Source organism: Diprion similis, chromosome 4, assembly GCF_021155765.1.
Source record: "Diprion similis isolate iyDipSimi1 chromosome 4, iyDipSimi1.1, whole genome shotgun sequence".
Taxonomy (NCBI): Eukaryota; Metazoa; Arthropoda; class Insecta; order Hymenoptera; family Diprionidae; genus Diprion; species Diprion similis.
In genome coordinates, this window is record NC_060108.1 from 13648810 (window position 1) to 13925979 (window position 277170).

At 38.6% G+C, this 277170-nt stretch overlaps 21 protein-coding genes across 31 annotated transcripts; 11 read left to right on the top strand and 10 right to left on the bottom strand.

Moving 5' to 3' along the window:
* Positions 1-16069: 16069 nt before the first annotated feature.
* Positions 16070-29103, top strand: LOC124405333 (LIM and SH3 domain protein Lasp). Its single transcript, XM_046880144.1, has 6 exons — positions 16070-16736; positions 19637-19731; positions 25822-26093; positions 26685-26885; positions 27794-27936; positions 28250-29103. The coding sequence occupies exons 1-6, from the start codon at positions 16668-16670 to the stop codon at positions 28427-28429; spliced, it is 960 nt and encodes a 319-aa protein (XP_046736100.1). The 5' UTR covers positions 16070-16667; the 3' UTR covers positions 28430-29103.
* Positions 29104-47942: 18839 nt separating this feature from the next.
* On the bottom strand, positions 47943-145579 carry LOC124405408 (glutamate-gated chloride channel). 4 transcript variants are annotated; one of them, XM_046880279.1, is made up of 11 exons: positions 145421-145579; positions 105159-105226; positions 95013-95125; positions 61012-61079; positions 50673-50742; positions 50229-50382; positions 49682-49764; positions 49388-49522; positions 49124-49276; positions 48733-49001; positions 47943-48317 (listed from the first exon to the last, which is right to left on the bottom strand). In XM_046880279.1, the coding sequence occupies exons 2-11, from the start codon at positions 105215-105217 to the stop codon at positions 48084-48086; spliced, it is 1338 nt and encodes a 445-aa protein (XP_046736235.1). In that variant the 5' UTR covers positions 105218-105226; positions 145421-145579; the 3' UTR covers positions 47943-48083. The 4 variants fall into 4 exon arrangements, with proteins under 4 accessions (XP_046736235.1, XP_046736232.1, XP_046736234.1 ...); XM_046880276.1 differs by lacking the exon at positions 61012-61079 and adding an exon at positions 69073-69140; XM_046880278.1 differs by lacking the exon at positions 61012-61079 and adding an exon at positions 80541-80608.
* A 4376-nt stretch (positions 145580-149955) lies between these two features.
* Positions 149956-162154, top strand: LOC124405905. The gene is made up of 17 exons (XM_046881174.1): positions 149956-150006; positions 150176-150281; positions 150630-150639; positions 151534-151618; positions 152274-152406; positions 152798-152907; positions 159533-159654; positions 159846-159934; positions 159994-160069; positions 160150-160296; positions 160501-160680; positions 160856-160933; positions 161045-161120; positions 161239-161367; positions 161568-161694; positions 161908-162020; positions 162114-162154. The coding sequence occupies exons 1-14, from the start codon at positions 149956-149958 to the stop codon at positions 161344-161346; spliced, it is 1371 nt and encodes a 456-aa protein (XP_046737130.1). The 3' UTR covers positions 161347-161367; positions 161568-161694; positions 161908-162020; positions 162114-162154.
* LOC124405600 (riboflavin kinase-like) lies at positions 155513-158248 on the bottom strand. Its single transcript, XM_046880629.1, has 4 exons — positions 157955-158248; positions 157691-157842; positions 156225-156327; positions 155513-155835 (listed from the first exon to the last, which is right to left on the bottom strand). The coding sequence occupies exons 1-4, from the start codon at positions 158040-158042 to the stop codon at positions 155717-155719; spliced, it is 462 nt and encodes a 153-aa protein (XP_046736585.1). The 5' UTR covers positions 158043-158248; the 3' UTR covers positions 155513-155716.
* A 253-nt stretch (positions 162155-162407) lies between the features above and the next one.
* LOC124405562 (biogenesis of lysosome-related organelles complex 1 subunit 5) lies at positions 162408-163410 on the top strand. The gene is made up of 4 exons (XM_046880579.1): positions 162408-162488; positions 162618-162700; positions 162801-162989; positions 163147-163410. The coding sequence occupies exons 1-4, from the start codon at positions 162470-162472 to the stop codon at positions 163312-163314; spliced, it is 459 nt and encodes a 152-aa protein (XP_046736535.1). The 5' UTR covers positions 162408-162469; the 3' UTR covers positions 163315-163410.
* A 13-nt stretch (positions 163411-163423) lies between these two features.
* Positions 163424-164527, top strand: LOC124405561 (transmembrane protein 199). Of its 2 annotated transcripts, none has more exons than XM_046880577.1 (3): positions 163424-163913; positions 164017-164332; positions 164495-164527. In XM_046880577.1, exons 1-2 carry the CDS (start codon positions 163496-163498, stop codon positions 164268-164270), a joined length of 672 nt encoding a protein of 223 aa, XP_046736533.1. In that variant the 5' UTR covers positions 163424-163495; the 3' UTR covers positions 164271-164332; positions 164495-164527. The 2 variants fall into 2 exon arrangements, with proteins under 2 accessions (XP_046736533.1, XP_046736534.1); XM_046880578.1 differs by having other exon boundaries at positions 164017-164327; positions 164490-164520.
* Positions 164528-164980: 453 nt separating this feature from the next.
* LOC124405153 (chromatin accessibility complex protein 1-like) lies at positions 164981-166077 on the bottom strand. Its single transcript, XM_046879822.1, has 2 exons — positions 165731-166077; positions 164981-165561 (listed from the first exon to the last, which is right to left on the bottom strand). The coding sequence occupies exons 1-2, from the start codon at positions 165863-165865 to the stop codon at positions 165154-165156; spliced, it is 543 nt and encodes a 180-aa protein (XP_046735778.1). The 5' UTR covers positions 165866-166077; the 3' UTR covers positions 164981-165153.
* A 40-nt stretch (positions 166078-166117) lies between these two features.
* On the top strand, positions 166118-173273 carry LOC124405149 (steroidogenic acute regulatory protein-like). 2 transcript variants are annotated; one of them, XM_046879816.1, is made up of 11 exons: positions 166118-166789; positions 167089-167388; positions 167510-167590; positions 167735-167812; positions 168179-168232; positions 168429-168561; positions 168721-168935; positions 171258-171413; positions 171488-171592; positions 171704-171879; positions 171966-173273. In XM_046879816.1, the coding sequence occupies exons 2-11, from the start codon at positions 167146-167148 to the stop codon at positions 172159-172161; spliced, it is 1437 nt and encodes a 478-aa protein (XP_046735772.1). In that variant the 5' UTR covers positions 166118-166789; positions 167089-167145; the 3' UTR covers positions 172162-173273. The 2 variants fall into 2 exon arrangements, with proteins under 2 accessions (XP_046735772.1, XP_046735773.1); XM_046879817.1 differs by having other exon boundaries at positions 167133-167388.
* Positions 173274-175866: 2593 nt separating this feature from the next.
* On the top strand, positions 175867-195037 carry LOC124405147 (diacylglycerol kinase 1). Of its 2 annotated transcripts, none has more exons than XM_046879813.1 (20): positions 175867-176257; positions 182687-182988; positions 186243-186383; positions 187120-187244; positions 187429-187563; positions 187635-187887; positions 188020-188181; positions 188650-188772; positions 189148-189197; positions 189260-189334; positions 189418-189655; positions 189745-189950; positions 190399-190572; positions 190636-190927; positions 191132-191256; positions 191323-191610; positions 192143-192344; positions 192905-193086; positions 193198-193283; positions 193369-195037. In XM_046879813.1, the coding sequence occupies exons 3-20, from the start codon at positions 186320-186322 to the stop codon at positions 193397-193399; spliced, it is 2811 nt and encodes a 936-aa protein (XP_046735769.1). In that variant the 5' UTR covers positions 175867-176257; positions 182687-182988; positions 186243-186319; the 3' UTR covers positions 193400-195037. The 2 variants fall into 2 exon arrangements, with proteins under 2 accessions (XP_046735769.1, XP_046735770.1); XM_046879814.1 differs by having other exon boundaries at positions 187120-187208.
* On the bottom strand, positions 194682-198028 carry LOC124405150 (NAD kinase 2, mitochondrial). The gene is made up of 6 exons (XM_046879819.1): positions 197802-198028; positions 197163-197457; positions 196214-196594; positions 196006-196090; positions 195529-195790; positions 194682-195417 (listed from the first exon to the last, which is right to left on the bottom strand). The coding sequence occupies exons 1-6, from the start codon at positions 197836-197838 to the stop codon at positions 195185-195187; spliced, it is 1293 nt and encodes a 430-aa protein (XP_046735775.1). The 5' UTR covers positions 197839-198028; the 3' UTR covers positions 194682-195184.
* A 4770-nt stretch (positions 198029-202798) lies between these two features.
* Positions 202799-204447, bottom strand: LOC124405154 (protein quiver). The gene is made up of 4 exons (XM_046879823.1): positions 204178-204447; positions 203996-204043; positions 203549-203695; positions 202799-203273 (listed from the first exon to the last, which is right to left on the bottom strand). Exons 1-4 carry the CDS (start codon positions 204200-204202, stop codon positions 203032-203034), a joined length of 462 nt encoding a protein of 153 aa, XP_046735779.1. The 5' UTR covers positions 204203-204447; the 3' UTR covers positions 202799-203031.
* Positions 204448-206913: 2466 nt separating this feature from the next.
* Positions 206914-209423, top strand: LOC124405152. The gene is made up of 5 exons (XM_046879821.1): positions 206914-207034; positions 207837-208427; positions 208854-208961; positions 209112-209189; positions 209270-209423. The coding sequence occupies exons 1-4, from the start codon at positions 206929-206931 to the stop codon at positions 209171-209173; spliced, it is 867 nt and encodes a 288-aa protein (XP_046735777.1). The 5' UTR covers positions 206914-206928; the 3' UTR covers positions 209174-209189; positions 209270-209423.
* A 2862-nt stretch (positions 209424-212285) lies between these two features.
* LOC124405148 (4-coumarate--CoA ligase 1-like) lies at positions 212286-222081 on the top strand. The gene is made up of 10 exons (XM_046879815.1): positions 212286-212306; positions 214318-214617; positions 216839-217046; positions 218307-218476; positions 219551-219746; positions 220328-220482; positions 220563-220746; positions 220840-221171; positions 221685-221880; positions 221973-222081. The coding sequence occupies exons 2-10, from the start codon at positions 214381-214383 to the stop codon at positions 222056-222058; spliced, it is 1764 nt and encodes a 587-aa protein (XP_046735771.1). The 5' UTR covers positions 212286-212306; positions 214318-214380; the 3' UTR covers positions 222059-222081.
* A 664-nt stretch (positions 222082-222745) lies between these two features.
* LOC124405151 lies at positions 222746-224932 on the bottom strand. Its single transcript, XM_046879820.1, has 8 exons — positions 224858-224932; positions 224556-224685; positions 224385-224478; positions 224103-224218; positions 223779-224012; positions 223435-223640; positions 223279-223347; positions 222746-222974 (listed from the first exon to the last, which is right to left on the bottom strand). The coding sequence occupies exons 1-8, from the start codon at positions 224886-224888 to the stop codon at positions 222820-222822; spliced, it is 1035 nt and encodes a 344-aa protein (XP_046735776.1). The 5' UTR covers positions 224889-224932; the 3' UTR covers positions 222746-222819.
* Positions 224933-228992: 4060 nt separating this feature from the next.
* On the bottom strand, positions 228993-233372 carry LOC124405162. Of its 3 annotated transcripts, none has more exons than XM_046879834.1 (8): positions 233268-233372; positions 231306-231411; positions 231116-231209; positions 230495-230610; positions 230133-230366; positions 229797-230002; positions 229639-229707; positions 228993-229532 (listed from the first exon to the last, which is right to left on the bottom strand). In XM_046879834.1, the coding sequence occupies exons 3-8, from the start codon at positions 231182-231184 to the stop codon at positions 229384-229386; spliced, it is 843 nt and encodes a 280-aa protein (XP_046735790.1). In that variant the 5' UTR covers positions 231185-231209; positions 231306-231411; positions 233268-233372; the 3' UTR covers positions 228993-229383. The 3 variants fall into 3 exon arrangements, with proteins under 3 accessions (XP_046735790.1, XP_046735789.1, XP_046735788.1); XM_046879833.1 differs by having other exon boundaries at positions 231282-231411; positions 233268-233371; XM_046879832.1 differs by lacking the exon at positions 233268-233372 and adding an exon at positions 232021-232175 and having other exon boundaries at positions 231282-231411.
* A 3670-nt stretch (positions 233373-237042) lies between these two features.
* LOC124405156 (probable glutamate receptor) lies at positions 237043-240974 on the bottom strand. 2 transcript variants are annotated; one of them, XM_046879825.1, is made up of 12 exons: positions 240415-240974; positions 240179-240323; positions 239901-240083; positions 239682-239836; positions 238814-238910; positions 238684-238750; positions 238357-238600; positions 238054-238237; positions 237877-237967; positions 237641-237796; positions 237480-237563; positions 237043-237402 (listed from the first exon to the last, which is right to left on the bottom strand). In XM_046879825.1, exons 1-12 carry the CDS (start codon positions 240581-240583, stop codon positions 237058-237060), a joined length of 1920 nt encoding a protein of 639 aa, XP_046735781.1. In that variant the 5' UTR covers positions 240584-240974; the 3' UTR covers positions 237043-237057. The 2 variants fall into 2 exon arrangements, with proteins under 2 accessions (XP_046735781.1, XP_046735782.1); XM_046879826.1 differs by lacking the exon at positions 237641-237796.
* Positions 240975-242088: 1114 nt separating this feature from the next.
* On the top strand, positions 242089-244401 carry LOC124405163 (3-hydroxyisobutyrate dehydrogenase, mitochondrial). Of its 2 annotated transcripts, XM_046879836.1 has the most exons (8): positions 242089-242362; positions 242456-242581; positions 242679-242758; positions 242827-243005; positions 243278-243399; positions 243498-243708; positions 243790-243916; positions 244003-244401. In XM_046879836.1, exons 2-8 carry the CDS (start codon positions 242533-242535, stop codon positions 244183-244185), a joined length of 951 nt encoding a protein of 316 aa, XP_046735792.1. In that variant the 5' UTR covers positions 242089-242362; positions 242456-242532; the 3' UTR covers positions 244186-244401. The 2 variants fall into 2 exon arrangements, with proteins under 2 accessions (XP_046735792.1, XP_046735791.1); XM_046879835.1 differs by having other exon boundaries at positions 242089-242581.
* An 8170-nt stretch (positions 244402-252571) lies between these two features.
* On the top strand, positions 252572-255986 carry LOC124405161 (homeobox protein orthopedia B-like). Its single transcript, XM_046879831.1, has 3 exons — positions 252572-253050; positions 253922-254000; positions 254972-255986. Exons 1-3 carry the CDS (start codon positions 252642-252644, stop codon positions 255801-255803), a joined length of 1320 nt encoding a protein of 439 aa, XP_046735787.1. The 5' UTR covers positions 252572-252641; the 3' UTR covers positions 255804-255986.
* Positions 255987-258512: 2526 nt separating this feature from the next.
* Positions 258513-260931, bottom strand: LOC124405159. The gene is made up of 6 exons (XM_046879828.1): positions 260630-260931; positions 260419-260546; positions 259942-260272; positions 259444-259862; positions 259108-259332; positions 258513-259013 (listed from the first exon to the last, which is right to left on the bottom strand). The coding sequence occupies exons 1-6, from the start codon at positions 260885-260887 to the stop codon at positions 258764-258766; spliced, it is 1611 nt and encodes a 536-aa protein (XP_046735784.1). The 5' UTR covers positions 260888-260931; the 3' UTR covers positions 258513-258763.
* A 491-nt stretch (positions 260932-261422) lies between these two features.
* On the top strand, positions 261423-269680 carry LOC124405155 (condensin complex subunit 1). Its single transcript, XM_046879824.1, has 21 exons — positions 261423-261633; positions 261777-261911; positions 261986-262161; positions 262347-262492; positions 262602-262683; positions 262979-263041; positions 263128-263361; positions 263439-263771; positions 263874-264042; positions 264100-264446; positions 264531-264698; positions 264805-265029; positions 265109-265353; positions 265457-265577; positions 265779-266117; positions 266296-266423; positions 266639-266893; positions 267029-267301; positions 267373-267515; positions 267612-268083; positions 268734-269680. Exons 1-20 carry the CDS (start codon positions 261510-261512, stop codon positions 267983-267985), a joined length of 4080 nt encoding a protein of 1359 aa, XP_046735780.1. The 5' UTR covers positions 261423-261509; the 3' UTR covers positions 267986-268083; positions 268734-269680.
* LOC124405158 (regulator of nonsense transcripts 3A) lies at positions 268986-273527 on the bottom strand. Its single transcript, XM_046879827.1, has 6 exons — positions 273220-273527; positions 272564-272978; positions 272220-272371; positions 270361-271027; positions 269951-270258; positions 268986-269875 (listed from the first exon to the last, which is right to left on the bottom strand). The coding sequence occupies exons 1-6, from the start codon at positions 273334-273336 to the stop codon at positions 269663-269665; spliced, it is 1872 nt and encodes a 623-aa protein (XP_046735783.1). The 5' UTR covers positions 273337-273527; the 3' UTR covers positions 268986-269662.
* Positions 273528-277170: the final 3643 nt, after the last annotated feature.

Below are 277170 nucleotides of genomic sequence, written 5' to 3' on the forward strand. Positions count from 1 at the left end.
TGTCACGATTTTCCGGCTTCTAATTGTGTGTTGATTAAGAATTCAGCAGAAAAACATGCAATTTTAAAACCTCGTTTTTTATGACGCCATAATGCTTTTGGGCTGTCGGATTTATTCGCGTTATGTCTGACCATTCTGTAAATGGTACGTGGCATTTAAATAACTATAATATTTACCAAACTCGTGGGAAAAAACCAGTTTACGTGTTTTTAAATGTTTTTATTTTCGTTACAATTTTCAGCCACTCACCCGATACTGGCTCTCATGTAATTAAGAGGTTCCGTCATCGTTGGAAATATCATGTGATTATTTATTTCTACCTACTTCTACTCTATAAACTACCATATTGATCTGCGGATTAAGTGGAACATTTCACTGATCCGATAAACATCCGAGGCAAAATTTTGTTTCCCACAATACTTGCACGATAATTGAGCATCCATCATACCCTCGACTACGCCATAGAAATATTGACTATAATAGAATATCCAGATACCTAGGTGAAAATAGCGTGAATGTAGATAAATATCCTCACATCGACATCCATTCACGTGGTATGCGTAGGCACATATAATATATAATAGCTGCAGCGGGTGTTGCAAGAATTATGGATCAAATCGAGCCGACCCTCGACTACCGGGGTGGTAATAAATTACCATCATTCCAGGGGTTATCTCAGTCTGGATATGACGTATCATCCTACACTTTCCAAATCTATACTCAATCTGAATCCTCCGAATTATAATCGGTGACCCGGAATCCTTTTTTATCGGACATTCCCTGCACTCTCCTTTCTTGCAGGGTGTCTGCCTAGTCAGCCCCATCGGGATGTGAACAAGTTAATTTACCGTATCACAATGCCCGGATACCCATTTCTTGCTCTCTTAACCCCTTATAGTTCTATCGCTCGATGAAGCTATCCGCTTGAAAAGCTTAATTCGATTATTTATTTTATTCAATACTTTCGATAAAAATAGGATAATAATTCGATTAATTACGTTTGGCAAAGAGAGATCATCGCTCGGAAATTAATTTTGCTTCTCTTAAAAACCGAAAAAGCGAATTTCATGAATTACATTCAAAACGGATGTGTTTTTTTTTTTTAAACGGTCCGAGTTTCAGGTTATCGTCAAGGTGATCCGCAACCCTGTGTCAAAAGGTAGTTTTACAGCTGGAAAAAAGGAAAGGTAGAAAGAAGTGAGACGAGGTCTCATGAACCCACTTCCGGCGGTATCTCGCGCCTAAGTACTCCAGGACGAGGGTCAACGATTTTGCCAATTCGGACTAATCCCAAGGCAGTATACCGCCAACCAAGCCTGTAGGTCAGAGCGTTGAGGGCGAGAACACGAGGGACGAGGGTTAGCTGCTGCAGGGTTGAGCTTTTTTCTAAGGATTTGGAAAGTTGTAGAGAGAAGAAGCGAGGATATGAGTGCTTCGGGGAAAAGGGAAGAGTGAAGGGGCGAAGGGTTGAAAGCGATCGTTGGTCGGGCGGAAGGTTAAAGTCGCGATGCGTGCCGTTCTCTCCTTACGTGGTCTGATTCAGAATTATCAACGAATCCGTGTGTGGTGCAGACCCATACCAACGAGGTCCATACATGCAGTTTCCGTCCTGCAGGAATAAACGGCACGAGCCGAATTCCGGACTCGGTCTACTTTTCATAACTCGACACTTGAGTCGGCGATCGGATTTATGAACCGCGCAGTGCGAGCGGTATAGTAAGGGTGATATTTTAGGGCGCAAAGTCACGTGACGTACCTAAATAAAAACGGTTGTAAAGTCGACAAATAAAGGAAAAGTAAAGAAAAATCTTTCGTCATCTCGCGGTTTATGCGACCGCAGACTGAAATGTAAAAGAGGGAGGTAGAAGTGAAGACAAGAAGAAAAAAAAAAAGAGAGAGAGAGGGAAAAACTCACACTAGCGTCGCGCCAGCGTATCTACCTTACGCCTAGTACCTACCTACTGCATAAATCACAAGACCAGACGCGAGAAAGGTACATAAAGCTGGTAATTTAACGTTACTCAAAGGACGCGTGCAAGGCGCACCCTCGGCACACTTGCAAAAGCTTGGTATCACCACGCGGTTGCAGGGGATGAACGCTTCTGTCAAGCGGATCTTCTTAATTACTTCCTGCCTCGGGCTAGACGTCCTTTGCCAAGCTGTTAAGCCTTGACTGAGTGACACGTGTACTTGGGTGTTGGTTTAAGATACAGTAAAACACAGGAAAAGCTCAACGCGACTCAGACTTCGCGACGACTGCAAGAAAGAGAGCAGCCGCCTGCAAATATGCCTGCTAAGGAAATGCCGAATAAGGAAACGGTGGGTGAAAAACAAACCTTCGAAAGTTGGAATACTAAGTTCTTAACGAGTTTGGCAACAAATTGAAGGAAAAGTAGCACTGGGAAATGAATTCCGCAGCTGTGGTATACAGATGACGTACATCTATGTATGTATGTATGGAAGAAAGAAAGAAAAATCAGTGAGTCAGACCGATTGTACGGAAAAATCAACTCGCTAATATCCGAATGGAAGTAAAATTACATGATAATTGCTGCTGGATCGATTGCTGCATAATTTCTCGATAAAGTCAATAAGGAAAAATAATGCAAGTTTTTAACTTGTCACGGAAACACTATGTTTCCGTTAATCTAGATTTTGTAAGGTTTTATCTTGGCCTAAGCCTAAGAAAAAGTAAAGAAAACACGTAAAGACGAAATTAATCTTCTTACAATAATCTGTAGTGAAAATTTACGTGTTCAATTAATCGTTTCAAAACATTGACGTGAAAGGTAAAGCTCTGCAGAAAACGGTGTGAATATCAGTGAAAAATCCTAAAACTTAGGAGAAATGATTTCATGCAGTAACAAATGCAGAAATGGAAGCCACCGTGATAGCAGGGAGGAAAATGGCACAGCTGGAAAGAGAGTCCAAAGGGGGGTGAAACTAAGGGAATGTGGGTTATGTATATATGTATATATAGCAACGAGCGGGGAAAAGACGACGCGGTAAACCTCAAGCCAGGGTAGCCGAGGTAAATGTCAGGAATCGAACCGAAAAGGGCGTATATATTGCCTCAGCGAAGCCTATTACATTTGTATACGAAACTATCTTATTTCTTTGGCCGATGAGTGTGGGGTACAAGAATCGTGGACAAAAGATACCGATATACCGGAAACCGTGATCCTATCAATAATTTGAGCTTTTTCATAAGCTGGGATAGTGGGGCGCAATATGGAAACGATTTTCGATAAACATTTGAGAACGCGCAACTTCAGGGCTCGTTCACATGCAAACGAGTCCTTCGCGTCCCGCCGCTAGAATATCGACGTCCGTTATTCCCCGAGATACATTCAAACGTTTCCCCTCTGAAAATTATTCCTTTGGCTAGACGCGAGGCAAGCTGGGCTAAGAAGAAGAGGAGGAATTTTGTCGCCGGATTTTCCGAGGCCTCCAAGAACTGCCTTGCGAATCCCGGAATTTTCACAAAGATACCAAGTTGAACGTGCAACATGCGGTTGAAATAATATTGAAAAGCAGATACCACCTCGAGACCTGTTCCAAGCTACCAAACTCTTCGCCTGTAGTTTTCTCGAAGTAATTTTGACTTTTGTCATTAACTGGATACAGCGGCGACGGCAGATCCGAGTTACGTAATTTTTGGATCCAAGGATGGAGGAGGAAGGGAATGGCGGAAGTTAACAACTCTAAGAACTTTATAAGTACTCGCACGCGAGATAGCGTGCACCATCTGGCGGCGCCTTCCCCCATCATATGATGCATTGGAACCGTTGGATACGTGCTCTGAACCCGATCACGACCCCCGTATGATATACAGAGAAATTGATTTGGCCAAGGATTACATAAAAACGTGCTGCCAGTCTTGGCGGTAAAAGTTGCCGCCCTTTCATCCTACCACGCTAATTCATCGTTTTATCGACCTTCGTTACGAAGCGGAAAAATCAATTCTTGACTGACAATGAGAACAAGATTCGGAATAAATTTGTTTCTGTCGGAATGGGATTATAGAAGGGAAGAAAAAAATGATGAAAATTCAGGAATGCAAACCGTACCGATCAGACGTCAAGGTATATCTCGAATTGCACAGTACAACGGTCTCGATCGGTACAAATGTTCCGCGTTGCAGAGACGAAGAAGAGTCGATTTGTCCGAGAGTAACGACTGCACGGACAATCCATCAGCGCTTTGGATACGAGGCGAAGACGTCACGTCGACTAGAGTGTGAAATTCCGGGAGTCATCGTCGAGGGAAGAAGTTGGTGCATAGGTAAAGCTGGGCTACTTTCTGACTGGAATAAATGAGCAAACTGTCAAAGCCGTGGCCGACGGTGGCATGAAGGAGCATCAGAAACTGTCTTTCCATGTATTACGTATTCGAGATAAATATATGAACGCAAGAAGTAAGAAGAAGAATTGCGCATAGAAACCCGCGTCCAAATGAAAATTGATGCGAATAAACCGTTGACGAGTTAAGTAGGTCGAGCAAAACTCGGGGAGAAGTAGAGCAGCTGCAGGGACCGACTGGCGTACAACGCCACTTAGCGGCGGCCCCCATCACTATAAAAGTTCCGATTGTGGCCGCGAGGGCGCCTCCCGTGAGGGAATCCCCGTCTAAATGATCGTTATCATTTGATCGTCTCGCTGAAATAAAGAGGGGTAAGGTTATACGGGGGAAAAACAAAGGCCATAAAGAGGTGCCGGGAGTCGGGCTTTAGCGGCAATCGACGACGTTGGAACCGCGACACCGGCAGACATGGCGTCTGCAGTTAGCTGACTCGGTTACAAGGTGAAGTCGCACGTCCCTCAGACTCTTAAACTTTAGGAAATCTCGCCCGTGGCTCGAGAGCCGGAGTCTCAACTGCCGCGAATAGGGGAGCCGCCCAAGCTCAAACTTTTGTGGCCAATAAAATCCCAGGCCGATAGAACGAGGACTCATCCCTTACTTCTGCGATACTCCGACATCCCCTACACTCTCATTCCGTATGCCACCGATAAATCTTCCTCAAAGATCTGCAAATCGCTTTCGGCATTACCTACCCTGATGCCGAACCAGAGCCTCTTCGAATCGCGGACGCCGTCGAAGACTTCGAAGGCCTCGAAGACCTCGCGGATGGAGATGAAGAAAACAGAGATTTCAACTTCTTGCACTTGGTTTTAGGTAGGCTCTTCGGGTATTTTCGACGCATAAGCTTATACTAAGGTGAAGATTTTTTTTCGCCAAAAAAATTGTCCAAAATACAGTATGAGGATTCGATTTTAACTCACTAAACGTTTATGCAAACTTCAAAAATCTCTCCTTGGCAATATTCGAGAACAAAACGATTCATTAACATCGTTTTCGCGTGAATGGACCTTGGAAATCTCTTCTAACATACGAGAGTATGTAGCTCTGATACAGCCACTTGTCTGAGTACAGCAAACAAAGGGTCCAGCTTGTCATTTATAGGCGTGTTGAATAACCATCTTTATCACCATCAACTATGCTATATGTATGAAGAAGAACTCGCGTTGATCGATGATGAGAACCGCACGTTTAGATTAGGTCATATTCCCTAATGGTTCAAGCGTGGAGTTTCACATTATGAGAAACTGTCCTTGTCCACCGTCCGATCGTGTGACGGATTCGAGGATTAACAACGTTAATTAAATTCTGTCGTAAGGGAATGCCCAAAGTATTTACGGGGTGAATCAGAATAGATTATAGGAAATTAATCCTCAACGAGTATATTTCGAGTGACAATGTATTTTCGAGTTAAGTTCCTTGGCATAAAGTTCCAGAACATGTTAGTGGTCATTTCGTAATTTTTCATCAAATACCAAATAGCTTTCCACATATGTCGATTTTCCAAACGAAAATAAATCCGCCAAAGTTATACATCGCAAAATACGGATGAATCCAAGATACCGCGGTGCAGCGATTGATTTATACGAAGCGAATAGGTAAGTCAATTCAATACGTCAGAGCGTGATATCTTTTCATTGAACCAATCGCAAATATACATCTACATACCTATACCTATAAGAAATCCGAGTCTCAGATACCGTCCGTTCTATCCGATCCATTACTACATCATTTGGATCATGATCACCATGGAATACTATTTCACCGTAGCTTATAAATTATAAGATACAAATTTGCATAGGTGGAATGCACATTAAATCAAGTCAAAGTCTCTTCTTCCCAGAAAAGCATCTTTCCTTTTTTTATGACGGTTTGCAAATTCCATGTGCGCAATTTCATAATAAACAGAAAATTATTGATCTTAACGATTTTCCTTTTCCCTCGTGCGAATGCGAGTGTTTCTCTTGAACATTCTGAGTTGGCTGCAGCCGGATTAGGATTATTACTGATCCATCCCCTTCCTTGCCACGTACAACCACACAAGGCTTCTGTGTTATTATTATTATTATTATTATTGCCGTTGTTGTTGTTGTTATTATTATTAACCAGGTCCACTTAAAATAAGGTCTTTCAAATGACGACTGTCACATGGTGTTGAACTGTTCACATATATGTATATATTTCGATCACGTCCTGACAGGGGGTGAAAGGAAATATTAGATTGACGCGGGATCAGAATACTCGGAAAGGAGAGGGCGCAGGTGGAGAGGATTTTGAAACGTTTTGAAGGGAGGCAGGGAGATCAGCTGGAATTGACGTGTGTCCTAAAACTGTCCCACAGCCTCGGGAGTTTATTGTGTTATCTAGAGCGATTCGGGGTGGTGGAAGGTGGGAGGAATATTTCCGCGTTCAAACTCGTCGACGCATTTTATCCCCGATAATTTTACCCAACAGAGTATAACCGCGTTGTTTATTATTCATTGAGGGAGTATATAGGTATAATGATAGAGGATTTTGAAGTCAGAGGGCAGCGGATTCACGAAACTTTTTTCCGAAGTGTTAACCTAAACTTTCGGGGCCTCGATCGGAGTGTTGAAATTTTTTGCTCAAAAAATAAAAAGAGATTCCAACTTTTACCACGCCTACCTTATAGATGTATACAAGCCGTGCCAGAGCTTTTGCAACCCCTTGATTCGGCGAGGACATATTTCAAAGGAAGGCGAGACGCGTTCGAGTTGACAAAAATACCAAATCAGCGACGAGAGGAAAGAATTTTAACATGAAATTCTCGAAACTTCGTTCCTCCAATCATATTCAAGGGGGTGAGTTTCGGGACAATTCAAATTTCGAGTAAAAGAAGATTCTAGTCGGGAATTCGCGGAATGTGGAAGAAAACGAGAAACGATAGAGACTTCTATCTTATATATAGTCTCGTTCGCTTTTGCAATCAACCTGCATCCAGCTGAACAAAATACCTTCGGCGTGTCTTTGAATCGAAAGAACATCCAAAACTAATACGTATTTACAGAGATGGCAGTACGTTAATTAAACAGGTTACGTAACTTTCAAAGGGTGTTAGAAAGCTTGTTAACTGATATCGACGAAACCGGTGCAATAGTCCGAAACCCGCTACCACGGAATCCAGATAATTCCCCCGCGTTTCATTAATTAGTAAACTTACAGCCAAATGATTGTCGCGTCGGTGAGAATTCTGTAACTCAGTATCTTCGAGAACTGCCCTGTGAATTGGCATTATTGTTGTTGTTGTTGTTGTGGTTGTTAGCGTTATGCACTTACAGTGTGATTCCAGACTCTTGTTCCCACCCAACCCGTTGGGGGACAGCTACTAATTGAAGGGATGGATCCTGAAACGGGATGAAACTCGATCAATACCGCTTTCAATCACCGAAACGAACATACCATGATAATTCAGCGCTTTCGACATTTTCAAACCCGTTCAAATCTCCCAGGATACCTATTTCTCGGGGCGATATTCATCACTGATATATATACCATTCTCTAAAATGCCAATGAATAAATCAACACGAGAGAAATTCATTTATTTATTGTTATTTGCTTCATTTTCATCGTACAAAGACAAGTAAGAAAAATTTTAACCCGATCGTATCTTACACCCTGAAATTTTCAGTTTCTTGGCGTTCTTTCAAACTATTTTATATACTCAAGCAAGAAAGCTGCGGCCATGTTCTGTACTCGCAATGCAGCGAATTCGAGTCTCAATTTAAAAGGAGCTTTAATATTACCGAAAACGGGTCGATGGAGTTCCTCTTTTCGAATTCAGCTACTCTGCAACGACCGCTGGAAAGGCCTCATAACGCTTATTGAGAGAATTATTAATAAACATATATACAATATATATATATTGTATCATAAGACAACAGGAAACGAGAGTTTTTTCCGACCAATCTCCGGAAGCACGGTATAAGTTGATCGATGCCTTCGCTTTTTCATTCAGGTGCTTAATTACTTCTGAATAACAGCAACAACAAGAACAACAACAACAATAATAATATTAGCAATAAGGTAAAATATAGCGGAAAAAGTAAAAGCACAAATTCGAGGGATTCGTAATACCTACAGGCTTTGCATTTGCCCGAAGGCTTTTATACCTTCGACGTCTTACGCACGGTATATATTATTATAAAAACGAAGTATACAGGTACTTACATACCTACACAAGGTACCTATATCGAATATATATTATACGCTGACTTCAGCCTGGTGTTATTAATATTCTGCGAAATTTTCCAGCTCCAAAAGGATTTTTCGAGAAAAAATTCTTCGGCATTTTTATACGCTTCGTCAAGATCAGGCAGTCAGAGTTTTCGCCATTTTATTATCCACGTGCCTACGTACACATCATCGCACAATTTTTAAATCTTTAATTGACGAGCTGTGCTCAGCTTCCGATTCAATAATTCCCACCAATCGCCTGTCTGCGATTTAATCGATATGGAATTCAAGTCACCCTGAACTGTCGTAATAACTTTATTTCTCTCTTCGTCTCATAAGCAATCAGTTATATATGCAAATCCTTGCTACACAAACACTTCATCCTGTGATGGATCGCGACACATAATCATGGTTAATTTGTGTTGATATATTCAGGATTGAGCAAATTTAGCGCTGACCCTTGGATATTCTATTTTAAGGATTCGCTACTCAAGTAGGTAGCAAAATCCCGCTCTGTCCTTGTAGGTTCCCACAAATTGTTTGGAGGAACACAGGAAAAACCAAAACCATGCTGCAATTCACCCTAAACCGCAAAACTAGTCCTATTTATAGGTGAATTTATCTACACACGATAACGTAATTTGTGTGATAGTTACATGATTTGTTAAAGGGTGTATTCCGAGCATAATGCCGGATTTGCGGTATTTCGAGAGTGTCAGTATGTCAAAACTGTTCATTTGACAAAAAACATTCAATTTCTTAACTTTTATATTCAAACTTTTTGTTCTAGCATCAATATTCTTCGAGTTATTTCGTTCGAAATGCACAAACTTCCCAAATTTCCCCTTTTTTTCGGCATTGACTCCCTAACACCGTTCACTTTCATTGAATTTTACCAATTGTCAAGCTTATAGATCATTCAATTACCAACAACTTTTGTCTCGAACTTATTTCTCTTTCTCTACTAACAACACCCTCGTAGTTATGTATTTCCGTTTATAATTCCATAATAATCGAATGGAGCTTGCATCTGAACGCTGTGAGGATCACCCGCGAAACCACTTTCCTGCAGAACAATAATCAGAGTCCGCACATCCTGGGACGAGAGTAGAGGGCAAGAGCTAAAGGGCCCCGGGATTCGAGGTTCAGTTAATGCCAAGTAACCACTCGGGCGAACGATTAGTTCGGCATAGTTTGCGCACTCGGAACCGCAGCCATCAGGGCGTTAAACGCGCAATAAGAGGGTCGCTCAAGGGTTGGGCGAAGGTCACACTCCGTCTGTCGCAGTAAATAACAACAACCAAAACAACAACAACAATAACAACAAGAACAACAACAACGGTGACGGTTGCAGCGATAAAACGCCTTGATTGTATCGTTAAAGGAACGCTTCAGCGGCCAAGATCCAAGCCGGGAATTTGTCCATGTAAATTAGACCCATCAAAATGACGAATAATTATGTTTACGGACGAATATCAATCGCGTAGAGAATATTTAGCACCGAAAGTAAAACTTCTTTTCGAAAAAGCAAACGAATACAAAAATTAGTGTTCACCATTTTCGTTGTCTGAAATGAAATGTAACAATATTAAGGTGCGTATTTTTCGGACTTCTGCAGTAGTTAAGAGAGCTAAATGAACGAAATTCTATTATCTTCGTCGAGTGTGTATAAAGTTGTAAAAGTGAAATTAAGAGGGCTGCTCGTCTACGACTAGTCACCCAGCCGGCTCTCGGTGTAAGAGAAAAGCTGTAGGGAAACGGGGGGGAGGAGGGATGGCAGAAAGACATTGTCCGGCTTCCCGAACGTTAAAAGTTTAGGGCTGAAGTTACAACTGTTTGTTACCGTTTTAACGCTTTCGAGGCGTCAAGTTTCAACGAGTTATGGCACGCGCAGTACCTCTTCCTCTCAAGCAAAGAGAGAGAGAGAGAGAGGGAGAGAGCAAGGCCAGCAGCCGCCGCGCATGGTACAGGACCTGGAAATTGCACGCCTGCTAAGTCTGGCGTAAGATGAATCCTCGCAATACGTAATACGGTTGCTGCATCCTTTCTACCGTAACAACGCGAACACAGCTCCTCTCTTACGCTTGAGAGTTCATTAATTATTACAATTACAAATGCATCCGGTTAGCGTAATAGGTATGTACGAATGCATGTTATATGGACGAACAACTTAGAGTCAGAGAAAGTGCGATTGAGAGGTGCTTTTATTCGAGATCAAAGTCATCGTTGGTTGTAACAAACCCTACTTAATATCGTTCTCTTCATTATCACCGCGATTTTCCTTGAATGATCAACAGACTGATAACAAGTCATGAACAAGTCTTGATTTCAGACAGCATTATACCAGTGTGTAAAGTTGGCCTCCAACTTTCGGCAAATTAATTACGTTTTCAACATTGTTTGCATTTCTTCTAAGTTGTTCTGCATTGTTCCAAAAGAAAATTACTGTTCAATTATGGAAGATAATTGAAAAGTGGAAAAAAAAACGTTTGCCGACCGAGTCTCCCATTTTTAAAAATCGAACTTTTTTGATCTACCTGTTGTTCTAGTTGTTCTTAACAATGTTTCGAAACAGTTTCGAGGCCGCCAATACGAAGAAATTACTTCTGACTAGCCCCTTACTTTCTGAAGATTTAACATTTTCCGGTTAATTAGTCTGGATTGTCTACTCGTACTGAACAATCGTTCCAAAACGAAACCGAAATGAAATACCCAATTTCGGACTCTTCGAATTCGAAATTTTGGAAGAAGCCACTTTAATTTCCAGGATATAAAACCTCTTGTCACAAATCCTAATCTATATCCAATTAACTTGAGAAAATGAAAGCTTTTAGACAACTTGTGCAATAACTGCAATATCTTCAGTCTCGCCTAATTCGCTCAAGTCTATATGAGCTGTTAGCCACCAGCCAGCTACGGCAGCACATTGTCCTTTGAATCCCAATTGTCAATGCCTAATAAAAATAAAGATACTGGCAGTATTCCAGGGTGCGGTGCATCGATTTTGTTTCAAAAACGCAGCAGCAAGGAACAGCGTGTCGCTTTAAGTAGTCGACCGCGCGACGTAATACCGTTGACACAACTGGGTCACTCGTTAACGGAACAACTATCCACCCACCCTGCACTCTGTCGTCAAGGAAAAATTAGACCGCTTTTTATTCCTCAGGCAGCTGCTTTTTCCTTCTCATGTTCAGAAATTAAGGGTTCATTGTTTATCAGAATCCTCGAAATACACGCGGAGATTTCGATGCGCTCGCGACCATAAATTTTTTTTTCAAAACCATTCTACATGTTTGTTCTGTTTACCCTGTTTTTTACATTAATCGTGGGCATGAAATGTCAGTATTTAAAAAAAAACCCCGGGTTTTGCAACCCTACACTCGTCCTTACAATGGGGTTGGGAAAAACTAGGAAGTAAGATCTGAAGAATGCGTTTATTGCGCGCCTTCAGTACGCCTTATTTTCAGGACACCCAACGGTTAGGATAGTTATATATATATAAGACAGTGTGTGTGTTTGTGGTTTGCATACATCATGCCTGAAACTTTTATTAAGGGGCTACGGTTTTATAGCCGAGGTTGCGGAGCTTCGATGTGTGATCAAATTTGTCTGAGGGTTGATAATGTTTTCGTCATAAAACCGCAACCCTACACCCAGCGCTATAGAGTGGATATAAAAAGGAAGGGGGAAAAAATGTTTCGCCAGCTTTCCTACTGCTTAAGAAATCTCGAACAAATGCACGAGTCGTAAGTGCGTCGAAGTGGATTTATCTTCATATGCAAATAAATACTCGATATGAACGTACTGTGTATGGGCAATTCTTGCCGATCGAAAATCTCACGGGTTTGTAGAGCAGCAGGATATATTAGACAGCAACTTGTGCAGATTTTCGATTCAGGTCTCCTCATCCAATACTCGAAGTTTGGGATTTCTAAGCTGTCGAAAATTCGAGATTTTCCTGGCATTATTCTCATTGACACAAATTTCAAAATTCTTTCACTTTGGTGAAACTTTGAATTTTTGTTTAAACGACAAACATTCCTTTGGAAGATCCACACGACCTGGAAACATCGTTCAGCGAGCACTTAAAACCGAAGTAAATGTAATCCGTTCCGTAAAATCCACACCAAAAAACTCAAGTTCGATGGTAATTTCTATTAGAGATTGTAAGCACACATCGCTTGGATGATACATGAATAAAATAATCAGCTAAGTACAGGCAAGAGACGAGAGATAATTCGTGAATCAGTTACACAGCTCATACCCCTACTCGAGTATAAATTCTTGGGAGCACATGACGCGAGTTTAGCGTGTAGGTCACGCATAGAATTGCAACATCCTTAGGCGTTAATCGCATCAGAATATAATCAGGGAAAGCTTGACAGGGTAGATATACATAAAGTCATTTTACGCGGATTACGATGAGCTGTTTTGGCGGAGTAATTCCTCACCCTGCGCCCTCCTGGGGGATGAACGGGGGTGTTTTATACGGATTAATGATCACACGTGCGGGCGGATAGCCTTAACGCTCTCCTTACATCTGATGACATCAACGTATAACGAGAGGATGAAGGACCCTCGATTCCGATCGAGAAATCCCAGGGAGAACGCGGGAATTCGCAAGGCCCTCGCCAAATTTCCAGACGGAAAGTGGGAATTGGCGTGGAAATTTATTTTCGCGAGCGGTTTTGCTGCGGCAAGGTGCGGTTTTATAATTCACAACCTGAGCATGCTATAGTCGGTGCTTCTTGTTTCCAATATAAGCTAAGCGAAACGCCAGCGCTGCTGCTGCTGCTGCTGCTAGTGAACTTTATACTCGCGGAGAACTTTCCAACTTAATTTATGTACTCGATTCCCGTGGGGGAGGCAAAAAAATTTCGTTCCAATATAGCCTCCCTTATCCACCAGTGAAGTACATCCTTTGTGTAGGTGGGACACACACGTGACTGAGATGAGAAAAAAAAGTGTGTAGAATCAAAAATAAAGAAAATGTAACATCCGGAGTTTCGTTCGACCGACTGTGACGCGATCCTAATTGCACGATTCTAGTTTTAGAATACTCCTTTTTCCATCGAGGAAAAACAAAACTGAAGAATTAACGACCCGGAGAATTCCCGAAGCAAATCTTCCCAGATTCGACGTTTCTGAATCTAAATCGACCCGGCATAAGTGGAAACAAAGACGGAATTAGAAAACTATTTCTCTGTATTATCACCGCGTTAAACGAGTTTTCAACTGGGAAAATCAACCGTAAGGCAGCGCAGGTTGCCGGTTTCCACTATCTCGTGTTGTTCTATTCTCTCCCCGCGTCGAGTAGGTATCCGGATTCTCTGGCTTTGGTGTTATACCGTAGATCACGATAATTACCCGCGAATTAGAGCCAACGCTATACTCGTACATATTACACGACTACGGAATAGCAGTGCGGGTATTAATATCTCTTCCTAAGGAACGGGAAAATCTACTAATTACAGCAATAAGTCCCGATAAGGGGTTCCTTAAAACAAGTTTGACTAACTGTGCATTGGAAGGAGTTCAGTACCGCAACTTGGAACTCATGCACACCCACTTTGAAGACGCAGGTAAAAACTACGCCGGGTGTTTACTTTGGCAAATACACCGAAGGGGGAAACCACACGACAGATTAGCGACGACGACACGAATCAAAGACGGTACTAATTAGGGTAACCACAAACCTTCATTTCTAACGTTTCCGAGATGTTCAGATTTTGCAGACCAACCATCTAAGGTATGTTAGAAGTAAGAACGTTGAAAAGAGACTGCCTGCGCTAAAAATTTCAAATTGTCTTATCGATTTCCCTGATTTTTTTTTCACGGCGCTTTTCTAACGAGAGGAATCCTTAAATTGTGACGATTTTTTCCGATTCCCTAGTACGTAGCAGACCCTGTATTACCATATCGACACATGACTTTATAATGATATGCACACACGGATGTCCTTACAAATATTATTCCACGAAACGATAAATTGTATGTAAGTAAGATACGAGGAAATCATGTAACGCTGCAGTGGGAAGAGGGGAGAAAAAGCATACCTGCGTGCTGTTTAATTTTCTTTGAAATGTATTCGTAAACTTTTTACGCAACCTCCAATTTATAGAAGCTTTTTATATCTCAAAATGAAATCATTGCGCAAACTGATTCTACAAATAGTATCAGTCGATTTATTCAGCCACGTTTTTCAATGATAATCTATGTGATTACATTATTAACGAATTATGTATATAGACATAATCAGAGACGTAACTGATGAAGTATCACAAATTCTATTGTCAATCAAGCCAGAAGCCAGAGTTTATTGTCAAAATGAGTGCTTCTGTTAATATTTACAGGCATGAGTAAGGGGGGCCGAAGCTGTCTGTCACACTTTTTACGCTGTGACTTTCAGAATTTCTTTAAATAAAATTCGTTGAAATTTAGACACGATCTTTTACGCACATAAAGGAAATTCGTGGTTTTGTTCCAAAGTAAGTCTGAATAGTTTTTTCGAACCTTAAAAAAACTTACAGAATGAGACAACTTACCCTAAGACAGGTTTTAAATGACGAAAACCTTTGCACCTTTGTTTTCTTCTTTTTGTTTTCACGCATAAAAAACTCAGATTTTCAATATACACTTTTAAGCAATAATTCTTTTGTTAGTTGTATTTCTTTCTAGAAACCACGAAACGATTTATCTAAACTCCGAAAACGATAAAAAATTCGACTGAGATTCCGAACATTTAAAAAAATTGACACGCGAGAACTTACCGCAACACGTGATTTTGTTGAAACAATTGCATATCTAGCCAACCCGCTATTGAAATATCAAAAACATGTATGCATGTCGAATGAAAGCGTCAGGAATCGCCTTTCCGATTATCTTATTGCGAAATATCCCAATGCGGAAAAGAATATGAGAAAAAACATATTTAGAAGACGGAAAATAATCACTTGCCAGGTCCAATTTCAGTTTTTCAATTACTGCGAGACCGCGCGTATGATTCAACGACAACTTCAATACGTAGCGCTGCTCGTTTCGCCATCTAGCGGCGAAGATACGAACCATGTGACAACCAACCCGGTCTCCCCTAACATTGAAATTCAACACCACAGTGAAAATTGTTTCTAGGATGCCTACAATATTATTGACAATCATTAGAAGGATCATACTACCTAAGAGTTCATCGATATAGATTTAAACCAACTTCTGCCTCAAAATAGTTTTATAGACTTTTCACAGAATAATTATCATCTACGCCATCGACGCTCCGTATAACCGATTGTTCGGACTGAAGAATCTCTTATCCGCAAAAAGACCGAAATGATATGTGCCGTGAGGTAATCTTACCGACTGCAAGATGCCCAGGAAACTACATGACCATGAGCGCGGTCGGTAAATCAAAAAGGAATTCTAGTACCAACTTTCACCGATAACAGCGCCACCGGCAAACTTTTTGCCGACAAAATGTTGCGTGTGCGATCTACGAGTGCGGCGAGTCGATGGCAGTAGTTAATACGAGTTCGTCGATTCCCGAGCCGAACCGTAAGAAGACAGGAGGTTGTTTGTGTAATTTTAATCCGAAGTAGCGGTAAAGCGTCCGATCGAAAAGTGGATAAGCCTCGCATAGGTATTCGCGCGAAGTAAAATAGAATCCAGGCAATAACTGGGGGAATAATCGGTCGATCTGAGTCGGGAAAGTGTCAAATCTGAGCGAACGACTGCCGCGCAGTCGTCGTCCATTTCTGTCAGAGTGCAAGAGCCAACCAGGGACTGAGTTTTTGTCGTTTCGGATCGCAAAAGTGCGCTGCAGGGTGGCGCTCCCGTGGTTTTTCCATCCGATCTGTCTGACAGAGCAGAGAGACGAGACAAGACGAGACGAGAGACGATATAGTAATTATATTAATTACATAATATAGGAGGAATATATCGTCGGTGAAAAAATCGACGCGTGCTTTGACCATCGAATACACACCCTGTTTATCGTCGACGGCATTCCCATTGTGTTTAACAGTTATTAAATGTGTTGAGTTTGTGATTGTTTGTGACCGCCTCTCGTGCTGCTGCTGCTGCTGCAACCTAATACTAGACGATAACCAAGATAGACTATAAAGATGAGCAAGACCTGCGCTCGGTGTGACAAAACTGTCTATCCCATCGAGGAGCTGAAATGCCTCGACAAGGTGCGTTCTTTCGTTACTATAATACCTAAAATTTATTACAAATGCGTATAAACGATGTCGATAGTATTTTGTTTTCTCTACGTTCACTCGATCCCTATTTCTCTTTTCAATCTGGGCAAAGAGCTAGGCAGGCATATTGAACCTCTCCTTAGCCGGTGTATGTATAAGCCTCATTCATAGGCACGATAATTCGTAATCGCGTTCGTGATTGCATTTTCTTTTCTAACGTTGGCTTCCCTGCAGCAGACAACCGCTGCAGTTCTCTTTGATGCTTTAATTGAAACTTGACACTTGAGGATATTACGAGGATGAAAAGACTGAAGAGGAGACGGCGAATGAATATCTCGACGTTTACTTCATCTAGGTTACATATACCCTGTGTGCACTTCTTCGACTTTGCCGCCTTCTCTCTCTCTCTTTCTCTCTTTCGCTCGACTCGTTGTCTCATTTTCATATTATCTTCTTTTTAGCATCACCGGCTTTTTTTTCTCTATTTCCTTTTTTCATTCTCAAACGGGACACGAAATCTGAACCAACTAACGTATGGATTATAGGTGGATTGTTGTTTCTTGCACAACCAGGTATGTTGTTGCGGAGACCACGGATAGGATCGCGTAATTCGATACGGCATAAAGTCAGGAACAACCGACGATGAAATATATCCGCTGTTCGTTCACCGGCACGCGCGAGTCGCAACATTTTTTCCAAATTTCAATTTCAAAACTCTAGTAGTTGATCGCTGAGACAATTCTCAAAATCTCAACTTTGATCTAACTCGTATTTTGCAATATAACATATTCATTTGCCGAAAAAAATAAAGAAATTAGATGTAAAGTGAGGCTGAAATTAGTAACCTTATTCTATTAATAATTACGTTGCGAAAAAATCGTTCGTACTTTCACGTTTCGTTCTTCAGGAATGTCTGAAATTCAGTAAATTGTAATAAGGTAAAACGCATCCATATATTGAAAATTTTACTATTTCGAAGTCACTTTTAACTTTCATATATAGTAAACCCCCCCCCCCCTCCCTCCTCCCTGTGTGTTGTCACGTTACCGTTACTAACTTCAGTCTCACGATGTAAAAGCTTCCGAGCTTTAAGTGGGTGTCCTGATCGATTTTGACGTTGACGTATATATCTACAAATATCGAAGCTCGTATATCACATACGCGACAAAAGGCTTAAACAGCCTCATTCTATACGCAATTCGGAAGAAAAACACCCCAATATATCTTCATTTGACGCAAAAGTAGAGAAATGGCATGAATTTTACGAATTCAGTATTACGATATCGTAGAATCCGTGTCATTTCCTTATTTCTGCGTTAAATGAAAATCCATTGGAGTGTTTCTCGCGTTTGAGATGCGTGGACGTCAATATTTGGGCGTTATATGTCATGAAACCCGAAATCATGACACAACATTCGCGAAACGGTGAAAGATTCACTTTGTTGGCATCTTTATTCCCGGAAATTTTCTAACGTTCGTCTAATCGTCGGCGTGATAACACCTGGGTGTCGCGTTGTTCATGTTCTCACAAGTCGTAGATAATTCCCTACACACATCTTAAAATCGTTATGCAATACAGCTTGTATTACTAGAACAAGCCAGTAAAGCGAAACAATTGAAGAGAATAAAATTGTATTTTTTATATCAAGAATTCTTGGGAACAAATGACACGCAAAGAAGCTAATTCTATTTATAAAATTCTTATCATTTCAACGATGAGGAGCGGCGCTTTGTACGCTTTCTGACAAACGCGTACGTACAACATATCAACCAAGATTTGCAATCATCAACAGCTTCTTGATAATAGCGCACAACGATACCAAGCAAGTCAATTCCTCGATCATTACGTCCAGTAACAGCGTTATTCTCTACGAATAACAATAAGCCAAAGAGAAAAAACCATAAATCTACACTTGGCACTGGCCTTGTTATTGGCCGAGATACGATAAGCGGAAAAATGTTGGTGGACCGTTCGCTTTGTCGCTATCAGTCACCGTTATTCCCTCTTTCTCCTCTCGCGGTGCCAACATCCTGTATTCGTTCGATTAATTTCTACTCTATTCTCTCGTATCTAAATTTTATTTTCCTCAATCGCCTGTAAAAACCTTTTCCTTTCTCACTTCAACAAACCTTATGAAACATCGAGGAAACCCCGGTTGCACCAATCAATTGTTTTGTCTAACAGACATACGATAAAAGGAAGTCTGACACAATCCTGACGGAAGTTGAGGAAAATCCAAGAAAGAAATTAAGCTGAAACTAGCGGCCACTATGACTGCTCTAGAAAATTGTTGCATTCGAATTTCAAACTTCTAGATTTGAAAACGAATTTAGAAATGACCACCGAACTTGACTATAATTCACTCGCTCAGGGGATGGCCGTTGCAAAATAGTTAAAAATTGTTTACCGCTAATTCACGTACCGAGATCTACCTGATGATCGAAAAAATTGTACACGAGTTTTTACGCTGGCTGAAGGAAAATCGCAAATTATTTTCTCACACTTAAACGTTTCTTTCTTTCTCGTTTCTTGTTAATTCTAAGTTTTTTTTTTTGCTTTATCTATGCCCAACGCCTACATCATGGAAAACGTTTGTTTATTTATTATTCCCTATTCTCCTGGGTTGCAAACATTCGTTAACACGATGGATCGAACTTATAGTCAAAAATACTATCAAATTCCATCGTTAATTTAAATTCTTTCAAATTGTTGTACAGTTTTCTCAAATACTGTGTAGAAAATATTTTTGTTACCTTGTTTGGTTATTATAGGATTGTATTTAGTTAACTGTAATATATTATCTTTATTTTATTTTATGTGTTTAATTTAACTCGATTAACCCTTTTTCTTTTTCGTTATTTACGTATTTTCTTTTGTTTTTTCTTTTCAGACATGGCACAAACAGTGTTTTAAATGTCAGGGTTGCGGTATGACCCTGAACATGCGAACATACAAGGGCTTCAACAAGCAGCCATATTGCGAGGCGTAAGTTCTTAATAATTAAAAAGAAAAATTAACGAAATAACATAAAATATTACATATAACAAACTGCTCTCAGTATAAAAAAGAAATAACCAAAACCCTAATATTCATTTTACACTGGAACCATTAACAGCCAAAAACCACCCTTCACAGAACCATTAATTACTCATTCTTTCAACTTAATTCACATTTTATACTCTCAGCCGCATATAATTACGTATGCATGCATTAAATCGTCTACGAATTCTTTATCAATATTATCTAAGACAAATAACACTCGTGCTTCAAGTAAAGCAAGTCTTTAACAAAGATGAAAAAAATCTATAAACTACCGTAATAATTGTTTCTTGTTTTTCATCGTTGAGTCGTTATATATAGATCTATAGTATAGTAATTAATAATAAGGCGATGTCCTGTATCATAGGAAAATTAACTGCACGTGAATGTTAATTTTGCGTTACACGGACGAACATCAATGCGAAATACTTATGAATACTGTGAAAAAAAGCACAGTAGTCAAATTATTTCAACGGGGAGTGCCGAGGGGGGAGCGTGACAGAGGTTTGGCGCTTCTCTGTGAAAAACTCCCGACACTCGCACGCGTTCTTATCATCTTTACAACAGAGATAGTGATAAATGCCAATGTATTCTCTGCACAAATTGCTTCTATTATCTCCGAGCGCCGGAGTAATATTTTCTTTTTTTTTTTTTTTATATATATAAAAAATTACACGTAAATATACTGTTTATATCACGCTGTGATAATAAAATCACTTGTCAATTAAAGAATTTTCATCTCTAATCCAAATTCAATTCACACGTATTTATATTCAGCTGAAAAACGAATGAGATAAAAATGTTTTGGGATATATAGCAGAACCGAAAGTTTAATTGATATGATCTGACTGGCCAGCAGCTTCACTGTGACGAGTGAATTTCTTCCTTTTTCAGTCTCTTGAGATTCATTCTTACCTTACATAATTCGCATGTTCAAATAACGCTAAATTGCGATTTTGAAGCTTAAAAAATTAAAGAAAAAAACCTAGATTCGAGTATATAGGTGCAAATCTGGTTCGTATATTCAACAGTGTGATGGCAAATGTTCATACACACACATACACACACTTATACATATACAAACGATACCTTTTTTCGAGCTCTTACCATACAAGAGAGACTAGGTCACGGCGAGAGGCTTGCGCAATGCATTGTATGTACATTATGTACATTTACATACATACACATGTGCGGCAAAACTAGGCCCCGTTATAGTTCACCTACCCGATTAAATTTGCGATTTCGATATATATATTATATATGTATCTACGATATGAATGAATATGTATGAATGTATGATATAACATGCAATATATATATATACATATTATGTACACATTTTCAATGTTCATGCATAATAATTTATTCGCACACTAAAGGCTTATAAACGCGGCGGTAAACTTACAAGTAGCTATTATACTGTGTATTGTAATGCCTATTTGTACGATTCACATTTGACCTTATAACACTCTGGCCTATACATATATACATATATACATATATATCTATATACCTATATATATATATATATCATATAATGTGTACGATATGCCTATTTTATAATCTGTATTATAAGACAAAAGTCGAAGCACAATCGATACAATTACGTCAGGATCTTTCGAAAGAGGAAAGAAAGAAAAAAAAAATTGTCCTCAAATACACTCCGATGAATCATGCAGAGTCCGTATCCTGACGTATAACCATGTCTATATATATATATAGTTAATAACGTTATACATACATGTCACACAATAAGTTGATCAGATTTGCGACGATTAATTGTTTACGAGGAATGTTGTTTGCGCAGTATTTGAAACGAATAATACCCGTTTATACACGTAGCAATATTTATGATATATATATATATGATGACTGCGAGGAGAAGCGAAATCCGCCGAGACTGATTTATTATCAGAATATCTTTTTGATCGGACATCGAATTTTCGAATATTATTTGAAACCGTTTTATCATGTACACACATACTTTTATTGATCATCTCATTAAATACTTTTTATAACAAAACTAAATCTGCTGAATTTCTCTGCAGTCGCCATTATAATTCAATCGTTCGTTTATCGACAATTTATAGTAAAACAACGAATTACTGCGTTGAAATATCTGCGGAGGAATTTAACCGAAAAGAACTAGTCGAAAGAAAGGAAATATAACCGCGCGTCGTGAGATTGTAGGAGAAAGTGATTTCTCTATAGTTTAAAATACATAGATGATTGCATATACCTGTAATACAGTATACCCTGAACAATGGTTATACGTGCAAATTTATTGCAGGCTAACTATTACATTATACATCACCCAAAATTATATATATATACATTTATTGAGAATTTAAACTTGATTGATTAACAGTTGAGAAAAAAATAATCAACATGGAATATTTTCTCTATTCGTACGATAAAAATACTACAGTTTATAAAAAAAGGCAATAACACCGAACGACCGAAAAACGTTATACGGAAATAATAAAGATAAAGAGAGCGACAGAGGAATCCACTCATATACTGTAACAGACGAATCTATGACATAATGAAAAAAAAAAATTGATAAAAAGAAAAACATGTCATGCACATTTAACTTGCTGCAGTAATCCATATTGCCAATAAAATTTATATTATTTAAAATATGAACGAGCTATACATATAATATCGTCATTATGATTTGTGAATAGGATATTATTAATGTCTGAAGCATCTGTTACATTTTTAAACGTTAAACACACACATTACTCTATGTAACTACTTATCCTTCTTGGCTTCTCTTCTCCGTTTCTTTCGCAATTGCGTATAATGTAAACCCAACTTAGTTATCCGTATGCTTGTAGAATATACGTGTAATTTATACTCTGTATGTACCATGTATAGTTCTAACATATTGTGGTTCTAACAGCATCATGACTAGTCTTTACTTAAATTGTTAACTTCCGGCTTACGTTCGGTTATATATATATATGTTCGGGTAAAACTGTGCTACAGATGATGACGTAGCGTGTAATACGTACGAAAGTTCTTCTTATCTCTCGATTACGTTGACACATGTGCATAAAATAGTACGTAACCGGATTTGTGTACCGGGGTTAACCGTCAGACTAAAGTTAGTAACGTTAGCGTAACGAAACTTTGGCAAAACAATTACTATTTTGCAATTTTCCATATTTTTTTTATTTTCCCAAGCGTAAATCATTGCAATAACGTTACTAACGTCAGTCTCGTCGGAAACCAAAGACGTCCCCCTCCCCCTTTGTAATTATAAATACTTTCCAGTTCCAGTCATTCATAAAATGCGAGCTTGTATATCACATTCCAAACGTATAATCGCATGTAGATGCGAGAAAGTCTCCTGCAAGCCACATTTGCGTACAACAAAAATTGTTAGCTTCAAGTTGAGTATACAAGTATGTATACATATACGTATTAAAAGTTGCGCGGGGTGACGTCATACCGCGGTGTTACGATGATTCATCAATTGTCACGATGAATGACGAGGATTTCCAGACACACCCACAAAATGAAAGTTCTCCAACTGCTGATGAAAAAATAAAATAGGTGTATAAATAGGAGAGATACATAGATAAAGATAAGATTTTATTACAAGCTGCACGACCTATTTTAAAACTTCGTTTTTATAAATGGATGATAATTGATAGGCGATTATAATAATCAGATTTATATTTTTCTTGAATAGTTAGTTTCAAAGATTAATTTTTGTACGTAAGATTTCGATTGATTCGCGGCCTAAATTTGCGCCAATGATCATCGCGGATCTCGTTGAACCAAACACAGATGTTTATCTTGAATTCGAAAGCGGAAAGAAATTCCTGGAACTTGTTGATACCATTGTGATGAAATTAGAATTACTAACAAATTCAAGCATAAGTATTGCTGGTACTCGAATCGCAGGTGTAGGTATATAGAAAAGCACTTGAATTTCCCGTAATTAACGTTCGTTCGTTCAATCCTAAAATTTCCGCCTTTATCGTATCGCCTCTCTCTTTTCGCCAACTAAACGATCGGAAATTTTTATTTCAGATTTTAACGGCGTGAACTAATCACTCTGATACATGTACTTATACACATGCCGTTCCATGCATAGAGTATACACCAATTTCTTGAAAATATTCACGGTATAATAATCCGTGGTTATCATATTTAAGCTATATTATAGTAAAAATCGTTCGTAATAAATGCGCTTTAATTATCAGTTTATCCATAGAAATATTTCGATTACGGTTAATAAATATTTCTCAAAACGTTAAACGCGGATTTTACTTGAGAGCCTGCGTATCGCTTTGTTTTATAAATGTAAATCCAATGAAGTTGAAGCTGGCAGCCAACCAAGGTTAGCAGCCAAACGTGTTAAACTTTTTTGGAAATGGGAAAATGCAGTTCAGTTTTATCCTCGTAATTCTATAAAACTATTGGGGATTCAAAGTGTTTGAAAAAAAAATTTGATTTTTGGACTTTACTTATTCTCTTATTCGATTGAACATTTGAACCTTTGGTTGTTAATTTCGACTGCTAGCTTCAGCCATATTTAACGAAAAAATAACGCACCTATATTTATAATGAATTTGTGCAATCATGCATCGAAATTCGATGATTATAGCGAATAACGTACGTTGTAAATGAAACTTCCGCGTGTAGATTTTTCACTAAAACAATAAACAGCAGCTGTTCAAGCTAGTTTATCTTTACACGGTATACAAAGTTTCATAAATCGCGATACGACCGCTGATTGTCACGCGGTTTATAAAAGTATACCTAATCCTAAATTAGGTTAAATGTAAACGTATTTAGATAGTATAAAACATACTGCAAGATGATTACGACGACATCGTTCGTACGTCATCGAGCAAGTGGCATATAAGGTAGAAATAAAACTTCTGCCCAAATATATATTGTTCAATATAATTTAAAGTACTAATACAGATAGGCGCGTGACGTAAATACGCAAGGTATAATGTCTCCGTTGAACATTCAATCTAACGCCTTAACCTGCTCCCGATAAGGAAGCAGAGCGACGATAAAACGCCTCGTGACGTAATATATGATGCACGTAATACTACGTTATACGTAATTGCAATTATACGTACACTTATATTAGATTCAAGCCCCGTATAAATTGACTGCGGAGAAAATAATAAATTTAATAAAATTCAACATAAATTACTTATATTTAATAATACATTACTTTACGCAGACTAGAAACCAAGAAATAATTTTTACTCGATGCAATTCTACAAAAATTATCACGATAATATCGAATTATGATCATCCTTTGTACAGAAATATTCCAAGTTAATTTATCGGAGAACTGGTTCAATTTCAACTGTTAACGCACCTCTTACTTCTCAGATTATTATTTATAAAAATCAACCTTATCATTTTCTCTCAAACTTCTTTTTGAGTTTAATCTATTTGCTTAACCACAAATCACGTTTATTTTTTTTTTGGAAGGTAGAATTTGAGACAAATTCTCAATGACGTTGAATTTTTCTTAACGTATACATAATGCATTATATTCTATGAGTGAAATTCATTTTCTCACCTCTCGTTTTCTCCCTTCTTTGGGTCACGGAATAATCGTGCATACACAAATTACGCCGAACAACCTGCCAATTTGCATTAGAATTGTCATGGAATTTCATGGTTACGGTGGATCGAGCAGACATTGTTGAAAATAATTTCCCACGAGGGGGCAATTGCCGTGCAGAGAACGGTGGAGAATGATCATTGCCCGTGAACAAACGAAAGTGAATTATACGAACACTCGAGCCGGCGTGTCGCGTAACTATATACGGGGTGTCCGATTGTATTCGATCTCGATATTCTCCAGCGAGGAGAGAAACTTGAAAAAGAAAGCTGTATAACGGTAGAACATGTGGTGGAAAAGAAAAGTAGCGAAGATAATTGAAACGACCCGTGAAAAGTTGTCTCACTTTCTACACCGATTGAAAAAGTATCATCCAACTATAAAATTTTTTACTATTCTCTTACTTTTTGTCGGGTTTTGTTCTGCAGTCACATACCAAAAGCAAAGGCGACGACGATGGCTGAGACGCCGGAGCTGAAACGCATAGCTGAAAACACGAAGATCCAAAGCAACGTAAAGTATCACGCCGAATTTGAAAAGGCTAAGGGAAAATTCACCCAAGTTGCCGACGATCCGGAAACACTGAGAATTAAACAGAACAGCAAAATCATATCGAACGTTGCCTATCACGGAGAACTTCAGAAGAAGGCGATAATGGAACAGAAGAGAACAACAACCGGGGAAAACGGAGAACAAATCGGTGAGTTTTTCGATTTTTGAGATATGATAATAAAGAGAAAAAACAAAACGCAGAGGAAATGCGAAGAAAGCGATGAAATCCAGATGAAAAATAAGATAATTGCAAAGATTTTTCTTACTTTCAGAACATGTGCCTGGTTTATTTATTTTTTTTTTTTCATCATTTCATATAATCATGTGATTTCTATATCTGATTTCATCTATCAACCCGTTTACGAGTTGTCATCTTTGTACAGAAGATAAAAATTAATGGGATGGGACGAGAGTGACATCGTATAAAATCGTTTCTTAAAAATGATAGAAAAAAATATTACTCTTCTATTTTTTTGTTTTTTTATCATCTCCATACGTCTTAGCCGATGTATTCTGCAACAAATGCGAATTTAGTATGAGAAATTGTAAAATTCGCACATCGAAGCATCGAAATCCTTACAAAATCTTAAGATGACAGCAAAATTATAGTCGGTTATTAGCCTGCGGGACGAGGGTTCGGAATTTCTAATCCAATTTTTCACCGTCACCCCGTGTACCGGAATCAGCGAGTGAAGAAGGCAGGCGATGACTGCGACCCTGACCCTTTTTTCATCTCCAGAGTACGTCGTCGAATACGAAGAGATGCCGCCACCCGCACCGCTGAACTCGAACACTCTACCTCCGCCATCCGCAATCTCTCCGGTCCAGCGAGCCCCGGGAAGGATCGCCGACTACGATCCGCTCAACGAGGCAACCCCGAGTCCCTACTCGGCTCGACAAGCAGCGACGACGGTCATTTACACGAGTGACAAAGGCGCAGGTAATTTCATCTTTTTGCTGCATTGCTCACAATTTTTATGTCAAAGTTTGAAACGTAGATGAAATGTGGTTCGTATCTTAACATCAAATATTCGAGGATATTGGAAATGGATATTTGCGTATTTCCAGGTGCAAATAACGATTGTGAAATTAAAAATTTTTTACTTCACCTCAGTGGCTGAAGTTTTAATTATTCTATTATTTTTCTAATATCTGCAGATGAAACGATTACTTTAAAAGTATAAGAATTTCGTACCAAAGGAATTAACAAAATCGACCAGTTTTGCGATTGTATAATAGGAAAGGTATTTTAATAGCGCGCGATATACTATTTTTTAGTTTTTATTCTTTGGTCTTTTCTTAGGAGTAAAAAATTTTCAAGGCACATATTGCCTGTGGCGAACTACCATTCTTTGAAAACAACCTTTTTTCGGGATCGTTATAGCTGAAGCCAAAACTGTCTTCAATGATTAATTTTCTACTTCGGCAATGTTTGAGCGACAATTATAGGTTCGTTTCCTTTTTTTCTGTGAACAAAAATGGAATCAATCTTCTCTATCACGTGTTTGAAAATTATTAACTTACCACTGATATATTTATAACAGAACTGTCGATTTTATTGCACATTATTCTTCTACTATTCTTTTTCCACAACTTCGAAATCTTCAAGTGCAAAAAATGTAGCATTTACTTGAATAATCGACAACAATTCAAAACGAATGTTATACAAGAAGCATAACAGTTAGCTTCCAGCTGTCACTATCTCAGCTTCAGGAAGTTTCATTGAAACCGCAATACTGCGGTAAAAGTCTAATACGTCTGACTTGATTGTACCTACGACGTTTATTCTCAGCATACTTTATTTCCCCCCTGCAATTATTGAGGTGTGTAAATTTTCTGTTTTCACAGTGACGAATCCGCCGACTCGTAAAATCGGATCGGTAGCTGATATAGACCCGGTCAACGAATACTATGGATCGTTGACACCCGGGTCGAACAATAATCACGTACAACCGCCAATGCAGCCACCGTCGACGACGGCCAACAGTGGGGTGAGCCACGAGTTTCAACATTATTACAATTTGTGATGTTCAGGATTTTAACAACACGAGATTCTCGACTGCTCCTCGTCCGAAAATGAAATCCATAAAAAATGCAGTCAAGAATGAATAAAAAATTTAATTCTGGCTTTAAAAGAAATATTTCATTCGACAGGACAGTCTCTTGAATTTGCGAAAACGTTTTTATCATATATTTTTTACATACGTTTAATCAAGTTATCAATTCGGCTAACATAACATAGGAAACAAACGAATCAGATAACACACTGTACGGTGTAATAATGTACCAATTTGCTATTTTTAGCGCGTCTATAAGGCCATGTACGATTACGAGGCGCAAGACGAGGATGAAGTCAGTTTCTTGGACGGTGACCTGATCGTAAATTGCACAGCGATTGACGAAGGTTGGATGACTGGATTCGTACAGCGTACGGGTCGCCAGGGAATGCTTCCAGCGAACTACGTCGAGCCTGCACAGATCTAGTGTTTAAATGTGAACGTTCCCTTCCGTTTTATGCTGTGAAATACGAAACTTCGGCTCCTAGGTTCAATATCGTGTCTTAGATTTTTTTTCAGCTTATTTTCCACATTTACTCTCTTAGGAAAAAAATCCCGGAAATAAGAGAAATCCAATGATAAATTTCCTTCCAAACTTGAGGTGAGAAAAAAAGAAATCTCCCACACGATCGTCTTTCAATTGTTTGATGCGCGTTAAATTAATGAAAAAATTATTGCGCCTACCTTTAATCTGATTATATTACATTCCGTACGCAACCATGTACACAACTAGCATTGCTTGTCTTGACTTTTTGTACAATTGAATCGAGAAAGAAAGAAAACAGAAAAACGATTCAACACAATTCTATCCGAGTAGTAAATTTTTAATCATTCAGGATACAATCGTAGGGATTGTATGATATTTCTGCACGAAAAAAATTATGTACTTGTTGCGCATTCTGTTTAATTCTGTATTCCTTACTTTTTTCTTCTTTTTAATATTACTTGTAAAAAAAGCGATGCAAATGATAACTCGCTAAAACCTATCTTGGGACCAAAACGAGCTTTTATACTACGATATTCCTAAAAACGGACACTTATGCATTTGCATATTACTAAACTAGGTAGAGGTACTACATACGTAAATGCAGTAAACAAATACAAAAAAATTATGCAACTGGCATTGGTGAAGGGAAATTTTTTGACCCATTTTTTATTCCGCTGATATTCAAACTCGAGAAGGTTATACACTTGACAGGAACTTCCGTATCTTGCCTGGGCCACTCCCTTCACGGGCTCTTTAAAACGTCTATTTCATTCCATAGGTAGATACACAATATAGTGTGTATATATATATATATCTAAACAAATATGGATGTATGTATATACTTATACATATTACACACATATAGATAATTCTATCGTCGTATAAAACTGAGAGTTTTTTTTATTGAGTTTTTTTTTCTTCTTTCGAGTGTATGTATTTACATTGGCGTCAAATATGAAACCGTTAAACTGTTTTGCGGTATCATTTCGAAAATCGTATATTTCATAATGAAAAGAGCATTGAATTTTAGATATCACCAATTGAATTGACGGTCACGACAAATTGTACCACTTGATTTCAATTTTTTTTTTTTCTAACCGTTTGAAACAAGCTTGTTGATATTAATCTTATTATCATTATTGTTGTTATTATTATTATTACTATTGTTACTGTACGCAACGAGTATCCATCATGAACGGGCCTATATAAGCCGTACTTAATTCGTCTCACAATGTCTCACATCAATTTTGCGTTATTATAAGGCAAAAAAGTGAATTCGGCAACCTGCGGTGACCGAATTGGAGATTATAAGCTGTAGAATATTTATTCAAAGTGGTAATGGGTACCGAATGGCACGCTTACACGAAAGAACACGTAAATACGTCCATCGCGGAGATTCACCTGCACGTTATTGTTAATCGTTACTTATTATTACTATGGAACTGACGAAATTTAAACACGAGATTTTTAGCCTCGTGCTCGATTGTTAAATGTATAACAATACGAAGCTTGCTTGTTTAAAATTTGAAAATAGAACAAATTCGACGAATGTATTAGAAGACTCGAATAAAGAGTGAATATCAGGATTTTAATAGTTATCTAGAAATAACTACACTAGAATTTTTTCCAGAACAAATGACAAACTTACGAACAAAAATGTTTGGAAACGCACGAAATTTTAAACAACTTACCTTTACCAAATTATTAGGGTTGCCTTTGCACAGGTAAAATAATTAAACAATAAAGGTGAAGTAAAAAAATAATTATATACATAATAGTAGTTAGGATAAAAGAAATGGAATGAAAAAAAATGTGTAGGTATTTTACAGGGTGACCCAGGACCCTGTGTATTGTTTAAAGTGAACCAAAAGTACATTTTTTTTAAGAGAGATCGTATTGTGTATTCCTTGTCTCACGATTAATTTCACAATACCTTAATTATGACTGTAGCAAGCGCGTGAAGGTATCACCAAAATACCGCCCGAAATTAAGAAAAAATACCAAATTCGAAAAATATGAACATATAAAACAATTTACGGGACTTTATGTCATGGTAAGAAGAACAAAATTTAATGAGACGTAGAAGAAAATAACACGAAGGACTTGAAATAAATCTTATGCATTTAAAATCAACGATATGTGAACGATCGCAGAGCAGAAAGTCCTTAAGTTTAGTTAGTTCACGCCAATAAATAGGTTACTAACATTTACCGTACATAGGATTGACAAAGCGGTCTAAATGAGTAAGTCAGCGTATCTTAATTTTCACTTTATACTATAGTATATATAATAGATGATAGATGTCAGACACCGCACAGATGTTGAATAGCAAATTTTCAGAGGTGAGATTAGTGACAACAACATAATAATAATATTGTATCTTTGCCTTATAAAAAAACACAGTCATGTATTTTTTTACTACAATTTTTTTTTTGTAACAGTAATATTGAATATTTGTAATTATGTAATGAAAAAGTTTTAAGATTAACAATATTAAATCATAAAGAAATATATGATAATGTTGTGTTTAGACAGATAATATTATTTTAATGATAATATGAAAAGAGTATGAAATTAAATAAAACGTTATGCATTATCGTATCATTGTTCATTCATTTCCTAATGTATTAATCTTGCCAGTTTTTCTTATTCCCTTTCGGATGTTACTCTATATCTCTGATGTTTATAAACCTTTCTACAACTTTGCAAAAGAAGATATTTTCATTTCTTGAGCATTGGTGGAGGAAATCAGCCGCCTTTTATGGATAGCAATCCTGTCGCGTTATAATTCAACATGCTAATTACTTTGTCACACACCATAGTCATCCTTATCCTGTGAAAATATCTTTTTTGGAATATTTAGAGTTCCTGAGGGTCCAATTAGTCAAGAAAGACCCATACAAATCAATTCCAAGCCATGAAATTTTTTGCTCCGAAAATCACAAAAAAAGGAACCCCTTTGGATTTTTGGCGAAAATTTCGACGGCTTTGAAAAGTGCTGTAATAAATTCTTTCAGGCACTATTGCGACGTAATTTTGCGAGAGAAATCGATTAAGCGCAGTCCGAATGCGCTGCGAGCAACGGATCAAAAGTGACAGCCAAAAAACGAAAGACATATTTTCTCAATTTTTCTGCTGCTGGTCTTTGCGTCGTAATTTCTCTGCTGTTGGTCCTACGCTTTTTTTAATGTGTTTTTTGAGTTCCTAGGGTTCCAATTAGCCAAGAAACGGTCATAAAAATCAATTCGGAGACCAGAAATTTTCGGCTCCAAAAATCGCAAAAAAAGTAAGGCTAACCCCTTTGGATTTTTGGCAAAAATTTCGACGGCTTTGAAAAGTGCTGCAATAAATTCTTTCAGGCACTATTCCGACGTAATTTTGCGAGAGAAATCGATTGAGCGCAGTCCCAATACGCTGCGAGCAACGGATCAAAAGTTACAGCCAAAAAACTGCAGATTTCCATCGTCATTTCTCTGCTGTTGGTCCTACGCTGTTTTCAATGTGTTTTTTGAGTTCCTGGGGTTCCAATTAGCCGAGAAACGGTCATACAAATCAATTCGAAGACCAGAAATTTTCGGCTCCAAAAATCGCAAAAAAAGTAAGGCTAACCCCTTTGGATTTTTGGCGAAAATTTCGACGACTTTGAAAAGTGCTGCAATTAATTCTTTGGAGCACTATTCCGACGTAATTTTGCGAGAGAAATCGATTGAGCGCAGTCCGAATGCGCTGCGAGCAACGGATCAAAAGTTACAGCCAAAAAACGGAAGTCATGTTTTTTCCATTTTTCAGCTGATGGTCTGTGCACCGTAATTCCTCTGCTGTTTGTCTTCGCTACGTAATTTTTCTGCTGTTGGTCATACCCTGTCATTGCTGTATGTTTTGAGTTTCAGGGGTATCAATTCTTCTGGAAAGGCTCGTACAAACCGATTACGAGACAGAAGATTCTTCACTCAAAGAAAAGAAAGGCTAACCCCTTTGGATTATTAGTGAATATTTGGAGGAATTCAAGAGATGCTGCAACCAATTCTCTGATGCACTATTCCGACGTTTTTTGTGGAGGAATCGATTGCCTTCAGTTTTCACTCGCAGCTAACAACGAATTGGAGAGAACCGCAGCAAAACACGGAATTCGTAACAGGTTGTCAAAAAGATGCGTCAGGCAAATAACAACCACTACAACGTTAGGTTCTGTTTATTGTAAGTTTGAGTTTGCTCAATACGTCCTTATCCTAATACAAGCGTTCAGATAAAAGTGTATAGTACGTCATAAAATTACCGAATATTGTGGAATCGAATAGAGAGAATGTACACAAATATAATTTATTATTTCATAACAATGCTGACGACGACAATACGGTTTAAGAGTAAAATACGCTAAGCTGAATGTAGAAAGTAGTATATGGAATGGTTATCATTGTGGTTCCTAAGTTTATATTGAGAACCGCAGTGCGCACAGGTGCACTGCACCTCCATATGATATGATATGTATATCACTGTAATCTTTTATGTAACCTGAATTAAAATAAATGTCAAAATGAACTTCTGTGTGTTTTCTTCATATTTCCTCAACTGTCGGTCCCATGTTTTCTTTGCTGTCTTTTTCTGGTTGCTCAACGTCCAATACTTCCAGTGAGGATCATACAAATCAGTTCTCAGACGAAACTATGCTTACTTCAAAGAAAGTAAGGCTGACTGACGTCTTCGGAGTTTGGGTCTATATTTTGTCGAATTTGAATTATGCTGCCTGAATGCTGATTTCACGTAAAATTAGGCAAATCGGAGAAATTTCAGCAAAAAATTACTCCTGATATCAGGAGAACATCTTAGCCGAGGAGGTCGACCGAAAACAGGAACCCATTGATTGACTGCTTGCGACGTTGATACTGTGTGGTTTGATGCATGCCTGCTTGCTTGAGAAGGCATGTGATCGCTTGCTTACGTGCTACATCCGCTTAGAATAAGTCAAATCGGAGAAATTTCAGCGAAAAATTACTCCTGGTATCAGGAGAACATCTGAGCCGAGGAGCTCTTCCAAAAACAGGGACTGATTGATTGACTGCTTGCGACGTTGATACTGTGTGCTTTGATGCATGCCTGCTTGCTTGAGAAGGCATGTGATCGCTTGCTTACGTGCTACATCCGCTTAGAATTAGTCAAATCGGAGAAATTTCAGCGAAAAATTACTCCTGGTATCAGGAGAACATCTGAGCCGAGGAGCTCTTCCAAAAACAGGGACTGATTGATTGACTGCTTGCGACGTTGATACTCTGTGCTTTGATGTATGCCTGCTTGCTTGAGAAGGCATGTGATCGCTTGCTTACGTGCTACATCCGCTTAGAATTAGTCAAATCGGAGAGATTTCAGCGAAAAATCACTCCTGGTATCAGGAGAACATCTGAGCCGAGGAGGTCTTCCAAAAACAGGGACTGCTTGATTGACTGCTTGCGACGTTGATACTGTGTGCTTTGATGCATGCCTGCTTGCTTGAGAAGGCATGTGATCGCTTGCTTACGTGCTACATCCGCTTAGAATAAGTCAAATCGGAGAAATTTCAGCGAAAAATTACTCCTGGTATCAGGAGAACATCTGAGCCGAGGAGCTCTTCCAAAAACAGGGACTGATTGATTGACTGCTTGCGACGTTGATACTGTGTGCTTTGATGCATGCCTGCTTGCTTGAGAAGGCATGTGATCGCTTGCTTACGTGCTACATCCGCTTAGAATTAGTCAAATCGGAGAGATTTCAGCGAAAAATTACTCCTGGTATCAGGAGAACATCTGAGCCGAGGAGGTCTTCCAAAAACAGGGACTGCTTGATTGACTGCTTGCGACGTTGATACTGTGTGCTTTGATGCATGCTTGCTTGCTTGAGAAGGCATGTGATCGCTTGCTTACGTGCTACATCCGCTTAGAATAAGTCAAATCGGAGAAATTTCAGCGAAAAATTACTCCTGGTATCAGGAGAACATCTGAGCCGAGGAGCTCTTCCAAAAACAGGGACTGCTTGATTGACTGCTTGCGACGTTGATACTGTGTGCTTTGATGTATGCCTGCTTGCTTGAGAAGGCATGTGATCGCTTGCTTACGTGCTACATCCGCTTAGAATAAGTCAAATCGGAGAAATTTCAGCGAAAAATTACTCCTGGTATCAGGAGAACATCTGAGCCGAGGAGCTCTTCCAAAAACAGGGACTGCTTGATTGACTGCTTGCGACGTTGATACTGTGTGCTTTGATGCATGCCTGCTTGCTTGAGAAGGCATGTGATCGCTTGCTTACGTGCTACATCCGCTTAGAATAAGTCAAATCGGAGAAATTTCAGCGAAAAATTACTCCTGGTATCAGGAGAACATCTGAGCCGAGGAGCTCTTCCAAAAACAGGGACTGATTGATTGACTGCTTGCGACGTTGATACTGTGTGCTTTGATGCATGCCTGCTTGCTTGAGAAGGCATGTGATCGCTTGCTTACGTGCTACATCCGCTTAGAATAAGTCAAATCGAAGAAATTTCAGCGAAAAATTACTCCTGGTATCAGGAGAACATCTGAGCCGAGGAGGTCTTCCAAAAACAGGGACTGCTTGATTGACTGCTTGCGACGTTGATACTGTGTGCTTTGATGCATGCTTGCTTGCTTGAGAAGGCATGTGATCGCTTGCTTACGTGCTACATCCGCTTAGAATAAGTCAAATCGGAGAAATTTCAGCGAAAAATTACTCCTGGTATCAGGAGAACATCTGAGCCGAGGAGCTCTTCCAAAAACAGGGACTGCTTGATTGACTGCTTGCGACGTTGATACTGTGTGCTTTGATGTATGCCTGCTTGCTTGAGAAGGCATGTGATCGCTTGCTTACGTGCTACATCCGCTTAGAATTAGTCAAATCGGAGAGATTTCAGCGAAAAATTACTCCTGGTATCAGGAGAACATCTGAGCCGAGGAGGTCTTCCAAAAACAGGGACTGCTTGATTGACTGCTTGCGACGTTGATACTGTGTGCTTTGATGCATGCCTGCTTGCTTGAGAAGGCATGTGATCGCTTGCTTACGTGCTACATCCGCTTAGAATAAGTCAAATCGGAGAAATTTCAGCGAAAAATTACTCCTGGTATCAGGAGAACATCTGAGCCGAGGAGCTCTTCCAAAAACAGGGACTGATTGATTGACTGCTTGCGACGTTGATACTGTGTGCTTTGATGCATGCCTGCTTGCTTGAGAAGGCATGTGATCGCTTGCTTAAGTGCTACATCCGCTTAGAATTAGTCAAATCGGAGAAATTTCAGCGAAAAATTACTCCTGGTATCAGGAGAACATCTGAGCCGAGGAGCTCTTCCAAAAACAGGGACTGCTTGATTGACTGCTTGCGACGTTGATACTGTGTGCTTTGATGTATGCCTGCTTGCTTGAGAAGGCATGTGATCGCTTGCTTACGTGCTACATCCGCTTAGAATTAGTCAAATCGGAGAGATTTCAGCGAAAAATTACTCCTGGTATCAGGAGAACATCTGAGCCGAGGAGGTCTTCCAAAAACAGGGACTGCTTGATTGACTGCTTGCGACGTTGATACTGTGTGCTTTGATGCATGCCTGCTTGCTTGAGAAGGCATGTGATCGCTTGCTTACGTGCTACATCCGCTTAGAATAAGTCAAATCGGAGAAATTTCAGCGAAAAATTACTCCTGGTATCAGGAGAACATCTGAGCCGAGGAGCTCTTCCAAAAACAGGGACTGATTGATTGACTGCTTGCGACGTTGATACTGTGTGCTTTGATGCATGCCTGCTTGCTTGAGAAGGCATGTGATCGCTTGCTTAAGTGCTACATCCGCTTAGAATTAGTCAAATCGGAGAAATTTCAGCGAAAAATTACTCCTGGTATCAGGAGAACATCTGAGCCGAGGAGCTCTTCCAAAAACAGGGACTGCTTGATTGACTGCTTGCGACGTTGATACTGTGTGCTTTGATGTATGCCTGCTTGCTTGAGAAGGCATGTGATCGCTTGCTTACGTGCTACATCCGCTTAGAATTAGTCAAATCGGAGAGATTTCAGCGAAAAATTACTCCTGGTATCAGGAGAACATCTGAGCCGAGGAGGTCTTCCAAAAACAGGGACTGCTTGATTGACTGCTTGCGACGTTGATACTGTGTGCTTTGATGCATGCCTGCTTGCTTGAGAAGGCATGTGATCGCTTGCTTACGTGCTACATCCGCTTAGAATAAGTCAAATCGGAGAAATTTCAGCGAAAAATTACTCCTGGTATCAGGAGAACATCTGAGCCGAGGAGCTCTTCCAAAAACAGGGACTGATTGATTGACTGCTTGCGACGTTGATACTGTGTGCTTTGATGCATGCCTGCTTGCTTGAGAAGGCATGTGATCGCTTGCTTACGTGCTACATCCGCTTAGAATTAGTCAAATCGGAGAAATTTCAGCGAAAAATTACTCCTGGTATCAGGAGAACATCTGAGCCGAGGAGCTCTTCCAAAAACAGGGACTGATTGATTGACTGCTTGCGACGTTGATACTGTGTGCTTTGATGCATGCCTGCTTGCTTGAGAAGGCATGTGATCGCTTGCTTACGTGCTACATCCGCTTAGAATAAGTCAAATCGAAGAAATTTCAGCGAAAAATTACTCCTGGTATCAGGAGAACATCTGAGCCGAGGAGGTCTTCCAAAAACAGGGACTGCTTGATTGACTGCTTGCGACGTTGATACTGTGTGCTTTGATGCATGCTTGCTTGCTTGAGAAGGCATGTGATCGCTTGCTTACGTGCTACATCCGCTTAGAATAAGTCAAATCGGAGAAATTTCAGCGAAAAATTACTCCTGGTATCAGGAGAACATCTGAGCCGAGGAGCTCTTCCAAAAACAGGGACTGCTTGATTGACTGCTTGCGACGTTGATACTGTGTGCTTTGATGTATGCCTGCTTGCTTGAGAAGGCATGTGATCGCTTGCTTACGTGCTACATCCGCTTAGAATTAGTCAAATCGGAGAGATTTCAGCGAAAAATTACTCCTGGTATCAGGAGAACATCTGAGCCGAGGAGGTCTTCCAAAAACAGGGACTGCTTGATTGACTGCTTGCGACGTTGATACTGTGTGCTTTGATGCATGCCTGCTTGCTTGAGAAGGCATGTGATCGCTTGCTTACGTGCTACATCCGCTTAGAATAAGTCAAATCGGAGAAATTTCAGCGAAAAATTACTCCTGGTATCAGGAGAACATCTGAGCCGAGGAGCTCTTCCAAAAACAGGGACTGATTGATTGACTGCTTGCGACGTTGATACTGTGTGCTTTGATGCATGCCTGCTTGCTTGAGAAGGCATGTGATCGCTTGCTTAAGTGCTACATCCGCTTAGAATTAGTCAAATCGGAGAAATTTCAGCGAAAAATTACTCCTGGTATCAGGAGAACATCTGAGCCGAGGAGCTCTTCCAAAAACAGGGACTGCTTGATTGACTGCTTGCGACGTTGATACTGTGTGCTTTGATGTATGCCTGCTTGCTTGAGAAGGCATGTGATCGCTTGCTTACGTGCTACATCCGCTTAGAATTAGTCAAATCGGAGAGATTTCAGCGAAAAATTACTCCTGGTATCAGGAGAACATCTGAGTCGAGGAGGTCTTCCAAAAACAGGGACTGCTTGATTGACTGCTTGCGACGTTGATACTGTGTGCTTTGATGCATGCCTGCTTGCTTGAGAAGGCATGTGATCGCTTGCTTACGTGCTACATCCGCTTAGAATAAGTCAAATCGGAGAAATTTCAGCGAAAAATTACTCCTGGTATCAGGAGAACATCTGAGCCGAGGAGCTCTTCCAAAAACAGGGACTGATTGATTGACTGCTTGCGACGTTGATACTGTGTGCTTTGATGCATGCCTGCTTGCTTGAGAAGGCATGTGATCGCTTGCTTAAGTGCTACATCCGCTTAGAATTAGTCAAATCGGAGAAATTTCAGCGAAAAATTACTCCTGGTATCAGGAGAACATCTGAGCCGAGGAGCTCTTCCAAAAACAGGGACTGCTTGATTGACTGCTTGCGACGTTGATACTGTGTGCTTTGATGTATGCCTGCTTGCTTGAGAAGGCATGTGATCGCTTGCTTACGTGCTACATCCGCTTAGAATTAGTCAAATCGGAGAGATTTCAGCGAAAAATTACTCCTGGTATCAGGAGAACATCTGAGCCGAGGAGGTCTTCCAAAAACAGGGACTGCTTGATTGACTGCTTGCGACGTTGATACTGTGTGCTTTGATGCATGCCTGCTTGCTTGAGAAGGCATGTGATCGCTTGCTTACGTGCTACATCCGCTTAGAATAAGTCAAATCGGAGAAATTTCAGCGAAAAATTACTCCTGGTATCAGGAGAACATCTGAGCCGAGGAGCTCTTCCAAAAACAGGGACTGATTGATTGACTGCTTGCGACGTTGATACTGTGTGCTTTGATGCATGCCTGCTTGCTTGAGAAGGCATGTGATCGCTTGCTTACGTGCTACATCCGCTTAGAATTAGTCAAATCGGAGAAATTTCAGCGAAAAATTACTCCTGGTATCAGGAGAACATCTGAGCCGAGGAGCTCTTCCAAAAACAGGGACTGATTGATTGACTGCTTGCGACGTTGATACTGTGTGCTTTGATGCATGCCTGCTTGCTTGAGAAGGCATGTGATAGCTTGCTTACGTGCTACATCCGCTTAGAATAAGTCAAATCGGAGAAATTTCAGCGAAAAATTACTCCTGGTATCAGGAGAACATCTGAGCCGAGGAGCTCTTCCAAAAACAGGGACTGATTGATTGACTGCTTGCGACGTTGATACTGTGTGCTTTGATGTATGCCTGCTTGCTTAAGAAGGCATGTGATCGCTTGCTTACGTGCTACATCCGCTTAGAATTAGTCAAATCGGTGAAATTTCAGCGAAAAATTACTCCTGGTATCAGGAGAACATCTGAGCCGAGGAGCTCTTCCAAAAACAGGGACTGATTGATTGACTGCTTGCGACGTTGATACTGTGTGCTTTGATGCATGCCTGCTTGCCTGAGAAGGCATGTGATCGCTTGCTCATATGCTACAGCCACTTAGAATTAGCGAATAGGAGAAAGTTCAGCCGAAAATTGCTCCTGGTATCAGGAGAACAGCTGAGCCGAGGAGGTCTTCTATGTACCGGGAATGGTTGCCTATAATAAGGTACTTTTACGGGACCTAAGATTGGTTGCCTATAATTAGGCACTCCAATTTTAAACAAGATTAGTTGCCTGTAATTAGGCACTCCAATATAACACAAGATTGGTTGCCTATAATTAGGCACTTCAATGATACACAAGACTAGTTGCCTAAAATTAGGCACTCCAATAAAACACAAGATTGGATGCCTATAATTAGGCACTCTGACGGTACGTAAGATGGGATGCCTATAATTAGGCACTCATACTTCACGTAAGATTGGTTGCCTATGACAAGGCGCTGAAAAACGAAGAAATATCAGCTGAAAATCGCTCCTGGTATCAGGAGAACATCAGGGCCGAGAAGGACTTTGAAGAACGGTCAGGTTTGCCTTCAATTGGGCACTTTTACGAGACGTAGGATTGGTTGCCTATAATTAGGCACACTTACCGTTCGAAGATCAGTTGCCTCTAATTAGGCGGCTTGAAAATGAACCAAAACGGCCCTCGTTGATTACGCTATCATCACTGTGTTACTTAGACATAATTTTGTGGAAATATCTGATAACATGCAGTGGGGACAGGTAAGTCATAAGTCATAAATTCTTTATTCATATTTTTATTGAGGCTTCACAGACATGTTATCAACAATTAGTTCTATGGGCGTAGGATTCTTATTTTCTATTCAAATTCATATGAAAATAATAAGAAGAAGATTTATTACAAAAATAAAAAAACAAAATATCTGCAACTATATCTCTGGCGAATATAGAGTTAAGTTTGATACATCCAATGAAATTGTTAATACTAAGTTGAAACGCTCCAGCATTACAGGTAAGGAATTGAGTGAGGCAATAGCTCAGCCTCCTATCTCTAAAATCAAATTCCTACCCCTTTAAATTCTCGTCGAAAATTTTGCCGACCTTGAAACATGCTAGAAGCAATTCTTTGATACACTATATCGACGTAATTTTGAGCGATAAATTGATTGCACGCAGTACAAATACGCTGCGAGCAATGTATCGAGAGTTACAGCCAGAAAACGTGATATTTCCTACATACGTTCTCTGCTGTTGATCCAAGGCAGTTTGCTATGTCTTTTCTAAGTTCCTATGGGTCTAATCAGTCTGAAATAGATGAAACAAATCAACTCTGAGACAAAAGATTTATAACCCAAAAAAAAGTGAGACAACTCGTATGGATTTTTGGTGAAAATTTTGACGACTTTGATAAATGCTGTAAATAATTCTTTGATGTACTTTTCCGAAGTAATTTTGCGTGAGAAATCGATTAAGCGCAGTCCCGATACGCTGCGAGCGAAACCTTAAAAGTTACAGCCGAAAAACTTATGATTTTCATCGTTATTTCTCTGCTGCTGGTCCTACGCTTTTTTTTATGTGTTTTCTGAGTTCCTGGGGGTCTAATTACTCCAGAAATACTCATACAAATCGATTCCAAGACGAAAAATTCTCGGCTCCAAAAATGACCAAAAAAGTAAGGCTTACCCCTTTAGATTTTTTGCGAAAATTTCGACGATTCTGAAAAGTGCTGCAATAAATTCTTTCAGGAACTATTCTGACGTAATTTTGCGAGAGTAATCATTTGAGCGCAATCCGAATGCGCTGCGAGCAACGGATAAAAAGTTACAGCCAAAAAACGAAGGACACATTTTGTAAATTTTTCTGTCGCTGGTCTTTGCGTCGTAATTTCTCTGCAGTTGGTCCTACGCTTTTTTTGTGTGTTTTCTGACTTCCTAGGCGTCCAATTAATCTAGAAAGGGTCATACAAACTGATTCCGAGACGAAAAATTCTCGGCTCCAAAAATGACCACAAAAGTAAAGCTAACCCCTTTGGATTTTTTGCGAAAATTTCGACGATCCTAAAAAGTGCTGCAATAAATTCTTTCAGGCACTATTCCGACGTAATTTTGCGAGAGAAATCGATTGAGCGCAGTCCCAATACGCTGCGAGCAACGGATCAAAAGTTACAGCCAAAAATCTGCAGAATTTCATCGTCATTTCTCTGCTGTTGGTCCTGCACTTTTTTTAATGTGTTTTTTGAGTTCCTGGGGTTCCAATTAGCCAAGAAACGGTCATACCAATCAATTCGGAGACCAAAAATTTTCGGCTCCAAAAATCGCAAAAAAAGTAAGGCTAACCCCTTTTGATTTTTGGCAAAAATTTCGACGATTTCGAAAAGTGACGCAATTAGTTCTTTAGAGCACTATCCCGACGTAATTTTGCGAGAGAAATCGATTGAGGGCAGTCCCAATACGCTGCGAGCAGCGAATCAAAAGTTACAGCCAAGAAACTGCAGATTTTCATCGTCATTTCTCTGCTGTTGGTCCTACGCTTTTTTTAATGTGTTTTTTGAGTTCCTGGGGTTCCAATTAGCCAAGAAACGGTCATACAAATCAATTCGGCGACCAGAAATTTTCGGCTCCAAAAATCGCAAAAAAAGTAAGGCTAACCCCTTTGGATTTCTGGTGAAAATTATGACGTTTTCGAAAATTGCTATGATTGATTTGTTAATGTGCTATTTCGACGTAATTTTGAGAGAGAAAACGATTCAGCCTAGTCCCAATAAGCTGCGAGCGACGGATCAAAAGTTACAGCCGAAAAACCACAAATATCACTCGTTATTTTTTCCTCCTACCTGTTGTTGCGGCAAAATTCATAACTTCGGCGTCGTGATCGTTACAATTTTTGAGACGCAGTTCCCATCCATGCTTTACGTGTATTCAAATAACATTATTCGTTTCGACTGGACGTGCCTGACGTAAAGAGCGCCGCTCAACGATGAATTTATTTCGTCCGTTTCTACTTCCGAAAAACCCTATTAGGCTATCTACGTAGGAATTAGGCTAGCAGTTTTTCTATACTTTCAGTCAACTGCGTGTATGTATTGTACGCTTGCGGACGTGAATCCAGAAAGAGCCAGATTACGTTGGTAACGCAAATTCGGCCTTTAGAGGCCGGCCGACAATGGCATTGCAGGCTGCATCCGCGTTACGAATGCAATCGACTCGACTGATAAGCTAGCGGTCTCTAAATCATCTCCACATGCGAATGTTGGTTGAATTCTAAGAATGCAACTACTTGAATCGGTGTATAAGTATAAAAAAACTTTGAAACATCGCTAACTCCAGGAGGTTTCCCATAGAAATGACTGCTTTTAGGCCTCAGGGACTGAAAAAATAGAAACCAGCACTTCGCGTGATCAACAACGGATAAGATACTACGGACTTTTCAGAGTATTTTTCCGATCTTCGGTATTAACTATACCCATTACTCGTATCAACTTCATACTATGCCCAACCGTTTTGTATAATGTATAGTAGTACTGATTTATTTTATCTGCACCGTACGTAGGATCAGCTCGATACGTTGTGGAATAGAATTTCATATTATTTGTCTACTTCTCATATTGATATACGTAATTTATTGAATAATATACCCAACACTCAATATTCATACACTATTAGTACATAACGTTCCGTGCATTTATTTATACATTCATACGTGGGAACCAAATATCATTGAAACATTTATAAAACTTGTTCTTATAAGAGTCAAATCCATTTCGAAAGTGATGCACACATCTATAGTGCAATTAATTATTTATGTATTTACTTTACTTTAATTTATACGTTACTTTACTTTTTTCATGGCAGACTCATTTTTTATTTAATCATTATCATTAGTAATATTAACATTATTATTAATATTATTGTTGTTTTTGTTGTTATTGTTACTACCATTAATATTAGTGTTATTATTGTTGTTATTATTATTGTTACTTAATCGTATAATCGCTCATACGTGCAGCGCCAAGTGCTTATAGTTCCAGCTACTGTAGTGCGCCTTTTCTTTTTCCTTCGTCGCTATTACATAGATTAAACGTTGTTAGTTTTTATTGTTATGGTTTTTTTTTTATTTACTTTTTTGTCATTTTTTCCTCGTGTATTTGTAATGTTTTTTTTTTACTGTCGACTTCTTCTAATTATCCTCCTTTTTTCATGTAGTGCAACTTCACCTGATGCGCGGCATTGAATTGTTATCGTTATTACATCGTAACTAGGTTTATAACTGTATGAAATAGACAAACGGACTAGTTATCTAAACCCTGTGAGAGAGTCATTTAAAAATTGTTTTCTTAATTCTTATTTATAAATAATTTATGTATAATATTTATATTTATATATTTATTATAATATTAATTTATACTACCTATTATATTTATATGTGTGTGTGTGTGTGTGGGGGGGGGGGTGTATCGTATAATACTTTGTTTTTTTTTCTTTCTTTCTTTTTCTTTTCAATAATAATAATAATAATAATAATAATAATAATAATAATAATACTAATAATAATACAATTATACAATAATAAGGATGATGACGATAATAGTAATCATAATGATAATAATCAGAATAATAATAATAATAATATTAACAACAACAACAACACCAATAATAACACCAATAATAAAAATAAAAATAACAAAAAAAAAAGTTTTGTTCTAGTATATACATGTGTTGATGATAATACATAATTCGATAGGCTAATTTCCCTTTACATGGTAGTATAATTATAATTTAATGTAATTTATAATAACTTGATTTAATTTAATGTATTAAATTACGTGCGTCCTTAATACTGGCGGGAATGCATATCGCGATAGGTTTTCACCTATAATATTCTTGGTGTTGTTCGTAAAGTTCTAGAAACCCCAGGTCCGTACAATATGTAAATGCATAGCATGTATGTACGCGAGCACCAAACGACAAAAAATTGACCTATCAGCCAATTCGCGCTGCAATAAGTCACAGCTGCTCCGCAGGTAGTTAGATTAAAGTGCGTACACATTACATATACAGATATGCGTACATACATCATACTTACGGTACGTATTTAATCCACTCAAACTTACCCTAGATACACATGAACCTATTACATGTATAAATCGTACAAACACTTGTCTTTCGTCTTTTAATCATATTTTCAGTTACTCTTCGTGTATTTTTAGTATAATTTTGTTTTCACCCTCTTTATCTAAAAATCGATTTCTTGTTTTATTTTCATTTTCCTACTTTCTTGGTTTTTCGCCATCGTCGCTGTCTGCGTACAGTAGCAGTTGTTGTAACTAATAATAACAGCATCCTGTGATATTGTTGCACGTACAATATTTCGTCGAGTTTCGTAGATGCAAAAACAAAGGCCCGTTGTACCTGATACACAATAGTCGCGTTTCTCATATTTCGTGAGTGCCACTGGCGGGAAAGAGCTGGTCCAAAGCCGCTTACGTCGTATTTGAATTGCATCGATTCGTATCTGGCAATGAGCCCTTTCCTCTGCACAACTGTCACACCTGTAGCTACCACCTGTTGTTTCCGTCAACCTGTCCGTCTATGAAGCTCGAGTACTTTTGAGGAGAGAAAAAAAATGTAACTACAGATTTTCACCTGTAAGTTCCGCCCTCCTCCCCCCCGAGCTTTTTTCCCCGCAACGAAATTAACGTTATCGTATACGTAAACAAGTTTATTGTTAGTAAATGATATTTGTTTCATTACAGTTTACGTTCAATAATATAATTATCTATCAATTATATCCCTCTTATCAAATATCAATATCGGTATAATACTTAGTACATATGCTGCCGTTTGATGCTGATTCGGAATTGTACTGCAGAGTGAATTCCTAGCGACTGCACGGTCCGTTGTCTGCTAAAATTTAACGCGCACGCGCCACGATCTAAAAATGGGTATTTGCCAGGACGACGAAGCATCGCGATTTTAGACCATGCGGTCGATAGGAATTCATTTTGTACATTGATTCGACGAAGACGACGACGATGATGATGATGATGATGATGACAATAATTGAGGATTTACGCGATAATGCAGTACATAGTTGAAAATCGTTATGTTGAAACACGCGACACAGGAACGTATGTAATACATATGTATGTACCTATGGTAAGTATATAATTTACAATTATAATAACAGACACGGCGGTAGGAGGTTCGGGCGTGTAATAGCAATAATGATAATAGTAATGATAATGAAAATAAGAATCTTACACCCGATTCTGTGTTTTATACCCGTCTTCAATACAGGCCATGCATTGCGTTTCCATTAGCGGAGGTTTCTGCTTCATCCCCACAGCCGACGTAGTGTACTTATTTATAGGGAAGAAATGGTTGCGGGTTTTCATGCCAAGTCGGTAGACGGGGATGTTGCAGCTGGTGAATCGTATGATGGCGGAAACTGCATGGTTACAGGGTAAATACGTCAGGTCAGGTCTTCCTCGGTTGTCAGATACCGCTGGCTCTGTTATTACCACAACTCGCGTTAACAATAATAATGATATAATAATGTGAATAACAATCATAATAATATGATAATGGTAACATAATACGTAAAACTTTACATGTGAAATTACGCCTTATTCGTGAACATGTACGTACATACACACTTACGTTTGTGTATATGTATGGGGCATTCCACGTTCAGTCGACGTGCCTCTGGCCCACCTTTCTTGCATCTCTGATTTCTTATTGAAATAATCGTTCACACCGTAGATCATTCAAATGTGTGAAAATTTTTCACGTTTCATAATTCGAAATTCTGTTTTTCTTCCCGATTTTAAGTTGTTTGGTCGAAGATCCGGGAATCGGATTAAACGAGAAAATTCTCATAAGACGGGAAAAGTAATTGCAAAAAAAGTAACACTGAATATTGATTCGACTGCCGTACGAAAGAGATTCTTTTTTTTTTTTACCTAGATGAATTATTATCAAACCAGGGTTCCAGGATACTATTGAAAGTTGTTTGCTGTTTTTGAATTTGTTCTGCGAATTTTCCTGTGAATAAAAATTAGGTTTTATCGACTGTTCTCAAAGTCACCACTACAGTTCTCTTGCAAACTTAAAAGGCGAATGAATATCGTGTACGCATTTCTGTGCGTTATGAACCTGAATAAATCTGCGAATGTTACGGCTCTGTTTTTTCAAGGTGGCCTGCAATAACATGAGTGGGAGAAAATAATCGAAAATATTAAAGGTTGAGGGAGGGATCGAAATGATGTGAAATTCCCCATACAGTCAATATCTAACCACCATGCGGGTGGCATTGTAATCAATTATACTTTATATAACGTGTACGTGTGTGTTTGTGTGTGTCTTCTTACGTACGTATATAATAATACTAATGCGTGAGTATTAATTTACATAATACGTCGATGTACGGCATATAATGAAAAAACGCATACTAAAACGCTCCTTGTACCGACAATCACCATGTATGTATGTATGTTAGTCTGTGTTGGGTACTGTGTGTTTACGCGTGTGTAAAGGTGTGCCTATATAATTCTTAAATTAATTAATTTCACTTATTTTTTACTTTTCAATTTTTATTTACTCATTAATTTTTTTCTTAATTTTCTTTCTTTCCTTCTCATATACTCCTAAGTGTTTCTTTCCTATATAATATCATTTTTCCCTCGATGATAGTAATAATAATTATCAATATATTTCTATATAGTCGTTTAACAGGCCGTGGCTATACAGGGCCCACTACACTAACGTCAATCGGTGGCGTGCGGTCACCCAAAATTTACCCCGAATATGTATAATATATCATATTAATCTATCGCCTCCCTGTAAATATTACTAATCACCACTATCGCTCCTCGAGAATCTCCTCATCCTCATCCTCATCCTCATCCTCATCCTCCTCCTCCTTCTCCTACTCCACTCGCTTTTGTCTTCGGCGTTCAGGTATTGCCATTTTCTTTTTCTCCACCTCTCCGCGGTCGTTTATACATCAGTTGCGATTACTTGCCGAGTCCTCGCCTCGGAACAAGTATATCGACCAGTACGCCAGGTTGAAGAGTACGAATACGAGGGGGAATGCGACCCGGGCGAAGACGTCGATCCTCGCGCTACCCTTGGCCCGGCACTTGAACCAACGCAGCGGTATCAGGCCCCAACAGCATTTCTCCGTCTGGCCCAGCGATACCTGGGAAAAACGGTGGAACCGCTGATGTTGCTGCTGCTGCTGCTGCTGCTGCTGGTGGTGGTGGTGCTGCGAGAGGGAGGACGTCGCCGTCGGCGAGGGGGTCGGGCTCGGGGAACCCGAGATAGAGGATGAACCCAGGTGGGAAGAAGACGCCCGTGATCTAATGTGCGCCGCGCGTGGTGCGAGCGGCGAGTAGGAGTCCTGCTGGTGGTGCTGAATCGTCGAATGCGAGAGACGATGATCGTGATGGCGGTGGTGGTGGTGCTGCTGCGGATGATGGTGATGCTCGTGGTGGTGGTGATGATGCTGGTGATGCTGATGGTGGGGGTGATGCTGAGGCGAGTGCTGATGGTTGTGATGGGCAACATGGGCGTGGGGGTGGCCGCGTGCCACGTCCCGCGATCCGATAATCTCCTCATCGAGGTTCACTCGCCCTCCGCTTCTTCCCGGAACAGGTACGTTGACCAGTACGCGAGGTTGAACAGAGCGAACACGAGAGGAAATGTGATCCGGGATATGACGTCGATGCGCTTGGACCTCGTTGGGAACTTGGACAGCCACGACCTGCAGCAGTTTTTTGGCCGCGGTTTCATGTGTATTTCGCACTGTAACATTTTATCCATCGATATCGCGTCCCCTTCGTGACGTACCAACGGCTTCTGAAAATTCAAACATCATAATCTTCAGGTATATCTGGTAGGTAGACCGAGGAATCAACGATCGATAGATTCCACCAGTTAACGAACAACCGTGTAAGCGCCACTATGCGTGGCTTTACTTTTATCCACTTTTTTTGTTTACTGGTCAAGTCACCCGAGCCAGTTTCCCTTTGAGCTTACGCGGTTATTCGATTGCATGGAGAATTATAAGATCGACGATTCATGCGTGAGGAAAATTGTACAGAGAAATTCGAATTTCCCAGACTGATGAAGAAAATTGGCAACACAAACGAGGGTCGAGACTCGAAGAGACTCATTACCATTACCATGGAATGCAGAACTTCAAATCGAAACCTTCGAGTTCGAGTAATACTCGTGGCTGTTGCCTTACAAGGGACAGTCCGAATATACGAACCATTGCGAAATTGGTTGCCCCGTCGGGTTCAGGCTCAGCCCCTGGATCGATAGAAGCTGATTCCATCTCCCGAAATTTCTTCTTCATATTCTCACGGTGCATATCGCTCCGAGAGGCGTAATTAACGAGAGCAAACTCTAGCAGAGCACCGAAGACGAACGTGAGACAAACACCCGTCCAAACATCGATCGCCTTTGTGTAAGAAACGGGTGGGAGCGAAGCGTTTATTCCAGAAGTCTGCGTGGCCATGGTCAGCAGCGTCGTTACACCTGCAGGGATTACGGAAACGTCAAGTTCGGCTCATTTTAAAGCCGTAGGCTAATCCGCAGGCTCTCCTCTCTTGGCTTTGTTTTTGCGAGGCATGGCATGTACACATCTACTCGGAGCTTACCCAGGGACACCCGGGCCGGTACGGCACTCTGGTCCAGCCAAAAGGACACCCACGAAACGATGACCAGCATGCAGCACGGGATGTAGATCTGTATCAAGTAGTAGCTGAACTCTCGTTTGAACAACAAATCCACCTTCAAGCAGCTGTATTCACCTGTCACGTGGAAGCAAGTGTTTCAAGTTGCAGGTAGCTTTCCAAATTCGAACAGTCTCGTTCCTACATATCTTTGGCTTCTGACGATGAGCCGTGTAAGCAAAAACTTACCGGTGTTCGTTTTGCTGTTGCAGTAATCGGTCAAAAACTTCTCTAACGTGAACCTGGGTAGGTGAAGATTTTTAACGACTTGGACAGGGTCGCCATCCTTCCAAAGAAATACGAGATCGTCCGTCGTCCATCCGTCTGTAAGGAGTAAATAAGAAGAAAAATAAACTCAACTCCGGCAAACTCGTGAGCCTCTGCTTTTTCTATTGATCGCGACGAATGTTTCTCGGGTTTCGTCGCCGCATTAAAAGGGGGTTGTTCGGAGTGAAAGTAGCAAAACAACGTGAATATACTCACAGCTCGCCATTCGTAGGGAACATATTTGCCGATCAAGAGGGTAGAGTTTCAGGTCCATCGGGCAAGACAGCGTCAGAGATATCCTGGTGGGAACAACGCATTTGGTTACTTTCTACGAATTTCGACCATGTCATGGAAAAACAAGAAACCCTTCTTAATCAGGTTACAGTTTGCAAGTCAGTTGAATTACTCATGAGACTAAGTATCAGTTTTGAGAAATTTGTCCAGCGAAAAATCGATACTTTTGATAGATTTTATTACGTAATAAGCGGATAGACGTTAATCACTCATTACGCAGAGATTTTTTAAAGATGAAGATATATAGAATCCTATAATTATGAACAAAAGCTTAGAAATCGATGCTTTAAAGAGATCTTCGTAGCTTAGGAATATAATAGATCAATAAATACTGAATGTACGACTGTCTCGTAATAAAATCAATGAAACCTGTATATTTTCGAACCATCAATCTCTTTTCCGTTGATCAAGATTGAAAATGATTACTGTTCGTGTTGGCCAATGATTATGGATCGGAACCGTTTATTACCTTATACTGTAGAGAACTGAGCCATAGGGAAAAATTCGTATGTACACATTAGGCATAATGATGTTGTGGAAATGTCCATCCTTTTCGTTGGAGAAAAACAAATCCGGCATCCATACTCGATTGGCCTCCGTGAGCGTGAGATATTTCAGTCGACCTGAAAAGCATAATATAGTGAGTCTGTGGTCGCGACATCGGAACTCGACGTTGCATATTGCGCGAAAATTGTTGTTTACTCCCAGTAGCGAGCAGGTCTTTAATTTAATTTTGATATTTGAGGATTTTTTTCCTCGCTCAACCTCCTTTTATTTTTCGAAAAGTTACTCGGCACCGACGCCGCTCGGCTGTTATTGAAAGCAGCAAAGTTAAGTTCGGTATAATTTAATCTGCGCGACACGAACCTGGCAAAAGTTAATTATCAAACTAATTAAACGGCATAATACGTACCTCCGAAGTCATTAAACTTGAGCCGCTCGTCCAGCCACTGTTCTCGAAAAGTCAGCTGCACGGAGTATTCCTACGGACAAACGGAAACCCATTTATTCCTATTCCTAACCACGGGAAGCAGGGATGATCGATTCGGGGATGCTGATTTCAACCCAAGACCTCGAGTAGCCAAGAGTTCAGAGGATCACAACCACTCTAACTCCTTAATCTCCCTCTCGCGTTACACGAGAAAAAGGAATGAAGTTTCCGCGAAAATTGATTACCTTTTTTGAAATAGTCAATACTTTATTTCTCACGTCCATTATAATACTTGACTACCTCAGGCTGCTCAAGATCTTTGTATGGGTAATATACTTACGTCGTCATTTCGATGAAATTAAAAAAAAATAAAACTACAAGAAACAGAAAAGTGATGATATAACGTCGTATTGGATCTATATAGGCATGTTTAAATTGGAATGATAAAATTTCAAGCAAACCAAATAACGGAGGAAAAAGTCTGCAGTGCGTCCCAGCTAAAATTACGAATTATGCGAAATGTCATTTGAAGTGGAATAACAATTTTCAATCGACAGAATATTTGAGCTATAAATTATACACTTCGCGATACAAACAGCTGTTATAATTTTTTTTCAATCATGTAATCACTACGTATATATTGTCAAAATCTAAACAATCTAATTGTTAAACCAACGAAAGCACTGCAATTTCCAAGGATTTTATGTATAGACTTTTGAATTATACGGTGCTGGATACTGACTAAAGATAAGATAAAATGAAAATAAGAGACCATCATATCTGGGACACGTTCTGCAAGCGTTTAATTTGCTTTTACTTAATTCAAGATCAACGAGAGTTTTTACTCTGCCCGTTTAAAAATAATTCTCAATTCGCAAGCGACGTTGTAGCGATAAACAACGCTGTCTATAGAGAAGAGGAAGATGGAAAAAAAAACGGAAGTAAAAATAAAAAAGAAGCAAAGAAAAGAGGGAAGGCAAGGGGAGGCAATTCTTCCGACAAGATAGCGCGAAGCGCTTTCATGGCTAAAAGGTTGTATAGATATACCGCCTACTGAATCAATGAAAAAAAGTTTTGGTTTATAAAGGTTAAATCATGAGAGAACAAAAGATGGCGTGTTCAATCTACGTGGAAGGTTGGATATAAAATATGTAACCGTAGGTAACTCTCTGGGTTGAAATAGTCCAAGTTTCGGTAAAGTGCACAATCGTTGGCGGGTCGGCACACTGTGGTTAACACCATAGAAAAAGCCGTAAGATATACAAACAACGATTACGACGTGATACGTTATAGGTAAGTGAAGTTGTGCTCGCCAACGATTATACGTTGTACCCAAAGGGTGCAGGGATGTTGGCCACCCGACGCTTTGCCCAGGACCTAAATTTTAACTTTGGCCATGGTTGGCAGGTCGAGAGCAAACCCTTTCACCGGCTCGAGTACATTAATGACATGTTATAACCGGGCAGCTGGGAATGATTGAAGGATAAAAAATGGCTTGGAAAAAAAATGAAATAAAATAACTCCAGGTAAAAGCCAGTGAAAGGGTTTCGGGGAAATTTTTCACACTTGGGGATTATTTTGACCCCCGAAAAATGTTTCATCCAAAAAGAAATTGAAATAGTTCCAATCGCGAGCAGGCTGTACCAACGTGTAAGTGTGTTAAGTGAATAATAATCTCTACCGATTGGCAGGGAGATCCAGTGAAAAAAATTTCGAAACCCGAAACTGAAAACTCGACGATCGTTTGAAACATGTTTCAATTTCCTCTGGTGTTTTTACCTGTTTCAATATATAAATATACCATGTATTTGATGGTTGAAATAAAAATAGGTATACGATAAGTTTTTAAAATTTGATCGATGCATGCTATGAAAGTGCGGTGATCTGGCGATTCGCATACGTTAAACAAACAATCTGGCTGACGGAAATATGCAGCTCGTACAATGCAGACAACGAAATAGCACTAAACACTAGCGTTAAGCGTGAGCATGCAAAAGCACATTGAACACCGCGTATATAGTATAATATATTGATAATAAATATAATTAATGACTCCTAAAACTATGATGAGGCATCCATCGGTGCACGTTACCAACGTTATACAGTTGCTATACGCGTGTACGTACTCGTAAAAGTATAACATGTATAACGATAATAACTTTTCCAATATAAATATATGTTATATATAGTGAAAAGTGAGGTTCACATGCTTTTTTAGCTCACGATTCTTATCTGTGTGCTGTTGACTGCGATGGCGGCGTCTCTGGAGGAGCTGTGCATGTACAACTTTCTATTTGTTGTAAATTTTTTAATCTTTGTTTCTTTCCTTGTTATTTGTTTTCTATTTGGGTCTGGGGGGGAGGGTGGTAGGGGTAGGAATGATATTTTTATCCGGATCACCTATTTCACTGTCAATGTTCATTCTCTCGTTGAACACTGCACCTGTGCTATACCAGTAATGGCGGGCACATTTACTATCATGAATATAGTTGAGTATAACACTATCGGTAATATGATGTCATCATATGCGCATCGCTGTACGGTCAATGTATGCATGTATGTACACATCTTCACCTGACGCCATGTTGCCGCGTGGTAGATACAGGGTATCCAATATCTCGGATCACATCATGATAATTACTGTGAAGCTGATAGGATTATGCCGATTATATTATTAAAGCACAGCATTTTTGTTATCGCTACTGCATTCGTGATTTATGAACGACGGGAACGGTTTCTAATGACTGCAGTACATAATCGTGGATCATTCCTGTTTATTTTTTATTTCTCTCGATCTCTCCTTCGACGAGACAACAGTTTTCTTGTTTTCTTACATTTCTTTGTCCTACTACTTGTGATTGTTATTACTATCCACCGTCTTTGCTCGTTTTATTGGCCGATCGTTAACAGGCAATAATTAGTGAGCCTGAAATCACCTGCTAATAAACCTGAGGTGAACGTTCGGTTCTATACCCTGACGGAAAAATTTTTCATCGTTGTTAAAAGAAGACGAACACCAAGTATATATGGAATGTTTAAATTCGTCCTGAGCAAATCCTAAGGAGCAGCGACAATTCTTGAAAAAACTTCCCAGCATATATATATAGTATATACATGCATATACGTACAACGAAAGGCCGAAACTTTCTGAGAGACTTTCAAGATTCTAGGCCATTTATTTTTACTACAAGGAGTTATTATGTCAAATAGCGATCGTTTATCATTCAGAAACGTCCGCGAAACTTTTCGCCAAGTTAAAAAATATTTCGCGCGATCTTTCACGGTAGGTAGAACTTCCCCGTAATTCGTCGTAAAAAAAAAAAAAAAAAAAAAAAAAAAAAACCCAAAAAAACACAAAAAAGGATCTGAGAATTTTTTTTTAGAACACACACCATGAAATGACCGTGAAATTTCCTCTCAGGGGAAAATTTCGAGAAATTGTTCGCCCACAATTTCTAATAAAAACTTCCGGATGTACATATACACGAATCGCTGAATATTAGCGAGTAAACTTTTCCGCCAGGGTAATTCTCGACTATGATTACGCACCCCGCCATATCGGTGCTCACTGTTCACCCGTGAAATGATTACACTTAAACGAAGTGACGAACGGAGTTAAAAAAGTGGGCGAACCATCGTCTTGAAAGAAAGTTAGGGCCGTCGAGTGAGGTACATTATTACAGTTTCACGGAATTGACAAGCGTAAGGTGGGTATAAAGTACAAGAAAACAGCCGCTCCGTGACAGCTGACAGAAAAACGTTGGGCGTTCTGCAGGGTGAGTCAAGTTGGCAATAAATACGAGTTAGACATAAATCCCCCCGAATCTCTGTACCCCTGGGTCATCCATCGACAGTAAGCACCGGACTGAAGTCTGCCGTTTATAACTAGGTACGTTATAAACAACGTGGGTACAACACACATATATATATATATATATATATATATATGTATGTATACCGTATGTGTTGGTATAGGTGTTACAGCTGTGTACGTACGGTTGACAGACGACGTGTATAAAATGCGAGTCGCGATGTGAATTATGATAGTTTATCACGGAGTCTGTCGTACACGCTGCACTGTATCAGATGATACCCACCTGATTGCATATGCTGGATGGATGATATTTTCTCGGTACAGAGCGAACTCGGATATTGTGCAGTGACAGACGTCTCTGCATGATTCAATAGGGAGTGAGTCAGTGAGATATAAGAGAATTAGATACACGTACTGCACTATTGTGTTATAGATACGTCGCGACTGCAGTTAAGAGAGACGCTGTCAGACATGGCACTGGGACGGCGATCGATGTATAATTATAAAGTGTAGTTAATAAATTAATGGAAATTTACTTGCTGCTAGTGTAGTATTCAAGCGTCGTCGAACGGCGGATTATGGAATATGCAACACGACGATTCGCGGGTCGCATGTCGTCGAGGGGCGGGGTTGAAGTTCCGAATTTGAAAAGGTCTGAAAGCGCCTAATTCCGAAGTATTTGGTGGCGAAAGGTGGAGCAAAGAAATCAAACTTTCAGGAAACAATATAGTTTTGAATGGCCAGAATGGCTCGATGGTTCAAAGTTTCGAAGTGCAAGATTCCAAAAATTCAAGTTACGGTAGAGCTAAGTTCCGAAAAATAAAAGATACTCACACAGCGTAGTTTACTCAACGAGTGGGTGTGAAAAATCACAAGAACCAAAAATCGGAATGATCATGATTTGAAAAGTGAAAGTTTTGAAAATCCGAAGCAAAGAATGATCAAAGTGGTGAAATTTGACCAAGCCAAAAATCCAAAGAACTGAAAAACTTCGATCATTCGGAATTTCGATGTTCCAGATTTTTCAATTGTCTCATTTTCAAACTTTCGGAAATTTGAACCGTCGGTTGTCCTACCATCCGAAGCTTCGATGTTTCGTTAAAGTTTGATGTCTTCACTTCAAGTTTCACCACCAAAAAATTCGTACTTCGGCGCTTTCAGAACCTTTCAAATTCGCAATTTCAACTCCACCCCGTCATCAAAAGTTTTCGCACACACACAGGTACAATATATACTTATAAGAACAATATTCATCCATTGCATAAGTAGTGTACATTCAAATATTAAATACGATACAAATTCAAGTATATATATATATGTAATAATATATAATAATAGATATAGATCAGGCACAGCGCATTCCCGACACATACGTACATATATAGCCCAGTCCTGCAAGCCATGTTTCGTGTTGATATGGTGTGGGTATTCGGAATATAACCGTGTAATTATGTAGAGGTGTGAATGGCGTGTCGTTGTGATTCCCGGTATGTTCTCAATCGCCCTCGTCCTCATCCTCATTTTCATCCTCATCCTCATCCTCATCCTCATCCTCTTAATAAGCTTCCTTTCATTCACTCTCACTCTCCGATCCCCCCTAACAATATTAAATCCGTCTTCATTCTTCCACGACAAACTGCTGATCGTAGGTATAATTTAACGAACAAGACGGCGCACTATTATTATCGGCCCTGACACACGTTTCGAATTGAAGAGCTTTTCGCCGGCAAGGGGACGATACAAACGACGCAGAAATAAGGGACGAAAGAGACCTTCGGCGTCCGTGAAAACATTTTTTATGGCGTGGTACACGTGCGATATCGATAACTGAACTCGACCTGATTGCCTCCGAGTCTATACACCCTATCTATAAATTATGTATTTCCTGAACATCGTCGAGCGGTTGGAAGAAGAGTTGTTCGGCTTGCGTTAAAGTTGAATAAGTAGGTGTAGGTGTAGGTGTAGGTATACGACATGCCGGCAACTGCGCCCCTGACCCCTGACCCTCGTGCCGCTTCACGTTCGACATCGAGTGGTCGGTCGAATCGGGGTATAAAACAGTGCGTCAAAGGCGAGGTTTCAATTACGTGACGGCTGCGAAGAAAGGAAATAACGAAAGAAACAACAAAGAAGTAAAAATAAAAAACAATGAAAACAAAAATGTACGTACGTCGCGTCGTCCGACGACCATCCGTAACCCCGATGACGAAGAAAAGCTCCGCGCTGACCCTTGAACGATGTATAAAGGTCGCGCCGTTCGCAGGGGAAGCTCAACCCTCGAAACTTCCAAGCTGGATTTAATTGAGACGTCGTTTTTTTCACCCCCTTTTTCGTTCTTTACGCGATACGATTTCGCGGCCTGAGAAGATTCCGGTGCCAGAATCGTTTTCTTGGGGATTCGGAAGTCGAGGATCGGATGCGTTTGGAGCTTTGTGTTTTGTTTTTAGTTTTTGGGACACTTGAACTGAGCATTTTTTATCGTTAGTTGCAAAATTGTCGTTTAAAATATAGTTGAACGTCACAAAATATCAGAAGCACGATCCCGTAAGCATTATACGTCGACAAATTTGTTCGTTTACTTTTGGATTATTTTTCCTCCTCGTAATCATGTCGTGACGAGAATAACGAGAATTAAACATCAGGTAACTTCGTTTTCAAACTAACCACCGCATATTTGCCAAGAATTATAACGAGAAAAGTATGTAGGTACCTACCTACTCTGATAATTGAAATCCACGTAAGGTTGAGACGAAAGAAAGAAGTTAAGCTTCCAATGTTCTCGAGATAGAGAAAAACACTTTGAAACTTGAAGAAGTTCCAAACGCAGGAAACCTCAATTAGGCAGGCACAAACGACCCTGGGGAATGTTCTTCTCCGGCGGTATATGATAAATAAAATTTCAAGACTTATATATCCCAGAGAAATTCAGATCGAGAGGTCGCTAAAGGCTTCCCCGTTAGTCACACCACTTAATTTTTCACTCGATCAGTACATAACAGAGTTTCGCCGGCGACAGCGATTGAATCATTAAACGAAGCTGGATCTGATCGTTAGGAAGTCGTGCGATATCATAGCGAGAGTTGGGTACACCGTTTAATCCCCGGGACAAGGAGGGAGAAGAACTGGAAAGAGGAAAGAAGAGGTAGAAGAATGAGAACCGGAGGAGGGGAGGAGGGGAGGAGGAGGAGGAGAACCACTAAAACGCAGGGGACTCGATCCGGTCCCGGAGTTGCGGCTTTCTTCCTCAGGGGTGTGTTTTCATCCCCCGACGCTGGTAGTTGGGTAGTACATTACTGGGTTTATGGGTGAAAAGGCGACACCGCAGAAAAGGCCGGGGTCTGTTTCGGCTTTGTTTAGTCGACGTTGGTCAACGGGGTTTTGTCCCGAGCCTGTTGAATATTTATATCCAGGTACTGGGTGGGGGTGGAAATAAACTTCCGGCTTCGCACTGCGCGCAGGCATAATGCGAACGTACGACAAGTTAGCGAAGGTGGGCATGCATCGCGGAGGGTTTTATCGCCGGTGATTCAGCCTCTTTATCGCCCGCGGTCTGTTTAGCCGTATGCATATATGTATGTATATGTATACGAGTAGGTACGTAGGTATGCCCTACCAACCAAGGTGCGGAACGCTCAATCGACTATCTACGGGTTCAAAGGTCAGAGATTGCAGGGCGACGGGGAGGACAAGGATGCTCAACTTTCGTCCTCCAACGTACCTCTTCTATACCTTCGTACCATCTACGCGCGATAACAACTTCCCAAGTAATTATACCTTCAAATCTCCTTTGTTTGGCTTTCCCTGCGCAGACGACGACGACGACGACGCCGACGGCTTCCTTAATCGGGGCATAAGCTTGACGAGTTTTGTACCTCCGGTGACGCAGCACGGCAACTTTCTTCGCTGTTCCTGACTTATGTATTCCGCTCAGGGATCAACACCGCCTCCCGAGCCACAGAGACTAATCAAGTACCACCGACTGGGCTGAGTGCACACCTCGTTTTAAGAAAAAGGCCCCTGATCATTCCGTAACCATGCACTCGTCTTCGGAGAGCTCGAATGAGTCTCTTGGATTTATTTACGACTTTTCACACCTATAACAATGCGCTTGGTTTGATTTCTTGGAGTGCGGTAGATTCGCTATCGGTCGAAAGAGTCGTTTTTTACCCTCGGAAATCTATAACCGGAAGTTTCTCCGAGCCACGTGTGACAGCCCATTTGACACGGTCACCGATAAACCTGCGTGAACGTCCTGGTAATTGGTAGAAGCCATATACATATACAACTTAATACATATACATATAGGTAGTGTTGTTTGCAGACGGTTGCGTGATAATGTGATATTATGCTGTTTGTGAGATTACAGTTCAGCGGGCCGATTAAGTGGAGAAATACCATAGATGTTTCCCGTAGTAACCATCGCGGTATAATCTGCCCGGTTGTCTATCATCGTGTTTTACCGGGCTCGGAAATTACCCGCAATACCTATTCCGGACGCAATCATTGCTCCGTGCATCCGTTCATCCAGCTTTAATGCTAAATCGTCCCGAGATCCACGCATCGCACTGTCCGAAATCATCGTTCAGCAACAAGTGAGTCTTGAAAATGATATTTTCTTATCTTTTCTTTTCTTTTCTTTTAATTTTTATTCGTTGAATTGAACAAAATTAATTCGAATTAGTAACAAGTACTTCTTGCACGATTGAAACGTCGTGGAGATTTCCCATTTTTGCCAAGGGTTCACGGTCGGGGATGCGATACGATTTAACGATAAGGCAAGATGAGTGAATTCGTGCCGCGATGATTACTCGCGAAACATATGAGGTATGTATTACCGAAGGGTGATTAATCAGTTTGTAAGTTGACGATTTACAATTTTTGAGCGAGCAATTGAGTGAGTGATTGAGTGAATGAGCGAGTGAGTGAAGTAAAGTGAAGTGAGATGAGGTGAGGTGAGGTGAATCGGCGATTGAGCGAGTCGCATGCAGATTATATATCATATCATACAAGGTGTAAATATAAATACACGATACGTTTATAGTGACGTTACAAGGCACCGATTGTGGCAACAACAATGAAATAATCAGTCGAGAAAGAAAAAACCTGATCGGAAAATCGAGATAAGAGTAAAATAAAAATTCAGAATAAAAAAAACAAAAATCCGTGATTTGATATAGTTAATAAAGTTGAAAAAAAATCAAAGAAATGACGAGTAGAAGAAATCAAACTTAAAAAGAAATCAAAAAGGAAAATGATAATCGAATCTTTGAAAAAACACAGCGTTGAGTTTTTCGTGAATTTGTGTGAGTGTAAAAAATGTTCATGAGGATGTTCTATTTTTTCTTTGAGAGAAAAAAAAATTGGTACAATTTCATTTCGACTTCTGATCTCTTGAACTTGATTTTTCAGAATAATCTTAAGATTAACTAGACCCAATCGGAAATGTTACAGGCTTTAACAACAAAAAATTTCAGAGATATTTCGATGAAGTTATTCGCTTCTGATTCGAAAGACGTTTGAAAAGATACGCGCTCTTAGATTTCCCCATTTCGTATTATCTGACATAAGACTTTGAGAGGAATATTGCATTTCCACAAATATACTCGAGTGAAAAACCGTGTGACAAGCAACTTTTCAGGATATTCACTTTGACATGGAAATTTTTCTGGTCTTCTAAAACAACTCAACAGAAAAGTGTCACGCTGCTATATCTATCAACATAGAAATGTGCGACAAATAAATCGCACATGGATCGTGCGAAATAAATCTTCAATGACATGTTTGAAATCTGTTTTTCAAAAGGTTTTTCATCATATTTTTCATCACCTCTTCTTGGCCCTCGAAAATTGGATTAAGAATTGTTTAAAGTTTTGTGAAAAACTTTCAAACAACGACTAACGCCACTTTAGTTAAAAAAAATTTCCAAGACCTTGAAAAAAGCCAAAAATTAATACCAATTTTCTTTTTGTAAGGTATGCAGTGTATTGAATGTAAAGAATAATGGAAAATAAAAAATCCGACGACCGCGATGAAGGCGTGTAGGTACGCTTATTGATTAAAATTTCAAGATACGTATTATGATATTCCAGGTAGGTACATGACAACACCGACATAAAATCACCGACTAGCTATATATATATAGTATATAGATATATGCGTATATAGTTATAAAATGTGTAGCAGCAGGCATACACTGCACGGCGTACATAATATATAACAACAGACGTACAGACCGTTATATACCGCAGCTGAGGTACAGAAGTACAGAGATACAATGGGTGCAGATAAATATATGTAAATATATATGTATACATATACCTGTATATTGATATATGTCAATATACAGGTACGACGTGATACGTAGACATTGCATCGTTACTTAAATTCTTGCGTGTCTTCGTTTTCAATCATCTATCAAGTGCTTAGCTTTCTGATTTTGAATTTGATTTGATTTTTCATTTTTTTCATTTTTTCTTGGTAGCAAAAACTAAGCTTTGGTTCACTCACCATGTTCAAATCGTCTATTTTGCTGATTGATCGAAGAAACATGTTGACGCACGCGATTGTCGGGCCATCTAGTTTGTCGTCGGAACAGAAGAAAACAGAACATATTAAATTGATTATTGTGTAAATGCTGATTTTCTACATTCTTCTGTATATCCATTCTGATTTCAATGCATTTCTCTTAATTCTTTTTCAGTCATTTCGAGCACCGAGAAGACGGTGGTGGACCCGTCTCAATGCATGTAGATATTCGCATTGCAGATTGGCCGCGAATAATTATCTCTTTAAACGGCGATCATCTTGCGAGACTGAAAACATTATAAAGAGGATTGATCCAATATTATTGATTATCGACTGCGCTGAAGTAAATGCCAATTTTGAAGCTTCAGTTTTTTTAAAACTTTTTTTTATTTTTTGACATTTCAATCCTGTGTTTCAATCGCTTTTTCATGAAATATTGAAAGATTGTTAAATTTATTTTTGTCCTCACTTTTCCTCCAATCTTACTCGTCGTCTATTTGGAAGGGGAGAGAGGGAGGGAGGGGGCAGTGAGAAAACACAATAGATGTGCGAGCTTAATATAGACCAGAGGTAATTGAAGAGCTTTTGAAAATCCCCAGGGTAGAAGGAGAGGATGAGGCATTGAGAAACACGCTCCATACTGGTGGAAATCGTCTTTATTGATGTTTTTATAGAAAACAGTTAGAGTCGAGTAGGTGAGGAGGGCGAAATAGCGTCGTGAGGATGAGTTGGGGGTGAAAAGGAATAAAAAAGGAAAAACCAAAGGGTAAGAAAAAAATCCGCGAAAGTCTTTTTATTACTTCTAACCCTAGAACAGGCCGCCTATATTCCTGGATAATCGTGAGGGACCTTCAAGAATTACCCGCTGTGTCCAAACGAAAGTTTGAATTCATCGGAGCTGAAAGTTTGAAAGGAATAAAGAGAAAGGAAGAGGGAAAATCGGAAAGCCGGATAGACAGAGGGAGAAAAACAACCGAGCTGCTTTTGTGTTTTAGAATGTAGGTAGACGATGAATTTAAGACTGTAAATGGGGGGCGCCGGGTTTCAGGAACTGTAACATAAAACCTCGGAGTAAGTTCGTGCTCTTTCGTTCTCAACTTGACTCAACGCGCCGATACGCTCGGCTCGATTCGAGAGGAGCTTAAAAGACAAAACGAACTTTCCAAGTCTCGAATGGCGCTGGGGCTGCTTCTGGAACTGCGTCGCCTCGGGTTCCTCCGAGGAGTCACCGCCCCTCGTGTCCTGGGATTGCATCCACCAGGACCTCTGTCTAGGCTACTCCAATACTCGAAACGCGATCCGTTTCCGACCAGTAAGTAAAAATACGGGATACCTACCATCCTGCAACTCCATCATCCCTTCGGGCGATAGGAAAACAAAGGCTTAATCTCACGAGGAGATCGTCAAGGACACTTTTCGGAAACGAAATCAGATATTTACATTTTTCAAGTTGGTCGGTTGAAAAAAAATTTGAAATTACGAGAACGGAGTAATTTCTTTCATTTTTTACTGTGTTAACGCGAGAAGGTTCAAAGACAAGGTTTTGAAGATCGAAATTCTACATGATTACAAATTTTTGTGACTTTAATTCTCACTCAGAGACAGTAACGCAGCGTTCGATTCGACGATAATACCTGCCTGTGTCCTCGCCTATTGGGAACTTGATTTTTTCTCGGCAAATAGATTAATCCAGACATTTCGATCCCGCTGTCCAATCGGATTCAAACATTTCTCGAGGGTCCGTCGCGCTCTGCGTCATCATACGCAAGGACCGCAATATTGACTTGGGATTACACGATCCCTCTCACCTGGCTCATCCATCCTCTAGATTACTGTCACTGACAATTTCCCCAGCATTTGAGGGTTGGCCAGAGTGACAAATGGCTGACACAAATAGAAGCCGAGGCAGGCGTCTCGGGACTCCCGGACTCCGATCGTCTCTCTTCTGCGTTCACAAAGATACGAGAAAACCGGACGCGGAATTGCGACGGACGAAAAGTCCCGCGAGATAAGGGCAGAATTTTTAGTTGACGCGGCGACAATTGAAGCGGGAATAAAAATTTGAAAAACTAAATCGTTAATTGCAGGCCGTTTCTAAAAATTCAGCCTCACTTGTAAAGAGTATGAAATAAAATATTTTATGTCGGATATGTTTTCAGCCGTGGTAAACGAAGTTAGGTAGGCACTTAAGATCGGGATGTGCAGATATAGAACTGCAAACTCTCCCCGTTTTGGCGGGTGCTGCTAATACGGGTTGTGGTATCCTCACTTGGTTATAATGCCCGGCTGCTGCATAATTCCAGAACGATAACGGGGAAGCCTTTGTTCTCTCCTGGGTAATATATTTTCGTTTATTGTCCGGCAGTTTTGCGGTTGGGGGTTCATCATGGCGCCGCCAACCGTCGACGATAAATAAAGCAATACGTCCAGCGGTCTGACCGAGTAGCGATCCTGTTCATTTCGAAAATGAATAGGCGTGCTTTCACTCCCGTTAGGTAGGGATGAAAATCGGGATCAGCGTTAGGGTGCATCGCCTCATCCCCGTTTGGTGAGCGGATGAAAAGAAAACAAAAAGAAAAGAACGCTTTTGAAAACGAAATTCGACATTTTTCAATCCCGTTTCAGCCCCCCTTTTTTTTTTTTTTTTTTTTGCTACCGGAAAACAATGATAAGGATATTGAGTATATCCTGATGAAAGGAGATGAATATCTTTCTCCTGAAAAATCTCCTTATATCGTCATGTATCCTCCCCTTATTTTCCTCCCTCTCGCTTATTCTTAACGGTTTTTTTTCTTCTTCTCACCGAGCTATTCTTGAACCGTTTGTATAGAATCCATCAGCCAACTTGAGCCTCCAAGAGTTTGAGCGTATAATAGGGTTGTGAAATGATTATAGGAGGAATTTATTTTTCGATATTAGACGGCTCAATTAACATGGAAATTTTATGGCGATAAGCTCTGGATGATTGGAACAATAATCGCGTAAAATTTATACTGAGTCACCGAACGATCGAAGGACCTCGCGGGGCGATTTGCGTCACGCAAGTCGATTGAATTATCAGGGGACACGACGGTGTCACTCGGTCAATAATCTATTTTCACTCTAATCAATTTACACGGAAGTCTCAATCCAACTAATGACTGTCGATAACACATCGCAGAATAACACGTAAATTAAAAGTGTTAAAAATCGAAGAAACTTGTCGCCAAAGAGCAGCTGTCAAATATAAGAAAAGAAAGGATTTCATTTTCGCATGGAAAGAATATAAGAAGGAAAAAAAAAAAAAAGAAACAAGCTGCCTCTCATTTTATCATTCGAGCAAAACGGCAATCGTGTAATAAATATGTACATGAAACATAAGAGGCAGAGGTGACTTCCGTTATGCCTGATATTAAGTGACTGTAAGTTTCGAGACTGAATTGATGAACGGAAGGCCGGATATCGGTGTAGAAATCGTCGATTAAACTTTACAGAACGTTGCAACGTTATCGCAGTTTCGATAACGCGGTGGTTGGCATGTGAAAGGTTTACCGTGACGCGAACGTCGAGGATAAACAATCGATTAGAACACCGTTCAGTCGGGTCAGGAAGGTGGAAAAGAGAAAAAAAATAGATAAAAATTGAAGAAAAAAAAACACAAAATAAAAAAAAATAAAATAAAAGCAAACAAACAATGAGAACAAATTGATGTAGTCACTGTTTCACGGGGCTACATGACAAATGAACGTTATCTCGCCCGTCCATTTGCATACACAAATCAAGTCTGCGGTTTACCTCAATTACACAACTCGCCCCCGGGAAAGCCTGATTTCCCAAATCGGTTGTACGTGCAGAGGTGGGTAGACGTATCACCGCATGGGAGAAGCAATGTTGAATTCGAAAATTCGCGGATTGGTCGCGATTTGAGCAAACACTTATTTTCAATCGGTACATTTGTTGTTATACGGTGCTTGATCGTTTCACTCATATCGAAAGTTATGTGTGCCTGTGTATCTGCGAATGCTTGCTCAAAACACTGGCTGCATTTCTGTTTACACACCCATACGTACCCACGCAATCATTCTCGCGGTATGTTCCTCAGCCGCTGATGTATGTGCCAGTAGACACTGAGCATTCCGATTCCTGATATAGACAAACCGGTAAAATAGGTCGATATATAAGGTATTCTCGACGCGACTTAGTTTTACGCCCTGTGTCACATCTTTGATGCCCAATGTTCCTGAATATTAGCCTCATTTTACACCACCCATTCAATTCCATGGAGTGATATATTCTTTTCACATACTTTATAACCTTCATAATTTCGTTTCAAATCATTCTTATATTTGACTTTAAATTTCTTTTATCTTCTAACCGTTTTGAAAAACATTTATTCTTTTTTATGTTAACCATAATATAGTCCAATAATAATAACGGCAGTCGGAACCCAAACGGACTTACGTGCGTGACAGAAGGACCACACCAGAGAACGAGTGGAATCCTTTCGATGTTGCAAGCTAACGGTCGAAGACTTTTTTCTCTTACAGTGCCTTGTCTGCCTTTGGCTATTCATCTCATCAGCACTTGAGCAAAAACTGTTTATCGTCAAAAAACATTTCGTGAAGACAAACCAGATCCCCGAAAATCACCTCGTGATATTTTCGGACATACAGGAACTGGCGTGATTGTACAGCGTAACAAAACCTTTTTCAAGTGGTGTCTGTTTGGGAAGTGACGACCGAAGGCCAGAAACGGTTATCTTAGCATATATGATGCAAGTACGGAAATTCTTACCCGCACCCGTGGAAAAGGCTGGAGTGGGCCTAACTGACCCACTAGGTACACTGGACCCAGAGGGCAAGGGTAGTTCAAGGCGAATAAGAAGGCCCAAAATATCATCTCAACGTACGGAAGTCTTCCGTATTGGTCCTCTTCCCATAAAAATGGAGAGAACCAATTAGGAAGTGAGTGAGAAAACTGCACGCCAAAGAATGAACTCGGAATAGCGTTGCAATATACAGAAACAGGTTAGTCAAAACCGTCGTTACAACGGAGTAGTTCATAAAAAATCATCCAACTATAACAGTTCTTCGTAAAGCTTCGATCGGAGTAGTTCACAAAATCTTTCTAAATCCCGACTAATTGAATAACTTTGAAGAAATTCGGTACTTCTCTTTTTACTTGAATATCATCATTTCAGTAATAATATTCAATCGTTATACGTAGTTTCGACTCAACTAACTCTGAACAAACTAAATCGTAGTGTTTAATCTGCATTGTGTGTTAACAAAATAAATTACATTCAACGGGAGTAAATCAAACCGGCGAATCTACTAAACCATCTCCATACCCACTTTACTGTGTCCACCGGCGCCCTATCTGGTTTTGGTGAATTCTTTTCTCTACTCTACCATTTTCGCAATAGCACTTGTATCATTCATTGGTCCACCAGCGCTCTATTTAGCATTAGTGAATTATCCTTCTTTCTCTTGAAACCCGTTCCACAAAACCCCATTGTAGCCGAAGTGCTAGTACATAATTGTTAGTAGACATTTCATTCATTCAGCCAGAGACAATAATTCAGTTGCCGTAACCAGAGCAATCGCACGTAAATGGTGTTAATTCATATTATAAAAAGTCACCGTCGAGAACGCAGAGCCGCCCACAACCCGAATCATCAAAATCGACTAAAGCTAAGTGACGACTATATTTCAAAAGCTCAACCGAGAGAGGAAAACTCCGCGTTCATCACAGGTAAATCGGGTTTAGAAATTTTGTCTTTGTACAAGCGTTAAATTATTATGGCGAATATCGATTCCCCGTAAATAAACAATAGCCAACCAAAATCCAGCCCATAAAACCTGCAATATTTTGAGCATCGATACGCAAACACACTGTGTCACGTTTGTTTCATCAAATACAATCACAAATTGAGATTTCCTAATTCAAAGTGTTTAGAATAATGATTATATCATGCTTTAATAATCACTCAAGGATAAAACACTTACGGAGAATGATTCAGAAAATAACGTTAGATAAAGTATTCTTGTAATTCCTACAGAATGAGTTCGGTACAAATTCGCATACATGTCATGATAAATTTACTGTAGCCTATAATCGTGTGTTAAAAATCATAACCGTTTTAATAATACATGAGAGAGTAATTTTTTTCACACATGCCGCTGATCCGTTTCGAAAATCGTTCTATTTCACTGGTGATCTAAATTCAGTATTCCCCTACAAAACAATGACAGGAATGATCTCGACCCAATAGATTGCGAATTGATCTACAGTATCAGGATTGAATGATGTGTGACTGTGCGGCAACATGGTTAAGCTCCGATCGATCATCCGTAGAATGTGATCGAGGAGGCATAGATCGTCGTCCAACAATATATTCTGAACGCCTGTTCCTATTCCTATCCCCTGTTGCAATTGCAATTGTGAACGACACGTTTCTTCTTACCAACAAAAATGTTAATGCGACAGAACCGGTGTCAGTGTGACTGAGTTTTATACGACATAACATGTTGGTGGTGGTTACAATAAGTGTGCGATTTATACAGTAATATTTAATGGATATAATATGTATAATAGTTATGGTAAATGTAGATCTCTACTATACACAACAGCGGATGCGCGACACTAATTTAACGAGCATAATCTACGCACAGCATGACGCGGCTGGTTCGTCTCGAGCAAAAATTTGAAACAGCGTCTTCGTTGCATCGCTCTTTCATTCGCACTTTTTCGTCCGCGAATTTTCTGCAGGGAGTTTGAAGTGAGTGATTAAAATATGAAATAGTCTAGGAGCGGGGTTCTCGCGATTTTACATGGACGATTAGCCGGGGGGCTTTTTAATTTTTGTAACAAGTATACTACGTCATGCTGTTCGTAGATGTACGATTAATGTTAATTTTGAGACACAAAAAACTTGAAGAGAAAACCTCGTATATACAGGTATTATATTTATAGATGCGTTATACATATTTACATGTATATACTGCCTAAATGCAAAGAAATCAAGTGAGACAGAAAGAAAGAAACAACTGTAGGTATGTATGTGTCCATGTATATGTATAATGGAAAAAGGAAAAACAATGAGAAAAACTGTTTCGGGAATGAAGAAAGAAAAGAATGACGGTGAAAATAGAAATAATAGTTAGGAAGTACATTGAAAAGTTTTCACGTTTGTTGGTATATATGTATACATACATACAGTGTGACATTCTGTTGTGTGACAACTCGACCGATGTGACCGTCACAAATTTCATCCATAATTTGATGCAGTTTGGTCTGATTTGTAAAATGCATTCAAATTTTCTTCCAATTTTTTTTTTCAAATTCAATGTCGAGTTCGAAATTATAATTTTTTTGTGCTCAAGAATATTGTAAATAGATAATATCTAGGTGGAAATAATTTGAAAAAGTGAGCATGAATTTTGAAATTGGAAAAATGATTTACAAGAAAGACGAGGATCAGATCCAAAATAGTTTAGACTCAAGTCACTCGAATTGGCACGGAACGCCCTGTACACAAGGCATATATGGTTTCCGTGTTTGTGTGTGTATATATAATTATATACATACGATACAGAGCCCTCGATAAATCGTATACATGGCATATATACGAATATATATATATATACAATACGTACGAGAAATTTATATCATAATGACATTACACGAATATTATAACGTGGATAAAAAAGGTGTAACAATGAAAAATTGATAGGTACGAGAAGAAGAATAAGAAGAAGAAGAAGAAGAAGAAGAAGAAGAAGAAGAAGAAGAAACAGAAACCAACAAACAATTCAAGTATGATATTCATATATACCTAATATATGTATATATGTATATATATATTAAAACATGTGCTGATGATAATAACGAACGCCCAAAACGCTTACGAATTAATATATAATACAATGATGAATGATGAGATTTTGTTTCCTTACTTGAAATGAAAGTAAAAGTAAAGGAAAAAACGTCCAGAAAAGATAAATATAATATAAGAAAAGTAATTTTTATTTTTTACTTTTTCTTCAGGGCATTAACACTTACCATGGTAACGTCATCTATTTTTGAGATACTTCGAACAAATATGTTGACGTGGACAACCGCGGGCCCATCTAACATAGCAAACAGAACACATCCATTAACAAAACACTTAACGGAATATTTCATTACGAAATACGATCATTGAGGATAAAATTGCATTCTGCAGCCCGTTTGTTATACAATATCTGCAGCTGCAGCCTCTCATATGGTACCTGTTATACAAATGTGTACCTCGAGGCTGTTTTCTCTCTCGCTTTCCTGCCCATCATGCGTTATATCGCACATATGTAATCTATCATACATATGCATTTACGTATAATAAGTATGTACTACGATTGAGTTATAGACGGACAGGATGTCGTCTTGGAGGCAACCGGAAACGGCAGGCTATCGGCTTACGCTGCAGTTCCGACGAAGCGCTGCAACGTCGGCGAAACGTAAATCGTCGGACCTTTTCTCGTACGATATGTATACCTGTGTAGTATATATATCTATATATATATATATATATATACTTCTATTCGTCATATGCTTCAAACGTTAGGTATACGCGCACGATCAACCCCCGTGCGTTTATTATTTTATAACATGTATGTACAGGGTGGTAATACAATTCGCATGAAATTCACATCAACGCGAATATTTCGATATCTTTACCCAGAGATCAGCGAAATACCGAGTCAGCATTTTTACGGCTAATAATATAATGCGTTAAATAATTGTGGAGTAAGAAAATAATCCATTTATATAATGATTTAGATAAAGCAATCGACGGAGCTTCGGTTTAGCCAGAAACGGCGAATATCCGCCAAGTCGGTTATAGGAAAATTATTCTCTTAAACTATCAGTTTACCGGCGAAATCACTGTTGAAAAAATATATAATCAGAACCAAAAAGCGAGAAGTGAATGAAAAATGAGGGCTTAAGCAGGCCCCAAAAACGCATCTCTGCGCGACCATATGAAATTTGGTAAACGGTTATTTATCACTTTTTCAACCCTCCCAAGAACATAAGAAACCTCATCACCATCATCAGTCACCAGCAATCGTCTTCTGTCAGGCGTCATTTCATATTATTTATTTCACTCAGCTCTTCTCCCTCGGTCGCTTTTTATCATCGCGGCACGATCAGCGCATCATTGTTACGGAGATGTTGGAACACTTCGGTTTAGGGGTGTGCGGTAAAAATGATGAAAAACGCAACTTTTTTTCTCTACCTTCTCTCTCTCTCTCTCTCTCTCTCTCTCTCTCTTTCTCGCTCTCTCTCTTTCACTCTCTCGCCGTAACTTTCTTGAACAATATTCCTGCGTACTTTTCGACAAGCCACCGCGATCAAGACTTTCAGGAAACGCTTTTATTCCCATTTATTAACAATCCTGTAAATAGCCTTAAAAGTTTATTATCGATTCGCGCGTAGAGCCGGCCTTTGTACCACTGGACGGATGGATGGATCGATTAGCTCATCTTTGGCGGCAGTGATGGGTTCGCGTGAACCATTTTAACCCTTTCAATCACGCAATAACCAAAATTCAGGATTTTGCATTATATATATAAAAAAAAAAAAATTACAAAAACTAAAAAAAAAAAAATGCCACTGTGGTAGCTTGTGTGATTTTAAATGATACTTTGTTTGTAACTAAAATGTCGCTATCGCCTTCTGCTTGATCCCGTGCATCCCATTTATCCGACTATCTATGTATTTATCTTTTATTCTATCTTTATACCTCATCTATTTTATTTAAATTACCTTCTATCTCATTTGTTTCATCATCCTCTGTTTCTAGTCTAACTCTATTTCCGTTCATTTTATTTTATCTATTTTTATTCAAATTATTTATTTTTATTTATGTATATGGTATACAAAATTTCGAAACTTCTGTATGAACACTACATTACTATTCTGCTACTATTGTATAAGCTTGGCGACGCTTTATGGGAACTTGTACCAGGGCGCAAAATAAATGTTTACCTCTCTCACTCTCTCTCTCTCTCTCTCTCTCTCGTTTCACTTCCATTCACACCGACGATCGCATTTCTGCAAACTATCGTAACGGTGTTCATGTAACAATGCAGTGCGAAAAGAATGAGAGAATATAGGAATAGGAATAAGAATATAAAGAAGGAAAAAGCGCCGACCAAACGATTCGAAAGAGGAATAGATAGGGCAGCAGCAAGTAGTCGAGTCGGTGGTTGGGGCGACGCCTTCTTCTTCCCAGCAGCGGTGATACTCATTGCCGGGGCAGACGAAGCCCGCACGGAAGTGCGAGTGAACGCACAAGTGGCTTCTATTTCTCACCGAGACTTCCGGGGCCCCCCCGAACTTCCGTCCGACTCCCAGCCCCATCCCTGACCAAGCATCAGCGATTCATCAACTTGAATGGCCCAAGATACGTGCTGTGCTTTTGTATGGGACGCCCGGACGGGGCGGGTTTCGGGCTACTTTACGTTAGTGCCGAGAGCGAAGTGTGCCTTCGCTTATTTTTCCACCTTCCTTCTCTCTTCTCCCTTTCCGTTTTCACATTTTTTACTACGTCAAGTTATTCAAATCCACCCGGTGCGGTGTCACTTGTTGCGGTGACATTTCATTTTTTATTATCTTCCTTTCCCTCCCTCCCACCCCCCCAATTTTACGCTATAATAAGATCAAAGACGGTGAACGCTGTACTAATATAGGTACGTACGAAGCTAAGGGTTTGATAGTTTGCGCTTTGAGTCGTCGTTATTCTTTCACAGTTATCGGGTAGCGAGACTGAGACGAGAGTGGCGACAACTTTGTTGTAATAAAATACCCTGACTTTTTTCATCAAATTATTCAGGATTCCCTGAAGTTTTCTCACTTTATCACGAAACTTAGGTAATTTTTAGGGCACCTTATAAATGGACCAGAAAAGCTGTCCACCTTTAAAATGAAAAATTGTGTGGAATTTTTATCGGTGTCGATAGGTCAGTAACAAGAAGTCAATATTAAATTGACGTTTCAGCCCTTGCGGGGTGAGGGGGGGGGGGGGGGGGGAGGCCTCCGCAGAAATTTGAATACGTTGAGAAAGGCTTAAAAGCCGATGTGAAAATTTACACCGATGAAGAATAGGGAAAGTTCATTTTGAGAACGCCTGGTTCTCATAGTTAATAGAATCTATCTAACGACTTAGCTTAGCTGAATTGACGATGCATAGCTGAAGTTTTAAAACGTCTTATAAAAAAAGTACGTTTTGCTTATGGTCCATCGTAATTCCCTGACTATCGCCACCCTGTGGGAGTATAATATGTGTCCAGAAATCAACTTTCAACCAGTTTTTTAGACTCGCAATGTCGATGTGATTACAATTTAAAATATGATAATCCATCGATTTGTAGACCTTTTTAGCTTCATCGTATTCGAATTGAACCTTTGACTCGAATTTTGTGACTTTTTGTCGGCGGGTAAAATGTGACCCAATATATTTTTCGTGTGAAAAATCTGAACAAATATTGTGGAAAAGAGTAGTTTTTAGAATATTTAGTGGAATTTTTAGAGTCGAATGGCAACGGGATTATAATTAAATCGATGCGTAGATATGTTCAATATGTTTCAAAAATCTCGAGTTTTCCAAATATAAGTATCGATACGGATTCAATTACAATCCCATTTTCATTTCCGGACTTTAACAAGTTCAGGATATCTCAGTGTGCCCTTCGGCACAACCAAATTTAATCCTGAGCGATATATTTTTACTCTAAAAAACCTTAAATTGAATGAAATAAATGTCTGATTGTTAGCTTCGTTAACAATCGTAAAGAGAAAGAGAAAATTAGCGGCAATGACTCGCGGAGTGGTAAAAAGTGTCGCGTGCCGAGCTGAACGGTGTTTTAAAGCAATCGCGGACCCTCGACTTTGTCGTTTGTTTACAACAAAATCGCTCGAGTATTTTCTTCCGAAAGAATGCAGCATTGAAACTCGAGTGATCAGAATCAGGAGCTCACAGGTCGAATCGTTTCGAATTTGTGAAAGCGGGAGTTATCTGATATCCACCGGCGCGCAACTTGGACTAATTTCGCAGAGGGTGAAATTGCGTGTCGAGAACGGCGATCGGGTGTCAGATAAATTACGGTCAAAGCGGACAGTTTCTCTCCTCGTTTTTTTCCTTCCTCTTCCTTTTTTCGTATTCAACTGCGACGACTGTACACATTTGAGATCGCTAAATGCTGATTAAAAAGCACAAACATGCACAGGCGGTTGATTAAATTTATCTGCTTGTCTGCTAGGACTGTATAAGGCATGCACAGAGCTGACGGGATCACGGATAGATTACGGGGCACGGTGTGCGTTTTCAACGATAAAACGTTTGTTCCATTTAGTTGAGCGCGTACGGCGATTCCGCGCCGCTTTTGCCGCAGCCGCAGCCACACGCTCGTTAAATTCTAAATCACATAGCAGCGCGATTGAGGCGCGCAGCATCGAAATGTCTACAATATTGTTTGTTTTCTTTTCGATGTCACCATGGCAGCCTCGCAGCCGTATATTAAGGATGTGTAATAGGTATCAAACGTACAGTACAGACTGTCAAAGAGCTGTCAAGACAGAAATACGATACAACGAAGGTTTCGAAGAATAACTGAGTCGAATTTAGTTGACGTAGAAAAAATTGGAGTCGTACGTTTGAGCCACAATAATAGAATTATTGATTTTGTTTGATTATTGATTAGATTTGAATTATTGAATCTTCAGAGATCACGTCATGGAATTATTTTTACAACGACAAAATCGTGTCGTTTGACTCGATCTTATTGGATTAGAGCTGATTTTGTTAATAGATAAATTTTGTTAGTGAAATTATTATAAGCAACGAATAGTGAACCTATGCCTTGATAAAAAATAATCCATCGTTATCCAAAATCTGATTTTGTAAATTTGCCGAGAATTCATTAACGAACAAATGAGCCAGCTAGCTCATTAAAATCGGACAAACGATGAGATTTTTTCGTTGCAGAAATGAATTCGCAATAATGGAATCTCCTCAGTCATCAATAATTGTGTTACTGTGGCTGAAATCTAAAGTTTTTGAGTTTTCCCTGTATGAAGGGAATATTGTTTCGACTAACAATAAATTTGACTCAATTAACTTCAGTTGCAATTTTGTTCAAATCTTCGTTACATCATATTTCTACGTTGACAGCTCTTCGCCTAAACTGTACGTTTGGTAAGTTGTTAAACAATTTTATTTCTGCTTTCTATGACAATAAGACGAAGATCTTGAGAGGTTAAAAGTTCCTGATCAATTACTCTGTGCAATCTCGCGTAACCGAGGTATTGTGACATAGTTGAACCATCCACATGCGAAATTTGCAAACTCGTCGGTTTCCGGAATAGCAATCAATCTCCTCGCTCTCTCGTTCCGTGTAATACCGGAATCCGCAAACTCGAGGCATAGCTGCTCCGCGAATCTCACATTGCGTGTTTATCCTTTACGCAGGCGAGTTGTTTGCGAATGTAACATGAAACGTAGGATCTAACGTGTATCGGCATTTCCCAGGCAACGTCTGCAAGGTAGGCGGCCGTATTGTTAACTTACGTTGTACCGTGACATAAATATTTGACGGTTTCCTCAACTCCGGGAAATTCATAATTGACTGTAATTAAATGCGTCGCAAAAGGACTCGGAACCTTCTCCAGGCTCTGCGGCTTTCCCGGGCACTCGAGACGAACAAAAGCAAATTCTTAGACGAGCTTGCGACAGCCGCGGCATGCACGGAACTCGCGGATTAAGCTGTGTCACGGAATTGCGTGTATAAAAATAAAACGCCATTATTATATAGTGGAAAATAACTGTCGTAGACATTTCTAACTGCATGATGTGTATAATCTTTTGCACAAGTGGTAAAACCCAGCCGAATCCACCCCCCTCCGATTATATGATGCAAAACCCCTCGCGACACACCGAATTGCGAATATATCATCGTTCAATCATTCCTCTCTATCAGTGCATACAGAGTGGAAAAAAAACTGTGTTGGCATCACCAATGCCAAACAGGACGCCGGTGAACCAATGGATGATACAAGTGCTATTGCGAAAATGGAAGAATAGGAAAACGAATTCACCAAGGCCAGGTAGGGCGCCGGTGGACACAGTAAAGTGGGTACGGAGATGGTTTAGTAGATTCGCCGGTTTGATTTACTCCCGTTGAATGTAATTTATTTTGTTAACACACAATGCAGATTAAACACTACGATTTAGTTTGTTCAGAGTTAGTTGAGTCGAAACTACGTATAACGATTGAATATTATTATTGAAATGATGATATTCAAGTAAAAAGAGAAGTACCGAATTTCTTCAAAGTTATTCAATTAGTCGGGATTTAGAAAGATTTTGTGAACTACTCCGATCGAAGCTTAACGAAGAACTGTTATAGTTGGATGATTTTTTATGAACTACTCCGTTGTAACGACGGTTTTGACTAACCTGTTTCTGTATATTGCAACGCTATTCCGAGTTCATTCTTTGGCGTGCAGTTTTCTCACTCACTTCCTAATTGGTTCTCTCCATTTTTATGGGAAGAGGACCAATACGGAAGACTTCCGTACGTTGAGATGATATTTTGGGCCTTCTTATTCGCCCTGAACTACCCCTGCCCTCTGGGTCCAGTGTACCTAGTGGGTCAGTTAGGCCCACTCCAGCTTTTTCTACGGGTGCGGGTAAGAATTTCCGTACTTGCATCATACATGCTAAGATAACCTTTTCTGGCCTTCGGTCGTCATTTCCCAAACAGACACCACTTGAAAAAGGTTTTGTTACGCTGTACAATCACGCCAGTTCCTGTATGTCCGAAAATATCACGAGGTGATTTTCGGGGATCTGGTTTGTCTTCACGAAATGTTTTTTGACGATAAACAGTGTTTGCTCAAGTGCTGATAAGATGAATAGCCAAAGGCAGACAAGGCACTGTAAGAGAGAAAAGTCTTCAACCGTTAGCTTGCAATATCGAAAGGATCACACTCGTTCTTTGGTGTGGTCCTTTTGGTACGCACGTAAGTCTGTTTGGGTTTCGACTGCCGTTAATATTATTGGACTATATTATGGTTAGCATAAACAAGAATAAATGTCTTTCAAAACGGTTAGAAGATAAAAGAAATTTAAAGCAAAATATAAGAACGAATTGAAACGAAATTATAAAGATTATAAGTACGTGAAGAGAATATATCAATCCATAAAATTGATTCGGTGGTGCAGAATGAAACCAATATTCAGGGGTGTTGGACATCGCGGATGCAACAGAAGTATTAATAAGTAAAAGATTAGAAAGTTCAGAACATAGAATGCCAAACTATAGGATCGTCAGAATTCCTCTCAATAATAAAGCAACCTACACAGATCCGCGATTTTACTGTTCTAGGTTTTGACCTTTTTATACTCAGTCTTTCTGTATTTCGGTCTACCATACGGTATGCAATTGTCTCTGCTCCAACTCCCACACTTCTTAATTCTCCGAATAAATTTTTCACGTCAATGAAATCTCGATATTCTGGTCCTCCAATCAATCAGCAATTCTAGTTTTTCCCCCTGCTGGTCAGGAACTACGATCGGAATAGGTGAGCACCTCCAAGGCGGATCAACACTTGGCTGAATTGAACAGATCTAAAGTGTTCCGTTTAGTTCTCAAACACTGTCCATCCGCAATTTCTCTCAGCGATACCTCTCGAAGTTCGTCGAAAGTGGAAGTTATGCACTGCTCGCAGGTTTTCTCTTCCTTCTCACCCCCGTCGCAGTAACGAGACAAACGTATCGTCCTGAGCCATACAGAGTGTTTGGGTGGAATGCCGCCCTACATGAACCAGGACAAGACGCTGGTCGCGCCAAAACGGATGTTTCCACGTGTACCGATGCGTGTTCCGATATCCTCCTCCTCCACCTCCTGCTCCTCATCCTCCTCCTCCTCCTCTTCTTACTCTTCCTTCATTTGTGACCTTTCGGTTCAACCCCTCGGCGCTCCAATCTGCGCTGCGTTGCGCGTTCGATCGAGCTTCCAATTTCCACCTGAGAGGATAGGCGTGTATTTGAAGCGTAAAGGGAAACACGTACCTACCTACAGCTGCGAACGGAAATTGGGGATTTTCGTTTTTCGTCTGCCTTACTCTCGGCTGTTATTCGAACTCTCCATCGTATGTTTCTTAATTGGCAGGCTAGTTACTCCACCTCGTCGTTACCTTCGTTTCGTTTCTCTGTGTCATTGCAGATTCTAACTCTCGTTTTCGTTTCGTTTTTTTCTTTTTCCCCCTTTTCGGTGGTTGTTTTCCGACATTTTCTTCAAGCTAATATCACAGAACCTTCCACTGAACCAAAAGCAGTCTTCGCAAAAGCCTTTGATGTATAAATAATGAAGTGCTGTATATATATATACTCGTATATTGTACATGTATATGTATATAAAAATACGAATACATATGTACGAGTAGAATTGTGTGTACGGAAAACTTTTACAGTATACGGCAATATGCTGGCAAAGTTGGAGAGAAAAATATAAAAGTTTCAGGGGAAAATGTTTCTCAAAATAAGAAGGTAAGCTCACTGTTTCTTTTTTTGGTTATTTTTTTTTTTTTTGTTTGTTTTTGTTTTTGTTCTTATTTATTTTTCTTTTTCTACTTCTTCGTCCTTACGATTTCAATAAAAAATCATTTCCGTAGTAAACAACTCTCCCGATATATGTATAACGTGAATTTATATTTTTGCTGTATACATGTTTTTGATAGAAATTTTCAATACGTGGAGTAGAGAAGTTTTTTTTTTCTTCTCTCTTTTCTTTTTTTTTTCTCGAGATCGTTAACGTGCGAATGAATATTGAAAAAAATTTATCGTTACCCGCAATTAACGTTTCACGGCAATTAAAACTGTAGGTACATACCGCAACATGAATATAGAAAATTGATGGACATTTTTTGCACCACTGTTAGCACTTTTTTGCTTTGAATCTTGTTTACAGTATTTTAGATGATAAAACGAAGTCGTAACCGTCAGTTGGAGGGGTGCTTGAGTAATTGATGCACGGACACCGTCCACCCCATACATTATATCTTCACGCGTATGCGAGTGAGTGTGTGAGCGTGTCTGTGGGGGGAGGGGGGTGTTTGTGCGTAGGTATAGATATGGGCAAGGCGATCCTTGCTGTTTGCCGAAAGGTTAATCCTCTCTCTAGCCTCTAGCCCCTGTGACACTTTGCGCAGCACGCATTTATCGCCCTGCAGGTCGACCTACAGATCCGTGTATTACATACCTATATACATAGGTACAACCATTCTCGTAGGTGGTAACCAGTAGGTACGTGTATACGTACGAATGTATATTATATATATAGATATAGATATATAACCTTTCGAGGCGAATTAATTCGCGCGTCAATGAGGGTCGGCGTCGATCGACGACCCCCTCCTCGATTTTCACTCCTCTAATTATACATTTTCCCTCTTTCACCTTTGCTGTCCAAATGAAATATATATATATATATATAGCTATACCTATATGTATGTAAAATACATAAGCCTAGGTATGTATTTGGAACAGCATGTATGTTTTATACAATGTATATTGCGAACGATTTAATTGATTTATAATTATTCGTTAGAATCGCGATCGTTCCTAGATCGATATACAGGTATCTATACTATAATACGCCTACGTATTGTATGGATGATGAACGGGCAACGTGTGACGCATCGAAAATGTAAAGAGAGGCACACGCTGATGTGGGAGATAATAAAAAGAGACAGGAAGAAGTAAAAAAAAAAAAAAAGAAAACGTTGAACCGTGACTTTTTCATGTCATTTCACCCCCGTCCGCAACGCGATCGCCTGAGAACACGAATTATGTTCGGACACGTATAACGCATATAAAATAAAATATGTATAACGTGCATACACACGTATAGAGGGTATAAAAGTGGGGTAAAAAAATGCTGGCCTTTCACATTTTTTCCCGTGTACTATCTAAATATCGTGTCAGGGTTTGTTGTCTTTGGTTGTCTTCTCGATAGATATATGAAACGGGAAATAAAAATTTAGGAATAATTACCAGGTTTTTTTATACACACATGTATATGTATACCTATACTTATATATTCGTACGTAGCGATGGCGCTGAAAAGTGCAAGGTATAAAATAATGAGATTGACTTCTGCCGCATGCCGCGCTATCTAAACTTCTATTGGTGTTGGGATTCGGGGTATATTATTATATAATTGTGTGGTGACAACATTATATGTATGTAGTGAATAAGTATCACATGGGTATTGCATATGTAATTTATTTATACACCGGGTGATTATTCCGATTTTTTATCGTTTTCTTTTAGTTTTTTTTTTTTTTTTAGTTTTTTTTTCAACATTTGTCAAGAGAACAAAAAAAGCAATGCATAGTATACATCTATACACTATTATCGAATTGAGATTTGCAAACGGTGAAAATAGTTTTATTTTATTTTTTTTTTGTCAATTTTCAAAGTACATTAAATATATCCTCGATTTTCTTCAGCCATCCCCAAAAAATAAATACAAGATTTATTCAAATCCGGAATCACCATCTGGTATATATATATATATACATGTATATGTATATACCTATGTACATATCGAACGATGCGGTGTCGTTGTTTGTGAACCAAGTTAAAAATACCACCCCCGGATGCCCGCCCTCGAATCGACGATGTAAAAAGTGAAATATCGGATTCGGTGAGTGCCTCAACTTTTCCTAAAGCTTTGAAAGAACGAAAAACGAGTTTCTTGAAAATTTCTGTCCAAATTTTATCACTCCCTTCCATTAAGTTATTACCCTATATATGTCTATCTATATATACTATTTACTTCTTACATCAAACCTGTGTCTAAAAGAAAATTGCCCAATTTTGGCGAAAAGTATTTCAAAAGAAGAAGCATAAATGTATCGAGGTAAAAAAAAAAATTTCATCTTTTTTCTACAAAGTGGAAAGTTTTAATCCGGGCAATTAACCCTGAAAGGGTTTTAGCCCTAATGCCGCATATATTGAAAATGATCAGGTGAGGGGAAGGGTCGGGCAAGGCAAGGCGAGGCGAGGCGAGGCGGGGCGGAAATCCGGATGGTGGTTGAAATAAATTGGCCACCCCGTGATAAGTGGCGACTAATCCTATGATGCTTGGTTATACGCTTATAAAAACGTTTATATAACCGATGATAAATAAGTGTGTATAATGCCATTTGTCTCGTTACATCGTCTTTAACAATAATAATAATAATAATAATATAAATAATAACAATATGCAATATGGGAATGATGTGAATATGCTTGCGGGATGTACATAGTATATTTATATTCGGGTATGAAATAATAATAATAATAATAATAATAATAATGTGGCTTTGCTGCCGCTTGCAACAGCTACGTCATAAACTTTAATTCTACCTACTTGCACCTCTATACAGGCGGAAGCGATCAATCTCGCATACCGTTTCCGCTGATAATTCTGCGTACTTACCATCTTGATGTCACTAATTGTTGCAATGCTTCGTACAAACAGGTTAACCCGGACAATGGCTGGCCCATCTAAGGGCAAAAACAACACAGCCCCTTAATGAGTTAAGCTACGGCATAGTGTGGATTCTGGATAATTCAGAGGGCGCGTGGAAGGGGGGGGGAGGAGTGGGAGGGGGGTGGGGGTGGGGGTAGAGGGGCAACATTTTTATTTTCACAGATATCAACCATCATATGTATGTATATAGGTGGCGACACAGGTGAACGATGACAACTTCATACGGATCACATGACGTATCATGTATGTGTAATAGGGTTTTACGTCAATGATGCATGTCGAAGATTTTTCTCTCTTCGTTTTATTTCTCATTCTTTGCCTCATGATCGTTAGATTTTCGTCCCGGATGATCGTTTTCGATAATTCGCTCGTGCTCGCTCGGATATAAATTTAAACAGGATAAAAATAACTGGCGTAAAGTAATTAATTACAGGTTAATCGAATTACTGTTGGTTGAAAAAAAATAATCTGATCGATACCGATTGAATTCACTGTTTTATTATTAGTATTTTTGTTTGTTTTTTTTTTTTTTAAATTTTTTAATTGTTTTTTCGACACGTGCCTGATTAGGTCGGATTGGCATTAGAGAGGAAAAAAATAAAAATTATTCCGTGAGACGTAATTAGAATTTACCGAATTGCAGGGAATACACGGTGGGCGAAGTTTTTACAGGGTGCAGAACCTTCTGAAAAACTCATTTCGGTACAAATATTGAAAACAAATATTTACTATCGACAACCCCGGAGATGAAACTCGCTGTATCCGTTGAATGTTTAAAGAAAATACTCTTGACTCGATTTCTCGAGCATCGACTGACTTCAAACATTATTTAAAATTCCGGATAACTGGAATGACCAAGTCTTGCATATCTTATCGTTGGAAAAAAAAGTAACGGAGAAATAACTTGCTCGTTATTTTTTATTTACCGAGATACGCATCGCGACTTTTTCAAAAATTCACACCCGAAACATGGAGACGAACAAATTGCTTCAAATATTTCGACATTTTTATCGACAAGAATCGGTTTGTTTTTTTTTCGGAATTATTTACCCTAATTTATTGCTACGATAACTTGATAGATTTTGATGAAAACCAATTCAGTGTTTCCTTAGCTTGGGAATAGATTTATGAAAAAACAAGTTCCAATTAAGTGAATTAACGGCTCTTTGAACTGCGGTAATTGCGTCTATTCTCATTTCAAATTTTTCTTCATCTCAACTTCGATAATCATATCTCAGATCGATCAAGTTTTGCGGTGAACAAAGAAAAGAAATAAATCATCGAGTTAATGAAATTCTGAAAATGTTTTTAAAAAAATGGACACTTTGATCGCGTTGGTTACTTTTCAGTTTTTTTTTGTTTTTTTTTTTTCTCTTTTTGTGTTTTTCACTCATATTTTTGTTTCACACAACATGTAAACACATTTTCCAGTTTCTTACACGCATATACGCACACACCACCTGGCACATGGCCTTCCACTTCAATTAATAAAGTAGCAAAAAGTCGCAAAGTTACGTAATTCCGTAGCCCGATTGTTGTTTTTTTTTTCCCTCTTTCTCTCTCTCTCTCTCTCTCTCTTTCTCTCTCTCTCTTTCTCTCTCTCGCTATCTCTTTCTTATTCTTGGAATAAAAATAATTATGACGACTGTGACAGTGACGATGCTGATGTCAAATATACATGAACAAGTTATCGTTAAAAATTTATATTTATATGCCCGAATGAATTATCGAGCCTATTATAAACAATAAGGCATAATTTCACACATCGGTGTTACTTTGGTGGTTACGTTTTATAACCATAACGATAATCGTTCGTTTTAATTTCCGATCAATTATACAGGAACACGTATGTTTCTGTTATTACCCCATTTAATAACGAATTAAAAATGAAAAAAAAAAAAAACATTCAATCCAGTAATCTACGATCCATATGTAATATATATATATATATATATATCGACGGACATATGACCCCGTATAAAATAGTAGCGTATTATAGGTATACCAAGTTGTAAAACTTTACCAATAAATATGAACATGTGTGTATATTATACAACAGATACGGAGAGTATGCGTATAATAAATTACATACGCGGTTATATACGTTTTGGAATGATTAACGGGTGAAGGAGGAGGAAAATGTAGGAAAAAAAAAATAAATAAAAAAATTGACAAAAAAAATGCGGAAAGAAAAAAAAAAAAAAAAAAAATCGTTTCCGCATCGCTGCGCAGCAAGGGCTTAGTGTAATTTAGGAAGTAACACACTTTCATCGCTTCTTTCTTCATTTATTTATTCATATATATTTTTTTTTCTCTTCCATTCCTTTACTTATCTTTGCCGCCTTATTATTGTTATTATTTTACTCATTTTTTTTTTTCTCTTTCTTTCTTTCTTTCTTCTCCCTCAAGGTTCCAACGAGAAGGGCTAAAATGTCTGAATGAATTATTCAGAAAAGTTTGCCATCTCCGTTGACAAGGCTTGAGCCTGTTTCTCCCCCAGTTTGTATCTCGGGCCAAATATCACGCATAATATTGTATTCGAAGAAATAATTTACACCCAGGAGCCGGAATTTCGAACGATGGAATTATTTCACGCTGGTATAGGGTATATAGATAACGACACTTTGTATACACGTATTTCGAAAGATATAAGGGGTAGTGCTCATTTAAGGCGTTGACGAATTTTTTCGGGTTACCCCAGAAATCAAATGCAAATAATTTAAAAAAAAAAATAATTATAATAATAATAATAATTACTGCCTGCAACCACCAGACCCGACAGGGTCATGTGCCCAGAAGCCAATTTCTGGCTTGTGGGGAGGCAAAGGAGGAGATAAATCAGGAACCATCAATATGACAAGGAAAACTGCAGAAAACCATAATTTGACCAAATGATTGTGAAATTTTTTTAGATTCATATCTCAGTTCTAACCCCTCTTGCCAGTCGGGTGGATTTTCCCCATTTAAAATGCACTTCTTTCGAACACATTTTCGGTGTATATTTTATTTTGAGAGTAAAAATGTTGAAAAAAATCTGCAACTGCGAGATTTCAGCGGATATTAGAGTGCTACTAACTGAGAAAAAAAATTGACATTATCATACCAGGTAATCTAGACGAATTGCACTTTCTCTGAATGAAAAAACGTCAGATTTCAAGGGTGTGCAATTCGTCGAGATTGCTTGGTATGGTGATGTGAATTTTTTCTCAAATAGTAGGACTAATGCCCATTAAAACCTTGGAGTTACAGATTTTTTTTAACGTAGTTACTCCTACAATAAAATATATACTTAGAATGTGTCCGAAACAGGTGCATTTTAAATGGGGAAAGCCACCCTTTTGACGGGAAGGGTTAGAGTTGAGACATGAATCTTCGAGTCATTTGAAGTTGATTTGGGGGGTGGCACGGAAAAAATTCGTCAACACCCTGAACAAGGTCCACCATATTTAGATTTCGTGCAGAGGTACAACCGATTAACCGATTCGAGACAAGTCTACGGATCCAAGGGCTCCGAAATCGACTCCTTTTCAATCCATCGTTTGAGCAATTAAATTTATCATGAATTTCTGTCCGTAGGATCGCAGAAGGAGAAAGACGAGCCTAGGATATCGTGGATAAAAATATATGCCGCATATCGCGAGAAGCCGACTTATCGTCTTGGCCTGCAAACCGGATTCCCACCCTCCGATTATCGACGACATATTCAATCTGGACTGTTTTTCCCCGGACGAGAAACGATAAAAATTTGAATAAGTAGATAGATCGTAATACCCCCAGCACGCGTGTTTCGCTAAAATTGAAATTCAATAACGTGGAAAGCGTGATTTTTCGCGCGCATTATGTACCTACAATATAACGTTATATACTCGTAAATAAAGAGGCTCAACGGCTTCAAGTATACGTAACGTCTTAATAACGGTACAAAAGATAACAGTATATAAATATAAGGGTAGATTGTGCGCGGTAAAACCGCGCCTCCGTATAAAACGGAGCCGTGAGCGGAGCACAATTATAATCACCGTGCGTACGTGCTGCACACACGGGAAATAAATTTTGCATCATTTACCGCGGGATGAAAAAAATAGGCGGCCGCGTCGGCGGTGGCCGGGGTTGAACAATGCAATTATGGGGGGTGAAAGATGAAAGGAGAGAGAGGGAGAAAGGGAGAGGGAAAATGCCGGGGTCGCGTATCGAGCGCTTCTTTGGCGAGGGCTGGTGTTGGAAAGTGGGTGGAAAAGAGGTGAGGAGGGGAGGGAATTGTCGCCATTTAAATCACGGCACGGCTCCCGGCCTCTCGCCACCTTCCCTTTCCCTCCCTCTTCTTTCCTCTATTACACAACTCCACCTTGAGCAAAAACCCAGGGATCTCGACGAAACGTGGTGTGTAAAACCGTAAGATTTTAATCGGTTTATCGGTACGATGAGACCCGGCTGCTCCACGCAGCGTCGACGTGTCCTTAAGCTCGTTTAAAGCCAGGACACGCCGCAAGGGATGAAGGGCGGGTCGCGCCTCACACGTCCTGTGCATGCATCGAACTAGTATCACGGATCTCAATCACGCCGCTTCGTCAGGCTGCAGTGAAAGCCTCCGAAACAAGGGAAAGATTAGCCCGCCGTGAAGGGTGGCGGGCAAAAGGGGGATGGAAGGAGATAAGTCTAGGCGAGGCGAGGCCAGGCAAGGCTCGAGGTGGCCAACGATAAGTGGCGCTAACGATGTGCCAGGAAAGAGAGTGCCGTGAAAAGGCAAAAGGCGAAGAAGCCGAAGAAGGCCGCCCTTCGGACGGACGCCCGGACGCCCGCACGGCCAAGTCTCTTCAGGAAGAGAGTATAAGGCGCGTCTGATGTTCGAAAGATAAGCCATTTTTATCTCATAGTCGGCCCCCACCCCCTCCCCCTCCCCTTCCTTCGTTCCCAACCCCCCTTATCCTTTCAGAGCGCGCGCGTTATATTCTCCGCAAAAAGTTTCGAGCCCATCCCCCTTCCCCCGCCACGACCCGTTCGAACCCTCGGCTTCTCGACGTGTTACAGATGATGAAACTGGACAGGCCACGCCACGCTGAGTCAACTTTGTGAATAAATTTTGAACCCCAATTAAAAATTTCATCTCAACTCACGTTAACTCCGGTATTATACCTACCTACCGTGAACTCGAGGTGAATGATCCGTGCGTAATTTTTTATATTTTTAGCCTTATTCATTTTTCCGCAACCCCTGCTCTTCGCACGTTACGTAGGGTCTACTCAGTATCCGAATCCATTACCTTATACCCGTTGAAAGTTGTGTTTTTAAATTTCGGCGGGATAACTCTCTGCACTCGGTTGTTCAGAGATTTTGGCACGGGTACTACTTGAAAAGTTGAGTTTATGAGGTTGAAGTTAGTAACGTTACTGTGCCACAGTTCATGTTTAGGATAAATCGTTACTTCGGACTTTTAGTATTGTCTGATATTTAACAAATCCTGATAAACAATATTCACTGATATTTGGAAAAGTCAACTTCTTGAAACTCGTTCGAAAATTGCAGAATAATTACTTATTTTTTACCTGATGTTCGTTGCGTTAACGATACTAACTTCAGCCTGTTTCGAGCTTCCGTTAATTCATCGTCGCGATACAAAGTTTGAATTACGACCGGCACAAAGGACTCTACGGTCACCCTTGATCGCACTTAACGCTCGGCATTCCTCCGACAAAAGGATTTCAGAACTGCGATAATCTCCGGAGTCGGATCCTCAAAGTAACCGAGGACTTCATCCGGCACCTGTTTGGCATTCGGTACAACAGCTACCTGCTGATTCGCTGTCCTATTTTCACCGACAGATCAGTATCAAACGAATTTTGGCGGTTGGACGTTCCACGTGTATGTACGTATACCGTCCATTGCTCTCTTTGACATGCTTACGGTCGAATAGCCACTAAATTTCACTCGTTCCAGTCTCGTTTTTGATCCTTCCTTTGCCCGATGTTTCACCTCGACATCCGCCAAGTGTTCCGACGTCTGTCCGTAGCATTGATGGCGGTATTTTTGAGTTGAGACGGCGAAGTGTCCTCTTCGTGAAGAAAGCTCGAAGCTGACTTTTAGGGAAATCGAATAGATGCCTGATAAGAGGGAAACTGATCGGGCATTGATATGGAAGCAGGTTATCGCGGAAGCCGTAACCAATCCCGATCGGAACCTTAGCATTCCGCGGGTCTTCCGTAACGAATATTTGCCGGGAAAACTGGCTTGAGAAAATCATTTGGCCCGGTGTCTCGCAGACGACGACGACGTGTGCTGGAAACGACCTGAACTCGGGCAAAAGCTTCCCGGAATGCTGGTGTAATTCGTGTGTGTATCCACTTGCCGGTACGCTATCTTCTCGCCGGCTCTTTGAGACAGGAAAAGGAGATCGGTTTTCCCGTAGCGTACCTTACACACAGCGTGTCGTTGAAAAAGATCAAAGGTACTTTCCGTACGGGAAACCTATTTATCGGACTAACCTACGGCTTAACGGTGTTATCGACATGACGTCGAAGGCTCGACGACCCGGCATATTTCCTCCGGACGCCGTACGTCCTGATCCTTGATCCCTGTCCTCATTCTTCCGAGTTTAAAGTCACCTCGAGTCACGTTACGCGGCGCGTGTCACTCGAGACTGGCGGATGGCTTATTTACATCCCAGCATCGAGGGGGACAACTTTTAAGGAATGGCGTGTCTCTGGAAATGTCTCTTCTCGTATAACCAGCCCGTTAAACCGGTTAGCTGCAATCAGGGCGAAAGTGGTTGTCGTAAGTCGCAGACCTCACTCGCTCACTCACTCACTCACTCAGCGTTCATCGGAGAGACCTGCATTTGCAATTTAGGTGTAAGACGCCATTCTGAAACGACCTCGCATCTGCCGCCTCAACAAATTTCAACTGATTATACTTGAAAATACTAATAAACTCCTCCGCGCGGTTATAATCTGAATATTTAATAAAGAAGAACAATTTATCTTACTCGAATTATCATACTTTCTTCAAAATTTTCCGACTCGCTCATGGCGTGCATGAGTTGGTTACCATTATATTACCTTCCAAGAAGTACCTAATCGGCAATTTCTTACCAACCGGTATCAATTCCTCGCCTTTTGCACGCAGTGCGAATCAGTCTCTGCCGAAAATAGAACGCGAATGGTCGAAATATATTTCAAAATCAGCGGTCAAAAGAAAACTTCTAATGTAATCAAACACCGCCAAGGCCTGGAATTACCTCGAGTCCTTTCTTCGACAGGAATGGACGATATTTCTCGTTGAAATTAGTTGGAGTATGAATGGTACGGTAGGTATTCTTGAAAACAAGCGAGAGAATTCGAGCCTGCAGGAGGCCGCGGCGGAATCGACGGGGCAGTTAAACGGAGGGTGGGGGTGGGGGTGGGGGTGAAAGGGCTCGTATAATCATCGCCGGCGATAATCAAACCGGCAATCTTCCATGCGGGTGTCATCCCGATCCTCGTAGAGAGCTCCTTCCCGCCCTTCAGGGTCCTCTTCTTTTTCCTCCCACCAGCGTCAAGCAAATTAGACTTTCCATTCCTTTCGCGACCCAGCCTGACCCGCGCACCCCTCAAGGACGTATCCTCCGTACACATGGGGCACATTCAATCTTTCCGGACGACATACCCTGGGATTGGAGTTACTTCCAAGTTCCAACGCGTCATCGTGCGAGCCGTCCCAGAAAGGTTAGCGAGCGCATGGGTCCCTTCTTTAATTCAGAACCCGTTGTCGCCATGTATTCAATTTCCTTTTTGCAGCCTCGTATTCTTCCACTCTCTCTCTCCCTCTCTTACTTTTTGCCGTTTTTTCTTCCCTTCCTCACTTCGCCTCTTCTTACTACACCCCTCATCGACGGACGAAGAAAACTGTGCTGACTAACTGCCGCCTCGTCGAACGAATCCTTCCTCCGACGGAAGAAAACTTGCGGAGACGTTACAACCCGGGAGTTATATAAACATGCAGGAGCTAACTCGCCGCGTTTTATGCATGTATACATATATACATATACATCGATGTATATATATCTATAAATGCATACGTACGTATATACGTATATACCACATCGGAATGCGGAGCAAAGAGGGAGAGAATTTTATTGCGAGATAAAATTGAATGCGAGGTTTTCATCTCAACCCTCACAAAAGGGGAAGAGGATGCTTTCTTTTTTTATTTCCACAAAAAAAAAAAAAGGAAGAAAAAAAGAAGGAAAGAAAAAAAAAGACACAGCCTCCAGGTTTGTAAGTGAATTATTACCCACATATATATGTATATATGTACACCTATAGGTATGTACGCACATACCAGAGTCGAAATGGCAAGCAGTCGAATTTCAGCGAGTAGCCCGAAGCGTAGGAAAGGAAATTACAGAATACCAAGGCTCAGATATACGGGGTGCTCTTCTGGCAATCGATGCCACTTGTTACGTTATTCGAAAGCTCAAACCCTGTAACGAAAATTCCCTCTCCCTGCAGGGCGTATCGAATGCTGTGGTAACGAAAATTACGGACCCACTGCCTGGTGACGAGGTATCGAGAGATGCGCGGCTCGGCTCGGCTCACACACAGAGAGAGAGAGAGTCGTAGACGCGTACGAGGACCCCTACGTGTGCCTTTATGTATGGGGAGTGAATATATTCGTTAATTATACGTCAGCACGTACCGATGCTCGCCCGAGACATGCGCAACAAAACGAATTAAGCCCCATCCATATTGAATTATCGGTTGGGGCGTCCCGGAATATGACGTCGAGCTATACCTACCTACAGAGCATAGTTCGCTTCGCAACGCTCTGGTCCGCGTGTATGGATTACTCGCGATCTGTTGCAGATACCAGAACCTGCTGACACACACGGGGTTCTAGTCGCGAAATTTTCGCCCGACACACTCCTCCGCGCACGCGCGAATCTCCATTCCTAGCGAATTAATCGAAGTAGGCCAAACCTTTGGAGAGGATGACTCGAAGGTGAGCCTGTTTCGACAAGGTTAAAATAGATTTTGAAAAATCTGTGAAACAACACCGTGACTTTTGGAAATTTTGAACGAAAAACCAAACTGATCGAGAGGATATGGGGGTTGGTATTATACCGTAGGTACTCGATGAATCCCCGTGGATAAGCAATTAGCATCGTTTTATATATAGCTTTTCCCCGTTTTCTCGGTCTGTTGCCTAACCGGATTGCATAAACGCGAGGAATTATCCGCTTCGAGAGATTCGGTTCCCTTCTCCTTTCCCCCGAAAAGAATTTTATCACACTCGGTATAAGGTAGGCAGATACTGCAGGTGAAATACAGACATAGGCCTAAATGAAATGGGTTCTGGAGCTGGGTTTGGGCATCTTCGCGGGTTCTGAAATTTAGTGTTTGGCGTATGGTCCAGGGCACGGGGGAAGACCGCTGCAAGCTTTCACCGTGAAAAAGAACACACAAACACACACAGAGGCGATATACCTGTAATATATCCAAAGGCTTGCGGTGTGTGTGTATGTGTGAGTGTGAGTGAGTACACAACTGGCTTAGAGTAGCTGTTGGGAGTCTCAAACCACGTGATCTATTGCTCAATTTTACCTACGCAACCCCTAGGCGCTAGTTTATTTACTGTGGCTCGTAAGGATCCGAACCCTTCGCAGGCGTGCTGCTTCTCCTCCCGCTCGGCTATGGTGCAGAGTCGCGTGTTCGTTTAACTTTATTTATACCCCATACCTCTCCGGTGAACCTGCCCTCACCAGATATGGACTCTCCTCCGAGTACCATTAAGGAAATCCCGTTTATTATATACCCTTTCCAAATACCCAATGGCGATGCGATTGCTGTTACTTGGTTTTTCCCCACTTCACACGGTCTCTATCACTCTTTCCCTCTCTGTCTCTCTTTTTTTTTTATACCTCCGTCAGTCCGTCAGTGCCAGGAATGAATTCGTTTCACCCCGCCTGAGTCTTCAGTCGCAGGCATTTTTTTTTATTCCTCAAATTAACGTCCCTCAAAATTGAATTTTGCATGTTTCGCGTCTGTTTACTCGCGCCGAGTGTCATGCGCACGATTTCGCATATTTTAATATCGTCTACTGCAATCAAAACCTCTAAATATATTTACTCGTTGGATAATTTTGAATTTCTGTCATTCGATTGAAACAGCACGAAATATAAACTGCGTGTATTACACGACGAGCAGCAGGAAGGGATAAAAATGTAATTAATCTCCCCTGACTGGGCGATTCGCGAAATTACTTCTTTGCCATACTTTCAGTATCATGATACTATCAATCCAATTTCAGCCTCACGACAAGCGCTAATTTTGTCTTGAATACGGAATAACGTTTCGACAAACTGTAAATTGTCGGAGCAATAATCACGTGGGCTCTTTGACATAAATTTAATTTACAATTAGTTTCATAACCACTGTATTCTTTACTCAAATATAGTTCATTTAAACTTGATAATTGACTGTATTATCAATAAACCGTATAGAAATGTCGAAACAACTCGTACATATGGTATACTCGTTATAAAAATTGAGTTTAAAATTTACTTTACCCAATAAACAAAGCGTAAGTTAATTCAATTTATATGAATTTCTCAGTAAATTTTCAAATAACGAGATATTCAAAAAGGATATGTATATTTTCTCCGACAGTGCCATACCTATATACGTATTTCTCTACATCAAGATGTCTGATCATTATTTACAAATGCGCTAGTTTAACCCGCATATTAGAATATGTGAAACCTAATCGCGTGCGTATATCAATCATATTATTACCTACAATTACAAACGAGTTTAATTCCCGGGATGATCTGAATGATAATTCGAAGAGCATGAGTATATACGTACGTATGCACGTATGTATCCCATGAGCATATAATACTCAAGGCTTAAGATAGTTTCAACGCTTGATAGAGGATCGGTATAATTAACGTGCGTCTCTCTCTTCTCTCTTTCTCTCTCTCTCTCTCTCTCTCGAAATATCTCCCCGGTGTTAAATCTTCGTTATCAGGATCGCCTGGCTCTCGTCGAGGGGTGTGTAAGAGGTATAATTAGCAAGGTGTGCGCATCCGTTGAATTCCGTGAAGTTCGTTGCGGACGGTGGGATTCCTTGGTCCGCAAATCTGTTTAGCTTGCACATCTCAGTCCTGCCTAATGTACACGTCTATGTATATGCCCATATTTTATACATGCTGTATATAATACATATATACATATAAATATATATGTAAGTAAATTAATACATGTATACGTATTTAGGTGTATATAGTTAAAAGGCATTACAAGGTGTAGAAGCGGAAGGCGTCTTTTACCCTCACCCTAAGGGTTAGCGAATGTGTAAGTCGAAATTTAAATTCTAAACTTCGGGTTATGGCACGGGGTGTAGAAGCTAAGCGTGGCTGCAGACTCGGAGCGCGTCGCCTCGTTATCTTCGCTCAACAAATTACAAGTTTGTATAATTTCCGCAAACCTCGCCGAAGATCAGCCAATTTTCCCGACCTCCCCTTGCAACCGTCCCTCATCCCTCCTTCATCGCCTACAAACGCGGCCAAGTATCCTCATCCGCAACGCAGCGCACCAGAGCTCGTACTTCCTCGTAGATGCTGAACGACATCACGTATGTACGTGTAACACATGTATCAGCTCGATCCTGCATGTACACGGATAAACGTACTCGTACGTGTATCCTATAACTTTCTACGTACGTATGTATGTACAACCTATAGACCGGCATGCACTGCACAACCCTCGCACATCTACTGATGTACGATGTCACGTCACTTCGGTCAATAATTCAACTCCACTGGAACGCTGAGGTAGGTGTATAAAAGGTGCACGTAAACTATATCGAATCTTATATGTATATATGTACACACGAATATTTTCACGACGTATTTCCCTGAGAAATCGAACGACAAGACGTTGCTATTTCAAGCCCTGTTCATTTTTCTTTTTTACAAAATCATTTTCGTTTTCACTTTACGTTAGCTACGTAACTCTGTGCTATCTTGAAATTTTTTTCGAAACTGGATACACGAGCGCTGAGAATCGATTGTTAGTATAATTTCTAAATTTTAAAAATTTCTGCAGTAATTGTATTTCAGCTGCATAAGAATTACAATAATTATGCAGTAACCGAGGGTTGTGAACCAATTTACGGAAACGAAAATAAATTTCAAAGAATCAGGCACACAATTACGTAAAAAATTATGAATAATAATAAGGTACAAGTACTAACAAGGAGTAATATAAGTTGACTCCGAACTCATTGCAAACGATCACATTCCACGAACAATAAAATTTAATCAATAGATCCACCACAACTTATAAGCCGTTGTAACGTTGGCAGGGATATAAACTCTTGAATAAAGAATTGCGAAACGATAACGACTGATCGTGGCATCGTAGATTTGACTTTGAACCCCTTCAAAAGGGGCAGGGGGGGGGGGGGGGGCGGGATAGAGACAGAGATAGAGAGAGCGCTATTGGCGGTTGATAGATTGCTTCGAAATTCGTAAGAAACAGGGTTATTGGTCGGATGGGAAACTACGAGCCATAAATGTTGGGCCAGTTTATGGAAAGGATGCAGGGTAAAGTCCCGTTTCGAATACGTAAACATCAAGATGTGAAATTGAAGTAACATCCGCAGGAGCAAAACGACGCAGTGAAAATTGTATATAACGTAGTAAATATAGACTACGTAACGCGCCGATCTTTTTCGCGGCTAGGCTGCAAGTACTTGTAAATACAAAATTCACAGCGATACACCTCGAGAGGTGGTACATCCGCACTGTGTGCGATAAAATTTCAACAGGCTAGACAAACTTCACTATGCGGATGAGCGCTGCAAGAGGTAGCATAGGTACTTGTAAATATGCAGAGGCTCAAAGTGTTCTCGCGCGCACCTGTCAGATACACGTATGTATGTACACGTATATGTACGTAAACCTTATTTATCCCGTAGAAATTTTACATCCCTTGGGTTAAATTCCTGGAAAATATCTGACCTATCGATGCATCGAGAGAAGTTGTGCAAGTTTCGGCGATAATTTTCGACGATATTACAAGAATTCGATTATTGTACATATCGCGAATTTGTTTTTTTTTTTTTTTTTTTTTTGTTTTTTTACTATTACTATTATTATTTTCGATTATGGTCCCAAGTATTTTTTGCTTCATTTTATACGACGTTTAAATCGTGCTCATTAAAATGAGAGAAGAAGAAAACGACGGAGATAAAAAGAAACAACTCGAGAGGAAGAAGAGGGTAAAAAGGCAAATCACAATTCGTACGTATGCACAGTATAACGCGTACATAATAACGCATCCTGTCTGCAGCGCGCGTTGTTTAATTTTTTAATTTCACCAGCCTCGCATTTTTCAGGTAATTTCATTTTTAATGCTCATCGTCAGGCTTAATGCGCACCCCTCTTCAAATGTATTATGTTGCAAGGAATTTTAGACGTTTTTAACTCTAGGTGTGCACGAAACGACAAGGGAGTTGAAGAGCTGGCTTCCTGGGAGTGTTGAGGCGAAAAAATTGAAGTGAAAAATATGCTCCGTCTGTATAGCATTTTTTCAGCGTCAAGATTCTGTCTTCGGTTTTTGTTAATAGATTACTACCCTCCCTCCCCTTCGACTTACGTCTTTGGCTTTGCCAAAGTGAAACTAAATGGTCTAAGATAATATATTAGGCACATTTAATCTGCAACGGATTTCGATGAGCTCGAATCTTGTACTGTTCAAGAATAAATAAGGTGAAATATTTTCCAATTTAAATTAATAGTCGCGATGACCTGTAGGTATATTATAAGAATGCCTTAATTTATACACAGTCAGGTACATTCCCGTAATAAGAATATCTTGAGGAGTTTCTATACAGCTGAATTTTTTCAAGAGTAAAATAAAAATTTTAAAATAAAGGTGAGACAGAATAAAGAATAAAAATAAAAACTGCTCAAGTCTTCCCCTCCGCGTGATTATCAACGCGACGATTTAGCATCACAGATTAAATTTTAACTTATGCGCTGATCAATATGCGGTGGGTATCAACTCTTGTTTGCAATGTAAGCAGCCGGGATATATTTAAATTTTATAAATCCAAGGGTTGTATTGAATTTTACGTACGAATAGGTTTTACGTCGTAATATTGCACATATATCTTTTGCTGTATCATCTAAGATACAAAATTCATTTCGCATGTCGAATCAGTATTACTTTCTTGTAATTCTTTGTCTTTCTCCCTTGCTTCGCGTAATAATTTTTTCCAACGCGCAAACGCAACACGTAATTAAAATATACAACGTTAAATATAAAATAACTCCTCGGAAGTAATAATAATAATAACGATAGTAATAAAAATAGTAGTGATATAACAATACGTTACGTGTTACTTGATAGATTTGTTACGCAAACACGGATTACTTACCCGTCCCATTCTCCCCGCTCGGACGTATGCGAGCGTCGTAACGCCCCGGGCCAAGGATGGTGTCCAGGACCTGCTTCTCCTTCTCCCTGAAGTTCACCTTTCCCGACGTACATCTGTAATCAATCGTTAAACAAGACTGATCAAATATCGCCTCGAAAGACGGTGGAAATATTATTATCCCAAGAAAAGAGTTTAGCTCGCTATAGAACAACCCTTATCTTTTATTTTGCACTATTTATTCAAGCACCGAAATTTCATCACACTTGAAATTTATCAGCTGCGATAAAGTAACTCAACAATAAGTTGATTCGGCAACTCGTTCGCACTAATTCATCCGTATAAAGGTTGCCAGGAACAGGGTGGTATTGGCCCAACAATGTCAAGAGGCTGAGTGTCTGTACTTTGGCTAAGAAATTAATACTCTTGCCAAGTTAAGGGAGGCAAAAGCCACCGGAATTGCGACAAACAGGTTCGCAACTATGTTGAGCAGCGTGGCAAAGAGATACGGAATGGAAATGAAGGTGGAAAGACAGAGGGACGCTGCTGCAGCGAAGACGTTATTGCTACAAAAGACAGACTCGAAATATTTCTCGTCGCGCTTCGGTGGCTAGACGAAAATTTTAATGGTTAACGCGTAAGGCAAAAGCGTGGAGCGTTGTAGGTATACGCCGGTGTGTTGTATCGTATACATATATTATACGAGTGTACATGTATATACCAACATGTCCTGTAGTCGTGCTCTTTGAAGTCGGTGAGCTTCTCTGTTCTTTGAAGAGATTCACGCAGTTAATTGTCAGTTTGAAACCAGCGGAAGAGGAGGGAATGAAAAAATTAGGACGAAAATAAAAAGAGGGTGAAAAATAAGGAGGAAAAAAAAAGAAGAAGAAGAAGAAGAAGAAGAAGAGACGCGAAGAAAGAAGAAGAAAAAAATATAAAAAAACAAACAACCAAACAGCAACCCTGTGGAAACCGACGACGACGGTCTAATTCTCTTTTGGAAAATGAAAAATACCGCGCTCAACTAAATGACACAATTGAATACGAACGAAGGTTGGCAAAGCGGAGCTAAACGGATGCTAAGCGGTTTCAATTATGGAATACACATACCTATACGTGTTATACAACATTTACGGAACGTCGTTTGCCTTTTCTGGGTTAATTGCAAACTTGGCCATTCACAATCTGCGCGTCGCGGGGTGAGCTGAACACGACAGCGCATAACCCCCGTGTCTGGCCTGACGCCTGGATACACATAAAACGTGTAATAAACGAGCGTTCGTTAATATTTCGAGGTGTTCGCTCATCTAGGTGCATGCGTGTATGTATGTGCGTATGTATGCGGAACGTATGCTGAGAGGAGCCGTCGCAAAAAGCACCTCCGAACCTCTCGAATTGAACAATTGTCGATCCCAGTTGGTGGAGCCTGCAGCATACTCGAGATGGTGGAATATCATGGGAAGCTATAAAAAAATTTACGGCTCCTGGCTGCATTTTGCGGTGAGTTCATCGAAACGGATTCTCATGTTCGTGCGTTTTATAGTTTTGAAATGAGCTTGACACCGAACCAAATGAATTTGAGTTCATGTTTTAGTATACACTGTAGGTATATTACAAAGCTAATCAATCTGCAATTTCTTATCAACATCTGGCCCTTAGAATCAACATTAATTTCATCGAGATGCGTGTATGTGAGTTATAAACGGTGAGGCGGAGCAGTCGCGGAAAGATTTGAGGGGTTGATGGATAGACAAACACTTCCGAGGACGACATTAATCACAATAAGCCGATGTTATGTTTTTACGAAATCCGTCAGGCACCCGTGGAGAATGTACGAGGGGCATATTAAGGAAGTGGAGAGCCTGCCCCTTCCATTTCACCGAGCCGCCCGCCACACCCTCGACTCGGCTGATTCCTCTTCCTCCGCATCGTCGCTTCGTCATCGTGACGACCCGACCAAAACCGACATCAGCTCGCTACCCGATGAACAGATCAGAACGTTTCATCAATATCCAAGCAGCCTAGTGTTATTAATCAGAGTGACTATAGACGCACCTATCCAAGGATCCTGCAAATGTGTTTGGTGTACCTGTTTTTCTCACCACCTCATCGATTCATCCTCCGATTACTTCACGATTTCAATGGTTCATTTCTACTCAAGAGAAATCACATGAAACTGCAGCCCCCGGCTGCTGTTCAGTCATGTCATGGAAGTTATTGACATTCTACGCAGAAACTAGTCCCAATATATCAGCAAGGTATTATAGTTAAGATACAGGTCTTGTCGAAACACTGGTTGATGTGACATGGGGATTGGAGAATGAATCATGGACGTGGACTAACGTCTGCTGGCTTGAATTTTCAACGTTGGCGAATTGGACTGCGGTTTTTCTGGAAGGCAAGACTCGAATAAAGCTCAACAATCAGTGATTGTTGTACATGTACAATGTACATGTATGCCTGTGTGGCTGAGAAGGTTAATCTGTAATGCATATACCTACACGAAGATTGGCCGCGGTGTACGATGTACGGTTCCTTTGCAGCGACTTGTATTATGACCCGTGAGAACGATCCGAGGGCGGTACAAAGCCAACCTTGCTAAATTCTTTCGCCCCCGACCCTCCGTAGAGCCAATTATCAAAGCTCAGAGCAATGCTTTGTGACGATCAAAGCGAGCTTTTTGGGCGAGTGGTGCCACGCAGGGTCTATATTCTGTATCAGCAGAGTGCAAGGGGCGACGAGAGAGAAAGGGGAATAAAGAGTGAGGGTGGGACTATATCCAAGATAATAATCAATTACCTATACCATGCATGCGTCTACCTACCCATACGTATAACTCGCCTTTGTAGGCGGGTCCTCGAGGCAGATATGGGTGAATATGTTACGCGTATACCTCAGAAAGGCGCGGCGTCAGTCATTATACAGGTTCTGTCGCTCCATCGAGAAAACAAGGTTAGCACCTATATCCCAGAATACCCGGATTTTTTAGGGTGGCCGGGCGAATTCCCGTCTCTTCAATCTCGCGGTTCAGTTTCATTCTCGGGCAACAGCGTGTGAAGTACCGGTTTTATCAGTTAAAAGGATGTCAAGCTCGTTCAGGTGTGGTGCCTTCATCTCGTTCAACAATTTGCTGAAAATTTTATCAAGCATGAAATCTCCGAGTGTAACCCATCACGTTGTATACATTCTTGATGAGGAACGATTCCTTGTTTCGTTCGTTTCATGGCACGGTGTTCACGTCAGTCTGGCTATATAAGTGCATATCGAACTACTATCGTCTCGAAGGATGAGCTGCGGAGTTTCAAGTGACTTAAAGGGTACGTACCTTATAAAAAGGGCTACGCCTCGCGATATGACACAGCATTTCTCGTAACACAGTTTTGTTAACTCAGCTGTAAAGTCTTTGGAAGTTTCTTTTCGTAACACTGCTTCGCACGATCGGAAAAAGTTTTTTGATCAAATCGGTGGATACATCTTTGGAAAAGACCTTTCCATTGTATCGAATATCAACCTGGTTATGAAATTCTAAACTATGTAATGTTTAATTGGCAAGAGATTTCACTTTGAAAGATCGATATTTTCCAAGTTGTAAAAGAGACGTGCCTCTTCCTCAGAGAGACAAATTCTCTGACGTCTCCGTTAATCCTTACGATCAGTTTTGAAGTCTCGTGACATTTTGCGAGACGAAACGAGATTTCACCTTACTATAGCAATTGCGTTTGTCAACAGCTCTAAGACCATTAAGGCTTGGAAGTTATGTGACGGTTATCCATCTGATTCCTGATAGCAAACCACGTTTCTCATTTTGATTCAATCTAACAACTGTTATCGAGTGACATCTCAGAAATCCTGTTTGTTACACAACAATGGCTCGGGAGGATGTAATATGAGCTCTCGTACTGCTTCAGAAAGTTCCAGTGACCAAACATGGACCAGACTTATAAACTTCTGTTTCATCCATTTTATTACGTAAAGACCAGTCTATCGGTTTTGCGAAAAAGAAGCGTACCAGCCTCTGCGTTAGAAATGTACATCTTCATTAAAGTATTTGAGGTTCCAAGGGATCCGGAAAGTTCAAAGGCGACCCTAAAACCTTTACTACAAGTGCTCGGGCGCTAGGATTAGGATGTCCGCAGTCACCTGGATGCCAAAACATCATCCTGTAGTCAGGAACCTGCATAGACGTGGAACTGTAATGTACTCCTACTGATATGAGCAGAGCATATGTGCACGTCAGGTGCGGTCGAGTGTTTATCCGGGCGTCGAGCGGCGAAGCAGACACGGCGGCGGGGGCGAAAGGCAGAGGCTCCAGCTTCCGGGGTATGAAAAAGGAGAACGTCGACGTCTGTCGAAGAACAGGACCAGCGGCGGCGTGCAGAGACCATGCAACAATGGCACCCACGTAGCGAAGTACCTAGAGGCATTGTAACCGCTACAAGTTCGACCGAGGCCTTCACCCTCTTAGGATTATCTCTGGCAATAAAAAAGTTTCCCCCGCAGAAAGCGGGTGGAGTTTGTTTTCGTATAATCCCGACCACAGCCTATTTCCGGGAAAAATTTTCGACAATACCCCAACGGACCGATACGCGCGAAGACGTCTACCGTCTACCACATACCAGGCAAGATAGCGGGGCAGGGACAAGGCTTTACACTCAACCCCTTAAATTTTTTATCGATGTTCCAACCGCGAGGCGGAAACCTTGATCGTCGAGAAACAAGATTTGACAAAGACTCGTGAAATACAGAGCCATCAGTCAGCAAGCGACAAGTACGGTCTCCGTTGATGTTTTTCCGTTATTCTACTCTTCCTTCTCCCACCTCATTCTGCGTCGTAGAAGACACACTAGGGCGATAAAGTGCACGAGCGAAAATAAGGATGGAATGAAGAATGAACCCTTCATTCCAGTTAGGAAGGCAGCATGCTCCTCCTCCAAGAATCGAGATATGAGCTCGTGTTGAACCCGGGCTCAGCTGGTGGTAACCGGTACTGAAGGGATTACGGTGTACATTCATAAATAACCAAACGTGCGAATTCAGGCATCTGCCGCAGTCGCTGCTTGCTTCACGATATACGAACCGAAACGGCTATAGCATAGACAGTGGCGTATGTTAAAATAAGCAGTGGGTAACGGCTATACGCCCAGACCGCGGACAGGTACGTTAAGGTATTCCTCCAAGCGGAGGAGGGACAAGGAAGCAAGTTCGTAGGATGGTGAGTAGCCGACTAATTGGCAGTGAGGCTCGTTTTCGACGAAGCGAAATGTAGGTACTCGTTATCGATAATACGTCGCATCACTGGAATGAAACTTGATACAAGCAATTAATTGGTCAAAATGTGATGATATGAACTTCATCGAGGAATACGTTTGACGGATTATACCTACTCGATTCTGTTCAGTGAAAGCCATACCAAATGGCAGTCATCGTCGCTAATTCACTTGACTCCGTAGATTCGACCGAGCCGATTAATCGTACATCAAGGACCGTGCAGTTGTCGCATGAGTTTCGAAAACACTGTACGAAGCTGGGATATGTGCGCTGAACGTAATGATCGATGTCATAGCAAATGTCTGCCTGAGTTTGCGAATTATTCTCGTTTTCATTTGAGGTTGCATTACGTGGATTGGGGCGGATTCTTAGCTGACTTGCATCTGGCTGCTGCTCTTCGCGTGCTTCTTTGCACCCTTTCGAGAAAAGAGAAGATCAAGTTGACCATAACGCATGTACGGACAAATTGATGAATCAATAAGCGAAGGGGTAGGAAAACCTCTTCGATCCCAACATATCTGGGATTTGAAGCGACTGATTTATTCCCCGAAAAAGACCCATACTCCTAGTTCGATCGTTATGCCGGGAGGACGGGCATTATTGAATTCCAGATTGACTCCCTCCTTCCCGCTCCCTGTTCCTCTCGTTTTCTCCTTCCTCTCTCCATCTCGCTTTTCCTCTTTTAAGGGAGATCACGAACCACTACACAACTGCCTGTCTATAACCTGGGCTGGCAGCCTGGTACCCCACTTACACATTGTGCTAATAATAAGGCATGATGGGTAAACAATTAGCGCGCGCACGAGATCCATCAAGTATAGGGGTGAGTGAGGGAGAGCGACAAGGGGTGATTCTGAACGGGCGGCCGCGAGGGCGAAAGAGGAGTTATACGAGGGATGGAGAAGTCTCGAAAAGCAGTTAATGAGGGCGGCGCCGTGTTAATGAGAGGACCCTGAGCTGTACGTCCGGGTCCAGACCCGCGCCTACCTCCACACAGCACACGCGTATAATTTAGGTACAACATATGGTGCATGGAATTCCCATAACTGGACGTAAATACGCACAGTCGACACTAATTGTATCGCGCGCCAGGAATATTAGCCCCATTAAAGAAAGCTCTTTGCGATTCGTGTAATTCCAGTTGAAGTGCAGCAACACGCAGCCATTCGCAGACCCGACGAAGATGTCGTAATGGAAAGCAGAGAAGGGGCTGCAGTACGTGCCAAGGGTGAATCTGGAGAAACTATCGTACCGTTCGTCAGAACTTGAGCATCTCTGTGGGGTTCGGCAAGCCGTCAACTCTGAACTGCACACCGCAAATGACTAGGAAATTTATCTCCCGTCACATTGGCGACAGCTGTTGCTGCCCGGGGCTCGGCCTGCCTCTTGGATGTAATTTACATAGAAACGGGATTACCGCTGGGATATGTGCGAGACTAGGTCCCCGTGCTGTATACATATGCCGTATACGTGTGTACAGGGTTGGTTGTTCGCCACCTCGACGATCCGGATTTCAGAAAACATTTCTGCTCTCGAATCCACGCCCGGCAGCATCAGCAGCAGCATCGCAACAACACCGCGCACTGTCTAAACTAATCGATGATGCACTGTGCATCGTACAACCTGCAGTGTGCAGACATCATGTAGTAATCATAGTTGCGAGAATATCGTCGAACTCCGACAGCTCGAATGAATCGATCTCCAATGCCCCGTGATTATTTCCTCCCGGAAGAGATACGGGGGTTGGAGGGGATTCCGTAAAACAGGATGAAACACACACACACACGGTTCAGCTTAGCAGGCGCCATTGCAGTGTGTGGAACAAAAACTGGTCACCGTCCTACCGGATACCCAGTTTGACCATGAGGTGACCTGAATTCCGACATGGTGCAGGTGGTCACGAAGTAATGCTAGGAATTCAACTCGCTCTGCGTCAATACATGTCGCATCCCGAATGGAGATATCTTGTTTGGTACGTGACGCATTGGTGAATTTGCAAAAAGAGAGGTCAGGTATTGCTAAACGTCGATGCGTTGCCACAACGGTTAAAGGGTCGATGTATAAGCAACAAAGATTAGTCAAGTCTGTATCCACCCCGAGTAAATGTGTATAAAGCGTAGCTGCGTGTGGGGGTCAGAGTGCAGAGATGTATATGGTGCCTATAGGAGGACATTGATTTGGCTTTGCTATCGTGACTCCGGCGAATGCAATTTCCGGCATTGGACTTTTAAATTACGATACGTCGGGGTCCCGGCCTGGCTTCACCTCAAGACCCCCTCGGACGCTGTCCTTCCGGAGATACAAGATTCCGGTAGGTATACCTAACGGGTCGTGGAAAATTTTGCTACTCGCTCTCTCCCTCTCTGGCTCTCTCTACGTTCCAGATTGTATCGCAAAACTTTGCCGAACCCATACAGCAGGTGGTCTCGAGGGATTATTCACTTCTCTGGTTGTTGGCGAAACGACCGAATTCATGACTACAAATGACCACGTGCGGTCTGAAGTGATTTTACGTAGCGTCAATTCAATTTTAATCAGATTTCCTGCTGTCGCATTTGAATCCGACAAAACGATTTCCCGGGTAACGGTTTTCTTAGTTGCTGATTTTATCCTCTATCGCTATACCTCCGTCAGATTCTCTGCCGAACCGGTGATTCCGAGGCCAACAGACTGTTGCTACAAGTGCAGACCTTTCATTCAAGCTGGAAATAGATCGTATCGTAAATCTGGAGCTCCTTCTTTGTTCTTCGTGACGAGCTCACCGGAGAGGTTTCAAGCCTTGGAAATCGTCAAGGGTAATAGCTGTCAGGAATTGAAACGTTCTCGAGAGAATTGTGCCCCCATTTAAAAGTCATGTTCGTCTCGTTTCTACAACTGCTTTCAACTGCGATCTGAAGAGATCCCCTTATTTCACCGTACGATTTCATCGGGGAATCCAGAGTACCTGTGAAGTAATGTTCCCGGAGCAGCGTTTCGAAACCCTGGGACGTTACTTGTGCGTAGGAACCTCACCGTACTCGTACATCATCCGGTACCTACAAGAGATATGATAACTGTGTCCGAGAAGCCAGGTTAGAATTAAGCCACGACTTACTCATCTCGGTGCTCGGGAAGATGGATTGTTTTCCGGGCACACAACGAGTTGATCCTTTAAAGCGTCACAACCACTAATTCCAGGGTCGTCGGAACAACGCGATGGTAGGTGGAGGAGAAGCGTGCCACCGCATACATTAACCCAACTTCTTCTGCTTAGCTAGTCCGACGTTTTTATCCATTCTCCTAGTGAAATCCTTGGATGTTACGGTGCTAATTTCACGGCGAAACTGGTCGTCGTCCTCGCAGACATTCTCGTCGTTCGTTTTATTCCCATAATAACACCGAGTCGTTTGCGGCTGAAGGAGACGTCGACTAAAGGAACCTAATATTTTCAGCTATAAACGTATTACTCAATGCTCCAGAGACTTGGCGTCTCTTATACGTATATTTCCGGTGTTTTGACGATAAAAACTTTTCGAGAATGGTACAATACCGAATTAACGATATTGATGCAAAGTCTCGACAGAGCTTTCGACGACTTCGTGACTCGAAATTCGACTTTAATTACAGGGTTCATGGTATCCTGCATTTTCCGGAAACGTTTTGTGTTCAAAAATTGCAAAAGAAAAAAATCGCTGAACTTGCGCATCTACTGATGGTTTTAATTGTAAGAGAAGAATCATTCGCGTATCAAACAAAAAAAAAAAAACTGCGTTCCTCTGATACCCTTCTATCAACCTATACCAAGCGCCTTTGGAACAACGTGGTTCTTTTTGCTAGCGTCACCCCTGCACCACGTGCACCAACCGTCCGAAATTAAACCTAAAGAATAGGATGACTTGTGATGCGACCGACGCGACGCAATAATACCGCCCAGCCGAAACGCCCGGAGGTTGAATGCAGGAGGATCGAGGATCGAGGATCGAGGATCGAGAATCAAGGGTCGAAGATGGGGGTGGATATTGTCACGCCGAGCCTACCGCGACAGGTTCGAGCGAGTGTCAACATTTATGAGCCAAATATTTACCCACTCGCTTTGTGCCCATCATGTCTCATCACTCATTCTCACCACCGCTACGGTACTTCCGCGGCGAAAGAAAGAGCCGCACAAAGAGTTATTAAAATACAACATATGTAGGCACACACACACATGAACACGACGTATAGATCGCGTCCTGTGTACCCGGGCGCTGATTGAAACCTCCTCGGTGGTGTTTCACCCCGGCCCTTATATACATACATACACACACATATACGTGTAGGTATGTGTCGCGTTGTTTCGGTCCCCGGGTTCTCTTTCAGATTATAAAACACCAACGCCTAACCGATTGCGCCGGAAGCTCGCTCCGCAGATGATCCGCAGGCAGCGCTGCAACCCCTTACACCTGAAGGGGTGGTAAGGTAAACTTGAAATATTTCTGCGGCGCTAAACGCGCTCAGTGTCGAGACGAGCCTCGGGGCCGAGTGAAATATTTAAGCTGGTCTGGTAGCCGCGGGCTGATTTCTGATGAAAACCCCTACGAGACTCCAATAGCCGGATGTGGGCCCAGTTCCGGGAGGGGGCGAGCCATTCACGGCAGGCGTGCGCGACCCTCTACTCCCGCGATTCCGAGGTCGGTGTATAATTCACAAATATTCGACCGTCTAAGTCGATTTTACTCCCAACTGGCCGATCGTTCGATGCAGGATTGCCGGTACAGGAATGGGGAAAACCCTTCTCGGGGGAAAGATTCGCGGCACGTTGAGGGCGGCTCGTAAACCGGAATCGTCTACCGCCCTCCTCCGCGTCTGCAGGGTGGTTATTGGATATTGATTAACGTTGAAAATGATCAATCATCGACTCACCTTGACGGATGTAGCAGGGTCGTTAACAACACCACCAGCGGCAGCGTCCCAGGCCACATTGCGGCGGCCTGAAAACAAAAAAGTAAAAATAAACGAATAACGTTATGTCATCGAAAATCCGGTCGGAGGGTCTCTGCAGTTACCAACGTTTCGCCTAACCCCATCCCCAAACAACCCCCTTAACACCGTCAGAGTAATTGTTCCACCTGCCACAGATCACCCTTTTTTCACCATGGAAGGGACGACTTCCCAACGAGGTGTTGACATTTGCTCTTGAGTAACGAACGATCGTTACGAGTGACAACGTTGCAGTTTATTGCAAGTTTTTACCTCAAACCTTAATAATTCGAAAGCTCGATCAAAAAATTAAACATTTTCTGAAGTGAACTTGATTGTATGAATTGGCGTATGGTGTAAAGTATCCGAGAATGAAAGTCAAGTACAAATATAAGGTGAAGCTTTCGTTGCTTCTCCAAGTTACAGTGGTTAAGAAAATTTCAAGTTTTCTTAAATTTCTTTTATTTTTCTTTGTTTTTCTGTTGTTCTTCGCCGTTCACTCTGGATAAGCGGGAGACTTTTCGCCCATCCCATCCACAACTCATTTTCCCCTCCGGGGATCCGCCTTCGATCGAATCGCGACTCGTGATTGGCGTTTGTAATGGATCCCAGCTTCCTTCACCAGGAGAAATTAACTTTCGTTTTGTACCGGCAATTTACGAAATAAATTACCTCGTCGACGGATATCGGATGTAGTGGATATACACGTATCGTATATCGACCTGCGTTAATACCTCTAGTCAGTCGCCTAGGCGGCATTCTTCGAGTAGTTGGTAAACCTGTGCGACGTTATTTTTATTTCTTTACTTTTATTTTTCCCCTTTTTCCAGTCAACATTAAAGCTCTTCTCACATAGCTGGATCAAATATCCGGGGAGATGAAATTTTTCGAGGAATAGAAACTAATCCGGCAGAGTGCCAATACGGTCGTTATAGGATCGAAAGTTCGTCCGAGGTTCGGTTTGTTCGATTATCCTAAACAAGCAATCTGCAAAATCGTCGCTTCGGTCTTATTTCGGTTATTCTCTGGAGCTTTTCTCACGCTCGCACGCTCCACTCTGCTCGAATTTACACTCACCGGTTTACTTTTTCGGCAATAAATCCGTTTATTCTTTCCATTTACTTCGTCTCACGCGTGTTTACGCTATCACTTCAACTTCTTCGAGGCTAAACAGGCTTTAACTGCCTCCTACGTTTCCAGCATACAGCAGCCAATCAACCCTATTTAACACCGAACTAACTATTCGACACCTTCGGCGATCTCGCTAACGGTCGGTAATTCGAACATCGTAAATAAAGATCCGTTTTACGTCCCGCATCACTCAATCTTAACCAAAAAAAAAAGAACAAGTCCTGAACACCGAATCGTTCAAGTTGTGTAACAAACGAAAATATTCAAAATTATTGTTAAAAAAAAATCACAATTGGTGTCGCAAAGCGAGTTTATTACGAACTGGAAAGACAGTTAAACGACGGTTTTCGTTAACGAATTGGTAAAAGATCATAGCAAGCCTATCTATGGTGGAATTAGAACTAATCTCAATCGAAAAATTATATTTCGAATGAAAGGGTGAGGTTTAAGTAAGTAACCTCGTCGTAACTATACATGTTTAGAAAACAATCGTTACTTCGCAACTCTTGGATTATTTGAAATTTAGTAATCGGTAATCATGCAATACTCGCTCATATTTTGAAAAGCTAAATCTAATTTGAAGTATGTAATTTAAAGATTGTAAAATAATCATTATCTCCGCAATGTTTTGTTACGTTAACGTCACTAACCGGAACCTCGTATGATAGCATCAGTCGTTACTGTCGATTAATGCTTTCGACAGTTTTGACGTATTGATTTCGTCAGATTTTAGCAGCGTTCTATACGAAGCGTTGATAGTTCCGGTGTTTGTTTTACCGACCATTTCCCAAATCGATATAACGGAACGATTGACGTGATACCATATGCGAAACGCGTCGAAAACTAAACAAGTTAATCATCTTTACTGAGCGAAAATATCCTGAAGGATTTCTGAGCTTTTTACTGGTTGAAAAAGTCACGGAGATGGATCAAAGGGTTGCTACACTGTACTTCGAGAATAAAGACTATCAGTGATAATGCGAATAATGAAAACTGTAATCCGTGAATGATTAATGAAGATAATAAATGTCAGGATGTTGTCCAGATACTGTGAACAAAAAAAAAAAAAAAAAAAAAAAAATTTCCCATCTCTCGGTGTTAAATCAGGTCACACAACAAGTTCATCCCCGTCGAGTGATTGCCGAGGTCTTTGATTACACCGTCTGTGATTTGAAAAGCGACGTTGGCCGGACTTTGATTTCCCTCTGTAACGAGGACGAAATGAAAGAAAGGAAAAAAGGTAAAAGAAGAAATAAAGAAAAAAAAAAAGGAAAAGGTGAACTTGAGTCCGCCGTCGTCGAGAACCGGGGCATTGAATATGCACATTACCTCCAGGTGGGTGCGTATTACATACGTATAAACGTAATGCGATGTGTAAACGGGTGTTGCCTCAGCAGAGGAACGACGTCGAGGAAACCAGGGGCAACCGGGGTGAGGAAGGGGTTGAGGGTGGGTGCGGATTGCCGGTTGCCTGGTAACCATCGCTGCGAGGACAGACGGACGGATGGACAGGGTGCACGGAGGTCGGACAGATGCGGAAACCCATACGAAGAGAGATCTACGCTTCACTATATAGGCGCATCTACCCACCTACCTACCTACCTACATTGAAGATGTGTCAGGTGTAGACGTACAGTCCGGTCGAGAGTGTCAATAACGAAAAGATTGAGGAACAGGTTGTACGAGAGATAGCTGGACTGTAAGTTTTATGAGGAAGCTCTGTAGGTACCTTTAGGTATAAGTATTATGGGTGATTACTTGATAAAGCTGGAGTCACGTCACGTCCTATCAATTTTTAATTTCTGGACTTTTTGATGTAAATATAGGTTTTAGATGTATTAAAAATATGTTTCTTCTTCGTAGAATTGACTTTTTTTTTAATAGAAAATTAATTCGCGTAGCCTAAATTCAATTTCCTTCGGCGAGTATCCTTTCACAGTTTTGCAAGAGAAGATTGAAGAACCGTAAAAATTATTCATCACTCTTTAATTAAATATATTATCGTGATATAAGCTTGTAGGATAGTTGCGGAATAAAATGGTATATTTAGAAATCGGAAGAGTTAATTAATCACATCCTCGATAATCACTAGTTCATGGCGTGTCTTCGAGAGTTTCAGTAACTAGTGATTATCTTGTCGATACTGCAGATTTCTCAGCTATTGTGGAGAAATATCTGACCAAGGATTCACCCCGCATTATTCAGTTTCAATCTATTTCAATTCGACGATTACTTAAATGAACGAAACTAGCTTATTTCGAATTTTCCTCCATTCACTATAGTCATAATTCCTACCCGCCAAATGGCAGCGTGCATTTCTCACGTCCCATAATTTCTGTGTTACATCAAGCCGCGATTTCGAATTTTTATTTTGTGCGTTAGTGATGTGTGTGCCATGTTACCCGTATTCCACTCATTGTCAGAGATCTACCAGTCAGCCATTCCCCCTCAAATTTAGTTGATGTTTGCATTTTACAAAAAATTATTACCCCAGCTCTAAGCTAATTTCCATGTACTTGCGCTATTCACCTCGTATGGTATTCCCCCTGGACGTCAACAAAAACGAAAAAAACAAATACAAACATACACAAATGTACCGAACATTTTCACTGTCACATTTCAAAAAATATGCCGAATGAATTATCCTTTTTTACGAGTACCTATGTTAGTTTCTACTTGACATACTGAATGTCAAACCACACTTTATCGTGTGGTCATTTTCAATTTAAAAAATAAAACTGCGAATCGCGTGATCGAAACGGTAAATTCATTAGTCATTTGGCAAGTGTTGTAATGAAAATTAAATTATACGTTTAGACGAATTTTACGAACAAATCTAGCCGTGATTTACCGAAACTGGATATATTGAGAAAAATTTGATTTTATTGTAGATACTATGAAATGATATTAAGATAAGTATCGTCACAGTATGAACGGCTAAATATTATTGCAACTATAAGAAAACGTGGCACCAGTAACGATTCAGTGTGATTACAGTCGTCAATACAAAATCGTCTGCTAGTATTACCATTGTATTCCGTTTGTTTTGTGCACTAAATTCTATCAACTGAATACTGCATCAACTAGCATAACGTAAATTTATAGTTTCCCAGACATCAAATTATCTCAACAGTCACAAAATAAAATATGGTATCAGTGACCAAAAGAAATATCTCTCTTCTGGTTACAATCAGAAAACTCAATTTCAATTTGCAAGCAGAACAATGTTCATCGGTTATATGATACGAAAAGAAAAAAAAAAAACAAAACGAAAAGAGTCAAGTAACTCTACAGCAATGAAAACTAGACAATATTTCTCGACATTTACGTCACAGTTTCTTCATCCACATGAAAATTGTAAAGTCTATTATTTGGTAATACGTATAATACTTTCGTTTGGACCTCGATTCAACTCTACTGTACACCAGATGCGCCATTAGAAGCACGAATTACACGGAGAGAATGGAACGGCTGAAGATTCGGGAAGCAGATCGTCGTTCGTCACTTTTGAGTATCGCGCGCGTTTTCGTCCGGCAGGATATCAACGGGCAGAGGCTAGATCCTAGATCCTGGATGCAAAGGTGCGCCGGCATCGCCCGAGTTCATCGCGACGTTTCATTTCCAGGTTTTTCACTGTGTGCCCCGGTCTCCAGCCGCAGCTTGATCTCTCGCTCCCGCGGACGTGAAAAGGATCCTGAAAGGGAGCCGGCCGCACTCGCCGAGATGAGAGGGTCACGCTGAGTGATGAATCGACGACAGGGGGACATTATTTGCCCTCAAGGATGATAGCGAAAATATTACAACCAATTTACACCTGCGGGCCTTCTTCCATTCGCCGCTTCCCCGAGCCTGCAGGAGGCAAGGATCGAAAAATAATGAGCTTCGAGTGCTTTTGAGATATACGTGCAAGGATCGATCGATCAAACTCGACCGAAAAAAGTGTGCATAATAAAGAAACTAGTCGATTCAAATCTACTACAAAACAGCTGTAATATCCGGATTTGACTGATTCCTCGAAAAAATTATTCGCTTCTTTTGTTTTTTTTTATCAAACTTAATCGATTGAAAGTTTAGATACGTAAGGAAATTTCGATCAGTATTATAATTTTCGTTATAAAGTAATGAAAATGTGATGTGATAGCGTAGAAAGTGAAGAAATTGAAACAAAAATATTCACTTTGCGCCGGCTGTCGGTGATCGATAACAGCGTACAAGAATATCCGAGATAAATCTCTCGCTGTTAGTGAATTCTCAATTACACAGGGGTGTTTCGAGATTAAAAAAGTAACCCTCAACGGATTAACTAATCACGGTGGAGGGGGATGATTTTTATTTTCGGTTTCAATTTCTGTCTACCGACGACGACGAGCTCCGCGCGTGCTCTTCACTCGCTGATAATCCGCCAACTTCGCGTTCTGACGTAAAACGGATATAAAAGAAGAAAAACAGAAAATCTGGGAGTATCCGGTGTCGAGCATCATCGTGCGATATCCAGTTACACGGAATTACTGCGAACAGCGGGTATTTGAACCAGTAAAATAACGCCGGGGTTAAAAAATAAGACCATATAGCGGGGCTAAAAAGGCGAGACTCAAAACGTATAAATTAGCAAAGGCAACGAAGAAGGGGTTGTTGAAACACCCTCGCCTTTCAGCCCTCGCCACGTTAAGACGGACTTTCGAGGCAATTCTGCGAACTGCCACGTTTCTGAGAAATCCGTTTTACTGCCCCCAACCACCCCTAGTCTGTGTCTAGTCGAGTCGCGTCCCCCGCCAACTTCAATCGCAATTATAACTAATCTAGGGTTGCCTGCAGCCGCTGCATGGATGATAAGCGGCGAAATTAGCCGAAAGTCTGCTTAATATGTGCCGCTAATAAGGGATGGAGGGCGTTATGATAGTTCTGCAAAATATTTAAAAATTTCCGCAACTGACCTGTGGAATCCAATATCGAAAATTATTTCAACCCCGAGTATAGATGTCCGATAATTTATTGTGTATTCGTTGTTGAATATTAATAAAAAAAAATTTCATCAAATTGACGAGCAATTACTGATCTGAGTAATTATCGATCAGCTTTCAGCCTGATATAAGGTTGAGGCATGGATGAATGCAGCAGCTGTGCGTATTTGAAGCACGATGTTTGATGTCGAACGAGCGAGTGGCTCCAGTTTCCCTTTGTCGACGGTAATTGTTGTTTCCAAATTAACAACCAGAGCGTGAACAAGGCGGCGAATATTCTAGTATCAATTCCAGCGAGTTTACTCGACCATCGAAGTTAGTTTAAGTGCCGGCTTAATAAGGTTCCGGAAGTTAGAGGGACGCGGCGCCGCGACGCCTGGCGAATCGTGGCTGCTTTGTAGATTACAGATCCCGACTGTATGGCAAATATGTATGCATGTGATAGACGCACGCCCAGCTATGCATCTACGCCCATATTTCCAGCCTGCGTTGCATACTTGAGCATCTGGCATGCAGAGCCGTTGCAAATAAGCTTTTCACTTCAGGCATCCGAGGGATCTGCGTGGTTTGATTTCACCCGCGGTGCGGGAGGTTCAAACAATTCTGCAAAATTGTCCTCAGATCTTACGCCGAATTTTCAGAAACTCCCACACTCAATTCACACATTAGAGTTGTTAGATAAACGATCTATTATACTTTTTTGCCATTCCGAAATCCACGCGCAGATCGTAATCCCCCATTTTTTATCGCAGTTTTTAAATCTCCGAAATCAATCTCGTGTTTTCGCTAAATATTTATCGTATAAAAAAGGAGTAGAAAAACCAAAAAATAAGAGAAGAAAATTCACAAGTGACTCACTTCACTCTGATCAAATCTCCGGCGAAAAAAGATGGTGTCCAATGAAGAGAAAATAATGTTACATATCTAATATTGGTATAAAGCAGCGATAAAAAAACGAAAAAAAATATAAAAATGAATATGTCAGTGAAACGAAGCGTGAATAAAAAATTCGACACGCTGAGGACCGGCCGCAGTCTAGAGGAATAATATTTTTTATCCATACAAACGGTTGCTCTGTTATTACAAAATACTTCAGGCTGGGATTACTTTTATAAAATTCTCTGACTTTTTCCGCAGGATTGTAACAATCTTGTACACTTACAAGTCGAGTTTCCTCTCAACTGAAATTTGATATGTTTTTTTCTTATTTTTATTTTTTTTTTTTTACAATGCAAAAATGTATAAATAAATTTATACCGAAAATATGTTTTTGAGAACGGGCAAAATTACGAAGGGCAAAATATTGAATTGCGAAAATACCGACCAGTCAAAGGTCGACTTTTCGAACGTCAGACTCGGGTCTTTTTCGAAAATTTACAAATCCGAAATTATCAATAACGACTGAACAAAGACTAAAAAAAAATACCAAAAGATTGGTCGACCTCAGAAATACATTTATTTTTTCCAATGTCACCAGTTGCAGCTAATACATGGTACGCTTGCGATTTGAGATAATAATGTCTTGAATAAATTGACAGTAAGGGAAAAAAGATGTAAGGGAGGGTGGGGCAAAGTGGGCACCTTAAAATTTTTAATATCTCAAAAAATTTGGGGGCAAAGTGGGCACCCTGAAATATTTTAAATAACAAGGGATAAGATAAGATCACCTCAACTTTTTATTAAATATGAATTATGCGGAAATCATTTACTCGAGTAATTGCACAGCTCGTAACGCGAAACGTTTCAAGTTGTGCTTTACTGTCGACTCGTCAAAGTTAAATAATTTTCTGAACTTGAATTTATGATTACTTTTTCTCCAGAAAGCTAGATAGTAAATTAGCATAATTGTTCATATGAAAACTAAACATTTTATTCTGATTTTAGGCATTATTTTCTTAAGGGGCCCCACCCGCCGCTACCGTTTAAATGTTGTTAAAAATATTTTTCCTATTTCTTTGCGTTTTGTTTTTCTTTGACGACACAGACGTTTGACTAACACAATGAGATAATCTTGATAAAATAAGCATCGAAATTGACGAATTTTTCATCTCATCTTTCTGCATTTTGCGGATTGAGCTTTTGCTCCTTCTGAACTCTGATTTTCGACAGATAATTACTATCCGCTTTAAATTTTCTAATTTCGGAATTCTCATTTATCTTCACATTCTGTGCTTTGTTCATTCGGAATGCCGTCTGTTCCGAAAACACTTTTCCGAATAAAATATAGAGAAAACGGTTATTCTACCGGGTGATTGATCAAAACTCCCAATTTCGGTACACTGATCATCTCACAACTCGTGTCTCAAAAACCTGAAAGTCAACTTTTCGGTCTCTCGAGATTTCAACCCCTACCCGTGAATACGTGCTGCGCCTATCCCGAAGAGATAGAGAGATAGAGATAGATAGATATAGATAGAGATAGAGAGTGAGAGCGGCAGAGCAGTCACGGTCCGTCATCACTTGCTCGATGCAACGTCGGGTATTCCCGACTGATTTGATTCCCTGAGTAAAATAGGCGTCGGGCGGTTTCCACGTTCAGATTACGGGTCAGATATTGGTACCGATATCGGTTGTGGATAGAATTTTCGATTTCCCCAAGCGATCAGATTTATATTCGGCATTATTGAAGAAGACCGAGAAAGGAACGAGGATAAGGAGAACGAGAAGGAGGACGAGGATTCTGCAGGATAAATATCGGAGGCGCGAGGCGAGATGCAAGCAAGGACACGCGGTATTTCCCCGGGACGGAATAAACGCAATTACGTCCAGCAGATCCGAGGAATCGCATATCGCCATCCGCTCAATTCTTACAGGTATATTGTCGTAAGGACGCCGATTTCGACGCGCATTGTTCGCCGCTCGTTACTCGGGTTCCCCGGCTCCGGTAATCGAATGCGTTTATCTGCGGTTTCGATGCCCGATGCAGGACGCTCGGCTTTCAAATCGGCCGCGGAATCAGATGGAATGAAATGGCACGGAATCGCCGTTCCGTTCCGCCTTCGGATATACGGATTAATCGATCGATCGTTTTACCCCCCCACTCACGGAATCGATAACCACCTCTGACGTCTCTGCGATGCAGCCTTCCCTTATTATTATTATTATTATTATTATTATTATTATTATTATTATTATTATTGTTATATATATACGTGTATGCTCCACGGAAAATCTGAGATCTCGGAAAAACTCTGCACGTATACTGCATATTACAATCCTCATGTCGCCTCTTTTCCCTTCGATTTCCTGCTTTTTGTCACCGCGAGCTGATCGTAAAGCCTCTCGCTTGCTCTCCGTTATAAAATAGGTATAAACGGAGAGACGTTCTGCGAGGATCGAGAATTTCACTTCTTGGAATAAAAAATATTTTCATTCCTTACGGTTATCGGCGGTGGGGGGGAGGGGGGGGTAAGAAAAAAAAGAAAAAAAAAGTTGCGTAGTGAAATGAGGGTCGTTTATACGGTATAACGGTTGAAAATATTTTTGAGATTACAAATAAATGTCGCGTGTGGTAATTATTCGGTTTAATATAATCACACTCGTCGATACTCGATTTATTTTACATAATTAATAAGAAAATTGACGGAATATAAAAACACTGTATTATCTTGTCTACTTCAGTTCTATTGTTAAGAACATTATATAATAAGATTGAAAAAATAAACCTGAGTAAAATGCCCCGAAAGAAGAAAAAGAAATTGAATCCCGAAATTCGAGGTAAGAATAGACGAGAGTTTCCATCAACTTGACTCCATCGATCAGAGAATATAATAATATGCAGATGTCTTTCTAATCGGGGATGTTGTATTCGAACTTGGTAATGGTTTCTTGAGTGAAAGCTTAGAGCTTCTTGAGACGGACGATCTTTGAGCCCTCGATCGGCAAAAACACTGCTGATATATTTGACCTTGAAGACCCTTTCACGGGAGGGAGTTTCTTTGATACTCGAAAAGCTTCGGTACATTGTACAACCCATCTGGAGTCTCTACCTTAGGAGGTACTGTTGTGTAGGTCGTGAGTACGGCGATAAAATGGTGTAGAAATTTCTCTACTTCTCACTAAAGAGGCCGTTAGAAATGTACCGAATAATTAAACGAGTCGAATAACACGTCGCGACTGAAGAGAATAAACTTGCTAGGTACTGTGAAATATTGTGAAACCGTTTTTGTCGATCACAATAAATGTTCCGTTGAGACAAAAAAAAAAAAAAGAAAACTTATTATTCAGGACACAAGGTGTAAACGATAAAGAAAATTGAAATCAGTGAATTTTATTTTGTTATCAATTTTGAGTGAATTTTTTTCTTTCTAGGTAAACTGCATTATACATATATATCTTCTTTTTGTTTTATAAATGAATAAATTAGAAGTGAATAAACTTGTGTAAATCAAAATTGTAAATATTCAATAAATGTTATTTATATAAGCTATTTAAACTGTTACAACCGTGCGAAAAATAAAATTTAAGTTTGTTCTATTTTAATTTCAAATTTTCTTTTAGGATTATAAACGCAAGTGTGAAAAGTGAGAAATTCAAATTACGCTGTTATATTCACAGAAGACGAATAATAATCGACGAATCACCCAATTTCCTCAAGTAAGTAGGTATTCAAAATAACTTTCGTTGATGAAAACATGTCAAATTCTTCTGCACAATTATATCGAGAGTGATTCGCAACTTCCGGTTGTTACACCGTTACAGTACAAGGACTGCAAAGCCGCAGCGGAGGACGACAATCGCCTGACTAGTGGCCGGATCGCTGTTTAAATACTCATTTATATGCACCACTGCATTTCCATGCCAAGTGCCTAATCTACTTCGATGGTATTTGCACTCGTGATTCGACGGTCGCGGCTCCACTGCTGCAGCAACTTTGCACGTCTCGTGCATACCTACTCAATTCCATGTGACTGTGTATGAGTCCTGCAAGATAACGAGTGCTATTACCAACGTAAAGTTAACCCTTTCAGTCTCAGTGGGATGCAAAAAATCTTCATCTCCTACCGTTATCCCAGTTTATTTGAAACTTCACACGATTTTTGTTACTCCGTGTAACCCCGAAAGCCCTCGAGTAACGATATTCGGTTAGAATCATCGAATTTTGATACTTTTTTCGATTTTACATCCGCCATTTTGGATTTAGTAATTATCAAATCCTGATTTCAGATCCAGAGTAACAATATTCGGGCCATAAAATTAAGTTGAATTAAGTTTCACTGAAAGGTAGTCCCTCGTGCACTTGTCTCTATATCGAAGATAACTTTCGTCTAGATAATAAAAAAAGATGATGAAAGATTTCATGAGATTGAGTGAAACGTAGATCAAGCAGCGTGACATTTTTTCCGATGTATCAGGAAAGAAATGTTTTCTCGGACCAAACGATTCTTTTCCTATTCCTCTTCCAAAAAAATAATGAAGATAGATTATAAAAAAGATGAACTTGAGTCGCGTATCTCCGTGAGATGTAATCCTGATTTGAATTTATCTGAGATGATTGTCTTGGATGAAATTAGGCGGATGAAACGACGTAGAAAATGCGCAAGTCACATCCATTTTTGATCCAGCAAGTATCGCTTTATTCGGAAAGAGTTCCATTCGCACTCGTCGAGTTCGTTTTCAAGTAAGAAACCTTTCTCGAAGAGTATATACATATATATATATATATATATATATAGTATGCGTGTGTATGTACATACGGATCTTCTTTCAAGCGAAAAGTGTGTATAAACCGACAAACTTCGCAGGGAAAGAATATCAATGTCAAAAGTAGAGGGCAAGATTTATTACCTGTTCTGTTTCGCACCGAGCTTTCGTTACTTTCACAGCCATGAAAAGTGGGCAACTTTTTCGTATTATTAAACACGAATTGAAATTGCGCAAGAAAGAAACCTCTTGAAAGGTTCGCGGGTTCCTTTTCCACCCTGACTGAGTGCTGATCAGGGAATTCAAGGATGTATCGATGTTCGAGATACTGAACTAAGAAAGGTCGAGCAAGGCTCAAAAGCTTCGAGTGAAGTCAATAAAGTTGAACTTAACTGAAACAATATATCCTCGACATAGAAAAACATTTTACAATAACGGGTTTCGACCGAGGTAACACAATTGTAAATAATTTTTTAGCAATTGCGTTTGTTTAATTGTTTTTGTTATGCCAAGATTGAATCGTTCAAATTATACGATTTTCATAAACTTTACTTCATTTCGTTCGCAAATTAATTCTATAGAAATCGCCTGAAGTAAATTTTACCGCTTTAAAGCCTGTCAGTTTTAGCCACAAAAACATTAAATGCTAAATAATCATAAAATATAATCAGTAAACTTTATTCTTGCTCAAAAATATATTAACAATAAATTGATAAAATTTAATTACTAAAAGTTTCTGTAATATCCATTCATAAACGAAAATAAACTCTGGTCCGTAAGAATTATACAAACAAATTATAAGATTTTATTGAAGATAAGATTGAAAAAGAAGAAAAGAAAAAAAAACGGAACAATAATATAACCTTCCTAAAGTTATTAAAAATGAAACTTTCTTTTTTTGAATTTACAATTTTAAATTTAGGTCAATGTTATAATACGAGATACAATACTTTCAATGAAATTAAATTCATCGAGCCTCACCTTCACGTTCCGAGCCTTAATTTTATAATTTTTTTAAGGGATACTTATATACGCTCAATGAATCCTCTCACAGTTCCAAGTTTTAAATAAGTATACATACGTAAAACGAGGCTTAATAAACGGCTAAATAAATTGTCAACCCGTTATTACGTGTAAGTGTAAAATCCAAAAATGGTTCCTCCCTCTCGATCCTCCCCCCACAACGCTAAGGGTTGTTTATTCACGGCAGCGCAGTGAAAATAATATTATCACAGTTTATTTGAATATATTTTGTTGTTTGTTTGCCTTTGTTTCAGTAATTTTTATCTGCACAGTATTCGGGGGAATGTAAATTCTTCGCGAACGGGGGGTGCGGCGATCAATTGTTTTATCGAGCTGTTTATTATTCAAACGAAGTTTGAGGCGGCGAGGCTGCGGGAATAACCTGAATACCATCAATTCGCGGTCGCCGGAAGGCTAATATAAATTATTATCGAAGCCTTGGAGCGTGATTGCCGGCAGTGACGTCATGCACGAATGCGCCACCACACACACCCTGCATCCCCAATTCCGAAACTTGACGGCTGCAGTTAATACTTGTATAAGATATGTAAAATGCAACGGAAACTTTCGCTAAACATAGACTGATACAAATTGCGCGATTGTACCACGAGCATGGCGAGGAGACTCCCCCGAGATGTGTTGCATTAATAATTCAAAGGGTTGAAAAATGGAGGTAGAACCCCGCATTCCCGCCCTCGCGAAATAAGAATTGTAACAATTTCTCAGACCGTACATCCCCGCAATTTAGAGCTGATCGTCGCTCGCTCGACGACAAGCAAGGACGAAAAATACGTGGATATCTGTGGTGTGTACATCAAGTGTGGTCCTTGTTTTTGACCTTTTCAAATCCGACCGAAACGTCCTTGAAATTGGTTCCAAATAAATAAATAAATAGAAATCTCCTCAAAAGCCCGGATCTCGGTCTCAACCTTAAGTCCTTTCGCAAGTTTTATCTGAAGTTTGACGTTTAAAACGTAACACGTTTCACTCGACTTTAAGTACATATGTGTGTAGATGATCGTGGCTAAATAACTAATGACAAAAATTTAGAATTTTAAGAAATCGATCAGCATTCATGCCGCCGTTTAATAATATGTCACCGGAGTCAATGGAGCATTTTATGTCAATTGTCTACCGACATGAAACTCACAAAAACGTCAAATTCTAGTTGGGTACAGCTGACACTTTTATTGAATAATATTAGAATCAATGTTGTATTTTTTTTTTTTTTTTAATCTACAGCTACTAAAACTGTGGATATTTTTATTTATTTATTTATTTGGAACCAATCTAGGGGCGGTGAATTCAAAATTCGAAAACCGTCCTAAGTGAAAACTACCCTAATACTTAGATACTAAGAAAAAAAAGTTGAAGATGAAAATGAAGGAGAAAATAAAAAGAAGAAAAAGAAAGAGCGACAAAAAATTATACACAACAACGAGGAGAGGCTCGAGAACGTCTGCAGTATCAAGGCAAAGCGATCATTAACCACTAGACAGCGGCGCCGCGGACAAACCCTAATCGGATTTCATTGTAAGTTTTGGAATCCCTGCAGACGACGACAATCACGTTATAAACTCAACAAGGGTGAGAATCAGAACTAAGTATATTTATACAGATGATAAACACATACCGAGAGAGAAATTTATAATTCTCGTCTGCAGTACGGTACAGTCTCGTATTGATATTTTCACGTTTTACCCTAATCGAAATGAATGTTCAAATGATTATTTGAAATTTCTGGTCACTGTAGGAAATTAAAAATTTCTTAGATCCGCCAATTTCCCGAAATTTCCTCAATCACCATACGAATGCAATATTGCAAACGCTATATAATTTCTTCAAAGTTCAAAGATAGGCTTCACGCTTTTAAGGGTGGGCAAAAACGTGTCTCAGTTTTCTAATGTACCAAAGATACTCGTGTCAAAAATCCAAACAAGAGATTGTTCCGATTTTCTTTTTTCACAGTTTCGTATAATACATATGTGATATAAAAATATTAAGTTCGAAACATCAACAATTGTAAGAGAAATGTATTATTCTGAAGCATTGATTTGATTTTGAAGGAATGGCACCATCTATACACAATTTATTCACAGCATTTTGAAACGGGGCGTGAAGCCCCACTTTATACAACGATTTCATTACTCAGAGGAGGAAAAAAAGTGTAAAAAACGATTTGATTACTCGGTCGATACTCCGACACCCCCGTAAATTTCAGGGTGTATCAATCTTACAGTCCGACCAAAACCATATGGTGAAGAAAAAAAAAAGTAAAAATCGGAATTTTAAAAAGAGCAACTGATTGTGTGAAGTTCATGTGTAACGTCACTCTTGAGGCCTGAATAAAAATTCAAACAAGCAGGAAATTAAAGTTTAGAAACTTCAAATCACATTAAGAAGTTCGATATTCAAAGTAACGCAATACTAACGGTAAAAAATCAAATTGCTTCTTTCACAATGTCGTCAAAAGAGCCCTGTTCGAACGAAACGACAAGCCTTGAAGGTTTCATCGTTAGGTTCAAGAAGTTTCCGGAATAAATAATACCAGTTGCGATTAGCCCTTGCGCCTTTTCGCCTTTTCGCCTTTTCACACGGGCGGAAGGGATTGTAATCTACTTTTGCTAGAGCGCTTTATAAAATTCGCATAAACCGGTTTCTGGTTACACCTGCCGCGGTTATTACGATCCCGCACGTAGCGTGAGCCGAGACTTAAAGTTCGTGTCAAAAAAACGGGACTCTGAGAAGAGGGAAAAAAATAAGGAGAGACGAGGGAAAATAAAGCAAAGGAGGAGGTGGAGGTGGAGGAGGAAAGAAGTGTAACGGTTGGAAAAATGGGTTTTGCAATTTACGTGCGGGTGAAACGGGCCGGGACGAGATTTGAGGGAAAAAGAAAAACGGGGGTGAAAAATAAAAAGTGTAACCAGCTTTTACAGAATTAATTACAGCGCCCGGAATACGCTCCGTACCTACCTACCTTCGGTATTCTGCTCTCTCTCTCTCTCTCTCTCTCTCTCTCTCTCCCTCTCTCTTTCGCTCTCTCTTCCTCTCTTCCTCTCTTGGTTTCTCCTCGATATTGATTAATACGGGGCAACACCGGACCAAAGTTTATTGGGTGAAATTTTCATCTAGGCAAAACGGCTCCGACAAACCGACGGTCGTGGTGTTGTTTTTGTTTATTTTTCTACTCCTTTCGATTTATTTTCATTATTTTTCCTCTCTCCCTCTCTCTCTCTGTCTTTCATATCTCTCATAGTAATAGCTAATTTTTTAACCAATCCTAATAATTGCAACGGTAGCCAGTTTTCAGTTTCATTTTTCATTTTTCACTTTTCATATTTCTCTTAATTTTACTCTACCTGTCATCTCTAGCTTTAATTTTATTTTTTCCTACCCTTCTCTTAACTTACCATTGTACTATACACTGTAATCTACTTCAGTTTCTTCGCTTTATTTTTTTGTTTTTTATCTATTTTAAGTTATTTTTTTTGTCTAATTACTTGCCTTTTCTGTTTCGGTTTTTGCTTTATCCTGTATTTATTTTCTGTCATTGTGTACTTGTCCAACATCGCTATGGACATAACAAACCTTTATCTATCTATCTATTTATCTATCTATCTATCTATCTCTCTCTATTTCTACAGAGGCGTAAACGGGAGAAAGTTTCCGAGCAGCCGTGATCAATCGTCGGCTGCTCGTAGCGTCAAGTGCAGTTGGTTGTACCTGTGGCTTCGAAACACTCCGCAGGATCAGTGCCGCCATGTTGCGGTGATATTATTGCCCTACAAAAGCATCCCTCATCCGGAGAGAAGGTCCAAGAATATTCGACAACATTCTCGACAATTTTTTTTCCAGCACCCCGAACAGGGCGTGGCTGCTAGGAGCATTTTCGTTACCCTTCCGAGGGTGCGAAATTCGCAGATGATTATTGTAACTGCAATTATTATTATTATATAGGCACATTTGTTGACGAAATTTTGATTTCATTATTAGACCGAAATAATTTTTTTAAGCTTTAGAAATTATTTTTTCACATTCAAGCTTTGAAAGCTTAGATATTTTTTGAAATCTGATTTATTTTGGATTTTAAAATTACATTACTTATTGAAAAACAACTTTTGTGACTGTTGAATTTAGGATATTAGAGGAAAAACGTTTTATTAATCTTTAAGAAATTCGTTTTATCAATTTTAAACCCATTGTACTTCACTTTATACATCCAACTTCTTCGATTGTTGCAATGCTATACGGTATTTTACTAAATCTATAATATTCGTATCTTGGCAAGATTTAGAGCTTGACATTTAAATTTTTCTAGATATATCTCAAGTTAAAAAATAATTCCCTGACGATTTCAGATTTCGTCAGGATTTCAGTCACTGCGGCAATGCTGATTGTGTATAAATTTTGCCATTTCACTCAAAGTATTCCATAGCATCACATTTAGTTGCATCGACCAAAATTTAATCTGCTTCAAGGGGCTAATTGACCCGCGTACACGAACAAGCTCTTGACACAAATTCTCCCTTTTTCGTAGTTTGTCTAATGTAATTTGATTAAAAATGCTACGAGCTTGGCAAGGTTTGAATTTTCATCGCGAGATTTAATCTTGATATACGTATATTACACTGGGCGAAAAAATATAATCTCGAGTTATATTGTACTTGACGACGAGAGAAAGAAGGGAAAAAATCAACGGTTGAGAAATCAAAGCATTGCAGAAAATAAAAGTTCATAGATATTTTCTAACGATTTTGTTTATCCCAACTTTACGGGACTACAAAATCAGAAACTAATTTAAAGAAAATAAATTACAATTAAAAGTTGTTTTACGTTGCAGAAATCCCCTCAACGTGTACAGATATGAAAAGTAGTTTCAAATAAACGACCGCAAGATCGTAAAATTCGTTAAATACGCACGTACCTACCTCGTTTGAGAATTGATGTGAAAATTAAAAAATTTCAACCGCATACTCGAATTTCCAGCTTCCCCCTGCTAATTAGTGGTGTAATTCTTCATTCAGAGATATGTAACATTGGGGGGGGGGGGGGGGGGGGTAAAAAATGGGTGACATCGAGAGAAAAAGAAAAACGGGTAGATAGAGAAGGGAAAAAAATCGTCATCATTCCAGAATTGTTATTTCAAAGGTTTTACCGTGTTTGGAGATACGGTATCGAATTTCATCCGCCCGACGCAACAGAAGGGGGATGGAAAATGATATTTCGTTGTGAAATAAAAAAAAAAGAAGCAAAATTAATAAAAAAAAAAAAAAAAAAAAGAAGAAGCAAAAAAATCAAAAAATTCCGCTCCTTGATTCCGTTGAAATTCCGAATAAATTGATACAGAGAAAAGGTGAAAGAAAAAAAAGAAAAGAAAAAAACGAGAGGAAAAGAAAAATGATTGGCGCACGACTACGGTTGAAGTTTGCTCTCGGATGGATATCTGGGTTAACGGGATGTAAAAGAAAGAAAGAAAAAAAAATGGCGGGGTGGGGGAGGGGGGGCGGGGAAGTAAAAATAAAAACGAAAATGCAAAGAGCGCGAGAGAGGGAAAAACCTTCGGGTCATTTCCGATCTCGGCATCAGTTTCACTGATACTACAGACACCTTGTAGTTTCGATCGTGTGTCTGTCTCTGTGAGTCTAGCGCGAATTCGTATCAAATTCGATGGAAAGGGACGAGCGAGCGCCGCTATTGCTATTTTCAAGCCTAACCCAGATTCGTTCAATCATTCATAACACTCTCCGGCCCCCAGTGTTTTGAACCCGGGAGGGATTGGCTGGGAGCCAGAGATCAAGGGGAAAGGGAAAAATGCGGGGGGGGGAGGGGGAGGGGGAGGAGTGGGAACCCAGAGACGAAGAGGGAACGGAACGAGGGTGGTGGACCTCCTTCGTCCTGCGGCCACGTCTACGCCGTTTCTGAAACTTATCAACTGCAGTCTCAGGTGAATTATTCAACCTCTGTGCCGCAACCCTCAAAGTCCCCAACGGCTCGCTAAATGGCGACACGAGTTGCTGCCAGGGTTCCTTATTTCGACAGAATAAAGTGCGATGTATAAGTGTTACGCTGGGTTATAAATAATGCCCGCAAAACACTTTTCACGATTAATTTCAAAGTTTGAGAATTTTTGTGTGCTTAGCAAAGTCGAGGTCGGGAAGAAAGTGTGGAAACAGGATTTTGCTCTCTGACCAATTCGGTTACTGTAGTTATTACATTTCTTCGTAATCGATTTACTTTCACTTTTTCATAAATTTTGTTTTTCACGGCTACGGTGTTTTATTTGGTTTTATGTAACAGTATTATTTTGATGAAATTTTTATTCTAAACGTCGTTGGTTGATGAACTGTTTTGTTCGTTATAATATGTAGGAGATATATATGTACTCTTTTGAAAATTTTGACGTGTTATCGATGTTTGAAATTTCGACTTATTTGAGCGTGAACTTGAGACAGTTCGCTGAGATTGTCGCTCGATATCGTAACGTCGGTATGCTGAACGAGGCTTCAGGGAAAACAGGATAAAGCGATTTTTCATGCCCATTATTTACATGTACAGTCCTGTGGATTCCAGATTTTTTCATCGAGCCATTTTCGAGATGATCGCTGACCAGATAGACTGACCGATGTTTTCATAAAAACCTGTTTTTCAAATTTGATAGGCCAAAAAGAGTCGAGAAAACTTGTTGAAAATACAGAAAGTCTTTTTCAAACGAGACCAACGCGTTTCTTATATCAAAGTATCGACGATGAAAAGTGAGAAAACTTTTTGTAGACGATTTTCTCGTAGGAAGACAATATTTTGTTTTAAATATGAAAATTAATGAAATAAAATTAATGAAACAAAATGGAATTGAATAAAATGTACTTATAAATACGAAATCTTGATTTATGTTAATTTAGTCGATTTGATGAAATAATACTTTTTCATATTTTTATCAAAATATTCTATTCGGTGGATAAAGATTAGTCAAATTTACAAAACCATGAGAGCTTCTAATTGATCGCCGCTATCAAATAATACGTTACATCGTAAATCTACGAAAAAAATTTTCAAAGTGATAAAATACTCGTTGTAACGCGTTAAAAATCATAATTCTCGCAAGAGAAGTAAAAAATGAGCAGTTATTGGGAGGAGATCGAGAGGCATCTGTCCAATATAATCATCAAAAGTAAGTAAATCATTTGTGATCTAATACCGTTGAATCAGCCTGTCACTTCACATTGGCATATCTCTTTGTCACTTGTTGATGTGGCGATTGATTCCTGTAGCGATAATTTCTTCAGTTACAAAAGTTAAACAACATTATTATTAAATCTTCGCAAAATGATCTCACTGTGTAGATCTGATTTCGCAATCGCAGCCAAATCAATTCGGCATTTTCGGAAAACATTTCGTTTTCTGTGCACCATAAAATGAAGTAAAAGAAGTAAAAGCTTTTCGGTTGTGTGAAAATAATGTTTGGTCAGGCGCGTATCGATCCGCTTTTCCGAAATTTGAACAATTTGACTGGATATGTGTGGATCTTATTGTTAGTCGTGGATTTTCCGACGCAAGGTTACAGCTGAATATGGAATAAAAGTTTTACGACCAGCCTGTAGCACGGAAAACGTTATCAGTTTACGGGCAGAACTGAGTTGCTCGCAATTGTTCGACCTGGTTCGGTTCGATCAATCTTCCAAGACATTTTTCGACAGGAAAGAAGGGAGAAAGAATCTTAGATTCAAAGACAAATCGCACGAGACGGAGAATTTCAGTTGGCGAAAATCGACGTTTCACAACCCCATGGAATCCCTCGGCAAGAGTCCAACCCTCACGTCCCGTTTCCGGATCGTCAAATTGACGCAGAATTTTTATCCTACTTTGAGAATGCGAACACCGTCCTGGAGCACGAAGTATCGCTTGTCAGCTGTCGGATTATACCGCGCGCATTATACTTACGGTGGTTGGTTGGTCGAAACTCTTATCATTTTTATGTGTTTTATAAGGACCCATAGTTGTAAGTTGAGTATTTATCTAATTATTATATTCCTCCTTAGCTACGAACATTTTTGCAAATAGAAAGACGAGAAATACTGAAATGAAAAACAGAGGCTTAGATGTCGATGCTTCGTTTCAAAACGCTTGAAAAATGTTAAAAATTTATTAGATTCGTTCGATTTTGCTCTACGATGATTTTATTTGGCGATACTATATTCCACGAATTCGTTGGAATAATTTTTTTCATCACGTTGGCGTGGTTAAGTATTTAATTTTACAATACAGCACCGAATATCGATTATCGTAAAAAAATTAAAATATTCATGCCAGCCACTAAAACTAGTCGAAAAAATTCTCTTACTATTCCCGAATTTTTTCTCAATGAAATTCGAACTAATAGTGCGATTTTAAGTATCTAATAAACAAAGTAATCAGACGGTTTTCAAATGATGTGGAAAAAAATCGTTCCTCAAATTCCTTCTCATGAAAAAAGGTCATTTCATTCTCTTTCCATTGCACAGCTATAAAACTTCCTGACATTTCCCTGACCAGTGACCACCATGAATTATCAAATTGACAACTGAAGAAAAATCGGTTCCAGTGACTTTGCAGAAAATCATGATTAACATAAAATAAGCCATCGTACAGAGTGAAATAAATCCGATATATTAGAACTTTTAATGATTTCGAAACGATTTAAAACGAGCTTCCGGATGTCGAAGTTTTCGTTTATAATTCCTCTATTTCCTCTTGCAGTATTTTCACGTAATCAAGATCAAAATTCATATCTCACTCAGGAATAAAACGATTTAATAAATAAATACTCAAGGTCCAAGTACCTCGAAATAAAAATGACAAAAAAGCGTCAATATTTGGCGAAACAATTTCTATCGTAAAGTGACAAGCAGTCGAGCTTAGCCAGAAATTGCAGCAGCTGGAGAATCGCGAAGGGTAACAAGATCGGCGATGCACAGCCTGTTCAGCTCAACGTGCAGGGCGCCAGCATATGTCGTCTTCGTCGTCTTCTCAGGCTGCATAAATATGCAAGTGCATGATCGTACCCCGGGGCACACGTACCGTTTTCCATAAGGTAGGCGAGGCACACGCGCCCCATAGACGACCCATTTCGCAATTTCCCGACGTTGACCTCGGGAGAAAAATTTGCAAACGTCATAGCGACGCGACGTGAGGTTTCATAAGCCCAGCACGACTCCTATAGTTTGACCTTTGCACTGCACATTTACTCTGTGTAACACTGGTGACATCCGGGACGTTGGAGACCCCATATAAAGAATCATTGCGTAGAAAGGAAGTTTATTGATTGAAATGAGTTGAAAAAATTCTGAGATACTCTTTAACTGTTATATTTCAAGACAAATTAGTTATCTTGAGCAAAACGAAATTTGTAATATGCGAAAAAAAAACAATTCATAAAACGATAAATTTAGTGAAATAATCATAAATCGCTGAATTGTCAATATTTTCTACTGAAAACTGACCGAGCAGCTATCAAGACACAAATATTTGAGAAAGAAATATGGAGATACTGTGCGATGGCAAAAAAGTATTTATTTGAGTGATTGAAGTTGAATTAAAAAAAAAAAAAAAAAGCAATGAATTATCGATTTTTACGATATTTTATTATTCATCTTGGAAGAATTGAGGTTGTTCTGGATGTTTTTCATACGGAATTTACGATGAACGTGCCGTGAGGACATTTTAACCCCGGTGTGCAGCCTAAGGGTTAACGACGTCGAGTTTGTGGTGTTTGGATTTCTGCCGCCAGATGCCGTTCGGCGCTCGTTATCCTCGTAAGAAAAAAAAACTCAAAACGAAACTCCGAATTGCCGACCTATAATTACCCAATTAATTAGGTAACTAAAATTTTTGAACCAATTTTTCTCCACCGTTTAATCACTTATACCCTCTAATTTCTTAAGGATATCTCTCAAGGCATTTGGAAAGTAAATCGATTCCTCAAAACAGTACCGAGATAAAACAGCTAGCCGACGAGACAAAGACGATAATAATTTCAAGTGACCCGCGCGACCACGTAGTAATGATAATAATAATAATAATGATAATAATTTCGAAAACTTATTTCGCCTGGAGTTTGGAGAATGGGATCTAGTTTTTTGGGTAGAAAGGCGAGACGTGGTACACGAATTCCATTAATCAACGTCCTTTCCAAATGTCTTCTGAGAGCCAAACTTCCACACAGCGTACATAGGTATACGTACATACATAGATATAAGTGTATATACAGGTAAATATACATATATATATATATATATATATATATATACACACACACACACATATATGTATAGATACGTGTACGTGTGTGTTATATAATTCCTGACGTTTAAATTAGAATAACAACTGAATTTCCATTCGGTCTGGTCGTTTATACCTTGACGTGAGTTGACGGGATTTATACATGATAAACATTTCGGGTAAACGGGTTTAATTAAATTTTGAAAATTCAGTAACCCGTCGAGAGGTCGTTGCGAAGACGGAGCGCAGAGAGAGATTTCGTCGTTATGTCAGAGAATCGCTAGAATCCACTATCGCACGGGGATGATTAAACGGTGTAGAAAGTCGCGAAGCGGTGCGTGTGCAGGTTGAGAGCAGGTTGAGAGCAGGTTGAGCAGGTTCTTTGGTAATAATTGTTCCCAAGTTGCCGGATCAAATTATTAATTAATGCAAACTAATTAACCCCCCCTCCATCCCGCAGAGCGAGTCGAAGGCTCCGAGGCCTTTCATCAACGTTGCCTATTTACGTCACCCACGATTACCGTTTATGTCGCTGCGGAGTATCAAAGAGCAGCAGTGGTTCCCAGCCCTCCTGGAACCTGGACACCACCGACCGCCTCTCGTTTCACCTGCCCGATTATTTCTTCCATCCCTTCTCGCGAACCGCTGGCATCCCCTAACGGCGGGCTGTAACTTTAACAACTGCCTACATAACTGGGCATACCTCGAGTTCCTCGCGCCTCTGAACGCGCCTAATCAACTCAGCCAATAGTCTCCAGCCTCTTATTCTCACGATATAGGTAATGCGTAGAGGAGGAGAGACACCGAGATACGGGGGGGGGAGGTACGAACAGTTACTGCCTACGTACGGTTACATATTTTAGACAATTACTTCCAACACTAATTTCTTGGGAATAGTAGTGCCCAGAACTTTTCCATGGTTTAAGATGTACAATTAATTGATATTTGGGACATAGCCTGAGGGCAGATACCTGATGGTTTAAAAAGAAAAAAAAAAAAAAATTAATTGATATAGATTAAGTGGAAGTGCGAACGTTTAATTTCGCCGCTCGAAACAGTTAAGGAGGTTGGTTCGCCAAAAGTCGATACTTTTAATTTTTTTTTTTTATCACAAGATAGTCGAACATTAAGTACTAATAAAATTGTTGCATTTGCAAATTATATCGTTTCTATCGGGTAAAAGAAAAACACAAGACGATACATTCAAAAACGTTTCAATTTAACTATCAGTTATGCACTTTTATCGCGAACTTTATGAAAAATAATCGGGTTCACTGATGGCGTACCGTATACTGTTACGTTTGATAGTATTTTTTGAGAAAGTAAAATATTTTAAACATTCTTCCAGAAATCGACGAGTCTTTAAGTTTCAACAGTTTTTAAAGTGTTTGCGAGAAAAAAAATTGACGGGTACGAACTTGTATTTGCACTAACATGAAATTTTTTGAATTCTTTATAACGATACAAACATGATAGAAAAAAAAGTTTTGCAATGAATTCGTGGAAATAATTCCATGAGTATTTACTGTTTTTTCGATTTTCAAAGAGATCTTCATAGCTTGCAAATCTAATGATTACATAAAATAATTAAAAGTATCGATTTTTGACCAACCAACCCCTTAAATCTCGATTCCTAAATCGTTGGAACGTTAAGAACGAAAATGATCAACAAACGTTTGACGTGTAATTTTTTCGCGGTGTAAATCAATCGATACGACAAGTCTGCTTGGAGAAATTGATATAACTCCAACGAATTTTTTTCACCCGGGTACCGAGACAATTCAACGATATCAACGTACGGATTCGAACCTTCCAACAGTCAATGAAACCTGCTGTTACAGTAAGCAGCGATTCTTCAGCGTCGCGGGAGAGTTAACAAATCACCATTCCGAGTATAATCCAAAACAAAGCATCTGAGTAATTTGCAGGGACCTAAAGTACCGTCGACAAGCGCAAAAAATTCAGCTAATCCACTTTGCCACGCCTGGGCCATTTCGCCCTGGTATTCACCTGCGCAGACTAGCTGTAACGGACCCCAAGTATGCACGCGTCGTTATTTATGCCGGCTTCAACGTCAATTATAACGTCAGAGATGAATGGAGTGGAAAATTGCTTGGGAAGAAAATTTCTAATCAGCATAAGATGTGTACCTGACTACAGAGCTTCAAATCCTTGAACCAAACAATTTCCTGCCGAAATATCTTTCCTCGCATTTCTCTACCTACCATAAACTTCTACGGCATGACGGGTAAATTAAAATCAAGTAAATGTTGAATCGATTCTCGACGAATATGTAAATATAACGAATCGTCACTGTGTCGAATGCTTCAAAATTATTTATTAATATAATTATTATATTCAAAGCGAAGCGAAGCGACGTCATCGATTTTTACCGTTTTCAGTTCCATCGCAAGTGATTTTGCGCTTTTTTACGTACCAACGTTTATGTATAGGTACATGTACTTTGTTCGTAATCTCAAGTGTTTACCGAGTGTAGGCGTTTGTACCCCTGAGTACGTATAAGGTAGAGCGAATTTTCAAGTGTGAATTATTACAGCCCCTCGACAAGGCGGCATTGATTGTATGTACGTGTGAATTTAAGAACAGAGTGAAGTAAATATCGGAAGAAGGAAAGAAAAGGAAGTGAAACAAAAAAGAAGTAGGAACGAACTCACGCGCCCGTAGAGCCGTTTTACAACCCCGCGAGAGTTATTTCACCTCGGAACTTACTTACCCTCAGGTGGGCAATCAATTGCTCGTTAAGGGTGCTGCAGAGCATAGACGTGCGCTGCTCAGCGCAATCAGAATCTTGAGTAAACTTTTCAAATCAATTTAAAAGCAATTTATCCTCACCCTGGCAGACAGTTGACACCTGCACCATTTATCCTATCGAACGTTTGAAATTCTTCCCACATGACACACGTCCATAACAACGCGACAGGCACCGTACATTCGGATAAGTCACTACGCCATCACGCGAACTTCTGCTCACTTTCTTCCGATGTACTCGTACATAAACCATTTCATCTCGTTTCGTCAGCACGAGACGCGAGGCTGTCGCCCTCTGGCGAGCGCGTCACCGTAGCTCGGTAGAGATCGACGTGTCCTTCCTTCGCTTCTGGTGCTGACAGACGGGATTAAAAGTGGGGAAGGGGGTCGATGAAAGGTTGTTTAGAAAAAATAAAGAAAATAAAGCGATTTTGATGGTGACACGGTTGTAGAGATAATATGAAAGATGAAAAGCTGGTTGGAAGGACTTTTTTCACCTCGTTTCCTTTATTCTACTTCTTGTTGGTGTTATAATTCTTGTGCGAGGAACGCGACTCTCGCTTGTGACTGGATGGTTCCTGTTTATTTTGCTAGCTATATTTAAGGTCTGCAATCACGAGATGTCGCTGTCGCATTGCTCGAAGCAGTACATACAACCGAGGCTGCACCAATGCGCGGGTCTGGCGTACTGTGTACACACTGCAAAGTCACACGGACGAAAGCTCAACCAGCCCCCTTCCGAAGGGAGGAGGAATAGGTCCTCGTTTTCTCTCCGGTATACGTTCGTTTGCTCACCTAGAGATCGTTTGGAGGGTAAGCAACGAACGTTTGAGGGAAAAATTCAAAGGAAATCACGCAGCTTTATGTGTGCGGTACATTTATAAGAAAGGCAAAGGCAGGAAAGAGTAGCGAAAGGGAAGGGAAGGAAAGGAAAAGCGCGAACGACGAACGAGTTCGAGACGTCCGTTTGAGCGGCCACCGTTGACGAAAACAAACGTAACTTTTATCTTGGAGAAAAAAACAAAAAACAAACAAGTGGAACAAGAAAGAGAACCGAAATATGAAGAAAAACGCGTGGATCTTGCCAAGAATTACTTTCAAAACGACGAAAAACTTCCCCGAACGAAATACGAAACGAGGACGGAAATCGGTTTCTTCTTCTTTTTTTTTTTTTTCAACTATCGGAATAAAACCTGTCATCAAATCACGAAGAATAACACACGACGACGAAATTTAAGTATTGAGATATAATTATAGTCACTTTCCGAACTGTGATTACGGATGCAATTTATAACACCATCAATCGTGGATAAACGGCATGGTGAATCAATTTCGTAGAAGTTTGTTCACGATGCGCTTGCGAGAAAATGTATCCAATTTAAATATAAAAACTTCGTTTCTGAAACTTTTTGTCCAAGTAAATACACAGTTTGTTTTGTAGTTTGTTGTTCTTTGTTTACAATCAACATTGAAATATTGTTTGCGAGTTCATCCGGCATTCCAAATACGAGAGAAACTTAATTTTCCGAGCAGTGGAGTGAAAAAAATGTTTAATTCAATTTTCGTGCACTTTCGATGTTCTGCGATGAACTAATTGCAAAATTCTCGCCCGAACAAAGCACTAGAAGCTGAATATATCGAATGGAATGCAATATAAATTATCGATATCCGTTCGTTCTTTATTTTTATTATCTTGTTGCAATATCGATAGCTCAATTTTTTTCATACGAGAATAAAATCGGGTGAAAATCAGCGGTGGTCATAAAAATGAAAAAGCTCTCTAAAAATGTAAAATTTTGTAATTTACATACGCTTTGAACCTAACGAATAGCAGCCATTCACCAATAGCGGAGAGAAAATTGATTAGAACTTTAATGCTAGGTACTTTCCAATTATGAAAAATATCTGACGATCAGCCGAACGATGAGGTATAAATTTTGCTTCACCTCGATGTAACTTTTGTCGAAACAAAACGGCTGACGATCAGTAAATAGGTACATACATACATACATGAAAAAACCTGGGCACCAAGTTACCTCTCTATACTCTCTACGGCGATTAATAATGCAAGCCAACGACGAGGTGAGTGGAAATCGCCGTAACTATCGGGCGTTAGAGTCGCAGTGATACAATACGCGTTGCCATCCAGCCGTGATCTGAGAACTGGAGGGCGGTGGCTGCTGAACGATGAGGCGAGTGAAGGGGACAGGGAGGAATACGGGGGTTGGGGCTGTATTCGTAGCTCGTTGCACGCAGGTTAGAATTAGTGAAATTATGTACATATACATAAATGAATAAATTTCAGTCGAGCGCGCAGGATGCGATGAACACGCCAACTCGCATAATTATCTCACCGAATTGATTGCAATTTTGAGAATTACTGGAAGGCAGAGAACGTCGAATGCAATGAAAGGTTTTTACCTGTTCTTCAATGAGTACTATTAACGGCTTAAAGCGACGAAAATGTGGGCGACAAACATGAACTTAACCCGCTTTGACGGCCAGCGCGGATTACACACGAGCCGTAGATCGCACGGTGCACACACGTGAGAGATCAAGAATTCAACGTTTTTACGCGAAACGCAGGTGTTTGACTTTCGGCTCGTCGAAGCGAGTGCGCCGACACTCGGCATGCAGGGTGATGGAGATGGGCTCACTTCGTTGAACACGCTTTGGGAACCCGAGGAAATTTCGTTCCCGGGGATAACTCAACCCCGAAAAGCCCTTCAATTGACCTTTCCGAATATCGCCAATTATGAAAGTTTCAAATAACTTTTCGGGTCGAAGGTTCGAACAGCTCGTCTCGCCCTATAGATTTTCTGTTTAAATTCTTTCCGTCATATCGGGAATTTATTTATTTGCACGAACGCAAATTCTGTCTTCTTACTTTTACTCTAGTCTCAATACTGACGTTTTTTTCATCGATGGGCAGAACCTTCACGAAGAGCCTGACCTCAAGACGAATCCAACAAGCCCTCGCACGCCCAATTTGGAAGAACCGATTCGGAGATACGACGGTTTAAAGCGCGCGAGCAGCTTTCAGCTTGCGCGAGTAGCTTGCAGCAAACGCGAGTGGAGCTGCTCTTAGATTTTAAAGTCCAATATCTGCCGATCGACTGGACCGAAATCAACGAAAAAGGGCTTGTCGGATTCGTCGTAATATCAGCCGCCCGACGGATGATGAAAAAAGAAAGTATTCTGCTCGGGGAATAACTCTGTTCGTTGTATCTCGATAGCCTAAAACCAATTCCGTTTCCGTCGATAAGGGTTCCTCGAGAAGTCAAAGTACTTGAAAATACCTCACACAGCCAAACATCGGCCCCCTGTGAATAAGGGAGATACAGCCTTGTGAGAGCCGCAGCTTTGTGGAGTGCTGGGCGGTGACCGCAACCGTATTATGCGCGTAAATACATCTGGTGTTTCGTATCTCTCGAGGTGTGTGTGTATGTGTGTATGTGTGTGTAACATGGGAAAGGCGTATTATATGATACGAATAACCAGACATTATACGAATAGTTTGAATACTCATTTGAATTTTAGGATATTACAGTTTGCCTACAAACTTGGTCGTAGTCTATTTATACATATATACGACTGCGGTTGGCGTTAGTTAAACTTCGTTGCCACAACCGACCCCTTACTTTTCCCTCCCATCAGTTTCTGCGTGCGCTCATTTCGAAGAGGCACGGATGTGTGTACATTAATTGTACGACACGGCGCCTGAAACCTTAGCCACCTAGTCATGGGGGTTGAGACACCGCGTTTTGTATCACGCACGCATTTGTCGAGTGTATCTATCGAATCGACACGGGCGCCACGGCTGGTCTATAGTATACGTAGGTGGGTGTCGTGTGACCGTGGTTGGATCAGTCCGCCCCGTTTACAGGAGGTGACGAAGGGTTGCACTTACCCGGTACCATAAACCGCAAGCTGGTCTACAAGAAGAGCTATTCCGAGGAGCGAATTTCGCGAATTTTCTTCTCTCAAATGGAAAAAGTAGGTAGACGGGAAAACGTGCGGATGATCGAAGGAGACGTCGTCCGGGAATCGGAACAACATCTAGAGCAGCGGAACCGATGGAATAGATTATTCCACGGCGCACATACTCGGTATTTATATTCCAGTGATAAAAGCTCCTCGGCGGATCTAAAAGCGCGCGACCTGGACGATGGTTACAATTTATCGTTCTTCGACCCTTATAATTCGTTGCTCGGGATTGCGTCCGAGACCAAATAACGCGGTCCTACTTCTTTATCGTCTTCTTCTTCTTCTTCTTCTTCTTCTTCTTCTTCTCGTCCTCACAGTTCCATGCTATTCCCCTTTTCCTACCAGCCGTTAAATGGTGAAAAATAAATGAACTTGCGGAGTCTCCGCTGGGCGTCGTTCCGGTTTGATCGCGTGTCCCATTTTCAACCTGTATACAACCCGCTACTCGGAAACGGTGAATAAACAACGGATGAATAACAAATTCAGGAAATTAGAGGCGGTTGAGGTGGCGTGCGTGCCGAGGATCGGGTAACTCCTATAAGGGATTCCGAACTACGAGAAGGTTACAGAGCTGTCACGCAACTGATTGTACCTTTATTTCACTTCCGTTTCCACCCACTCAGTTGTCTCCCAATGGAACAGCCGATTTTTACCCAGGACGAAACGAGGTGAGCAAGGTGAGCAAGTACGCAAAGGGGTTGCGGCAGGTCTTGTCGTTGGCCGTCGGCCTCAAGCGGAACCGAGAGAAAGAAATAAGAAAGAAGAGCAGAAAAAAATCAAGCCTTTCCGATCCCCGGAAGAAAAATAACGTTATGTTTGAATACCCGCGAAAGGAGCAACCGAAATATACATCTGTACATATATACATACAGGTATATACACATTATACATATATATCATGAGCATCCCGGGGTTTTTGTGTGTTAACCAATTTTTACAGCACTTTTCAATCGTCGCTATACACTCCGTCTCCCTGACGCCATGCGTTATATACGGGTACATGTATCTATATATACGACACTGTTTGTTTCAGCGTGAAAATCAATGCGTCTTGAAAGTGTGTGTTTGTGTTTGTATGTATGTGTGGGTGGGTGGGTGGGTGTACCGTTCCATCTCTTGCTCCTTTTCTTTATCGTCTTTTTTCACATCTCACGACATCCACACAAACACACACGCGCACACGGGCACGAACGGGATATATCTACAAGCAGGGAAAAATTTCCACGGAAACATTTTTTTCTTTTTTCTTCCTCCTTTTTTTTTATTTCACCCGCGCACTTCCAATTACGGTTTGCCTGGATGTGCAGACGAACACGAATGAACGGAATTTCATATTCGTTTCCTTCTTGCGATCAAATACCGAACTCGTTGCGGTGTCTTCGGAATATACATATATGTATACGCATGAAAAGAAAAAACACGGAGAGTGAAAAGGAGGCGAAAATCACACGCCCGTTTAAAATTCTCCAACGAAAGGGCGAATTCCTTCTCAATGTTTGTTCTTTTTCTTTCACCCCTTGTTTCACCCCCCCCGCCCCACTCCGTCGCTTACGTCGTTCTATATACAGTGAATATTTTCCATGCCCTCGAGCAATTAGCTGATTGTATCCGTTTATACGAAACACGTATACCTAATGGAATCAAAAACTATCAACTCAACTTCACAAATCGGATTTATGGCCCTTCGGTCTGCGTAACCGAGAGGAACTTTCCAAAAGTTGGTGAAAAAAAAATCCAAATTATAACTTATACGACTGTCTCTGCAACGCGGTCGGACACTCGTAGTTACAGTTTATGGAAAATCGTTAGTGGAAGACAAAGTTTAACTGCAAGGTAAAAAGTGACGTATAACGTATAACCGGTGAGAAAATTTCGAATAAATCGATCTTACGATCGAGTAGAAATCGCCCGGTTCTCCAATTTCCAGCATCGGTTTCTATTTCGTTGTCATTTTTTCGTTTTCATTCTTTTCAAACAGACCCGCTTTTTACAGGGTAAATAGATTTTCACTCAATTTTGCTACTCGACTTGGGATAAATTCTACCAAACGATAAAAATCCCCAGTCATTCTCCTGCAATAATCAGCGATCAATTCCATCGCACTTGATTTCGAAACCCTTTTCAATTTTCCAACTATCATATAGGTCGACGGCCCCTACGATTATTCCATGAATATATAATAGCGCTTGGAAACCTTACTTTCAGTCTACTATAATTTACAAACATCACAGAGCTACCTACAAGTTTTCTCGCAATGCATTTTTCATATCGATAACCTTGTGACGTGAGCGCTCGAATGTCCACGATTATAAAGATTTCAGCAACGTCAGAAGTATAAGAAGATGAAGAAGGAAAAAATAGGAAGAAGGAAAGAAAAAAATGAAAGCAAATAAAGAATAAGAAGAAAAAAAAAAAAAAAATAGAGACAAGGGTCGATGCTGACGAGCAGAAAGAAGAAAGCAGAAGGAGCAAAACGAAACAAAAATTCGTTCATATTTGTATACGTGGCAAGTTTTAGCCCCTTCTCGTTTCGTTAAGTGCTACTATCGCCTCACTTCCGAGTTGTATCCTGTAAATATACGTACAACGTGTGTGTGTGTGCATATATATATATATATACATATATATAAATAAATATATACACACACACACATGCACACAAGCCAGCTTCCTGTTTCCGTCACCGCAGCTGACATCGTTTGTCCACGAAGAAATGGTGAAAAACCTTGTCCGTCTCCTGTCGACGGACGCAGATTGATAATCGCAAGGTTGAATAATTTACACGCGATTTGGGATGCAAAAATTCTGATATCACTTTGGTAAATTGTTTCGTTTAACAAGAAGGTATAAAAAGTCGAAAATCAAGGATCGCCAAACTTCATGGCATTAGGCGTTCAGGAACGTTAACATAGAATCTACAGGAATCGAATTTGCGCGGAGATAATTCGAACAGGGGTTATAATTGCGAGGGAATACGCTATTCACTGACACATATGTATAATTCAATGGAAAAGAAAGGGCATTATTCCATCCATATATATGTATATATGTATATTGCCATTTGTGCCGAAAATTTGGACAATGCAAGCGTTGCGAATAGAAATGGAGATAGAGATAGAGATAGAGATAGAGAGAGAGAAATTCGTCGATGACAAACCGAGGTGGAATTAGATATAATTATATAAACGGCAAGTTTTAACCGTCGACTTGAATATATACCTACACACTACAGTTGTGAGAAAAGTAAGCAATTCGATCGGATTCCACTATCTGTAGAGAGAAATAATTAATCTCTCTGTGCCTCGATTTTCCGCATGAGGTGATTATCGGGTTCGCGGTGTATTTCCTAATCTACACTCAAAGGGACGCTGAAGAAGTTCTTCTTGATGAGAATCGATGAAGAATTTCACCAAAGGCCGTCGTCTCCGTCGCGTCGTCCCATTTCGGATCGCGCAAAATAGGGGAGTAAAAATCGGACGACCAATTTGACGCTATTCGGGTTTTACACGCGGCAGGATTGGCAGGTTGGATGCCCTCCTGGCATCATAGATATATTGAACTAAATGGAGTTAAGTATCGTATTGGATTTGACTCCCCGGCAGGCCCTATTCCCCGTCACGTAAGCCGGGCCGGGGGTGCAGCACTTGAATCCCAACTATTCTTGGCTCGTCGAAAACACTGTTGGCAGCCCGATATCGATCTGATCCGATATCAATAATGGGATCTCAGTCTAACAGTCGGTAAGAGGCAAACGTTTCTCCCAGAAATGATCCCGCACTCTTCGGCAGACACGGCTAACCATTCTAGCGTGCCAATTATGTGACTCCGACGGTTAACCGTCGCCGATGAGGTGAAACGTTTATTGCATTTAAATAAATAAATAAACTTATTTCACATCTTTTACAGTTTACGAAATTTAATCTACGCTTGATGCAATTGTAAGCTTGTTATTTGAATTTCAATATCAATTGTTTCGTTTAAAACAGAAACATTTTCTTTCATCCCTATTATTATACGTAGAAATAAATTAACGGCAATATAATAGTCGCAAATTACACCGGAGGAGAAATAAAAACTTTTTTCTTTTTCTTTTTGAGAAGGTCCAATTACGAAAAAAGGTACCGATTTTATGCTAATATGGAAAAGTAATTGAGTCTATGTAATCGTGAGACGAGAAATAGAAGCTGTAGTCATTTAAATATCAACTTAAGATTACCGATTTTCAGTAAATATATTAAAAAAATAAGCCCGTCTTACAGTTGATAAGTTTGGTCTTACTTTTATTGAAAGAATTACTGGCAAGCGATTTGATTAAGTTTTCTTTTATCAAATAAAAATGAAAATATTTACTCTTCGAGTCACAAAAAAAGCTTAAGTTTTCGAAGAATAATAACGATTTTCTTTACTTTTCACAGCATGCATTACTTAGGCAGAAAAATCTTGTTGATCGGTGTTATAATATTGATAAAACAATTTGAAAGTGAAAATTATCTCGGAGTAATGAAAATTTATCGTAACCAAGTGAATATTCATTGAGTTTAACTAAACGTTTTAATAACAATCCAGGTAACGAGTTCGTTTCGTTATATCAACAAGAAATCTAAATCGATATGAAAGTTGAAGGTAAACATTTTATCGTTTGAAAGAAAATTTTGTTTTGTTTTCATTTAATGAAACAAATTCTTATCCCAGCGTACATTTGTTAAATGACGAAGGAAAATTCCGCGGCACAAAATGAAGTCCGAATGCGTCACACGTTCGGTTGCGTTGCGATTTCACCGCACCGTTTTCACCCTCGGATGACACTTTCGAAATTATTTCGGCACGGGTCTTGCGTACAGCGGAACTGCGATAGGTACCGCGAAAATTGCCAATTCTCTCTGCGACTCTACAAACTCCGTGAGAATTTCAAGTGAGTTCTACGGGCTTTTACAGTAAAACGTCAGAGACTGGTTCCAGCGCTCGTTACGCCCAAGGGTTGTTATGATTAGAATAACTGCTTTCAAAAATTCACTCATAGTCTTAATTAAAGTCTTACCTCTGCAGGAGGCTGCAGGTGCGAGAAGGAACGGATTTTATTCGGTAAAGGGTTGAAGCTCTTCGAAAACATTCCATTTTCAACAATGTCACGCGCTGCTTTCAGAACCGTTATTACACACCACACATATATTATGCTTCGTTACAGACGATGGGGTGAATAGAAAAAAGAGAATGAACCGAAAGATAAAAAAAAAAAAAAATTAAGAAAAAAATTTTACCTCGCTAGCTAAATTTCAATCTCTTCGTTTCTTCTTCTTTCTATTTTTTTTTTTTTTTTTGTTTTTTTTTTTTTTGTGCTACTCTCTTCAGACACATGATATTCCCGGATGAATAAGAAGCGGGGGGAAGGGTGGAGGGGGGTGAGATACATGAGGGGTAGAAAAAAAATGAAAAAAAAAAGTAAATAAGGAACGCGTCGTTACGGAGGAAAGTTGTATAAATAACCCGAGATAAGTTTCACTCTGACGAATGTCCACGTATTATACATATATATATATATATATATATATATATATATATATATATATATATATATATATATATATATGTATATATATATATTTATATCCAAGCCTCTACGGTTTCTAATTTATACGTGCACATAATATACGCGGACCACGTGCCTATATATATATATATATATATATATATATATATATATATATATATATATATATATATATATATATATATATATATATATATATAACAAAACGGATGTACACAATTGACCAAAGTTCTCGCCCGTAGTTGTATAACGATGCGATATACCCGTCCCGGTAACTGATAATAATCCAGGTTCTAATTAAGCTATTGACGCCTGTCCACAAAGCTTCAAGAGTATCTCGTCACGTCGGGTAGTTAGATGCAAGCACTACACCGTGGGATGATGATCGCATCGCGATGTGTACGGTATAATAACACAGAAGGTGAGGTCGACACTAACGCCTGTCCGTATAGGTGAGAATAAATAAGAGTCGTTTCCGGGGGCGCGAGAAGGTGGGAAAATTTTTTGCGGGGATCGGAGGGTGGTTTTGGGGGAATTCCCGCGAAATAACTGCCGACATGCTTTCGAAATCAGCAATCCGTTCCGTCGAATTCCGAGACGGAGGGATCTCCTCGCCTCGAATTGAATTATTCCGTTTCAGAATATCTTTGTATTATATGTACGGATGTATGGATGCTGGGTGCGAAGGTATGTACAACCAAATACCGTTCACTCTCGTTACGAAGTATTTAATAGCCGACGAATTCCACGATCGCGATGTCTGCAGATCTGCGTTTCGGAATCAGGTGAACGAATTTTTTTCAACAATCGTGAAAGCGCGTTCAATTTCTATTTCTTGTTTGTTGTGCCGGGGTTTAAATGGGATTGTTAACATTCGGAGAGTGAAATATATTGCACATTTTTGTGCCAGCGGGTGAACCAAGTCGTCACTTTTTACGCTCGGCTTTGACCATCCGATTGGAAGCTCGAAATTAAAGCCCAATTGGAAATGCGTGTGCGTGATGAAATAATCGGTATTCAGCTCTGACGATGATTTTTCATTCGTTAATCGAATCGTCCAACAGGGTTTTAGGGATGTACCGGACAGTTCGTTGGGAAAAAAGAAAAATCCGTTTTAAATATCTGCAGCAATTTCATTTGTCAGAAATTAAACCAAGCATATTCGAACAGCGCAAACTGTAAGATGAAATAACAATTTGTAAAAAAGTTCCATTGTCGTAACGTGCAGATTTAATTGTTGACAAACATCTGTTGTAGGTACTCTTCTGATAAAAAATTTTCCATAAAGTCTGGATGTAACTACTTATAATATTTTTTCTCTAGTCGAACTCGATCTATGCTGAACAAAATTAGCCCAAAGACATTGGAATCGAATCAAAAACATCAAAGTTTAATCATTTTGAACATTCGAATCACGAAAGCTTTCCCAAAATTCCTGATACTTCATGTAGCCTTGTATTGGTAGAATTCGCTCACTCAGATTCGTTTCGCCAAGGTTATTAGTAGCAAAAACTTATCTAAGTAAAATTTCAAACTTGATCAAAAATACCCCGCAATAGGTATTTCAAGTTTCTTAATTTATCATAGATTATACGTAAAAATTGAACGTCGATTAAATAATCCTAGGCCAAAAATTGTCGAAAACTGAGTTTTCCGAACAACCATCGATCGCCGGTTCAGCGATAATTTTTCCAACAAAGAACGAGGGACGGGGAAAAGTAGCGACGTTAACGGGCGGCAAAAAAGCACATAGAAAAAGTGGCTCATCAGCTAATCCTGCAAGGTTCCTTGGAACGAACGGGACGAAAAATTTTCCTGCTTCGCTCTGCGCACAAGCAAGCAAGCAAGCAAGCAAGCAAGCAAGCCGAGGTTGAGAGATCGGATGGTAAACTGGTCATGGTGTAGTGGTGGTAAACGTCGGGCGTGAACACGATTCCGCAGATTGATCGAAACCTGAGCTGCTAAGGGTGGCAGAGGCGGCATGGGCTCAACTAGCTGGAGCCTGACTCACGCCATCCAATTATTAACGGTGCATGGAGTTTAATCAATCGAAACCGGTGTGTCGATGTTGGTACATACCTACGTGCCTGGGGCCCTCGATTATCTCGGAAACGCGCCTACGTATGCATGGCCGTTAATGTAACGACGCGGGGCAAAAACCGGGCAGAGCTTTTTCACTTTCCCCGCGATCCTCACCTCCTTCCGCTCTATTTTATCAGTTCCGAGTGTCGGAGGGTCTGCAGGTGCGATGCAGGGACTGCTGCAGGGTAATCAAACCCAGAATAAATCCTCCCTACAGGGTGACCACAATGTTTTTGACAAAAAATTCCATCACTTTTCCCAGTTCTGTTAAGTTATTAAAATCCAAATCAGACTCTACACATTGGATTAAAATTCAATTCGAATCGAAGAAAAATACATATAATGTAGAAAAAAGTTAGTTCGAGTCAACTTGTTACCTCAAAAAATCATTCTAATTCCCGTGATGGAAAACCCCCTGATATTTCCAGGTTTTCCAGATTTTCCAGGTTTGTGACCACCCTGTCACGTGAAGGGTTGATCTTTACGAGGAAAGAGGGAGTCTCGAGGCGACCTCAACCGGCCGACCTTGTTCCTCAAAATTTAATGCTCTACTCAATTTTTTAACGCCGGCACAACTTGAGCCTGATACTCTATTACTGTATAGCCGGGAAACGTCTCCGGGCGATAACGGCTCTGCAAGCTGCCGCTGCTGCACCGCGCGCTTACTTTCAGAGTGGGAATTATTAAAAGCGAAGCTTTCGGATTCTCGACATGTCTGCCACGGGATTCCTCGTGACGCTTCGAATCCCGCCCTGCAGTTTTTGCAACTTTCTTTTTTCTTCTTTCTTCTCCCGCTCTCTTCTAGAGTTCTGAGTCACAAGCTACTCTCATTTTCACAGTTTTTATATCACAGCGTTTCACTTCCCCGTAACATTCCCCGTAACATTCCCCGTATAATTGGCACTTGAATAATCCTGAAGACAATGAAATCGCGATCAAATAAATCGTAAATACGGTTTGACAGCTCTGTTTATTTACGGAAAAATTCACAGGGAAAAGAATTTACATTTCCATAACAGGGGTGAAAAAGTAACAACAAATAAAACTTGTGACAAAATTTATCCTTGTCCTACAATGTTGCCAATCGAAACGAATAAAAAATTCCATTCAAATAATATACCGTATTGAACGACGTCGTTATAATCAGGACGAAATAAGATATCGAGGACTGCAGTTAAATATGGATAAAACGGTCACGTGACGACACGTCCAGGCTGACTCGGGTATCCGGTGAAATCAGCTTGGCAAGTTGACAGAAATTTTTCAATCGCGAAACCAATTCTAAAAATGCGCGCTGAATGTACCGAATTTAATTCTCGTTTACGTACATATACGTGCCTGTGTGTGCATCAAATACGTGTTTAAGAATCGATCAATTGAACATAAAAAGCGAGGAAATAAACGCGGCCGGGTAAGGGTGACTGTGAGGGTACAGGGGAGGGGGAAGGGAAAAAAAATCGCTCTTTCTCGCCCATCTGGTAAATAATTTCGAGGTCGTCGAGGCCTGTCGGTTTTAACGACATCTTTAAACGCAGGCAACAGTCCGTGGGTTGTGTGCCGAAGAGGTCCTTCACACTCACATACGAAAATGTTAATTCACACACATTGTAGGCGGGGTACGTAGGTGTGGGTCTATCATCGTAACCCGGGGCCGGGAGCCATTCGAAAGGCGTAGGCGTGTATAGAAACGACATGTGAGCGGGGTGGCAGTAAATCAAAGAGGAAGTATGATTGACGGTAGTTGATACGACAAATTGATGTTCGTAATGGTATTGGATCGGAGGCATGGCCTATCTCGTTGCTTATCGGTTCGATCGCGTCGTCGTCGGGAGTATCAGTGGTGCACAAGGTGGCGATGAGCTGCTTACACTTGTGTCTTTTGCCCTTTAATCCGTTGCCAACGTCTCCTCGAATGTTGAACGAACGTTTTTCATTTTCACCAAATTAGCGTAACAAGAAGCACCCCCCCCCCCCCTCCACCCCCTTCGGCGGTCATCTCTCACCGAAAGATTAAAAATTCAATCACTTTATACCGAGACACGGATTCGTTATCAGGTTTGATCAAACCTCTATTGAGGAACACCGTTTAATCCTGGACGGATGGTGTAGCTTGTAATGAGCTTGCAGCCTGCGCGGGACGTCGATCCATCAAAGCTTCTTAAATGTTTAAAAAGTACAGACTATATAACACGAACAACGATCCGCCCGTGATGAATTGTTATCGACGAATTATAATGTCAGTAGAAGAAGAAGTAGAAGAAAAGGAGGAAACAAAAAAGAAGGTGGAGTGTGCAAGGATAGATCGCAAGAATCGTCGGGGATGAAAAAGCGAGCTTTTAATTCCACTTTCGTCGTCTTGTTGTTGGTGCGCGACGGAAGAGGTGATAAACGAAAATAGAGGACACAACGGTGACGCAGAATAATAACGAGGTGCTCCACAAGTACGACAACTCGGTGTTTACGCGCTGACTAACCTAGATATGTACTCTCCAACCATCGCGAGTAACTATAAATTTAACACTTGGTTGGTTTTACGGGAATTTTGTAACGCGGTGCGAACGGTTTTGAGAACTGCACGAGCTTTCCGTATCCCGCGCAAACGGGGTGCAGGTACTTTCACCAAGGAGAAGTCGTCCCGTGTGAGAGAGTGCGGGTGCAGGAAGGCGGGTCGCGGCTGGATATCAGGGCGACTCGATATCCGTCGTCGACGGTGGCAGAGAGGACCAGCAGGACGAGGAGGGAAAGGAAAGGAAATAAAAACAGAGGAAAGAAAACTAAGGATGCAGGGAAAAGCGCGACTAGCTTACCTGGTGAGGCTGTGGCGGTTCTAGGCGATGACGTGCGTCCGGTGTGGCGGGGCTGGCATGGCCTCTCCACGGTCAGCGATGCGCTCAGACGACGGAGTCTTGTCCTACCTCCTAGGGGTCGGCTCCAGGACTGCTGCTGATCCGAGTTCCACAGCCACTCACACCGACTACCTGGCTCCTGGCACACTATTGATTTCGTCCCAGACGGCCGCCCGACCCACGCAGACGCCCAGCGTCGGCGCGTCGCTTTAGCAACGTGACGTCATGCCGAAGAGGGATGAAATCTCCGTCCTCTCCCTCGAGTTCCTCCTTCTCCCCGCCTACCCGCCTCCCCTAAACTCCGAACGCCGCGTTCTTCACTCGACGAAGGTTCTGCTCGTCTGGTCCGCCTCCTGCAGGTTCGTTCGCGTCTCTTCTTCGTCCTTACACGCCATCCACCTACGAGGATGCTGAGAGTGCGGGGGCTTCTCCGCCTGTCGTCACCCCGAGGCCTGCTTAACCTCGCCTTCTCAATTACCCGTCCTTCGCCCAGAAATTGTGGATATACACAAGCCGACGAGCGCAGTCCATTCTCTACAAAAATCGGTCTCGCTTTATCCAGAGTTTGAGAAATTTTATTTACAGAATCATCGAAGTGTCGATGCGTGACACGCACCTTTGTCTTATCGAATGTAATCTCGTTTTTTCGTCAATGATCAGCTTATCGACATCTTTCTTATTAGGGGGATAAATAATCTCTTAATTCTCGGTTTAGGACGAACATATCAATCATCATCACTCCTCGATTATGCTCAAATAATTAGCTGATTACTATTTTTTACAAAACAAAATCATCATCAATTTTCCGAACTATCAAAGATCGTTTTTCGATCTAGAATGAAAAAAAGCTTTATACCACGCTTTTGAAAGTTTTGAATTATTCAACTGAAACGGTACGTCTGTTTCGATTAACTTTTTTCTTTATCCGCATTTTCTCCACCTGTAATACGGACCTCGAAATCAGACCAGTGGAAAGAAAAAACCTTGAAGCTTACGAAGTATTGCAGTTTTATTATTTCAATATTTTTTACTATTATCAATCGGCGACGATCTTTAGGTCATAAAAATGACGAGGGAAGCATCGGTGCTTATCTATAATCAAGGCGGAGCATCAACTTTTTTTTTATCTCCCTAAGAGATCGACTGCTTCGAAGTAAGATTGCAACCCTCATTCGTCAAATTTAACGCGTCTCTGTCACGTTGGATTAATTTGTTCAATCTTCCATTGCACGGAGTACGAAAAATTGGGAAAAATGTCTAAATATCGATCCCATTTTTAAATGAAAAACAAACCACGAAGAAAACGTGAAACTCGATAGAGAGAAAAATTGTCATTTCCCGTTCAATTCGAAGCAAAAGTCTTAAATTATCTAAAATTACTATCCAAATTGCAAAGCGAAAGAAATCATGCTCGTCGAACGGTCGGAATCGCACCGCGTTTTACCGATAAATGCAAAAATAATTGGGGCTTGATCGCTGAGGCTTTTTTCCACAACTTATAATCCCTAAACGATTTCACTGGCTATGTTGAAAAAACAGTGAGAAATATTACTGGGGTAAAGTGCCTTGTGAAATGGATTTACGATCGTTTCTTACAGTCGCGTAGCCCGCGCTTTCAAAATCAGATACTTCTTATAATTCTTCTGAAATACTGCAGCAGCACAATCCCTGATGAAACATTGGATGAGTATAATATAATAAATTTCAGGTTCATTTGATCGAAGCAAATCTTTGTTCGTCTGAAATTAGCTCCGACCCCACTTAGCCGCCGTCGGCGATGAAATTGCATATCTATACGGAGTTCGCCACGACTGACTGAGAGAACAGCGAGAGATATTCAAAAGGATCTTTGTTCGTCGAATTTATTTGCGTCAGGTAAACTCCCGGCTGTGTGTCACAGGCGAAACTTGGTTACATCGATAATGAGAAGGCCTGATCCTCGCGCTCAGCTTATTTCATGATATTTCACGAATCGCACGGTGCCGCCGAGGTGAACTGACTCGATTATACGAAGAAGGTGCTTCGATAAATAAGGGGTAAAAATCGCCACCGGCGAATCCTACCCGGCAGTTCTCCTCGGCCTCGCCTTTCCATTTCGAATTTGAATAATAGACTAGATCCGAAACCGTATTTTGGGACAGCGGACGAACAGCCTTCGAGTAGCATTCGCTGTTTACGAGGTGTGCCGAAGCCTCGGGAAAGACATTCTTCAAATGGCAGGGTACACCCGACACATACCCACGTGTATCGATGGATCCAAGGGTCTCAGGTCTTGAGGTGCAAGGTTTGAACAGGCCCGAAGGTTCGGCGCACTGACAGATGTCAACAAACGTGTTTAAATCGAGGGCGGATGGAGATTTTATGTTGATACTTTCCTTTCTTCCCTTTCACCCCATCCTCGCTCACACATTCTCTCTCTCTCTCTCTCTATCTTATACACGCACACGTAGAGTATTCTGTCGATAAGCGATGGCCATTTTTTCGTCTCCCCCCTTCAGATCATCTGCAAAACTTCGAAACGTGGTCAAGTTATAGAAAATTGGCCAATCCCAAATCATTCGAGGGATGAATCAAATTCGCCGGCCAGAGATCAGAGGAGAACGTTCTCCTGATAAAATGGAACGAAATAATGTTTGGATTTCAAAGTTTGAAGAACAGAAGAGATAGAAGAATATGCAGTTTTACCTCGCGACGCGGTGCCGGCAAACGTGATACGCGAGAATAGAACTTGTATCTATGTCTATTAGGGTGGTACTTAAAAAAATCGTTTCTGAATTTTGACCGACTCAACCCCCAAATCGGCCCTAAGTAATTCAAAAATAATTTACTCATTTTTCCAGACTTTTATCTCGACTCTAAACCGTGCCCGAAAGAGGGTGGATATCCCCATTTAACCACTCTAGGGGCACGTTAAATCTACCGAACGGATTTCGATAAAGTTTTGTACTGGGAAGGCTTCTTGGGTCGCTGACTTTGCCTCTGAATTTAGAATTTGAAAATTCAAAATGAATGATCCAAATCCCAAAAGTCACTTGATGTTGGCTCTTTTTCTTTCCCTTGCTCCTTGCTCTCTCTTTAACTTGTACTTAGTTTTATACTTAGCTTTAGTTTTAGCCCTGCAATCATAATTAGTCTCAAGTTCTTTCTGTACCTTGCTCTAACCATTTACCAACATTCATATGGATATTATTAAATCCCATTCTATTCTATTCGATTCCCTCTCTAACTTCACGTATTCGAATGAAACCAACTCTGAAATATTTTCTTAATGAATAGAAAAACTTCAGCGTTATAATTTCATTCAAATCCATCAATCGCATCAAGAAATCACCTCGATGGGTGCCTATCTTTGGGGGTCGTTTTTACCCCTCTAAACCGTTTTCCCGCAGATAAAAAAATACGTGTCTCTTAGTTTTCAATGTTCTACAACATACGTGAGTCCCAACGAAATCAGAGAGGGACACCAAACCGATGTTCCCTGTATAAAAGCCTATTGAACTGAAAAATTTTAGTCAGTTATAACTAAACGAGGATATTTTTTACGTTCCGATAACCAATGAATATAATATCAACAGCTAAAATCAGACTGAATATGAAATATTGCCACGTTTTCTTGCGCTATTTCAACAATATTGAAATCGTTATTGCGTACCGATACCTATTCCGCTAGAACTTTCTACCAACATGTATAATTACAAGAAATGGCATTTTTCGCATTGTGCGAATTACTCGGTCGTGGGTTGTACCGTTATTCACGTTTATCCTCTTTTCTCCTTAATTCTTCCGCGGCTACTGCCATTTCTTATATTCCTCGAGTTTTATTCTCCACGGTTTTGTTTCATTCAAGACGAGTTCTCCGGCCACGTGCATGTGGATTTACCCTGCATCCTTTGAAAGCTGGCGTGCTGCGCTACTCCGTGGGTGATAAAACTGAATAGGCGAAGAGGTAGACGTGGGTACGTAAAACGTGCGGGATAAGCGAGCAGCGAGCAGCGAGCAGCTGCTGCAGTCCGGAGATTTCTACACGCGATCTGAATTTTTTTCATTTTCATTTACTCTTTTTCTTGTACTCGCGATTTCTGCTTCTTATATATATATATAGATATATATATACGTACACAACGTTTTTCGTTTCCGTTTCTTCATTTTACTGCCCACGTTTTTTCATTCTTCGCGTTTTCTTTGCGGTTTCTCTTTCTCTCTGTGTAATTAATTAATAATACCATACCTACGCAAGCTTTTACGTAGAAATTCGAATGTAGGGAAATCTGCGAAGCACGTGTTCGGCAAATTAGTTCATAGACATGATGCGAACTTTCCATGTTGTACATATGTAAATGCAACGTAGGTATAATACACCACCACACCTCATACCTAACGCCTAAAACTTTTCTCGTTCAAGTTTCAGAATTCATTTAAATAAACGTATAATTATACGTACTCAAGGTGAGAATACATAGACCTGATGCAATAGCCGACAATTTCACTGCTGCAAAATGAGTCCTATCGACACAGTTCCAATACAGATATCGCCATGGAAACCTGTTGTACCTTGAACCTATTTTAGGTTTCGATTTATTTAGAACTGGCAGGGTGTAAATGACATTGCTGACTGAATTCAATGTTATTTCACGTTTCAATTGCGCTCGATTAATTAACGGTTCCAGTCTCGATGTTCTTTTTTATATTGTTTACTTTTTTTTTTTTGGGCGTTAGAAAATAGCGGATTTGGGTCCGAGGTACGAGAGGATGGATGTTATTCGTACCTCAAACATGTGGAGGTTGTTCCTTGGACACACGTTTAATTATCGTTCATGGCAAGGTATTTATTTATACGTTTGATTGACGCAATTATTTTCTTTTTTTCAACTTATTTATTGCAACGCTCGGAACAAGTTGCGTGATGAAAGAACGAAATTTATTTTCTAACCATTTGATATGAATTGTTGAAAGGATATTTATGCCTGTTGATCTTTATAAATGAATAAATAAATAAATAAATAAAATATTGAAGTTTGACGATTTTTCATTATTTCATTAATAAATTACTTATTATCTGTTTCACCGATAGGCGAACACGTTATGTAAGCATTCTGCAGGCAGATTCCCGTTTTTCATTTTCTTACTTTTATTTCGTTTCTCTTTTTCTCTTCTCTTTTACATTCCACAGGAGATTCGCTGTACTTCGGATCAGAACCGAGCCAGTGTTTCACGGTAACAGTTTTAGGAAAAATCCGAGAAAAAAGAGGATTATGAAAATGAGATGGAAGGCTGCGATAACAGTATCGAGACTTGATACGTGATGTAGGTAAACAGATCGCTCGACGTCAAAACAGTTGTCTAGACTCGAGACGCTCGTGTGCCACGCGAAATAGAAAAAAAAGTCAATTTTTAACGGGAAATAAAAATAGACCAAAGAAAATAAAAATTTGAACCAACAAAAGAGAAAGGAGAATAAAAGAAAGGTAATCACATTTCGACGTTGAATTTTACACGATCATCTGTATCATGTAAATAATGCAAGCCAGGTTTTTTTTAAAATTTGCAATAAAAATCAGCTTGCTTTTGCAAAAGCAATTTGAATTGAGGTGACTTTCCAGATTGAAGAAACAGTAAATCGGACATTAACGAAAGTGGGACTTCTTTTACCTCTTGTAAAAAAAAAAGTGGCGGATTGAAGCCGATCTTCAAGAGTCCACTCGACGATTCATTATTTTGGAAAATTCCGTGAAGAAATTGAATCGCGTAAACTTTTTGACACGTTATTGAAATTGAAAAAAATTGAAGTTGCTTTCTAGAATTGAGCTTAAAGATTATTACTCCGGGAAAAAGAACGTTTCTGCCTTATCCCAGAAGAAAAAACAATATTGCTACGAAATGAAAAGTCCGAGGAAAATGGAATTTAAGGAATTCTAAAATTAAGGATGTAATTTAACGATAAGGATAAGGGAGACGACTTTTCGAACTTCATTTAAAGACCCAAACATCCCTGATATCCGTATATACCGCTCGCATACTTAAATGGAACAACATTTTTCACGAAAAGGCATTACGCAGGCATGAATTTTTATCAGGTTCGTCCCTGTCAGGCTAAGGCGGATCGAAAATCTCTTGACATTGCTGGGTGAGGATATACTGGACCCCACCCCAGCACCTGAGGTATAAGACGCGAGGCAAAACGCCGAGAGGATCGACGTATAATCGTCGGGATCAAAGAATCTGTACGGAACTACGCGTGGGCCGAATTCAATGCGAACACGACTATCGTTTGAAAATTTTCCAAATTTTCTCCGGACTGTGTATTCCTCTAACCACTGTACGAGTTTCTGATCTTATCGATCTTAAAAAATGCGTCACTTTCTCGAAACCTTGTAACAGAAAAAAAAAATAACTGTTTCAATTTTAAAAATCAATTTCGGTAAATCCTAATTAGCGAATTTGCAAAGTAAAACTTTAATACAGGGTAGAATTAGTGTGGCTTCTTTTTTGCTTCGTAGTTACCCACAACGGAGTAAAAACTATGACTAGTGTGGGTACTTCGAATCGTTTGAAAAACGTTACAAAAGGAAAAGTTCACATGCAAAATGGGTGCCAATTTATATACGAGGTTGCAGGCGTCTGCCGTAATTGCAAAATCATTATTCCACACATGCCCACGTAAACGTAGGTGCAAAAAATAAATCCGTATACTAAAAATATTTTACATATATCTGTGCAGATTATATTTCCAGGCCATTTGAATCTTCGAACCACTTTAAATGTTTCTCGTCTAAACTATTGTCGAACAACGACTGAAGTGTATACTTTGAGTTAGGTCGTAACTCATTTCGCCAAAACGTTTACGAGTTCCGTCGAAAATTTAACATTGAACGCTACTTTTCTGCTAATGCACATTTGCCTAACGAGTTTGTATAATACAATGCTAAGAACCTGCGGTAAACATGACTGTTTGTTTTTCTTTGTTTTTGGTTTGTTTGTTTTTTTAACCCAGAATGTCTACAGTTTTCTCTTTCTACCTTTTTTTTTTGTGATAAAATCTGTAGCAAATTATTCCCAGGAATATATAGACTTTTATTCAATTTATTTCTTCACCGAAAAATGTTGAAAGCGGGCTTGAAAATAGAAACGAAACGATGTTTAGAAATCGACAGATTACTCGTCGCAATTTTTCAGAATTAAACAGAACAATCTGTGTGTACAGTAAAAGAAAACTTTTTTACCACACATTGCTAAAATATGTTAAATTACAATTGCATATAACTGAGTATATGGGCGACGATGTGACAAAACATATAAATTCGCGAATACATTGCACAATCGTCGGAAATTGCTGAGCAGGTGTTCCGAGTAATCGAATCGCAAGTTCAATACTTTTTGCGCGCAAAACTCGGCCTAGACTTCGCTGCGATACTTTGAAGTTCTTTCAGTACTCACCGAGGGCGAGGAATGTTCGAAAAACTTCCCCATATGTATGCGAAAGTGTCTCCTGGGTAAAGTGCATGCCCGCAAGTCTCAGATTTGTCTAGACTTTATAAAACGCAAGATTACACGCGGTTGACATGAGAGTAGAAACGTTGAAGTATATAATTTTGCGTACGCATTTCTAATTCTCAAATCAAGGCAGATGTGTTTTGCGAAGGCATAATAATACAAAATTTCATTCATATTTTAGACTTCATTATACCGCTAATCCTAGATATTATCACTTTTGATTACTCGTAGAATTTTTAATTATATTTCTAATTTGAAACTTTTCGATATAATTTTAGATTTGCACATTTATACATGAATTTCAAACTACAAAGAAAAGTTTTCTTTCGAATCGTTCGTAAAAATCTTTGCGTAAGGTTTCACTCTGTATTAATTGTGAATCGAACAAATTTTAACTGCGATATAAAAATTTTTAAAATCTAGCTTTCAACTTCACGATCAACAAAATTAAAGCGTCGGAATTTCGTGTACGAAAAGGTACATTTTCATCGTGATTGTCAGTATTACGAAATGATATACTCATCAGAAAATGAGATATCTAATTCGCTGAAGCTTATCAGTTTCCTCAAATATAATGGAGTGTCTAGACACCGTTTCGCGTATATTGATGTTACAGCAGACATTTACTTGCCTTTTTTACGAGCCAAACATGCGCGCGTGTAGTTATTACACGCACGAGCATGGATATAACACCGAATCGAAACCTCATCGCCCATATTCGAAAACCTGATAATATTGCAAATAGACGAAAAAGAAAAAGAAATTAGTATCGTGAACGACGATTTAAAATTCAGGATTATAGGATACACAGGATACACAGATTACGCATTTTTCAAAACGATACCACAGACGATGTCGATACGATGCAACGCTCTGTAACGTATTTTTAACATTCATACTATTTATTCTCCAGAGAAGGGAGCAAAAAGACAAAAAAACCTGCTTTCTTCAATATATATGTATATATGTATATGTATATGTGAGGGTGGCCGTTTAAAAAAAAATGTCATGCTCAGACTTGAAAAATCTTGAGTTCACCTTGAAAAAAAAAAGTTCCAATACTCTATCTCGTTACTAAGGGATGCCGACAGAATTCAAAATAATTTTTTTTCATTCCTGTTCCTTATAAAATGAGATTTCATTTTCTCTTGGAGTCCGATTTCTTTGAATATTACAAGGACTCAAAAGAAAAAAAACAAAAAATCAAACGGTGAACAAATAAATCTGGAATCAAAAGTACTTTTTATTCAAACATTTTCAATTTTTCAATATGGAATAAACAACGTGGCGTATAAAAAAAACATAGCCTAGGAATTAGTAAGTGAATTTTTTTTACGGAAGACGGGAATTAAAAATTTAACCAATCAAATTAGTAACAAAAATATAAATCGAATAAAAATGAAAAAAAATTATGTTTTTTTTTATTATTATTTCAAAAAATCTGCCTGCACCCCTTACGATCTTTTTTTTTCAAGGTGAACTCAAAGTTTTTCAAGTTGGAGCATGAACTTTTTTTTAACGGCCACCCTAGTATATATATATACTAGGTGTACTGTTTCAAGGATACCTGCAGATTACTCGAATATTGAGTACAAGGTCTAAAATGCTTACCACGTACTTCCATGGTGGAAATACAAAAGAATCATTCATTCGCTTTGTTTAGCATAAGATATATTCTCGTTTAGTTACACGCGCCATGCGATAATATTATACAAATACACGCAGGCGTATCAATCGGTGTATAACGTCCATCAGGTAATGAATTTCGTTCTTTTATGTTTACCGGTGTAAAATTGCGGATCATTGTACGTGTATAATATTACACACAATTTGCCCACGTCAACTGATCAATGGTGTGGAACGATGATTGTTTGCTTTTCATTCTACGAACGTGAATCGGGACCGTATGGAACGCTGCAGAGCAGAGCAGAGCAGCATCCCTCAACGAAATGTGATGTACGTTGTACGGCGAGCAAACATATCGGAAATTACAGAGTATTCGCGGATTTTGCAAATCTATAAAGTATCGCTTGAATTAAACAACATTCACATATTCAAGGGGTAAATATTTCACAGTACTTTTTTCTCTACTCCGCGTGTGATTCATTCAATACACTCACAATCAATCAAGTATTATCAGGCGTTTGTTCCACTTCCACTTCCACTTCCACTCCAGAAATGAAAATGCAAATATTTATGGTTTAAAAATATTATAATTTTTATTAAATATTCTTTTAATAATAATGTCTCGAGTAGAGAATCTGTCACCCTGTAAAGAGCCCATAATACCACTCACCGCAATTCATTTTGAAAACCAATTGTACGAAGAAATTGCTACTACGCAATTTTATCTAAGAAAATCCTATTCTTACGTAATTAATATCTGAGCAAGTTCATACAGATATTATTCAGATCCATTTACCCTAAAGCCTAAGCAGTATTTGTCTGGTCAGAAAATATACAATTGATATAATATACACACCCCAGAAACGTACGAATATTGTCAAATTAAGTTAGTGAAAAATACTGCCTGCATCCGTTGATGACGCAATTGTATCTTCAAAAAAGGCAGCTTGAATATCCAAATGATTAATTTACAAAAATATTGAACTCAATATGTTCCTATCGAGTGATGACAACTGTGAAAAGTATTAAGCCACCAGACCATGTGCAAATTCGAACGATCGAGCGGATCACACTTCACATTGTTGACTATATTTCGTTACGCACACAAGTGTCTACAGCGAATAACAGTCACATCTCAACCTAAGTGTTTGAAGCCGGATTTGTAAAAAAACTATGCATTTTGTAGGCTGCCAGCTCTGGTTCCTCGAGACACTTTTTGGCATTTTCAATGTCTCCTTTTATTTCAGCTATAAGATCCTCTGAAACATACGAATGAGGTAGTGTCGTTACGCGTAGAATCCTTCCAAACTTTATAGGCAAGGTTGAGCGAGGACAAACCATTCGAGGAATTCAAGGAAAGCGAGGAATGTGAGGAAGGCGATTAGTTAACTAAGAAATCGAATTTAGGATGGAAACTAATAATCCTGCAGTGATGACTTCGAACATATTCAACAACAATGAAAGGATCGTCAGATTTTTCACTCTGATTGGTGTAATGTAACAATGAACTTAGCCTGAAGGTGAAATAATAATACAGATTTTGCGATTCAAGGTACAACTTCAACACAATTTCGTAAAGCAAAATAGTCTTCGGAAATTATGGCTCTTATTATTAGGATTGGGACTGTAGAATAAAAACGATCCTCACCGATGGAGGTAAAGTCTGCTTCCGGTCTCAAAAACCGGAGTATTACGACCCTCAACTCCAATCCATACAAATCCCCAGGATATTCATGGATTATGTGCGTTTCCTGGCAAAAAACATCTGTTAAAATAGTCACAATTAGAATAATCAAGCTACAAGTTTTCTGAGAATTGTAGATTTTGAACACGATATATCTTCCAGTGGTAATAACGTGCCGATTACGCTGATTATATCGGACCAAACCGTCTATTTTGTAATTAAAACTGGGTTAAGATTATTATAAAATTAACCAAAAGTTTTCCACCAATGGAATGTAGAGGACTTTTTTTATCTATTATAATATTTTTTCAACTGACTAATGTTTACGATTCGTGGTTAGTGTCTGTACGTAACGCAAATGTAAAGAACCAAGGAAACAAAAGCAGAGCTCGCTTGAATAAAGAGCAACTCATTTTTTTTTTCTAAACACCCAGATAAACAATATCAACCAAGTATCTGTGAATAAAGAATCTAGTCAACTATGACTAAAAAAATCGAGTTTCCAAAAACTATTGATTATATCAATCTTGAGATTTTTACAAGGAGAGAGAAATGGTTGAATATTCTTACATGGGTTCAAAAATTTTCAGAGGATTTCTGGAGCTCTGTTGAAATTTGCAAAGAAAATATAGTATTTCGCTGAGTGAAAAAGAAATTTATAGTAATCCAGCAGTTTCATAGGCACAGTGTTACTACAGTTATAAAAAAATTAGTTTAATTACAGATAAGTTTAGACGTAGAGATATTATCGAACTGGCCATAAATCATGAGATTTAAACCAGCTGTTCTTTTCAGATTTTCTAGAACTGAAATTCAATTTGTTGCTCAACTCATTTCGTAATAACATGTATAACTCAACATAATTTTATACTTTCGCGTACTATGTACTTTAAATAGCAAACCATACAACTTTATTATGGCCAAGCTATCGCAGAATAATCTGATCTATTTTCTCTTAAAATCTTTCTCAACCTTAAACAAAATTCTTCAATATTTCCTCAACTCATTCATTAGCTCGAAACGATTTCCTTCGTGTCTCTCAATTTTGCAAAATTCCAGCCTGGGTAGGAAGCATTAATTACTTGGCACGTTCTTTTCGAACAACAAAGAGAAACGTCGCTCGCTTACATAACTTCATAGTAAAGATGTTGTTGAAATATTTTGATTGATAATCCAACGAAACAAGTGTCAAACGGTTACATTTTTTAGTTTTTTGGACCTTAGGAAAAAGCCTGAGTTTGCCGACGAACCTTAAAAATGACCAAAGCACCTAGCAGTGAATTTTGTTAAAAACTCATATCAATCTCGTACGAGCTACATGAAGAACATTGTATTACAGATAAATAAGGAAAACAGGTAAGGCGCGACTCAAGGCGATACGATATTCATAAACTGGAATCATGTATAAAATATATGAGTAAATTACATACCATCGACTTCTGAGTATTTTGGAAAAAGGGGTTCCACCCTATGCTCATTACCATCTTATGTACATCCCCTCTGTCGACGGATGCCCATCCATAATAAATACCAGTGCCGATCTCAGGTGGTAGATTCTGTACGACTTCGGTTGGAAAGTTTGCTGTGAAATAAGATAGATAAATGAGAAAAAGTACGTTGTGTACAAAAATGCTAATTAACGGAATGTGTATGTATACGCGTAATAAATGCCTAGGGAATGCGCAAACACGAACCAGTTGGAATGCCTAGTTCCTTAGATCCGCGTCCAAAACCCTTGACTATATTTCCCACGGAGAAATGTGGCAAGCCGGTGCGAGACATCTTTGTCTGACTGATGCGACTGCTTTCATCGTACAGCGAGAACGCTAGTTTTATGACTGTTTCCTCCAATGCCTTACTTTTATTATCATTATACAGGCCAGCGATTGCGTGTCATTTCGTCACTCGCACGAGCACTTCGCACGCCTTAGCAGTCTTACAGCACGCCTAGCATAAATAAACGACGATCGTAATACAAGATGACGACTGCATGCGCGTACATACATGCGCACGAAATCGATTGTCACGTGGTTCGTCACGTGAGCGAAATGGCAAACAATGGAATAAATGCGATCGTGGTATTCAATCAAGTTGTAACGTGATCGAATACCTTAGAAATGATCTTGGAAATGAGAATGCAGATACATGCGCAGTATTGAACAAAGAACTGATCTATAAGCGATTAAGAAAATACACAACAGCATTATCAAACAGTACCTACTTATTGTGCTTAGATACGTTTTTAGGTTGCGCAAATATCTGATTTCACCTCGGCGAACGGAGCGGAAAGTCGCGGCAAACCATTTTTAAAAAAACCCAAGGCTAGCTAGTATAGAGATCAGTTGCTGGTGGACTACTTTAGTCAACCGTTGAAAAGGGAGTTTAAAGATGATGAACCCTAGGAAAATTTTCGTGACCAGTGCTCGGCAGGTAAATGGGACTGAGACTATAGGAAGCCATATTAGTTATCCGACACCTTCTTTATCGGCGGGAGTTGTTTGAAATGCAATCTCCGAAGGCAACGAAACACGCGGGAACAGAAATGACGACATTAAGAGTGAAAAATTGGACTGAAGAATCAAAAATTTGAATTGGATCCAAACATTCTATCCGATAAATATTTATTTTGTCAATGCCTTTGACTGGCAGCTGCAGGATTTTCGAAATGTTTTCATTGGTTTTACACACTAGCAGTTATAAAAAGCTAAATTCACAGCGTTGGAGCTATTCAACAGCTGAAGCGATATAATTCATATGAACAGTAACGGCAAGCTCAATTCTGTCCTTGTGTTACGATCAATTGATGTTTACAAATAGAGATTAATTACTTTGGATAGCTGACAGTAAACTTTTTGAACAGTATTATGACTACTGAAAGAAAATCCAACCGAGCGTTTTCGAGGCAGAGTTCAATTAAATGTGAGCTGGGCGACATTTAAATTTCAATGATTTTGATTGCTCAATTTCAACAGAATTTCTGCCGACTGTAACACGTAAATGTATGTTTGACGTATAGCCTACAGCAATCTCCCGCAACCTCATCGCACTTCGTTGACGAATGAACCAAACTTCGTTACAAATTTTCTGCAGTCATGCTCAGACCTGGGCGTTTCCCCCCTTCCACACTTCTATGTAATTCCCTATTAAATTATCTCATTGATTGAATACTTCGTTTAAATCATGATAATCATCTCTAATATAACGGCCTGAGATCAAAATGCCAAAATTGCTTTGCGCTGAGTAAAACAATAACGAATAATCATTTTCGACAGATTACAGGAGGAAAACAGACTTTAGAAATCACTTTGGCAGAACTCATGGATGATGGTATCGAGATAGAAGATAAGGTAAACGAAAATTCTGGAAAAGTTTCGTTGGAGCTGACAACAGTAAGGTACAATACGTGACTTTGTACAATATGATGATTATTAAGGCATAGCTATAATTCACAATCCTCGCGTTTCGAACATTTTTCTTCCGTATCTCGAAAAATTGCGTATCTAGACACAGATTTTTTCTACGTCTCTAAGAAGGCGTCATCGGAATCACGAAAACAGAGATTTAAAAAAAATGTTTTCTTCACAGGCAAAAACCTAAAATGGATGCAACCATATTCAATTTATTATTCGATCATCAAATACACTTGGACAAACCGGCAGATTTGCGCTGCAAAGGTGATTTTCTGTTGAAATTCATGCTGAAATTTTATAAATTCAGTAATTTTTTTTCACAGGTTGTCATGTTGACGTATTCATGTTGGAAGCGCTAAACAACAGTATGAAGAAATTTTCCACCTTGACAACTTTGAAGTAATTTTCAAAACGACAATCAGTTGACATCATAATCACACAGTATTCATTGATACGTTCATTGTGTTTAAACGTTACAGATTACAACGATGCTTCATAGATGCATTTGGAATTGTGAAAATAGCAGAAATGCTAGCCGAACCCAGTTCCACAATAAAAGATTTGAATTTGGACATGAACCCGAACACGAAACAAAACCATCACTTTCTTTGTGCCGCAAGGACTAAGTGAGTCACGATTTTGTTTATCACGAATTAGTTGAAACAGCTAACTGATACACTTTGATTAGTGTTGTCACTGCGGTAAATTTGATGAATGACGGTATTGCACTATAATTCTGACCTGAACTTTGAATAAAAATATTTGGAACGAAACGTATACGTTAAGTTGAAAAAACAAGGTGAAAAAGTTAAACAAAACTTGATTTTCAGGCTTCTTTATCTGTCACTCAAAATATGTGAAATTAACGACGATGGAGTGGCAAAAATAGCTTCAAATCTGTCTCACCACGACGAATCATGTACCTCCTCGTTAATCGTACTCAATCTAGCAAATAATACTATTTCTCAAATAGGGGCGGAAAAGATCGGTAATATGTTACGGACAAACAGGTAAAAATACCTGAATTTTTTTATTTTTTAGGAAAGCTGTAGTGCCGATGTAATTTTTATTCAGTTCACTGTCAATGTCGCTTCTGGTTATAGCCAATAGCCTTTCTTATTTGATGGATTTTATGCATTTCTGCAGAACACATTAATGTTGAGATGTAATTTCTATCTTTAACAGATCCTTACAAAGCCTGACATTAACTGGAAATAAAATAAACGACGCAGGTGTGAAATGTATTCTCGACCAGTTGAGCCCGTACGACGCATAGTATAATCTCTGAAGATAATTATGATTCATCGTACAATTCTAACAAAGACACCTAATCTGTAATTCAATTAAACTGTATCAAGTGACCCGGTTCTGTAGGTTTACTCTGACGCACGCCGAGGTAGTGGAAAAGCGATGGAGAAAGATTAACCGATTGAAACTCCGCAAGGAAAAAGTAATTCTGCGCATAATTTGGTTATGCAAATGTATTAATTGTGGTTCAATGATTCATCAAAATTGATGCGACTTATGCGATTTTATTTCAGCATAAACTTCATTATGTTTTGTAACAGATGGACAATCTCTCCAGCCTAGCCTTAAGAAGTGGATCTACAGTCTCTGAAAGCAAAGAGCGGGGTCGCGATAGTCGTATTTCGAAAAAACGAAGAGGTTCGGATTGATTTGATATTACATAGTATCAGGTGAATCGTTTTGGCCTAATTGCGGACATTCGTGATTCCTCTACTATTATTTTATGTTTTAGCATCATCAGGTCAAGTAATTACTAATTCAAGCGAATCTAGTGCGAGCCGATCGACTCCAATCATCGTTCAAGTAACAATATCACGCATAATTTTGTAATAAGTCGAGAAAATTTTTATTGACTTCTTTCAATTTTCAGTCATTCGAGGAACGAGCAGAAGCCATGATTCCGGTTGATACCCATCCTTTGGTGAAAGACCTTATCCAAGTTAACGGAACTCTTATATGCCCGGGAAATTTTAGGCTGCAGCACTTGAACTTGAGCTGTAATTACACCTATATATTGTAATATTGCATCCAAGTAATCTAATCTTTCAAAGATTCGAAATTGAATTGATTTCGAAAGAAGAATAACATATTTTCTACAAAAACGTTTTATGTGTATCGGAACCCTTTAAGCATCGTATTTTATCTATTAGTCAATTCACTCTGTCAATCTCACTACGTTAATTATAACTTCCCATGGCGAATTTCCATAGTCAACCAACTCACTGAGACGACATTACGGCGTATAATTGATTGCATTCAGAAGCAGCAATCTAAGTCGAACGGCGCCGATATTACAAAAGGGTTATGGCATGTAAACGTAGAAGTAAGTTATCATCAATTGGCGCGTGGCAATGTCTGCATATACTTCTGAAGCATGATCAACTTGACCCTAATTACAAAAAATAAATTCTTCCAGCATAATAATTTTGATATATCTTGCGATCTTGCAAGGCAGTTGATAGATCAACTCCGAAAAAATTGAAATCCATAATTGCACCCATATCACAGCAGTTCGTTTTGCCGCAATAATAGTTGAATCATAGTGAGAGTTTATAGCATTATAGCAACATAGTATATGCTGTACTAAAGTCTGTGAATAAAATGTTTGTTAAACTTACGATCGCGTTCATGTCAGCCGATTAAATTCCACGTAAAACTCAATCTCATCGATGTGCCTCGTTTTTAATTTTGAAGGCTGTCGAAATTCCCAAGATGCACCGCGAGCCGTTCGATTCATTCGCGTGACAACAATTGACATACGAAAGAATAAATATGGCGTCGGTAGCAAAAGGTGTGATGATCATGTGACAAGTAATACGATTAATTACAAATTGAAAAAAGTTTGTCAGGGTTGTCCGGCACTAATTCATATTTCATATTTCATATACTTGCTCTCCTTATCACTCCGTGTCTGCCTCAGACGCTGGCGAAATTTGGAGCCGACTATTTGACCACCGACCGTTCGTTCAGGGCGAGATTAACTTCTTCGTTCGTGAGTTTGAGGTGTGTACTGTGTACTTCGTTGTTTTACTTGGGGGTTTTACTTGATGGGATTTGATTTACGGGACGAGTCGTGTTTTAACTGACTTATCGATTTTTTAAGGAGAAACGAGGTGACAGAGAAGTGGAGCGGCTCTTCAAAATTTTAGAGTACTCGACTGAGCTTGGACAGAGTCAATTTGGACGTACGGAACAGCTCGGCGATTGCCATTTGCCCAGTCTCAAAGCCAACTTGGACGTTGCGCTTAGCATGTGCCAGCGAGTGCTTGAAAAAGAGGACAAAGCGGACCACGTAAGAATCAATTTTTTCTCAAGGATCTTCACAGAATCCCAAAAAAGCATCGTATTACTAGTCATCGTTATAGACAAACAAGACTTTTATCAACTGCTAAATGATTGTTAGCTTAAGAAAATGCTTATTTCTTTAAATTTCGATATACTGTTTGTAGGAAAATAAACTTCGAGCGAACCGAGAGGCTCGAAAAGGCCAGTGGCTGAAGTTCATCAATGACATGAGCGACAAGTGCGAGAAAGTGGACAAAACTTTTGAAGAAAAGGAAGAAGAGCTCAGAGAATTTTACGCAGACTTGGAAGAAAAGTTGCACATTTCTCCTTAGTGTGTTTTTAATCAATCCTTCGTTCGTTTCTATCCTCTTTTATTCCTGCCTCCTGTAACACTCAGCTATTAAACTGTGATACAAAAAAGATAAACTCCATTCCAACCCAGATAAATATTTGAAAATCCTCTTATTGTTCTACATATATCTATCTATATTTATAAAGTAACAAGAAGTGACAATGCCTGTAGGACCGATCAAGAATCCTTTGATAACAATCAAACCTGGAGCAGCTTTGATAGAGTTTGTAGTAAAAAAAGTAACTGATGTAGAAAAAGCTCCGGATGGTATAACTACGCTAAAAAATTCAACTAAAAAACAGCGGTCAAATGTTGTGCTGAAACTAGACGATGTAAGATGGCTGAACAATTATTTGATAGAGTGGAGAAAAACATCAGACGAAAAATTCTACATCCATGAATTTTTGGAGACATCTGAAATCATTCTCCCAACGCCAGAAGTGACCCCGAGAAATCCCGAGCTCGAGGCCAGAATTCAGAAGTTGATACTTCAACAAAATAGTCGGGATTATCGAGCCATGACTAAAAACATTGACTCAGTGCGGAAAAAGTTTCCTGAAGATACAATCGCCTACCAAAGTGAGGAAAACGTCTTAACTTAGCTTTCTATTTTATCTGAATATCTCTCATTTCAGTATGGCCTATTCTTGTAATGCTAATCCACTTATACATTCTGTTTCAGTGAAAGAAATGAATAGGCATCTCATCGCTGTTGCCCAGTTCATCTTCTCCGTACTTGCTGGATTTATGTTTGGCTTTATTGGCATAGAATTAATTATTGGTAATTTGGACTTTGGATTTAGATTGTTACTAGGTATAATTTTTGCTCTGATCATAGCACTAGCTGAGATATACTTTTTGGCTAAAAAACTTAACGAAGAAGACTACATCATCACAATGGATGCTCTACCAACAAAAAAATTTCATCAAGAATAATATTAGAGATTGTAGAAATTTTGTTTCTTTCGTCAATTTACAGTGTTGACCATCTGGTATATCATGCATCTCAACTATCAATTGTCCAAATTTTTTCCAAACATCATTGCAATCACCTTGGATTTAAAACCTTAAATTCTTACATATATTTATGTTGTAAAGTTTTCGTACATACTGCGATTTGAAATTAAAGTAAACTGTTCTTAGTACATAGTATTTTTTGGACACCTTAATTCTTTTATTTTTTTACCGTTCACATTCATTTACCTAGGTTGATGGATAATAATTGAAAATACAAGGTAGGATGATAAAAGTGACGTAATTTATTACTTTTCCCTTCATTGACGTTCAAACTAATGTGTTCTTATTTTTCCTTACGATTAGATGTTCGTAATGTGGTTCTGCCATAACAGTGCAGTAGCAACTTAATAATAAATTCCAAATAGTCCAACGATACAATTTGTTGTGTAATTATTTAGGTATTATCGAGAAATAGCTACAGTTTTGTAAAAATTTTGTAACACCAAGCTAACATGTCAGGAGAAAAATAATTTTCGGTATTGTACACATAACTATTTACTAATTAAAAATAAGTTATAAAATAATTTTTATTCGAGCAAACGATACAGTAGATACAATCGGTTTCAAAAATTACTTGAACTATTTTTGCAGAGGAATGTTTGATTTGAAGAAAATTCAATATGCTGTGTAATGATCCTAGTTATAAACCTTATCCTTTTCTTTGGGCATAATATCTAGTCAGAAAAAAATTAATTTTTTGACCTTGATATAGTTGAATTTCAACTGTTTCAGATTCTGCTCCAGATTTTAGTGCCTAAACCTAACTTAATGATTACTCAATATCAAAACTAACTTTAAAATTCTACCCCTCATTTGAATCTTCTTCACTGTCGCTGGATTGATTTTGTCCATTTTCCTTGTTGCTAGCATCTTTGTTAACAGACTCGTCACTAGAACTACTGGAAACGTTGGCATCCCCGTTTCCGTTTCTTTTCTTAGCTCCGTCGTCGTGTGAAGAAGTACTATCAGATTCACTGTCACTATCAGAGTCGGATGAACTTTCTGATGAGCTGCTATCAGATGAAACTGGATTTTTCTTAGCCATCATTTCCTTGAATTCCCTCACTGTAATCTTCCGCGGTACTATCTCTCGAAGGAATTCTAGTGTTTCGCTTGTTTGCACAACCTCAGCCAAGTTCTTATAGTCCAAACTGCCACTCTTGTTTCCTTGACGGTGAGCCTCAACCGTCAAATGGTGAATAAATAATTCCTGTAAACGAAAATAAAAATAATAATTTCATATAAGTATTTCGGAGTTTTCAGTCATTTGAAATTCCCGCGTTATTAAAGAAAAGAAGGCATCTGCCGGTTGCCTAGCCACTTGGCGCGGTACTTGAGAGTTGTTGGCTTCGTTAATCGAATACAGCATATTGTCGTACCGTTGCTTTGGCAACAAGGAATAAACAGTCCTGTCCGACGGTCTCAACGTATGGAGAACTTTTCATTATTGTTTTCACTCGGGATAACGGTAAATGCAGATCTTTCGGCTTGTGCGGTGAGGCTTGGGACGCCATTGCTTCAAATTCACTTAAAATCACTTCGGCAGTCAGCTGCTAGTGACGTAACGCCTGACTAAAGTCTGTGCATGTACAGATGTGCGCGGTTATTATTCTAGATCCCACAGTTGATTGGAGAATGTCGACGAATCGCAAATTTCGAGGAAAATTCTCTAGAAAAACTATCGAAAATCAAAGATACTATCACCTCACAGAACATCAGCGAAGTATAAAATAAACGAATTTCATTCAAAATTAAAACAAACTCTGTAGCCTACTTCAAATCTCTGCCAGGAATGACGCCACAATCAAATCGACTTTGTCACCATCTGGCGTATAGAAAAACTACTTTCTCAATGGTAGATCAAATTGTTTGATAATTAATACCAGTTATTACTATCGGAAAGTGGCGTTATTTGGCAGGTAATATTCCTTACAACTCGATGCAAGATTTTCAATCAATCAGCAGCTCATATCCGAAGGCTAAAATTCTTGTCTGATTCGGTTTCAGGCCAATTGCCTTCAGGCTTAACGTGGGCCTCGCGTGCATGTATTACCAACATAGCGACAGTCAACTGTCAATGACCGTCAATAAAATCAGCTGTTCGAGAGTCTATCGTTAACGCGTTCGTTAAATAATTCAATGAATCGTATAGGAATCATCTTAACAAAAGAAAAAACGAAGGGCAGATGCTAAATTCAATATGGCGACACGCCGTCGCTCTGATAGAAGAAAATTTGCACCCCACGCATGCATACAAGGCGCTTTGTTGGTTGGAGTTTAAAAATGAACCAGTGCAAAGGATAATGTGAATTAGTATCACACGTCTCGAGCATTTCTCCTCTCGACTAAGTAAACGACAACGTTACGGAGGATCCAACGTTCGATATACTGTTAACCTATTCCGCCGTTGTTGTCCTTCACCGTAGACGTCAAACAAGGTGAGACATTCATAGTTGAGAATGGGAAAACAAAGGCTAGTTTTTGTTAGCTTGCGATTTGTTTCCCGACACAACGATAAAATGAAACCACTCGTCCATCGCTTCCTGAAGCTCCTCCCAATTCCATTAATTCGTGCCCGGCGTGGCTCTTTCCACGCAAATTGCGAATCTAGGAATTTTAAATTAGAGGTTATGTTTTTTTCAAACGTCACTTAAATATTACGCGTTATTTAAAATCTTTGGTTACAAAATTATCCCTTTATAAAATGCTTAATCTTACTGGAAACACATCATCTCAGCTTCCTCGCTAAACTGCGGACACCGTTTCTCTCTTATGGGTAAGAACAAAGCCTACGATGATCGATGACGAACGGAGAATTAGAGCAGCTGCCGAGGCGCTGCTTAACAGATCGCTACAATCCCAAAGAAGCTCTTTCACTCAGCACAGCATCAACCGAGCATCCGATGTAGTGCTTAGTGAAGATCTCATCGCGGGGACCAGACACCAGGGCAGAATGTCCAATGTCAGACGGTTCTTTTGCCTATTCATCACGTTTGATGTACTATTCACTTGCCTTATGTGGCTCATTTGCACAATGGTAAGTTTCAAAAAACTTTGATTAAATGATCCAGCAAGCAGGCTGGCAAAATATCTTATCTGTTCTAATCAATTTTCAGAATTTTATCTACTAATATTCTAATATTTCCCCCCTGTTCCAGTTCAGTGGAGACCACATAAAAAACGCATTTGTGAATCAAGTTATTCACTACAACATCAAGACTTCTCTATTCGATCTAGTGGTGGGTATTTGACATGATTTTGCTATACTATGTTTAGAGAATATACCTACAAGTAGGTGTAATTCTGTATATTCATTTATTTTTTAAAATGATAGAGCTACATATGTGATAATTTGTTCTCTTTCTTTGTTTTTTCTTTTACAGATGGCTGCTGTCTGTAGGTTCACTGTCTTGCTTCTATTTTATGGACTTTTGTACATTAACCATTGGATAATTATAGCTGTAAGTGATTTGGTTCATTATGATATACAGTATGCCAAAGATTAGTGGTATATAGGTTTAAATAAAAATTGAAATAAAAAAGTCATTGAAGAACTCATGTATCTCGATTAAGTTTTTCAATGCTGGATCGTTACAGCAGTTTGCTCGGTTTCTTCTTTCTTGTTTGGTGCAATCCAGCAGAAGTCACTATGTTAAAGTCGTTTACCTTGAACCACGAATTAGTAAAATAAAAAGTATGGAAGTCGTCATAGAATTTCACAATTAGAGAATCATCACTTCCTCAATCATATTCTTTTTCACAATATAAGTATTTATATGAACTTAAAATTGAACGTAAGAAATGCTATACTACTTATTTTCCCATAGGTATCAACTGCAACAACGTGCGCTTTTCTCATCGCCAAAGTATTTTTTTTTGACGTAAGTAGAATGCAAGATAAATGTTTCAATTTAGAAATAATAAAGAGTATCGTGTATGCTGCTGGCAAGTCTAAAGCCTATTTTGTTCAATCTGACAACTTGCTCGTAGCTAAATCAAACTGTGGAATAATTCCCTTAAGAATTTGTTCACACTTTATTTATTCTTGATGATATTTAGTGTGGGCAATTATTTTAGTGGTCTGCAAGTAACCTGTCTGTATTCGAAGTGCTGCTTATCCTCTCATCATTTGTGCTAGCATGGAGCGAAGCTTGGTTCTTCGATTTTCGGGTAATCCCTCAAGAAACGCAGGCTAGAGATTGGCTTATAGGTGAGTTACAAATTTCCTAATTCTTTTACCCTCCAACGACAAAATTGGCTGTACAATCAGTTGACGAGCTCTTGGTTCATGCGATATAATTCTTTCAAATGCTCTTTTGAACCTAATACTAGAAAGAAACGGAATTTACAAAAAAAAAATTTCCACCAGGTTCTTCAGGATCAGAACGAGCACCGCTTTTGCAACAATTTTTGTCTGGCCCTCTTTCTCACTACACAGAAAGCGTTGGTAATTTCTATTCCCCAATGGAGACGCCGGAGCATTCGGATGACGATGAAGATGGGAGAGGCACATTAGCTGCAGGGCGGACGATATCGTCAGACCATTTCGTCCCACCAATACTACCCAAGTTAACCCCAGAAAAGGTTGGTACCAAGCTGAGTATATCGGTGTTATTCTATTTTATAAACTGGTCATTGTTCTGGTGCTGAGGCAACTCCCATCGAAAAATTTGTGCTAAGCAAGCTAATAAAAAATATTAGTAATCGTAATAATAAATCTTACACAACACCAGAATTTCTTAATCTGGATCTACCCCAGCCAGGACAACTTATATTCAAAGAAGGCATTGTCGTCATATTCCTCCCCACTTCCTGAATTGCGTATTGCTCTATGACGCGTCTTATGGTTCTGACTAATCCCATAGTGGTAGCAGGCCTTGCGAGTATTCGGATTAGCTTAGAAGTTTCACTTGCGTTATTGCTGTGCACGGTGAACAAGTTAAAGCATATAGCCTACCAAACTTACTTAGTTTTCGTGATAAGAACTCGTTTTCCGATTTAAGATATTTTTGAAACTTAATGCAAACATTCTAGAAAATACTTGTGTGGGTACGAACAATCTGTGCAAAAAAATCCAAAGTACAGATTAGTTAATGACTACTTACGGTACAAAAAAAGGAGCCATTTACATAGGTTTTTTTTTTATGACATTGAAGTGTAATGCAGGTAAAAAAAAAAAAGTTTTTCAATTTTTTGGAGTGCATTTGAATAAATAAATTTTGATTCTATACATCAAATAATAACCAAAATCTTCATGTATTAGTTATAAAGTCTGCTTTTGTCTTTTTTACATTGATTATAATATGGGTGTTAATTCAGAAGAATAAGGAGAATGTTTTCATCAAGATATGTTGGACTCTGAAGTTTAATGGTCATCAAAGATAGTAAAATGAGAGAATGATGGAAAATTACGTTTGGGGTTTAATATGAGAAAGTCCAGACAAACATAGAAGAAGTACAAAAAATATTCATTTTTGAACTTTGTTTATCAATTCTTTTATGTTTGTAGTTTGTTATTAATTATTATTTTTTAACAAAAGTAATTTAAATGCGAAATTGAAGTTTGTTTAATTGTTATTTACAATAAATGTTTGAGAGTATACGTGATTTTTCTTAAAATCCGAAATATCGTTCTGTTTTCGACAAAAGCAAACTTTATCGTATAAAACCATTTTTTCGCTTATTAGTTGAATAGAAGTTTGGAAAATGAATCTCTAAGCTTAGCTGTATTCCAGTAATCATAACGTATTTGTATTCATAATCTTTCATGTAAGTTCGTTTCGACGCTAGCCCAATGTCGCGGATTTCGAAAATATGATTTTCTCCTTTTAGTTACAACTTCACAACATCTCATTAACGATCTTGAAGTGACCTTGATTCAGTGCAATTGATGACACTATATGTGTATGTGAAACAGGTGCTACAAAGAAACGCGAAACAGTAGTAAAGTGTAATTGACAGTGTATTATATTCAAAGTCTGACAGTTACAAGTTTTCATCTACAGTTTTGATTATCTTCAAACTGTTACCAACAGTTGTGCTTGCTACATACAGCATGAAGTGTCTGAAAGGCTTCTTCTTTGGTGATCGAAACCATAAAATGTTGGAACACAGCGATCACAAAAAAGAAAAGTACAAAGATAAGGATGAGGTGGATAATGCTAGCTGTAATAAAGTAAGTTCGGAAAGATCAATGATGGCAATATTTATGGTTGATATCAATCGGTCAACATTTTTCTTTATTGTGTCTTGAACGTGAAAGGCAGGTCGAAAAAACTGATCACGTTGTTTTTATTTACGGTTTTGCACTTCTTCCGATACTACAGAGGACAAATGCCTTGCAGGTATTTCTTGAAATTCTTTACGAACTGTTTAATTGTCAAGGCTTGAACAATGGAGCAAAGACTGATTCATAGACAGCTGTGACCTCTATTCCATTAATTCGTTTTTGTTGTGCACCTTATGTATCCATTGCATTACTCCTTTTAGGGGCATCACATTTCGTTAGTCATCATCTGTTAGTAAAGTGTAGAAATTGGTATTTATGTATCATGTATTACAATTACGAGCAAGGCACAAAAACACTTTGTTCGATCCCTCAATTACTCTGCTATGTCAGCGTTGTTTATTCTTGTCAACTGCATCATAAATAACTGTCAAAATGATGCCCGACCAATAGTGTGAAAGGGCATTCAAAAACATTGAAATTTATCTTTCTCTCAAAATTGGTATTTAGTTATACCAAATTTCGAAATAGAAATCTTGCATGGGAGTTGCATCGCAGTTGCAGAGACGAACAATGCAAAATAAAAATTATGTTGCAGTCAGTCTAAAGAAGATTTAGTACATTCTTCCAATCTGAAATTACTTACGTTTTTTTCGTACTGTTTATTTTCTTCCCTTAAGATTGAAGAATACCAAAAAATTGGAGCCGAAATAATAGATCGTTCATGGGAACTACTTACCAGTCCTGATTGGGTCATAGAACAAGAAACTGCTGAAGGAGACACAATATCGTCGATGCATCTTCCAAAACCTGATGGAAAAATAATGAAGATCACCGTAAGTTCTTCTTCGAACATTTAAGAACATTGGAATTTTATAATTCATACTAAAGTTCTTTTTCCAACTTGTAGGGAATAATTGACATCTCGGCGCATGAGTTACTGCAAGAATTATTCGAAAATATTGAAAACACTCCAACATGGAACAAGCACTTGGCAGAGTCAAAAAAGATCCAAGTGAGTTGATTATTTTTTTCCCTCAGCCCTCACGTACATCAATTTTCATTATATTGTGGCTCTCTTGTTCAAATGAATTCGAAAAGCTTTGAATCCTTATTTGTCAAACAGGTGATAGACGAGCAAACCGACATAATATATCAGGTGACACTGCCACAGGGTGGCGGAATCGTGGGAGCAAGAGATTTTGTAGTTTTAAGGTGTTACGGCGAACGAAATTCCTGTCTCATTAGTGCCGGGGTTTCTATACCATTTCCTCACATTCCACCCCGCAAGAATTTCACGCGGTGAGTATTTTTATCACATTGAGTGGAGCAAAAAACTTGACATCATGTGATTTTCATTTCGAATATAACTCAAATTGCTCAATCAGGGGCGAGAATGGTGTTGGATGCTGGGCAATGGAGCCGTTGGAGGGTGAGGAAAACCTGCGTTGCAGATTCACATGGTTGTTGAACACAAACTTGAAGGGGTGGTTGCCAAAACGAGTAATTGATGCCTCTCTTACCACTGTTACCGTAGATTTTATGCAGTTTTTACGTGAGCACGTACGCCAGATGAAAGACTGATGATTATCATATGGGTTATAAAGCTAATGATAAATCGATTCGTTTGAATAGCCAAGAATTCATCGCAATCCATTTATCGACCTCATCTTGATTCGTTGCTTATGCACCAACCCTGTATGTTTTACACGTCTATACGGTACATATCATATCAAAGAAAAAAGGAAAAATCAGCAAACAGAGAATCAGCTTGACACCATGACATGGTTGTTTGACATTTCATCAATATTAATTTTTGTTCAATTTTTTCTATTCATTTTCCTCACTGCAAATTACTGATTTTATATTCGAAATGTGAAGCATACCTATACCTATACTTTACTATTATGATAATACGAAGTGCTAAAGAGTTCTTAGGCAGGTAAAGTATTTTTACTTATATAGTCTTGAAATGGTTTCAATGCAGTAAAAAAAGATTATGGATTATATTTTTGTAGTACTTTATGTGTACCCATGTATGGTTATCATTTACCTTTCAAATTGCAATGCAAGGTAGGTATTTACGAACGTAATCTTCAAGGTTTATTTATTTTTGGCCAGGTTCTGATACATATATATTGATCAGAACATCTTTCACACTGATCAATTTTTAATATTATATGAATATGCAATTTCATACTGGTCAAACGAACGCCTATAATTCAGAAGTGATTCACCGTTATAATGGTGAAAAAAAAAAAATTGTTATAACTTTACTTGTCTAACACTCCGTCACACTTTGCGACGCGATTTTTCGCAAAAATACTGCAACATCTGTCGATTGGCGAAAAATCTCAAGGAAATTGTGTAATCAGGTACAGAATAATTTAGAAACTTAATCGGTTTTGGAAGAAATTGATGCACAGCCATAATAACGATGAAAAATTTCAGAGGTTGTGAAAATTTGCTACATTAACATTTTAAAAGTAAGATTAAGACGTGGTTGAACAGTGATTACGTATTAATTCAGCACTCAAAGGGTTAAAAGAGCCTGATATACGTATAATAGTTGTTGATGAATTCATACCACGGGCACATTGCTGTACAATAACTGCATTCCAAGTCAACCGCTTGATCTGTGCCTTCGTAATATCTGACTGAGAAAAAGATAAGATGAATAAACTTGGAAAAAAATTGACGAAACAAATGTTACCAAGATTGAACGTGGATATGACATGTTGTACCAATAATGTATGATTATGTATATATTTTCCTTTTCTAACACGACATATTTTATTTCATTATTTTCCTTTGAGTATACCTGAAACACAGTCATACATTGGCTAGCTGCGTACCAATCGATCTCATTATTTACTTTCACAACAACAGCTGATGAGCCAGCTTCCGTTAACGTATCAGGTCCCCTGATTTCAGAACTAGCTAAATATATAATCAAATGGATAAATAAATGATCACCGATGTATAATATTTGCAGCATCTTAAATGATCAGAATATTTTCTTTAGTCACCTTTGCATCCACCTGTATTTTCGTGTTCAACCAAGCGTTTTTATGTCTCATTCTCACTTCTCTTTGATCTATGAATCTTTGCAACGCTGTCAACAAACAAACGGACTTCGGAATTTTTTAGTTCTTCACTTGGACATTCGTCAGATATTGGCTAGCTTCAGTACCCGTTTTAACACTAAACCATACTGCTGCAAGCATGGAGCGTAATTTACTTTTCGCACTACCTTATTATAATTATTATTGTGATTATTATTGTAAAATCACAATTGCATTTACGCAGAGTCAAGTCAATCAAGAATCTAGTGATACATAAAATGTAAACAAAAACTCAAACATTGTGAATTGATGGAAGAAGTGAATACAAGATACATGTATATGTAATTGAGAGTAACGATTGTTAACGTACAAAAGTCATTACGATTTATTATTATTTGTATTTCTTGTAAGCATGTGTATATGTATATATAAATATTTTCACACGGTTACTTTTAGATATAAGTGTAATTATAACAAGTGCAACATCTATATGCAATTGTACATTCACTAGAAATGAATCGAAGAGACTACCCAATAAGCCAAAGCGAGTTAAGCATGTCAAAACCGGAATTAAAACAACTTGAATGGAAATAAAAAGACACACAACTCATTTTAATCCTATTCAATTTGTTTTAATTCGTGATTATTCGACTTTTGACTAGCTCAATTCGTTTTGATTTACTGGGTACTAGAAGTACGTCGCCGAATTCTTTGAGTTAAAAAACAATAATGTTCTACAAGGCTGAGATAATTTTTTTTGTCATTATAGAAGTTCGTGCTTGAATAAAAAAAAAAAAAAAATTATAATAGAAAAAAAAACCGCTTGTAAGTGTAATACAATCGTAATATTACCTATTAGTTATCACATGCTATAGTTATAGATGTATAATAAAACGATATATACACATCTGTTTGAATAATATAAAAGAGTTTAAAGAAGAAAGAAAAATACACGCTGAAAAGAAAAATAGGATAATGTCGAGGCGGTGATTTAAGTCGAATTGGAAATTAGACTGAAAACCATCAAGAACAGGGTGTTGTTCATTCTGTTTTTAGTGTAATCAAAATCGAGATTAAAATATACTTGCGTACCCGCGTATAACTATATATATCGTGTATACGGTAAGCAGGAGCAGCTGTTATTTTGGCGCGCTCGTTAAAGTTTGTTTTAATCGTTGACGACGGGTAGCTTTTGAAATGGGTCAAAAACCGTTGAAAATAGAAGTTATCGGTACGAAATTGAAAAGATTCGGGCTATTGTTAGCTCGGCGTGTATAACGGTTACGTGTAGTTGGCGCGCGTTTCAAACGATTCATCTATCTGACACGGTCACGGGGTCGAATGATCCTGGAAATCGGGCGAAAGTCTGCGAATCTACGTAGGTGAATAAGAAAAATGTGGAAAAGTTAAGCTACGTTGACGAATTTTGGCTAAAATTAGAGAAATTTATTATTATTTTTCGTTTTTTTTTTTTTTAGTTGAAAAAAGAATGCAATATTTCATTTTCCTGGACGGTTGTGATAATTTTCGTTAAATTTGTAAAGCTTAAGATCCGTGTTTATATATTTGATCTGTGATTTAGACTAATAATATTATTCCCCGAGACAAATGGAACGAAAACAAGAATTTTAAGCGCTGATGTAAACGTGAAAGATTGCGCGGATGGGAAATTCAGCTGTTCGTTCGTAACTGAAATTCGAAATACATGTCCGCGAATTAAACAAACATTTGATTTTACCGCGCGACGCGTTTCGACGTACGTTCAACTTTTGATTGACAGGGTCAAAATACTCAAACTTCTCTTCCGTATGATTAAAAATAGACTTTCCTTCGCACGCTTCGCCTACGCGCTATCCATGAACGTATTATCCCCGAGAGCTTTCTCTCGCAACGCGTCGTTATTCAATTCGTAAAATGAAAATCGAACGATCAATCCGTTATTCGAATAATTCAGCTTTTAAACGAATTTCAAACAACGTTTTCTACCTATATATACCTACCTACTCTGGTACTCTCAGGTTCGTCCAATGGCAATCTATGGAATACGCCTATTTGAAAAGGGAAGAACAAATGAATTTGAAAATAGATTGCGGACTGCAACGGTACTAACGAGTCCTGAATTTCGGGGATTGAAACAGCTGATAAACCGAAGCAGGTAGATGGCGCCGCAGTTTGTATGTATGTATGTACTACACTACGGACTATCGGATCGAGATTCCCGAATCCCGATCGTGTCAGTCGTGCCCGATCCGCGTGGGAATCAAGATAGTGTCGAAGATCCGGAGTTTCCGTGCACAGCCACCCCGCGAGATGACTATAATCGAGGAATTTGCCGTGGTAGAAGCACCGTCGTAGCAATATTGAAAAGAGCAGTAAAAATCCGTCCGACAATTAAACAATTAGTGAACTAATACCGTTCCTGAAATTTCCGGCGCACGAGAAAAGGACCCCAGCATCCTTGGTTACCCGTCGAAGGCACAACCCCTAAAACCGTGACTTAAAATGTAGCATCATACCCATATGCGACTGACCGACTCGATATAATTGAACGCAGAACCGAAGTGCAGGCGAGACCGAGGACCAGGAAAGAAGAGAAGAGAATCGTCTCTAATATGGTAATTAATTGTAAGAGAATACCTACATATAGAGATTGATGTTTTCGTGTATCCGTTCCACGACGCCCCGTTTACGGTGCGTATATAGGTACGAAGTAATCAACCAAACACACCGGAACTATTCAACTATCGCAACGTATTTACAACTGCACTGCAACGAATATAGTCGATGATTATAATCACCTGCTTATAGACGGTTGAATTGAGCGATCAATCGTCAATTGCGTACGAAAGGTTCTCCCCGAATGATTGAAAGCAATTAACTCACGTCAACAATAACCTCACAATTTCAAAAGGATTGAACGACATCGAGTAGATATATATATATATATATATGAAGATTGTCGATACGCTTGAATTTCTCTCCCTCTGTCTCTCTCTCTCTCTCTTCTTTCACCCTGCAGCGAGAAAGAAAGAAAGAGAGCGAGCTAAGCGCGGAAGGGAGGAAAAGAAGGATGAATCGAGCGAATGTAGATCAATGACGCGAATATTTCCGTGCGGCGTTTGGGGTTGCAAGGACCCGAAGGGTGGGGGAGTTCCGAGTGCCTTTCCGCCCGACCCTTACCTAGGTCAACGAAGTCAGGTCCACAGGTTTCTAAAGGATCGAGAGCCGTCCACCAGCTTCGTCAAAGCCACCTCTGAACGGCGATTCATATCTGATTTCACCTGTAGCCGCCGCAATAAATCCCCTCGAAAGGGCAAAGACGTCTGCGGATCATTGAATCGACGACTACCCCCTCCTTCTATTTTTACTCACATTTTAACCCTCGAGCCTTACACGTGCCGTCATACCCGCACACCTATGCCTTGGCAAAATTTATCAAGACCATCGTTGTTACACTCTCTCCCCCCTCCTCCCCGTCGGCGATCCTCAACCCCCACACAACTCGCGGGGCGTGACGGCCCCGTCCATCCTTTTCCCTCATTTCAAGGTCAAACCACGCAGGAACAAGCCGACCCAGAGGGAGCTTTCGGGGTGCGATTGAGTACGCGAAAAAGCTCAGGAAGAACGCGAATGATGATTACTGTCACTGAAAAAGATCTTGTATTTGTAAAGGAAGAAAGAAAGATGAAAAAAAAAAAAAAAAAAATAGACGTTGGCCTGATGTGATCAAGAACGTCGCAGTCACTGTTTTTTTTTTCTCCCCTATTTTTGGTGTAAAATCGAATATTTTTGGTGAAATTTTTGTTAGTTACCTTTCTTTTTCCTTCTTTCCAGCTTCTTCACGAATTTGCACACTTTTAGAAAATATTTTTATAGATCAAATACGTGTCATAGAGTGTATATCGCGATACTGCAGTCGTAATCTGAGGAAAATATTTGGACTACTTTGGAAATGTTCAATCGTTGTCAGTACAGTATTTTTTCTTGATTGTTTTTTTAAACAACAAGATGTCGGTATTAAAATTTTATACTTAGAAAATTGATAAAGTTTTCTTACTAATTGCAGAAGAAATGATTTAGAAATATATGTAACTTTTTCTCGTATAAAAAAAAAACACTAGAAAAGTGCCGGAAGATAATCTCGAGATGAAACTTTCGAATACAGACGTCGTTATCATCTTAATAAAAAGAAAATTGTATTCGCCAGCATTTTTATTCTTGTCGATTCAAAACGTCTTATTTTTTTTTCGTATCCATGATCGAATACATACACATCAGTTCCGAAATTTGGAATTTTGTTTTCTCCGTTTACATTTCACTCTTTACTTATACTCCGTACTTTTCGTTCAGATATTTTACTTTGCAGTTTCTAATTACAAAAGCAGCACAACGCGCTTATGCTATATATATATATATAGGAAGTGCAGTTTTCGTGACCATGTGGTTTCGTAGATATCAGAAATTTTTCGTCGAATAATGGTCATCGTAGAAAATATTTTTTATTTAAAAAACATGTGATGCAACGTTTCGAGAGGCCGTGGCCAATCATCTTGATTGGAACAATGACCATTATTCGACGAAAAATTTCTGATATCTATATATATATATATATATATATATTATAAATTTTGTGCATTTGTACAAGTAGATCGTTCTCATGATACTTGCGGATTTTATTAATTTAAAAATAAAACACCGCGAGTGGGCGAAATTCTGATGCGCGAATCTACGTTATTCGTGTGCACACATGCTGCCTTATACAGGTAAAACGCGTGAACGATTGCGAGCGATTTGCACGGTAAGGAGCCGCCGACAGGGGGAGGGGCGGGCGGGGGGGGGGGGGGGGGGGGGTAAATCGAAAGAGAGAAACTATGGTGTGGGAGAGTGAGAATGAGAATGCGGGAGGGTTGATCGGGAGGGAGAGAAATGATGCGTTACCATGGATACGTGCGAGCCCGGAATAGCGACGATTTGCGTTGCGTTACGTTACCATATACCTATGTATATTCACTTGCAGGTACCTACGTATGCATAGAGGTATGCGTGTGTGTACAGCGTAACTACGTTTCAATTACTACGACTACATTGTATACCTATATATACGCATCGTATCCGCGTACATACGACTCTTCCAGGGTGCCAATAATAATTGCATCGTTTATTCGGAGTGACGAGCGATGGCTACTGAGCTAAAAATAGTCGATGCATCGATTAATCGGGTGCAAAAAAATAACCGAACACGACTCCTATTTTTTTGAAACGGTGCTGTTAGAACCAAAATTTCGTAAATTTCAGCATACAGTCGAATAGTTAAAAAGTTTCTTGATCATTTTTATTGTTTGATTCAAAATATTGTTTAACGTTGGTGAAAATATTCGTTTATCTTTTAATTGTTTTATGAAATGGGTACTACTCGGCAAGTAAGATGCGAGTAAAAAACATAAATCGATTGTGAGGAAAAATAATTGATTATATTTGATTGATTTATTTTTGGTCATTCTTAATTCGAACGCGTATTATCCTACACGTTACTCCTTCTGGATCAGACGTCATTTCACCCTCACACTACTATAAGTATGGCGATTATTTACACGGGAGACGGTTTCATACAATATTTGAAAAATATTATAAAATTTTACCAGAGGGGGAGAAATAATGTTTGCGGTTATAATATATAATTATATAGCACTAAAATATTTAAATTACACGCGATTGATTGAGTTCAAAATTGTATTTAGCAGCCAGAGTTAGCAGCCAAAAATGTCAAACTTTTTGGAAATAGAAAAATGCAGTCTAGTTTTTTTCTCATAATTCTATAAAACTATTAGGGGTTCAAGGTATACAAAAAAATCTCGTTTTTCGGACATCATTACCTTATTCGAATGAACATTAGAACGTTTGGCTGTTAAGTCTGGCAGCTAGCTTTAGCCTCGTATTTTTACACACCTTTAGGTAACTATATATATCATACAATTAAATTGAAAACAAGTTTTTAGCACACGTCGCGATTTATTGGCTTTCGTGAAAAAAATTACGGGTTGAAACTCGGTACTGATAAAGTTTTTTTTTTACCAGTTACGAAGTGTACTATTCGTGTAAAATTCTTGTTCGCAACTCTAACAAACCTCATCATGCACCGATCTAAATTGGTATGTGTATTTTTTTTTAGCTTAATATCTTATTTAAAAATAGATTTTCGAGTGTAAAATTGATATAATTCCCGTAAATACAATTACCGAGTGTAATTAAAATAGAAGCTACGTACTTATGTGTAATTATAATGTAACTGTTGACAGAGAAAAATGAATAATACAAAGAAAAATATTATCGCCTTACGAAAATTTAGAATTACGCTTGCGGGCAGTGATCAATGCCTATCTAAATTATGAATCAACGACTCATATAGCTATTGCATTTGTTACGGAAAAATTTAACAATGTTCAGTCGGTACATCGAAATCATCATCAGGGAATTCTATTATCGTTTGCAAAATCTAATAAATCTGATAAATCTGAATATTTCAAAGAGAATAGTTAATTTTCAGAGAGATCAGTCGAATCATGTCGAAGTTAGTAACATTATTGCAATGATTCATGCTAAGGAAAAGCCGTTATTCCGCGATTTTGGAATTGGTTGAAATTTAGTTAACAAAAACCTTAGTTCCTTCGAAGTAATTATAAAAATAAGAAACGAATTATTATTTATGGCCTACTTCAACCTCGTTAAGTCGATTCTGTGCTGCCTTGAAGCAAAAAAAAAAAAAAAAAAAAAAAAAAAAAAAAAAAAAAAAAAAAACGGATCCGAAAAAGTGATTTGTGTCTGACGTACGTGATTTCATTGGTGATTTTCCAATTTCGGCAATCGCTGTTCAATCGACGCGAAACTATAATTGATCTCTGCTGATCTGCGTATTCTTGCAAGTAATTTTAGCGCAAGGCGCCGCCTCTGATTGTACAACGTGTCTGGTTTCCGATCGAAACTTTGATTTTTGACGAGCTAAACAATGATCCTCATATCAGAAGTAAATTATTTCGCATATCCGTGACAAACGTTTTTTCGTCTGATTCTTTTCCCTTACCAAAAATCGATAGAATCCTACATTTTTTCTATACCTAAACCCCAGCTGCGAATCGATTCAAGTTCGCTTTACAGTAGTTTGTACGTGTTGCGCCATTTTGCGATTATTTTGGTAAAGACCTTGCTTGTTTCTTATCTTGGTTTCACATTTGTCGATATTCCTTTTCTCTCACACGCAGGCGTAAATTTTAATCCGCAAAAATTGCTCAAATTTAGGTTGGTTCGTATGCAACTTTTTGCACATAAATACTACTTGAAAATATTGTCGCCTCGCTTCGCGCACGGAAGTGAAGAGTTTTTCTGCCCGCACAAACTGCACACTTACAGCCTGTGTATAAGATACCCCTTCATCACCGCCGCACTCCTCATTTCAATTTAGTACTTGGCAAGAATATTCAAAACAGATGGCATCGCGCGGATTGCCCTCATTAACTCGTTTCAATATCCACACGTTCACGGACTGCCGCGTTTCCCGTTGAAAATATTTACCTAAAACGATCAACAAGTCCTTAATCAAACCTTAAAAATTTTCCAAGATTCTCTGTAATAATTATCAGGAAACTTTGGAACAATCGCGCGTGAGAAGAACACATCGGGGAAGAGGAAAAAGGTAGAAATAAAAACGATCAAACGAGAAAGGAGAAAAGCTGGTATATATAAGATAGGAAAAGGGTTTCGAGTAAACATTGAAGTTGGGTGGAAAATTGGGGGATGGACCTTTGTTAAATTACGTGTCGTGTAAACGCCCACCACTGTCACACGTGTAGCGCTGCTCGAATATACGATGCTGGATATACTATTAAACGATCAATTACACCCTGGTCCTGTTCGGAATTACGTATCACAGCGACGACTCGTGTAGGGGAGGCACGAAAGGACGTTGAAGCGTACAGATAAGCTTACAAAATTGCCAATTTCGCTTCCTCATCTCTTCGCAGGTGATCAGCAGAGAATATAACACCGACAACGTTTCACATGGTTCCTTATTCATCGTACAAATCTCTGTAATTTTACCAACTTTTTACAAGTTTTTCGCCTTTTCTCTAAAGTTCGATGTATCAATGTGAATAATATTATTAATGGACTTTTTCATACGATGCTAATCAATCATGAGTCTCAATCAAAAGTTGGATAAGAAGGAACTGGAAGATCCTTTGAAAAATCTCCAGCAGTGTTATGCCTGTGACAATGATAAAATTTTTTAACACAATGACAAGCTAATTGTTATCAACAAGTTTACCAAAGGTTTTATTATTTATCAAAACGTTACTGGCTTTTGATTCGGACGGTGATTTAAGTTAGAATCTTGGTAAATATTTCTCGGGAAATATTTTCACATTTGCAGCTGTGTTTGAAAAATCAAAGTGAATAAATTTCACGAAGAAAGCGTTACGCAGTTGCAAAAGGATCGACACACTGTAGAGACAATGGCTGACAATGGGGCGGGGTTGAAATTCCAAAAGGGGGAAATTTCGAAAAGACAAAATGCTGAAAGGGCGCTACTCCGACAAGTGCGAAAATGAAAAGAATTAAAAATCTGAAACATCGAAATTCCGAATGATCGAACATTTTCACTTCTGTGAATTTCTGGCTTCTCGAAATTTCACCACTTTGATCTTTCTTTGTTTTGGATTTTCGATACTTTCGCGTCCGGGTCATTCTGATTTTTGGTTTTTCTGATTTTTTACACCTACTCGTTGAGTAAATTTTAATTTTCGGAACTTTGCTCTATCGTAACTTGAATTTTCGGAATCTTGCATTTCGGAAGCTTGAACCGACCATTAAAAACTTTGCCGTTTCTTCAAAGTTTGATTTCTTTACTTCAAGTTCCGCCACCGAATAAATCAGAATTAGGCACCTCCGGAACTTTTCAAATTCGCAACTTCAACCTCGCCCCGAGACAATGAGTACATCATATCCGTCAGTAATAACACGACGACGAATGAGTATTTTCACTTGGATTTCAGTAGTAATCTCGGAGAGGCGGTGAGACGAACCTTTTGGCGATCGGTTCCTGCGCTGGAGAGGTGGATGAATGTTGTACCTGACCTGCAGCAGTGGGCTGAATCCGGGTATAATTGCGGCGAGGATCAAGGTGTATAGAATGAAGCCGAAGTCCTGCAAGAACGTCGTTCACAGTATATTGTACGCTGGCGTTCAGTCGAAGAAAGCCCATCGCAAGCGGAGCCTCAGCCGAGAGATATGACGGTTTCGGGGAATATTTTAACCTACGAATAGCGATAGAAAATAAGGGAATTATCTTATCAAGGTAAAGCGTTCCTTCTCTTCATGCGTTAATTTTATTCCAAATAATATTTATTCAATATTTATTTCAAGTACAAGTCAGGGAATTGTTTTACGAGGTTTTAGACGTATCAACGAAAATACGTATTTATTCTTCCAAAGTTCGCGTATTTAAAAAGAAATTTGTGAAGAATTAATTCGTTTACTAAAACGTGACGTAAGGATACCTAATGTATATACCTATATGATAAATAAAAATTGAACGAATCGAATAACATCATGTTTTCAGTTTGAAAAGAAAAACTTGATTCTATTATCAGGATGTCCAGTATTCATGGAAATTATAGAATCAGGGAAGTCTCAAGGAATTTTATATGATTTGATATTGAATTTTATGTCGTATCTGGAATATACTAATTTTCATTTGAGGTTCATAAAAATTTAACCATTTGGTGAGAAGAAAACAAAAATTTTCTTTCAACTTTCAGGCAATGGTCACGAACGAGCCCTGCAGATTTCTTAAAAATTGATTCTTGTCTAGAAAACCTGGAATTCTGAGGAAATTACGTTTTCACAAATAACTGGACACCATGATTATACTATTAAAATTTCGAGCCTGCTAATTTTTTCTACAGTTATTCTAAGACGACGCGACGGTGCGAATTCAATTCTATTCGAACATAGGTACACTTCTTTCAATCTCGGTTACACGTTCATAGCCGGCGAATTTTTTATCGTGCGAAAACCGCGCAGCTTTGGCGAATTCAAAGGGGGCGAATCTGTGTGACGTAGTACCGAAGCTCTGAATACAATTTTTTTCCCCCCTCTTTACGTCACCGGATTAACGCTGGCTGCCGAATGATCCGTGACAGTATCTTCGCCGAAGTCGGTTCTTTGATCCTAAAATATTTATCGCAAGCACTACTGACGCCAGCCGATCCTCTCGCACGTCTTTCGCGGCCAAACTGTTACGGACGTTAATTTGTGTACAGTGTATATACATATACGATGTAGGATATTGAGATTTTTGCAACCTGAAGTGAAGTACCTGTAGAAGTTGCGGTGCTCATGCCTTATGTGTGCGAATTATTTTCAGATTTTAAAATTCAATTTTTCTTTTAAATTTTAATCACTCGTGTTCTTTTCTTTTTCAAATTTTCTTCCATTTCATTTTACTCTCATCTATTTCATGTAAAAAAATTGACCACGATAAATTTAATTATTCGAAAGTCTTAGACCGAAATTTAAGAATAAGAAAACTTTCGTCATACATTGACGATTTATATTAAGAAGAAGAAAAAAATAAAAATCACATTTCAAAATTTTCAGCATTTGATTTTTGTTCATCGTTAAAATATCAGGAATTCATCACATAACTTTTAACGATCCGAATAATTTTCAAAAAATTGAATAACCTCTTGAAAGACGAAGTTTCAAAAATTCTACCACAATTACGTTTAAAATTCAAAATTCTGTAAAAATTGTAAAGTAATATAATTGAAATCGTCGAAAACGATTCAAGCTTCACGTGTGTATAAAATAAAAGAATCAAACGTTGACGGTTAAAGGTTGAAAGAATAATAATTAACGAAGGCTGCAAGGTGTTCGCACCTGCATCAGCTATTCGCTTGACCTAAAAAATCCAAGCATTCCCGTCTTCCTGACCGTATTATGTTTACGCGATCATCGAGCTTGCACGGCAGGACAGCTTAACTATAGTCTACGCGATGGCTGGTACACCTACTACGTGATCTAAAATTGGAAGATTATTTGTTGATCGTCATTATGTAGCGTATAAGAACTTTTCATCGGCGTTCAAAGTTTGTAAACATGTTCAGGAATCTGAGGCTCTATTTCAGATCCAGTATAACGCCGGTGTGTGTGATGTTACAGAGTTTCACACGCGGCCAGGTTATACAAGCGGAGATCTATGCGCTCGCTTGCTGATCAAGCCGAACGATATATTTTGCGAGAATACACAGCGTACATTATCGCTTAAAACATTGCGAATTATACAATCGCTCCATCACTGTTTGAAATCATTTGTGTAAATATTATATATCTTTTTTTTTCTTTACGTTACAATTTTTCTCTCGATATCAACATGCCTCTTGGTGTTCATTAATTCACATTTCGTAAATACCTGTAATTTCTCTGCAAAGTGTGTCTTAGAAGCGGTGAATTTAAAAGCCATTTACATTGCACGATTAAAATTTTGATCATTCGGCTGAAAAAGATAAAAAAAATACGAAGTCTACATTTTTTGATTCTCAAAATCGCTTGACTATAGACTTCAACCGGTTACCAGCTGTTTGGCATTAAGCACTTTGTCGTATTTCCAGTGTCATATTAGCATCACTGACAAGTATTCATTCTGTTTTCGAGACACGAATCATAAGCTTGAACCAAGCTTAACAATTATTGGCATTACATTTATTCACGCTCTTCGAGGTTTACGGCTAATTGAATAACGCTCCTCTTCAAATGTGACTTTAAATTGCATATTAAATTCTCTAAATTACACACTATTGAATTTTTACAAAAAATAAACCCCATAACTGTTGCTTTATTATTAATGTCATTCTTACGCTTTTAATAAATAGGAAAGAAATGTACAATCTGCACTTATTGTGTATAATATTATACGCATCTGTTACATAAACCACGATCAAAAGGGGTTTTAATTTTTACACGTATATATATACACATATACACACACGCACGTGTCTAAGGCTTATCCTTATAACGGCTGTGTTTTCAACGTTACGTCACGTCTGATATTTCCCTGCATGTCCCTTGTTTTTCTGCCCTACAGTAAGGGTAAATCCCGGTGGAAGCTCGTCACGCAAAAGGCCGTGCACGGAATGGGCAATTTTTGTTTTCCCATATCCCCCCCTCCACTCCTATATATTTTTTATTAACTTTTTTTTAAACCTCTTTTGCCTTCCGCTCATCACGCAAACGAGTATCGTCCCGGGTATTACGAACATGTATTCTAGGACCAGAAGAAATTGCGATTACCCTATGACATAAATCGCGTAACTCATCCTGGGCGGAAATCGTTGAATACAAGCTTCGTTCGATACTCTTTCGCGTTTACTTGCGATTACCTCCATTCGCGGATGAGGCGTATTCTCGTTACTCGGGAGATTGAGACTTGAATTTATACGTGGAAAAGTACGGAATAAAAAAATAAGGGAAAAAATAGATTTATTCGACAAGTGAGATACTTCTTTTAATATATTATTAAACAGTTGATTTATTTCTATATACCCGCAGGTTTGCGCGGCTACGGATTTCAAGTTAAGTTTACTGCCAACGAAACAGAAGCAGGGATTCGCGGCATCGAGGCGAGGATGACACTTCAATGGGACAAACTTTCGCCCGCGGAGTTTCAACAACTTCAGGATCTCGCTGCCTGTGAGTCCCACCTGTTACTGATGTAATAATTAATTAGGCAACACGAAACTAAAGTCAGTTGTGTATGTATTTACACATACACAACAATCCAAGATAGTCAAGTATCAGTTTATACATATACAATAGGCTGAAGTATTTTTTGTTGAATCAATTGAATTTTTCTTTCTTTACTGACGGAATTCACGCACGATTGACACTTTTTCATTTTCCATCAATTAAATTCTTCGTCGAGCTTTATATGACTAATCAATTTTCAATCGAGCTAAATTTAAACTGATAAAATTGCATGAAACGAAAAGTATAGTAGATTCAAAATAAGCGGATCAATCCAATCAGAGCAGATGATCTGTTAATTCTTTAGAGATTGAAGTTGATACAGTTACCATGACGATGAATTTTTCTGCAAAATAAAATTTAGTAAACCAATAGAAGGTAATTAATTTTTTATTCTGGAAACTAATGAAATTAACAATTTCTAATCTCCGATTTTCACTCAATTCATAACGTCGTTAACTTCAACTAATTTCCAAGTATTTTAGAGATTGAAATAGATTGAGAATTTATTCCATCGAATCAGTTTATTATAGCTTTTAAATCTTGATTATGTGAGAATAATTCTTTCCACCTGATTTGTTAAGTTTTTTTTTGGCACATGTCACGTTAGATGAACGCATTGTGTACTTTGATGATTGTGAGCATCTAAAATCACGAAAATATTTTTGGAATCTGTTCACAGATTCACCAAGAAAACTGCAAGATGTATTGGCTACGTTTTGCGGATCTACTACCACGCCTGGAGGAGTGCAAAAATACCATCCGGACGGGGTGAGGAATTTTGAATACCCGGAGAACAAATTCAGAGTACAACAACAATCATATTACATGTATTTGAAATTGAAACATTTGATCAATTCCAGTTAAATTTACTCAACATTATCAAACTGTTTCCAGAGATAGAAACACGAAAATGTTGTCACAGCTAATATGACAGTGAAGAGAATGAAAATAACTGTAACTGCGTTGTTCAACTTGTATTCTTTCACAGGACATTGATTATGATGGATTCCGCAAGTTTCTTGACAGCTATCTCGAGGTTGGCGCCCCAGATGAGCTGGCCAGGCATCTCTTCCTCTCCTTCGTTAAAAAGGGGCCAAATGGAAAGGACACGAAGGCGCTCAAGGTATGAACAATCACACCGAGGATAGGCTCATTATTGTGAAAAGAACTGGAGTAAAATAGATTTCCAAAAAGAACATTTCGTTACAACATTGCATGCAGGAAATGGCTGTTCTATCATCGACAACTGCCTGTGCGGTAATAACTTCGCACACAACATCGAACACCAATGTGAACAGCACAGGGCTGACCGGAAGTGGTGGGGGCACATCTGAAAGTCACTGTGGAGGTTCTTCTTTAGTAGATAAATTTCACGGTCTTACAGAGAAGCTCCAGGCTCTCGGGCACCACCGAAGCGACAGTGAAACTTCTGCAAGAGCTCGAACAGGTGAGAGGAGCTTGTCTTAATTGTGAACTGCTTGTGTAGACGTTGAATGTCTTTTCTTGCCTACTGACCATCGATTTAACAAAGAGTCTGCATTCAAGTATACCTTCTGTATTCAACATGCATGTTATTCAGGCAGTGTACATCCTATGCTGACTGTAACGCACACGTCGTACAGCTGTCACGACGTGTTGGAAAAAAAAAGCACAGACAGCAGCCCGAGCCATAGCCAAATGTCCCGAAATTCATCCCGAAAATCTAACAACTCCCTGTTCGTTAACAATGGAAAATTAGAAGGTGAAATTCATACGCATATTTTATTAATATTCTACTAACTCTCCTTGTCTGTCTTAGGTACATACTTTCAGGGTGCTCTACCAGAAAAACCAGGAACAGCCAGAAAATTATTCTGAGTATTTACTGCTCAGAGTCTGAATTTATTTGCACTCGCTTTTGTCGAATTGTAAGCTCAAATTTTATTACAGAATCAGGATCAGATTCTTCATAAAATTTACGCTGTATATGTATTGAAAATTAGTACTTCCAAAACCGTTCGTCAAAAAGCTTGTTTTCCTTTATCAGATATTTTTACAAGTGTCCAATAACTTCAGTTTTGACATGTTTATATAGAATGGGTATGTTTATTTAGAATGTCTGTGATATTTCATAGGAGAACCAGCTCAGTTTATACTATTTACACAATAGCGATCATTACACAGCTCATAGGGAGTAGGTGCTTATAATCAACGTTGCATCATTTTTCAGAAATTAGACACCTCACCAGGAAACAGAGCATGATAGATGTGCACACCGTCAAAGTTAGCTTGAAAGATATCGTCTGCTACCTTTCTTTGCTCGAGGCTGGCCGACCCGAAGATAAGCTAGAATGTAAGAGCAACAATGTACACTATTCACTTTTATTAATAATTGGTGAATTACTCTGGAAGTCAACTAGTCAGTAGATACTCTACTTCCTTTCTTTTCAACACGAAAGTCCCACCTGTTTATCATACTATTCTATTGGATGCACCATCTTTTGCTGAGTAAAATCAGTGAATATGGAGTTCCGCTGACGAGAAGGAAATGTTGCATAAATTTCGTGCACTGAAACTGTTTGTACATAATAAAAAGTATTAATCTCTTCAGGACTCTAGTGACAAATTATTCGATTATTTGATAAAACATACCACAGAGATGATTGAATGAATGTAGTAACATGATGTTTTTTTTAGAGTACATATTTTTGTCTCGCATTCGTTCTAGTCATGTTCCGGTTGTACGATACCGATGGGAATGGGGTCCTCGATCGAAACGTGAGTAGATAACACACCGTGAACGAATCCGTAATAATAATGAATAAAAAATTCGTTTCAAGGAAATCGATTGCATAGTAAACCAGATGATGAATGTTGCGGAATATCTTGGATGGGATGTGACTGAATTGAAGCCGGCGAGTATTATGCTGATCTCTAATTGGAATAATATGTGGTATTACTATCAATAATAAATTTCAGAATGTTATTGTGTTATCAGATTCTACAAGACATGATGATAGAGATCGACTACGATTCGGATGGAACAGTTTCACTGGACGAATGGAAAAGAGGGGGCCTAACGACAATCCCGCTACTTGTACTCCTGGGACTAGATTCGCACGTTAAAGAGGATGGCAATCACCTCTGGAAGCTGAAACACTTCAGCAAACCTGCCTATTGTAACCTTTGTCTCAACATGCTTGTAGGTTTGGGTAAAAAGGGATTATCCTGTGTCTGTAAGTTCGATATTGCGAGCATTAGATCTTTTGCAAAATAATTCCAGCGAATTGTGTATCGTTAATCGTTATTTGTGTGCTGATTTTAGTTTGTAAATATACTGTCCACGAAAGATGCGTACAAAGAGCGCCTGCCTCTTGCATAGCAACTTACGTCAAGAGTAAAAAGACTTCTCAAACAATGGTTCATCATTGGGTCGAAGGTAACTGCCATGGGAAGTGTTCAAAGTGTAAAAAGACGATAAAAAGTTACAACGGTATCACGGGACTCCACTGTCGATGGTGTCAAATAACTGTGAGTAAAACTGCTTTGTCTCTTTTGGTTGGTTCTAAAACTCTCTTTTGAAATTTCGTTCTATTACTCTATTGAATTTTTTTATGAATGTCGATGCAAGTTGAAACACTACTTAAAAAATTGGCCAACATTCAAAGAAAGGATTTGAGAGGTCCGGAATTACTCTTAGTAGGTTTATATTCGTCGATAAATGTATTTCTTGATTCCCTTGCATTTCTCTTTTCTTCTTTCTCTGAATGTCTGTAAACATCAGCAAGTTTGGAGGAAATCAAACAAAATCTGGTAAAAAGTATCGATTTTGACGCACCAAACGTACTGAAAAGTTTACGCAAAAACGTTCTCTATGCAATCTTAAACAAAAAAAAACATCCACAGAGATTTGTAGAAAAAATTGTCGTCGGGATTTTGTGGCGTGAGTTGCTTTTTAGTCCAGTTGTACCTCTTTCAGCTCCACAACAGATGCGTTTCTCAAGTCAGAGCCGAATGTACACTTGGAGAATACGCAGCCCACATTTTACCTCCAACTGCCATCTGCCCTGTAGTTATAGACAGGCAACGATCGTTATCGAGGGACAGTAAGAGAGGCAGTAGATATGGTCCAGACAACGCATCTATCACATCCGTAAGTACTCAATATATATCCTGTTTATTATACTAATTCTAACAATGATACAATTCTTCCCAGAATGCCGCAGCTTCCAGGGGGGGTTCGTCCAACCAGCAGCCTGCGATGTCTTTTCAGATAACATTGCCACCAGGGGTAACGCCGCTCGTAGTTTTTATAAATCCAAAATCTGGTGGTAGGCAGGGTGAAAAAATGCTGAGGAAGTTTCAGTACATACTAAATCCAAGACAAGTTCACAATTTGGCTACTGGTGGCCCGATGCAGGGGCTCCAAATGTTCAAGGATGTGGAGAACTTCAAAGTTATTTGTTGCGGGGGAGATGGGACTGTTGGATGGATATTAGAAACCATGGGTAATGCTTCCCATGCCAAACGAACATTTTTTAAACCAAATTTCACTTGTTGCTTCATGTGATATAAGTGTCAATTTTTTTTGTTGTATCCTGACATTTGAAAAAGATGATAAACAGTTTTCAAAAATTCTTTGTTTAACAATTTGAAGCACAGAACATATTCTGTTTGATCATCATCAACGAATTGTTCGGCATTGTTTTCAGACCATGTCCAGTTCCTACAGCAGCCTGCTGTAGGAGTAATACCACTGGGAACAGGCAATGACTTGGCAAGATGCTTGCGTTGGGGTGGTGGATATGAGGGGGAAGCAATTTACAAGGTTTTGAAGGTAAGGATTAAATTTCTGAGACTTGAAGTGGCGGTGTAAAAGTTTCACATTTCATGCTTTTTACAGAAAATAGAAAAAGCAACGCCGGTAATGATGGACCGATGGCAAATCGAAATGATAGACCAAGATGAAGAAAGAAAACCAAACCAGGATTCCATACCGTACAACATAATCAACAACTATTTCTCTGTTGGTGTTGATGCTGCGATTTGCGTTAAGTTTCACTTGGAGAGGGAACGAAATCCAGAGAAATTTAATAGCAGAATGAAGAACAAACTGTGGTATTTCGAATATGCAACTAGCGAGCAGTTTGCTGCAAGTTGTAAGAACCTCCATGAAGATTTGGAGATAATAGTACGTATATTATTCTGTATATGCACTGTAATATTGTACTCAACATTGTTTTCATAGTTTAATTTCAGGGTGACCACCGGTCAGGGAATTCTTAAATTCTGAAATAGTCAGGGATTTTTGCGGAAAGTCAGGGAATCGTTTACTAGATTTTTTGTTTTCATATAAATACGTCCCACAATTTTCTTAAGCTTTAGATAAATCAGGTCGAATATAAATATTATACCATCGCCGGTATTCTCTTTAAACTTTGAATATTCCTAAATATTACCTCATAAATGATTGTGTGCTTCGGCTAGATGGTACAGTATGAACCGAGTGATAGTTGATTCTTTCATAATAAAAAATTATATGGAAAATGCGTATGTTTTTTTCAATTTGCTATCACCAATTTATTCGAATTGGTCAGGAGAAATTGTAAGATTTTTGTCTGGAGAACCTAGAAAAGTAAGGGAATTTTGAGATGGAGATTTAGTTGCCACCCTGTGTAACCAAGAGTGCCTAAAAGCATATTATATGTTTTGTTTCTTTTCAGTGTGATGACATTCCTTTAGATTTAGCTCACGGACCCTCGTTGCAAGGTGTCGCCCTGTTGAACATCCCCTTTACACACGGGGGCTCAAATTTATGGGGTGAACATCACGCGAGGCATCGCCTTGGGAAGCGTAGAAAACGTCCAGACAAAGAACTGAGCACTAGCAGTTTTAATTCTGTAGATTTAAACGCAGCTATTCAAGGTGCGTTGACAATCATTTACCAACACTCATAATCAGATCGGAATAGATTAAAAACCATTCCATTCACCTGCACCGTCTAATTCTCGTTGAATTGCTGAAACTCTTTAAAGCTGTTTACAATTTGGTAACAGCTCATCTAGCTAAGTAAAAAAGTCTATAATCGTGGGGTGATGCTTATCATGAGTAGCTCCCTTAATTGCGAGCAGCTCCGCCACACCCTTCAATTACCTCGGGGAAAAACCCTTGTTCTATTAATAAACCTGTCGCAAAACGAGAAGCTTATGTGTCTCGGTATACGCTCAAGAATTACTTACAGCCTAGAACGGAGTAGCAATAAAACTTAAAAGCGTGTATATGACTAAGAATCTACAGAGGAAAGAATTCTAATTCAAATTTATGCAAATAGAAATAATCATATACCTAACTTTAATGAATTTGAAAATTGGGAATTTACAAATTGCAGTATTTTATTGCCACCCAGAGAATGAATAATAATAGCTCGCCAAGCTTTATAAGCGTAATTATACTGTTTTCAATTGCATGGGAAATATCTGTTCCAGATATAGGAGACAATCTCATAGAAGTAATAGGTTTGGAAAATTGTTTACACATGGGTCAAGTCAAGACAGGTCTCAGAGCATCTGGAAGAAGACTTGCCCAGTGCAGCAGTGTTAAAATAAAAACTACTAAAAGGTTTCCCATGCAGATTGATGGAGAACCATGGATGCAGGGACCATGCACGGTAAATCTCATTAAGCTGAGGTGTTTTTGCTGGTGTGATAATGGAGTTGATGACGACGATCTTTTTGCAAAATTTAATATATTCGTGTAATATTGAATCTTTTGGTTTCAGATTCACATCACTCATAAAAATCAAGTACCGATGTTGATGGCTCCCCCTCCGGAGAAAAGTAAAGGATTTTTTCGCTTTTTAAAGAGGTAAATTTTTTAATTTCTTCTCTCTCATCGTCGCTGTAAAACTTTCATTAATTTATTATTTATTTCAACTAACGCAGTGTACTAGGAAATGTTGCTGTAATTATTATTGTTATTGAGTGTATGGTAAGATTTCACCCAGGGTTAAAGGCTACAGACATCGGTAAACCGTTGATGATAATATTTCACAATCGAGAGCGAACTATTGAAATTCACGAATGAACAAATGATGAAAAGTGAGTATTAATTAGATACCATACCAATGCACTGATTCAAGTGTAAACATATGCCACCTGAAAAATTTAACGACATCTTGTCGTATGTAAGGAATTATAAATTGCCGACTCTGCATTTACATACAAATACCTAGTATTATATATACCATATTGACTATAGTGATTTTTTGAACTCTCGCTTTTTTAACGGAGTAGATAACCGCAATCAGGTTCAATTTAGTATTTGATGATGTACCAATAGAACAAAAAATTAACACATTCGTTGATAGTACGAGGTCCGTAAAAGTCGCTTTATATCGCATAAATGGTAGCGAAATAGTTATAATAGTATAAGCCGTGTCGATTGGTAAACGGCGTTAGTATAAGATAAAAGTAAAATAAAAATAAAAAACAAATATAAATCAAGAAATAAATCAAAGAGTTTAGAAAACTCCGTCAAATTCAAAAATATATTTTCTAGCTACATACAGATTTAAGTCTCGGCTGATATTTTCTGAATATCTTAGGACTCGTTGCAACCTGTATAGTGAATTAATATCAAAATTAAAACTGAACCGATTGATACTCATGAATTTATATTTATATCATCTATAGAATTATAACAAATATAGCATAATATTGAATAATGATAAAACGATCTAAAAGAATGAATAAATAACAATAATTGATCAGTTAAATGAACAAATAAATCAAAATAAACTGTTGTTTTTATATGGATGCAGACCGGCATCCTGTCCTGAAGTCTGATTGAAAATAAAACAAAAAATGAACGAAAACACAATAGAGAAAGAATATAACAAAGCCTGTCTAGAGAACACTTTACCAATAGTAAAACTCACCAGCATTATCACAGCTATGGATGCATGTGAGCCGAAGTGTATTACAATCAAAAAAATGTACGCGCTCTGTGTAATTGTACAAGTAAAGTAAAAAGAAGAGAAAAAATAGATGCGCTGTACCCATTGTTGCTTGTTATTCTATGTTTATTGTATGGCATACTGAAGCAGGAGATGAAAGTACAGTTAGGCATAGACTGATGTCAGCGTATTTCAGTTAGGATAAATATCAGTATAATATTAGGAGGATTGAAATATTTGATGTGATCACTGACATTTACACTGTGCGTATCAGGAAATTATTTATTTATTTTTTTTTCGCAACTTTCTTCTCATCTGTCGTACCTATGTATGTACAAATTATATATACCTAATTCACGTTGCGGAAAATATTTTTTCTATTAATATAATTCTCTACAATCACGCTTTATAGGTATTATACCTGTAATCAATTAACAAACGTTTACTTTTGTCTTTAGAAATATACAAATTATGGAATGATTATCCGCTGTGTATTTATAATCTAATGATAATATACTTTTTCGTTTTTAGCTATTTAATACGTATTATATTGCATTGTAAATCTCAGATGAAAACGAATAAAGGTGAATAATGAAAGGTCTAATTTAAAAGAAATTGTCCATAAGTAATCAACGAAAAATATGATTCTATGTAAATAAGTATATTTTGAGTTTAAAAAAATGTCATTTACACGTACAATATATTATAAAAAATTCTTTTTGTTTCTTAAATATCATTCTTCAACTAACATAATTTTTCCAGTTGAAAATTAGTTTATTTGGAAATTGATACTATTTATATCACTTGTTCTTCACTCTCTGAGCATAATTGTTCTTAGTGAATCTTCAGGATGGATTTCCATAACTGCAATTGTTCCATCGTTGAAGGGAACAGCGATACCACCGTCTAGTACTAGTCCTGCGTCGAAGCAATGTGAACGAATGATCAGCTTCTTGCAATATCCGCGAGGTTGAATTCCTTTTGGCAATGGTAATGTTTGTCCCACAATCATATCTCTAATTGTGTATGCTATTTTTGTATCCTCTGAAATGATATGAACGTCAATCTACTTGCGGATAATTAGTAAGAACCATGGCATAATAATCAACTGAACAATGGAGTTCATTAATTGTCACCCTCACTGACAATGCTAACCTGCGGGAAACTGCAGTCTTTTATTGTACTCCATTGATATATCCTCAGTTTTTGTACTAGGTTCAATTTTAACATTCGCAAGTTTTAGGACGTCGTCAACAACTTGCGGACTAAGACTGTTGATTGCTTTGTGCCAAGATGTTGAGCCTGTCCCAGTGCTGGCACATAACCCGCAGCTCTTTATTTTGAACCATGAAATTTCGTCCCCAAAATTCACCTCCAAAGTGCTTGTCCTTGCCGACAGTGATTCACCCACAAAGACCTGACAAGATATAAACGGTACAATAAAACAAATCTTTGGTATCATATTTTGGAGGCACTGCAGTCTACCGACAATATCTGTGGAACGCAATGAATGCATTTTTTCTAATTTGCTAGCCTCCAACAAAGGCTAGAAGAGGCTATTATCATCGATGTATTCGAGAATCAATCGTCATTTCATATGATTGAATTTGTCAGTTTGGTAATAAAACATACTTCATTTAAGGCCAACCATGGAAGTCGTCTCTCTTTTGGCACCTCTGCTGCTGTGTCTGCCTTGAATGCGTCATCCACGTAAAACCTGTCGTAAAAAATCAATTCTCGTTTTGAAATAAATACCGTTGGTTGAAAATAGAAATGCAAGATAAATATGAAAACCACCAGCCTTGTGTGATTTAGAATACTTTACAAAAAATTGAATTACCCAAGGATATGGTTGTTCTCTGCAGCAGTATCTTTGTCTGTATATCTGACTCGTTGCTTTTCTTCGCCAGCCACTCGCCACTTTTCATGCATGTGAAAGGGCGGATTCCAAATCCCTTTACCTTTGAGGGTAGTTCTGATTCTACTTCGCATGACATAATTGTAATCCCCTGATCTGAGAAGCTCAAATATCAATCTTATGTCTCTGGTATATTTCTCAGGCAGCATCAAATACCCTTCTGACGATGACGGATCAGAATTTATGCCCATTATACGCTTCTTGTTGTCACGTATCAGATTTGATGAGAATAAAAAAGTTCCATCTCCACCTATCGGTAGAATCAGATCTGCCCAGTCGAAAGTGTTACGATCTATCGTTAACCTAATGGAATGCAGTTAGGAGGTGAGCGAATAAAAATATCATTCAAATTTCAGTTGTATAGACAATAATTATGCATAGTAATAATCCTTGAAAAACATATATCAGTCAAATCACCATATACAGGCGGTATTTTTGTATTCAATTTTTTAATATTTTCAACAAGTAGATAAAGAGAGGATATTATGCTTTCCCTCGTGTGAATTTGTTTAATGATTTTTTATTCATTTCGAGTGTGCCAAAAATATAATATTGAAGTTTAGATTGATTCTTTTACTGAAATTTCTCATGCTCAGTGTTACAGGTTTGAGTAGAGTCTAATTAAAACAAATAATTATTGGCTGTTTTCATCAGGCGTGTCTCTCTGAGGATCAAAAACTTGTTGCAATTACAGCAAATATTGAAGTTAATACTTTCCTTACATCCCATGGCTTTCATCTTAATTAAAAACTACACGATATAATAAAAAGTCAAGTGAGTTTTCGCGAATGAATAGATAAACTATATTTTCCTAAAATAGATAATTGATTACAAATGGCTTGTGGCCTACGTAATTTTTCTTCGTACTTACCTATTTGTTACTCTATATTCAATGTTTAATTCTTCCAACACAGTTTTCGTCTCCAATTCTCTCTTGCGGTCATTATTGTGGCTGGTAAGCAATGCGTCATAATCAGATCCTCTCTCGATAAGTTTCGTCCTAAATTGAGATTCACTCAGATTTGGTTCGCGCAGTCTTTCGAAATAGTAACGTGATACCTTGGTCAATATTAGAACTCTCTTTGGTACAAAGCTGGATTCATGACGGGCAAAAATTCGAGATTGCCTCCGGAGGAGCGCCGAAGTTTTTAAAAATTGAAAAGTTCCTGAAAATAAATCGTAGGATTCACACTAATGGATACAAAAAAAAGTAATAGTGGTCCTAAAAAGTGAACAGCAAAGATCAACTTATCATGTTTCAAACAATTCATATTTTCAAATAATTCGAAATTCAAATTTCCCCGCGCCATGTCTGATATTTATATTCAAGAAGCTGATCTGTGTATCATTTACGTTATCTATGACTTAACAGAACGGCTGATCCCTCCCCCCCAACTGATTCGATTCTTGAATGCCGTCTGCTTTGGTTGGGAATGACAATTTCGATCATAATCTTATAATACGGTTAGGTTTTCGTAATTTATATACAATGTTGAGGTTTTCTACTCACTGCTTACTTTCCTATGCAACAGAGCAAGTGCTGTCATTTTACACGTAAAAAATTATTGAGTACATCAATCTTCGATTACGTGCTTGTCACTTGATTAGATTATTTCATAAAACATTTATAACCTCTGGAGTCTGGATATTGGCCACGCGCAGCAATTGCATTCAGCGCTTACGCCGTGATTAACACGCTACCTAGACTGGCTTTCTTGTAGTCGATAGTAGTGGCTTCTACAGATTGTAGAGACTCTACTGGCTGCAAACGAAAGTAAACTTCCTGCTGATATTTATTTTTATTAACAATAATCTATTCTTAAAGCTCAGTAATCTGTTATTCGACTACTATTAGAGGTGCCGTATGATCGTTACTGCTATTAGCATATTTCAAAACTTTTAAACTTCCTTACTTGATGAATAACTGCATTACTTTGTATGACCTGGAAAAGGATATAATACATTAAGCTGCAATAAAAGTAGACCGTATTAATTGCTCTAGCACTTTTTATTAACGATTTACCATGGATTATTTTATAATCACTCTGTCCATATAAGTTTTATCTTTAAATCCATATGTATAATATGAGATGCTTTTTATCGATGTATTTACGTATGAGTTACAATGATAATTTTTTTCCCGCTTTCAACGCCATTAAAACGTAACAATATTATAATTCTCGTATAATCACAAATGTTTTGCCTTATGCAATTCTTAAAATTTAATGATATTTCACGCACCGTCGTATAAACGTGTGTACGTATAATATTCATCCTCCATATCGTACCTATACGTATATGACTGTTTTTATGTATTAAGTTAATATTTTTAAACGACTAGAAACGTCATTTATCGTACAAGAAAAAATAATAATTCTACTTCTTTTTCTCTTCATATACTTAATTTGGGTTTTGTCGAAAACATCTTATAATTATAGATACAATATACGCCTTTACGCAAAAAACGATATCAATTGATATATTTTTATTCTATCAACTTTTATGTATAATATATAAGTAATGAGAAGTAATCCCATAATAACGATTTATGTACACATACATATACATATACATATACATATACCTATGCCTATGTATCTGTATATATATATGTGTACATTTTGAGCCAATTTACTCGCCTACATGTAACGGCAACAGCCTAGAGGACAGCATCGCAGAGAATAAGAGTTAATTACGATTCACTTAATGATCATATTTTCCACCTTGGTAGAAAGTTTTCAAAAATTTCCTTGCTACTACGTCATCATTGTACAGTATAAACTTATATATTTAGCTTGATATTTAAAAGAAAAATATTACTATCTCGAACTAAAATATTCACTTGTACACGGTGATCAAACGTTGATAAGAACTGATTACTTAAAAACCGCTCGAGGTGCCATTCGTGGTTAATTTTTTTTTTTTCACCCAATATGAAATGATGAATAAATTCTTATCACGTCATATAAGAAAGAAATAAAGAATGAAAAAAGTTAAAGAAAACTAACGAAATTAGTTTTCCGCCATAGTGTTAGCAATGCATAACTGATACAATATATCAGTACTGTATTACAGAAATAATGTAAAATGACTTTTGCATGGTCATTAATAATTATATCATGGGTGCAACATATATAACATACGCACTATATATGTATGTATATATAATACATTGAAAATTGAAGATAAAATATTTTACATACATACGGTTCATTTACATATTTAACAATAATAAATTAGCGTTAAACGGGGTCTATAAATTGTATGAATCGTGTACAACAGAACGATGCAATAATTTTCTCTCACCATGGACGATTTAAAAATATATTTATATATATATATATATGTAAGAATAGGACTCGAAAAATAATATACAACACTAAATCGAGTGTTGCTAGTTGACGTTATCCTACGCTCGTTTCGTAGTGGATATAATTCGACTGCGAGGCCAGTTTTCAAATAAATAGAAGAGAATTTTTCTACCACTGACAAAATAGGCACTTAATGCTTTTTTTTTTATTACAAAACATTTGACGACCTCACTAAGGGTTTGTTTCGACGTACCTATTATTATTGATCTTTGATCAATTTTCGAAATTTACTAATTGTAAGGGTTTGATTACTTGTGACCGAAAGAAATGTTTTTGTATAAACGATAAAACGTCGATATGACCCCGCAGTCGCGCGTGCTATAATGAATAAATGACACGACACGAGCTGCATGGCTTGCCAGAGAAATCTCGCTCAACTTTTCGTATAACATTATATACAAGCTGCGAAATTAATTTGGCAAAAGGCTCGAGTATAAAGCCTTTCTGTGAGGAAATGGGCGTTCAGCTTGGACAATCGATCCTTGGTCTCTTAAAGCCTCTATCACCTATACATAACTTGCATAATTTACCGCAAGACGTGCGATAATTAAGCTGAAAGCCCACGTAGTGCTTACTTGCTTTTATATAAGGGTGGAAAGGTGGATGTAGTCTACTTGCCCAAGAAAATTGCGCTTTAGTACTGTTCATAACTGGTAATTTTAAATGTAATGGAATACTTGTCAGTATATAATATCGAAAGATGTGCAAAATTAATTTTTCCATTTAATTAAAAAACTTCGTTATTGTAAAAGCTTTTTCATATTTCTGCAGACAAGTAGTTTAGACGTGGATACGATAGAGTTACAGAAGAAATAGTTGGTGAAATAGTATATAATTGTATATATAGTCTTGCAGTTTCATGCAGTGTAAAAGCATTTTCCACTTTCATTTTACTCTATTTCACGTTAAACATTCACTATACAACAACATAGAGAAAAGTACTTGCGAAATTCATATTCATCCCTAGTACTTACCAAATGTTTAGAAAAAAATTTCGCAATGATAATGAAAATTATGGTTACGAGTGTGTTTCATTTCAACCTATTATCTCGAGTGCAATGATTCAGCATAAATTTCAGGTATTTTGAAATAAATTCAAATTGATTTCATAATAATCCTAATGGATTATTGATAAGGTCTTAATTACTTAAATACCAAAGAATTAAAGGCTCAAATAATACTTGCACCATCAAGCAATTGCTCGACGACTTTAAAGAACGTCATCCGAAGCTATTGCATAACGTTTATATGCGGTGCAAAATGTACAGTAAAATGATGAAGTCTTTTCTCGTTTCGTTGAAGAAAAACGAATCGGATCTAATGTAAAAAATTGGGATTTAGGTGAGCATTTTAAACGTTACACCGCAAAAATCAATATTACGTGTTATATACGCACACATGTAGACTGACAGGAGTCTGTAGATTATGCCAAACGTCGTTCTACTTAAGAAATATCTCAAATGTACACTTTCATTCCTGCACGTATTATAATACAATATTGCCAATATCACTATCTATTATTTTTATACTTCTATCTACGTGTTTTCTACTGGCAAAAATATTTCCAAAAATTATTTACGGTATTGCTGCCAATTTTAATAGTTTTGACATTCTTCAATTATTATTGTATTTATCGTTAAAAATATTTATACTCGCTTTATTATTATATTATTCCTATCTTGATTATTATCATTTCAATATTATTATTATTATTATTATTATTATTATTATTATTATTATCAATATTACTATCGTTATTATTGATGCACAGAATTGTGAAATCTGGAAATATTTTCGTCAATCGTCTATATCTATTATAATATGTGGTCATGCTCAGAACACGCGTGTATAGTTACGCCAATTAGTATGCAGCATTTCATCTACTTGTGTTATATGTCAACGCTCGTTATTCGAGTAAAACATATCTATACACCTAAGGAGATCGAGTCAAATTATGTAAAATGTTGTCTGATAGGTCTTTTGTACATGGATTTAGCTATTAAGCGATTCTTTTCTCAAAGTATTTTTCTGCGATTATCTAATTGTGATAAGTTTTAGTTCTTTTTTGTCTTTGCCTTGTTTCTTGTATTGAGATTTTCTATTTTCACTTTATTTCGAAAACCGACAGTAAGTTACTCAAGACCAATCGAGTATTTCATTCCACATTCTATTTTTCTTCTCTAATATCCGCATACAATTCTGTTAAAGGTAATAGGATGCAAACCAAAATGAAAAATCAATTCAGTAGAGATACTACGTGTAGTTTGATAGTCATAGACTATCCATGTGTATAGTCATTAGGTTGATGCTGTTTTTAGTAATTGTAGTTGAAATAGTTTTCTTGCTTTTTTGTGTAACAAAGAATTATTACGCTAGCATTGCAAACAACTTGCGAAACGTCATGCAGCCCGGTTTTCTTGTTTACAACGGAATGTGTGCCTCTGTATAATTATAAAATGAATGTAAAGTGACAGAAGAAAAACAAAGTTAACGAGTAACTAATTAAAAAATAAAAACTAACCCAAGTAAAGATAGAAAAATAAAAACAAAATTTACAAAATCTATACAATACTTGTTTAAAACCTTGACGAATACATTTTATGAAGGATAACTTGATCCATTATCGTTTCAATTATTCATAACTTCGATCGACGAACAAATTTTAATCCACGGCATATTGCACGCCGGGAAACCAGTCGAACTTGAAAAATTTTTATAGAAAGGTCCAAGTTTACGACGGCGCGTTTTCGTTGATTATTATAATGACTGCGTACCTACTAATGTAGCATATCGAAGACTGATATGTTGAATCTGAATCTAAGACTAAAATTTTTTGTAACAATAATATCAAGAAAACTTCTATACATCTACATTTAAGGATTTCTTCGTATAAACTACGCGCGTAATGTGTACCGAAGTACAAGATATGATACAACGTGCAACGAATAGCCTTTATTCTGCTCAGTTATCAAACAATAATATGATTCGTCAGATTTTATATTCGCACGAACGATGAATGTGGTATAGAGTGCAATTAGAAAAACGGCGGCCAATGTGTTAGTGAGGACCGTCGTGTAACCGTAATTGTTTCAATTCAAATCTAATTTCGTATTGAATTACAAGCTTCGTGACGTCACATTCCGCATCGCACCTCATCTAATCTCTTCAATCAACGTTCACATACCTCTATTCTCTAAAATGTCAAGCAAGCCCTTGCATTAGTTCTATATAATTTCACTACAGGGCTATGCGTTCGCTTTACTACTGAATGGTGAAGTTTCATGTGGTATAATATAAATAACAAGTAAGTAAATAAGTAAGTAAATAAGTAAGTATATATGAGTGTCACTATAGGTATATGGTTCATCATCACAGCGACCTACTAAGCAAGCCTGCAGGAGCTGATCTTAGGATGGAGAGTGTAACGAGAGGTACGAGGATTGCTTGGAGAATGGGGGACGGGAGAGAGGAGATTCCGACTCGATTGCACATATCCTCCTCACAGAAGCACATGTGACCAGTGCCGGTACTTTCCATCATGCACACGTGGTCCACCATAAACAAGTTTATCTGTAGTTGCGACGTACAAGTTCTCCTCACGCTTTCGTAAGCTGAAAACACAATTGTCGAATGTTTCATATTAAATTTTTCATTCCTCACGACCGTTTCGTCTTGCATTATACCGAAAGACTTTTCCGTCAAACTCAACGGTCAACGTCAACGGATAGACAACCGGAGCTACGTTACGATCAGGTGCATATTGCGATGTAACTTTGGTTGTCCAACTGCTGGCATCGACCGGCGAGTTTCACAGAAAACTGTATTGTTATCTGGACAAATTTTATTTCTAGTTTCAAAAATTATATCGCTGTTGTATAATGCTCACGTGACTTGGCATTGCGGACCATCTTGACGCAGCATCCATTGCACGTCATTAGAGGTGGTTGATCACGGGGCAAGGCGGTGTAATTAAAGGGATCCTTGCATCTGAGATCCGTCCACGAATCGCACTGGTAGCAGTAGACAGACCTTGCTGTTGACGTAAGTTTAGGGCAAGGGTTTTAACATGTATCACGCCCTATGTATCTCTGAAGAGGAAATCTTCATTTCACCATAAGTATATTCAATTTCCATGCAACTATTTTTTATTTTTTTTTTTTTTTCTTTTCTCACTTCTAAGAAACCTTGAACAAATTCTTCAAAATATTGCTAAGAAAGTGACTACCGAATCGACATGTAAATTTCTACAAATCTTTATAGATGTGAAAATGGACATGCAGTTCCTATTCTGATTATAAAAATTTTCGTAGTTATGCAATTCGTTATCACTTACTCTGACATTCTGCGTAACTGGCGTTGATGGTAGCGAGTAAAATAGCGGCTGAAAAATGCGAATGGTAAACCATTTGAAAAGCGTTGACATTTGGAGATATCGCGTTACTTGGTTGTTTCTTCTCGAGATGAAATTTTTTATTTTAATGAGAATTGCAACCTTTATGCGAAAAGAAAACTCACCAGCTATCAGATAATCAGACCCCATACTGCTCGCGATTAGTTGCTGCACTTATCGATTGTTGTACTCGTGTCATTCATCGCGGTCCTTTGCGTAATTCTAAGTCTTAAAATGGACTATCGCACCATTGCAACACCATAATTCGTGGCACTTTTTTACGACTTAAGTATATGTATAGTAATTTTTGTTGCATACGATGCCGGTTTATAGTAATTGAATTTCTCCTCGAAATTATTAAACCTTTCAATTTGTGAACATGTTTCGTATTTCTTGCAGCGATGTTTTACCTATGTCTTTGAGCACCTATATATATCAAATTGATGCGATACGGTGGAAAAAATTTTTGTTAATCAACAGGGTACTTTCTAGGTGAACAAACTGCGTCGAATTGCAGAACGGAAACTGAGGATTCTAACTGGATTACAAATTAAACATACTGATTTTTATTCATGTTATATATATATATATATATGTACCAGCTACTATACACTGTATTTTTTACTTCAATCTATCTAGGCCATACCAAGTAATGCAATAATTCCAGAAAATGGTATTAGCGTAAATTAAGGCTTCCCTTGTTACGCAAAATCTTGTGATGTGTATTACTCATAAGCAGTGGAATAATTTACAAAGATTTATTTCTCATTACTATTGAATTAGTCAGCGTGACTAAATTAGGCCGTTTTTAATCCGAATCTGAATTAATTAGGTATCATTAGCAGTTCGCTATTTCATAATTTTTTCATTTAACCCTATGAACTCAATATTTCCTTCGACAATTGAACAGTTTTTGACGCATTGATCTACTCATTGTTAGTCGTAATAATCTCTAGATATAACATTTAAAAATTAAGTAAAAAATATACGTTCAATCAAGTTTATTCATTCAGTTAATATATGTTTAAATTGGCTAATTAAAAACTGCGATAACGCGATTGCAGTACTTAAAATTATCGGTAGTAGAGCTAAACTAGAAAAAAGAAAAACCGGTAGGCATATTTCGCATGTCATATAATACGCGTGAAACCCATATGAGTTCTAAATCAAGTTAAAACGCGCAGGGCAATTATATGCGGAATTGCTATTCGCTGATTCGGTAAGGCATTTTCGTTTTTAAACAATGATTATCCCTGGATTAGGATACGAAATAACTTCGCATGCTGGGATTCTTTTTCTTTCATTTTGCCAGTTTACTGTAAAAAATATCAGGACTAAATGTTGATGAAGAAATATTATTGAAAAATTATTATCAATCGGTGCGCACATACATGGAGATTTGAAGAGATATGAATTTGTTTATTTTAAAATCAGTGGCACATCACCCACATATATGATTAATATTATGTTCACTATATTTATTATTACTACTATGATTATTGTTTTTGTGTATCGTTGTTATCGTTTAAAAAATCCGGACACCGCATCACGATTTATGGAAAACGAGGAACATAATTTATCAACGATAATTCACTTCGAAAATTCAGGTAAACGTCGAAAAGCAGGCATGTCAATTGGTTTGAAAGTAGAACTAACGATGGCGGATCAATATATTCTACTGCAGCGGCACCGCGGAGGAAAGCTCAGATGCTCTGGGTTACACCAAAACAACAAATTTTCCGCGCAAGCGTAAAATGGCAACCGGATCCTGCACCAAGTTTGAATATCGCATTGCTATCTACCAAGATAGATACAACATATAATATAACGTAAGCGCAGTGGAAAATCGAAGGAAGAAATTGGCAGGCTCTATATGTTCTATCGTCATTTTTATTTTTGCATAATTCTCAATTCAACTGCATCAAGTACATATTTTTAACAATTATCCAGTGTCATTCTAGTAACTTGCTTTTTGTAAAAACATAGATAAAATATTCCTCTGACGATTCCTCCGAAGAAAGGTGTGGAAGTAATTGAAGATGATTTTAACGAAATCATCAGGCACAATCAGAATTGTTTTTGCATTTTTCAGAGTGTTATATAACATGTAATAAGCTTGACGGAAAAATAATGATTATCTAAACTTCAATTTCCGACATATCACATTGATTTTATCCCCGAAAAAGCTCTCCTCCTCACTAAAAGCTAAATTTACTGTTTCGAATCACTGTGTCTGAAGCAATGGGAAAAAGTTGTTGCATATCGTCGTTGGTAAATCAATATATTGTTTTTACGTGCCAAATTAATCGATGTATTCGAAAAATTCATAAATTCAATTAATTACCATGAGTTTTTTTTTTTTTTATTTAATAGGATTTTCAAGACTGAGCCACGATGATATAACCAGCTTAATGGCTGATTAATCATTTGTTATAATCAGCATAGTGACAGAACAATGGATATTGCATAACTGGGCTCCATATTACTTATTCCTATTTCATGCCATGAAATGAATAAAACAAAAAAAAAAAAAAAAAAAAAACAATCTTTTATTTATGATGCATTTACTTACCTATCGATCAAACGCTTTTCAATAATAATTTTTATCAGACCGGTATAAATTTCAAGCGAAATCTCTCCCCGCCTTGGATCATAACTTTACTTGGTTTTCAGTGTTTATATTTTTTACTGTCGATGCAGCTTGCGTATAGCGTTGTGTCACATAAAAGTACGGTGGTGCCTCGAATACTGGGTTAAAATTATATTTATATATAAATTTTTTTCCTTTTCATTGTGGATTTTTTTCCCGCGCAATACCGAGTTACCGCATGTATTTATACTAATGACATTTTTCTGTACAGGTGTAATTCTGAAAAATGTCTCATTGGTTTCGCCGTCTTCACTTGCAGCAAGCTGTGCTGATGCTCGTTGTTTCAAACGGCTGCTTGCTGATTGGAGTCAACGGCGGCATATTGCCAAATGGTACGAGAAAATGAATAATATATGTTACACTAAGGTGGCGTAAAAAAACTGACTATTTTTTTTTTCGAGTCTCATGTGACAAAATGTTAGTTTTTGATTTTTTAAGAGCCCATTCCAAAGGACAGCTCAAAAAAAAAAATTTTAAGAGGTGCCTCCAAATTTTTTAAAATGTCAAAAATCGTCGAAAAATTAAATTAAAAAAACTATGTTTTCAGTATTTTGTTTGATTTTTAATTTATGTCGTGGTGTATTGTTATCGATTCCTTCTTACTAAATGAAAGAAAAAAAAATATGAAATTTTAATATGAATATTAAAAGGTCGCTCGAAAAGATCTAAAGAAATGCACCAAAAAATTGAAAAAAAATTATGAGCGATCTTTCAAAATTCAAATTTTGAACTGAAACTTTCAGAAATTTTTCTTTTTTTTTGTCTATAAAATTATACCGTAACGAGAATTATTTTTTTTTTTTAAATCGATTTTTTACGATTTCTGACGTTTTAAAAAATGTGGAGCGAACTCTTAAAAACTTTTAGAAACATCAAAAACTAACATTTTGTCACACGAGACTCGAAAAAAAAAAAAAAAAAAAAAAATTGTCGGTTTTTTTGCGCCACCCTAATTTCACACGTACGTATGTAAAGAAAAACCATTTCTCTGTAAATTCAGCGAGACTTCTATGCTGTTCGATATTCTTTGAAAAAACATCCTACGACGTAATATCGTAATTTATCCGTAATTAGCATAAGATTATTACTAAAATACTCACGAAACTCAGTCCTGTGCTCTCCCGCTTTTCCTAGAACTTGTGCATCTTAATACACCTTCTATCTTCGGCCAAATATCACCACGTGAGCAAGAATGGTTTCGCTTACGCCTGTCACAGCGACCGGATGCCATGTCCCAGTCGATGAGTATTCCACGTAGAAACGAGCGGGATCGTTTTAGACGAGAACTTGCACCCCCTGAGGAGCCTACACAGGAACCTCCTCAGGAACCTGACGACCCGGTCACGCAAAAAATCGTTCCTGGTGACTCGCCTTTCCTAGAACCGTTGTTCCCAAATTTACAGCTTCGACAAATACCAACTGGTGACACCAGTGATGCCCCCAACAGAAGACAATTGTTCGTCCCACAGCGACCGGATGCCATGTCCCAGTCGATGAGTATTCCACGTAGAAACGAGCGGGATCGTTTTGGACGAGAACTTCCACCCCCTGAGAAGACTTCACAGAAACCTGGCGACCCGGTCACGCAGGAAATCTTGTCTGCTGACTGGCCTTACTTACAACCGATGTTCCCACCTAAGCACATTCGACAAATACCAACTGGTGACTCCAGTGATGCCCCCAACAGAAGACAATTGTTCGTCCCCGAAAATGGTGGAATTATAGGTGGGATGCCAATACATGTAACTTATTTCTTACTCATTACTAGCAGAAAATGAAATCAACTTATTCAAGTCGCGTAAAGAACACATTTAAAGCCTACCTAGTTGACCCACTCTAATCTTTTTTACCTTCGTTAACAATTGCAGGTGAAAACTCACCGTTTTTTCATAAAGTTTTAATAATTTCTGATACAATTTTTCGTGTTAGTTGACTTTACGCAGACTTTAGATAGTTAGTATCTGGATAAGTGTGCTACCATAGAGTAGCTTTCCACTGTCGAAACTACTTCTATATGTCATATTAAAAAAGAAAAGATGTGATTAGATTCAGTTCTTCCTACCGTTGTTCATGGCGTTAACAGTGATTCAATTATTATTCACCTCCATCTGCTACACACGTTCATGATCATTTTGACATATTCATTCCTAGACAATCCTGGGACTCATCCACCACTGAAGAAGTGGCTCAAAGAGTCGTTGCCAGATCAAGAATATCATGATCAAGTAGGCGTGATTTCGGGTGGCCAATTTTCGGCAGGTAAGCTGCACCATTTGTTTTGTGAAGTACAAAGTATGTATCGTGGGGATCTTGTTCTTTCCGGAAAATCGATAAAAAAGTATAATCCTGCAAGTTATTTATGAAAGTACTTTAAGCTCATTTCCTCTGACTCATTATTTTTCATTTCAGGCTCAAGTCGCCAGTTCAATGGGGAAGACAGTATAAGAGGAACAGACGGTGAACGACATTAGTCTGGTTTTGGAAAACGTATGGACTTTCATAATTTTTTTAAGTTTTTGGTGCTAATTTAAATCACGTATCAAACTATATAGGTGATTTGGTTGTAGTTGGTGCGATGCTGCTACGCCGAATGATGCAACGAAAAAAAATTTTATGGCTGCAGCAGCGTCATTTTGGGAAAAATAAAAAAACTAATAAGAAAAAACCGAAAAATGTTTTATCGCGTTGTATCTTACTGGCTTTTTCTTTAATTTGACGGTGATAAATTGTATACGATTAACAGGGTATCGAGAATAAATAACATATAATAGGAAAAACTTCCTGTTTCGTGAATGATTAATTGAAAAAAACTGCGTGTTTTTAGTTTCGATTCCAGTATATCTACGGTTAACGACGTAATGAATAATTTATAACAATTCGGTTACTAATCCACATTACGAGTACAACATAGGTGTACAACGCAGTGGCGGAAAAAATTTAACACACTCATTGATATGCCGACTATCATTTGATAAATTATAACCGACATAATGTCAATACATGAAAAATTTGACTTATTGTTAGAGTTGGTTTAAAGGCGGTAAGACGATGTTTGTCCACCTGATAAGCGGACCCATAAATATGTTACAAATAAATTTTGATGGGACGCAGGGATGTTCTAGAGGTAAATAGAAGTAGAGGACAAATATTAAACACAACTATTCCGAAGCCCATTCGATTGGAACACCCGTCGCATAGAATTTCGGATAAAATTTTAATTTGGTAAGTATCTGGGAAATTTGGAAGTATCCTCTATGTAGTATACTTGTAATACAGAGAGCCACGCGATTCTCTATAATTTAGTTTTAAAACACGCGATCACAACTATTCAATAAATTATAATGCAAGCGATTAGCGGTTTTGCAAAAGGCAAAGTAACACCACATACGTATTTTTTTATTTACGGTGTAGAATAATTCGCTAATAACTAGCTGATGGTCATAAAAATGGCGAGAGTTTGCAATTAAACATCTGAGTTTCACCTGAACTTTTCTATGCATATGTATATTTCGTTCGTATCTCCGTCCGGTTGTTACATAGCTTTAGTGAGACACACAGCTGATAAAATATTCTTCGACGAGCTAACATACATGCAATAATAAATAAAATTATTTACATGCAATGATAAACTAATCGTAAGCTCGTGATTAGAAGCTTGTATTTGCGCATGTCGAATCTATACGACGGTAATTGTGCAAATAAATACAGTCCCGTTTGACGTTTATCGATTCATTTAAAAAGTGAAATTTCCAGAATTCATTAACAGCGTATTCGAGGAATTGAATTTTTTGAAATTTTTTTTTCATGCTTACAGTAGGTACGAGTTAATTATAATCAACATTCGTGTTGCAAACAATTTTTTATATTTCAATATTTCGAAAAAATTAACGTCCTCTAAATCTATTTTCTGCTTAGTGACCATTATTCAATGAATCTGTTGTATGCAACACTAGATTTATTTATCTAATTACCGAATGGGTAGTAAACTGTGTACAAATTATCCGTAAAAATCCATATGAACAATCCACAAATAGTACAATAATAACGACTGTGATTTATAACGTTAGTGTAAACGAACTTGGTGTGCGTATGAAATCAAATGTATCTCCCACTCTTTTTTTATCTCTCAAGCTTTTCAAACTGTCACGATATATTATATTAGGATATACCCATTGATTGAGGTCAACAAGACTATAGTAAATTGTAAGTCACTAATGTAAGTACAGACAGCAGATAACACCTACGTAGAGATAAATTTTTAATTTAGAAAATAGAACTAAATATTCTCCGTTGCAAGTGGTTGGGAATAAGAATTGCTTATTGAGCGTGTAAGCATTGAGCATTTCGTATAAATATAAAAGGTATTTTTATTCATTTCAAGTGATATAATTAGTGCAGAATAAAAAACAAACAAAATGCAAAATCAAGTGTGCGTGTCAATCTCCGGTATACATGATATACCTCACAATCAGTCATTTACTCTGCATACGGTTTATCAAGTTTTTATCTGGCAGATTAGTTCAACGCTCGCTACAATTCAAGACTGATGTATATTGCAATGAACTTAGGACTGCCGGAAAGAATATATGTTTTGCAGATAAGTGATTTCAAATTTTGCACGATGGATGTACCTACGTAAGTTTCAATAAAATTTGCACAGTGAAAAAAAATGTCCAAATATGAGTCGAGAGGTGATTATCCGTTTTCATGCGAATATTGAACTTGCTCAGGTCTTCTAACATGTTAATAAAAATACATGTGTGTATACGTGACGTATGTACATATATTTAGTGCAAAGGTATGCAAACAACGGTCTCGTGAATCGAAGACGACTTTCTATTTGCGAAAAGGTCGGCGCGTCTAGTAGACGAATATATGTATTATGTATAGGAATAGATTATATTCATTCCTCGTAAGAATTTCTGGTCTCAGTTTTTGTGAAAGATTTTATTTCACTCGAGAGTAGACGAAGAGAATAAAATTCTTTCCGAACAGGTGAAGTTGCATCTCGTTTAAGGATCAGTGCGCGTTGATTTGTGTTGTTGCAACGTGCACCGAGAGGGACGAACGATCAGGGCGGGGTGGAAATTCGAAATTTGAAACGTTCCAAAAGTTCCAAATTTCGAACATTTTCAGTTCAGTGAATTTCTTCTTCTTGTCGAAACTTCACCATTTTGATCTTTATTTCTTTTGGATTTCTGATAGAAGGTTTTTCTGCTTCTCGACACCCACTCGTTGACTAAACAACGCTGTGTGAGTATTTATATTTAAATTTTCAAAATTTTCTTGTTTCCTCAAAGTTTGATTTCCACACTTCAACTTTCGCCACAAAATAATTCGGAATTTCGCGCTTTCGGAACTTCAATTTTCAAATTCCGAACCTTAACCCGCCCGAATTATCATTCCCTTCCATTATTCACCGAGAATCCTCATATCCCAACCTAGTGTCGAATGATGAGTGCGAGAAGCGTCGCGGTGGGGATGCGGCGAAACGTCGCGTTGCTGCGGCAGCTCGACACGAGTCAAGCGATTCGGGCAGAAATATCTTACGTTAGTGTCAGTTAGGAGCGCGAACCGGTTGGCAGCTAACTATAAGGCGCATAGGTAAGGTATAGCGCATACCTTAGCACTACCTATTATTAGTTGATCGAGTTGTCACGCGGATTTTCCAGCTGCCTGATTTTCCGCACGCTCGGACGCGGCGTTTAAATTCCCGCAAACCCACACATCGCCGCAAACTTCTGATTGAGCAGCATCCGTTAATCGATTCTCGCGCCGATTTTCACCCACGCGTTTACCGCACAGTGTCCGAGTTACTTTGCACGGATAACATTATTACCGCAACTCAAAAAGTACTCGAAAGCTCCATTACTTCGTAAAAGTGACTTCGCGTTTCGCTTTCTCTTTAAATGAATCGCGTAGTCATAAGCTTCGTGATAAAGAAAAGAGAGGTGGCGCCTGCGTAGTGCCAATTTGATTTGCTTGCAGCGAGTTTTGAATACGTATATATACATATTAATAAGTCTCTTAACCGGTTGCTGATGTTTTGCCTTGCACGTAAATGTCGAGTGTCTTGTGTTTACTTGCTCTCGCTATTTCGCTTATTAGCATACGTTGTTTAGTACCAGTTGACGCAATTTGCATTTTCTTTTTGCACGTTATCGAAACACTGCCACAATATTTCTCATCAACGACAGTCCGGATTACTTCAGGCCAATCAGCTACAGGAGAACTTGACATTGGTTGAATTTGAAACGTGTCTGGTGTTCGAATGTTGCCAATTTTTCTATATTTTGACTGGAAATTTTGCCGCGGCTTTCTGGCGCACTTAATGAAAATACTTCCAGTATAATCTGTTGCTTTCCTTTCATCATCTTCCTTGTTACTGAATGTTTATCGGTTACATTACGAATGATTGATCGTCTGCTGCGTGTATAATGTATACACTGTTCCAGTATTATCACACGCTTCGGGTCAACTATATGCCATATTACTGAATGATTATTTTTCTTTTTACCGATAACTTATATTCCACAGCGGTTATGTGTGCTCAAAGAAATTTCTAATTGTGCTCATGATTTTTTACTGTAAACAAGAAATACTATTGTGGGTAGAAAATAGAAATAAGTTTTATAACTACAACCAGAAAATCTAGTATGTGCTACTAATTTTTACTTGATTATGGTCACTTGTATTACAGTTTCGTGTAACTTTTACAGTAATTTGATCTTGATGCGACAATAAATTAAACAAACGGATTTAATGTTGCAGTAACCAGAATATGTTGTACTGACAACTGTAGTTACACTGAATTGTTACTCGTATTACGTTTCCCTGTTATTGCAACAATATTTAATCCGTTGTTGTAACGATACACGTCTAACTGAAAATCTCTATTAATTATAACAAATTAAATTCGACTCATTGCCAGGACATATTTTTGGGCAGGACACGGTGGAAACGTGTGAAAATTTCCGAATATGTTTGTCATTTATTTGGCACACTTTGACTAATGATGCAACTTTTTATTTGCCTCAAAAGCTCGTTAACGCTCACGATTAGTTTAGTAGTAGAAGTAATTTCTAGCACAATTTAGGTATTTCACTTATCGGGTAAAAATAAGGAATTGTAATCTCGGTATTTCTGTAGTAATAATCAATTCTCTGATAAGAATCATTCCTCAACCATTTAACGTGTAAGTATTTCGTAAACCATGACCAATATCTGATTGTGATAGCACGAATACAGTTCTGTTTTCCAAGAGAAAATTTCGAAGTATGTATTGATGATATATTAGCTAGTAACTGGAATACAGATTAGATACTAATATTAGTAGCCAGTAAGCATTACTCGACAATTTATTATTTATATTGTACTCATATAATTTCGTACATTAACATATCAACAAGTGTGTAAATAACGTCGTAGAAAATGGACCAAAACTTCGTTTAAACGATCAGTTCAGTTCAAATTCAAGTTTCTCCTTGCTTTCTAAATAGCATGCACTGCTATATTTAATTTATACAGAAATAATAATAAGTGTAATATAAAATGATGCGGGATTAATTACCCGCGAAGTAAAAAACTTTACTAAAAATTTATTCCAAATTTCCAGCAGCCTGTCGACTCGGAACTCAAACACAATTTCCAACGGGGGTGAATATTCGAAAAAGAAAAAATGACCACTCTTAGACGCGGTACCCGGCGGATGTGGGATCTGATGGAGAATGGGAAGATGATTCGTAACTCATCGTCAAGGTTCATATCGACGGAACCAAAGAGACCGGGAATTCAGGATGGAAAAAACGGTGAAAAAATTTTCAAATCCCCCTTCTTGAGCACAAATTATCCAACGATGCCTGTGCACGAATTTGTATGGGAAAACGTGGGAAATTGGGGAGATAAAGTAGCCCTGGTGAGTGAATATAATTATTCATAAGCGAATTGTTGATTTCGAAATGATAAATTTATTCGAAGAATTAAATTACGCAAATCAGGCAACGTGCGTTCATTGCTTTGTCAGTATTGTTTCGTTTTGTTTTTTTAAACAACGTGACACTGCACAAAGACTATACCGAATGCATGAACTGTGTACTTACCATTCTGGATTATAATTAATGGATGGGTAATAGTCGTTGCTGGTTTAATTCTCTCAGACATCGTCATGAATAAATTAAATTACTCTTTTCGTAACTCAAGTTGTTAGGTAGTAAGGTAGGTTATAGGTAGATGTATATATGTTGCATATACGATTACAATTATTCATAATATTATTTAATATTATGTATACCATGGCTGATGAAGACCTCATTACATGGTAGCTGAAAACAGGCTGTTTGTTACATTGTGATGATAATTTTATACGACATGTGAATTTTACTGTCGTTGAATGATCAGCCTGTGTGCATAGTCTTCGTGTCGTAGCAGATAAGGATGACTAAATTTATTACACTTCAGCAAATCATGCTTATTCTGAACTTTCAAACTTGAGTGAAAAGGGTGAGAAATTATTTTTTTCCTGCAGAAAGTTTGTAATTATCTTCTTGTTGAGTTTTTTATTTCCGAATCGCTAAGATTGATCATATTTTTTATTCCATATAATCACTTTCCGCAATAATGTGTTAAAATAACACGGAGTATTAAATTAAAATTACAAGAAAGAGATCGGAGAACAACGATTCTTCAACTTCCTTTGTGAAGTTCAAGTTGAATCAAGATACTGATAATATTAAAGTTTTATCATCTCACCATAAAATTATGACAATATCAGTATGAAAAATCGAACATTCGAATTCATCAACGATCTCCCAATAATTCACATATGCGAGTGATAAAAATAAAGTACTTTTAAAAATCGGAAAACAAGAACACACACTACTAAAACCATATTCTCATTATAAACACATTAATAGTATATAATTAAAAACATAACATATATAATAACATAAAATATTACATAATTTGCCAGTGTATAGATATAAAAGTAACAAAGTGATCCGGAGATTTGATACTTTCGATTGCCAAGTTTGCGATGATTAATGCGAAAGTCCAAAGAACCAATTCCAAACTCCAAGTTTCAATCCGCAAGTGCGTAGACATATGTAAGATAAGAACCCTCGATTCATAATCATATCGTCAATTCCTATATCTATATAAGTTTGTACTTTTAAGCTTTAATTCGGGTTCATACCGCTATCACAAATACAGTTAGCATGAATGTCAGGGTAATGAGTAAACACTAAGTACATAATGAGAAATCAAATATTTGGACTGCGTAGATTTTAGATTGTACAGAACGCGATATGAATTTTCTTTCACTCGGACACAGGGCCAAATTTAAATGTGCGGAAGCCCTAGGGCGACAAAAAAGTGGGAGGTCCCTAATCATTTTTCAAACGAGCTAGCCAACTTTCATTTCTACAGTGTTCCGACAATTTGTTCTTCGACAAATACAATCCAAATACCAAATATAAAAATTCCGAACAAAAAATTTTTTCAAAATTTTTGCAATATCCGAACCGTCTGACCAATATCATTCAAATTTTATACCAACGTTACTTTTAGACAACTTTCAAAAAAGAAAATCAGTACGATATTTTGAAATTTGCAAATTAGAGCGATTCGACAATTTGTCAAACAATTCAAAAGTCATAAAATCTGAACAGTCGACCGATAATTCCCACACTGAATACCGATCGTCCTTCCACGATTTTGTTTATAAAAAACAAGTTGTTTTTAAAAAATCTGAAAATTTGTGGAAAATAACTTGGCCAGAGAGGTTTGCCAAAAATTTCAAAATGCCGTAAAATTCGTAACTTTCGAGTCAGTGAGTCGAAATATTTAGTGAATGTAGAGGTTATATAGATTAATATCTATGCGAGACGGGAGCACTGTGGGTCAAACCATTCACAAGTTATTATCGTTCGTTAATCGTTAACAGCACCAGTCATACGCGCACACACACACACACACACACACACGTCTGGTCATTCTTTTTAAATATGATTTTTCGATATTTTAGAACATTTTGAACACATTGACATCGGAAACTGGAAAAAAAAATTTCTATACTCATTAGACTGCAATTTATGTATGCAATTGTATTGCAATTAGGTTAACGCATATTTTTTTTACAGAAATGTGGGGTCACTGGACGTCGGTACACGTACGCAGGTGCCAGAGATGCGTCGAATTGGGTTGCAAGAAGCCTTTTAAATATGGGTTTTAAGAAAGGTGACGTCATCGCTCTGGTACTACCAAACCTGCCGGAAACCGCTATCGCTTTTCTAGGATCAGTTGAAGCCGGACTCACCGTAACCACCGTTAATCCCCATTACACAGTTGGTAATCGATTCAGTCTTTAACCATTTTCTTTCTCAATTGTTTCTTGAAAAGTCTAAGCTCTACTACGAAATAATGCATGGCGAGTTGTTTTTTTTTCCTGGTCTTTACCACATAATTGCACTCCGTTGAATTACATACATATATGAATGAGATTTTCCAACCACATTAGCGGTTCTACGAAAAAAAAAATTTCAACACGGCTCAGACTTTTGACTTTCGTACGATAAAACGATTTTTATCGGTTTTTCTTCTTATTATTATTAATTTTACGATTCGATCAGGTGAATCATTCAAAACTTGTGTAGAATAACTTGTGGAGTGGCAGTTGTGACAAATTTGGGGCAAAGAGATGGAGGAAATAGTAAATGATCAAAATAATGTTTTTCACTAACTTGATTTTATCGTTGCCTAACTTTTCCATTTATTTGAACGTTTTCATTTTTTAATTAATTGCATGTATTTTTTCAACGAGCTGCAATGCTCACGCATCTTTCCGAAGACGTATAAAGTCTGGTAAAAATAAATTCTACGTAAAACTATAATAAAGTTCAGTTCGTTGTAAATTGTAGGAAATATTTGAAAATCGTAGAAAATTGTCCCAAAGCGTAAAACATTGTGAAAAATCGTAGTATTTTCCTACGATTGAAATATTATTTTTGAATCATCACCAAATGTCGCGTCTCTTTGACAAGGGAAACTTATCGCAGAGAAGTTAAATACGTAGCAGAATGTATGTCTACATTTGAAGACTGATCTTCTCATCAATGAGTTCAAAATCTAAACAGACTTAGAGAATCTATCGCATACTTTTGGACCACCTTGTCTCAATTAGTGAGTCCTATGAGAAAACTAAAATTTTACATTCTTTCTAAATCAGAAATGTCACGATATTCTACAACGAATTATATTCATTTAAAAATTTGATATACGAAAAACGATCGCGCAAATACAAGTCATTCTACAATTATTCTCAAAATACGACGATAATCTGCAAAAAATTCTATGCCAGAACTGCAAAGTGTCCTAATTTCTCTGCTTAACGGTAAAATCAAATTTCTAGTTAGGCGTGGAAATTATTTCCACCAGAGAAGACCACGGTATAATTAAAAAGAAAAACAACGCAAACAGATGCACTCGTACTTGGCAATATTCGAAGTACATCGATACATTGATTGTGTCAAAATGTGGAAGCAGATAAACATCTTCATGCCTGCACGGCGTGCATCGCGGTGTGCTGATGTATGACTTCGTATTTTTCAGACGAAATAAGTAGGCAGTTGATAAATGCGGGAGCTAAAGGTGTAATTACTAACGCTGAAATAGCAACGGTGGTACTGAAGGCAGCCCGCGATTCGCTACCGTCAAAATCTCCGTTTATTGTAATCGACGACGCGACGTTACCTGTGCCGTCGGGATCGATACCTTTCAAGGTAAAATGGTATTGCAAATAAGCCAACTTGTGTGGCCTTGCACTTTACACTTACTTACTCGTCATAACTACTTACCATAGTCACGCTCTACGCTTAAGGTAGCGAATGGAAATCGACTTATGGCTGCAAAATACGACGCGCCAGTCAGTTAAACTAATTTGTTCGAAAATTACATGACAGCTATCGCGAGTGTGTTGCATTTCAAGCAACTTACGTATTACGAGATTCCGTATCAAGCACGCCGTACGATAAGCGCGTGTGAATGGATACCTTTGTATACACTTTATACACATGTCATAACAACAGAGATAACAAATGTTTTCTGATCGCATGATTCATCTAATCTGACGATTATTAACTCCGCTTATATAAACGTACGGATTATACGCTGCAGAGGGTTCGTTTTTACTTAGATTGGTCATGATGTCTGAATTCATAATCGACACAGCTGTTCTATTAATTTTTATTCAATTATGGCACAAATATCTTTAATTGTTTTATACTTAATTTCCCATTGTTTTCATTTATTTCTAATTCATTATCGTATGTTTATCTAGGTTTCAAAAGTATCGTAAAAGAAAAATGTAGTAGCAACGAATCGTGAGCAGCTCGTGAATAATTGACTTATCATCAGTATAGCGAATTATTATTGCTCTTTTTCGCCATTGTTTATCAAACGTAATTGCGAATATGTTTTTGAGAAATTGTGAAAATATTAACGTGATATTCTTGCAAGAGTGTGTGTCATTCAAGACGACTTCCGGTATACATATCATATACTCAGTCTAATGTGAAAACGAAAACCTCGAATACTTCTTCCCAGTAATGCATACAATTAATTTAACATACCGTGAATAACTTAGGTATAGAATTTCATGCAATTTAATAAGCGAAAATATTGCAAATCTTAACACTTGCTTGTAAAATTTTACAGCGTAATATTTAAAAAATATAGACACCATTCAAAAAATTTTACCCAATTTATGACCAATTTTATTTACTACAAGTTTTGGGAAACTTGGATATTACTCTGAATGTGACAGTTTTCGTAATTCATTTGTTATTTCACTGTAGGATCTCATCGATAAAGGCAAGTCATTGCCGCCAGTGTCAAACCATCCCTGGAATATCGACGATGTAGTCGTTTTACCGTACTCCAGTGGTACGACAGGTCTTTCCAAAGGCGTAATGCTGTCCCATAGAAATTTGGTCGCCAACATGGAACAAGTGAAGGCTAGTACTGAGCATGGCGTGTGGAATGAAACTACCGGTAAGTGCATGACAATCAGTGTGAATCAAGTAACACGCACGTAAACCTACGTGATTTTCACAACCTGATATTTTAGTTCCCAAGATTTTATCGAAGGTTGAATTATAGTGAGAACATTGTTGCCATCATTTTGTTGAGCGTGAAATGAAGCTGAGTAATTTATCAGTGCTGAGAGCGATTTTACAGCTTAAATCCAAGCTGAAGCGTGCGAAACGGAAGCCATATTAATTTTGCTACGGGTTTAAACTTCCATGCCAATAATATGAGAAACAATTTTCATGAGCTTATTGTTAGCCAGGTTTTCAGCAGGTCTTCGTACTTCATCCGGAATCGATGGATCTTGGAAATCATTAACAACATTGCATAAAAAAGAAACTCTTGGAATTAAGATTGCCTATACAAATCACGCCTGTAACTTTTCATTGATATTTCACAAAAGAAAGATCAAAATGAGATTGGTTATTCGGGTGTTAACGAATCACCCCTTTAAAGAGTCCGCCTGCAATTTTTAACCGTTCTCGGAGTAATTGTATTTCAGGTCTATTCAAATCTCTGGATTGTAAAGTGACTCGCCTTTTCAGAGACTTATCAGGAAATCGTGCCATTGTTACTGCCTACCTTTCACATATACGGAATGAACGCTGTAATGCTGCCAAATTTGAGACTGGGAGTACAGCTCATCACTCTTCCGAAATTCACACCGCAAGGGTTCGTCGACGTTTTTGAAAAAAACAAGGTGAGCAAACACATTATCGTTTGGAAAAAACGGATCCTAGTGTTTCGCCATTTTTACACCATGTTACATGCTTACCCCAGGTTACATGTTTCTTCCTCGTGCCTCCGCTGCTTCTGTTTCTGGCCACAGCCCCAATGGTCACAAAAAAACACATCGAATCAATTCACGCGATGACAAGCGGCGCTGCTCCGATTGCCGGTAGCGACGTTGAGAGGTTTTATCAGAAGTTCGACATTGATCAATCGAAACTGAAATTCATACAAGGTGAAAATTATTCTAAAGAAAAATGAGTGGGTAATATCTTCGTCACATTTGATTTCCTCATATCGAACAGAATTCTTTTTCCTTTTCGTTCAGGGTACGGACTCACGGAAACCTCACCGGTTACGTTTCTGCAAACACTTAAGTCGAAAAAGTACGCCAGCATCGGCAACCCGGTCTGTGACACCGAAGCTCGGCTGATCGACCTGTCGACCAACGAGGACATCGTCACCCCCGGAAAAACTGGGGAGCTCTGGGTCCGCGGTGACCATGTGATGAAGGGTTACTACAACAACGAGGAGGCAACTAAGAACACTCTCACACCCGATGGATGGCTGAAGACCGGGGACATCGCCTACTTCGATGAAGAATTTGACTTTTACATCACCGACAGACTGAAAGAACTCATCAAAGTCAAAGGGTTCCAGGTAATCCATTTACGAAGTGATGAATTTGTTACAGAGAAGATAGTAGCTCGGGTTGCACGCTAGTCCATAAGCGGCATTATAAAGTCGATACAAAAATTTAACTACCTATAAACTGACAAAAAGTCGTAGCAAAATGGTAACTCATTACCACAGACCCAATATATTGAGATCAGGACAAACACAGACATCGCATGTGGCATGCGCCATAGTGCAAGTAATGGTAGGATTGACCACATTAGGTAATGATTGAAATGTAAAAGCATCTCCTGACTATATTTTGCCAAGAAAATGTCAATTTATCGACAACTTTTATTCTATCGACGATAACTTGACAATGTAACGAATATTCGTGATCTTTTGATCGGCATGTCGTCAACTATTGATTTCAAATATGCCTTCTTGGGCTGTCTGCATTAGTTGACTTGTTTTTCCCCGGCAATAAGTGAAACATGAGTTGATTGTGGGAGTGGGAAGGGACACTTCCAATAATGATAATGCATTTTTCCTCGTCAGGTGCCACCAGCGGAACTTGAAGCTCTGCTCAGAACGCACCCGGCCATTGAGGAAGCGGCTGTTATCGGTATTCCCGACGAACGAAGTGGAGAATTACCAAGAGCGTTTGTCCTGCTCAAAAAGGATAAGACCCTTAAAGAAAAGGAGGTGCAAGACTTTGTCAAGGGAAAAGTTTCCGATTATAAGGAACTGAAAGGTCTTAACAGCTTTCATATGAATATTACCTGCACACACTTACATATATACATTATATTTTGACTAATTATTTTCCGTGATTTATTTCTTCAGGCGGTGTCATCTTCGTTGATAACATACCAAAAAATCCATCTGGCAAAATTTTAAGGAGAGTATTGAAGGAGCAGAATGTGAAATGAAGAACGATTCGAGCTTTGACTCTGGATTCTTCCTCCTAAATGTCAAAACGTTCCTGAATCGTACATCTCTGCTGCAGTCGAGTCCTAGACTCTGATATTATAATTAGAACTACGTTCCACTTACGATTCGCCACGTGTAAATTTGTATATATTGAATATTTTTACGTGTAAAAATTGGAAGGGGTTATAATTGAGTCATATGTTTTGTATATACGCACTTTAATGGTTACGCAGGTTGTTTGCCCAAATGTTAATTGTTGGAAGTGGCAAACGCACAGTTGGCACTTTTTACTTGTTGTTTTTGAGAAAATTATATAATTTATCAACAAATGACTTTACCTTGGAGAGAAATTTTATACAATCCAAAAAAAAGAATAACGTATTACCTTATATATTCACTTGCATTTTCTACATAACGTCGGATTACATATAAATTAATAATAAAAAATTCATGTGTGAAAAGTTAGGTGAAAAATTTGCTAATTAGTACTTATTATTATTGAGCCGTGCATAATATATTAATCCAAATTTTTTTTTTATTAAAAAAGTTTTACAATCTTGAAAACGTGATACTTCGAAATGACTTTTGACTGTATTCAGTCTTTCATTAATGGTTACCACATTTTGTAGGTACCTAATAATTTGATAATGATTTAATATTTGATACATTAGAATTAAAGTATACTGGTAAAAATTCGTTTGGTTAAAAAAAATGTAATAAAAACTAATGTTAGTGACATATAAAACGTGTATGCAAAACCCTATGACTTCTGCAGTTTCGGGTACAGATTTATCTTGGACTGTTCAATGCCGTACTGAAGCCAAGCTATTATGGGCCATTTCTTCATTATCAGGAAAGTAAAGTTCATTAAATAGTTGTAAAACGCACGGACAAAGATACCGATGCCGGGAGTGCCTGAAAGCGATAAAATCGTGATTATGCAAAACTGCATAAAACAGCGAGAAACGTAACATATTATGTGCCAAAGTACATGTGCCAGTACAAGTGACCGCACCAACCAGTGAATAAACGTTTCAATTCGCCTTCATAGGATCCTCATAGTCATTCACTGGTCGTTTCACCTGCTGCATTCACTTGTAAGGTATTTATTTCCGTTCTTTGTCATTAAAATTAATGCAGTTCGACTTTGTCTAATTATAGTATACGTTTATTGCGAATAATTGAATTTCATTAAAAAATTTCAGGCATTTATAATTACCACACAGTTTGTGAGATGCTTCACGGTATTTGAGTACCAGCCAGCTATACGTGCTCAGAGGCCTTGTATCTGGAAAATCATTAAGGCGATTGGACAATCATCTTCTGTCACGGAAGATGAATCTGTCGATAAAATAATACAGAAAAGATAACTCACATGGCACCCTGTTCAACTTGTATGAGAACGCAAAAAGAGCTCCGGTATCTATGCTCATGTCGATGCTCCACATCCCATCCAGCAGCGCTGTCGTCATGTCGATAAAATTCGGAGGAACTTCTTCGAAGTACTTTGCAAATACCTCGGCCTGCAATCTTCTGCACAATGCCGTAGTCTCAGCTTCGTTCTTCCGGCAAATGTTCAATCTGCAACACAAGTCATATGTATGGGACATTCCATGCCAACAACAAATTATTGTGTGATTAATTGTACATTGGCCTAATTGATTTTTCAGTTATAACTGAAAAATGTAAATATAAATACGCGCGGGAATGACAGTTTACCGATCTGAAATGCCAAGCATATGTCCAACGACTCTCAATACGTGATTGATTCCCTCTCGCTCTTCCTTGGTGTTTGTCAGACCTAAATATTCCGGTTCCAGCAGAACGTAGCCGATCAGACCATACTGAGTGAGCGCCATGTCCCGATGAGTGATTCCCCCGATTCCATCACGGAGAGCTCGTCGATTTGCAAGGCAATGCTTCCAGCGAACTGTATTCGTTGACTTGAACCAACTTGAGCGAAGTCGAACAACCCAAGGTCAGACATGATTAAACTTATTCTTTCTACATATAACGTGACGAAGTCTAGGTCCATTCACTTACTCCGAATTATCATTGTTCGAATCCGCCATGTACCACGCCCGAGTATGTAAACTTGTTTCGAGATATCTTTTGAACGCTGCGCATGCCGTTCCACTCTTTTTAGTATAGATGAGAACCTGCAATGAAGAGTATAAATCGAATGAATTCAAGAATAACAAGGAGTAATGGCGATACTCTAAGGACCGCTGTTGGCGCGAACGAATTCCATCTTTCTTCTAAAGTTACAAGTATCACCTCCAATTATCACATTGCAAAATACTTCATAGATACTATAATACAAACCTTCAAAATCGAAGGAACCGCCAGTACAGCTACAAGACCAGATATGATTGCGGTGGTCAGCCCAAGGCTGTTAGAACGGTAGTAATCTTGCCCTCTGTGATGTCAAACGGAATTTATATGGCCGTTCCAAATCATCATTAACTCAGCATGGAAACTTGAGTTTACACTTACGCTTTGTACAATTTCTCATCATACCACTCAGGCAGATCAGCTGATGTAACTTGCTCAGACTCATCGTAGTCGATGGTGTCTTCGTCGGCTACAAGAATCCGGAAATGCTCATCCACAGTCGCAGGCTGGGCTGTGAAATGCATCCCATGGTGACAAGTTTTTTAAATTGCTATTTCTGTGCATGGTTTTTGAATTGATAACGCAGCTCGATAAGCATCTCACAATTAAATGTAATCAAATCAACGCAACGTTTGATACTTGAAAAGTGGCGTGGACTGCAATTTTTCTCTTTCTGTACTTACCATCGTCAATGTGTTTAGTCTTGGACCGCATCGTATCGATCGTAACCCTTGATCGTAACTGACGATGAGTATGGAAAGCCGTTCAACAACTCTTACTTTCCATCCAATTACACAGCGCGCTGATGTTACCCCCACTGGAGATTAAATTCGTAGCTTGACGAGATGAAATGGATCTGCGCAAGTCAGTCCGTAAAAAATTTGCCTGATAAGCCCTTTTACATGGCCAGATACGAATCGTCCATATCAGGTCTGAATGAAAATTATGGATCAGGACTATATTATATGACTATATATAAATATTTATCATGCTTATGAAACACAGACGTACATCTTATGGTCCATTCGAATTAGATTAAGTTCTATTCTGGCATAACTTGTGTTGGCCTATTTTTTTTAGCGATTTAAAAATGTTTGTTTTTAAACAAATAGAGATATCTCCGATAATTGATACATTATTATCGATATTATCATTCCCCTATCTTCGACAAGTCATTTCAGAGATAAGAGTGTTTTACTTTTACTTTGTTTATTATTTCTCAATTCTTATCGTACGATGATTGTCAACGACATTACTTATTTGTCAAGTCAGCGCCCCCATTGCACTGCCCAGCATCATTTTCCCGTTGACGGGAAAAAACGGTTAAAACTGCCGGCGCTCCACGAATTTCCTTTTTTCCGCAGACTTTTCAAGTTAAGATTCTTACCTTTAAATAAAACGCATGCAATATTTAAAAAAAAACTTGGTAAAAATTATGTATTATGATTGTGGTCTATCGTCTGGGCTAAGAGATTATCTGAGAAAGTTGTTGCAGCCATCTACAAAGTGAATAAAAATAGATTTGTGCAAGTTTCTATAACAGATGTTCGTCAACAATTACATTTACGCGTTCTAAGTACAATCTAATGTAAGATTTCTTTAATGCTTTTCAGATAATTTACGATCATATAAGAAATACCAGGTTGAAAATAATCTTGAAGGTTCTTATTCTAGAATTATTTTTCAAATCTTTGGATCACATAAGATCTCTAAGTGTTTTTGAAATGCGTTTCCTTCTTTTTCCTAACTTTTGATACAATTGATCCAGTTTATTCGTCCTTGAGAGGTTAGAGCTGTATCTAACGCATACGTAATAATTATGTTCTCTCTACGGTAACATCAAATGCATGACTGTTGCACAATATAAATTGTTTTTAAGATCTTAATCCACCAGATTAGTGAATATCTGATGTGCCGATGTTCGCAGTAGTGATAAAGTCCAAAAACAATAACTGAAAATAATAATTCTATTTTTCAGAACAGGTAATTAACGATTGAAATCAAGATCCTTAATCAGGGTGGTATTCCTATTTTATCTTATCCCCTACTTCGCTACGGAGTCACGATCCATTACCGTTAACAATTGTCAACTAAATCTAGACTTAAATAATGAGCTAAGCCTTGAAAGAATATATAAACTGATTAGTACGGTTCAGAACTGATATCCATTTCTGAAAAATATTATATAATTAATTGAGGTTTAAAGAAGATTTAAGAGCTTAAGAAAACATGAAACTCTTCGTGTCCGGAAATGTGTAATGCTTTTGTATGCGCTAATGAAAATCAGTATGGAAAATAGAATAAGCCTATAACTTGCCGCGTGAAAAATCTCAAATACTTATAATCTCACAAATTCAATAGAAGAGAACAAAAGTCAAATCGAATCAAATCAATAATCTTGCAAATAGTTCAACCACGCTCCTCGAGTTTTGCGCAAAGTGAGTAGTAAGAATAAAATTGTATGATGATTAATATTTAGGGAAAGTGCGTAATATCTAGGGCCAGAGGGCATCGAGGATGTGACAAAACTAGTTATTCACGAACTATGAAATTTTGAATTGGAAGGAATCGGCGGATCGATTTTCGTTTCAGTTAATACAAACAATTTTTGCGTTCCAGTCAGATATTCGGTAGAAGATACTGTTCCCATAACGTGCCCCGGGCTACTTCGCAAGGCATCGTCATACCGTACACATGACAGCATATTATTATCGTGTATTTTGCGAGAGTAATTATTTGAACAAGAACGCAAGTCACCATCGAACAAAATATTTCTGTCCTTGAAAATAATTGCGCGTCTGCTGAAAATTCCTTTCAGAATAAAATCCGTTGTTGTCCATGTCGAGTGTAAATCTAATTGTGAGTAGTTTGAAGGAATAGAAAAAAGTATAGCTTCACAGAAACATTCTGCATCTGCCAAATCCGAGAAAATCGAATATATGTTTTTTTTAAACGCTAAAATTACGGTCGTAAAAAGGGCGGCAACATAAATTCCTTGAACAAACATCCCGGAAAAAGAAAATCACATATAACGAGCCTTCAGAACAATAAGTATGTTCGTGTCGTGTTTTTTTATTTATAAAATAAGATATAACTACACATGACATCTTAAATTTATCAAATGCATGACAGATAATGGATATGTTACACGAATTTAATATCATTTCTCCTTTATTATAAACGTATAGTTTTCCTGAGATAACTCTTTTTTATCCTCGAAATATGCGCGTAAACCGAGGTCATAATATTATTTCAAGATTGACACAGCCACTTATCTTCTACCTACGTCAATCTGACTTCTGTTAAACTGTTGACGTTACCAATCCATTTGAGTTGAAATATTCATACGTATGGATGCTTTCATTGGCAAAGCCTCGAAGAGTATAGAAGACATGACCTTGGTATGAATATATTGGTCTTTACCAAAACATGGAGCTTCAGTTTTGATGCACAACCGTAGTATGCACGGAGGGAAAGGAATTCTTGAACCAACAAAATATATTTTGTTGAAGTCCATTCGCTTCGATCTATTATCCCTTATTTGTTCCAAATACGATCACTTCAATTCAACAATTTCGATTTAGTCAGTTGGTCAAAATGATTTAGTTAAACGAGTTTCTTGATTCAATAATAGCCTTTCTTGTCACGATCGAGTGAAGTATTGATTCGAGTGAACATTTTCATGAATTTCCCAAATTGAGTCAACTAAATGTCATTTCATTTAAAGTTTATGTATTCTTTCTCCAGGTCGCATGTTCCTTGACAAAAAAAATGAGGTACTTCAATTGCAATAAGCACATGAATCTAGTCATCAAAAAATTTACGTCGATCGAATGCCATACTTTGTTAATCTAACCGGCCGGCTTGCTTGGCGTAACCGGTTGAATCAGTTACAATAATTTGTTTCCAAAGTAAAATAAACACCACATGCTTTGAAACAAGTAGAGAATATATTCACCGTAAGCATCAGTGTACTAGTACTCTAAACGGCCACCAGGCGGCTAACTTTCTCGCCACGGAAGTAGCCTAAGAGATACTTGTAAAACCGGGTAGTTCGCTCCGAAATACAGCAGTGAACTTGATATCGACTGCGAATGAATCAACAAAAGCTATGGAAACGTGTTCCGTGTAAATTTCTGCATAAATAACAATAACTTTTTTCGGGTTTCACCTTGACCTATAAAATATCGGGCAAATCTCGCCAAAATTTTGAGCCAACAGAATTAAAAGTGATATATTTCGAAGAATACTGTTTGTGCGCTTATATAACCTGATTGTACACTGTACAGTCAATGTAAAACATTTTTGTAACAACAAAGTTCATTACCTGATACAGCCATTGAACTTTTAACTCGACAAAACCTGTATTGAAACAAGCTCAATTTGTTTTGATTAAAAACATTTTATATGTTTGAAACGAAACGGTTACGGTGCGTCAAATCAAATTTTTACAAAATTCACATTATCGCAAGAAATTTGCGCCGTCTTATCTTGAATAATTTTGTAGTCAGCATGATCATTCCAAGGCTTGATTGAATGCTATATTAAATTGTCACAAGTATTTCGCCGGATAAAACTATTTTGTCGAATTAAGTAAGTATTATGATTTCGCCGCGTTTGGCTACAGCATTCAGTCGAATCAAACGAATATCACTTGACTCAAATTTATAATCGTTTCCATCCGTGCGTGTAAGTAAACGGATAAATTATACTAGAATTATTGGTAAAAAAGGGTTGAAATTTTTTTATTTCTCATTAATTTTATACCCTGTAGTTTGCACAAATACATCGATCTTCATTTACGGTTATCACATTTTGTCGCGTGATAAACACGCGAATTACTTACAACTATGCCGACACGGTAATTTGATAGTAGTTTTGTCAGCGTAACATAAAACTGTTAATTTAACTAAAAACACCCGTAAAATTCATTATGGGTTAATACAAATCAAGCTGGAGGTAGTCAAGTGAAAATCTAAAGAATCAAAGAAAAACAAGTTGAGACTGTCAATTGAAAGATGTTGCAATAATTATCACACCAATATCCTATAAATGTGACGTAAAATTACTCAGTAAAAACTTTTGAACGTCACGTTAGATTTGGTTAACAATTTTCTTGGCCCTCAAATGTCTCTTGATTCTTTGAAAATCGTCCATTTAAAATAATAATACAATATAAAAAATATACATCAAACGTGACGCGTCATAGCTATTTGAGTTTTGGATAGAGATTGATCTTAGATTTTTCTCTTCCGTACCGAATCCACGCAATGATAGGCCAGTTTCGTACCATCCAGTACTGGAATGCTATCAAGTGTTTGAAGTACATACGCAAGACAGGGCCGACGATGGATGTGCCTGTAAATGAGAAATTCAGAATGACAGTGAATAAAAAAAAGAATTTTGCACTACGTATGACCTGAGCGTATTTCATCATCATATCTGACTAATTAATAACAATTACCTAGAAGTGTGTGAATAAGTTCGCTATACTTCAGATTGAGCCAGCTCCAAGTGCTCAGTGGTTTGTGATCTGTGAAAGAAACGTTAAGAGTTACAGATAATTCAACATTTCAACAAGGTGAAGATGTGTGACGAAGCAATGGGGAAAAATATACCCACATGTCAATCCATTCAAACGATATGTTATGGCGAAAATTACATCCGGCTTTAAGGTCATGTCGATGACCCAAAATCCATCGAGCATTACCTCCGACATGTGCATAAAATTTGGCGGCAGTTCCTTGAAGTATTTTGCAAATACTTCGGTTTGTAATCTTCTGCACAATTGTGTCGTTTCGGCTTCGGTTTTGCGACAAATGTTCAATCTGAAAAAGAAATCGGACCTAATTAGTGACAATTCCATTCAGACACGTGAAAAAATTGACACACGAGATGTACAGTGGTTGATAATAATTAATTATTTTAACTTTTACTGGCACAGTGAAAATTATTTACCGATCCGAAATGCCTAACATATACCCGATGACTCGCCAAAAGTGATTGAGGCCTTCTCGTTCCTTCGGAGTGTTCGTCAGGCCCAAATACTCTGGCTCAATCAAAGCGTAGCCCACGAACCCGAACTGAGTGTAAGCCATGTCACGTTGCAAGATTCCTCCACTTCCGTCTCGAGAAGATCGTCGACTTGAGATCATGTGTTTCCAACGAACTACGTTCAATGACCGGAACCAGCTACAAGTGATCACCAAACTCAAAGGTTAGCTACTTTTCACTCACACGATACTCTTTTCTTTTAACGTATATCATAAATTAATTCTTTCGATGATCCAAAGAATGGTTTTAAAGATCACTCTACTCACTCTGAACCCTTGACTGTCGTATCTTGCATGTACCAAGCACGAGTGTGCAAAAGTGTTTCAAAATATCTTTTGAATGCTGTGCATGGTGTTCCACTTTGTTTAGTGTAAATGAGAACCTGAAACCAAGAGAGATTTTGCATATTAGAAAGTGAAGCGTTGATAGAGTATATACATTGGGTAGGCTACTGAAAAAGTCAGTGATTGTTGGGAGGCTATACCTTAATTATTAATGATTCAATTTGATGAAGGTGTATTTTATTCAAAACAAGGTAAATCGAGCGTCGTTTAAATACTTTTGCTTGGAAAAATTAATTGACAGGAAGCAAGAAATGTCCGAAAATTTGAAGTGAATCGTTCGAGCCGTTTTTGAAAAATTGTGAGCATCGCAAAGCATATTACCGAGTAAAATGACTTACTTATTGTCAATAACAATGCTTCCTATCAATTTATCGTGATGATACAAGTATGGAAATACAGCTCGCAGTTGTCGTGATATGAATTCCCAAGAATCGCCCATTTTTTCAATCGTTATCCCCCTATGAGCGCAACAACAGAATGTAATCCGGTCGATAACTTTGGAATGATTGAATAATTTGTCATTAGGCGGTATTTTTTACTGACTTTTAGAATCGTTGGAATGGACAGCACCGCTATCAATCCAGCCAGGCTAGCTGTAGATATTCCGACCATATTAGAATCATAGTAGTCTCTACCTCTGTAATTTCGAACGGTAAAAATTCGTAAATCAAAATCGTCGGACTTGTATTAAATTTAGACTTAAACTTACGCATTGAATAACTTTTCATCGTACCACTCGGGGAAATCTGCTGGTGTTACATCTTCCGAAGGATCGTAGTCGATTGTCTCTTCGTCGTTTAATAATGCTTGAAAATGTTTATCCACCGTGGCAGGCTGGACTATAAAACACAAGCACTTATTACACTTGTATAAACTTATTTATTCCCGACTCAACAATAAAGTTGACTTTTTTGACCGCTAAATGCAGAAAAAATTAGATTTGCGGGAAACATGATAGAATAATTACACGATAGAATATAATAACGGTGACAGTGACAATAACGATAATGATGATGAAAAAAGAATATTCTAACTTTTTTAATAACAGGCATTCGAATCGCGCAACAGACAATTATTTCAATTTAACGGTACACAATCAAACTGTGATTAGATCTACAGGGTGGGCCAAAAAAAAAAAAAACAAAGATCTTGCCGAAGCATTTGACTCTAATATTACAAGAAACGGTTCATGTCATGTGAAAGAATAACGATTTGAGATGAAAATTGAGTTGGATCCTATTTTTCTAGAATGTCTATCTCAGCAAGGAATAAGAATTTTTTTTATATTCAATTCTTAGCATAAAATAAAAAGAAAAGATTTGAAAATCGGTCAACGCGTTCGTATCTTATTCACGTTTCGAAGTAATCCAGTCTTTTAGCCCACCCTGTAGAATTGATACACAAATGCTCCGCCCACCGAGTTTCCAGGTTGATTTAAGCCCACTTACCATTGTCTATGTGTTCCCTTTTCGTACGCATTGTAATGCCCTTGTAACAGGCACTGAAGCTGAGTTGAGTTGTTTCAAGAGTTAGACGCTGCTCTTCAACCGCTGACTGAACCCTTCAGCTTTTTTGCAGTTTCATATGTTCTAAACCGGTTACGTTACGTAACTCGCAGTTCCTCACTTTGATGCGACGTGTATTATATCTCGATCGCTACGTATAATCGCGCAAAAATATATCTGCGTGACGTCACCATGCTTCGGTGCTCGACCGAAGTTGAACCGAGGTAATGATATCGTTACGACGTAATCTAAGAAGAGCAGAAAGAATTCAATATTACTTCCGACAGATTCAGGGACGTCTTTGAACAAAAATTACGCAGACGAAAGAAGGTGAGGAATATAATTAACACCAACGCCTGAATCGAGGCTGCAATTAAAACTAATCGAGATTAGCCAAAACAAGATAGTTCTTATCTCGGATTCTCGCTGGAGATAACATTTTGCGATTCCGTTGAAGGTCGTGAGATTTTAGCAAAAATTTTACGTTACGGTAGATGAAGTGTCAAATCTACAGTTACACGTGTAATTGGTATATATCGGATTTCAATAGATAATACAAGTATGCAACCGTTTTTGAAACAAAAAAATTAGGTATTTTTGAAATTGAATTGAAAAGTCAATAAATATTCGTCCCTCTTTATGCCTCAAAATGTATACTAATTTACACTAAACACTGCATAATTCTAAGGCACTGTCATACGAAACAATTTTTCAAAATATCTGTTTTCAATTTTTGCCACATTCTTATAGCCTGAAACATTGAGTTTAATTTGCGAAAAAGTTTTTATAAAATTTCGCTGTATTTTCTATCCTTCAACCAGATGATTAAAAAAAATATTCATTCATTTGTCAATAACAAACGATCAAGGTCATTTTTTTCATCAATAATCTATATTTTTTTTCACTGATTTGCCATTTTCTCAATTTGAAAAAAAAAAAATTAAAATATCCGGCCATTGATACAAAATGTTACAATCAAGGATCTATCCAAATTCCAAATCAAACGTACCACGCCGTAGCCGAATATCATTTTTGAATTAACAATAACTCCGTTGTCAATTGATATTCTTTAATAATTAAAAAAAAAAAACTGAAACTTCATAAAACCTTGTACTGTGTCTAATAAATCTCACGTCGTCCTTCTGATATCCGCCTGAGAACAGCTTTAAAAATCGATATATTTATTAGACCAACCTCTACGATAGTGCTTTAAGTCTCTGGCCAAAATGCGTGGGAGAGAACTTCTTGCCTGGACGGAGTCACTGACTGCACTGAACGCATAACGTTCTCTAAATCGCAATCTGGACCTACATGGCGAATAAAACGTGCCGCCGAACATGCGTGACATATCGTACGGGGGGTACCCCCCCCCCCCCCCCCCCCCCCCACCACCAAACCTGCTAGCCAATTACTTTGAATATAAGGAAGCGTAATCCGATCATATCCTCCATACAGGAAGCCACATGTACGTCAATTCTTCGAAGTATTATGTTATCTCATGGTTCATGGTATCGAGCGTCACGGAAAACGTACATACTTTCAGAATACTGCAGGAAAATTGCAAGCAAAGTGCACGGGTACAAAAGTTCTTCAATTATTGATCGATGTAGACGTAATATGCTCCGTCGGATGTATTCATTTTAGTAAAACGTTGAGGTAACGGGAATTACGACTCAGTGTTCTTGCTGGTTTGGGAACCAGCAAGTGATCAAGTTTTTATTATACCTACGCCTATTTGGGGTTCTTTGATAACTGATACGGAATTTCCTCACGGTAATTTTTATTCGGATAGTTTATTACGGCAACGATGTAACTGTTCTCACTTACTCGAATAGAGAAAATTAGAGAGATGAAACACGCGGGAAAGGTTTCGAGGGCTTGAACAGGTTCTGCCACTTTCCCTTTTCCAGTTAATGGCCATCTTGTGCATGTTTACAAGCGTTCACATTTTTTGTCACCGCAATTTTGTGCGGTTTTAATGTCGGGCTTTCGATTCTGAATATTTTTCTCTTATTTATTTTGCAATTTCTTTTCCGTCGAAGATACTTTCGTTCCATTCTCCATCAAATGAACTTATGTTTCAACGTTCGTATAATCAACTTCTATTCGATATACACAAATCTCACGTGTTACTCAGTGGTACTATTACTAGGGTACTTGAGTTCCAAGCGAAATACTCTTCTACGTTCCCCCCATATCCTTAAACTTGACTCAGCTTGGCAGTGACTAGAATCCTTGGAGACAACCAATGACATGTCAGACTTGTTCACGTACAGCGTTTTGTAATACGTATATGCGTCTAATGACTTAACTACTTCTCAGACGCTAGAGAAACTTGTTTCCTTTTTCTAACGCTCACGGTGCAGTCTCGCAATGCGCGATAGTATGATCCAGCATGCAAGTCATTATGCATTTAACGAGTAACACTTGGCTACAGATTAGCAAGATATTACCAAGATGACGATGATTGTATATTGCTCCAAAGCGCTGACTCATTGCCAACGGTATATGGCTTTGGAGTCTTCCCCATACTTCGAATCTCAATGGAAATCGCTAGGTAATGATGGTTCTCATTTTTGACACGCACAATATGCATCGAAGATCAAACAGTCAACATCCTAGACAACACACGTATGTTGCAAAGTCGACTTTTAGACGTCTGTACAAGGACATCTTTTAGACAGAAGAAAAAGATTTCCTAAAGCTGTCATTCTTAGACCGTTTTAAAAAATAAATTTTTATGTGTCGAAAAGATGTCTTAAAGGCGTTTTGAAACCGTCTCTTTTATACGCTTCTCCTCAGTAAGGTTCATCTGCATCTCGAATGAAAACAACTCGGGTAATTGGAGCGAGTCCCACATAAAAGTTTGACAGAGTCATCTTCGCACGTCATTCGTAGTTAACATTAATCCTTTTGTTTCACTATGATCTATGAATCATTAAACGAGAAAATAAAGAAGTGTGATTATGAAGTGTCTCATTCGTTGATTAGGTCAGTATCCTTACAAGTAAATGAAAACCGATAAATTTCGTCCTTCATTGCTGATCTTATCTCTACTGATATATATGTGATTAGAGATACTTGCATCAATTAAGAATTAGCTGCATTACTGTTACACCAATTTACTAACCTAGATCGACACGAACACGTGCTGCGGTATACATTTGACCTCGGATTTAACGTAATGAGCCGGGAACATTACATTGTACAGATCCGTGTTAGGAAATTGCGGCAACAAAAAATGGTTGTCTTTAAAATATCAAGCAAATGATATTTCAGAGACGTTGCTAAGCCATTCAGAAAATAACATCTCCCAGACATCACAATATTAAAAGCAAATTTCTTTTCTTTGACAGCTAAGACATGTCGGAAAATCTCGCATCCGACGTCTTTTACACGTCTATTAGTTTTTCGGCAAAGTAGCAAAGTCCTGAGAGTTAAGTTGAAGTAAAAACTTGTACAACTTTTTATTTATTTAGAACCAGTTCTACAGCCTACCCTAAAAATATGCCATAGGAAAATGTTTTAGTATTGTCTTATACTCATTAGAGTGTACCTTTTAAAGTGTTGCTATTAAGCTTATATATATAAATAAAAAAAAAAAAAATACATTATAAAATTATAAGATTTTAAAATTTTCACGATTTGTTCCTATCATTATAAGCAACATATCTGCCAAGTTTCAAATCTGTCTCTTGATTTATACCAAAGTCATACAAAACTAAATAACTGGTTATAAAAACTACACGTACTTTATATTTAAGACTTTCGGAGCTTAGTGGGCACGTGTTCCAGTTGACGTGGAGGCTTGAAACTTTACACAGATTTTTTACTAATGATTTTAAACACATCTGGAGGGCGTGTCAATGAAAATTTTTCCGACCCCCGAATAATGGCCACCCTACACTACCTATGCTTGAGATAACAACGTGAAGGAATTTTTTTTATGTATTACCCTCCGAAATCCTCCGAAAGGTACACACTTCCAGTTTGTATGCTACACTTTTGGCCCTCTGAAGAATAATCACACGTGAATTGACTGGGACAGAGTCATCAACTGAAATAAGCAACCACTTCTCTGAAAGTGTATTTATTGGGAGAAGAGTGCGCGGCTGTAATTAAATCTAATGAGCTTTTAATTAGTGTGACATTTTCCACAACCGTTGGCTTGGTCTTCGTTGATTTTACACCACATTTAAACGATCTTAATCGACAGGTAATACGACGTTGCGATGTAAGTAAGTAGTAAGTAGGTACGCGAAGTTTTTGGAAGTTTTCGAAAGTTGGAAGTCACTTATGCAGCTAAACTTCGAGTGAGTAGCTTCTGCGACAGTGTAATCCACGAAATTAATTCATCTTCACGAAACATTTTAGTGTAATTTACTAAATTTATATCATTTGGAATCGGAGTACGCAACATGATTTTCAATTTTCTCGTATGACGAAAATAGCACCGTGAATGTCGCTCAATAATATTATTTTAAAATTATGTTGAATAACATCCGTTATCTTTGTAATAATAACAGTAAAGTCGACTAACATCCATCATACTTTATTCATAAATTGTTCGATCCCCAATACGAGATTTTATTCATTATTACGTAATATAATTTAATATTCATCGTCATTGCTCAAATGGGCAAAATAGATTCGTGCTGTCGATGCTTATAGATGACATTTCGATCCGTTAAACAGTATTTTTTCTATTTCCACAAAATTTGAGTAAAGATAACAGTAATAATAATAAATAATTATTATTATTATACAAAATAACAAAGATGCTCGACGGTATTTTTCTAAACAAAATGGATTTTAATGACGACAATTCAAAACGAGTTAGTCTTTTCTCGAGATTAGTCCGTCTTACAATTGGTAAGTTTTTAAAAGTGGAAAACTCCGTCAGCATTACAATGCAATATTCTTTGCTGTTGAAAAAATATGACTAATTGTGCCTTTACCTAGACCCAATGATCAAGCAATTCATTGGTGATGATATTTCAGTTCGCTTAGTGCCTGCCGGAAGTCTTTCTCCTCGCAGCACTTCGCGACGTCAGCTTCCCCGTTTTTCGGGTAGACCAAATCCGGAGATTCATCTGATTTATTCTCGGAAAAGAATTCAAAAAAGAAGACTACAGATGCCACGGTCAGTCCGACGAGCAGCATGACGAAACCGGAAGCCAGCGGAGTCAGGGCCAAGGCTCTTGCTGTTCCGTTATTCTTGTCGTGCTCGACCAAAACTTCCCTCAAACTGGACCCAGCCCGACGACGAATAACGTCTTTGAGGTAAAAAGATGTGAAGCCAGTTTCAGTGGCCCACAGCATCATCTAAACTGACAATGATCCTAACGACAATTATGATGACATATAGCTACAGATTAACACATTTTCCGGAGAGTACGAACCGTGTTTACTTTATCCAATAGCCACGGCTGCATTGCAAAGCATAAGTAGTAGCCGCCAACTGAATTCACCATTAGTCGGTAATTCTGAAAGAGGATGATTTTCAATTTCAAAACAGGCGCTCAGAAACAGCATATGCAATAAATTGTTAGTCAAAACTAACGTGAAAGTCCGGACCCTCCACGTGATTTTCAGGGAAAAAAACACCGCCAACCACTCGACCAATTATCGCGTATTTTCCCATCAAAATTCTTTGGTGTCTGTCACCGTTATTTTTCTCGGTCTTGAATCGTTGGGGAAGTATCGCCGAGTATTTGTCCTAGAAGCAAGTCACTCAATGTGATAATAAAAAAGAAAAAAAAAAGAGTCTAATCCATGTAGAATATTCTCGACACTCACGTTAAGGTCGAAATAATCCTGAAACATTGGCGAAGGACCTTCTCTGCCCCAAGTCAAACCAGCTTCAACGAATTGTTTGACAGTATCTATCCTGATGAAAAAAAAATACACAGCGCGTATTCATAAGTAGTAATCATGACACGCAGTTGATGGTTTTGAATTGAATCATTCATTCACCTTTCTTCGTATTCAGCGCCGGCCAAACTGGCAGCCAGACTGCTGCAATAGGCGGTGACCAAGACGAGCCCCGCAAATTGCCAGAATTGAAGCTGAATTTTGACGCCCAAAATTTTCCTTGGCATCCAGATTCCGATCAATCGACCCATCAGCTCCATACAGGTGTAAGAAAAGCGACGAAAACCTTGTACGAAACCAATTCAATTTTATACCGCAACTAGAATTCTCTCTCTCTGAAGTAATTGAGCCTATAATTTGAATGCCTCATTCCTTTTTCTTCAACTATTTCATTTGTAAACTCACGATTCGTGCTCTCTTGGGGTTTCACTCTTGCTCTTATCGTCATGTAGCATGTCTGCCACATCACAGTGAGAATAACCCAAGTCCAAACCAAGGGGGTGAAGGGCTTCGTTAGCGCCCAAAAACTCGTGAAGGGCTTCGGACGTGGGACCAGGAACCTTATCTCCAACAGACCCCAAGGGCCTGTCAGATTTGTAAATATGTTGTGATCCTCTTTCAGCCATATGCCTCCGAATGCGAGATCGACCTACGAAAGACGATGACTTCTTTCACATTGTATGTTGGTACTGATAACAAGGATTTTGCAGTCGGTGCAGAAAAACGAATTACCTCCTTGCTCAACAGCTGACCGATCATCCCTCCTTGCCATGTTCTGTTATTAATGATCCGTCCGTACCTGCGGAAAACTGGTCTTAATATAAAAAACGCAGTTGATTTGAAGGTACAGGATGAGAATCACCTGTCTTCTCCCGACGGGGATCTGATGCTCCAAGTGAAATTTAACCGCTCTGCAATTAACATGAATATCTGCAGCTCGATACCGTCTCTTTCGACATCTGGAAGATGGAAAATCAAAAACAGAGTCAGCTTCCGTACTCTATTTAACTTCTAATGTCAAGCTAGGTATAAAAAATCCTTCTTGGGTATAATTTTGTTTTTACTATAGGCATTGCACAGAGGTTCCTAGAAATTGACCAATTTCAGTGATAGACTCGCCGCATCAATGTGACATCGCAAAATTTTATCTAATCTATTTCTAATTTTATTTAATCCGATTCGATCAAATCAATTTTTGCACTTTGGTCCACCATATTGGATCCGCCATTTTGAATTTCTGAATTTTGACAATAGTTTCGAAATTAACGTCCTCGAAAATCGAGCGAATCGAGTAAATTATTGATTTAGATTCATAAAGAGTGGCCTCGAAAACTATGAAAAACTAAATTTCGCGAAAATCGTTGGACCCAATCATAAAACAATCGATGTACGCCATATTATGGCATCAATGCCGTTCAAGGCGTTATGTAAACTTACGTGTGTACCGAACGATCGTGCTCAAGATATTGTAACAGTATAACTTTATGCACCACTCGATAAGTAATTCAAATAACTATCCCCGTCATAAATTTGCATGGCGTGTAGATTGTGATATAATTTTTTGATCGCACCCTCGATGAGATACTTTACAATTATCGTGAAGCGATATTTTTTAGCATCTGATTCATTGCCTAAGTACCCTTATTACGTCACACACGTAATGAATTATCGATGTATTCTCTGTGTTAGTTTCGTGATCATTCTTGACACGCGATTGTCATGTATCTCACCATTATCCGTCAAGTATATCTCAGCTTCAATTCCTTTTACAGTTTTCTTCACCGTTCTCTTCAGATACATCATCGGAGGGTTGTAGTAGGAGGCGATTTGCAGTTCCCTACCTTTGAAATTTGACAGTCCATTTTTGAACCGCAGGTCTGTGTATCTGTGGTCGCAAAAATGAATACGTAGTGAAATGGACTTACAGAGTTAGCACACCTCAGTCTCACCTCTCAACTTTCTCAAAACTTCTTGGCTGTAAAAAATTCTCAGAGAGACTCCAAATCCCGGAAACGGACACCAAGTTCACGTTGGCATTCTTGTACATTGATCCGTTGAACAATTGCGAATTCGCCGGTAAATCGCTGTCATAAATTAACAATATCTCCGTAGTGGAAATCGTTGACGGAACTCTGGAAGTACAAACGCTTCATATATGCAGATCCGTTTTTTTTTTCCTCACAAAACTAATAGTTATTCTATTTTCCATCAACGATATAATATTTACTTGCTCAGTGCCCAGAGCAGCCTTTCTTCAGTTGATGAAATCAACAAGTAACCCTGACAGTCGTAGGAACTCTCGAGAATGATATAAGAGTAGGAATATGCTTGGAGAAAGTCATTCAAGGATTCTTCCACCTCATGGAATGTACCTGTTACAATAGAAGGAGTTCGAAAGAGTAATCTATGAACTCGATTAATGTAATTATCCATAACAGTGGACAATTCAAATTGTATACTTACCATTGATAAACACATTGCAGCATCTTGCGAACGGAAACGATTCCTTCAGCATGGTTCGATAGTCTGTCTCAGAGATCCAGGATTTGGGCTTATCATGAACCAGAAACCGATTCTCTCCGGCAAAAACAATTCTACAGAAGGTGTAAAGCCAAAACAGGCATTTGATCATGGCGACCAGGACCAATCGGGTTTTTTGTTCGGATAGAAGGTAATTTGAAAAGTTCAGTTTCTGATTCCTGTTTTCTTTATAATAACGAGATAAATATTTTCTCGGCAGTCGCACAATGTCTATAATTTCTTATTAATTTAGTCGAATTTTCTTCTAGATTAAGTTAAGAGACGTTGATGTACTTGCCAGCAGAGCTGCAGGAAAGTCAATGGAACGGTAAGGCGAATGAGTATCGATCTACACCGACGCGATGTGTTAACAGATATCATCTACCGTATGAATTTATACTGTGTATTTTATTTCCTCCCTTGTATTATACGGCCGCAGTTTCGCCCCGACGGACGTGAGATAAGATGCGTCGTGTATCAAGTGTTATTTCGCATTTCTGTGTGTACAGTAGGGTAGTTAATTTTATAATTTTTTTTTCAAGGTGCTGCTCAAAAAATTTGTGACAATTAATTGAGAAAAAAAAATTGTCATAAAACCTCGAGGATGTAGGAAAATATTCAGAGGTCGCTACCAATTATTGAAATTTTTTTTAATCATCTTTATATATACACCTTATGGTATTGTTAGTTTATTTTCTTGTATCGTGGTCCAATTGATCGTTCACCCATCAACAGCAAACTACGCCTATCAATTCCACAGTTGGCTGTTCTAGTTTTTTATCTGAAAAATTAAAAAGTCCGTAAGGTGTACACATTAAAATAAATAAAAAATATTTCAATATTCGGTAGAGACTTGTTTTCAATATTTTTCAACAAACCCTAATGTATAGCTATCGAAGCTCGTAGGCAATTAAAGTTTTAACGATATAATCTCTATATAAGTTCTATAAGCTCGACTATACTAATTGACAGTGAAACGGTTTTTACTGCAGTTATGGATAAACGAAGACACGCGAACCGCACAAATAGTCACTTGCAATCATGCACTGTAGATTAGTATAGAATAAATAAATAAGGAATAACAAATGGTCACTGAATTCATTGTACTAATTGACCGCACCTTCCTTGCTCTTACAATTAGATGTAACGATAGAAAGTCAATATCCCAACCAATATGTAAAAATTCAAGACAGGCTCATTTCTGCTAGCGACTGCAAATTCGTGTGAACATTCTCTAACCTAAAGTATCGAATAACTATTCAGTGAATTAAATTGTGCACTAAATGCACTTTTATATCATAGAAGAACGAACCAAAAAAGAAGCGTCTTAAGCAAATACATGATCAATTTTTTCCAGAATTTGCGATAAACATTTTTTGCCAGGTGACTTAACGGCATCGTTACTCGTAACCGTAGGTGAAAAAATTAAATTACGTCAACCAATAATATTCATTGACCTTTAAATGGTTCCAGAGGTCTCGTTAATCGCTACTGAAATAATAAATTGATTGATAAAAAAAGACCAGCAAAGAATATTTTAAGGAGATAATCTACTTCGAGGATAAAAAACAAAATAACACGTGACACATAAATTTTTCTTGTTAAATAACATACTGTAGTTGGTGGGATTGATAGTTATGTATTTAGTGGTGACAGTTACTCGGATCAATTCTCCACGCAGCTACAATGCGGTATAAACAAATTAATGACTGATAACGCAATAATTACGTAGTCATGCAATATTAGCCTGACATTTATGATTGCGAGTAAAGCTGGTCGGCTCAGGTTTTATCAATTATCAGTAAGAGGCTTTGAAAAGACAACGGCAAATGTGTATCGCATTTGGCTGTGTGTCGACACACTCCACGGTAGTCTTATATCTGGCTCTGACGTCAGTCGCGTTGAAATCGTTCGAATACGCGAGTCTTTCGCAAAGCATCGCACAACCCATCGAATAATCTGAATTTAAAATTGATTTCGTTAGCTAGTGTATCCTCTGAGTTAGTTTCATTCGAAGCGCCGCGAGACCTGTGTTGACTCATTTCCAAGGGCGACGTCGAAATGAGTACGCTTCTACTGTTCAGCCGATCATTTTTTCTTGCCAGCAATGGTGAGTTATGCAACAAGCAGATAGCTCTTATTCACGATGAGAAATTAAATTCCCTGCATCAATCGCATTCCACGTACTAATACACATCTCTTTCCAGGGAGAAGACAGCTTTCGAATATCGGTTTTATCGGCTTGGGCAATATGGGTGGCCACATGGCGAGAAACCTAATAAAAAAGGCATGTACACATACGTAAGTACGGATAAATATGAGACGATGAAACTTATCTCTCAACGTGAATGACAGGGATACAAACTAACGGTTTTTGATGTCAACGGAGCAGCTGTATCAAGCTTGGTTGAGGCTGGCGCCAACGGCGCAAATTCTGCTGCCGATGCCTCGGAAAATGCGGATGTGGTAATATCTATGCTACCTTCAAATCAGCACGTCTTGGATTGTTACATTGGTGAAAAAGGAGTCTTGAGGTACCACACTTATTTATATTCAATCATCTTGTTAGGATTATTTCTCTCTATTAGGTGGTTAATCATTTGTCCTCTGATTTCGTTTTTCCATTTCTGCCAATGTTTGAGACACAAATTACTAGGGAATTATGTATGCGTTAGAAGCCTTTTAAGTCATTGCTCTTTGAACAACAATATTACAATGTTCAAACCCCCAAACTTGGGCAGAACTTACAGAACTTCTAAGTTACCTCTACAGATTAACCACGATGCTGAATAGAGTCAAATTGCAGTTCGGTCAAGAAGGATGTTCTTCTGGTGGACAGCAGTACAATCGACCCATCAGTTTCCGAGCAAGTATCAATCGCAGCTAAGAAAATCGGCGCGCGATTTGTCGACGCTCCTGTATCCGGAGGTGAATATTGTTTAAGCTTCTTTATCTCGATCACACTGCATACAATTTTGGCTTCATACATGTCGATGAACCACTTTACTCGAGGGAGTGATCAACAGGTGTTAACGCTGCGAGCGCCGCGACGTTGACGCTGATGGTCGGTGGCTCAAAAACGGATTTTGAAGATGCTGAGCGAGTGCTTGCCGCAGTCGGATCACGAGTGATCCATTGCGGCAAAGTGGGTGCTGGTCAGGCAACGAAACTTTGCAACAACATGCTTCTGGGCATAAGCATGATCGGGACGGCAGAGGCATTTATACTCGGAGAAAGGTTCACTTTTTTTTTTTGGAACATCGGATGAACAAAATCTCCAGTGCAGCGCGCTAATGCCGGTCCGAAAATTTTTTTCAGACTGGGACTGGACCCGAAGATCCTTGCCTCAGTTATAAACACGAGTTCGGGGAGGTGCTGGTCTTCCGAATTGTACAATCCAGTTCCAGGCGTTCTTGACAACGCGCCTAGTACGAATGGTTACAAGGTACAATACCGGATGCTGTGTTTTACTGCAAACGTGTAAATTTTTGGCGATTCGGGGTGAAACGTGTTTTTTTATGTTGTCCACAGGGTGGATTTGGCACGGCGTTAATGACTAAGGACTTGGGACTTGCTCAGGCCGCTGCGTCACGGACCGAAACTCCGAGTCCGTTAGGGTCCATCGCCTATCAGATTTACAGAACAGCCATGGGCCATGGACACAGCAAGCTGGACTTCAGCGTTGTGTATCAATTTTTGAAAGGCAAACAGTAGCTAGAAACTGATGTGATTTTTATTATCTGGAGGATATATGGTGAACGAAGATATTACGCTACTAATAGAATCTCACGGTACTATATGTGTATTTAATCGTGCCCAATTTATATACTTTTGAATGTATGAGTTTGATCCTACCGAAAAAACGAACTCTTTTACTGGTCTATAAAACACTTAGAATTTTTACGTTGTGCATTCACGTATTCTGCACAAATAGTTTAACTACAAATTCGTAAGAATTACTCACTACGCCTAATGACACGCAGTTCGGGATGACTTGTCAATATGTCAGTTTGCCTACTACATGAGTTTGAAAACATTGATAAAGGTGATCGGTTAGAATTGTTCATTTTTATTACTTGCTATTCCGACTCGATATTGCTACAATTACACAAATTTCACTGCTTTATCCATTGAGTGATTTAAATCACGAAGTATACTGTCGTATCAATTACGTTACCGGCAGTTGAATATTGGTAAGCCTACGCAGTAGGCAAACCGACATGCGGTTATGTCTTGCCGGTGGTTGACTGGCAGGCTAAAACCCCGTAAAATGTGTAATGAAAGTGGCTCTACGTATTGGCCAATTTGAGAACTACTTTTGCCGCAATCAAGTGAGCAGAAATCACGGTTCGTTTGGATCGAATCTGAAGTTTAATCAGCTTTCAATGTAAAAAAATTCGCGATGATTGTTACAGTTTTTCAAATGTAGCAGTTATGTGATCAATGCATAGCTATAATGACTAATTATCTGAATACGTCAATATTTTGATTTCTACTGTACTTCAAGATATAATTATGACTTGAAATAACTAAACATCTGTTCACGAAGATCTTGTGAGGTGCCTACTTGATGTGGAATTCGACACTTGACCATCGAAGAAATCTTCACTTGATTCATGAAACTGTAGAGTAATAGTTTCAGAGACTAGATTCACCTCAATTAGCTGCAGATAATAATCGGTAATTGGAAATCAGTTAGAACGATGAAACCTCTGCAATATTATCATTAAATTTATTGCTATTGATAAGTACTCCAATCGTTTTTACAGCTATCGAACGATAGACAAGGGCATGGAATGACGACGGAGTCACGATGTCGGTGTTAAGTATGTTTCATAACGATTTCGGCACACGTAAAAGAAAAGAAAAAAATGCACCCGAGTTCTCTGAACTCTACATGTCGCATAAAATACAATACGCGTAATAATGCTTGTAGCTCGTAGCTCGTCTAATAACAACTGCGTCTCTATGAACAGAACCCACGCAATGAAGTCGTTTACGATATTTTGTTCGTTACACCAAATTGTCATTCAGGTCATGCCGGTTACTGGCAAAAAAAAAAATTAGTTATCATTATTGGAGTTGGCTCACCCACGAATTACATAATTCTTCGGTAAATATCTAAGTACTCATTGGACTAGTAGTGCAAAAATTGTTTTAGAGCTTTATCAAGTGCACACTAGGTACGAGATTGTGACGTCACGTAAGCACACCCCGAAATTAATGATCAGATCTTCACATTTTAATTTTTGCAATACTGTTTCAGAAATACAGATGTCATTTTGCTCTTAGATTCATATACGTAGTAGAAAATTCTGCACTTTCCTCAAAGTGTAGAAATTCCATATTTAAATTTCAGTCAATTAATAATTTTTTCTCAGATATACATGTCAACTAACTTTATTGCGGTTCAAAACGTAACAAATAAATAATTTTTTTTTATTGGTGTCTCTGTAGTTGGTCGATAACAGTATTGAACACTTTTTAAATAATTCAGTGTTATTAATCGAACTGCGTCTTTTTCTAGTTCACTTTTCCTCCGTGTTGTATTGCGATGAAAAAATTCCATTCCGAGAGAAATCATCACCTACGCATTACGCGATAACAATCAAATAACAGGGACGTAGCTGCGGGTCGCGTGGCGTAAAAGAGGCAATTTGGCCGTCATGTATACATATAACACACAAGGATTGAAATCATACGGGACGACATGAGACTTGAAGCGGTGTGTGGAACGGTATGGGAGCTGGACTCATCCCTCCGATTAAGCTACGGGATCAATTCGCCCAGGGTTCTTCGGGCCACGGCATGAGGAAAACGTACAATAAACACTATACAATATGCGTATAGGTATATGTATAATACGTGGCACCAACGACTGGGTCCTTTTATTTGCGTGAAGTGCTTGCGATGAGAAGAGGTCAAAAGGCTCGATGAGAAACGCGTCAAGCCTTAGATCGTATGCTGTCGCAAAAAAGCTCGCGCAATACCCTGCAAATATGTATACCTATTGCGTCTTCGTAATGTGAAAGAGATTAAAAAAATAAAATATCTGTAGAATAGAATTAATTCAGTCATTCGGGAATTAATAATGCAACAAGTTATTCTAGCATATAGATACGAACCGTTTCAGAGATGAAGCAATATAATTATTGAACAACCCGAAACCTGATATCCCAAAGATACTTCTGTGTGACTTAAATTTTTTAGTCAGATTCAGGTTTTTATACCGTATAAAACGCGCACGGTTATACATCATCGGGGAAAATATCATACGTGTGTTTTATATGACTATGTGTATATATGTACGTATGATTCTCTCCTTCATGCCACCCGCAGCAAAATCTTATGCGGGATGAAGTGTACCCAACACCGGACTGCCATACCATAGAGTTCTCGGCTCTTATGTGTGCCTTCGAATCCCACAGAGTCCAGTCCGATCGTCCCACCCTCGGTTATAACGTCATGAGAAATTTATATTGTTATAATTTCGTTCTCACGGAATATGTGGGTCGACTGGAGCGAACTAAACGCGTATAGGTATAGATGCAGGCTTATATCTTACAAAAAGAGGTAAAAACTGGCGATGGTTAAATCTACACTGAAGCTCCTCCACCCTTCTCTATCGTCCTTTGGTCTATTCAGTTCTTTCCGACGATTTTACTATCACGATGACTTATCGACGCGCGAGTCACGTATATTATAGGAACCAGATACGAGACGAGACGGAGTTTGACGCGAAAGATATTCACAAAAATGCTCAGAGAACACGTGTCGGCATGTGGGCAACGGTAATTACACTGCAGTTCCAAACCACGCAGCTCTGCACATGGAGTCGTTAAATTCTTCACAGCTCTGCGTATACGTTAATATACTTATACATGGATCAAGCGACGGGAAGTTGTTCTCTTGGATCTACACACGGGTGCAAAAAATAATGGGAATAAACGGTTGAGAAAAATTCGAATGACGGATATTTTGTTATCTGGCTGCTTCAGTGCCAGTCTTTTTAATCGATCATCATGCATGCGAACCTGAAATTTCGTCGTTACAATCAGCTAACGTAATATTTGAATCGGACGACGAATCGATGGTCCGCGGTCAAAACGTAACGGAAAGCCTGGGAAGATTAGGAGGGCGGTGGAAGAAAACCTACGTACATGTGTCCATACGTGTACATCCCTACATGTGTAGGCATATGTGAATATCCGTATAGATGTAACAACAGAGATGCCCCGTCGCCTTGCCGCAATTATCTCCAATTGAAACAATTTAGTTCAATTTACGTTAACTGGCTCAATTGGTACCAGCGAGGAGAACTCGACAGTAACGCTGTCGAGCCTGCAGCCACGGTTCACGAAAGAACGAAATATTGGCTTATACGCCAGGAAATATTTTATTTAAACATTATTTCAATTCATATAATTCTTCGAGGTAGCTTGAAAAAGTACTTATCCATGATTTGGATTCATGGACGAAAAACCAGATTCCGTTAAATGAAATAAGATAATGTTTAAAAAAATTTACGTACAGTTGGAGAAAGAATTAGGTAAACTGGAGCTTTTCTGAAGAGTCGGACAATTACTGCACAATCAACCTAAGCCTGATAACTCCATACGGTACGGTGTTATGTCGTAATAATTATACTCGGTTAAATTGATCGGATTCACACGAAGCGTTGGAGTACTTAACAAGTTGGATCTTTATTGAACAAGACGATACATCAAGTGCATCGGGCTATCGCTAGAATGAATCCACAGAATTTTGAAGGATATGTACGAACAGGTGGCACTCGGTAGTTCTGAAATAAATCTCAGGTACTCGATGCCTGTTGCTCTCAGAAATGGCTCGGCATCAATCGGAATTGGAGTTAAAGAGATGTCTCCATTTTCATAGACGACGAGGCTAAATTGGCTTTCAGTATATACAGTTCTACGGTAACATGACAAGTGCGTGGTAAATGGTTGATGCTTTTTACAACCTAGTGTTTATTGTACGCGCTTATCGTTTTTTTCCAATTTTTTTTTATCAGAAATCAATCTCATTTATTGTTGCCATTGAATTGATTTTTTTTTCAACCTTTTCTTCGAAAATTAAGGTACGAATATTAAGGGTGAAGGTGATACGATTCGACTACAAAATTAATCGATTAAGTTGATTCGATTCTATTTGTCGATGTAACTTCTTTTTTGAATCAAATACCCTGAAAAGTATGATGATAAAACAGCAATATCTTCTCGAAATTTAAGAATTTTATGATTAAAATTCCAGCCCCGTAACGGTAACTTTTTTTCACAGAAATTTTCGCGATTTCAACGAGAAAGTTTAATAAACAGCGACGAATGTTATCAAATCCAAATTGAAATCAATCGACTTTCTCGAAGTCTTTCTATACGTTTTAATCAAAATTCTGTCAGATTTTCCGAAATGAGTCAATTCTAGTCAGTTTACACCGTGATTTCGCTGGTTTTCATGCAAAAAATATGGATAAATGAAATATAGCTGATACGTTTCAAAGTTCATAAACTGTAATTCGTATTTCAGACGCCTTCGTGAGTTTGAGGAAATACTGCGACCAGTCGGAAAAAATTCAGATATACTACATGAAATAATTTGTTGAACTGCAATAAACCGGAAGTTTTGATCCCAACGTTTTATGGTATTTGCGAGTCGATATTATTTAACTCAAAACTATCCTAGTTAACCAAATGTATCTCTGCAAAAACTCTATTCCACTTGCTGCGATTCTTGTTACCTTTTTGCTCAATATTTGCTGAAAACAATCTTTGTCAGGCGCAAGTATAGCAATAAATATTATTGTGTCGTTACGATGTAAATCAAGGTTTCCTTGCATGAAGCGAATATTTTGTTAATAATTTTGGCACATTGTCAGAATAGTTTGCTCTGATTTTGATAGCAATTGAGGATACACCTTGTTATTATACTGCTAAAGCAATAATACTGTTTAATTTCTGAAAAATAATTTGCACCCACATTGTTATCGGAAATAATTTCGCCCCAAACGTTCCAGTATAAATTGTACATCTTTTATCAAGCACCATGAATCACCCCATTTCCGGTACAGGGCAGCATCCGCCCTGCTCTAACAATTAAGTGATGCGTGGAATGGATGAATAAGCAAACATCACAGTTCGTCGTAAGATAGTGATTTCATTTCGGTCTTAGGATACTACAATATGTGACGGACGAGTATATATAATTCGGTAATATTTCCACACGGCATAACTCAACACATATAGTATAAGCTGTTTTATTTCCCCACTCTTTTCTCCGTCCTCCATCCTCTGGGATCAGGACTCACTCGAGCAGAGAGCCAATCAGCGAAAGGCTCGCCTCCATCGGTCGACCGAAAGCCCACATATCCAACTCCTAGTGGAGACATTCATGATAGGGTTTTGGGTGATGCTGCACCAACACAAGCTGCAAATACTCTTATAAACCGACGAGACGGTCACCCTGTAGGACTCCGTGAGATAAACGTGCACTTTCTCAGCCGATTTTCATTATTTGGAATCACATTAGTTACCGCGTGAAGAATATTGCCATTGAAATCCACGACTTGGTTACATAGCCGCAGTTTTCTGTGAGACTTAATTACTAAGTTAATTACTGTAAGACTTAATTACAACCAAGTTTCACAGATAACTTCCGGTTTATTAGTTTTTAAATCTATCGTAGGTATATAAGATTAATTCACAACACTATAATTCGAGCGGAACATTTTAAGTTACATAGGTAATCATGGAAGTCTCGTGGAGTTGCATTTAAGAGACATTGGCACGTCTGAAGAATTCCACCTTATATATTTTCTAATCTTCCAATGCTGGAGGTTTTTGTTATGAATAGGGAGAATAGCGTCACGAAGAAAGTTGCCGAATGTTGTAAGTGCAAGGGTCGGTGCAGGAGACAACCCGGTACTGCAGCTAGGAAGCATCGGACCTTTACTTATATCGTGGCAGGCTAATAACGTTGGTAATGTGATATGATTAGCTTAGTTGAGTTCAGTTTAGTTCATATTCGTTCAATTTAGTGGTTCGTCGGCAAAATCACGTCCAGTTAAACCCATTTAGGCGAGTTAACTTACCGCGGCTCTCCTATACCCGCGGCTCAATTCGCATACGTAACTTCCTTGCAGTTCTCCAATTCCCTAAGAGAATCGATACGCCATCACTGACCTCGGCCTTGCCGTACGCGATTAAACTTTGCCTTATCGCACATCGCGGTATAATGTATAAGAAATCAAAACCTAATCCAATTGCGAATACGCGCTGCTATACGCTGCTGTTGATGTTGAAACTATACGCGAAACGAGAGTCAAATAGGAAACGGTGGAAATACCGAGAGTATTCTTATTCTTCTCATTATTTCTGTTCTCTTTCAAAGTTCTTGCAGCTGCAATGAATTTCTGATCAAGAGTGTGTTTTTATTTCAGAAAACATGAGAAACATGAATCAAATGGAAGAATATCGATCGGTTTCAAATCGTTGAGTTCTTCACAAGTTTTAATATTTGCAGTCTGTTTCCCTAATAATCTTTAGTGAAATTAATGTAAAAATAATATATTCGAAACGTTCAAGAAACCTGTGCTCGAATAACCGTAGTGTAGCTGCGTAATATACGTCCGTGGGTTTGTTACGGCAGTCTCACGTAGAGACTCATGGGTACGATATTATATTGAATCAAAAACCATCATCGAAGTATAAAAGACGACATAAAAATAATTCAGGAATTTGCTAGAAGACGTCGTTCGGAAAATATTCCGAGAGCAACGTAATCGAATGTATCATGTGTATTGTGTACCTTCACAGGCCTGCAGTGTGTGCATCGCACACCAACGTGTGTACACGTTAGATGAATGAAAATCAGTGCGTTTTAAGTTAATTACGGACAATTAAATTAGCAGTTGATACACGCGTATGGATGTGTGCATACGATACATACATACACGTACAGAGACCGAATGGGGGTAGTTTGATTGGGCCAATTCGAGGCAATTCCTGACGATTGCTGGATTTGTCCAGCCCGTCTCGAAGAGCTCATGTCAGTTTAACTCTACCAGTCGGCGGACATGGAGCCGAGGAACCGATCGCGATATTAATTTCTCCGATTTCCGTACGCACAAGTAGAATGCGAATTGTATTTGCGCAAACACGCGGTTCCAGGACTTCTATCGGGAATTCTGAGCTGAGTGATCAGGGATCGACCACAGCATGTTCGACTCAGTGTTTATACCCCAATTCCTGCTACAGATACTTAGATGTATGGTTTTCACGAGAAAGAGAGAGAGAGAGAGAGAGAGAGAAAGAAGGGGAGGCAGTTGTCACACACGCACAACGAGGTGGTGGGGAGTGAGGAGAGAGGATTCGAAAAATTCTGTCGATAGGAAACCGCGTGCTCCGGGTCCTCTTTGCGGTTTCCTCTTCTCGTCTCTCTCTCTCGGTATGGGCTGCAAATGGAGCTGCGGAGATGTTCGATGGCGGCGAACCGCGGACGATGTAAGCGATCCGAACCTACGTGTATGTGAGCATCGTAGAGTGAATATGTGGTCCAGGCGAGTGCGGAGGACCCGTATGATCCGGTGCGTCTGTGTCGGCGGCTGCCGAGCTGGACGATGGATGGATGGATGGATGGGCGCGGAGGTTTGCCGTGACCGCATTGGTTGCAACGGGGGTGTAAGGGGCGGGGCTGCTCGGATTGGTTAAAATATAAATGTGTGTAAGTGTGATGTGAGAGGCTCAGTGTTACTCCCGTTGGTAGACGAAGTAAGTGTTATCGAGGCAACCGACTCCGGCAGACTGCAGAGTCTGAACGAGTTCAGTCGGGCATCAAGGCCCGGTACAACTAGTTCAGTTCGTTAACTTTGGTTAAAACTAATCAAAATTAATCATAACCGCAACAATTGATCGCAATTGGTCCAGATTCCATTACGTTGTGTCGTTGGCAATCATCCACATTTTTGCATAATTGCTTTTAACTCAGTTTTATTTATGCGGTGCAGCGCAACTTCTGCCGGCTGCAATCCGGAAAATCGTCAAAGATAAAATACGATATATATCTACACCGGTACCATCCGGCTGATACCAAATCGCCTTGTCTCACCTCTCATCGAGGGCACTTCAGGAAAAATTGCTTCCGAATACTCCTACATTATGGAAGGTGGTCCATTCGACGACCCCTTGTTCTCGGAGTTTGGGGCCCGCGGCGCCGGCGGAAGTGTTCACAGCATTCAAGTGATGCTGGGTCTTCACGGCGGGCATCACGGTGGCGATCTTCTGCCGCCCGGAGGCCCTCTTCACAAGTTGGATTCATCCAACAGCCCGCCAACGCATCACCACCCTCACGTCGGGGTCAGTCATCAGCTGCAGCAGCAGCAACAGAAGGAACTTAAAGAGCTCGAGCTCGCGGGAATGTACGCGCCGCAGCTTTCTCAAGCCCAGGAAGTTACCACTTCCACATCTTCCTCGGCGACACCGACGTCGACGACCCTTCAGCAGGGACTGCAGCTCAATAATTCCGTAAAGAGGAAATCGGACGATTCTATGAACTCCATGGCTCCAGGTAAATTTGTTATATATAAGTAAAGTTCGGTATAATTAAAAGAAAATCACAAGCACATCGACGCGAATGGGTACCGCTGCGTGGTACTTTGAAAAAAAATTTAGTACATTGCAAGTGTAGCGTTTGTGGAACGGTCACGTTAGGAACAGTGCAATGCATGCGAAAGAACACATGTTATTTTATTTCTGTATTTTTGCTGCTTCACACACTCCATGTAAATACGTATTACACCCAAGCTTATAAATGTATTATGTGTGTGGAGTACCTATATGCAAACGTTGTAGATTTCAATTGGCTTGCGGCTAATTAAGAGGTGACGCATGTTGACGATGACTTTAACACATATACGAGAACCCGACACTGTTAGCCCGAAAATTTACAGATATATATAAAAATCGGTTATGGGTGTTTATGAAATCGTTAAATTTAAAATTCCACCAAACAAGAACAGGGTTAAAACGGTTAATCATCAAAGAGCGCGTTACAGAAAGCAAAGTTTAAACGCAAACGCGTTAGGTGTAATCCGCGCCCCTCTTTTCTCCGTTATAATCAGAGTAAATCAAACGTGAATTGACGGCTTAACCAGCTAAACAACCCCGATGGCTGATGCAGTAATTTGTGAGCAGAGTCATAACGTATATTACAACCAGTACTGGAACTTGAGCCAGTACAACCTACGATCTCGGGAAGGATAGATATTCTCTCGATATGCCTAAACCCTTTCAAAGTTTTTACTACACCAGTTTTCCACCTATAATCAACCCTTTATCTACTCGAACATATATGCAGTCTATCCACGCTTTTTCGGATTATGAACCAGTTGCGAAGCACCGATTAAAGTAATCAGTGTTCTGTTATTTTGGGCTTGCAGTGAGCAGTGATTCACAACCAGTGAAGAAAGACTCGAAGAAAAAGACGGACAACAATGGCATTAAGAAGAAAAAAACTAGGTAAGTTTTAGGAAGAAGAAATATACAGTACAACAAACAAAACAATAATCTTATTCGCCGGGCTCCTCTGAACGGATTCGGATACTAATATCGAGCGTTATGGGGGTCAGTTTTTAAATGCACCAAGCCTGCGTCCAATGAGTTTTTTTTTTTTTTTTCTTCTTTTGCCTAGTATCAAATATCCGAGATTATCGAGTCGATCTTGACCATTATGGGATCTGTACCCTCCCTCATATGCAGTGGACGCGGGCATTTAGGTGCAGGAATTATAAGAATTCCATGAGGGTCCCTTATAGCACCGGGTGTTCACATGTGTATTTTATAGGTCCCCATAGATATCTATAGGTATGTACATACATGCGAAGTGCATTCTACGACACGCGCGTGGATGAGTCGTGTTCAGCATAGCGTGTCGAAACCCTGACAACATTTGGTCATCTCGTTACATGGATTTGTGTATACGTATACGTATATATCAATGCTCAATTTCCTCGCTGACGGTTTCAAATACTGCTGCAGTCAATCAGATATTGCGATTATAAAATGACGTTAAATGGTCGGATTCGATTTGTGCGTCCAACGGACATGACCAAATGTTGACCTGTTCTCGATAATATGCATACTGCGATGTTTTATCGGATGTCTCGCACCGAACCATAAATTGCTGTCCTACGATATCAGCGAGAGTCAGGATTGATATCGGAATGAGATAGAATTGAATCTATAAAAATCAATCAGTGTCACTTATATAATTCTATGGTTTAACGCATCGGGTAAAGCCATTTAATGGAAAAAAAACTTGCAACTCCAATAGTGCCACAATATTTAATAACAAGAATTATTTTTTACGCTAAATTCCACTTCGCGTCGACAAAGTGTAACAATATAAAGGACGTTCTTCCGATTACCCTGTTTCGAAAAGTCAACATTGCAGACTAAATACAATTACATATCCTTTTCGTTTCCAACAGAACAACATTCACCGCTTATCAGCTGGAGGAATTGGAACGAGCTTTCGAGCGAGCACCTTACCCGGACGTGTTTGCGCGGGAAGAACTCGCCCTGAAGTTGTCGCTGAGCGAATCGCGGGTGCAGGTCTGGTTCCAAAACAGACGAGCCAAATGGCGAAAGCGCGAACCCCCGCGAAAAACCGCGAGCTACATGACCGCTGGTTCGGCGAGCCCGGGGCTAAGCGGCTCGTTCACTTCTCTGAACAACAGCTTGAACCCCTTCACATCCTCGGCGAGCGCCGCGGCGCCACCCGACGCCTGGGCCTACACCCCGGCCTACGACTTGTCGCCGCATTTGAATCTCCTTAGTCCTTCGAATTCACCGTACACCTCGTCGGCATTTGGGGGACCGAGTAACAACGGATCGGCTTATTCGTACACGACGATGATACCGCAGCACGACGCTTCCCTGTTCTCGGCACCCCCGAACAACACGATGCGCGTTCACCAGGACTACATGAACTCCAATAACAGTTCGCCCCCGCAGCTCTCTCGTGCCGATTACCAGACGATGGTCAACACTCACTCGCCCCCCACTCATTTGACCGGTTCCATGTCCGAGGACGAGCATCAGAGCAAGCAGCTTGAGTACGTCAGCGGGCTCAGCCCACCGGAAAAGTACCAGCATGATCAGGGTGACTATGTTCAACAGCAGCAGCAGTCTCAGGACCAGAAACAGGAGTACAACATGCATTCGCCCCCCGGACGCCAGGGCATCAAGGATCAGGTTCTCGTCAAGAACGAACCCGGCAACCAGCAGAGCTACGTTCAACTACCTCCTTTTTTGAACTGACTCGAACCCTTGGGTTCGGGTTCGAGTCCAGATTTAATCACTAATTTTCAAGCTGATTATACACACTCGTTCGGTGGTTATTATAACTGATGCGGACACGGGGTATATCGTACGCGTATAGTAAAATTTCAGAGACATTTTACTCTGGAAGTTGATGAACAACTTGGTCGTTTAATTGTTTTACTAATTACCCTTTATACACCACGACGCATTTTTGCTTATTGAAAGTTTTTGGAAGTAGGCGGCAAACAGCAATGTGCTGAAACGTTATTTCGCTGTCAAAGTATAAGGACTTTTTTGGCAAAATTTTATAGGAATACTTTTAAATGGTGGAGTAAGATCAATATGAACTAGCGGTTCAAGCCTTGCGGAGAAGATTAGCATTTTTTTTTTTTAAATAGCTGATATTATTCTTGATTACTTTGAATTTCTTCAAATGGCATAATTGGGTTGTCAGAAACTTTTCTTGACAGTCTGTAAAACATGACTCTTCAGAGCTGATTAGAAAATGTCGCCATAACTGTTTACTTGTAATACCATAAATTGAATATTCGTAATACCTATATGGAAATTTTTGAAGACAAATTTTTTAGAAACAAAAAAAAACTTTATGAACGTTTCAAAGACGTTTGTTTCTAAACATTATTTGAGATATGCCAATTCGTTGAAAATTAACCCATTTCAATTGTGAATATTCTTTTAAATCTGTAAAAATTTGTTCCTGGATTTATTCATCAAATCTCTTACTTCAAACAACGTCCTTAATAAGAATATTGGAAAATTACTGAAACCGATAGGAAATTAATATACAGGCTAATCGGACATTCAGCTTCACCTGTGAGTTTCCTTCGTTTCCCTTGCACGACAGTTTTTTTTAAGTATAATTCCACCAGTTAAGAAATAACGTACAAACATGTTATTACAATGTGTAAAATTCGATTGCAAATAATTAAGTCTTATAATTTACCTCCTATTGGAAGCAAAAGTTCTGTCGATTTACCGAATCAAAATCCATATTTGACTTATGTTGTTTCATTTCCGGTTCTTTTCATCAGAACGGGGTACCCGAAACATTGAAGTGTCTTTAATGCCAGTGCCTTCTTTTGATATTAGGATCTCAGTTTGAGTAGTAAATACCTGTTATTATAAGGGCCAAAATATTCTAAGCTTAATGAGTATAAGCTCGTGCTTTAAAAATGTACGTTATTGTGTACAGGTATACTTAGTCAATTACAATTGAAATCCTGCATCGATACACGGAGATTTACAGGATAAGTGCTATTCGTATGCGGATTTCAAACGACTAAAATGAAAGTGTAATCAATAATTGGTCTACGGATTTCATTGGCTATGATTTTCTTTTTTCTCTATTTTTTCCACATCAATATTATTATTAAAACGCTCTTTATAGTCATTCGCACCAAAAGATATAGTTAATAGTTAACTGCGTAGTAGATTGTTGGCATTATGGAAATAATTGTATTGTTATATTGCCAGCAAATGTTGTCTCCTTTTATTATAACAGTATGTATTGACGGTGTTTTACCACTTTGCAGTAATACCAAGAATCTTTGAATCGTTTTAAGCAACTAACGAGCTAATTCACGTATAAGTATACATATATATGCATATTGTCGAATGTAATCATTTATAATAAAATACCTCAACAGAGATACAGCCGTTCGTTTTCTCCATATGGCTGTACTCTAGTTTCTTAATCGGACCTGACTGATACGGAAATTAAACAACTATTATTGGGCGCACGTAACATAAAATACCATTTAAAATACACGTACAACAAACACGTTTTATTCAAAAACGAAGCTTTTATACGAGAGAATATGTATATATTAGACTGTATCAAAAAAATTGACTATTTTTTTTTTTTTAATGTTGTACTGAAAATATTGTTCAAGATGACGAAAAAAAATACCATCAAAATTTCAGATTTTAATATTGATATTTAGAGGTGCCTCATCGCGATTTTCTACTTTCCATAAGAATAACATGGCAAAAATGGTTCTTGCTCCGCGCGATTTTTATAACTAAATATCGACGCATCGTACAGAAAATTCATAAACATGTTTTTGTAGGAAATTTAAAGTTCTACAAAAAAGGTCCCTTGTCATTTTACGATAAATCTATTCTTTCAAAAGTTATTTGAGGTCCTTTCTTGATGTTGGACCTCAAATAACTTTTGAAAGAATAGATTTATCGTAAAATGACAAGGGACCTTTTTTGTAGAACTTTAAATTTCCTACAAAAACATGTTTATGAATTTTCTATACGACGCGTCGTTATCTATATATCTATATGGAGCATTCCACGACAAATCGACCACTTTCGAACCCGACCCCTTTTGATTTAACTGAAATTTTTTTTTTTTTTTTTCTACCCCATGGAAAATGTTTCTCAGCATTTTTTCAAATTCTTTTACCCAACCGAAAAAAGTTTCAGTCAAATCTAAAGGGGTCGATTTGGCGTGGAATGCTCTCTGTATAATATACCTGTTTTCGATGGCAAGGACATTCGATAAACAAGGAAATATAGGTAAATGTAAATACGAGACATAATTCGGCCATGATACAGTTTTTCAAAAAGTTTTAAGAAATCTGTGAGCCTCAGTGAAATGAAAGGACGTCACACAACGAAATCGGTTCTAGTATAAAATTTAATATATTTCGAATATTTACACAATATACAGGGTCTGGTATTTATAAAAGTGTTTTAATAGATGAATACGTATATTTTTAAGTGAAATCGATCTTATAATTCACTTTGTACAGTCGCAAATTGAATCTGTTGCATTATTCACACAAAGATGTAGATCTATTGTGATCTGACAGGTGGAACAAAAAAGTTTGAATCACGAGAATGATGCCATTAATTATCTAAGACTAGATATCTCGGAATTTTGTCAATAGATAACAGATACGAAAGTAGATTTAATAGTATAATAATTACAAAGGCTTTTTCTTATGACGTTTATGTTGTTCAAATTCTGTCTCTCGCAAAACCTCATCTGGAGTTATTGGATTCGACGTCAGTAAACGCTGGTCAGGTATATCCTCTAATACACCGCCTCCGGAAAAGTGATATTTTTTTTCAATATAATAAACACACAAAGCAAGTTTCTGACTAGGAGTCCAATTATTAGATTTCTCGGATTCATCGGAATCTATTTTTTCCAGTAATTCTCCAACACGGAAACTGTTAATTAAAAAAAAAAATTAATTCTGACAGTGAGGTAAAATACCAAGTTTGAAATTTTCATAGTTCTAATCACGAAAAAAAATCGTCTCACCTTTTGTAGAGTAGAATCTGAATATTATTCAGAATATCTTCGTTGGTATAATTTCTTCCTCTTAAAAAATAATACATATTCACGACATCGATAAATGGTGCATGAAGCCACATTTGATTCCTCTGTAAATACTGGTGAACAATAGCTTCAGAGATGCCTATTTTTTTACTCAAAAATTGCACACAGTCTGTACCTTTAGCTCGTACTAGTCCAGCTCGAAGTTGTCTTCAAAGATGAAATAGAAAAATAGAGAAATAAAGAATTGTTTTTTTAGTAAGAATAACGGAAGAAACTTTGATAACGAAAGAGTGATGAAGAATGCATTATTTCGCTTACTTATTGAAAAAAACTTCACTGGAGCTAAGTGTACTAATGCTAATGCTCTTCACATTATGCGCTTTCATTAACTGTAAACGTTTCATTACTTTGTTTGTATACATAATTAAGAGCAGAAAGCGTGTATGATGAAGAAAACCTCTCAACTCTGGTATACTATGTATCTCTTCCAGCCTCGATTCCAGTGTTTTCTTTGAGAGTAATAATGCAGAAGGATATGTTTTCAACACAGATTCTTCCACACCATATTTTTTTAAAATCTCTAGCCTTCCGGGGATCAGGTTTGGGTTTATAAGCAAAATTTTTGGATTTCTTCTAACTATAGCGTTCAAATCATTGCCGAAAAGTTTTCTGTACGCTATCAGCAACTGCCTCAAAGATACTGCTTCTCTGAAGAGTAGATGACAATTTGATTTTATCTACGGAAAAGATAAGTATAATCACGTATCATAAACAATTACTAATGATACTAGAAAAGTATTTGAAAATCAAAGTTACCAAAGTGTTAGGAACAACAAGTTCATACTCTAGAAAGTCGATTGTTTGTTCAACTGATTTTATAGGCAAATAGCGAACCAGTTTGTTATCTTTTATCAATTTGCTCGATTCCTTTTCAGTGTACTTTAGCCGCCACTTGAGATAATGCTTCATGGAAACGGAGCGATATTCGTAAAGACTCTTACTTTTCTCAAGTAAATCTGAGCATGGAAAATCTGGGGGTGGATTATTGAGAATATTGAAAATATTTTTAGCAACAACGTCAACACCAGCCGGTAGCAGATTCTTTGCCTGAAATTCTTGAATAGTGTATTTGGCACCACCCGTGGAACTGGAAAACACAAGACGGAAGGTAAAAACTTTTGATATGGCAGACATTTGTAATTAATAGTTTGGATTTTCCCTTTCATTACCAAGTGATTCCAATGAAGTCATAATGGAACTTACATATTGTCTCGTTCTTAAGTATTTACTTACGTTAATATTATACATAATGGTAATTTTGTAAAACCGAACTCTTGAAAGTAATTTATTCGTCGCTCCAAAATACTTGCTGTGATAGGTAATAGTCTTGCGATGTCGAACACGTCGCCAAATCCATATTTCTGTGTGTAGTATTTGCCTTTTTCAATATGAGTCAGTTTATTTATTTATGTTATTATTTATTAATCTTGTCGCTCATACTCACCAAACAAATTTCGTAGGTTTTGGTGATTTTTTCGATTGGTCGACGGTCGGTTTTTGGATTTGTTAGAAAATACATTGCTTTATCCTCACTTACGTTAAGTAACTTAACCAAAAGTTCCGCCTTTGGGTTTATGATATTCTTCGTTGAAGTTTGATGTCGCGTTACCATGATGCCTTTCATATTTGTTATACAGAAAATACTCGTTTTCAAACACTGTTGTTTATTTGTAAAACAATTTTTCAAAGTAAATCCAAGCATGATTATATTTGCATCTCTGAATTTGATGCTGCATCGGTATCGCCATAGAGGCCCAACTCTAATGAGCGTTGACTCAAGATCTATATGGGGAACATCTTTACGATATCAGCCCCGTTCAGCGTCAGCTAGCGCAAGCTTTTTTGTACGGATTTCTAACGTATCCTCAGTCAACGTTGCGAGGGTTCACATCCAATCTACAGGCTTAAGTACTCGGAAGTTGGGTGTAATTAAGTGGAAAACAGTGCAGCAACTCTGCAGACCCAAATATACATTGTTGTGAGTTATTAGAGCCATGGAGACTAGAGTAAAGAAGTCCCAACCCTGTATGTATGTATGTACAATTTGATTCAGCATTATAAATCTGTATACAATAAAACTTTCGAACTTACGATGACAGCGCTACTTTTGATAAAATATGAAACGACTAAACGCCAAATTTCCGAGGACGAATTTTTCATACGTTCTCCATTAGAGTATATTTCAGCGGTGTGAAGTTGGCATCACTAAATTCAAAATTCCGCCGTTACGCCAATTGCGTACTGAGAACGCCATCAGCAAGTCACACGCGTATGAAAAACATGTGAAATGTCAGTGAAACTTTGAGCAAAAATTCTATTCTAAAATGCGGATCGCCGTGCCTGAATTTGTGATACCGTCCGACAAGGATCAACTGCTTCAGACCCAGCCGGGAAAATACTCGGTTAGAAATGTCTATGCTCCCCGGGATATACAAAACATTCTTGCTGGTATGTTACCCTTACATTTTAGTCAAATAAATTCTACTACTGATTATTTACTCCGGGTTTTGGTTATCTTAATTTCTGTTTGTTGCCGTAATTTTTTGATAAATCTATTACTTGATAGTCCATCATTGTAATTACTATTGCAGATACAAATGCTATCCTGCAGGAGCAGGGACCCAGCTTTTTGCTCGAACACTTTGACAAATTTTTCTCTGTTATTGTACATGGCTCAAATTTAAAGATACCCGTTCACCTTTTGGCGGTCCAACGAATCTACAAATGTGAGTATGTGAACTTTGGCAACTTTTACAAAACAAAACATCATTTTTTATACGTTTTATTTGTTATTGTCCAGCTCTTGAAATGTTTATAAACGAATGGGAAAGTCAGTACGACAGGGCTAGAGAACCAGCCCCAGAAGATAAGCCTCGACTGCTTACCATTACCAATATGCTCGCATACCTGTTGTCCAGTTTAATTCGTCACATAGAGATTGCCGTGTCAGAAGAGTCTGCTGGTGGAACTTCGAAGGTGAAAAACCATTTGTATAATTTCAAAATTTTCTCATAGAAACATTACTATAAAAACAGTAAATGTAAAGTATGAAATGGTACTTGGGTTTGTTCTTTGATTATGAAAAACTGTTGAAATGTATGTATTCATTCCCTCAGTTATTGTGTTTATAATCTCACGTTGTCTTTGAAATTTTTTCCTAGCAACGGAAGAAAGGATCATCCAAAACGCATTGGGAACACAAGTGGTATGAACAAATTGATGAAATATTGGTACTGATATATCACTGGATACAACTGCCACTTGAAAAACTTTGGCAACCGCCAATAGCCGATGGAAGTTTTATCAAGTTAGTATTTCTCAGTCACCGGATTATTTGGAAATTCCGGACAAAAATGAAAACTTCAAGCATGTCTTGTTAGAACTAATTTTAAATTATAAAATCTTTTATTGTCTAGGTGCATTTCAGAAATATGTTACCGGGTTCTAGAAAGATGCAAACATGTCAAAGACAAATCTGTGCGAGAATCCATCTTCCAAGTGAGTTATAGTCGGCATTGAAATATTTCGATACACTTATCCCCGCTTTGATAATTGTCATTATACCTTTGACGAATTGATGAAAATATTTTCTTTTTCAATTTTTAACTAGCTACAGTGAATAATGAGTTTGATAAAGTGTCTTGAAAAATTAAGCCTTTATGAAATCTTATAAAAACTTAAAATTCGCATGTTCAATTTTTTCTGCTATACCTTCTATTTTATAATGTGGAATCTGATTCCAGTTCTTAACAATAATAATATCAGTGGTAATGTTTATTCCCATTTACTTTAGATACTGGGGATTCTAGTGAAGCGGTACAACCACAGTATATCCTTTGTGATAAAAGTAGTTCAGGTTAGTAGCCTAAAGAAAAGTCTTTACCTCACGTTAATTACAAATATACAGTTAATCCTGACGAAAAAATGTTTTCTTGGAATTAGTTGGTCAAAATGTGCGACGGACTAGCGGTGTATTTGGCAAGTGGTGTAATAGAAGTTATTGAACAAACTGAATGCACTGGTATTGTTAAGGAGATACTGCGTGAAGTTGACCGAGCAACTCCGGAGGAAGGGGGTACGCGTAACATTGCGACTTTCCTTGAAGCAATCGCTTTGTCAAAGCCAGACCTCATATTACCAGCTGTTAGCAACTTGACTGATCATCTTGAAAATGAGGTATAACAGAGACCAGTGTCAATGACTATTGAATTTCTGATGTTCAGATTATATGGGAAAATTTCTTTGCTTTATAGTGCTACCTAATGAGAAACTGCGTGATTGGTATACTGGGAACGATAGTGAAAGAGATTCTGACATCTGAAGATCTATCTGAAGATCAGAAGGCAACACGAGACGAGTGTTTGGACAACCTGATGGATCATTTGTTGGACACAAACGCGTTTGTCAGATCCAAGACTCTTCAGGTCTGGCAATACCTTTGCACAGAAGGTGCAGTGCCTTTAGTAAATCAAAATGCTCTTCTTGCAGCGATAATTCACCGATTAAATGATAAGAGTGCAATTGTTCGCAAATATGCTTTTCAACTCCTCAGAACTTTGTTACAGTGCAATCCATTTGCTGGAAAAGTAAGTTTTTCTTGTCTTCTTTCTTCCACTGCATAACATAATATTGATTTTGACAGGTAAACTATTCATTACCCTACTTGTATTAACATTCTTTCTTTACAGTTTAATTTAGACAAGTTAACACAGCAGTTGGCAGATGCAAAGAAAAAACTCAAGGCTCTGAGAATAAGTTTTGCAAGTATTAGTAAGCCGGGAGCAAAGATTAGAGTAGACATTTGGAATGCACTTGCCCCAAGCATCCTGAGTACTATACCAAACATACATGTCGAAGGTAATACCCTATCAAATGTATTTTTCTGACCCTTTATAAACGTTGCTAATCTTACAGAATACATGGAATGTGAGGAGGATATTCTTCCTGAACTGGATTCTCACTTTGAAAACTTGAGACAGCTTCTTTTTCAAGAAAAAATCCGTGAAGCACTAGAACGGCTAATAAGTTTAAGTGCAAAATTGCCAGAAAAGTTTCCCATTGGTACTATGACCTCTGAAAACAAAGAAGAGTTCCTAATGTCTCTACTGCACAAAGTATTCATGGATTCGCAGGAAGCTCAATTGTGTACAGAAAATCAAGAGAGTGGCAATATTGATGTACAAATGAAGGAATATGAGAAAGAAAAGGAAACAAGGAAAGAAGCTTATGCAACTCAAGCGAGATTGGTGGAGTACATTAAGGTAAAGTTCATAAATATGGACAATTAATATGCAAACTCCGTGTAAATAGTTGGGCAATGAAATTTATCAGCTTCTCCATTTTAGAACTGTTTAATCTTCGCCACTGAGCTTTGTAAGGCGATACCTGTCGCAAAAATGCGATTGTCCTCGATCTCGTCGAGTGATGCCATAGAAGCTTGCAGTTTTCTAGGCATTGCATGTCAGTTTAAAGTTGAAGGAGCAAAAGAAGCTATGCGCGGGGCACTTTGTCAGGTAGAATTTTAAAAATTTTTTGCTCAGTGAAGTACATTAGACATTATACATACTACGTAGTCCATAAATTCGATTATTATATAATTGATAATTATTTGAAAAATAGGTTTACAGTACTGATGTATCAGTTTGTGAAAATCTAGCTGAGGTGTACAAGCAGTTATACATCAGAGATAGTGAACAGTACACCTCGGAGAGGCATAAGGCATTAGATATTGCTAAAGCACTTATTAACATGGTAAAGAGTCTAGAACCTGGCGAAAGTCCTGCTCTCACGAAACTCATTTTGCTATGGAGAACAAAAGAAGTAATAAGTGCAGAGATGTTTCGGGTAAGTACAGTAAGATGGGCTTAGGATTCATTTTCTTATGGACTTGAGAGCTTAATTACTGTTTGTATTATTCAAAAAGGTATTGTGGGAAAGGTTTTCTCTCAAGTTAACCGACACCTCACCTGAAGAGAGCCGAGCAGCGCTTATGCTCTTAACTATGGCTTCTACAACTGAGTCCGCCATTTTCACGGGTAACTTTGACATTCTTGTCAGTGTGGGTCTTGGTCCAAGGGCAGAAACCGACCTTTTACTCGCTAGAGATACTTGTCGTGCAATGACCAAAGTGGAGGTGCTAAATCCCGACCCTTTAAAATGCCCATCGAGGTAAATCACTCAGTTCAGTTTACCTTTTGGTCAACATATCTTACGACTGACACCCTAACTCTCTATCTGAAGATCGCTTACAATACCCATTTTACATTTTTAGGCTTCCCAATGAGCATCAAGTGTTTGAAAAAATTCTTGTTCTCTTGATAAAAAAATTTCGTGACGTTGACGAAACTTGCTATACCACATTCTCAACGGAAGCAATCAATGCTATTTATCACGTGAGATTTTAAGCTTCATTCCTTAATTCGTCATTTTTCTTGCTTGGCTCGAATGTTTACACATTAATAAATTTAACTGATTATCACGTATTTTTCGTTATTTCACGCTGCCTTTTTGCGCGGAATGATAAAGTGTCAAGTAAATAATGAAAATTTTGTATATTCCCATGAAGTAAAACACATTACGTACTTTATTCACAGTTAGCAGACCAACCAGATTTGCTGATGAAACATCTGCTTAGCCAGTTGGTGACAAACTTTCAGTTGGCAAATGGTATAAGTCACAGAAAAACCATGCCTTCTGCACAATTTGCAAACCTATTACACATTATTGGCCACGTTGCTATTAGGCAAATGATACATTTGGACATGCATGTATACAAGGAATTGAAGCGAAGAAATACACTGATAGAAATGGTGAAAATGAAGAGGAAAGGAGATACCAGCATTCGAAATATTGCTGATATGACGGCAAGGAGCATTCGTGATGGCGAATTGGATACACCTTCCAGTGCTAGTCGGATGAGGCGCCTAAAAGATGTAATTTGCTTGATCAACAGTTTCATAAATTTAAAGCTACTTTTTTTCAACACAAAATATTTTTTCCTAATATGAAGTTTCATAGTGCGGCATGCCTCCCTAACTTTTCCTACTTAGTATCATTCAATCTAATCTGTATTATTGTAAAATAAATACTAAAACAAATTTCGATATTCAGACCTCGATTGAAGATAATGGGCAAGAAGCAATAGAGGGTGCAACAGCGGATGACACCGATGCTGAATTTATTCACAATGTCTTGGAAAATGAAGTGGTTTCAGGAAACGGATTATTAGCTAAATTTGTGTAAGTTGAAAATTATTGAAGGGATGGTGTACCCCTGTAATCCAAATAGTGATCATTGCGCAGGCTTTTTTGCAAGGTATCTGTAAAAAAAACTTTAAAACCTACCTGTGAACGAGAAAAAAAATCGTTTTTCACTTAAAATATTTCAGAATTTATGTTGTACTACTGCATTAACACAGGCCCTTAAAGCAGTGTCATAATAACAATTTTTACAGGCCCATTGTTTTGGATGTTTGCCAACATCCTGAAAAGTACACGGATGAAGATCTGCAGATATCAGGATCACTTGCTCTCAGCAAAATGATGACTGTAAGCTCATCGTTTTGCAAGGAATATCTTCAGCTTTTAATTACTATAATGGAACGCTCGCCATATCCAGCTAATAGAGCAAACATCCTTGTTGGGGTAACAGATCTGATGAATAGATTTCCAAATGAGGTAGAACCTTGGACTAAGCACGTCTATGGCAGGTAAACTGGTTAATTTGCCGCTGCCATGCATAATTTTTCAAGTTCAGATGAAACGCATTAAAACTATTTCTGTTAATGATTTGGTTCATCATTTAATTATTCATTAGGTTATTCATTGGTTATTTTTTATTTCAGACTTAGGGACGAGTCCCCGCTAGTCAGACAGACCTGCGTCAAAATGTTGTCGAACCTAATAATGAAGGAAATGGTTAGAGTTAAAGGTCAGGTATCAGACTTAGCACTCTGTATCGTCGATCCGGAGGCAAACATTCGTCAAGAAACTACAAAATTTTTCAATGAACTAGCTAACAAGGGCAACGCTCTCTACAACATCATGCCTGATATTCTATCGAGATTGACAGACTGCGATTTGAAGCTTGACGAGAATAAGTTTCAGGATATAATCAAGTAAGGACTCAAAATTATCATTTTTAATATATCACAGCATTCCAAATACAATATGGTTTTCTGTTTGACAGATTTGTGCTTGGTCTTCTGCAAAAAGAGAAACAAATCGATGCAATCATTGAAAAAGTCTGCGTTAGATTTAAACTGGCTACAACCGAGCGTCAATGGCGGGACTTGGCGTACTGTCTCTCTCTCCTTAAATTTAATGCAAAAGGTGAGTTGATGTACTCTTCTAAGTAACATGTCCATAAACCAACATTTATATATTTTTGATTGAATATTTATGAATTAAATTTTTTTTTTTCTACAGGCATTCGTCGTCTTGTCGATAATCTGCACCTTATGAAGGACAAAATCCATCATGAGCCAGTGCTCAACGTTCTCGATAACATTGTCGATCAGGCAAGGAAAAAAGCTGAAACTAAGGCAGCATGTCTTGAGCTAGAAGAAAAGCTCAAGCAAATGCTTGACGGCAATGATAAAGAGAACGAAAAACCTGATTCCGACGCTGCTATCATGCCACCACCAGCTACAACGCCACGGCAGCTTACAACGTCACGCCAAACTGCAACCCCTCGACAAACTGCAACCCCACGACGAATTGCAACCCCTCGACAAGCAAAAACACCACAAGACGCGACAAGAAGAAGCAGTAGAATACGTTCCACTCCAAGAAACACTTAACAAACGAAGAGGTGCATTAGAGAATGGGACATACATTTGAAAAAGCGTAATGTGAGAAATAAAATACTTTGGAACGTAAGCGAAAAACTAAGTACTGGGTGAAAACAATTTGTTGATCTCATTTTTCTGTCTAAAAATATTTTTCAATTTTTTCATGAATCATTCCTAAACTTATTGCATTTTGCAACGCGACTGTTTAGTGAATTGAATCATTTCTAATAAGTATTAACTACGGTACAACTTTATAATTCTCTTTTCCTCTCCGAACTGAATTGAAACAGAATGATCATTTTATTCATCTCTCTTCTTGATTGTGTAGTTCCCATATGCTGGTACTGGAGTTATTGCATATTCTCTACTATTGAAGTTACAAACATAATAAAACGGAGACATTTAACTCTGTGCAGACTATCTGGGTCAAACAGTGATCCAACACCTGAAGTCATTTCCGTCCATTTTTCGTACCCAATGTTTTTGCTTGTGTACTTTTTTACAAACTTAATATCAAATGCGGGCCTGTATAATCTTATTTCTAACACTCAGCTTTTCTATTTCACTAGTGTGCATGTTGAATCAACGAATATAAACGTCTTTTATACACGGAAGAATTTTTCGATCACCCTCGCCAGAGGTCTTCTGAATCAAGTCAGAAAATGCTATCCCCAGATGGTAAATATCTGCCGGTTTTTCATTCCTTTTTCTATTTTTACTTTCAGCTAATACACATCTACTGAAACTTTATATACAGATAACGGTACCAATTAGTGTGACGAAGCAATTCTCTCGATTCCGATTGAAAGTCATCCCAGAGTGTAATTACGCCTGTTGAAAGGTAACGCAATGCACAATTATTTCTCTAACATATTGCACTGTTTTCCGTGTACTTTAATCAATGTACGCGAAAAGCACTTCCTTTACAGTCGTGATTACAGTAATAAATGTAAATTAGGGAAAGTGCACAGAGTGCAGTGAGTAGATAACACCATTAGTTCATAACGATAATATATTTAGCTGTTGCTTCATTAACGGGTAGAAATCAAAAGATGAAGTATTAAATTAGTCGATAATTGAAAAAGACACATCTTTTATTTATTTTATCAATTATCGTAACAGACACTTTTATATGCAACCAATATAGAGAATGTTATGAAGGAACAGATAAACCACTTGCGATAACGAACCTTTGGAAAGGAAACTAAAAAAAAATGATACAATATTATTTACATCCATGTCATTATTTTATCTTGGAAATTATCGCCGACTTTTTTACCCTGTGGTTTGCAATGAGTAACTCAAAATCAAGAGACAGAGGAGTTTTTCCGTAAATAATGACAATAACAACATGATATCTATTAATCTGAAATTTTTCAGTTAAATGAGAAAAATTTTTTTCAACAATACCACACTAACATTTGACGACTGAGTGGGCATGATCATTGTTTCTGATGGAAAGTACAAAAAGAAAATATAATATACATGGATACAATCATTATAAACTACAATATACATAAAAATATGTATTGTCCTAACCGTCATTTAAGAGCGATGACAAATCCGATCGAAAACTGTTATGTATAACACCGTACTTTTATAGTATCTTGAAGAACGTTGCGCGATTAGAAAACGGCTAAAAAGTGATGCAACTACTATTTAGTAAACGAATGCGAAATGGGATATCTAAGGTAGATCGCGGCTGAGGCTACGCTTAAAAGTCATTGATCTAACTTCAGTCGCAGGTTTACTTGGTTTGACAGCTGTTGAGGGAATGGGGCTTGGAGTTGGGCTCTGAGAAAGAGAAGCTCGTTCATCGTTGGTCGACTTTTCGCGTTCTAATCGCTGTTTACTGAATTTTCCCATGCCAGGTCTGTAAATTTCCATTGCTGGCCGATCCTATAACAAGATTGTATCAATAACGCAGCGTGCGAATTAGTATTTTTGATAAAAATAGGCGCTATGATAGCACACCTTGTTTCTGATCCTTCGCTCTTGTCTCGGGTCTTTCTTGGATTTTTCCTTGTCATTTTTCCCATCTTTTTTTAAACTACATTGATCACCTCCATCCAGCGATTTATGCCGCCTAAGGGTTGCCCCATCACCACCACCTCCCTCCCCACCGCTCTCCAGTGAACTCCGTCTCTTCATTACCTTTGTGCCTTCCTGCATACCTAAATCGGTTATATAAATACTTTCAGAATCGATATGGTCATTTGATTTAGATTTGGCCGAGTCTGCAAGATGTTCTTCGGGTGAAGTTAACGCTTCGATTTCTCTATCTGTAACAAGTAAGTGGGTGACATATTCGGTGTAAAATAAAACTCTTCTGTTTATACACTAAAAAAAAAATCTAATTAAACAAAACTAACGAATGTTCGTACCATGTATTTCGCTTTGTGTTTTAATTTCGTAAGTCTCACTTAGTTCTTCTTGAGATTCCTTACATTCTATTTCTGGTTCAGGTTTAGGTTTGGACTTCTCTTCTTTCTTCTTCACTTCATCCTTGAGAATTTGAATTTTCTCAGCCTTTATCACATTCAGAACAGTCTCTGATTTTTTATCTTTCCTTGAAAACGATTCACGCTCCTCCTTTTTTGGTTTACTAGCATTACTAGGCTCAGATCCAGTTTCTATGTTCTGCCGCTTAGCCTCAGCTAACCTTTTCTTCTCTTGTCTCATTTTTTCATAACTTTTCCCACGCTTTTCTTCTACTCTTTTATCTTTAACTTCACTTTCTCTGTCTTCTTCTCTTGTTTCATTTCTGCGTTCTTCCTTGGATTCAATTCTCCTATCTTCCTTCGAATTTTCTCTTTCCTCTTTTCTAACAGAGGATTTTTTGTCTTCGTTTCTTCGCTGATGTTTTACCTCCCTGTCTTTAAAGTTTTTCCCCGAAATTTTTGAATCCCTTTCTCTCGCAGGCTTGTCACGTTGTTTCTCTTCTTTTTTGTTACGACTCTTTCCTTCTTTAGGTGACAGCTTTTCTTTCTCATCTTTGGTTTCTTTCGTTTCCTTGCTCGTCTCTTTGCCAAGGTCGGGATTTTTCAATACCTGTAACAGTGGAATTTATTAACTAACAATGTGAAGATTTTGTGGAAATCGTATGATATACTAGAAGTTATAATAAATTCAGGCAAAGCATATAGTGGTGTTGAATTGCAGGTGTTTTCTATTAAAGAATATCATTATTGTAAAAAAAGGATCAACAAGTTCATGTGGTATTATATAGTAAAAATTAAGTAGCTAGTAAAAAGTTAGTTCTGTACTCTAATCAGGGTGTCAACAAATTTGGTCGATGCTTATAGATCTTTTCAATTCTCCTAGTTTATATACAATGGTTGAGTAATGTCTAAAATATTAATACAATAGCTGCTCCTCGCTAGTGTATTATGTTTAGGACTAACAGCGACATGAATTTCTTATTTATTCATTAGCAGTCGATCTGTTCATGAGTTCTTTCTGAATCCAGGCAAACCATTTTTGAAAGCAAATTTTAAAGATGCAATTTGATCACAATCCATCATTGCACTACAGCTCTTCGACTTCGACAGACAGCTGGTAGCTTGTGACTCCCAAATCTTTTTCAAATTAACCGATTGACATTTTGGCAATTCGGGAAAGACTTCTCGTTTTTGTACAAACTGTACAGACCGATTGAAATTTGTTTTTTCGTTATAATTATTCTTGAGATAAAACCATCGGCCATCATAGCCATTCCTTTTCCAATTTCTATCATGCTGTAGGTAGTCTTTTTCTCTATAATCAAACAGTTTTTTAAGTCCAGTTTGCCTTGAGTTTCGTTTAATGTGTGCAACTGATAGATCCTTGGAATAAATTTCTGTAAAGTGGTTTCCCTGATTTGACTCTTGAAGAGTTTCCAGCGATTTCTTGTTTAGTTTCACTTTAACACTGGTATCACTGCAATATATTTCTCTACTGGATTGGGCGCAAACTTGATCATTTTTTATGAATGGTTCAGAAACGGTGTCTCCGCTAGGTTTGGGGTTGGTTCTAACACCGAGGAAAGGTAATTCAGATCTCGATTCTTCGTTGCTGCATAGTAGCTGTGGATAGGAAAGGTCAGTGTCAGTAAATACAGTAAAGAGTAATAAATGTATCTCTAACCGAAATGGAGGTTCCAGCCAGTGTTGTTATTCTCTACTGTATTTAATGGCACATGTACCCTGCCAAACCAACTCATTCTCGTACAAAAAAAAGTCGTTGACAATGTTTTAATCAGTACCTTAGATATTGTTAATTCATCTTTAGCTCTTCGCCTCTCCAAATCTCTGCGTCGTCTTTCTTCGCGCTTCTCATCACGCAGCCGCTGCTTTTCTTGCTTACGTAGTTTCAAAAATTCTAAAAGTGGAGTCGTTGTAACCTTTTTGGATAATCCTGTAATTTTGTAATAATAATAGTTATCGCATAATAATTGTTTCCAACTGGAAGCTTATAGTACAAAGAAAATAGTTTGCTTATATTTTGTTAGATGATAGCTCGCATATGTATTTGACAATAATTGCAATATTCCACAATAAATTATTATAGTGAGTTGAAAATACATATGTGCAATTTTTAGGTGCGCACCATCAGATGGTTGATAGGAGTACTCGGTTTTAGGCTGACTTAAGCCCGATTCAGCCTCCTGATTTTTGAGGCATTCAAGAAAGCTAAGGTAATAGGGATCTGTCTTGAGCGTGCCACATTTCTGATCCTTTTTCTTGCCAACTCTTTTCTTGGGAAGTCTTTGGAAAGGAGCGAACTCAACCACAGCTGGATACTCGGTACCCTTGGCGTCGACAAATACGTAATTATCAAACTTTTCCCTGAATATGAATATGTCCTGTTGCTCGATGAAGTTTATGTAGGCTCGGGTAAATGCGTGCTGACCCAACGACAAATCCGCCTTTACAAAATACATGTAATCGTGGTCAGGCAGCGGTGAGATTTGCTCAATAAATTGTTCCTGGGTCATGGAAGGCGGGAGCCGCCGAACAACGACCTGTAAAGAATAGGAGATCAGAAAACTATCTTTGGTAGCTACTATCGCATCTCGCGGTCATATTTTTATTTAAAGTGGTATTGTGTCCAGGATCTGTGATTGATGCGTTAAAACCTGATCTGAATCCTAACCTAAAATGTATATACGAGGCTATTCATGGTGTAGATAACTAAGTCTTACACGACAGCGAGACTCGGATCCAGAAAGGATTAGATATATTTATCGATTGTTCAAGCCTTACTTTGGTCATGGGACGGCATTTATCTTTCTTGTTATCCTTGGGCTTGTTCGCAGCATCTGGTGTACTTGATTGAGAATCTGTCGGAGGTGAAGCTTTGGGCTGTTTTTCTTCAGTCATCCTAAGACCCAAATTCCTGTCAGAGTCACTTCAAATACACGGAATATTCGATGTCATTCAATTCGTAGCTCCGTGTTTGCCTCTTTTTGTTTTTGACACGATTATACTTCGGCAGACAATTTTTAAATATACCTCAACAAAATAAACCCCACGCGCATACAGACTGCCCAATAACCAGGCCAGCGGTGCCACATTTACTATCGAATTCGCAAAAAATACTATGGAACAAAGGCCTAAAAATAATCCGAATCCATAGAGTATAATCAATTTGTGGGATTGGCAGCACTGCGAATGTTTTGAAGATCAAACAGCAGGAATTGATAGATTTTTGTTTCATCGGGTTTTCTCAGTTTTTACTGAACATAATATAAGATATTCAAAATTTAAAAATACATTGTACTATTAATAATCGTTTTCAGTCATTTCGACGCAACTTGCGTATTATCTTTTTTTTTCAACTTCAACACGAAGATAATATTGTTCAAATTTTGTCGACACTTTGCATCTAAAGAAAGTGATAAAGTTGGATAAGATAATTTTCGTATCGGAGTTTGAATAAAACTACTGTTTTATCTTTGTCGAATTTAATATGAAACATTAATCGTGCTATAATAAAGAGTCAGTCCAGTTACATTAATTCCCCGATTATTAGAAATCAGGACATCGAAACTTACGACTGAAACGCTAATATTATTACGCCTTTTTGTATTCAATGTTATCAATTTATTCGTTCATTTATTACATTTCATAAAACAATCAAGCTTATATCGATACATGGTATGCATACTATAACCTAGTGTATTATCATCGCTGCAGTGTTTTTACAAGCCAATCCTTTACCGATCGAACTCGATCCGTAATCAGTAGGCAATGTTGTAGCCGTGCTGCTCGATGGAATAGCCGCCTGGCACGTAGGCCACCGGTGCTATCGGCGCCGGATATGAGTAGGCGTACTGGTACGGAGATACCTGAAAAACAGATGACGGCAATTAGCGGGTTGACACAGGGTGCATTTAAAGGGGTGCCCTGGTCGATTTCGACCTTGACGTATATATTTCCAAACATCGAAGTCCACGTATCTCAAGTCCGAAAAAGAGCCTAACAGCACAATTCTGAACAAAAATAGTCAATACATTTTTATTTAACGCAGAAATAAAGAAGTGGCATGAATTGTAGGAATTTACTATTCCGATTTCGAAGAATCTATGCCCTTTCGTTATTTCTGCGTCAAATGAAAATATATCGAAGTGTTTTTATTCAGATTTGCGTATAGAACGGGGCTGTTGAGCCCTTTTTTGTGTTGCAGATACGTGAACGTCGATGTTTGAATATATGTATATGTGCATAAATCCAAAATATGTGGTTCTTCAATATCCGCAGCCATTGACTTCAGCGTTCGAATTTCGCGCAGCGTAACTTACCTGAGGAATAATCGGGGCTCTGGCCAAAGGAATATGCGCAATTGGCGATACTATTGGGCCGACGATAGGTGTCAACTTGGCTGTCGAGGCCGGGGTTTGAGCATCGCGTTTTGCAGTTTCAGGCGTTGCAGCTGGCGCTGCCTGCACGGTCGCCAAGATCAAAACGATTGAGAATATCACCTAAAAGTAGTTAATTAATTACTTCGTATTTCAACATATATGTTTTCGTATTCAGGTGAATTGTACGTATAATATACTCACGGGTTTAAACATGATTGTAAAATTCGTCTGTAGCTCGTCGAAATACCTAAACTTCGATGGCAGGTTCCTCGTGGTTGCTGCTGTTACACTGTGTTTTCTTCCATCGCCTTACCTGCTATTTATAGGCGGTGAATCCTTGCTAGGAAAAAACTAAACTCGTCCTGAAATGCAGTCTCTACGAGGTAGAAACAAGAAATGCGTCCGTGTGTGTTGCGTTCGAGTCGCCAACCCTAGACAGCTTAACGCTTGAGTCACTTGAACTCTGAGGTTGATTTTAAAGTCAATCAATAATTGCTTGAAAACTAACTGTTTGTTCATCCACAATCTCTTCATATCGCTATTGCAGTTGAAACATCATGTTCACCAATTGTATGTCCGAAGTCCAATAAAAAATGTTATTTTTTCTTCAAAATTTTCACACGGGCATATGTGGGTATATTAAAACACAAATTTCTGCCTTACCTAGGTGATTTATCAGCTTAATGTTTTCTGAAAGTAAGGACGCTGTTAGTTGAAGGAATAAAAAGTCGTTAGGTACATTACACTCGAGCTGGTGTAACGATCGCAAGTCATTATAATTGTGGCATAATAATAAATATTAGAAATATTCTTGAGCCCGTTGTAGAAAAAGGGCTCAAAAAGGAGAGATAGATAGTTAGAGCCAATCTGTGCAGCAACTTATAGCCCTGTACGTAAGTACAGACTTGAACCTAGTCATAAAAACAGTTACGTACATCGACATCTCGATTGCCCAACATTTTCAGTCAAGACTGTCTAGGAAGTACCTACGAAGGCTAAAAAGCTGAGTAAAAGGTCTCGGAGGTTAGTGACTTGCGCCGAGTACACAGGGTACACGTTGCCCAATATTATTATCCCGTGCTCGTCTCATGGAGATTAGATTCATGTTGGCAGCGCATCGCAGGCAATACGTGTAGAGGTATCTGCAAGTTAGATCGCAGTTTGCAAACTTTCGTCGAAACTGGAGTCGTAACTGAATTATTTTTACTGGCAGTTAGTAATTAGAATGGCGTGAAATCATGCTTGTTAATTGGAGAGTGTGAAGATAGTCAGACGCTTCGGTATGCGAAATGAAAATTTCATTTCGTTGTCAGATCAAAACATTTGACTCTGAATAATTATTTCTTCACCAAACCATTTCTCATTCTGAGACTTAATTTTAAAATGTGTAACGCAGAAAATGTATGGTTCGATGTTAGTAGGCCCATTATAAGCACTGCCATTTACGCTTACAGGTTTCGGCACGGGAACCTTGATATGTAACGAATATGGAGCTGGTAGAACTAGGAAACATGATATGCAGGCTTGTTTTGGTCCCACGCGTACAGCCGGGTAACAACAGTGAAAAGAAGCGTGGGCAATGCACTGCGGCGATGAGATGTGCTAGTAGGAGAGAAAGACAAAGGATCAGGGTGAAGAGACGGAAATGGAATGAGTGACAGACGGGAGCGGGGGGAGGTTACCTTAGTGATTTCCGATGGTCGTTCACCCTTCGAGACCTTGGACTTCCATTTAATTCCAGGAGTTCTTTGCCTCGCGTTCTTTTCTCCGCCAGTTTCTATCCTGACGTTCGATCCAGTACATGTATAGGTATATAGTCATCGAATCGGGTGATCGCGTTCAATTAGAAAAGCCTTGTTTTGCGCAATACAAATATAAGTAGAAATGTTAAAGTCAAGCGAAATATGGTAACGAGACGGAGAGCGACTAACTATAAGTGCCAGCCACCCGTAGTCCAAAAAACTGTAACGAATACGACGGCAAATACTTTGCTATGCAAGGTACATCGCCAGTGGAAATTGTAGAAACTGACTCGTTCCTGGTGAAGGGTCCAGCTGCAGTCCTCCGGATGTTAGGGCGTGCCTGCCCAGTCCACAAAAATAAGCAAGAGGACAGATACAGCCTCGACTTCGTGCGTAGTTTACTTGCCGTGGAATGCGGCGATACTTGAACAAGTGCGAATGATATTGTTTAGCATCTTGCTACAGGTAAGCAAGTATCCTTGCGTAGGTTGGCGATCGTTGTTACTTCGATTCGCGAAAGCATCCGGCTCACTGAAACGGCTTGGACCGATTCAAGGTCTTCAAGATGCGGATATACGAGGTCGTGGTGGTCAATTGTTCTTCTGACCAAT

Bases quoted from the DNA above. Each gene is read 5' to 3' on its own strand.
- LOC124405333 (XM_046880144.1), top strand. From the start codon at position 16,668: ATGAGCAAGACCTGCGCTCGGTGTGACAAAACTGTCTATCCCATCGAG. The intron at 26,094-26,684 runs GTGAGTTTTTCG...TTTCATCTCCAG, and splicing joins GGAAAACGGAGAACAAATCG to AGTACGTCGTCGAATACGAA. The intron at 26,886-27,793 runs GTAATTTCATCT...CTGTTTTCACAG, and splicing joins CACGAGTGACAAAGGCGCAG to TGACGAATCCGCCGACTCGT.
- LOC124405408 (XM_046880279.1), bottom strand. From the start codon at position 105,217: ATGTGGCCTGGGACGCTGCCGCTGGTGGTGTTGTTAACGACCCTGCTA. The intron at 95,126-105,158 runs GTGAGTCGATGA...GATTGATTACAG, and splicing joins ACCCTGCTACATCCGTCAAG to ATGTACGTCGGGAAAGGTGA. The intron at 50,743-61,011 runs GTGAGTGAACCA...GTTTGTCCGTAG, and splicing joins AAATAGACGATTTGAACATG to GAATACTCCGTGCAGCTGAC.
- LOC124405905 (XM_046881174.1), top strand. From the start codon at position 149,956: ATGAGTCCTATCGACACAGTTCCAATACAGATATCGCCATGGAAACCT. The intron at 152,908-159,532 runs GTTCGAAAAACT...CATTTTCGACAG, and splicing joins ACTCACCGAGGGCGAGGAAT to ATTACAGGAGGAAAACAGAC. The intron at 160,934-161,044 runs GTACGACGCATA...CCGGTTCTGTAG, and splicing joins ATTCTCGACCAGTTGAGCCC to GTTTACTCTGACGCACGCCG.
- LOC124405600 (XM_046880629.1), bottom strand. From the start codon at position 158,042: ATGTCTCGCACCGGCTTGCCACATTTCTCCGTGGGAAATATAGTCAAG. The intron at 156,328-157,690 runs GTATGTAATTTA...GTTTTTTGCCAG, and splicing joins AAAATACTCAGAAGTCGATG to GAAACGCACATAATCCATGA. The intron at 155,836-156,224 runs GTGAGGATCGTT...CGTATGTTTCAG, and splicing joins AGCAGACTTTACCTCCATCG to AGGATCTTATAGCTGAAATA.
- LOC124405562 (XM_046880579.1), top strand. The intron at 162,701-162,800 runs GTGTGTACTGTG...CGATTTTTTAAG, and splicing joins TCTTCGTTCGTGAGTTTGAG to GAGAAACGAGGTGACAGAGA. The intron at 162,990-163,146 runs GTAAGAATCAAT...TACTGTTTGTAG, and splicing joins AAGAGGACAAAGCGGACCAC to GAAAATAAACTTCGAGCGAA.
- LOC124405561 (XM_046880577.1), top strand. From the start codon at position 163,496: ATGCCTGTAGGACCGATCAAGAATCCTTTGATAACAATCAAACCTGGA. The intron at 163,914-164,016 runs GTGAGGAAAACG...ATTCTGTTTCAG, and splicing joins AGATACAATCGCCTACCAAA to TGAAAGAAATGAATAGGCAT.
- LOC124405153 (XM_046879822.1), bottom strand. From the start codon at position 165,865: ATGGCGTCCCAAGCCTCACCGCACAAGCCGAAAGATCTGCATTTACCG. The intron at 165,562-165,730 runs GTACGACAATAT...TTTCGTTTACAG, and splicing joins TCCTTGTTGCCAAAGCAACG to GAATTATTTATTCACCATTT.
- LOC124405149 (XM_046879816.1), top strand. From the start codon at position 167,146: ATGATCGATGACGAACGGAGAATTAGAGCAGCTGCCGAGGCGCTGCTT. The intron at 167,389-167,509 runs GTAAGTTTCAAA...CCCCTGTTCCAG, and splicing joins TGTGGCTCATTTGCACAATG to TTCAGTGGAGACCACATAAA. The intron at 171,880-171,965 runs GTGAGTATTTTT...TTGCTCAATCAG, and splicing joins CCCCGCAAGAATTTCACGCG to GGGCGAGAATGGTGTTGGAT.
- LOC124405147 (XM_046879813.1), top strand. From the start codon at position 186,320: ATGACACTTCAATGGGACAAACTTTCGCCCGCGGAGTTTCAACAACTT. The intron at 186,384-187,119 runs GTGAGTCCCACC...ATCTGTTCACAG, and splicing joins ACTTCAGGATCTCGCTGCCT to ATTCACCAAGAAAACTGCAA. The intron at 189,198-189,259 runs GTGAGTAGATAA...ATTCGTTTCAAG, and splicing joins ATGGGGTCCTCGATCGAAAC to GAAATCGATTGCATAGTAAA.
- LOC124405150 (XM_046879819.1), bottom strand. From the start codon at position 197,838: ATGACAGCACTTGCTCTGTTGCATAGGAAAGTAAGCA. The intron at 196,595-197,162 runs GTAAGTACGAAG...GCATTCCATTAG, and splicing joins GAATATAGAGTAACAAATAG to GTTAACGATAGATCGTAACA. The intron at 195,418-195,528 runs GTTAGCATTGTC...ATATCATTTCAG, and splicing joins AAGACTGCAGTTTCCCGCAG to AGGATACAAAAATAGCATAC.
- LOC124405154 (XM_046879823.1), bottom strand. From the start codon at position 204,202: ATGGGGTCTGATTATCTGATAGCTG. The intron at 204,044-204,177 runs GTGAGTTTTCTT...CGCATTTTTCAG, and splicing joins GTCTGATTATCTGATAGCTG to CCGCTATTTTACTCGCTACC. The intron at 203,274-203,548 runs GTGAGCATTATA...TTGTGTTTTCAG, and splicing joins GGTCCGCAATGCCAAGTCAC to CTTACGAAAGCGTGAGGAGA.
- LOC124405152 (XM_046879821.1), top strand. From the start codon at position 206,929: ATGTCTCATTGGTTTCGCCGTCTTCACTTGCAGCAAGCTGTGCTGATG. The intron at 207,035-207,836 runs GTACGAGAAAAT...CGCTTTTCCTAG, and splicing joins CGGCGGCATATTGCCAAATG to AACTTGTGCATCTTAATACA. The intron at 208,962-209,111 runs GTAAGCTGCACC...TTTTCATTTCAG, and splicing joins GGGTGGCCAATTTTCGGCAG to GCTCAAGTCGCCAGTTCAAT.
- LOC124405148 (XM_046879815.1), top strand. From the start codon at position 214,381: ATGACCACTCTTAGACGCGGTACCCGGCGGATGTGGGATCTGATGGAG. The intron at 217,047-218,306 runs GTAATCGATTCA...CGTATTTTTCAG, and splicing joins TAATCCCCATTACACAGTTG to ACGAAATAAGTAGGCAGTTG. The intron at 221,881-221,972 runs GTCTTAACAGCT...TTATTTCTTCAG, and splicing joins CGATTATAAGGAACTGAAAG to GCGGTGTCATCTTCGTTGAT.
- LOC124405151 (XM_046879820.1), bottom strand. From the start codon at position 224,888: ATGCGGTCCAAGACTAAACACATTGACGATG. The intron at 224,013-224,102 runs GTAAGTGAATGG...ACTTCGCTCAAG, and splicing joins TCGAACAATGATAATTCGGA to TTGGTTCAAGTCAACGAATA. The intron at 223,641-223,778 runs GTAAACTGTCAT...CTTGTGTTGCAG, and splicing joins ATGCTTGGCATTTCAGATCG to ATTGAACATTTGCCGGAAGA.
- LOC124405162 (XM_046879832.1), bottom strand. From the start codon at position 232,051: ATGCGTACGAAAAGGGAACACATAGACAATG. The intron at 230,611-231,115 runs GTCAGTAAAAAA...TCTTGGTTTCAG, and splicing joins CCATTCCAACGATTCTAAAA to GTTCTCATTTACACTAAACA. The intron at 230,367-230,494 runs GTGAGTAGAGTG...GATCACTTGTAG, and splicing joins ACGACAGTCAAGGGTTCAGA to CTGGTTCCGGTCATTGAACG.
- LOC124405156 (XM_046879825.1), bottom strand. From the start codon at position 240,583: ATGATCAAATGCCTGTTTTGGCTTTACACCTTCTGTAGAATTGTTTTT. The intron at 240,324-240,414 runs GTAAGTATACAA...CTATTGTAACAG, and splicing joins CTGCAATGTGTTTATCAATG to GTACATTCCATGAGGTGGAA. The intron at 238,601-238,683 runs GTAATTCGTTTT...CGTCTTTCGTAG, and splicing joins GTCAGCTGTTGAGCAAGGAG to GTCGATCTCGCATTCGGAGG.
- LOC124405163 (XM_046879835.1), top strand. From the start codon at position 242,533: ATGAGTACGCTTCTACTGTTCAGCCGATCATTTTTTCTTGCCAGCAAT. The intron at 243,006-243,277 runs GTACCACACTTA...GTCAAATTGCAG, and splicing joins GGTGAAAAAGGAGTCTTGAG to TTCGGTCAAGAAGGATGTTC. The intron at 243,917-244,002 runs GTACAATACCGG...TGTTGTCCACAG, and splicing joins CTAGTACGAATGGTTACAAG to GGTGGATTTGGCACGGCGTT.
- LOC124405161 (XM_046879831.1), top strand. From the start codon at position 252,642: ATGGAAGGTGGTCCATTCGACGACCCCTTGTTCTCGGAGTTTGGGGCC. The intron at 253,051-253,921 runs GTAAATTTGTTA...TTGGGCTTGCAG, and splicing joins TATGAACTCCATGGCTCCAG to TGAGCAGTGATTCACAACCA. The intron at 254,001-254,971 runs GTAAGTTTTAGG...CGTTTCCAACAG, and splicing joins ATTAAGAAGAAAAAAACTAG to AACAACATTCACCGCTTATC.
- LOC124405159 (XM_046879828.1), bottom strand. From the start codon at position 260,887: ATGCTTGGATTTACTTTGAAAAATTGTTTTACAAATAAACAACAGTGT. The intron at 260,547-260,629 runs GTGAGTATGAGC...TACTACACACAG, and splicing joins AAACCTACGAAATTTGTTTG to AAATATGGATTTGGCGACGT. The intron at 260,273-260,418 runs GTAAGTAAATAC...TGTGTTTTCCAG, and splicing joins CCATTATGTATAATATTAAC to TTCCACGGGTGGTGCCAAAT.
- LOC124405155 (XM_046879824.1), top strand. From the start codon at position 261,510: ATGCGGATCGCCGTGCCTGAATTTGTGATACCGTCCGACAAGGATCAA. The intron at 261,912-261,985 runs GTGAGTATGTGA...GTTATTGTCCAG, and splicing joins GGTCCAACGAATCTACAAAT to CTCTTGAAATGTTTATAAAC. The intron at 262,684-262,978 runs GTGAGTTATAGT...CATTTACTTTAG, and splicing joins TGCGAGAATCCATCTTCCAA to ATACTGGGGATTCTAGTGAA.
- LOC124405158 (XM_046879827.1), bottom strand. From the start codon at position 273,336: ATGACTGAAGAAAAACAGCCCAAAGCTTCACCTCCGACAGATTCTCAA. The intron at 272,979-273,219 runs GTAAGGCTTGAA...TATTCTTTACAG, and splicing joins AATGCCGTCCCATGACCAAA to GTCGTTGTTCGGCGGCTCCC. The intron at 271,028-272,219 runs GTACTGATTAAA...CCACTGTTACAG, and splicing joins ATGAATTAACAATATCTAAG to GTATTGAAAAATCCCGACCT.